The sequence below is a fragment of the Pristiophorus japonicus genome, chromosome 13, assembly GCF_044704955.1.
Source record: "Pristiophorus japonicus isolate sPriJap1 chromosome 13, sPriJap1.hap1, whole genome shotgun sequence".
Classification (NCBI taxonomy): Eukaryota; Metazoa; Chordata; class Chondrichthyes; family Pristiophoridae; genus Pristiophorus; species Pristiophorus japonicus.
In genome coordinates, this window is record NC_091989.1 from 189,959,096 (window position 1) to 190,247,453 (window position 288,358).

Here is a 288,358-nt window from a genome sequence, read left to right on the forward strand (position 1 = left end):
AGCAGTACCGAGGGAGCGCTGCACTGTCGGAGGGGCAGTGCTGAGGGAGTGCTGCACCATCAGAGGGGCAGTATCGAGAGAGCGCTGCACTGTCGGAGGGGCAGTACTGAGGCAGTGCTGCACTGTCGGAGGGGCAGTACTGAGGGAGTGCTGCACTGTCGGAGAAGCAGTACCGAGGGAGCGCCGCGCTGTCGGAGGAGCAATACTGAGGGAGTGCTGCACTGTCGGGGGTGTCGTCTTTTCGATGAGACCTTAAACCGAGGCTCTGTCTACTCTCTCAAGTGGATGTTAAAGATCCCATGGCATTATTTTGAAGAAGAGCAGGGGAGTTATCCCCGGTGTCCTGATCAATATTTATCCCGCACTCAACATCACTAAAACAGATTATCTAGTCATTATCACATTACTGTTTGTGGGAGTTTGCTGTGCAGAAATTGGCTGCCGCATTTCCATACATTATAACAAAAGTACTTCATTGGCTGTAAAGCACATTGGGATGTCATCATCATAGGTGGTCCCTCGAAGCGAGGATGACTTGCTTCCACACTAAAAAGGGATGAGTTCACAGGTGTTTCAATGAAGGACCTAATATTCCAGATCCCGAACTACATCCTGAAGGGTGGAAGATGCCTGTGTGTGGATTGTTTTAACGTGGGGTGACCGTTGCACACCAGCCACCGCACGGGGCTTGACAGAGCGAGGTCTTGGTCCAGTGGCAAGGGTTAACCAGGACAACTGGAGACCTGCTCTGCTGCACGGACCCAGTGCGCTCACATATCGCAGTGTGGGCTGGGCCCGTGCTGCCCCTGGGCTCCTGGCCCTGAACTCACGCCTCCCCTGGGTCCCAATCACATCCCTCTACAGTCTCTCGCCGCTCCTGCCGTACCTGCCCACGCTCCAATCACCGACCTGGACCTTGATAACGTCACTCTTCGCTGCCATTGCCCTCCTGCACCAGCTCGCGCTGTACCTTGACGTGGTACACCACCACGCTGCCCATGGTCACCGCTCACCGCTCCTTCTATGGCCCCGGCCTGCCGCTGGTGTCTCTCGCAGGTCGGGCTCGCCACACTGGGATGTACTGAGATAGTGAACAGTGCAATACTATACCAGGTATGTGAAGATGGGCTGCCTCGTTCTTTGACCCTACGTTATCTGGTGAACCAGTTTCAGGAGTGAGATATGGCGAGAAATAAATTATTTGCATTTCGATAGCGCTTTTAATGATGTCAGGATGTCCCAAATTGCTTTCAAGCCAATGAAGTACTTTTGGAGTGTAGTCACTGTTGTAATGTGGGAAACATGGCAGCCAATTTGTGCACAGCAAGCTCCCACACACAACAACGAGACAATGGCCAGATAATCTGTTTTTGTTATGCTGATTGAGGGATAAATATTGGCCTCAGGACACCGAAGAGAACTCCCCTGCTCTTCTTCAAGCAGTGCCAAGGGTTGATTTTCATCCCGCTGAGAGGCAGATTGGACCTTGCTTTAACATCTCATCCAAAAGGCAGTACTGCACTCCACCAACCATCAAGTCAATGGAGGGGGAATTGAACCCACAAACGTCTCGACTCAGAGGCAAGGGTGGTACTGCCAAGCCATGGGTGACACCTCAAGGCTGGTGCTCTACCTACCCTGGCAGGTGACCCACACTGGCACATCTCGAACTCTCCGAGCAGCCCTACCCCGCGCACAGTCAGAGAACCCCTGCCCAGGTGACAACCACTTGTAGAAAAATTCTTTTATTGTAAAGTCCGGCTTCTCTGCCCGAAGCACAATAATAAAGCAACAGTACAATGTCCATAAAATAGAATAGTGACGCCTTAACACTTTGTTGCGTGTCGTATTATCGAGACTTCATGTGTTTTTTTACTAAAATAAGAACCTTTTAAGATTGTACAAATCGACACATAGAAATGATGTAGAAATCAGCCATTTCTCACTGTGAGGAGACAGGTCTGTGCCCGAAACATATTAAACACAATACTTAAAGCAAAAAAAAATAGGTTTACAAGATTTAAACAGGAATAAGGTCTTGCTTGTTCGCTTTTGCAAAGACAGATTCATTCTGTGCCCCCTTTGCATCTCTCCGTGTCTCTGCGAGCTGTACCATGGAGAAAACTGTGGCCAATATAACCGGTACAGGTGGTGACGATATCCAACACTTTTAAGGCTCAATATTCAAACTGTGTTACTGTCCCTGTGGCCGACGGCACATTCTGTGTCTCGTGTGTCACAGCACTCCGCAGGATAGACCTTTCTCTTCCCCCCCACGCCGATTGACCCAGAATTTAGCGTTTGATTCGATGTTTCTTTCCGTACTTTTTTTAAAGCTTTATCTTACAGTTCAGTCACATCTCTCCCAATGTCTTTGAAACAATCGCGGGAAATTCTAATGAAGGCAAGCCAGCGGGAACGTTACTGTTGTGTTTGTGTTTTTGGGTAGAGGGGCGTTTGGGTGGGTGAGTGAGAGGGCAGGGGCGGGCGGGATGGAAAACTAAAATGACTTAGCGTTGGATAAGCCCGTTTCACAGCAATCATCTTTGAAAAACTCTCCGTGTCCTGCAACAGTTAAAGGACAGAGTCATTAACATCAGCTCCTGCACTCAATAAAATTGAGCGTATATATATATATAAAAAAAAAGAAAAAATGAAAATAAAAAGGGGATGTAAATCTGCCCAAAGGTTCCAGTCCGTCCATCCATCCCTCGAAGGGTTGATGCGGAATTTTAAGGCCAGTCTGATCTGTTGAGTGTTAAGAATCTTCGCAGGTGTCTTTCGAGCCATAGAGATCGGCCAGCCTCTTGAAGCGGGGTCCCCAGCTGTTGAGGTAATCGTAGTCCAGATCGGATTCAGTAGTGGCTGACTCCAGCGAGCTGAGGGAACCGGCCACTGAGCCCCGCCCCTCGTAGCCGTAGATCTGGATGGAGTCGTAGGGGGGGGCGGTGGGGTCACAGTCGGCCTCCTGCAGCCGCACCTTGATGAAGTCATCGACATCCACGCTGTTGGGGGCGGCGCAGAAACCCTGCCGGGGCGCGTACTGCAGCTCGGGCTTGATGTCCTTGCGCGGCAGGAAGCCGTTGAGGCCGTCGGGGTTCTGCAGCGTGGCGATGTCGAAGGCCTCCGTGTCCTCCTCGCCGCCCCCTTCGTCGTCATAGCTGATGATGTTCTCCCGCACGTCCTCCTCCTCGAACACGATCAGCGGCTCCTTCTTCTGACGCCTCAACGTCACAAATAGGACCACGATCACTGGGGGAGAGAAAAGAGAACAGGCGGGTTAACCTTCCGCACACGGCTTTACATACAGGTAATAAATTACCGAGCTAAAATGCAAAGGGCTATACAACTGTTCCAGCTGTAATCAGCCGCGGCTCAGTGGGCAACACACTCGCCTCTGAGGCAAGAGGTCGTGGGTTCAAGTCCAACTCCAGGAACTTGTGCACAAAAATCCAGGCTGACACTCCCAGGTCAGTGCTGGGGGAGTGCTGCACTGTCAGAGGTGCCGCCTTTCGGATGAGATGTTAAACTGAGGCCCCGTCTGCCCTCTCAGGTGGATGTAAAAGATCCCACAGCATTATTACGAAAAAGAGCAGGCGGTGTTCTACCTGGTGTCCTGTGCAATATTTATTCCTCAATTAAAAAATATCAAAAAACAGATTATCTGATCATTATCACATTGCTGTGTGTGGGAGCTTGCTGTGCACAAATTGGCTGCCGCGTTTCCCACATTACAACAGTGACTACACTCCAAAAGTACGTCATTGGCTGTAAAGTGCTTTGAGACGTCCAGTGGTCGTGAAAGACGCCATATAAATGCAAATCTTTCTTTCTTTTTTCCCCTCCCAGTCACACACCTTCCTGACTGGGAAATATATCGGCCGTTCCTTCATCGTCGCTGGGTCACAATCCTGGAACTCCCTCCCTAACAGCACTGTGGGAGCACCTTCACCACACGGACTGCAGCGGTTCAAGAAGGTGGCTCACCACCACCTTCTCAAGGGGCAATTAGTGACGGGCAATAAATGCTGGCCTTTCCTGCAATGCCCACATCCCGGGAACAAATAAAAGAAAACCCAGCACATAGGGCCCAAGTTTCCACAAGAAAAAAAACGGGCGCCCCCTAAAAAAATCCTCGGTATTCTCCACCGACTTACAGGTCCTCTGGCCCTCGGCACAGCCGGCACGAGCTGTGGGGGGGGCGGAGCCTGGTCCCAGCGCTGAAAACAGTCGGCACGCAAGTGCAGTAGCTCCAGGCGCCGAACTGTGTGGAAGCGGCCCGAAGCACGCAGCCCCTAGCCCTGGCCCAATGGCCTCACTGGGGCTGCGTGAATGAGGCTCCTCCCACGGCCAGCTCCTGCTTCCCCCCGCCGACCAGACCTGACACCCGCTCCCCCCCCGACCTGACACCCGCTCCCCCCCCGACCTGACACCCGCTCCCCCCCCCGACCTGACACCCGCTCCCCCCCCGACCTGACACCCGCTCCTGTTCCCCGACCTCCCCCTCTCTTCCCCGACACCCCCCCTTTTTCCCCCCCCTCCCTCTTCTCCCCTCCCTCCCCCCCCTCTTCTCCCCTCCCTCCCCCCCAACTCTCTTCTCCCCTCCCTCCCCTCTCTCCCTCCCTCCCCTCTCCCTCCCCTCTCTCCTCCCTCCTCTCCCCTCCCCTCTCCCTCCCCCTCCCTCTCTCCCTCCCTCTCTCCCTCTCCCCTTCTCTCTCTCCCTCCCTCTCTCCCCTCCCTCCCTCCCTCTCTCTCTCTCTCTCTCTCCCCCTCCCGCTCAGCGGCACGAACAGCTGCAGAATTCTCCCTGGCTGAAGCACTTTCACACAGGTAGGAAGATGGTTTATTTAATCTTTTCTTGGCTTATAAATGTTTATTCAGGTTGGATTTATTTGTATAATATTTGTAGAAGTATAAATAAGGATTTATTGTCGAATTGAATGAGTTCCCCTCCCCCCCCCACCCACCTCGTTCTGGACGCCTAATTTGTAACCTGCGCCTGATTTTTTAATGTGTAGAACAGGTTTTTTCAGTTCTACAAAAATCTTCACTGGCGCCATTCTACTTTAGTTTGGAGTACATTTTCACTGTGGAAACTTTCAAATCAGGCGTCAGTGGCCGGACACGCCCCTTTTGAAGAAAAAATTCTGTTCTAAACTAGAACTGTTCTACCTGACTAGAACTGCAGAAAAAAAAATGTGGAGAATTGCGATTTCTAAAATAGTCCGTTCTCCACCAGTTGCTCCTAAAAATCAGGCGCGAATCATGTGGAAACTTGGGCCCATAAGAGCTAAATGTAGCGTACCTGAGGACAAGCTCAGTTGACAGGCTAAAGGGATTCCTTCAGTAATGGGATTGATATGGTCTTGTGGTGTAACTAATGGGTTTCCAAGTTCCCAACACATTGATGCGATGTGCTAATCGCTGATATTTTATCATTTCAACCCCTTGGTTGCTTTCCATTGCACAAGTTCATCCCAGGAGGACAACTGTGCTTCATCTAGGGTTAGTATTTGAAAATAGAAAAACATTTCGATTCCATCTATCTTCCTGAAGAGAAGAGAGGAGAGTGTTGAGTGATTGACGGCTTGCTCTGCACTGGTTTGCAGTGGAGTCAGCCTTATTGTTTGTCTCACATAAAGTCATAGCAGAAAGAAAAGGTACATGAGGTTTATCTCATCCGGTACGAGCTTGGACTATATCTGAACATAAGGGCAATGACGCAGGGGAAAAGACCAATCATAACCTCTTTCAGTTTAGTCTACGGTGTTTGCTGCTCACGATGTGGTCTCCTCTACATTGGGGAGACCAAGCATAGATTGGGTGACTGCTTTGCGGAACACCTCCGTTCAGTCCGTAAATGTGACCCTGAGCTTCCGGTCGCCTGTCACTTTAATTCCCCGCTCCACTCGCACTCTGACCTCTCCGTCCTCGGCCTCCTGCACTGTTCTAATGAAGCTCAACGTAAGCTCGAGGGACAGCACCTCATCTTTTGGTTAGGCCCTTTACAGCCTCCGGACTCAACATCAAGTTCAACAACTTCAGAGAATAACCCCTGCCCATATTTATCACACAGTAGCTGCTGATGATCCTGCCATTCCCATTTACACCCTCTCTAGACCCATCTTTTGTTTCTTTACTTGTCCCATTACCATCTCCTTTTACTTTGTACAATAACCCCTTTTGTCTCTCTAATCTCTCCTGCCTTCCCTTCACAGACCTTCCCTTTTGTCCTTTCCTTCCCTCCCCCTTTCCCTGCCCCTGCACTTGTTTAAAAACCTGATGTATCTCTCACTTTCTCCCGTTCCAGTGCTGACAAAAGGTCATGGAGCTGAAACGTTAACTCTGTCTCTCTCTCTCTCCACAGATGAGCGTCCCCAGCATTTTCTGTTTTTATTTCAGATTGCCCGTACCCACAGGACTTTGCTTTGATGTTGTTGTGGGAAAGAACCAGTGTTCCCATCAAGCTCGGGAATTCCCCGCAGGCCTGCTGGTAATCAGCGAAATCGCGCATGTGCCCAAATTTGAATGGGCCGTACACCCAAAAAAAACATTAGCGGGAACATTGGGAAAGACCCACTGGTCCATGAAACCTGACCCATGCCTTGTGGAGCACACAATATATACAATATATTGCCTGTGGGAGAGGCAAAAAAACAGGTTAAAAACCCAGACCAATTTAGTGGGGAAATAAGTCTTGAAAATTCCTCTACCGACACCCCCTCACCTCCGAGGTAGTCACACCTAGTCCCTAGATCACCCTGGCAGAAGTTGCCCAAATGACTGCACACAGGCCACATGTAGCTCTGAGCCCTGGCACTGTACCGTACAAGGTCCAGAAAGATCAATCACACAGTCATCGAATGGGACAGCACAGTAGGAGGCCATTGGCCCACCCAGTCCGCACTGGCTCTATCAAAGAGCAATCCCGTCACTCCCACTCCCCACTCTTTTCCCACATCCCGGCAATTGTTTCTCCTGCAAGCATTTGCCCAATTGCCTTTTGAAGGCGATGATTGAATCTGTATCCACCGCCCTATCCAGCCAATGCATTCCAAACCCTAACCACTCGTTGCCTTAAATAAAATTCCTCATCTTCCCCTTCTCTTTATTTACACTATCAACGAGGGACATCAGTTATGTGGACATCGCTTCTCGGCCTTTTGGCTAAGATCATGCGTAACTGACCTGACAGGGGAGTAACCATGACCCCAACGTGGTTCTCCCTGGATCAGGAAGGTGGTTCTCCTATGCTTTTTGGAAATAGGAGGTGGGTGGGGTGGCTTGACCCATCCACCTCCTCGGAGGTGTGGGGGGTGCCTGACCCATCCACCTCCATGGCACGAACCTGGTATTGCAGTACTTCCAGGAACGGTGCAGTGGCTCTAGGCCTTTTGGCTAAGAGCATTAGCGCAGAGTGATCCTTGATGTGTGCAAGGTGACCTCTGGCGTTTGTAATCTGACAAGATGATCTGACAAAGAATTGGAAAGATTGGCAACGAAAAAAAAGAAAAGAAAAAAAAATCAGTTATGTGGACAGACGAGAGACGCTGGGGCTGATCTCCTTAGAACAGAGAAAGTTAAGGGGAGATTTAATAGAGGGGTGAAAAACCAGGAAGGTTTTGATAGAGTGAATACGGAGAAACGGTTCCTGGGGGCAGGAGAGTCGGTAACCAGAGGAACACAGATTGATGATAATCGCCAAATGAATCAGAGGGGGAAATGGTGAGAATGTTTTTACGCAGTGAGTTGTTGTGATCGGGAACGCGCTGCCTGAAAGGGCGGTGGGAACAGATTCAATAGTAACTTTCAAACAGGGAATTGGATAAATACTTGAAAAGGAAAAAATTGCAGAGTTACGGGGAAAGAGCGGGGGGAGGGGGACTGATTGGATCGCTCTGTCACAGAGCCGGCACAGGCTCGATGGGCCCAATGGCCTCCTCTTGTGCTGTGAGATTCTGTGAAGTATATAAGGGTCAAGTAGGTGTTGAAATCATGCTCTTGATGTAACCGATGGATTGGTGTGGAATTCCTCGGCCCATCAGCAATGTTCCCTTTAAGATGTGCGGCCGGCTCAACGGATTTTAAATGCAAAAACCGCGTGAGAGGATGTTTGAATGGGACCTCACGGCCCCAAAAAACCATTAGAGGGAACATTGTTCATGAGGTTAATATCTGACCATTTTATTGTACTCATTACTATTATTGTTGGGGAGCTACAGTACGCGGACGCTGCCTGCGACTACGCACATATAGAGGCTGAACTCCAGGACATAGTCAACATATTTACCGAGGCGGACGAAAGCACGGGCCTTACGCTAAACATCCGTAAGACAAATGTCCTCCATCAGCCTGTCCTCACTGCACAGCACTGCCCCCCAGTCATCAAGATCCACAGCGCGGCCCTGGACAATGTGGACCACTTCCCATACCTCGGGAGCCTCCTCTCAATAAGGGCAGGCATCGACGACGAGATCCAACACCGCCTCCAACACAATAGTGCAGCCTTCGGCCGCCTGAGGAAAAGAGTGTTTGAGGAACAGACCCTCAAAGCTTCCAGCAAGCTCATGATCTACAGGGCTGTAGTAATACCCACCCTGCTGTATGGCTCAGAGACGTGGGCAATGTACAGAAGGCACCTCAAGTCGCAGGAAAAATATCACCAACGATCTCTCCGCAAGATCCAACAAATCCCCTGGGAGGATAGACACACCAACAGCAGCGTCCTCGACCAGGCCAACATCCCCAGCATTGAAGCACTGACCACACTCGATCAGCTCCGTTGGGCAGGCCACATTGTTCACATGCCAGACACGAGACTCCCAAAGCAAGCGCTCTACTCGGAACTCCTTCACGGCAAGCGAGCCCCAGGTGGACAGCAGAACTGCTACAAGGACACCCTCAAAGCCTCCCTGATAAAGTGCGACATCCCCACTGACACCTGGGAGTCCCTGGCCCAGAGACCGCCCTAAGTGGAGGAAGTGCATCCGGGAGGGCGCTGAGCACCTCGAGTCTTGTCGCCGAGAGCATGCAGAAACCAAGCGCAGGCAGCGGAAGGAGCGTGCGGCAAACCAGTCCCACCCTCCCCTTCCCTCAACCACTGTCTGTCCCACCTGTGACAGGGTCTGTGGTTATCATATTGGACTGTTCAGCCACCTAAGGACTCACTTCAGGGGTGGAAGCATGTTTTCCTCGATTCCGAGGGACTGCCTACGATGATGATGTTGGGAAACCCTATGAAGAACTGAAACTAAACGATAATGATTTGTGAATAATGGTGTTTGAGGCAATTGTCATGGGCCTTCTGTGACAAAACAAAAGTTTTGAATATTTAAATAAGTCTCTGCCTTGTCTGGGGAACCCCATCCACTCCCGTTGCAATCAGTAACTTTGCTTCCCATCTGCTGTCGGATATTGCCATCCAGGACAAAGCAGCCGTTTGATCGGCCCCCCATCCATCACCTTCAACACTCACTCCCTCCACCACCGGCGCACCGTGGCTGCAGTGTGCACCATCTACAAGATGCACTGCAGCAACTCGCCAAGGCTTCTTCGGCAGCACCTCCCAAACCCGCGACCTCTACCCCCTAGAGGGACAAGGGCAGCAGGCGCATGGGAACACCACCACCTCCACGTTCCCCTCCCAGTCACACACCATCCTGACTGGGAAATATATCGCCCGTTCCTTCATCGTCGCTGGGTCACAATCCTGGAACTCCCTCCCTATCAGCACTGTGGGAGCACCTTCACCACACGGACTGCAGCGGTTCAAGAAGGCGGCTCACCACCACCTTCTCAAGGGGCAATTAGGGATGGGCAATAAATGCCGGCCTTGCCAGCGACGCCCACATCCAGGAACAAATTTTTAAAAGGACACTTGTTGAAATCGTGTTTGCACAATGACTGGGTGTTGTATTGACCCCTTCATTATTCCGAAATGGAAAATCATTCGGTTTATTAAAGGAAATTGAATCGCAATGGCAATGTAAGGCTCCAATGATAAATTCTTAATTTGACTGACAATGAAATGGGACAATAATGATAGCTCATGTTGAGCTTCCAAAGCAATGGTGGTTGTAAATGAAAATGTTTTTTTTAATTTCCAATGCTGTCAATCAGGAAAGTGAAATCGAACATTTCGGAAAGAGTTGTGACCAAGAGTGGAGACCCGAGGAACATTAACCTGCCTTCTCTCTGTTCAGGTGCTGCCGCATGTTTTATGATCTCTGTAATCTCCTCCGCCTCCACCACACTCCCAATGCCCACCCGACCCCGAGATGTCTGCGCTTCTCCAATTCTGCCCTCTTGAACATCTCTGATTATATCGCTCAACCATTGGTGGCCATGCCTTATATAAGAACATAAGAAATAGAAACAAGAGTCAGCCATTCGGCCCCTCGAGCCTGCTCCACTATTTAATACCATCATGGCTGATCTGATCATGGACTCAGTTCCACTTCCCCGCCCGCTCCCCATAACCATTGACTCCCTCATCACTCAAAAATCTGTCTATCTCCACCTTAAATATATTCAATGACCCAACCTCCACTGTTCTCTGGGGCAGAGAATTCCACAGATTTACAACGCTCTGAGAGAAGAAATTCCTCCTCATCTCAGTTCTAAATGGGCGACCCCTTATTCTTAAACTATGCCCCTAGTTCTTGATTCCCCCAAGAGAGGAAACATCCTCTCAGCATTTACCTTGTCGAGCCGCCTCAGTATCTTATACGTTTCGATAAGATCACCTCTCATTCTTCTAAACTCCAATGAGTACAGGCCCAACCTGCTCAACCTTTCTTCATAAGTCAACCCCCTCATCTCAGGAATCAACCTCGTGAACCTTCTCTGAACAGCCTCCAATGCAAGTATATCCTTCCTTAAATACGGAGACCAAAACTGTACACAGTACTCCAGGTGTGGCCTCACCAATACCCTGTACAGTTGTAGCAGGACTTCTCTGCTTTTATACTCCATCCCCCTTGCAATAAAGGCCAACATTCCATTTGCCTTCCTGATCACTTGCTGTACCTGCATACTAACTTTCTGTGTTTCATGCACAAGGTCCCCCAGGTCCCTCTGTACTGCAGCATTTTGTAATCTCTCTCCAATTAAATAATAAGTTGCTTTTATATTTTTCCTGACAAAATGGATAACCTCATACTTTCCTACATTATACTCCATCTTCCAACTGTTTTCCCACTCACTTAGCCTGTCTATGTCCCTTTGCAGATTTTTTGTGTCCTCCTCACACATTGCTTTCCCACCCATCTTTGTATCATCGGCAAACTTGGCTACATTACACTCAGTCCCTTCATCCAAGTCATTAATATAGATTGTACATATTTGATTGTAATCCTTTCCCTATACCCCAAGCTCTGAACTCCCTCCCTAAACCTCTCCGCCTCTCTCCCTCTCTTTCCTCTGTCAAGACGCTCCTTAAAACCGACCTCTTTGATCAAGCTTTTGGTCACCTGCATTAATTTCTACTTAAGCGGCTCAGTGTCACATTTTTTAATCTCATAACACTCCTGTGAAGCACCTTGGGACATTTCACTACGTTAAAGGCGCTATATAAATACAAGTTGTTGTTGTTGTAACGGGCCGGGACGATAAGCAATTGAGCGGGGGCAGAGGCATGCATCTGATCCGCACTGGGTTTGGGGGGAGGGGGGTTGCTAAATTGGATGTGTTTTCAGGCCTCCTGGTCAGTTCAGACCCAGATCGATAAATTGTTTTGCCTGCGGTTCCCCCGGAACATAGGAACAGGAAGAGGCCATTCAACCCCTTGTTCCTGTTCCTCCATTCAACGGGACCATGGCTAATCTGCGAGCTAACTCCATATACCCACCTTTTCCCCGCTTCCCTTAATATCTTTGGTTCACAAAAGTCTATCATTCTCAGATTTAAAGTTAACAATTGATCGAGCATCAACTGCCATTTGCGGAAGAGAGTTCCAAACTAGAACTGTTTCCTAATTTCACTCCTGAAAGGCCTGGATCTAATTTTTAGGCTCTGTTCCCTAGTCCCCAGCTAATGGAAAAAGTCTCTCTATCTACCTGTAATGTATTTGCTTCATGGGTTCCTTGCTTAAGAATTCACATCAACACATTGCTATTAAGAACTAGTTGGTTTATTAACAAAGGTTTAACAATCACACTACACATTACCAGTTCATCCACCAGGTTCACAACCACCTGCCTCATCGTAGATGATGTAAACCCAACTGGCTGGGGTTTTATTGAGTCTTGTGAACATCACGTGACTGGCTGAACCACTCACAGTGCAACAGCTCTACAACTATTTTTTGTAAAACTTTTAAATTAAGTGCTCCTTTTTTAAGGGTACAATTAACAGGTCAACAACCATTTTAGTTGAAACCATCAATCAAGTGCCCCCTTAGTAACATAGGGCACTAAAACCAAAACCATAAATCAAATTAATATTTGGTTGCCGGGGGTGATGATGCACTCCAGTCCCTCCGGCGCCCACCTCTCGCGGAAGGCCGCGAGCGTACCGGTGGACACCGCGTGTTCCATCTCCAGGGACACCCTAGCTTGGATGTAACCGCGGAAGAGAGGCGGGCAGTCAGGCTGAACGACCCCCTCGACCGCCCGCTGCCTGAACCGGCTGATGGTCCCCTTGGCCAGGCCCAGGAGCAGTCCTACGAGGAGGCCCTCGGACCTACCCGCTCCCCTCCGCACAGGGTGCCCAAAGATCAGGAGTGTGGGACTGAAGTGCAACCAGAAATTGAGGCGCAGCCCCTTCAAATATTGGAAGAAGGGCTACAATCTCGCACACTCAATATAGACGTGGAACACGGACTCCTCCAGACCGCAGAAATTGCAGGCGCCTTGGGAGCCCGTGAACCGACTTAAAAACTTGTTGTACGCGACTGCGCCGTGCACCACCCTCCAGGCCAAGTCCCCAATAAATAGTGGGAGGACTCCCGCGTAGAGTGCACTCCATCAGGGACCCCCGTCTCCTCCGGACAGCAAGATAGTGCGCCATGGCGTGTCCGGACGGCAACAACAGCTGTACAAACCTGTGAGCATACTGACACGTGCATACATTACACTACCCTCTTTGCTCCCCTTAATGTCTTGAAAACTTCGATCAGATCACCCCGTAACCTTCTAAATTCGAGGGAATACAGCCCTAATTTGTGTAATCTCATCTTGTAATTTAACCCTTGGGGTCCGGGTCTCAGTCTGCTAAACCCCCAGAACTGCTCACAGTGCCCCTGATGTGGTGTAACCAGGGCTTTGTACAGCTGTAGTATAATTCTAACCCCGGCGGAGGAGCCTCTGGGGTCATGACTTGCACCGGCAGACTGCCAGTGATAAACAATGGAGGCCAGCGGACCGATCTGTCGTGGTCCTTCCCCCCCGATCACATTGTTCCTCCTGTTCAAGCACCATCCAACTGCGACTCCTTCTTTAAGTCGCTCTTTGCAACCTACCAGTGAATAATAGATTTGAATATAAAGCAGGGGGTTTCCCCAAGATCCCTCCTCTTGCCTCCCCCATTTCTCAGCTATTCTGCTGCACTGTTCCAGCGCTCTCCTGATCACCCTCCCATCTTCCACTCTCCACAAACTTGAGCTCATCCAAAACTCTGCTGTCCCATATTCAAACTCACACCAAGTCTCACACAATTGGGGAGACCAAGCGTAGATTGGGTGCCCGCTTTGTGGAACACCTCCGTTCAGTCCGTAAGTGTGACCCTGAGCTTCTGGTCGTCTGTGTCACTTTAATTCCCCGCTCCACTCGCACTCTAACCTCTCCGTCCTCGGCCTCCTGCACTGTTCCAATGAAGCTCAACGTAAGCTCGAGGAACAGCACCTCATCTTTCGATCAGGCCCTTTACAGCCTTCTGGACCCAACATCCAATTCAACGATTTCAGAGAATAACCCCTGGCCATCTTTGGCTCCCTCCCCCCCACCCACCGCCTCAATCTTATATAATTTTTCTCTCCCTGTCTCCAATGGCAGCCGGTAATTATCCCGCCATTCACACCCTATCCAGACTAACCTTTTTCTAATTCCTGCCATTACCATCTCAAGTCGGCCCATCATCCCTTTTGTCTCTCTAATCTCTCCTGTCTTCCACCCTATCACAGACCTTCCCTTTTGTTCTTCCCTCCCCTCCTCCTTTCAGTGCTCCTCAAGAATCTGTTCATTTCGAACATTCGCTGGTTCTGACGAAGGGTCATCGACCCGAAACATTAACTCTGCTTCCTCTCCACAGACACTGCCCGACCTGCTGAGATTTCCAGCATTCCCTGTTTTTATTATCGCATCGAGTCCAGCTCACCCATCATCCCCTGTGCTCACTGACCCATGTCCTAACTCGTACCCAGTCCCACTCACCCATCACCCCCTGTGCTCACTGACCCATGTCCTAACTCACACCCAGTCCCACTCACCCATCACCCCCTGTGCTCACTGACCCATGTCCTAACTCACACCCAGTCCCACTCACCCATCACCCACTGTGCTCACTGACCCATGTCCTAACTTGTACCCAGTCCCACTCACCCATCATCCCCTGTGCTCACTGACCCATGTCCTAACTCACACCCAGTCCGACTCACCCATCATCCCCTGTGCTCACTGACCCATGTCCTAACTCGTACCCAGTCCCACTCACCCATCACCCCCTGTGCTCACTGACCCGTGTCCTAACTCGCACCCAGTCCCACTCACCCATCGCCCCCTGTGCTCACTGACCCGTGTCCTAACTCGCACCCAGTCCCACTCACCCATCACCCCCTGTGCTCACTGACCCATGTCCTAACTCGTACCCAGTCCCACTCACCCATCATCCCCTGTGCTCACTGACCCATGTCCTAACTCGCACCCAGTCCCACTCACACATCACCCCCTGTGCTCACTGACCCCGTGTCCTAACTCACACCCAGTCCCACTCACCCATCACCCCCTGTGCTCACTGACCCGTGTCCTAACTCACACCCAGTCCCACTCACCCATCACCCCCTGTGCTCACTGACCCGTGTCCTAACTCACACCCAGTCCCACTCACCCATCGCCCCCTGTGCTCACTGCCCCGTGTCCTAACTCGCACCCAGTCCCACTCACCCATCACCCCTGTACTCACTGCCCCGTGTCCTAACTCACACCCAGTCCCACTCACCCATCACCCCCTGTGCTCACTGCCCCGTGTCCTAACTCGCACCCAGTCCCACTCACCCATCACCCTCTGTGCTCACTGCCCCGTGTCCTAACTCGCACCCAGTCCCACTCACCCATCACCCCCTGTGCTCACTGCCCCGTGTCCTAACTCGCACCCAGTCCCGTTCACCCATCACCCCCTGTGCTCACTGCCCCGTGTCCTAACTCGCACCCAGTCCTGTTCACCCATCACCCTCTGTGCTCACTGCCCCGTGTCCTAACTCGCACCCAGTCCCACTCACCGATCACCCCCTGTGCTCACTGCCCCGTGTCCTAACTCGCACCCAGTCCCGTTCACCCATCACCCCCTGTGCTCACTGCCCCGTGTCCTAACTCGCACCCAGTCCCACTCACCGATCACCCCCTGTACTCACTGCCCCGTGTCCTAACTCGCACCCAGTCCCACTCACCCATCACCCCCTGTGCTCGCTGCCCCGTGTCCTAACTCGCACCGAGTCCCATTCACCCATCACCCCCTATGCTCACTGACCCGTGTCCTAACTCGCACCGAATCCCGCTCACCCATCACCCCCTGTGCTCACTGACCCGTGTCCTAACTCGCACCCAGTCCCACTCACCCATCACCCCCTATGCTCACTGACCCGTGTCCTAACTCACACCGAGTCCCGCTCACCCATCACCCCCTGTGCTCACTGACCCGTGTCCTAACTCGCACCCAGTCCCACTCACCCATCACCCCCTATGCTCACTGACCCGTGTCCTAACTCACACCGAGTCCCGTTCACCCATCACCCCCTATGCTCACTGCCCCGTGTCCTAACTCGCACCCAGTCCCGCTCACCCATCACCCCCTATGCTCACTGCCCTACATTGGCTCCTGGCCCGGCAACGCCTCCGTTTTAAAATTCTCATCCTTATTTTCAAATCGCTCCTTCAGCTTGCCCCTCCCTATCTCTATAACCTCCTCCAGTCCTACAACCCACCGAGATCTCTGCGCTCACCCAATTTGGCCTCTTGTACATCCCTGATTTAAATCACACCACCATAGGTGGCTGTCACTTCAGCTGCCAAGACCCTAAGCTCTGGAACTCCCTCCCTAAGCCTCTCCGCCTCTCTCCCTCGCTCTCCTCCTTTACGACGCTCCTTGAAACCTTCCTCTTTGACCAAGCTTTTGGTCACCTGTCCTAATTTTGCCTTATATGACTTGGTGTCAATTTTTGTCTGATAACTTTCCTGTGAAGGGCCTTGGGATGATTTACTGTGTTAAAGATGTTATATAGCTTGGTTACACCACACAGAGTACTTGGTACCATTCTGGTCACCATATTACTGGACCAGTAATCCAGAGGCCTGGACTAATAATCTGGAGACATGAGTTCAAATCCCATCACGGCATCCGGGGAAATTAAATACAATTAACTAAATCTGGAATTAAACAGCTGGTGTCAATAATGGTGACACTGGACAGTGTCAATAATGGTGATAGTGGATTGTTGTAAAAACTCATCTGGTTCGCTGATGCCCTTTAGGGAAGGAAATCTGCCGCCCTTACCCGGTCTGAGCGATATGTGACTCCAGGCCCACAGCGATGTGGTTGATTCTTATCTGCCTTCTGAAATGGCCCAGTGAGACACTGCGTTGTACCAAACTGCTACAACATCAGCACTGTGGGAGCACCTTCACCACACGGACTGAGAAGACAGCTCACCACCACCTTCTCAAGGGGCAATTAGGGATGGGCAATAAATGCCGGTCTGGCCAGCGACGCCCACATCCCGAGAATGAGTAGATTTTGAAACTTACCGAGAAGTATAATGATGCAGGTGAGGATGGCGATCAGAGCACCGGTGCTCAGTCCGGCCGGCAACGTTAAGGGTTCCGCGTTACACGACTGCACGCTCCCGTCGGCACTGCAGCTGCACACCCGGATGGTGAGGGTGTTGGTGCTGCTCATGAGGGGCACACCTCCGTCCGAGATCACCACCGGTAAGAGGTAGACCTCCTGCTTCTCACGGCTCACGGCTCCGCGGCGCACCTTTAGGTCAGCGGCACGGCCTGCGGGGGAAATAACGGCACAGAGTGAGGTAACCGAGAACTTCGGGCAGAATCCCTTCACACATCCACACTCGAAGATGATGCACAATCAACAACATGGGTATCATCGTCTTGTGGTTAAACTGCTCGCATAGTGACAGGAGGTTATATACAGTCCCACCATGGTGAGCTGTAGCAACATAGCAACATAGGAGTTGGCCATTCAGCCCCTCGAGCCTGCTCCATTCAGTTAGATCGGGTGATCTGTGGAGTGCAGTATTTATTCACAGACTTGGACGAAAGACAATGTGCAGGAACAGCACAGATGTTGGAAGGAGTAAACGATGGGGTAAAACAAGAAGTAGTGAGTAAGTGCCCCCCAAGCTCAAGGCATTGGACATTTTGTTGATGAAGAGCTGGCCCCTCCCCTTTAACCATCGCCCTGCTAGGGTTTACCCGCCCGGTACACACCCCCCGACACTGTCACTGTCATTGCCGGCGCTGCTTCAGGGGAGGATAGCCAATGCCGGTGCCGGGTCGCCAACGGGGCGACGATGATGTCACAATCTCCGAGACGCAGGAGATCGGAGCGCAGTGCCGTAGCACCGTCGCTGAACTCCCGCCGAATTTAGCAAGAGTCATTAGCGCCGCCACAAAGATGTTTGCATCCGGATAGCGCCCCCTGGGGGTTGGGCTAATGGGAGGCGCAAATGACCCCACTTTTTTCCCCACAAGTCGGTTCATTTTCAGAGGATGGAAAAGCTGAGGGAGATACAGTCTCTGAATTTTGGAGGCTTACATAAGAACATAAGAAATAGGAGCAGGAATAGGCCCCTCGAGCCTGCTCCGCCATTTAATAAGATCATGGCTGATCCGATCAGGAACTCAGGTCCACCTCCCCGCCCGTTCCCCATAACCCCTTATCCCCTTATCGTTTAAGAAACTGTCTATTTCTGTCTTAAATTTATAAAATGTCCCAGCTTCCACAGCTCTCTGAGGCAGAGAATACCACAGATTTACAACCCTCTGAGAAAATAAATTTCTCCTCATCTCAGTTTTAAATGGACGGCCCCTTATTCTAAGATCATGCCCCCTAGTTCTAGTCTCCCCCATCAGTGGAAACATCCTCTCTGCATCCACCTTGTCAATCCCCCTCATAATCTTATACGTTTCGATAAGATCACCTCTCATTCTTCTGAATTCCAATGAGTAGAGGTCCAACCTACTCAACCTTTCCTCAAAAGTCAACCCCCTCATCCCCAGAATCAACCGAGTGAACCTTCTCTGAACTGGCTCCAAAGCAAGTATATCCTTTTGCAAATATAGAAACTAAAACTGCACACAGTATTTCAGGTGTGGCCTCACCAATACCCTGTATAACTGTAGCAAGACTTCCCGGCTTTTATACTCCATCCCCTTCGCAATAAAGGCCAAGATTCCATTGGCCTTCCTGATCACTTGCTGTACCTGCATACTATCCTTTTGTGTTTCAGGTCCCGCTGTACTGCGGCACTTTGCAATCTTTCTCCATTTAAATAATAACTTGCTCTTTGATTTTTTCTGCCAAAGTGCATGACCTCACACTATCCAACATTATACTCCATCTGCCAAATTTTTGCTCACTCACTTAGCCTGTCTATGTCCTTTTGCAGATTTTTTGGGTCCTCCTCACACATTGCTTTTCCTCCCATCTTTGTATCGTCAGCAAACTTGGCTACGTTACACTCAGTCCCTTCATCCAAGTCATTAATATAGATTGTAAATAGTTGGGGTCCCAGCACTGATCCCTGTGGCACCCCACTAGTTACTGTTTGCCAACCAGAGAATGAACCATGTATCCTGACTCTCTGTTTTCTGTTAGTTAGCCAATCCTCTATCCATGCTAATATATTACCCCCAACCCCATGAACTTTTATCTTGTGTAGTAACCTTTTATGTGGCACCTTGTCAAATGCCTTCTGGAAGTTCAAATACACCACATCCACTGGTTCCCCTTTATCCACCCTGTTCATTACATCCTCAAAGAATTCCAGCAAATTTGTCAAACATGACTTCCCCTTCATAAATCCATGCTGACTCTGCCTGACTGAATTTTGCTTTTCCAAATGTCCTGCTACTGCTTCTTTAATAATGGACTCCAGCATTTTCCCAACCACAGATGTTAGGCTAACTGGTCGATAGTTTCCTGCTTTTTGTCTGCCTCCTTTTTTAAATCGGGGCGTTACATTTGCAGTTTTCCAATCTGCCGGGACCTCCCCAGAATCCAGGGAATTTTGGTAAATTACAACCAATGCGTCCACAATCCCTGCTGTTACTTCTCTTAAGACCCTAGGATGCAAGCCATCAGGTCCAGGGGATTTATCTGCCTTTAGTTCCATTATCTCACTGAGTACCACCTCCTTAGTGATTGAGATTCCCCCCTCCCATAGCCCCTTGACTAACCACTGTTGGAATATTGTTAGTGCCCTCTACCGTAAAGACTGATATAAAATATTTGTTCAGAGTTTCTGCCATCTGCATGTTCCCTATTACTAATTCCCCGGTCTCATCCTCTAAGGGACCAACATTTACTTTAGCCACTCTTTTCCTTTTTATATACCGATAGAAACTCTTGCTATCTGTTTTTACATTTTGTGCTAGTTTACTTTCATAGTCTATCTTCCCTTTCTTAATCATTTTTTTAGTCATCCTTTGCATGCTTGGGAGTTAAAGAGCAGGAAGTGTAAACACAAATGAGGTGCTGATGTTGTGATTGGTCCTCATTAGACACCAACACTGGGAGATCTGCACGGCCCTCAAGCTCATTGTTTGATACTGTTATACATCTGTTTTATATTTCACGTGGTTCAGGGTGGAGCCTAGCCCGAACGATGCCTCTCTCCAGCAACTTCCATGGGCAAGCCCCCCGTTGGCACTGATGGGGAATGGCCATACATACAACCATACAATCATAGACAACGTGGAAGGAGGCCATTCGGCCCATCGTGCCGTAGCCCGGCAGGTTACGGCACTTCAGGTGCATATCCAGTTACTTTTAAATGTGGTGAGGGTTTCTGCCTCACCCACCCTTTCAGGCCGTGAGTTCCAGACCCCCACCACCCTCTGGGTGAAAACATTTCTCCTCTAATTCCCTCTAAACCTCCCACAATTACTTTAAATCTACACCCCTGGTTATTGACCTCTCTGCTGAGGGAAATGAGTCCTTCCTATCCACTCTATCCAGGCCCCTCATAATTTTATACACCTCAATCAGATCTCCCATCAGCCTCCTCTGTTCCAAAGAAAATAACCCCAGTCTATCCAATCTTTCCTCATCGCTAAAATTCTCCAGTCCAGGCAACATCCTGGTAAATCTTGTCTGCACCCTCTCGAGGGCAATCGCACGTCACAGGGCATTGTATCCCAGTGACAGGTAGCACCTTCTCAGCCAGTGGCTCAGTGGGCAGCACCCTCACCTCTGAGTCAGAAGGTTGTGGGCTCCAATCCCACTCCAGGGACTTGAGCACATAAATCTAGGCTGACATGCGAGTGCAGTGCTGAGAGAGTGCTGCACTGTCGGAGGTGCCGTCTTTCAGATGTGACATTAAATTTAGGGCCTGTCTGCCCTAAAAGATCGCACAGCACTATTTTGAAGAAGAGCAGGGGAGTTATCCCCGGTGTCCTGGGGCCAATATTTACCCCTCAACCAACATCACTAAAACAGATTATCTGGTCATTATCACATTGCTGGGAACTTGCCGTGTTTCCTACATTACAACACTTCAAAAAGTATTTTGTTGGCTTTGAAGCAGTTTGCGACGTCCGATGGTCATGGAAGGCACTATGTAAATACAAGTCTTTCTTTCTTTTTTCTATCAGCTCAGGAACAAAGAATATCGGAGAAAGAAACCAAAAATAAATGATATTGGGAAACATGTGTATAATAGGCACCTCTGGGACTGAGACAAGGCAGTCCTCGGGAACAGATAAAGGTCTATTACAGGCTGGGGTGTGGAGTTTCCACTCAATGAGCATTAAACCGTAATGTAGGTGAGGACGTTCTGAGCTAAAACCCTGAAACATTAACCAAAGTCTTCTATGGCGTGACAGCGAGGTTAACAACTGTCTGCCCAAAGTCATTAATCAGACGGCAGGTATAATGAATTGGTGGGTGTGTCAGTAAGTGTCTAAATCCATTGGTTACGGGTCACAGGGATTGGAAGTAACCATTATAAGTGGGTGGTCTCCTTGGATAAACACTCCAGTTGCTCTTGGATTGATGGCTTCTCGTGTTCCCCCATCCCCCACATTGCTGCGATATTGGAATTCCAGCTTTAGCGAGGGACATACCATTGGAATGTTACAGAAACCACATTCATAAAGGAGCAATTTGGTGCGTCAGATTGCATTAGCAACTCAACTCGTGGGCCGAGGCTGGAAATCACGTTGAGAGAGTCCCACCGGCGTAGTGTGACTGACGGGTAGTCGGTTCAATGCTGCCAGACCCACGATCAGCCCTATGGCCCACGATGATGTTGTACTGCAGCAGGCGATCACCAGGACCGTGGGCCAGGGTGTTGTGGGGTTGCTCAGTAACGCTACATAGAGATTGGACGGGAAAGTGGAGTTGAGGTCGAAGATCAGCCGTGATCTTATTGAATGGCGGAGCAGGCTCGAGGGGCCGAATGGCCGACTCCTGCTCCTATTTCTTATGTTCTTATTAAAGTGAGTCGCAAGGTCCGTTGCAGAGCAGAGTGCTGGGGATTTTCAACCGAGTTGGTTGCGCATAGATTTGCTACCACAAACACAGACAAAATACACATGGCCTCTAAACACATCCCGATCATCATCATCTTTTGGAGGCAATGTTCATTTGTTCAGTGTCCGTTGGGATGTGTGTAGATTATTCCACGATTCTGTTACACTTTAGGTGAAAATGTTCCCAATCCCCGACACTCGAAATTCCCCCCTTACTAAAGGGGAAGCGAGATGAGAAAGGAATAGAGGGATATGCAGACAGGGTGAGATGACGCAGAGTGGGAGGAGGCTCGTGTGGAGCATAATCTCCGGCACGGGCCATTTGGGCCAAACGGACCATTTTATTGCTGTAAAATCGATGTAATATTCTATGTAATCATTTTATAACTTGTGTTGCCCTGGTATTCGAACCCTTCAAAGCTCCAGTTTTAACTGCGGGTGGATTCCCCGCTCAGGCCTGAGTTAAAATTACAGTCGGTTCTCAGTGATGTCACTGGGCCACACCATGCCCGTGTAAAGAAGGACCCTGTTGGCTCCGGGCAGGTGTCCTTGCTGCCTGCTCAGGAAAGCGGGTTAAAATCACAGATGTCGCGATTGTGGCGGCTTTGGGACAGGCCAGAGCCCGGGGCGATTTTAACCACGCGCCCGCCACCTCCTGAATCTTAGCGCATAATTTCCCCAGATCGGCTTTAGTGTAATCTCTAAAAACCTCAACTCGATCATATCAAAGTCTTTTCCTTGCCAGAGAGAACATGTTCACCTTCATTAACCTTCCTTAAAACACACACACAAAATTCCTCAAACCAAGATTCATCTTTGTAGCTTGTCCCTGTTACAGGCAAACTCCACTGTCCCTGGAAAACCCCCGACAAAACCCTCATCTACTCTTGTTCCTCCAGCATGGTCAGTCCATCACACAGGAGTCGCGTTTCACATGAACTGATTCTCTTCTTTAAATGTACTTACACAGCTATTTTTCTTTCACGATTATATTAACGTGTTATAAAGCATATACATAAATATTCAAGAGGAGGAGGAGCTGAATGAATCTCACACAGTGTGAAGGCATCTCATTAACTCTCAGCTTCCATGTCCAATGTGATCTCCAGTCGTACAACATGTAGAATGCAATAAGCTCCTTAATAAGAGCAGAAAATGCCATCATTCTGACACACGATGATATGTCATCTCCTTGTGTAGCTATTAATGTTCAGAATGGGGACAGTTAGAACTGCAAGTTTGTCAGAGTTTAGTGATGATTTTGGAGAGTAAAGCTTTGCGAAGGCCCTCGGGCACTGGACACTGGTGCAGTACTGAGGGACTGCTGCACTGTCGGAGGGGCAGTACTGAGGGAATGCTGCACTGTCGGAGGGGCAGTACTGAGAGAATGCTGCACTGTCGGAGGGGCAGTACTGAGAGAGCGCCGCACTGTCAGAGGGGCAGTACTGAGGGAGCGCCGTACTGTCAGAGGGGAGTACTGAGGGAGCGGCGCACTGTCGGAGGGGCAGTACTGAGGGAGTGCTGCACTGTCGGAGGGGCAGTACTGAGGGAGTGCTGCACTGTCGGAGGGGCAGTACTGAGGGAGCGCTGCACTGTCGGAGGGGCAGTACTGAGGGAGCGCCGCACTGTCGGAGGGGCAGTACTGAGGGAGTGCCGCACTGTCGGAGGGGCAGTACTGAGGGAGCGTGCTGAGGGGGAAGGTAGAGGGACCCGGAGCAGGGCAAGGGATGTGGGATATGGGGTAGGCACAGGGTAAAGGGAGGAGGTGGGATAGACACAGGGGAGAAGATATGGGATAGTCAGAGAACAGAGTATATGGGATCGGCGGTAGAGGGAGCAGTTGGAATAGGATAGGATCACGGGACAGAAGGGATTGTATAGTTACAGAATAGAGATAGGTTTCTGCAGAGATACTGCAGGAACAGGGTAGGGATATGATGATCATGGAAGTATAGTATATCGGCAGGTCATACACAAAGAGTGACCAGCTCACATCCACCTCTTAGAACATTGGAACATAAGAATTAGGAGCAGGAGTCGGCCATACGGCCCCTCGAGCCTGCTCCACCATTCAATAAGATCATGGCTGATCCGATCATGGACTCAGCTCCACTTCCCTTCACTCCTTTATCGACAGGGATCATGGGATGGTGATCAGGAACAGGGCGGGGGAATGTTGCTTCTCTTCAGGAGCACTGAGGTCACTGTAGCTGGCCATCTTCTGCCTGAGCCGGTATTACACAGGATCACATCGGATATACGGCCCAGAAACAGGCCATTCAGCCCAACCAGTCCAGGCCGGCGTTTATGCTCCACTCGAGCCTCCTCCCGTCTTTCCTCATCTAACTCTATCAGTATAACCCTCGATTCCCTTCTTCCCCATATGTTTATCCAGCCTCCCCTTAAATGCATCGATACTATTCACCTCAACCACTCCCTGTGGTACCTTTCATGATTTTAAAGACCTCTATGAGATCACCCCTCAGTGTTCCCTTTTCAAGCGAAAAGAGACCCAGCTAATTTCTCATTTCCTGATATGTATACCCTCGCAATTCTAGTATCATCCTTGTAAATCATCTCTTGCACAATCTCCAGTGCCTCTATATCCTTTTGATAATATGGTGATCAGAACTGTACGCAGTGCTCCAAGGTTTGATACAGGTTTAGTATAACTTCCCTACTTTTCAATTCTGTCCCTCGAGAAATAAACCCTAGTTCCTTGTTTGTTTTTTTCTGACCTTGTTAATCTGTGTCGCAACTTTTCTCAACAAACTCAACACGTTTCAGGGATTGACCCGAGAAGCTTCCTAGTCCACCTAGCTCAGCTGCTGTTTTCCCATCCTTCCCCTGGAGAGAATGGTGCGAGGTTTATCAGGCTGATTGACATTCTCACAATCTGAATGTTCCTCTCCTGGGGTGTAACCACCTCTATCCCGGCTGATAGTGGGGGGGAGGGGAGGAGGGTTTGACGATAAGAGAGGAGTCACTCACACCCACCGGACCAAGTATTAAACTGCAAGTCAACCCAGAGATCCAGGTGGGTACCCCCTCCCCTGTCCCCGGGACAGTCCGGAGCGAGTCTCCCCTCCCCTGTCCCCGGGACAGTCCGGAGCGAGTCCTCACTCACCGGGACAGTCCGGAGCGAGTCTCCCCTCCCCCCTCCCTGGGACAGTCCAGAGCGTGTCCTCACTCACCGGGACAGTCCAGAGCGAGTCTCCCCTCCCCCCCACAGTCCGGAGCATGTCCTCACTCACCGGGACAGTCCGGAGCGAGTCTCCCCTCCCCCCTCCCCGGTACAGTCCGGAGCGTGTCCTCACTCACTGGGACAGTCCGGAGCGAGTCTCCCCTCCCCCCTCCCCGGTACAGTCCGGAACGAGTCCTCATTCACCAGGACAGTCCGGAGCGAGTCTCCCCTCCCCCCTCCCCGGGACAGTCCGGAACGAGTCCTCATTCACCGGGACAGTCCGGAGCGAGTCTCCCCTCCCCTGTCCCCGGGACAGTCCGGAACGTGTCCTCACTCACCGAGACAGTCCGGAGCGAGTCTCCCCTCCCCCCTCCCCGGGACAGTCCGGAGCGTGTCCTCACTCACCGGGACAGTCCGGAGTGTCCTCACTCCCCTACCCCCTCCCCGGGACAGTCCGGAGCGAGTCTCCCCTCCCCCCTCCCCGGGACAGTCCGGAGCGTATCCTCACTCACCGGGACAGTCCGGAGTGTCCTCACTCCCCTACCCCCTCCCCGGGACAGTCCGGAGCGAGTCTCCCCTCCCCCCTCCCTGGGACAGTCCGGAGCGAGTCCTCACTCACCGGGACAGTCCCGGCGAGTCTCCCCTCCCCCCTCCCCGGGACAGTCCGGAGCGAGTCCCTCACTAACCGGGATAGTCCGGAGTGAGTCTCCCCTCCCTGGGACAGTCCGGAGCGAGTCTCCCCTCCCCCCTCCCCGGGACAGTCCGGAGCGTGTCCTCACTCACCGGGACAGTCCGGAGCGAGTCTCCCCTCCCCCCTCCCCGGTACAGTCCGGAGCATGTCCTCACTCAACGGGACAGTCCGGAGCAAGTCTCCCCTCCCCCCTCCCCGGAGCGAGTCATCACTCACCGGGACAGTCCGGAGCGAGTCTCTCCTCCCCCCCACAGTCCGGAGCATGTCCTCACTCACCGGGACAGTCCGGAGCGAGTCTCCCCTCCCCGGTACAGTCCGAAGCGTGTCCTCACTCACTGGGACAGTCCGGAGCGAGTCTCTCCTCCCCCCCACAGTCCGGAGCATGTCCTCACTCACTGGGACAGTCCGGAGCGAGTCTCCCCTCCCCCCTCCCCGGTACAGTCCGGAACGAGTCCTCATTCACCAGGACAGTCCGGAGCGAGTCTCCCCTCCCCCCTCCCCGGGACAGTCCGGAGCGAGTCTCCCCTCCCCCCTCCCCGGGACAGTCCGGAACGAGTCCTCATTCACCGGGACAGTCCGGAGCGAGTCTCCCCTCCCCTGTCCCCGGTACAGTCCGGAACGAGTCCTCATTCACCAGGACAGTCCGGAGCGAGTCTCCCCTCCCCCCTCCCCGGGACAGTCCGGAGCGAGTCTCCCCTCCCCCCTCCCCGGGACAGTCCGGAACGAGTCCTCATTCACCAGGACAGTCCGGAGCGAGTCTCCCCTCCCCTGTCCCCGGGACAGTCCGGAACGTGTCCTCACTCACCGAGACAGTCCAGAGCGAGTCTCCCCTCCCCCCTCCCCGGGACAGTCCGGAGTGTGTCCTCACTCACCGGGACAGTCTGGAGCGTCCTCACTCCCCTACCCCCTCCCCGGGACAGTCCGGAGCGAGTCTCCCCTCCCCCCTCCCCCCTCCCCGGGACAATCCGGAGCGTGTCCTCACTCACTGGGACAGTCCGGAGCGAGTCTCCCCTCCCCCCTCCCCGGGACAGTCCGGAACGAGTCCTCATTCACCGGGACAGTCCGGAGCGAGTCTCCCCTCCCCTGTCCCCGGGACAGTCCGGAACGTGTCCTCACTCACCGAGACAGTCCGGAGCGAGTCTCCCCTCCCCCCTCCCCGGGACAGTCCGGAGCGTGTCCTCACTCACCGGGACAGTCCGGAGCGGGTCCTCACTCCCCTACCCCCTCCCCGGTCCCCGGGACAGTCCGGAGCGAGTCTCCCCTCCCCCCTCCCCGGGACAGTCCGGAGCGTGTCCTCACTCACCGGGACAGTCCTGAGTGGGTCCTCACTCCCCCCTCCCTGGGACAGTCCGGAGCGGGTCCTCACTCCCCTACCCGCTCCCCGGGACAGTCCGGAGCGGGTCCTCACTCCCCCCTCTCCGGGACGGTGCAAGGCAACTCTCCCCTCTCCCGGGACAGTCCGGAGCGTGTCCTCACTCACCGGGTCAGTCCGGAGTGGGTCCTCATTCCCCGGGACGGTCCGGAGCCTCCCCTCCATCGGGATGGTCCGGAGCGGGATGTGAACCCGCCACCTTCTGACCCGGAGGCGGGACCACTACCACTGAGCCAAAGTCTCGCTCTGTCGAGCTCAGCGAGTCTCGCTATAATCAACCCCTTTACGACGCTCATCGATCGGCCGGTGTCTGGGGTAAGCAGCACAGTCTCGAAGGCACGCACCCCAGGGTACGATATGGTTGGGTTTCGATTGGGCTGGTAAACGAACAAATGGGGCTGTCATTTTTAAAAGAAAAGAAAGACTTGCATTTATATAGTGCCTTTCGTGACCTCTGGATATCTCAAAGCGCTTTACACCCAATGAAGTACTTTTTGGAGTGTAGTCACTGTTGTAATGTGGGAAACGTGGCAGCTAATTTGCGCACAGCAAGCTCCCACAAACAGCAATGTGATAATGACCAGATAACTTGTTTTAGTGATGTCAATTGAGGGATAAATATTGGCCCCAGGACACCGGGGAGAACGCCCCTGCTCTTCTTCAAAATAGCGCCCTGGGATTTTTTATGTCCACCTGAGAGAGCAGACAGGGCCTCAGTTTAGTGTCTCATCCGAAAGACGGCACTTCTGACAGTGCAGCACTCCCTCAGCGCTGTACTGGGAGCGTCAGCCTAGATTTTTGTGCTCAAGTCCCTGGAGTGGGATATGTACCCACAACCTCCATGACCCAGAGCCAAGTGTGTTACCCACTGAGCCACAGCGGCTTTTAATCTAAAGCTCGTCAAATTGACGTGCCTGGTGCCTGCCTATCTCTATCAGCTTTCTCTGCAGACTCCTCCGTTCTGACTTCCTGCATTCGCATCACGCTGATAACTACCTCACAAAAAACAGGGCGATCTCTCAGGTCCTATTGTCTTGATTGCTTCACATTGATTGGGAACCTACTCTTTAAATTACCGTGACGCTGATGAGTCCAAATCAGCATCATTACGATCCTGTTCGCTCCCAATCACTTGTCTAATGAATCCCTGTATAGAAACATGGAAACAGAGAAAATAGGTGCAGGAGTAGGCCATTCGGCCCTTCGAGCCTGCACCGCCATTCAATGAGTTCATGGCTCAACAGGCAACTTCAGTACCCCATTCCTGCTTTCTCGCCATATCCTTTGATCCCCCTAGTAATAAGGACTACATCTAACTCCTTTTTAAATATATTTAGTGAATTGGCCTCAACTACTTTCTGTGGTAGAGAATTCCACAGGTTCACCACTCTCTGGGTGAAGAAGTTTCTCCTCATCTCGGTCCTAAATGGCTTACCCCTTATCCTTAGACTGTGACCCCTGGTTCTGGACTTCCCCAACATTGGGAACATTCTTCCTGCATCTAACCTGTCTAAACCCGTCAGAATTCTAAACGTTTCTATGAGATCCCCTCTCATTCTTCTGAACTCCAGTGAATACAAGCCCAGTTGATCCAGTCTTTCTTGATATGTCAGTCCCGCCATCCCGGGAATCAGTCTGGTGAACCTTCGTTGCACTCCCTCAATAGCAAGAATGTCCTTCCTCAAGTTAGGAGACCAAAACTGTACACAATACTCCAGGTGTGGCCTCACCAAGGCCCTGTACAACTGTAGCATCACCTCCCTGCCCCTGTACTCAAATCCCCTCGCTATGAAGGCCAACATGCCATTTGCTTTCTTAACCACCTGCTGTACCTGCATGCCAACCTTCAATGACTGATGTACCATGACACCCAGGTCTCGTTGCACCTCCCCTTTTCCTAATCTGTCACCATTCAGATAATAGTCTGTCTCTCTGTTTTTACCACAAAAGTGGATAACCTCACATTTATCCACATTATACTTCATCTGCCATGTATTTGCCCACTCATCTAACCTATCCAAGTCACTCTGCAGCCTCATAGCATCCTCCTCGCAGCTCACACTGCCACCCAACTTAGTGTCATCAGCAAATTTGGAGATATTACATTTAATCCCCTCGTCTAAATCATTATTGTACAATGTAAACAGCTGAGGCCCCAGCACAGAACCTTGCGGTACCCCACTAGTCACTGTCTGCCATTCTAAAAAGTATCCATTTACTCCTACTCTTTGCTTCCTGTCTGACAACCAGTTCTCAATCCACGTCAGCACACTACCCCCAATCCCATATGCTTTAACTTTGCACTTAAATCTCTTGTGTGGGACCTTGTTGAAAGCCTTCTGAAAGTCCAAATACACCATATCAACTGGTTCTCCCTTGTCCACTCTACTGGAAACATCCTCAAAAAATTCCAGAAGATTTGTCAAGCATGATTTCCCTTTCACAAATCCATGCTGACTTGGACCTATCATGTCACCTCTTTCCAAATGTGCTGCTATGACGTCCTTAATAATTGATTCCATCATTTTACCCACTACCGATGTCAGGCTGACCAGTCGATAATTCCCTGTTTTCTCTCTCCCTCCTTTTTTAAAAAGTGGGGTTACATTGGCTACCCTCCACTCGATAGGAACTGATCCAGAATGTATGGAATGTTGGAAAATGACTGTCAATGCATCCGCTATTTCCAAGGCCACCTCCTTAAGTACTCTGGGATGCAGTCCATGAGGCCCTGGGGATTTATCGGCCTTCAATCCCATCAATTTCCCCAACACAATTTCCCGGCTAATAAGGATTTCCCTCAGTTCCTCGTTCTTACTAGACCCTCTGACCCCTTTCTCTCTGAAAGGTTGTTTGTGTCCTCCTTAGTGAATACCGAACCAAAGTGCTTGTTCAATTGGTCTGCCATTTCTTTGTTCCCAGTTATGACTTCCCCTGATTCTGACTGCAGGGGACCAACATTTGTCTTTACTAACCTTTTTCTCTTTACATATCTATAGAAACTTTTGCAGTCCGCCTTAATGTTCCCTGCAAGCTTCCTCTCGTACTCTATTTTCCCTGCCCTAATCAAACCCTTTGTCCTCCTCTGCTAAGTTCTAAATTTCTCCCAGTCCCCGGGTTTACTGCTATATCTGGCCAATTTGTATGCCACTTCCTTGGCTTTAATACTATCCCTGATTTCCCTTGATAGCCACGGTTGAGCCACCTTCCCTTTTTTATTTTTACGCCAGACAGGGATGTACAATTGTTGTAGTTCATCCATGCGGTCTCTAAATGTCTGCCATTGCCCATCCACTGTCAACCCCTTAAGTATCATTCGCTAATCTATCCTAGCCAATTCACGCCTCATACCTTCAAAGTTACCCTTCTTTAAGTCCTGGACCATGGTCTCTGAATTAACTGTTTCATTCTCCATCCTAATGCAGAATTCCACCATATTATGGTCACTCTTCCCCAAGGGGCCTCGCACAATGAGATTGCTAATTAATCCTCTCTCATTACATAACACCCAGTCTAAGATGGCCTCACCCCTAGTTGGTTCCTCGACATATTGGTCTAGAAAACCATTCCTTATGCATTCCAGGAAATCCTCCTCCACCGTATTGTTTCCAGTTTGGTTCGCCCAATCTATGTGCATATTAAAGTCACCCATTATAACTGCTGCACCTTTATTGCATGCTCCCCTAATTTCCTGTTTGATGCCCTCCCCAACATCACTACTACTGTTTGGAGGTCTGTACACAACTCCCACTAGCGTTTTCTGCCCCTTGGTATTCCGTAGCTCCACCCATACCGATTCCACATCATCCAAGCTAATGTCTTTCCTTACAATTGCATTAATTTCCTCTTTAACCAGCAATGCCACCCCGCCTCCTTTTCCTTTCTGTCTATTCTTCCTAAATGTTGAATATCCTTGTATGTTGAGTTCCCAGCCTTGGTCACCCTGGAGCTATATCTCCGTGATGCCAAACACATCGTATCCATTCACTGCTGTCTGCACAATTAATTCTTCCACCTTATCCCGAATACTCCTCGCATTGAGGCACAGAGCCTTCAGGCTTGCCTTTTTAACACACTTTGACCCTTTCGAATTTTGCTGCAAAGTGGCCCTTTTTGTTTTTTGCCTTGGGTTTCTCTGTCCTCCACTTTTACTCATCTTCTTTCTGTCTTTTGCTTCTGTCTCAATTTTGTTTCCCTCTGTCTCCCTGCATTGGTTCCCATCCCAGTGCCATATTAGTTTAACCCCTCCTCAGCACCACTGGCAAACACTCCCCGTAGGACATTGGTTCCGGTCCTGCCCAGGTGCAGACCGTCCAGTTTGTACTGGTCCCACCTCCCCCAGAATCGGCTCCAATGTCCCAGGAATTTGAATCCCTCCCTTCTGCACCACTGCTCAAGCCACGTATTCATCTGAGCTATCCTGCGATTCCTACTCTGACTAGCACGTGGCACTGGTAGCAATCCCGAGTGATTGGAGGCAGTGATCACCGAGGTCACTGAGAGGTGGAACAGCAGCAGGGAACCCGAGAGTGAGGTGAGAAATGGTTGCCCTCTAACCTGCCTGAGAAGGCCGATCGATGGTGAACCTACTGATCTGTGTGCGATTGAGCCCTACAGTCCGGGAAGCCCCACCCCGCAGTCTGTACTGAGATAGATGGTCCCATCCAGGGCAATGTTTACAGTCCATCACATTGTTCCTGAGGGTGTAACTTTCAGCAAAGACTGAACAGAGTGGGGCTCTTTGATTGAGGGAAGGGAAGACTGAGGAGATGAACTAATTATAAAGGGGTTCGATAGTGTAGACATACATAAGATGTTTCTGCTTGTGGGGAGACCACAATTAGGGGCCATAAATATAAGATAGCCACTTATAAAACCAACAGCGAAGTCAGGATCAACTTCTTCACCCAGAGAATGGTGAGAATGTGGAACTCGCTGCCACAGGGAGCGGTTGAGGCCAATAGCCGAGATGTATTTCAGGGGAAACTGGACAGTACATGAGGGCGAAGGGAATATGTCGATGGAGTAAGATGAGGTTTGTTTGGAACATAAGCACCGATATGTACCTGTTGGACTGAGTAGCCCGTTTCTAGGGCAATGTGGGAGTTAGATTGTTTTATTTATTCGTTCATGGGATGTGGGCGTTGCTGGCAAGGCCGGCATTTATTGCCCATCAATTATTGCCCTCGAGAGCCAGCTTACAACGGAGTGTCTCGCTGGGCCATTACAGGGCAGTTTAGAGTCAACCACATCGCTGTGGGTCTGGAGTCACATATCGGCCAGACCGGGTAAGGGCGGCAGATTTCCTTCTCTGAAGGGCATTAGTGAACCAGATGGGTTTTTACGACAATCCGGTAGTTTCATGGTCACCGTTACTGATACTAGCTTTATTTTTCCAGGTTTATTAATAAACTGAACTGTAAATTCCCCAGTTGCCGTGGTGGGATTTGAACTCGGTGTTCATTATTCCAGGTCTCTGGGTTACTGGTCCGGTAACAAAACCCCAATGCTCCCAGACTCCTGGTCCAGATTGGCCAAGGTTGCCCTCTCTGATTGCTATCATGAGGTCCCTAGTGGACCATGGGTGTGTGGCTGATGGGTAAAGATGGGAGTGATCCAGGTATAATATCCCAGGCTGAGAAAAGGCGGCCACACTCATTGTCCAGTCTCACATGCAAACCAACAGAACAAACGCATTCATACAGGCTTTATCGTCTGCTCAGGCCGTGCCGAAGGGCCTCACATCCCATCCATTACAGTTATTTTGAAGTGCAGTCACTGCTATTATGTCGCGAAACAAAGCAGCCAATTTTCACACAGCAAGATCCCAGAAACAGCAAATGTGATCAATAACAATTTCATCAATTATTGGGGAGAAAAATAAAGGAAAATTCTGGAGATGCTGGAAATCTGATTGCAAATCAGAAAATGCCGGAAGCTCTCAGTGGGTCGGGCAGCACGTGTTAAGGGAAACACGTCGAGGTTTCAGGTATGGAACGCATCCTTAGAACTCAGGTTTGGGTTCGGGTTGGCTCCAGCTCTGAAGAAGGATCCCTTTCCTTAAGTCGTGCCATAGGGGCCTTTGGCGTCCACCTGAACAGGCAGACAGGCCTTCAACTTAGTACCTTACCTGAAAGACGGCACCTCCAACAGTGCAGCACTCCCTCAATACTGCCCCTCCGACAGTGCAGCACTCCCTCAGTACTGCCCCTCCGACAGTGCAGCACTCCCTCAGTACTGCCCCTCCGACAGTGCAGCACTCCCTCAGTACTGCCCCTCCGACAATGCAGCACTCCCTCAGTACTGCCCCTCCGACAATGCAGCACTCCCTCAATACTGCCCCACCGACAGTACGGCACTCCCTCAGCAATGCCCCTCCGACAGTGCAGCACTCCTTCAGTACTGCTCCTCCGACAGTGCAGCACTCCCTCAGTACTGCCCCTCCGACAATGCAGCACTCCCTCAGTACTGCCCCACCGACAGTGCGGCACTTCCACAGTACTGCCCCTCCGACAGTTCGGCACTCCCTCAGCACTGCCCCTCCGACAGTGCAGCACTCCCTCAGTACTGCCCCTCCGACAGTGTGGCGGTCCCTCAGTACTGCCCCTCCGACAGTGCAGCACTCCCTCAGTAATGACCCTCCGACAGTGCAGCACTCCGTCAGTACTGCCCCTCCGACAGTGCAGCACTCCTTCATTACCGCCCCTCCGACAGTGCAGCACTCCCTCAGTACTGCTCCTCCGACAGTGCAGCACTCCCTCAGTACTGTCCCTCCGACAGTGCGGCACTTCCACAGTACTGCCCCTCCGACAGTGCGGCACTCACTCAACACTGCCCCTCCGACAGTGCAGCACTCCCTCAGTACTGCCCCTCCGACAGTGTGGCGGTCCCTCAGTACTGCCCCTCCGACAGTGCAGCACTCCCTCAGTAATGACCCTCCGTCAGTGCAGCACTCCCTCAGTACTGCCCCTCCGACAGTGCGGCACTCCATCAGCACTGCATTGGGGGATGCCGGTCTAGATTTTGTGCTCAAGTCGCTGGAGTGGGACTTGAACTCACAACCTTCTGACTAAGAGGCGAGAGAGCTAGCTCAGAGGATGGGGAGGGAGGAGAAATGGAAGGGAGAGGCCTGGATAGAGAAGGGAGGTGGAGATGGTGTGGAGAGGGAGGGGAGGGAAGGGTGGAGAGAGGAGGAGGAGGAGAGAGACAGGCACAAAGCAAAAGTCATGGGTTGGCCGACACAATATTGCCCGCATGCTCCCCGACCAATGATATTTTACCCTGCCCTCCCGCACCGCCCCCTCACCGCCCCTCCCCCCCGCCCCCTCACCGCCCCTCCCCCACCCGCCCTCCTGCCCCGCCCCCTCACCACCCCTCCCGCCCCGCCCCCTCACCGCCCCTCTCCCCCCGCCCCCTCACCGCCCCTCCCCCCGCCCCCTCACCGCCCCTCCCCCCCGCCCCCTCACCGCCCCGCCCCCTCACCGCCCCTCCCCCCGCCCCATCACCGCCCCTCCGCCCCTCCTCACTTCCCTCCGCCCCTCTTCACCGCCTCCGCCCCTCCTCACCGCCTCCGCCCCTCCTCACCGCCTCCGCCCCTCCTCACCGCCTCCGCCCCTCCTCACCGCCCCTCCCCCCCGCCCTCCCGCCCCGCCCCTTCACCGCCCCTCACCGCCCCTCCCCCCCCGCCCTCCTCCCCTCCTCACCGCCTCCGCCCCCCCTTGCCCTCCGTCACTCTGTGTAGTTCCTACTCAGGGGTTAAAGTAATGACACCAACTGGAATAGGAAACAATTCAAATTACATATTTTTAATAAACTGATCACAATACAAGAGAAACAACTTGGCTGCCCCGTGTCCCAACTCTCACCAAGTCCCATTCACCCATCACTCCCTGTGCTCACTGCCCCGTGTCCCAACTCTCACCAAGTCCCATTCACCCATCACTCCCTGTGCTCACTGCCCCGTGTCCTAACTCGCACCGAGTCCTATTCATCCATCACCCCCTGTGCTCACTGCCCCGTGTCCTAACTCGCACCGAGTCCTACTCACCCATCACCCCCTGTGCTCACTGCCCCATGTCCTAACTCACACCCAGTCCTACTCACCCATCACCCCCTGTGCCCCATGTCCTAACTCGCACCGAGTCCCACTCACCCATCACCCCCTGTGCTCACTGCCCCGTGTCCTAACTCACACCGAGTCCCGCTCACCCATCACCCCCTGCGCTCACTGACCCGTGTCCTAACTCGCACCGAGTCCCGCTCACCCATCACCCCCTGTGCTCACTGCCCCGTGTCCTAACTCACACCAAGACCCACTCACACATCAAGCCCTGTGCTCACTGCCCCGTGTCCTAACTCGCACCGAGTCCCGCTCACCCATCACCCCCTGTGCTCGCCGACCTATATTGGCTCTTGGTCGGGCAACACCTCGATTTCTAAATCTCATCTTTGTTTTCAGATCCCTCCATGGCCCTCGCCCCTCTCTATCTCTGCAATCTCCTCCAGCCCCACAACTTGTCTGTGCTCCTTTAAAACTGGTCTCATATTCATCCCCAATTTCCATCATTCCACCATCGGTGGCCGTGCCTTCTGTTGCATGGGCCCCAAGCTCTAAAATTCCCTTTCTAATTCTCTCCACCTCTCTGCCTCTCCTTCCTCCTTGAATGTGAACATAAGAACATAAGAACATAAGAATTAGGAACAGGAGTAGGGCATCTAGCCCCTTGAGCCTGCTCCGCCATTCAACAAGATCATGACTGATCTGGCCGTGGACTCAGCTCCACTTACCCACCCGCTCCCCATAACCCTTAATTCCCTTATTGGTTAAAAAAATCTATCTATCTGTGTGCTCCTTAAGAGATGCTCCTCTGTGACCAAGCCTTTGGTCAACTGTTCAAATATCTCCTTCTGTAGTTCGGTGTCAAATTATGTTTGATAACGGTCCTGCCTTGGGACATTTCGCTACATTAAGGACACTATATCAATACACGCAGAGCGTCTGAAAGCTTAACACCATACCTGTGTTCTGTATTATTGTGAAATTTGGATTCGGAGCTATGCTGAAAGTCATCCTGGGACCATTTGCGCTGTCATCCTTGTCGACAGCCTTAATCGTCTGGATGAGCTGAAATAAGGGAACCAGAAAGTTAATGTCTAATCAACACTCAGAAATAGGGATCAATGAACACTGGCTATTCCCATTCTGAAGGAAATTTATGTGTGACCTTTAATCTTGGCCTATAGATTGGATGGTCACGATAGCAACCAACATAATATAGGCAACCTGCAAACAGTTCCATAGGAGTTAGTTTGGAAACCGTTAAGACTTCATTATCCCACGCGTCCTGTCTACACATCTTCCAAACTTTCTGAATCACTGAACGAGCCTGTGAAATCCAACCCAAATACAAGGCACAAGTCAGGAGTGTGATGGAACACTCTCCACTTCCCTGGATGGTGCAGCTCCAACAACACTCGAGAAGCTCGACACCATCCAGGACAAAGCAGCCTGTTTGATTGGCCCCCCATCCCCCACCTTCAACACTCACTTCCTCCCCCACCTTCAACACTCACTCCCTCCACCACCGGCGCCCCCTGGCTGCAGTGTGTACCATCTACAAGATGCACTGCAGCAACTCGCCAAGGCTTCTTCGGCAGCACCTCCCAAACCCGTGACCTCTACCACCTAGAAGGACAAGGGCAGCAGGCGCATGGGAACACCACCACCTCCACGTTCCCCTCCCAGTCACACACCATCCTGACTTGGAAATATATCGGCCGTTCCTTCATCGTCGCTGGGTCACAATCCTGGAACTCCCTCCCTAACAGCACTGTGGGAGCACCTTCACCACACGGACTGCAGCGGCTCAAGAAGGCGGCTCACCACCACCTTCTCAAGGGGCAATTAGGGATGGGCAATAAATGCCGGTCTTGCCAGCGATGCCCACATCCCGGGAACAAATTTTAAAATAATGTACTCAATGGTACCCACCTTTCCCGTATTTGCATTTTCGCACATATCCACTTCGTAGGGCTCTGCAAACTCTGGTGCGTTGTCATTGATGTCCTGGATTTTGATGGCTACTTGAGCACGGGAAGTGTGAATTTGGTTATCTGTGGAGAGTACAGGTTAGATTTAATAATGAGTAAACGGTGTGCTCGGGCAGGAAAGAGCTAACTTCAAACCAAGGTTAGTTCACTGAAACAAACCTGGGTAACTGGAGCCACTACCTGCACGATTCAGAGGCTGGCACGAACGTCAGTACCAACTGGCAATGCCAGTCTGACAGAGCGAAGGATGGTCGGTGGGGGAAGCAGCTCTGGCAAGGTGCTGAGATTCAGTCAGTGCACATCGACCTGTCCCCTGGCAGGAATGGTGCTGCAAGTGAGTTTTTGCAATGGATTTCCAATCTACTAAGAGCTGCTTGCAATTAAGCTTTACACTTATAAACATCAGCTTGCAACATGTACAGTCGCTGACCCTACAACTCCATCCTTAATGAGATTTGGACACAACTTCTCCAGCGATGAGCTCGGCAGTTTTGTGACAACCACAACAGGTGCAGCAACTGAAAAATGGGATGAATTAAGTCAAATTTTATTTAAAATTGGATGAGGTACTGGAAGCTGAACAAGAACAGTCCTTGACTGCTCTTGTGGGGAGCAAGTTCAACTTGGCAAAGTTACCCTGTAATCAGAATTAAATGCTTGCAAGTTAGACTGCGCTGAAGTAAATCTGTAAGGCACAGCACAAGAACAGCGTTTTTGTTCATTCACAGGATGTGAGTGTCACTGGCAAGGCCAGCATTTATTGCCCATCAATTATTGCCCTAGACTGAGTGTCTCGCTGGGCCGACTCTGGGGGCAGTTAAGTGTCAACCACATCGCTGTGGGTCTGGAGTCACATATCGGCCAGACCGGGTAAGGACGGCAGATTTCCTTCCCTAAAGGGCATCAGTGAACCCGATGGGTTGTTATGACAATCCGGTAGTTTCATGGACACTAAGCACAGTATATCCAGTCATTATCACATTGCTGTTTGTCACCTTCGACTCTGAGGGACTGCCTCAGAAGAAGGTTTGCGGGATCTTGCTGTGCGCACGCTGACTGCTGAGTTTCCCACATTACGACAGTGCCTGTACTTCATTGGCTGCAAAGCACTTTGGGATGCCGTGAAGTCTTTCTTCATCACTCAAACCGCGTGAAAAATAATTCCCAGGAATCTTCTGGGAGTTCAATCACCTTTTTTCTTGATTTCAGATAAAAGTTCCAACAGTGGGTTTCCCCTGTGAGCGGCTGAAGCAATGAACCTGCAATCTCCCGGGATGGACCCTCAATCTGTGCCGAGTCTGCTGGGCTCACCTGTAGGGTGCTGCACCTGGCCGCAACTAACACAGGAGAGGCCCAGACTGGCCAGGACTCCAACTGGGGTCTCTAACGCCTCGATTTCAAAAGTCTCATCCTTGTTTGCAATTCCCTCCATGGCCTTGCCCCTCCCTATCTCTGTAATCTCTTCCAATTATTTACAATCTACATTAATGACTTGGATGAAGGACCACACCCCACTAGTTACTGGTTGCCAACCGGAAAATGACCGATTTACTCTCTGTTTTCTGTTCGTTAGCCAATCCTCTATCCATGCTAATATATTACTCCCAACCCTGTGAACTTTTATCTTGTGCAGTAACCTTTTATGTGACACCTTGTCAAATGCCTTCTGGAAATCCAAATACACCACATCCACTGGTTCCCCTTTATCCATCCTGTTCGTTACATCCTCAAAGAACTCCAGCAAATTTGTCAAAGATGACTTCCCCTTCATAAATCCATGCTGACTCTGCTTGATTGAATTATGCTTTTCCAAATGTCCCACTACTGCGCACTGGGTCCGTGCAGAGAGCTGGCCTCCAGTTGTCCTGGTTAACCCTTGCCACTGGACCAAGACCTAGCTCTGTCAAGCCCGTGTGGTGGCTGGTGTGCAACGGTCACCCCACGTTAAAAAAATCCACGCACAGGCATCTTCCACTCTTCAACATGTAGCTCGGGATCTGGAATGTCAGGTCCTTCATTGAAACACCTGTGAACTCATCCCTTTTTGATGTAGAAGCAAGTCATCCTCGATACGAGGGACCACCTAAGAAAGAGTACCTCCTCCAGCCCCACAACCCCCCAAGATCTCTGCGCTCCTCTAATTCTGCTCTCCTGACCATCCCTGATTATAATCGCTCCACCATCGGTGGCCGTGTCTTCTGTTGCCTGGGCCCCAAGCGCTGGAACTCCCTCCCTTAACCTCTCCGCCTCTCTACCTCTCTCTCCTCGTGGATTGGTCTGAAGTCTCCAGGAATTAAAAGATTAATGCCCAGGACATGCAGTGAGCAAAACCCCGGGAGACAAATCATCGGGCCATTCAAAGTTATTCTGTATATTTTAATTTTTCTTTGAGCACTTTCATCGATTAGTTGCAAAACTATTAAAGATGCAAAAATTGTTCTGACAACAACAACAACTTGTATTTATGTAGCGGAGTGAAACATCCCAGGGCGCTTCACAGGGTATTATCAGATAAAACAATGTGACACCGAGCCGCATAAGGAGAAATTAGGGCAGGTGACCAAAAGATCGGTCAAAGAGGGAGGTTTTCAGGAGTGTACTGAAGGAGGAAAGAGGTAGAGAGGCGGAGAGGTTTAGGGAGGGAGTTCCAGAGTTTGGGGCCCAGGCAACAGAAGGCACGGCCACCGATGGTGGAGCGATTATAATCAGGGATGCTCAGGAGGGCAGAATTAGAGGAGCACAGACATCTCGGGGGGTTGTGGGGCTGGAGGAGATTACACAGATAGGGAGGGGCGAGGGCCATGGAGGGAATTGAAAACAAGGATGAGAATTTTGAAATCGAGATGTTGCTTAACCGGGAGCCAATGTAGGTCAGCGAGCACAGGAGGTGATGGGTGAGCGGGACTTGGTACGAGTTAGGACAAGGGGCAGTGAGCACAGGGGGTGATGGGTGAGTGGGACTCGGTGCGAGTTAGGAGACGGGGCAGTGAGCACAGGGGGTGATGGGTGAGCGGGACTCGGTGCGAGTTAGGACACGGGGCAGTGAGCACAGGGGGTGGATGGGTGAGTGGGACTCGGTATGAGTTAGGACACGGGGCAGTGAGCACAGGGGGTGATGGGTGAGTGGGACTTGGTGTGAGTTAGGACACGGGGCAGTGAGCACAGGGGGTGATGGGTGAGCGGGACTCGATGCGAGTTAGGACACGGGGGCAGTGAGCACAGGGGGTGATGGGTGAGTGGGACTGGGTGCGAGTTAGGACACGGGGCAGTGAGCACAGGGGGTGATGGGTGAGTGGGACTTGGTGCGAGTTAGGACACGGGGCAGTGAGCACAGGGGGTGATGGGTGAGCGGGACTGGGTGTGAGTTAGGACACGGGGCAGTGAGCACAGGGGGTGATGGGTGAGTGGGACTCGGTGTGAGTTAGGACACGGGGCAGTGAGCACAGGGGGTGATGGGTGAGTGGGACTGGGTGCGAGTTAGGACACGGGGCAGTGAGCACAGGGGGTGATGGGTGAGTGGGACTGGGTGCGAGTTAGGACACGGGGCAGTGAGCACAGGGGGTGATGGGTGAGCGGGACTGGGTGTGAGTTAGGACACGGGGCAGTGAGCACAGGGGGTGATGGGTGAGTGGGACTCGGTGCGAGTTAGGACACGGGGCAGTGAGCACAGGGGGTGATGGGTGAGCGGGACTCGGTGCGAGTTAGGACACGGGGCAGTGAGCACAGGGGGTGATGTGTGAGTGGGACTGGGTGTGAGTTAGGACACGGGGCAGTGAGCACAGGGGGTGATGGGTGAGCGGGACTCGGTGCGAGTTAGGACACGGGGCAGTCAAGAATCATCCCATAAAATACTGCGTCTGTTCACTGTACACTCTTTTACAGGAAGGCGGTGCATTTAGAGAATTGGCATGTCGGACGACCAATGGTGGGAGTGTGGGGGCGGGGCTATCATGTGATGAAACCTCCAGAAATACGTCCAACCAGGGAGCTGACCCTAACTGCAACCCCTGATCACAGTCCAGTAACCCCGTCTAGAAAGTCCATGTGGGGAGAATACAGCTGCACAATATCAGACCATTCGGCCCATCTAGTCTGTGCTGGTGTTTATGCTCCACACGCGTCTGCCCCCATTCTATCTGTCTTATCTCAGCCTCTCAGCGTATCTTTTTATTCCCTTTGCTCTCATGTACACATCTAGTTTCCTTTTGAAAACATCCAAGCGATTCGCCTCAACCACCCCCTATTAGTGTCCCTCACTCTCACCACTCCCTGTGTAGTGTCCCTCACTCTCACCACTCCCTGTGTAGTGTCCCTCACTCTCACCCCTCCCTGTGTAGTGTCCCTCACTCTCACCACTCCCTGTGTCCCTCACTCTCACCACTCACTGTGTCCCTCACTCTCACCACTCCCTGTGTAGTGTCCCTCACTCTCACCACTCACTGTGTCCCTCACTCTCACCACTCCCTGTGTAGTGTCCCTCACTCTCACCACTCACTGTGTCCCTCACTCTCACCGCTCCCTGTGTAGTGTCCCCCACTCTCACCACTCCCTGTGGAGTGTCCCTCACTCTCACCACTCCCTGTGTCCCTCACTCTCACCACTCCCTGTGTAGTGTCCCCCACTCTCACCACTCCCTGTGTAGTGTCCCTCACTCTCACCACTCCCTGTGGAGTGTCCCTCACTCTCACCACTCCCTGTGTCCCTCACTCTCACCACTCCCTGTGGAGTGTCCCTCACTCTCACCACTCCCTGTGTCCCTCACTCTCACCACTCCCTGTGTAGTGTCCCTCACTCTCACCACTCCCTGTGTCCCTCACTCTCACCACTCCCTGTGGAGTGTCCCTCACTCTCACCACTCCCTGTGTAGTGTCCCTCACTCTCACCACTCCCTGTGGAGTGTCCCTCACTCTCACCACTCCCTGTGTCCCTCACTCTCACCACTCCCTGTGTAGTGTCCCTCACTCTCACCACTCCCTGTGTAGTGTCCCTCACTCTCACCACTCACTGTGTCCCTCACTCTCACCACTCCCTGTGTAGTGCCCCTCACTCTCACCACTCCCTGTGGAGTGTCCCTCACTCTCACCACTCCCTGTGTAGTGTCCCACATTCTCACCACTCCCTGTGTAGTGTCCCTCACTCTCACCACTCCCTGTGTAGTGTCCCTCACTCTCACCACTCCCTGTGTAGTGTCCCTCACTCTCACCACTCCCTGTGTAGTGTCCCTCACTCTCACCACTCCCTGTGTAGTGTCCCACACTCTCACCACTCCCTGTGTAGTGTCCCCCACTCTCACCACTCCCTGTGGAGTGTCCCTCACTCTCACCACTCCCTGTGTAGTGTCCCTCACTCTCACCACTCCCTGTGGAGTGTCCCTCACTCTCACCACTCCCTGTGTCCCTCACTCTCACCACTCCCTGTGTAGTGTCCCTCACTCTCACCACTCCCTGTGTAGTGTCCCTCACTCTCACCACTCCCTGAGTAGTGTCCCTCACTCTCACCACTCACTGTGTCCCTCACTCTCACCACTCCCTGTGTAGTGCCCCTCACTCTCACCACTCCCTGTGGAGTGTCCCTCACTCTCACCACTCCCTGTGTAGTGTCCCACACTCTCACCACTCCCTGTGTAGTGCCCCTCACTACTCTCACCACTCCCTGTGGAGTGTCCCTCACTCTCACCACTCCCTGTGTAGTGTCCCTCACTCTCACCACTCCCTGTGGAGTGTCCCTCACTCTCACCACTCCCTGTGTAGTGTCCCTCACTCTCACCACTCCCTGTGTAGTGTCCCTCACTCTCACCACTCCCTGGTTTTGGATCCTACCACAAGTGGAAACATTCTGTCCACAGCCACCCTGTCCAACCCATTCATCATTTTAAAAAGCTCTATCAGGACTCTTCTGAGTCCTCACCCTGATGCAGGGTAGCTGTAATCTTGTGTTTCTGGTCCCACTATTCTACACCTCCTCCAGTGCTTCTGTGTTTTGAAGCAGGGGACAGCTAATATTTATCCCTCAACTAGGCCCACATCCCATGAACAAATAAAAAAATTAGTCACTGCCTGGCTATCTGATTTCCACTCAATTAACACCAACAAAAAGGTAGACAGCAAAGAAAACAAGACAAGAAAGTTGAGAGGTTCAAAGTTTGGATGCAATCTGACCTCACTTCCAGGTGCAAAGCAGAGACATGGAGAAAAAGGCTTTACAATTGTCGGATTCACTCAAAGCATTAGTTGTTGCAATGGGCTGTGATTGCCTCGAGCAGCTTCACAGATAATGCATGGGTCTTCTGAGAGGGCACCGTGTCCATTCATAACAGCACAGGCTTGGCAGCAAGAGTGGGAACAAGCTCAGCGGGAAGTGAATGATTCCTGCACCCTGGACAGTGATAGAGTTTACATAATCGGAGGGTAACCAATCATCAGATCGGTTCCAGCCTGTAACTCACTCTCGGGAAACTGTTATTCTATATATAAACCCCCCCAAACCCCTCGATTAGATTCCAGCCTGTAACTCACTCCCGGGTATCTGTTATTCTATATATAAACCCCCGAACCCCTCGATTAGATTCCCGCCTGTAACTCACTCCCGGGTATCTGTTATTCTATATATAAACCCCCCGAACCCCTCGATTAGATTCCCGCCTGTAACTCACTCTCCGGTATCCTGTTATTCTCCCTGCTGTGCAACCTCTCTATTACAGTTACCCAAGGGACCAGTCCGACTGGCCGTAATTCACAGGAGTTCCTGTACGGTCTCAAAGGGTTAACAATCTCCAGCGGAGATGGCTGAAAGCGATACAGATCCAGCCATCCATCTCCTGACATTGTTTGCTGCTGCGCTGGGAGCTTCATTCATCAATTGCATTCCACTAGTTCTGGTACCAGCAATAAATGTACATCCACAATAGAAAAGCAAAGATTGCAAACACGATCAAGGAATTCATCGACTGCGAGTCGTAGCTGTTCATAGACACCGAATATTTCCACCCAACGCCCTTGAACTCTGTAACATTATGAAGAGTTTGGACTCGAGTGGATTGGGAGAAACCTCTTCCACTGGCGGAAAGGTCAGTAACCAGAGGGCACAGATTGAAGATAATCGACAAAAGTCCCACAGTGGCGATAACATCAACAACTATATAGTGCCAGTAAAATGTCCCAAGACACTTCACAGGAGCGATTATCAGACACAATGAGGGCTACGGACCGAGAGCTGGAAAGTGGGATTAGGCTGGATAGCTCTTGGTCAGCCGACGCGGACACGATTGGCTGAAATGGCCTCCTTCCGTGCCGTAAATTTCTATGATTTTATGATTCTATGATTCTATGAAGGCGCTCCTTAAAGCTTACCTCTTTGACCAAACTTCCAGAGGGGAGAATGTTTTTACGCAGCGAGTTGTTGTGATTGGGAACGCGCTGCCTGAAAGGGCGGTGGGAGCAGATTCAAGTGACTTTCAAACAGGAAATTGGATAAATACTTGAATAATTTGCAGGGCAATGGGGCAAGACCAGGGGGAGTGGGACTGATTGGATCGCTCTGTCACAGAGCCGGCACAGGCTCGATGGGCCCAATGGCCTCCTGCTGTAAGATTCTATGTCAAAAATGCTCCACACATATAAACAACAACAGAAGTCGGAGGAGAGAGTGGTAGTGAGGCGGAGAGAGGTTTAGGGAGGAACTTCCAGAGCTTAGGGCTCAGGCAGCTGAAGGCACAGCCACTGATGGTGCAACGAAGGAAATTGAGGATGCCCACGAGGCCAGAATTGGAGGAGCGCAGAGATCTCAGGGGGTTGTGGAGCTGGCGGAGGTTACAGAGATAGGGAGGGGTGAGGCCACGGAGGGATTTGAAAACAAGTTTTGAGTGGTTTTAAAATTGAGGCGTTGCCAGTCTGGGATGGGTAGGCCAATGAGCATAGGGGGTGATGGGTGCGAGCTCGGGCACTCTCGATTACCAACAAATAACGCTCTCCTCCACAAATAAGAGTCATTTTCCCAACATGTCCCACTTACCCCGGTGCCACTCACTGCTGAGGGCTCGGGTAGTGCGTGTACTAGAGAAGTACATTACAGGGGTACAGTGGTGTTTGTATAACCGGACCAGTAATCCACAGAGCGTGAGTTCAAATCCCACCAAGGCATTTTGAGACTTTGAATCTAGATTTTTTAAATCTGGAAATAAGAACTGATATCGGTAAAAGTGAGCATGAAGCTGTCGGATTGTCAGAAAGCCCAGCTGGTTCACTAATGTTCCTTCAGGGAAGCAAACCTGCCGCCCTTACCTGGTCTGTGATCATTGTTCTTTTCTTGTTTTTGAGCACTTGACACTTTCCAAATAACGCGCATGCATGGCTTGTCCCCTTAAACAGCTGTGTGGGAGATCCAGAATGCTGCGTGGCATAAGAAAGGCTTGCATTTATATAGCGCCTTTCATGATCACCGGGCGTCTCAAAGCGCTGTACAGCCAATGAAGTACTTTTGGAGTGTAGTCACTGTTGCAATGTGGGAAACACAGCAGGCAATCTGCGCACAGCAAGCTCCCACACGCAGTAAAGTGATAGTGATCAGATAATCTGTTTTAGTGATTTTGATTGAGGGATAAATATTGGCCCAGGACACCGGGGAGAACTCCCCTGCTCTTCTTCAAAATAGCGCCATGGAATCTTTTACATCCACCTGAGAGATCAGACGGGGCCTTGATTTAATGTCTCATCCGAAAGACGGCACCTCCGACAGTGCGGCACTCCCTCAGCACTGCACTGGGAGTGTCAGCCTGGATTTTTTTGTGCTTAGTTCCCTGGGTTGGGATTTGAACCCACAACCTTCTGACTCAGAGACAAGAGAAGGAGAGGGAGAAAGAACTACCCACTGAGCCACGGCTGACAGCTGATGTCATTCCAGTCCCACACCAATGTAGTTGAGTCTTGACTGACCTCTGAAGTGATCCAGTGAGCCGCTCAGTTGTATCAAACAGCTTAATGGACGGACAATAAATGCCCGCATTGGCAGCACCCCGAGAAAGAATGTGGCGTTGAGCCAGAAGCATTTCAGTTTGGTTGATCCAGTGCGGAAGGAGTGTGAAGGGTCAGTAGCGAGGTGAGGGGTCAGTAGGGGTGAAGGGTCAGTCGGGGCTGAGTGGTCAGTAGGGGGTGAGTGGTCAGTAGGGGGCTGAGGGGTCAGTAGAGGGGTGAAGAGTCAGTAGGGCTGTGATGGGTCAGTAGGGGTGAGGGGTCAGTGGGGGTGAGGGGTCAGTAGGGGTGCAGGGTCAGTAGGGGTGAGGGGTCAGTAGAGGGGTGAAGGGTCAGTAGGGCTGTGATGGGTCAGTAGGGGTGAGGGGTCAGTGGGGGGGTGGAGGGTCAGTAGGGGTGAGGGGTCAGTAGGGGTGAAGGGTCAGTAGGGGTGAGGGGTCAGTAGGGGTGAGGGGTTAGTAGGGGTGCAGGGTCAGTAGGGGTGAGGGGTCAGTAGGAGTGGAGGGTCAGTAGGAGTGATGGGTCAGTAGGGGTGGGGGGTCAGTAGGAATGGAGGGTCAGTAGGGGTGAGGGGTCAGTAGGGGTGAAGGATCAGTAGGGGTGGAGGGTTAGTAGGGGTGAGGGGTCAGTAGAGGTGAAGAGTCAGTAGGGGTGAGGGGTCAGTAGGGGTGGAGGGTCAGTAGGCATGAAGGGTCAGTCGGGGGTGAGGGGTCAGTCGGGGGTGAGGGGTCAGTAGGGGTGAGGGGTCAGTAGGGGTGGAGGGTCAGTAGTGGTGAGGTTGACAAGGTCCCACACAAGAGATTGGTGTGCAAAATCAAAGCACATGGTATTGGGGGTAATGTACTGACGTGGATAGAGAACGTGGTTGGCAGACAGGAAGCAGAGAGTCGGGATAAACGGACCAGAATGGCAGGCAGTGACTAGTGGGGTGCCGCAGGGCTCAGTGCTGGGACCCCAGCTATTTACAATATACATGAATGATTTAGATGAAGGAATTGAGAGTAATATCTCCAAGTTTGCAGATGACACTAAGCTGGGTGGCGGTGTGAGCTGTGAGGGGGATGCTAAGAGGCTGCAGGGTGACTTGGACAGGTTAGGTGAGTGGGCAAATGCATGGCAGATGCAGTATAATGTGGATAAATGTGAGGTTATCCACTTTAGTGGCAAAAACATGAAGGCAGAATATTATCTGAATGGCGGCACATTAGGAAAAGGGGAGGTGCAACGAGACCTGGGTGTCATGGTACATCAGTCATTGAAAGTTGGCATACAGGTACAGCAGGCGGTGAAGAAGGCAAATGTTATGTTGGCCTTCATAGCTAGGGGATTTGCGTATAGGAGCAGGGAGGTCTTACTGCAGTTGTACAGGGCCTTGGTGAAGCCTCACCTGGAATATTGTGTTCAGTTTTGGTCTCCTAGTCTGAGGAAGGACGTCCTTGCTATTGAGGGAGTGCAGCGAAGGTTCACCAGACTGATTCCAGGGATGGCAGGACTGACATATGAGGAGAGACTGGATCGACTGGGCCTGTATTCACTGGAGTTTAGAAGGATGAGAGGGGATCTCATAGAAACATATAAAATTCTGACGGGACTGGACAGGTTAGATGCAGGAAAAATGTTCCCGATGTTGAGGAATTCCAGAACCAGGATGTTCAGGATGTAGTTCGGGTTCTTCATTCGAAACACCTGGGAACTCATCCATTTTTTTGGCATGGAAGCAAGTCATCCTCGTTTCAAGGGATTGCCTATGATGATGATGAGAGTGTATGTTATGATTGGACAGAGATTAAGTGGATGGGTAGATTCCATGGTGGGGTAGCGATCCATGACAGAGTGGGGTATATATCGTTCACAGAGAAACATGTTGATAAATCGAATTAGATTTTCCCATTTCATGTTTTCTTTTAGAAAGAAGAACTTGCATTCATAAATTGCCTTTCATATCCTCAGGCCATCTGAAAATGCTTCACAATCAATAAATTACTTGTGAAGTGCTGTACTGGTATGTGCACAGCAAGATCCAAATTCAGCCAACGCGATAAATGACCCATTCAGCGATGTCTAACGGCTGTATTTTTGATTCTCTTGTGTTTTTCTTATTATTTATTTCACACTTTCATTATTTGAAAAGAAAAGAAAGACTTGGATTTTTAGAGCGACTTTCACAACCACCAAATGTCTCAAAGCTCTCTCACCATTGTTTAACTGTCCTCAAAACACTAATCGTTTACATCGGATTACACGGGATATACGGCCCAGAAACAGGCCATTGGGCCCAACCAGTCCGTGCCGGCGTTGATGCCCCACTCGAGCCTCCTCCTGTCTTTCCCCATCTAAATCTATCAGCATAACCCTCTATTCCCTTCTCCCCCATATCCTTGTCCAGCCTCCCCTTAAATACATCGATACTATTCACTTCAACCACTCCCTGTGGCAGCGAGTTCCACATTCTCACTGCTCTCTGGGTAAAGAAGTTTCTCCTGAATTCCCCATTGGATTTCTTGGTGACGATCTTATATTGATGGCCTCTAGTTATGCTCTTCCCCACAAGTGGAAACATTCTCTCTGTATCCACTCGATCAAAACCTTTCATCATTTTAAAGACCTCTATTAGGTCACCCCTCAGCCTTCATTTTTCAATAAAAACAGAGACCCAGCCTGGAGCATGTTTTCTTGAAAATATCATCCGTCATTTTGATGGCTAGTCTAGCGGGTGAGGATTCACGGATCTGGGAGGGGAAATGTTGGCGGGATGCAGAATGTGAGAGGTTTGGCAGTGTAGGAGGTCCCCACACTGCCACTGTTCCGTTTTCAGTTCAATGAACTCAGTGTCGGTCAGGTGCACAGTTACGCCTCCCATCAAAGATCCTCCATCTCAAAAAAGGAGGAGGGGGAGTCGTGGGGGAGTTCATTAAAGAAACAATTACAGCTGTGAGAAGGGATGATGTGTTAGAGGAGTCATCAAACGAGGCCATGTGGGTTGAATTAAAGAACAAAAAAGGGATGATCACACTGCTGGGAGTGTACTATAGACTCCCAAACAGTCAGAGGGAGATAGAAGAATAAATATGTTGGCAAATTGCTGCGACGTCAACAACTATAGAGCTGGGGGATTTCAACTCCCCGAATATTAACTGGGGAAAGGGTAATGAATGGTACAGAGGGTGCAGAATTCCTAAAATGCATTCAGGAGAACTTCTTTAGCCAGTATGTAACAAGCCCAACAAGGGAGGGGTGGTTCTGGACTTGGTTTTGGGGAATGAAGAGGGGCAGGTGGAAGGGGTATCAGTGGGAGAGCATTTTGGTGCTAGTGATCATAATTCAGTTAGATTTAGGGTAGTTATGGAAAAGGACAAAGAGGGACCAGGAATAAAAGTTCTCAATTGGGGTAAAGCCAATTTTGCTGAGCTGAGATGGGATTTGGCCAAAGTGGAAACGGCTACTTGATGGTCAATCAGTGTCAGAGCAGTGGGAGGCATTCAAGGAGGAGATCCTGAGGGTCCAGAGCGAGGATGTTCCCTTAAAGAGAAAGGATGGGGCCAACAAAACTAGAGCCCCCCGGATATCAAGCGACACACAGGGTAGGATAAAGAAAAAAAGGGAGGCTTAAGGCAGATACCGAGAACTCGACACTGCAGAAACTCTAGAGGTGTATAAGTGCAGGGGTGCAATTAAAAAAGATATCAAGAAAGCAAAGAGAGAGCATGAAAGAAAGTTGGCAAGTAATAGGGAAACCCCAAAGATGTTTTATAAATACATTAAAAGCCAAAGGGTAACTAGAGAAAGACTGGGGCCTATTAGGGACCGTAAAGGTAATCTGTGTGTGGAGGCGGAAGATGTGGGTATAATTCTTAATTAATACTTTGCATCTGTTTTCACAAAAGAGAGGGGCGATGCAGACTTTGCAATGAGGGAGGAGGAGTGTGAAATATTGACACGATAAATATAGTGAGAGAGGAAGTATTAAGAGGCTGAGCAGCTTTGAAAGTGGATACATTTTCAGGCCCGGATGAAATGTATCCCAGGAGAAGCAAATGAGGAAATAGCAGAGGCTCTGACCATCATTTTCCAATCCTCTCTGGCTGTAGGGGTGGTGCTGGAGGACTGGAGGACTGCTAATCTTGTACCTTTGTTTAAAAAGGGAGAAAGGGATAGACCGAGTAATTACAGGCCCGTCAGCCTAACCTCGGTGGTGGGAAAATTATTGGTAATAATCCTGAGGGACCGATAAATCTTCATTTGGAAAAACATGGATTAATCAAGGACAATCAGCATGGATTTGTCAAGGGAAGCTGGAGCTGTGAGCAAATCAAACAAAGCTCAGCACCGCAGCAGCAGCAGGATCAACAACGCAGCGGTCGGGACCAGCGAGGAGCGGAGGGAGGGACCGGCGAGGAGCGGAGGGTGGGACCGGCGAGGAGCAGAGGGAGGGACCGGCGAGGAGCAGAGGGAGGGACCGGTGAGGAGCGGAGGGAGGGACCGGTGAGGAGCGGAGCGAGGGACCAGCGAGGAGCAGAGGGAGGGACCGGTGAGGAGCGGAGGTCGGGTCCAGCGAGGAGTGGAGGGAGGGACTGGCGAGGAGTGGAGGGAGGGTCCGGCGAGGAGCGGAGGGAGGGACCGGCGAGGAGCGGAGGGAGGGACCGGCGAGGAGTGGAGGGAGGGTCCGGCGAGGAGCGGAGGGAGGGTCCAGCGAGGAGCAGAGGGAGGGACCGGCGAGGAGCGGAGGGAGGGACCGGCGAGGAGCGGAGGGAGGGACCGGCGAGGAGCGGAGGGAGGGTCCAGCGAGGAGCAGAGGGAGGGACCGGCGAGGAGCGGAGGGAGGGACCGGCGAGGAGCGGAGCGAGGGACCAGCGAGGAGCGGAGGGAGGGACCGGCGAGGAGCGGAGGGAGGGTCCAGCGAGGAGCAGAGGGAGGGACCGGCGAGGAGCGGAGCGAGGGACCGGTGAGGAGTGGAGATCAGAAGCGGTGAGGTCGGGACGGGGAGGTCGGGACGGGGGAGGTCGGGACGGGGAGGTCAGGATGCGGGAGGTCGGGACGGGGGGGTCGGGATGCGGGAGGTCGGGACGGGGGGGTCGGGATGCGGGAGGTCGGGACGGGGGGGTCGGGATGCGGGAGGTCGGGACGGGGGGGGTCAGGACGGGGGGGTCGGGATGCGGGAGGTCGGGACGGGGGAGGTCGGGACGGGGGGGTCGGGATGCGGGAGGTCGGGACGGGGGAGGTCGGGACGGGGAGGTCGGGACGGGGAGGTCGGGGCTGGGGAGGTCGGGACGGGGGAGGTCGGGACGGGGGAGGTCGGGACGGGGGAGGTCGGGACCGGGGAGGTCAGGACGGGGGAGGTCGGGACGCGGGAGGTCGGGACGGGGGAGGTCGGGATGCGGGAGGTCGGGACGGGGAGGTCGGGGCTGGGGAGGTCGGGACGGGGGAGGTCGGGACCGGGGAGGTCAGGACGGGGGAGGTCGGGATGCGGGAGGTCGGGACGGGGAGGTCGGGGCTGGGGAGGTCGGGACGGGGGAGGTCGGGACGGGGGAGGTCGGGACGGGGGAGGTCGGGGCGGGGGAGGTCGGGACCGGGGAGGTCAGGACGGGGGAGGTCGGGACGCGGGAGGTCGGGACGGGGGAGGTCGGGACGGGGGAGGTCGGGACGGGGGAGGTCGGGACGGGGGAGGTCGGGGCGGGGGAGGTCGGGACCGGGGAGGTCAGGACGGGGGAGGTCGGGACGGGGGAGGTCGGGACGGGGGGGTCGGGACGGGGGAGGTCGGGACGGGGGAGGTCGGGACGGGGGAGGTCGGGACGGGGGGGTCGGGACGGGGGAGGTCGGGACGGGGGAGGTCGGGACGGGGGAGGTCGGGACGGGGGAGGTCGGGACGGGGGGGTCGGGACGGGGGAGGTCGGGACGGGGGAGGTCGGGACGGGGGGGTCGGGACGGGGGAGGTCGGGACGGGGGAGGTCGGGACGGGGGAGGTCGGGACGGGGGAGGTCGGGACGGGGGAGGTCGGGACGGGGGAGGTCGGGACGGGGGGGTCGGGACGGGGAGGTCGGGACGGGGGAGGTCGGGGGGGTCAGGACGGGGGAGGTCGGGACGGGGGAGGTCGGGGGGGTCAGGACGGGGGAGGTCGGGACGGGGGAGGTCGGGACGGGGGAGGTCGGGGGGGTCAGGACGGGGGGGTCGGGACGGGGGAGGTCGGGGGGGTCAGGACGGGGGAGGTCGGGACGGGGGAGGTCGGGACGGGGAGGTCGGGACGGGGGAGGTCGGGGGGGTCAGGACGGGGGGGTCGGGACGGGGGAGGTCGGGACGGGGGAGGTCGGGACGGGGGAGGTCGGGACGGGGGAGGTCGGGACGGGGAGGTCGGGACGGGGGAGGTCGGGGGGGTCAGGACGGGGGAGGTCGGGACGGGGGAGGTCGGGACGGGGAGGTCGGGACGGGGGAGGTCGGGGGGGTCAGGACGGGGAGGTCGGGACGGGGAGGTCGGGACGGGGGAGGTCGGGACGGGGGAGGTCGGGGGGGTCAGGACGGGGAGGTCGGGACGGGGGGGTCGGGACGGGGGAGGTCGGGACGGGGGAGGTCGGGACGCGGGAGGTCGGGACGGGGGAGGTCGGGACGGGGGAGGTCGGGACGGGGGAGGTCGGGACGGGGAGGTCGGGACGGGGGAGGTCGGGACGGGGAAGGTCGGGACGGGGAGGTCGGGACGGGGGGGGTCGGGACGGGGGAGGTCGGGACGGGGAGGTCGGGACGGGGGGGGTCGGGACGGGGGAGGTCAGGACGGGGAGGTCGGGACGGGGAGGTCAGGACGGGGGGGGTCAGGACGGGGGAGGTCGGGACGGGGAGGTCGGGACGGGGGAGGTCGGGACGGGGAGGTCAGGACGGGGGGGGTCGGGACGGGGGAGGTCAGGACGGGGAGGTCGGGACGGGGAGGTCGGGATGGGGAGGTCAGGACGGGGGAGGTCGGGACGGGGGAGGTCGGGATGGGGAGGTCGGGACAGGAAGGTCGGGACAGGAAGGTCGGGACGGGGAGGTCGGGAGATCGGAAGCGGAGAGGACGGATGAGGCACAGAGGAGCAGAGAGGTCAGAGCCCAAAGGTGAAGCAGTGTGGACAACACCAAGGGAAGGTGCAGCACAGGCCAATAGCGAGGCTGTGAGGCTCACGTTGCGGACTGTGAATTCCACGTCGAGAGAGGTCCTGTGGGAAGGGGGAAGGAAGGAGGACAGTCGGAGTATGTTTGAGTGTGTGTGTGTCTTGGTACATGTGGCAGAGCAGGTCTGCAGTCGTCCTGGTTAACCCTTGCCACTGGACCAAGACCTCGCTCTGTCAAGCCCGTGTGGTGGTTGTTGTGCAACGGTCACCCCACGTTAAAACAATCCCCCCACAGGCATCTTCCACCATTTAAAATGAGTTCATCAGTCACCAGAGAACTCATGTTAGTCTGGAAGCAAGTCCTGCTCGATCCCGAGGGACTGACGATGATGATGATGATGTCAGGGGAAGGTCGTATCTGATTAATTTGATTGAATTTTTCGAGGAGGTAACCAGGAGGGTCGATGAGGGCAGTGTGTATGATGTAGTGTATATGGATTTTAGCAAAGCTTTTGATAAGGTCCCACATGGCAGACTGGTCACAAAAGTAAAATCCCATGGGATCCAGGGCAAAGTGACAAGTTGGATCCAAAATTGGTTCAGAGGCCGGAAGCAAAGGGTAATGGTTGATGGGTGTTTTTGTGACTGAAGGCTGTATCCAGTGGGGTTCCACAGGGCTCAGTACTGGGACCCTCGCTTTTTGTGGAACACATCAATGAATTAGACTTGAATGTTGGGGTTATGATTAAGAAGTTTGCAGATGACACTAAAATAGGCTGTGTGGTTGATAATGAAGAAGAAAGCTGCGGACTGCAGGAAGATAGCAATGTACTGGTCAGGTGGGCAGAACAGCGGCAAATGGAATTCAATCCGGAGAAGTGTGAGGTAATGCATTTGGGGAGGGCTAACAAGGCCAGGGAATACACATTAAATGGTAGGACACTGAGAAGTGTAGAGGAACAGAGGGACCTGGGAGTGCAGGTCCACAGATCCCTGAAGGTAGCAGGACAGGTAGATAAGGTGGTTCAGAAGGCATACGGAATACTTGCCGTTATTAGTCGAGGCATGGAATACAAGAGCAGGGAGGTTATGCTTGAACTGTATAAAACACTAGTTAGGCCACAGCTGGAGTACTGCGTGCAGTTCTGGTCACCACATTACAGGAAGGATGTGATTGCACTGGAGAGGGTACAGAGGAGATTTATGAGGATGTTGCCTGGGCTGGAGAATTTTGCCTATGAGGAAAGATTGGATAGGCTGGGTCTGTTTTCTTTGGAACTGAGGGGAGACCTGATTGAGGTGTATAAAATTATGAGGGGCCTGGATAGAGTGGATAGGAAGGACCTGTTTCCCTTGGCAGAGGGGGCAACAACCAGGGGACATAGATTTAAAGTAATTGTGGGGAGGTTTAGAGGGGATTTGAGGGGAAGTTTCTTCACCCAGAGGATGGTGGGGGTCTGGAACTCACTGCCTGAAAGGGTGGTAGAGGCAGAAACCCTCACCACATTTAAACAGTACCTGGATGTGCACCTGAAGTGCCGTAACCTACAGGGCTACGGACCCAGAGCTGGAAAGTGGGATTAGGCTGGGTAGCTCTTGGTCGGCCGGCACGGACACGATGGGCCGAATGGCCTCCTGTTGTCAGTGTCTATGATTCTAACAGTCAGCTGGTGTGTCAAAGAGAAGGCCAACAACAAGGTTGCAGACTGGAGGAGAGTCAGAACTGGCCCCTTCGGGGTTGTGCCTATTCGGAGAGTGAAGGAAAGGCAGAGAAAAAGCCTGGCAAACCAAGTGTGGGGGAGGAGCAATAATAAACGGGAGAGACCGGCAGACACTGTGCAGTGGGGGACTCTCCTCATATGGAAGGAAGAGTCTCGGCACCCCATTGAAGTATGACAGGAAGGCATACATTTATATAGCGCCTTACACAACCACAGGTCATTCCAAAGCACTTTACAGCCAATGAAGTACTTTTGAAGTGTTGTAATGTAGGAACCACGGTGGCCAAATTGTACACAGCAAGCTCCCACAAACAGCAATATGATAATGATCAGATAATCTGCTTTAGTGAAGTTGATTGAGGGATAAATATTGGCCCCAGGACACCGGGGATAACTCCCCTGCTCTTCTTCAAACTAGTGCCGTGGGACCTTTTACATCCACCTGAGAGAGCAAACGGGGCCTCGATTTGACAACTCATCCGAAAGACGGCACCTCCGACAGTGCAGCACTCCCTCACCACTGTACTGGGAGTGTCAGCCTAGATTTATGTGCTCAAGTCTCTGGAGTGGGATTTGAACCTACGACTTTCTGACTCAGAGGCAAGGGAGCTGCCCACCGAGCCAAGGCTAACACCAGGGACAGAAGCGAGGGAGAGAGAAAGTCGCTGGTCACGTATCCAACACTGCGCAGACAACCCATGCTGAGAGTTACCAACTCTGGTTACATGTATTCCTGGAGCTTTCATCGGGTGACCCCCCCTGCCCTCCAAACACCCCGCCAGGTCAAACCACCCCTTCCTCCCTCCTCCCCCACCTGTGATATATTTACATCGAATAAACAAAAGTGTTCAAAGAGCATGAAACCGCACCCCCGCACTTCGCCAGAGATATTTCCCCCGGAGTTTTACGCGCAGCAATGCTCAGCAGATGAATATTTAATTCCTGGACGGTCGGGAACCCAAGGATGCCCCTGAGCAGGATGCCCAAAGCTCACCCCAAAATGGGCCTCGGGCTTCCTTCAAATAGTCCCGACAGCTGCTGGAAGGATTCATTTCAGGCCGTGTCACAACAACATAAGAAATAGGAGCAGGAGTCGGCCATGTGGCTCCTCGAGCCTGTGCCGCCATTCAATAAGATCAGCGACTTCAACTCCACTTTCCCGCCCGATCGTCCGATCCCTCGATTCCCCGAGAGTCCAAAAACTTATCGATCTCAGTCTTGAATATACTCAACGACTCAGCATCCACAGCCCTCTGAGTGAAGAAATTCTTCCTCATCTCAGTCCTAAATGGCCGACCCCTTATCCTGAGACTGTGACCCCTGGTTCTAGACTCCCCAGCCCGGGGGAAACACCCTCCCTGCACCTGCTCTGTCAAGCCCCCTCAGAATTTGGTATGTTTTAATGAGGTCACCACTCATTCTTCTAAACACAAAAGTATCGGCGCATTCTACTCAATCACTACTTATAGCACAACACTCTCACCTCAGGGATCCAAAGTGAGCCTTCTTTGCACCGCCGCGAAGGGAAGTATATCCTTCATCAGATAAAGCTCCCGCTACACTGTCCCATCAAACACTCCCAGCGCAGGTACAGGGGGTTAGATACAGAGTAAAGCTCCCTCTACACTGTCCCATCAAACACTCCCAGGGCAGGTACAGCACGGGGTTAGATATAGAGTTAAGCACCCTCTACACTGTCCCATCAAACACTCCCAGGGCAGGTACAGCACGGGGTTAGATATAGAGTAAAGCTCCCTCTACACTGTCACATCAAACACTCCCAGGGCAGGTACAGCACGGGTTAGATACAGAGTAAAGCTCCCTCTACACTGTCCCATCAAACACTCCCAGGGCAGGTGCAGCACGGGGTTAGATACAGAGTAAAGCTCCCTCTACACTGTCCCATCAAACACTCCCAGGGCAGGTACAGCACGGGTTAGATACAGAGTAAAGCTCCCTCTACACTGTCTCATCAAACACTCCCAGGGCAGGTACTGCACGGCGTTAGATACAGAGTAAAGCTCCCTCTACACTGTCCCATCAAACACTCCCAGGGCAGGTACAGCACGGGGTTAGATACAGAGTAAAGCTCCCTCTACACTGTCCCATCAAACACTCCCAGGGCAGGTACAACACGGGTTTAGATACAGAGTAAGCAACTCTATCTCAGAGGAAGCAAGGAGTTCCCCTGGTGCCAGAGGAGGAAGAGAGTGTCAGCAAGATGCAGAATTCAGTCACAAAGACCAATAAACGCTTAGACTGCCGACGATGTCCCAGATGGAAACTGCACTACCCAGCAGAGCCGGATCAGGCAGACCAGGATGAAGAAGAAACTGCATTTATATAGTGCCTGTCTGGACCTCAGGATGTCCCAAAGTGCTTTTGCAGGCAATGAAGTAGTTTTGGAAGTGTAGTCACTGTTGTAATTAGGAAACGCGGTCTCCAACTTGAAGCTGCAGTTTGTGCCAAGCTCAATGCTCCCAGACCGGCCGGCAGCAAGGAACCGACAGAGGTGCTCAGTCCCTCCCCGGAGATCAGTAATCTCAGGGAGGACTCTTGCTCCTGTTCTCCATCCAATGTAGATAGAAAGAAAGAAAGCAGGAAAGAAGTTGCCACGCAGCAATGAATTTTTCCTCCAGTTTTATTGCTGGAAAATTAGTATTTATTTTAAGCTTGGCGTCCTGGAGAGAGAGAGAGATAGAAAGAAAAAGAGAAAGAGAGAAAGAGAGAAAGAAAGGAAGAAAAAGGAAGGAAGGAAGGAAAAAAAGAAAGGAAACGAAATGCAGTTATATAGCACCTTTCATAACCATGAAGTCGATCAAACCCAGTCGTTGACCGAAATGTCATCCTCAGTAAATGCCGCCTTTTCCAATAACGCTCACATCCCGAGAATGAATAATAGAAATCAAAATTATAAGAATGAGGGAAAAGACGGATAGTGTTTTTATGTGAAGAGGCTGGGTTGGCAAATCAATAGTGTTTACAAAGTGAAGTGACATGCAATTACTTTCGAGTACAGCGTCTAATCTGCGCATTGATTTTTTATGTCTGAACTAGTCGGAGATGGCCAAGTAGAAAGCTTCTGAGCGTAAAAGATGGGGGAGGGAGTGACCACCACCAGTCCCATCACAGATCATTATTTTTATTCCTCTCTATATTTTTTTGTTAATGAATCAAGAATGTTTAACTGTATGGAACTGTGAGAAATAATCGAGATAAAACAAGAGAGGAAAATTGGTCGGTTCCATTATAAGCAGTCTATTCTAATCTCCAGCCCAATGTTCCTCTATCTGCCTCTCCCAAGTGCCTTCCATGTCCCAAAGCACTTTACAGCCAATTAAGTATTTTTTGGAGTGTAGTCACTGTTGTAATGCAGGAAACATGGCAGTCAATTTGCACACAGCAAGCTCCCACAAACAGCAATGTGATAATGACCAGGCCATCTTTGTAGTGATGTTGGATAAGGGACAAATATTGGCGGACGCCATGAGGCAGAACTCCCATTCTCTTCGACAAATAGTGGCTGTGGGATCTTTCACACCCACCTGGGAGAGCAGAAGGGACTTCGATTTAACATCTCATCCGAAAGACGGCACCACTGACAGTGCAGCACTCCCTCAGTACTGCAGTGGAGTGTCCGCCTGGATTATATGCTCAAGTCTCTGGAGTGGAGTTTAAACCTACAACCTTCTGACTCAGAGGCGAGAGTGCCAACCACTGAGCCACGGCTGACACCTTAATAGTAGTCCAATATTTTGCTTAAAAACACAACTGGTAACCAGACATCACTCCACAATACTCGGGAGCAATAGGATAACCTCAATACTCACTGACTTCCGTTGCGAGCACGGAGATATTTTGCCACGGTGTTAGCTCTCTGTCCAATGGTTCTGTGGTTTTTATAATCCCATTCTGTGCATCGATGGTGAAGGATCTGTCCAGGTATGAGTGTTGTTCAATGGAATACCTGAGGAGAGTGAAGAAAGGACAGGATTAAACATAGGAGTTACCGAGCAACCTGTGTGGCTCAGGGATGGATCATAAGAACATAAGAAATAGGAGCAAGGGTCGGCCATTCGGCCCCTCGAACCTGCTCCGCCATTCAATAAGATCATGGCTGATCTGAACTTGGCCTCAAATCCACTTCCCTGCCCACTCCCCATAACCCTCGTCTCCCTTATTGTCCAAAAATCTGTCTATCTCCACCTTAAATACATTCAATGACCCAGCCTCCACAGCTCTCTGGGGTAGAGAATTCCACAGATTTACAACTCTCTGAGAGAAGAAATTCCTCCTCATCCCCGTTTTAAATGGGCAGCCCCTTATTCTGAGACTATGCCCCCTAGTTCTAGATTCCCCCATGAGGGGAAACATCCTCTCTGCATCTACCCTGTCAAGCCCTCTCAGAATCTTTTGTTTCAATAAGATCACCCCTCATTCTTTTGAACTCAAATGAGTAAAGGCCCAACCTGCTCAACCTTTCTTCATAAGTCAACCCTTTCATCTCCGGAATCAACCGATGGTGGGAATTCCCCACACCGAATCTATCTCTCAGTCATTCTCTTCACTGTTTTCCCCTTTTATCTCTCTCCCCTTCCTCTCCTGAAGGTGCTGTGATACAATGCCTTAGTCGAGACTCTGGATGAGTAAATAGAAAGTGTTCCAATTCCCCAATACCGACATCCATTAACTCGATTAGCACATAAATTCACCCCCCAAAAAATAATCAGAGGCCCAGCTTGGAGCATCACCGACCACAAGTGCCTATTGAGATAAGGGCTGCACACTGCCCAGAACTCTCCATTATCAAACTCACTCTGGGTATCTGTATTCTATATATAAACCCCCGAACCCCTCGAATAGATTCCAGCCTGTAACTCACTCCCGGGTATCTGTTATTTTATATATAAACCCCCGAACTCCTCTAGATTCCAGCCTGTAACTCACTCCCGGGTATCTGTTATTCTACATATAAACCCCCGAACTCCTCGATTAGATTCCAGCCTGTAACTCACTCCCGGGTATCTGTTATTCTATATATAAACCCCCCGAACCTGTCGATTAGATTCCAGCCTGTAACTCACTCCCGGGTATCTGTTATTCTATATATAAACCCCCCCAAAGTCCCTCGATTAGATTCCAGCCTGTAACTCACTCCCGGGTATCTGTTATTCTATTTATAACCCCCCGAACCCCTCGATTAGATTCCAACCTGTAACTCACTCCCGGGTATCTGTTATTCTATTTATAACCCCCCGAACCCCTCGATTAGATTCCAACCTGTAACTCACTCCCGGGTATCTGTTATTCTATTTATAAACCCCTTGAACCCCTCGATTAGATTCCAGCCTGAAACTTACTCCCGGGTATCTGTTATTCTATAGATAAACCCCCCGAATCCCTCAATTAGATTCCAGCTTGTATCTCACTCCCGAGTATCTGTTATTCTATATATAATCCCCCCGAACCCCTCGATTAGATTCCAGCCTGTAATTCACTCCCGGGTATCTGTTATTCTACATATAAACCCCCGAACTCCTCGATTAGATTCCAGCCTGTAACTCACTCCCGGGTATCTGTTACCGTACATATAAACCCTCTGAACCCCTCGATTAGATTCCAGCCTGTAATTCACTCCCGGGTATCTGTTATTCTATATATAATCCCTCCGAACCCCTCGATTAGATTCCAGCCTGTAATTCATTCCAAGGTATCTGTTATTATGTATATAAACCCCCCCAAACCCCTCGATTAGATTCCAGGCTGTAACTCACTCCCGAGTATCTGTTATTCTATATATAAATCCCCTGAACCCCTCGATTAGATTGCAGCCTGTAACTCACTCCCGGGTATCTGTTATTCTATATATAAACCCCCTCAAATCCCTCGATTAGATGCCAGGCTGTAACTCACTCCCGAGTATCTGTTATTCTATATATAAATCCCCTGAACCCCTCGATTAGATTGCAGCCTGTAACTCACTCCCGGGTATCTGTTATTCTATATATAAACCCCCCAAACACCTCGATTAGATTCCAGCCTGTAACTCACTCCCGAGTATCTGTTATTCTATATATAAACCCCCCAAACCCCTCGATTAGATTCCAGCCTGTAACCCACTCCCAGGTATCTGTTATTCTATATATAAACCCGCCCAAATCCCTCGATTAGATTCCAGCCTGTAACTCACTCCCGGGTATCTGTTATTCTATATATAAACCCCCCGAACCCCTCGATTAGATTCCAGCCTGTAACTCACTCCCGGGTATCTGTTATTCTATATATAAACCCCCGAACCCCTCGATTAGATTCCAGCCTGTAACTCACTCCCGGGTATCTGTTATTCTATATATAAACCCCCCAAACCCCTTTGATTAGATTCCAGCCTGTAATTCACTCCCGGGTATCTGTTATTTTATATATAAACCCTGAAATGGCACCATGGGATCTTTCATGTCCACCTGGGAGAGCAGGCAGGGGGTCTCGGATTAATATCTCATCTGAAAGACGGCACCTCCGACAGTGCAACTCTCCCTCAGCACTGCACTGGGAGTATCAGCCTAGATTTCTGTGCTCCAGTCCCTGGAGTGGGACTTGAACCTACAACCTTCTGACTCAGAGGCGAGGTGACACTTTAATTAGCAGGTGAGCATGATGCCGATGGGGAGCCCAGCTGTAACTGGCGAAGTGTTGGGGGGGGTGCGGGGACCGAGCGTTATATATGGCACTTGCTGGAGGTGACTGAGGGAGGTGAGTAACGAAATGAAGTGCGATTTGAGCTAACTACCCAATGATTTGTGAATTAAATATTAGTTACAATTTATGTTGCCGAGTCTCTCGCCTATTAATCATGCAGTGGATTATTGAAATGTAAAATATTCATGTGACTATTAATTTTAATCTGGTCCATCTTTATTCAGAGTGTTTGCCAAACTATTTTTGAGCTGTGGGGCAGGGAGGTTAACGTTGTCCAGAGGGTGCGGACTAGAATTGATTAGTGGAGATGGAAGGGAGAATGGGTATTCGAGCAATACGCTTGATAACCTTTGAAGATTGTAATATTTTAAGAAATGTTTGGGACAAGAGACGTTCATCTGGCCCAGTGATCCAGGCCAGTTTCTGCAGATCTCAAACCCTGCGATACACTTCTAATCACGGTCCCTTGTGTCCCGAAACAAATCTAGTTGCCTCTTCAACCTACTTGCTATGGGTTTCGATAACATTATTACTGTTTGGTTATCAGGGATAATTTAAGCAGAACTTTCGTAAAGGAGATTAAATGGGTAGAGTCCGTGATAGGAGAGAGTGTACATGGGCTATCACCATCATCATAGGCAGTCCCTCGAAATCGAGGAAGATTTGCTTCCACTCTAAAAGTGAGTTCTTAGGTGACTGAACAGTCCAATATGAGAGCCACAGTCCCTGTCACAGGTGGGACAGACAGTGGTTGAGGGAAAGGGAGGGTGGGACTGGTTTGCCGCACGCTCCTTCCGCTGCCTGCGCTTGGTTTCTGCACGCTCTCGGCGATAAGACTTAAGTTGCTCAGCGCCCTCCCGGATGAACTTCCTCCACTTAGGGTGCTCTTTGGCCAGTGACTCCCAGGTGTTGGTGGGGATGTTGCACTTTATCAGGGAGGCTTTGAGGGTGTTTTTGTAGTGTTTCCGCTGCCCACCTGGGGCTCGCTTGCTGTGTAGGAGTTCCGAGTAGAGTACTTGCTTTGGGAGTCTTGTGTCTGGCATGCGAACAAAGTGGCCTGCCCAGCGGAGCTGCTCGAGTGTGGTCAGTGCTTCGATGCTGGGGATGTTGGCCTGGTCGAGGACACTAACGTTGGTGCGTCTGTCCTCCCAGGGGATTTGCAGGATCTTGCAGAGACATCATTGGTAGTATATCTCCAGTGACTTGAGATGTCTACTGTACATGGTCCACGTCTCTGAGCCATACAGGAGGGCGGGTATCACTACAGCCCTGTAGACCATGAGCTTGGTGCCAGATTTGAGGTCCATGTCTTCAAACACTCTCTTCCTCAGGTGGCCGAACTGGAGGCGATGTTGAATCTCGTCGTCAATGTCTGCTCTTGTTGCTAGAGGCTCCTGAGGTATGGGAAATTGTCCACATTGTCCAGGGCCGCAAGGTGGATCTTGATGACTGGGGGGCAGTGCTGTGCGGCGAGGACAGGTTGGTGGAGGACCTTTGTCTTACGGATGTTTAGCGTAAGGCCCATGCTTTTGTATGCCTCAGTAAATATGTTGACTATGTCTTGGAGTTCGGCCTCTGTATGTGCGCAGACGCAGGCAGCGTCCGTGTACTGTAGCTCAACGACAGAGGTTGGAGTGGTCTTGGACCCGGCCTGGAGATGATGAGGAGATTAAATGGATGGGTAGAGCCCATGATAGGGGAGAGTGTCCATGGGCTGTGGGAGGGGAGGAAATGGATGGGTAGGGTCTGTGATAGAGGAGTGTACATGGACTGTGGGAGGGGATTCAATGGTCCATGATAGGGTAGATCGGACAGGGGCTTTGGAAGGATATTAACTGGATCAATATCGGATCACACAAAGACTGAAGAGAGTCGAAGAGTTGACACGGGAAAGCAAGATGGAGGAATTTAGTGAGTGCGCGTTTGTGCTTCCAAAATCTGAAGATTGTAGAAGGGAGGGAGGACGGAGTAAGGGGGTCTTCTATAGCGAGGAGGTTCTGGAGTTGGGCTGGTGCAACACAGATGTGTGCTTCCAGTTTTACGAGATTTTTACTGGTTTAGTGGCTGGAGTTTGAAGGGTTACCGCCTGGTACTAGCTGTCGTGTTATCATCATCATCATAGGCAGTCCCTCAGAATCGAGGAAGACTTGCTTCCACTCTAAAAGTGAGTTCTCAGGTGGCAAACACTCTCTTCCTCAGGCGACCGAAGGCTGCGCTGGTACACTGGAGGCGGTGTTGGACCTCGTCATCGATGTCTGCCCTTGCTGATAGTAGGCTCCCGAGGTATGGAAAGTGGTCCACGTTGTCCAAGGCTGCGCCGTGGATCTTGATGACCGGAGGGCGGGGGGCGAGGCGGGGGCAGTGCTGTGTTCCGGGGGCAGGTTGGTGGAGGACCTTTGTCTTATGGATGTTTAGTGTAAGGCCCATGCTTTGGTATGCCTCGGTGAAGGTGTTGACGTGTGCTGCGATGGTGAGAGTCGGGCTGACCATCGCTTGGCTCGTTGCCAGCCGCGCTGTCACTGGCCGTGCACCAGCTCTGTCACTGGCCGTGCACCAGCTCTGTCACTGGCCGTGCACCAGCTCTGTCACTGGCCGTGCACCAGCTCTGTCACTGGCCGTGCACCAGCTCTGTCACTGGCCGTGCACCAGCGCTGTCACTGGCCGTGCACCAGCTCTGTCACTGGCCGTGCACCAGCGCTGTCACTGGCCGTGCACCAGCTCTGTCACTGGCCGTGCACCAGCTCTGTCACTGGCCGTGCACCAGCACTGTCACTGGCCGTGCACCAGCGCTGTCACTGGCCGTGCACCAGCTCTGTCACTGGCCGTGCACCAGCACTGTCACTGGCCGTGCACCAACGCTGTCACTGGCCGTGCACCAGCACTGACACTGGCCGTGCACCAACGCTGTCACTGGCCGTGCACCAGCCCTGTCACTGGCCGTGCACCAGCACTGTCACTGGCCGTGCACCAGCTCTGTCACTGGCCGTGCACCAGCACTGACACTGGCCGTGCACCAACGCTGTCACTGGCCGTGCACCAGCGCTGTCACTGGCCGTGTACCAGCTCTGACACTGGCCGTGTACCAGCTCTGACACTGGCCGTGCACCAGCTCAGTCACTGGTCGTGCACCAGCACTGTCACTGGCCGTGCACCAGCGCTGTCACTGGCCGTGCACCAGCGCTGTCACTGGCCGTGCACCAGCGCTGTCACTGGCCGTGCACCAGCCCTGTCACTGGCCGTGCACCAGCGCTGTCACTGGCCCTGCACCAGCGCTGTCACTGGCCGTGCACCAGCCCTGTCACTGGTCGTGCACCAGCACTGTCACTGGCCGTGCACCATCCCTGTCACTGGCCGTGCACCAGCCCTGTCACTGGCCGTGCACCAGCCCTGTCACTGGTCGTGCACCAGCTCTGTCACTGGCCGTGCACCAGCTCTGTCACTGGCCGTGCACCAGCCCTGTCACTGGCCGTGCACCAGCGCTGTCACTGGCCGTGCACCAGCTCTGTCACTGGCCGTGCACCAGCGCTGTCACTGGCCGTGCACCAGCTCTGTCACTGGCCGTGCACCAACGCTGTCACTGGCCGTGCACCAGCACTGTCACTGGCCGTGCACCAACGCTGTCACTGGCCGTGCACCAGCACTGACACTGGCCGTGCACCAACGCTGTCACTGGCCGTGCACCAGCCCTGTCACTGGCCGTGCACCAGCACTGTCACTGGCCGTGCACCAGCTCTGTCACTGGCCGTGCACCAGCACTGACACTGGCCGTGCTCCAACGCTGTCACTGGCCGTGCACCAGCGCTGTCACTGGCCGTGTACCAGCTCTGACACTGGCCGTGTACCAGCTCTGACACTGGCCGTGCACCAGCTCTGTCACTGGTCGTGCACCAGCGCTGTCACTGGCCGTGCACCAGCGCTGTCACTGGCCGTGCACCAGCGCTGTCACTGGCCGTGCACCAGCTCTGTCACTGGCCGTGCACCAGCTCTGTCACTGGCCGTGCACCAGCTCTGTCACTGGCCGTGCACCAGCTCTGTCACTGGCCGTGCACCAGCTCTGTCACTGGCCGTGCACCAGCGCTGTCACTGGCCGTGCACCAGCTCTGTCACTGGCCGTGCACCAGCGCTGTCACTGGCCGTGCACCAGCTCTGTCACTGGCCGTGCACCAGCTCTGTCACTGGCCGTGCACCAGCACTGTCACTGGCCGTGCACCAGCGCTGTCACTGGCCGTGCACCAGCTCTGTCACTGGCCGTGCACCAGCACTGTCACTGGCCGTGCACCAACGCTGTCACTGGCCGTGCACCAGCGCTGTCACTGGCCGTGCACCAGCTCTGTCACTGGCCGTGCACCAGCGCTGTCACTGGCCGTGCACCAGCTCTGTCACTGGCCGTGCACCAGCACTGTCACTGGCCGTGCACCAACGCTGTCACTGGCCGTGCACCAGCACTGACACTGGCCGTGCACCAACGCTGTCACTGGCCGTGCACCAGCCCTGTCACTGGCCGTGCACCAGCACTGTCACTGGCCGTGCACCAGCTCTGTCACTGGCCGTGCACCAGCACTGACACTGGCCGTGCACCAACGCTGTCACTGGCCGTGCACCAGCGCTGTCACTGGCCGTGTACCAGCTCTGACACTGGCCGTGTACCAGCTCTGACACTGGCCGTGCACCAGCACTGTCACTGGCCGTGCACCAGCGCTGTCACTGGCCGTGCACCAGCGCTGTCACTGGCCGTGCACCAGCGCTGTCACTGGCCGTGCACCAGCCCTGTCACTGGCCGTGCACCAGCGCTGTCACTGGCCGTGCACCAGCGCTGTCACTGGCCGTGCACCAGCCCTGTCACTGGTCGTGCACCAGCACTGTCACTGGCCGTGCACCAGCCCTGTCACTGGCCGTGCACCAGCCCTGTCACTGGCCGTGCACCAGCTCTGTCACTGGCCGTGCACCAGCTCTGTCACTGGCCGTGCACCAGCCCTGTCACTGGCCGTGCACCAGCGCTGTCACTGGCCGTGCACCAGCTCTGTCACTGGCCGTGCACCAGCGCTGTCACTGGCCGTGCACCAGCTCTGTCACTGGCCGTGCACCAACGCTGTCACTGGCCGTGCACCAGCACTGTCACTGGCCGTGCACCAGCGCTGTCACTGGCCGTGCACCAGCTCTGTCACTGGCCGTGCACCAACGCTGTCACTGGCCGTGCACCAGCACTGTCACAGCAGTTTCTGCACTAACTTTCTCGCAGCTAAGCTCGGGCTGTTCTTAATAAAACACGAAGCATGTGTCACATTTTTAAATCATGCAGGCAGGCCAGTTGCCAACATCGATACGCCTGTTGCTCTACACATCTTTCTCTTTGCAATAATTCATGATTAATGTAGAATTACATAATCACAGTTCTGGCAGCTTTGCCTAGTCTCATCCATACATAGATACCTCCCACACACACACACACACATATATACCTCACACACACACACACACATATATACCTCCCACACAAACATATATACCTCCCACACAAACATATATACCTCCCACACACACATATATACCTCCCACACACACAAACATATATACCTCCCACACACACAAACATATATACCTCACACACACACACACATAGAAACATAGAAAATAGGTGCAGGAGTAGAAAACCTGCATCTCCATTCAATAAGTTCATGGCTGATCATTCACCTCAGTACCCTTTTCCTGCTTTCTCTCCATACCCCTTGATTCCCTTCGCCATAAGGGCCAAATCTAACTCCCTCTTGAATATATCCAATGAACTGGCATCAACAACTCTCTGCGGCAGGGAATTCCACAGGTTAACAACTCTCTGAGTGAAGAAGTTTCTCCTCATCTCAGTCCTAAATGGCCTTCCCCTTATCCTAAGACTATGTCCCGTGGTTTTGGACTTCCCCAACACTGGGAACATTCTTCCCGCATCTACCCTGTCCAGTCCCGTCAGAATCTTATAAGTTTCTATGAGATCCCCTCTCATCTTTCTAAACTCCAGTGAATAAAGGCCCAGTTGATCCAGTCTCTCCTCATATGACAGCCCAGCCATCCCTGGAATCAGTCTGGTGAACCTTCGCTGCACTCGCTCAATAGCAAGAATGTCCTTCCTCAGATTAGAAGATAAAACTGAACACAATATTCTAGGTGAGGCCTCACCAAGGCCCTGTACAACTGCAGTAAGACCTCCCTGCTCCTATACTCAAATCCTCTAGCTATGAAGGCCAACATACCATTTGCCTTCTTCACCGCTTGCTGTACCTGCATGCCAACTTTCAATGACTGATGTACCATGACACCCAGGTCTCATTGCACCTCCCATTTTCCTAATCTGCCACCATTCAGATAATATTCTGCCTTCGTGTTTTTGCCCTCAAAGTGGATAATCTCACATTTATCCACATTATACTGCATCTGCCACGCATTTGCCCACTCACCTAACCTGTCCAAGTCACCCTGCAGCCTCTTAGCGACCTCCTCACAGCTCACACCGCCACCCAGTTTAGTGTCGTCTGCAAACTTGGAGATATTACACTCAATTCCTTCATCTAAATTGTTAATGTATATTGTAAAGAGCTGGGGTCTCAGCACTGAGCCCTGCGGCACTCCACTAGTCACTGCCTGCCATTCTGAAAAGGACCCGTTTATCCCGACTCTCTGCTTCCTGTCTGTCCATGTCAGTACATTACCCCCAATACCATGTGCTTTCATTTTGCACACTAATCTCTTGTGTGGGACCTTGTCAAAAGCCTTTTGAAAGTCCAAATACACCACATCCACTGGTTCTCCCTTGTCCACTCTGCTAGTTAACATGCTCAAAAAATTCCAGAAGATTCATCAAGCATGATTTCCCTTTCATAAATCCATGCTGACTTGGACCGATCCTGTCTCTGCTTTCCAAATGCGCTGCTATTACATTATTAATGATTGATTCCAACATTTTCCCCACTACTGATGTCAGGCTAACCGGTCTATAATTATCTGTTTTCTCTCTCCCTCCTTTTTTAAAAAGTGTCCTTTTTTAAAAAGTGGTGTTACATTAGCTACCCTCCAGTCCATAGGAACTGATCCAGAGTCGATAGACTGTTGGAAAATGATCACCAATGCATCCACTAGGGCCACTTCCTTAAGTACTCTGGGATGCAGACTATCAGGCCCCGGGGATTTATCGGCCTTCAATCCCATCAATTTCCCCAACACAATTTCCCGCCTAATAAGGATATCCTTCAGTTCCTCCTTCTCACTAGACCCACTGTCCCCTAATACATTCAGAAGGTTATTTGTATCTTCCTTCGTGTAGACAGAACCGAAATATTTGGTCTGCCATTTCTTTGTTCCCCATTATAAATTCACCTGAATCCGACTGCAAGGGACCTACGTTTGTCTTCACTAATCTTTTTCTGTTCATATATTTAAAGAAGCTTTTGCAGTCAGTTTTTATGTTCCCTGCAAGCTTCCTCTCGTACTCTATTTTCCCCTTCTTAATTAAACCCTTAGTCCTCCTCTGTTGAATTCTAAATTTCTCCCAGTCCTCAGGTTTGTTGCTTTTTCTAGCCAATTCATATGCCTCTTCCTTGGTTTTAACACTATCCTTAATTTCCCTTGTTAGCCACGGTTGAGCCACCTTCCCCGTTTTATTTTTACTCCAGACAGGGATGTACAATTGCTGAAGTTCATCCATGTGATCTTTAAATGTTTGCCATTGCCTATCCACCATCAACTCTTTAAGTATCATTTGCCAGTCTATTCTAGCCAATTCACGTCTCATGCCTTCAAAGTTACCTTTCCTTAATTTCAGGACCCTCGTCTCTGAATTAACTGTGTCACTCTCCATCTTCATAAAGAATTCTACCATGTTATGGTCACTCTTCCCCAAGGGGCCTTGCACAACAAGATTGCTAATTAGTCCATTCTCATTACACATCACCCAGTCTAGGATGGCCAGCTCTCTCGTTGGGTCCTCGACATATTGGTCTAGAAAACCATCACTAATACACTCCAGGAAATCCTCCTCCACCGCATTGCTACCAGTTTGGTTAGCCCAATCAATATGTAGATTAAAGTCGCCCATGATAACTGCTGCACCTTTATTGCACACACACACATATATATCTCCCACACACACACACACATATACCTCCGACACACAAACCACACACATATATACCTCCCACATACACACATACACATATATACCTTCCACACACACACACACATATATATATACCTCCCACACACATCTATACCTCCCACACACACACACCCCCATATACAGACCCACAGACACTGCCCCACACACACACACATATATACCTCCCACAGACACTCACCCAAACACACACCCACTCATACACACACACACACACAAACACACACACAGAGACACCACCCCACAGACACTCACTCATACATACACCCATACATACACACTCTCACACACATCGATCCCCCTCACATACATTCACACATACACAAAACCCCCCCACCCACACACACCCATATACACACACACAGATCCCCTCTGACACACACACACACACACAAAAACACAGAACCCCTCCCCTACATACACACACACCTCCATATTTAAACGCATACACACACATCATCATCATTTTAGTTGTTATTGCCCATTTTTTTAAGAACCTGCCAATCGGCCTAAAATTCAATTTTTTCACGGAGAATCAGGGTGTAAGGCCCAATTTCTTTTGGGTGGAATTTTTCGCCGGCGATAATTTTAGGAATCTTAGCGGTATCTTGGGTGGCAATCCGGCTCAGGAGGCCAATGGTTGTGAAGACCGTGACTGGATTGGACGTCACCAAGGTCCAGGTCGCTGATTGGAGCGTGGGCAGGTACAGTGAGGTCGGGGCAAGGTTGGAGTGGGGTCAGGGCGAGGGGTCGGGGCGAAGGAGTCGCAAGGTCAGGGTGAGGTTGGGGTGAAGGAACGGTGAGGTCGGGGCAAGTTCGAGGCGAGGGGTCGGAGCGTGGTCAGGGTGAGGGGTCGGGCGAGGGGTCGGGGCGAAGGAGTCGCAAGGTCAGGGTGAGGTTGGGGTGAAGGAACGGTGAGGTCGGGGCAAGGGGTGAGGGTGAGCGTGGTCAGGGTGAGGGTCGGGCGAGGGGTCGGGGCGAAGGAGCGGCGAGAGATTGTAGAGCGACACACACATATATACATCTCAATATACATACACACATAGAACTCCTTGGACTTGAGCGGAATACTTAATTGGAGGAAGGCAAATTTCAGTGGGATGAGAAAGGGTAAATTGGAATCAAAGATGGCATTCAAAATTGTAGTTCCAGTCCTCTGGCACCAACCCGTTTCTGAGGAGGATTGGGACATTAAGATACAACCTCGAAGCTGAGGGAATCGTGGGCGGAAATCACGGAGGTACTGGCCACAATCTTCCAATCCTCAATAAATACAGGGATGGTGCCAGAGGACTGGAGAATTGCAAATGTTACACCCTTGTTCAAAAAAGGATGTAAAGATGAACCCAGCAGCTACAGGCCAATCAGTTTAACATTGGTCGTGGGGAAGGTTTCAGGAACAATAATCAGAGACAAAGTTAACAGTCAGTTGGACAAGTATGGATTAATTAAGGAAAGCCAGCACAGATTTATCAAAAGTAAATCATGTTTAACCAACTTGATTGAATTTTTTGATGAGGTAACTGTAATGTCTGTAAGTTTGTAATGTTTGAAGCTCCACACTGTGGATGTGGACGTATTGTGTACTGCAAGTGCAGGGTTAATAATAAACAAAACGAGGCAGATTTCCGGAGACTTCCGAGAGAGCTGTCTGCCATGTTAGGAAGCTGTGTGTGCTGTGCTCTGTGAATATGTCACATTTGGCGACTAAGATGGTATTTTTCGGATGATTTAAAGCTTCATTTATGTTGGTGAAGGATTCAGCCAGCCAAAAGAGAGACTTTGGAAGTTTCTGTCTTTGGAAAAAAGCTACAAAAATCTGAGGTAAAATACAGCACATGGTGTGAACAGCTAGAGATTAAAATGGCAGGTGTATTGGGATATTTGGGTGAATATGGACACGGCCGGGAAAGTTTTAAAGCGTACGTGGATCGGCTAGAAACGTATTTCACTGCAGATAACATAATCAAAGTTACAGACAATGCAGTCCAGAACCGGGCTGTGTTGGAACGTAAGAAAGCGATCTTCTTATCGGAGGCAGGTCCGGCATTATACGAAACCCTTGTAAATCTGCTTGTGCCTGACGAGCCAAAGGACACAACGCTTAAAGAGATTTTAACGAAGCTGGAGCAGCACTATAACCCCAAACCGTTAGAAATTGCTGAAAGCTATCGTTTCAGGATTCAGAATCAAAAGGCTGATGAAATTATCAGTGATTGCATCGTAGCATTAAAGAAACTATTGATGCACTGAAATTTTGGAAACTTTCAAAACCAAGCATTATGGGATCGTTTTGTTTGTGGGGTGAAAAATGATGCGATCAGAAGGAAGTTATTGACGACGGATGACTTGACTTTTGAGATTGCTTGTCAGACAGCGAGGTCGATGGGCATGGCTGAACAATATTCCCAAGAATTAAATAATGATTACGGTTGTCAGTCAACCGAGGTAAATCACCTGCAGGTTCAAAGTAAAAGACGGACATGGCCGAAAGTCTGAGAAACTGGAAATTCTACCAGAGCATCGAAGTCGTGCTATAGGTGCCTGGGACAACACATTGCTCAAAGTTGTCCATACGTGAAGGCAGAATGTTTCTTCTGCAGAAAGACTGGGCATCTTGCGAAGGCATGCCGACTGAAGGGTAAATCAGCTTTCAAAGCTATGAGTCCAGTGTTCAAAGCTGTGAGTAGAAATCCAAAGAGACTACATAGCTTGGAAGAACAACAACAGGACGAGGAGATGTTAAGAGTTACATGACATCAGGAGCATGAGGTTAACGGACAGCGATTCAGAAAACATCAAAATCCACATAGATGTTACGGGATTCAAGATACCAATGGAAATTGACACGGGAGCATCCGTGAGTGTAGTACCGGAGTCACTGTACCTTGAAAATTGCATGATTTCCAACTGGAGAAATCCAAGATAGAGCTGCGAGGCTACTCGGGAGAGAAAATTCCTGTAGTAGGCCGTATCACCGTACTGGTGAAATATAAAGATCAATTTCAGAACTTGCCTCTAATAGTAGTGAAAGGAGACAAGTCTGCCTTACTAGGAATAAATTGGTTGAGCTCACTGAAGCTGGATTAGAGTAAGATTTTCTGTGTGGAAGCGAGATTTTCATCAACGGATGAGGTTATCAAGAAGTATCCAAAGGTGTTCTGTGAAACGGGCAGTCCGATCCACGGCTTCAAGGCGAGTGTCAGGGTACAGAAGGACGTTAGATCGGTTTACTACAAGCACGTTCTGTACCATATGCACTCAAGGAGAAAGTTGAGCAAGAACTCAAAAGACTAGAGACAGAGAACATTATTTGTAAGATAGAGCAATGTAAATGGGCTACACCCATTGTTGTTGTCCCTAAGTCCGATGGTAAGGTAAGATTCTGTGGTGATTATAAAGTAACCGTAAACCAAGTTCTAGAGGGTAATGTCCCCAATACATTGCCGAATATAGATTTGTTCACAACACTGACAGGTGGTCAGATCTTCTCAAAATTGGATCTTATGAATGCCTACTTACAGATTGAACTAGATGAGGAGTCCAAGTCATGTTTGACTATAAATACTCATCTCGGCCTTTATCAATTTAATAGGCTATTGTTTCGAGTGTCTTCCGCCCCTGCCATATTCCAAGGGGTGATGAACCAGATTTTGCAAGGTATTGAAGGGGTAGTATGTTATTTGGATGACATATTAATTTCAGCACCAAATAGGCAAATTCATAATAACATATTAAATGAAGACCTCAAACGGCTAGAGAAGCACAGAGTACGAGTATCTGCTCGTAAATGTGAGTTATTTAAAAACTCAGAGGAGTACTTAGGGTACAGAGTCGACAAAGATGGCTTACATCCGACCATGGAAAAATTGGATGCAATCAGAAATGCATCCACTCCCAGGAAAGTCACTGAACTTCGTTCATTCTAGGGTCTTTTGAACTATTATGGGAAGTTCCTGCCAAATTTGGCTACAGTATTACATCCAGTGAATGAACTTTTGATAAAACAGGTCCATTGGAAGTGGTCAAAAGAATGCGATACAGCATTCAAGGAGTGTAAAGCAAATTGGTAGAGAGCACCATGTTAGTTCACTATGGCATATCTAAGGAGATTAAGCTAGCATGTGATGCCTCTCCTATTGGAGTTGGGGCAGTAATCTCTGATGTATTAAGTAGTGGGGAGGAGAGACCAATTGCTTTTGCTTCACGCACTCTCAGTGCCAGTGAGAGTAATTATGCACAAATTGAAAGGGAAGCTTTGGCATTAATATTTGAGGTCAAGAAGTTTCACAAATACATATATGGTCATCGTTACGGACCATAAGTCCCTAACAGCAATCCTCCATCCAAAGTCCCCAGTTCCAACATTAGCTGCAGCCCGAATGCAGAGATGGGCTTTGATTTTGTCAGCATATACATATGATATTGAATACAGACGATCAGCTGATCACAGTAATGCTGATGCAATGTCTAGATTGCCTTCCCCATCACAAATTACACCCGATAGGGAAGAAGTGTTTTATTTTTCATACATTGATGAACTGCCAGTCACAGCTGAAGAGATTGGTACAGCAACCAAACGTGACCAAGTGATGTCAAAGGTGTATGAGTATATTGCAAATGGATGGCCAAACCAGGTAACAGACAAAGATACACATCCATTCTTCATTCGTAGGAATGAATTATCAGTCGATAAAGATTGTATCATGTGGGGTGCAAGAGCGGTTATACCAAATAAATTCAGGTCCAAATTATTAGGAGACCTTCCTGACCAGCACCTGGGAATGTGCTTGACCAAGAGTTTTGCACACAGTTACTTTTGGTGGCCAGGTCTTGATAACGATATAGAGTACATCATCAGTCAGTGTACGACATGTCAATCGGTAAGCAAGCAACCACCACCAGTACCATTACAGCCAGGGAAATAGCCTCCCAGGATGTGGCAAAGGCTACATATTGATTTTGCTGAGTTAGAAGGACAACAATTGTTCATTGTGATTGATAGCCATTCCAAATGGGTTGAGGTGTTTCCAATGTGAAAATAACAAGTAAAACATTGGACATTTTACAAAAATTATTTTCTTCATTTGGCCTCCCTGAAGAAATTGTTTTGAATAATGGACCACAATTTCGTTCAGAAGAATTTGCACAATTCACGAGCAAAAATGGTGTGAAACATACCAAGGTTCCACCATACCATCCTGCTTCGAATGGTGCAGCAGAGCGCACTGTACAAATTGTAAAACGTGCCCTCATAAAACAAATGTTAGATCGAAATCCAAGGAAACGACAGTTGTCATTGGATCACAAATTGGCTAATTTTTTGATTACATTTCGAAATACTCCTCATACAACTACTGGTCGAACACCAGCAGAGTTGTTTCTCAAACGACAGCCACGAACCAGATTCTCGTTGTTAAAGCCAAATTTGGCACAGTCCGTAGAAGAGACACAATTAAGACAGAAAGAGAATCATGATAGAGGTAGAGTAAAAGAGAGAAGTGTGAAATTAAACCAGAAGGTGAGAGTGAAGAACCATCACCATAAATGGATAAAGTGGTTACCAGGAAGAGTGGTGAAGATATGTGGTCCTCGCACATATTTGGTAACGATGTTTGATCATGGACAGGTTTGGTTTGTCCATATTGATCATATTTTACCTACAGACATGGAAGGAGTTGAAGGTGGGAATGATTCAATTATTTCTGACTCATCAGATAGTTTTGATACACCAGTAGCAAATCCTCAATCCAATGTACTGGAAACAAATCCAGGAGAGAATCAGAATGAAAGTCTGAGTCCGAGTCAGGAAAACAAAGAGCCTGAAGTTAGAGTGAGTTCAAATGAAAATCAAGGGAATTCCGTGGAGGAAAACGTTCCTCAGGATGAGCCTCGAATGAGTGTGAAATCGACACCATGTTTGGAAGGTTCTGTTTGAGAGCGAAGGTATCCTCTTTGAAACAGAAAACAAGTGGTAAAGTTAAATTTGTAAATATGGAAAAAAAATAAGTTTATATCATGTGTTATGTATAAACATGAAAGTTATGTATGATGTTTGTTATGATGGCTTCTTCATTGAGGAGGGAGAAGTGTAATGTCTGTAAGCCTGTAATGTTTGTAGCTCCACACTGTGGATGTGGACGTATTGTGTACTGCAAGTGCAGGGTTAATAATAAACAGAACCAGGCAGCTTTCCGGAGACTTCCGAGAGAGCTGCCTGCCATGTTAGGAAGCTGTGTGTGCTGTGCTCTGTGAATATATCACAGTAACTGAGGGTTAATGAGGGCAATGCGGTTGAAGTGGTGTTCATGGATTTCAGAAATGCATTTGATAAAGTGGCAGCAAAGTTGAAGCCCGTGGAATAAAAGGGACAGTGGCAGCATGGATACGGAATTGGCTCAGTGACAGGAAACAGAGAGTAGTGGTGAATGGTTGTTATCGACTGGAGGAAGGTATACAGTGGTGTTCCCCAGGGGTCGGGACTGGGACCACTGCTTTTCCTGATATATTAATGACTTAGACATACAGGACACAATTTCAAAATTTGTAGATGACACAAAACTTGGAAGTATAGTCAACAGTGAGGAGGAGAAGGATAGACTTCAGGAAGACATTGACAGGCTGGTGGGATGGGCGGGCACGGAGCAGATGGAATTTATCGCAGAAAAGCGTGAAGTGTTACATTTTGGTCGAAAGAACGAGGAGAGACAATATAAACAAACGGGTACAATCCTAAAGGGGGGGCATGAACAGAGAGACCTGGGGGTATATGTGTACAAATTGTTGACGGTGGCAGGGCAGGTTGAGAAAGCAATTAAAAACGTTTATGGGCCTGGGCTTCATAAACCGAGGCATAGAGTGCAAAAGCAAGTAATTATGATGAACCTTTATAAAACACTGGTTCGGTCTCAACTGGAGTATTGTGTCCAATTCCGGGCACCGCACTTTAGGAAGGATGTGAAGGCTTTAGAGAGGGTGCAGGAATGATTTACGAGAATGGTTCCAGGGATGAGGGACTTCAGTGACGTGGATAGACGGGAGAAGCTGGGGTTGTTCTCCTTGGAGCAGAGAAGGTTGAGAGGAGATTTGATCGAGGTGTTCAAAGTCATGAGGGGTCTGGACAGAGTAGATCGAGAGAGACTGTTGCCATTGGTGGAAGGGTCGAGAACCAGAGGACACAGGTTTAAGGCGATTGGCAGAAGAACCAAAGGAGACATAAGAAAAATGTTTTTACGCAGCGAGTGGTTAGGATCTGGAATGCGCTGCCTGAGAGGGTGGTGGAGGCAGACTCAATCTTATCTTTCAGAAGAGAGTTGGATAAGTACCTGAAGGAAAACATTTGTAGGTCTCCGGGGAAAGGGCGGGGGAGTAGGACAGGCTGAGAGTGGGCACGGGCTCAACGGGCTGAATGGCCTTCTGCCGTGCTGTGACCATCCTATGATTGCATGACTGTAAGGGAATCAAGGGATATGGGGATAGTGCAGGAAGGTGGAGTTGAGGTCGAACATCAGCCATGATCTCATTGAATGGCGGAGCAGGCTCGAGGGGCAGGATGGTCGACTCCTGCTCCTAATTCTTATGTTCTTATGTTACCAATGTTTCCCCTAAGGAACCCCTATCTATGTAATCTCCTCCAGCCCCACAACCCCCGAGATGTCTGCACTCCTCTAATTCTGCCCTCCTGAGCATCCCTGACACACACTCACTCACATACTCACTCACTCACACACTTACACACACAGTCACTCACACACACACACACACTCATACACACAGTCACTCACTCACACATTTACACACACACACGCTCACACACACACAGTCTCACACACACACCCACACATAGTCACTCATACATACACCCATACATACACTCTCATACACATAGATCCCCCCCCACACACACACTCACTCACGCATATACAAAAACCCCCACCCACACAAACACTCTCTCTCACACACACTTACACACTCACTCACACACACACACACTCACACACACAGTCACTCACTCACACATTTACACACACACACGCTCACACACACACAGTCTCACACACACACCCACACATAGTCACTCATACATACACCCATACATACACTCTCATACACATAGATCCCCCCCCCACACACACACTCACTCACGCATATACTAAAACCCCCACCCACACAAACACTCTCTCTCACACACACTTACACACTCACTCACACACACACACACACTCACACACAAACCTCCCTGTTATCCCTTTCCCAGATATGGGACTCTATCTCTCCTCCATCAATAGACACAGCTGAGAACTACCAATGGTGCTGGTGCTGACAGACTGGGGAGTCTAACACTTGGCTCCAAGTCCCCAGACAGCTGCCAGAGAGCTCTCAAATCGACAAAAGAAATTCTTCGTCGGATTTAAATTGGCGGTGCTCGACAACTTATGAGGCTGCAGCTGAAACCATTCTGATTCATTCTCCCCATCCTTCCTCAAATAAAATAACTCAGCATTTGGAGTTGGACCAAGGATCTAAGTTGCAGTGTCTGGCTGCAGATCCCCAGCATGGTTGTTGAGTCTGGCCCTGTCTGCAGCTCTGAGGGTGTCTGGGGAGGTGCCCATGGTCCTGTGACAGACAAGACGTGTCCTGCACTTAGCCACTCCGCAGTCTGGTCCTCCGGGGAGTTTAGATTTGCAAACTACTGTTGTCTTACAGATCAAATACAGCTGGGATTACTGGAGTGCCGAGACTAACCTACTAGAATCTAATTCTGACAGACTGAAACGCCATTTGTAAAATCTCAGTTTTGCAATTCACTTACCTTGAAAGGAAAGAGATAGATCCTCTGGCACAATGAAATTACCAGTCGCGGCAGTGACAATTGAACACCGATCTTCCATTGCAAATTTCCAATAAAGAAGCGATCAAATTTGTCTTACAGACTAATTAAGATCACTATCTCCAGTTACAAAAGATTAAACAACAATGTGAATTAATAAAGTACCTTTAATGTAATAAATCGTCCCAAAGTGCTTCTCAGGAACTAGTATCAGACAAAGAAAATAAATACTTGTATTTATATAGTGCCTTTCATGACCAACAGCCAATGAATTTCTTTCTGAAGTGTAGTCACTGTTGTAATATGGGAAACGCGGCAGCCAATTTGCGCACAGCAAGCTCCCATGAACAGCAATGTGATAATGACCAGATAATCTGTTTTAGTGATATTAATTGAGGGATAAATATTGGCCCCAGGACACCGGGGATGACTCCCCCTGCTCTTCCTCGAAATAGTGTCATGGGATCTTTACATCCACCTGAGAGAGCAGACAGTGCCTCGGTTTAACGACTCATCCGAAAGACGGCCTCTCCGACAGTGCGGCACTCCCTCAGTACTGCCCCTCCGACAGTGCGCCACTCCCTCAGCACTGCACTGGGGGTGTCAGCCTGGATGTTTGTATTCAAGTTCCCGGTGTGAAACTTGAACCCACAACAATCTGAGTCAAAGGTGAGAGGGAGTGCTGACACTGAACAAAGAAGGAGACTTTAGGGCAGGTGACCAAAAGCTTGGCCAATGAGGCAGGTTTTAAGGAGTGTCGAAAAGGGGGAGAGCGGTATCAAGGTGGAGAGATTTAGGGAGGGAGTTCCAGAGCTTGGGGCCCAGGCAGCTGAAGGCACAGCCATCGATGGTGGAGTGGGGGAGTGACAAGGGACCGAAATTGGAGGAGCGCAGAGAGCTGGAGGGTTGTGGGGCAAGAGGAGGTTGGAGATAAACCATGGGCGAGGCCACCGAGGGAGTTGAAAACAAGGACAAGAATTTCAAATTTAAGTGGTTGCCGGACCGGGAGCCAATCAATGTGCATCAGTGAGCACAGGGGGTGATGGGTGAGCGGGACTTGGTGTGAGTTAGGACACGGGGCAGTGAGCACAGGGGGTGATGGGTGAGCGGGACTTGGTGTGAGTTAGGACACGGGGCAGTGAGCACAGGGGGTGATGGGTGAGTGGGACTTGGTGCGAGTTAGGACACGGGGCAGTGAGCACAGGGGGTGATGGATGAGCGGGACTTGGTGCGAGTTAGGACACGGGGCAGTGAGCACAGGTGGTGAAGGGTGAACAGTTTTTTGGATGAGTTCAAGTCTCTGATGGGTGGAAAATGGGAGGCCAGCCAGGAGAGCCCTGGAATGGTCGTGTCTGGAGTTAACAAAGGTGAGGATGAGAGTTTCAGCAGCGATGAGCTGAGGGGGGGCGGAGACGGGGGATGTTATGGGCAATGTCATGCACGTGGTCATGGTGACGGGGTTTGAATCTTAGCTCCGGGTCAAAGGGCGAGTTTGCAAAGAGTCTTGTTCAACCTGAGGCAGTGGGCAGGGACGGGGATGGATTGGGTAGCTCGGGAATATAATTTGTGACTGGGATGATTGTACTGGCGGTGAGATAGAGCTGGGGGTTGTCGGCCTATATGTGGAACCTATCATCGTGTCTTCAAATGACGCCCACAACCCAGGAACGAATAAAACAAAAAACACGATGACTGTCTAGTGCTGGGGTTCGAACCCTGCACCCTCTGACCCTGAGGAACCCTGCACCCTCTGACCCTGAGGCTGGAACCCTGCACCCTCTGACCCTGAGGAACCCTGCACCCTCTGACCCTGAGGCTGGAACTCTGCACCTTCTGACCCTGAGGAACCCTGCACCCTCTGACCCTGAGGAACCCTGCACCCTCTGACCCTGAGGCTGGAACCCTGCACCCTCTGACCCTGAGGAACCCTGCACCCTCTGACCCTGAGGAACCCTGCACCCTCTGACCCTGAGGCTAGAACCCTGCACCCTCTGACCCTGAGGAACCCTGTACCCTCTGACCTTGAGGAACCCTGCACCCTCTGACCCTGAGGCTGGAACCCTGCATCCTCTGACACTGAGGAACCCTGCAACCTCAGACCCTGAGGAACCCTGCACCCTCTGACCCTGAGGAACCCCGTACCCTCTGACCCTGAGGCTGGAACCCTGCACCCTCTGACCCTGAGGAACCCTGCACCCTCTGACCTTGAGGCTGGAACCCTGCACCCTCTGACCCTGAGGAACCCTGCACCCTCTGACCTTGAGGCTGGAACCCTGCACCCTCTGACCCTGAGGAACCCTGCACCCTCTGACCCTGAGGATCCCTGTACCCTCTGACCCTGAGGAACCCTGCACCCTCTGACCCTGAGGAACCCTGTACCCTCTGACCCTGAGGAACCCTGCACCCTCTGACCCTGAGGTTGGAATCCTGCACCCTCTGACCTTGAGGAACCCTGCACCCTCTGACCCTGAGGCTGGAACCCTGCACCCTCTGACCCTGAGGAACCCTGTACCCTCTGACCCTGAGGCTGGAACCCTGCACCCTCTGACCCTGAGGAACCCTGCACCCTCTGACGCTGAGGTTGGAACCCTGCACCCTCTGACCTTGAGGCTGGAACCCTGCACCCTCTGACCCTGAGGAACCCTGCACCCTCTGACCCTGAGGAACCCTGCACCCTCTGACCTTGAGGAACCCTGCACCCTCTGACCTTGGGGCTGGAACCCTGCACCCTCTGACCCTGAGGTTGGAACCCTGCACCCTCTGACCCTGAGGCTGGAACCCTGCACCCTCTGACCCTGAGGAACCCTGCCCCCTCTGACCCTGAGGAACCCTGCACCCTCTGACCCTGAGGAACCCTGCACCCTCTGACCTTGAGGAACCCTGCACCCTCTGACCTTGGGGCTGGAACCCTGCACCCTCTGACCCTGAGGTTGGAACCCTGCACCCTCTGACCCTGAGGCTGGAACCCTGCACTCTCTGACCCTGAGGAACCCTTAACCTCTGACCCTGAGGCTGGAACCCTGCACCCTCTGACCCTGAGGAACCCTGCACCCTCTGACCCTGAGGTTGGAACCCTGCACCCTCTGACCTTGAGGCTGGAACCCTGCACCCTCTGACCCTGAGGAACCCTGCACCCTCTGACCCTGAGGAACGCTGCACCCTCTGACCCTGAGGAACCCTGCACCCTCTGACCTTGAGGAACCCTGCACCCTCTGACCTTGGGGCTGGAACCCTGCACCCTCTGACCCTGAGGCTGGAACCCTGCACCCTCTGACCCTGAGGAATCCTGCACCCTCTGACCCTGAGGAACCCTGCACCCTCTGACCCTGAGGAACCCTGCACCCTCTGACCTTGAGGAACCCTGCACCCTCTGACCTTGGGGCTGGAACCCTGCACCCTCTGACCCTGAGGTTGGAACCCTGCACCCTCTGACCCTGAGGCTGGAACCCTGCACCCTCTGACCCTGAGGCTGGAACCCTGCACTCTCTGACCCTGAGGAACCCTTAACCTCTGACCCTGAGGCTGGAACCCTGCACCCTCTGACCCTGAGGAACTCTGCACACTCTGACCCTGAGGAACCCTGCACCCTCTGACCCTGAGGAACCCTGCACCCTCTGACCCTGAGGAACCCTGCACCATCGGATCCTGAGGCTGGAACCCTGCACCTTCTGACCCTGAGGAACCCTGAACCTCTGACCCTGAGGAACCCTGAACCTCTGACCCTGGGAACCCTGAACCTCTGACCTTAAAGCGAAAACCCTAGCACTAAGCCAAAGGCTCACTCCAATAACTAGGGGGTGGGATGTGATTTCTCACGTCAGATCATAGTATCATAACAAACTACAACACTGAAGGAGGTCATTCCGGCCCATCGTGTTCGCGCCGGCCGACCAAGAGCTATCCAGCCTAATCCCACTTTCCAGCTCTCTGTCCGTAGCCCTACAGGTTACGGCACTTCAGGTGCACATCCAGGTACTGTTTAAATGTGGTGAGGGTTTCTGCCTCTACCACCCTTTCAGGCAGTGAGTTCCAGACCCCCACCACCCTCTGGGCGAAGAAATTTCCCTCAAATCCCCTCTAAACCTCCCCCCAATTACATTAAATCTATGCCTCTGTTTATTGAGCCCTCTGCTAGAGGAAACAGGTCCTTCCTATCCACTCTATCCAGGCCTCTCATAATTTTATACACCGCAATCAGGTCTCCCCTCAGCCTCCTCTGTTCCAAGGAAAACAACCCCAGCCCATCCAATCTGTCCTCATAGCTAAAATTCTCCAGTCCAGGCAACATCCTGGTAAATCTCCTCTGCACCCTCTCCAGTGCAATCACGTCCTTCCTGTAATGTGGTGACCAGAACTGCACGCAGTACTCCAGCTGTGGCCTAACCAGTGTTTTATACAGTTCAAGCATAACCTCCCTACTTTTGTAGTCTATGCCTCGACTAATAAAGGCAAGTATTCCGTATGCCCTTCACCACCTTACCTGCCGGGCTTCACTGGCCAATGAGAGCGGTGCAGGAAGTACCTGCGGCACGGCACCACAATGGTTAAACGCACCTGATGGGACTACGGCCTAGGTCGTGGTCTGCAGCCTGGACTTGCCCCACGGTTGTTCCGGCCGGTGCACTTTCGTTGACCTCCATGAAGTAGACGGGCAGGGAGAATATCGGCGGCTCGTCGGCATCCACCACGGAGACCTTGACGCTGGCCGTGTCCTTGAACGGACCCCTGCTGACAAAGTGCGAGTCGATGTGTACGTTGGCCGCCTCCACCTTCAGCCAATACGACTTCTTGCTTTCAAAGTCCAGGCCCTGCTACAAAGGGAGCGACAGGAGATGGATTAGTTGGCAGTGGGAACAGGCTGAGCAGAGACAGACGCTGATGAATGGGGAGGGTGTGGGGGGCATCACCGTGATGGATGTTAGTAGCTCCGCTGACGGGACTGGCTTGAGATGAAATATTTCATTCTGAGCTCACACCGGGCCAGAGAGAGAGAGAGAAAACAACACCATTTCTGTCATCAGCCCTACCCTGTTGCATCGTGCATCAGTGTACGATCTGGGCAAAGCTGTCTTTAACGTTCATTGTCTACAGACCTTTCAAACACATCACTCCAGCTCACATAGAATTACACAGAATGTACGGCACAGGAACAGCCCATTGCGCCCCACCGCTCCGTGCCGGGGTTTATGCTCCACACCAGCCCCCTCCCACCCCTCTCCATCTCACCCCATCACCATATCCTTCTATTCCTTTCCCCCTCATGTGTTTATCCAGCCTCCCCTTAAATGCATCTATGAAAGAAAGACTTGCATTTCTATAGCGCCTTTCACACCACTAGGCGTCTCAGACATTTACAGCCAATTAAGTACTTTTGGAGTAGTCACTGTTGTAATGTGGGAAATGCTATACTATTCACCTCAACCCCTCCCTGTGGCAGCGAGTTCCACATTCTCACCACTCTCTGGGTAAAGAAGTTTCTCCTGAATTCCCTATTGGGTTTATTAGTGACTGTCTTATATTGATGGCCTCTAGTTCTGGTCTCCCCCACAAGTGGAAACATCTTCTCGACGTCTACCCCATCAAACCCTTTCATAATCTTAAAGACCTCTGTCAGGTCACCCCTCAGCCTTCTTTCCCAGAATAAAGAGCCCCGGCCTGTTCATCCTTTCCTGACAGGGATAACCTCTCAGTTCTGGAATCATCCTTGTAAATCTTTTTTGCACCTTCTCCAGTGCCCCGATATCCTTCTTGTAACACGGAGACCAGAACTGTGCACAGTGCTCCGAGTGTGGTCTAACCCAGGTATATGGAGACCAGAACTGTGCACGGTGCTCCAAGTGTGGTCTAACCCAGGTATATGGAGACCAGAACTGTGCACGGTGCTCCAAGTGTAGTCTAACCCAGGTATATGGAGACCAGAACTGTGCACAGTACTCCAAGTGTGGTTTAACCCAGGTATATGGAGACCAGAACTGTGCACAGTGCTCCAAGTGTGGTCTAACCCAGGTATATGGAGACCAGAACTGTGCACGGTGCTCCAAGTGTGGTCTAACCCAGGTATATGGAGACCAGAACTGTGCACGGTGCTCCAAGTGTGGTCTAACCCAGGTATATGGAGACCAGAACTGTGCACAGTGCTCCGTGTGTTCTAACCCAGGTATATGGAGACCAGAACAGTGCACAGTGCTCCAAGTGTGGTCTAACCCAGGTATATGGAGACCAGAACTGTGCAGTGTTCCGTGTGTTCTAACCCAGGTATATGGAGACCAGAACAGTGCACAGTGCTCCAAGTGTGGTCTAACCCAGGTATATGGAGACCAGAACTGTGCACAGTGTTCCGTGTGTTCTAACACAGGTATATGGAGACCAGAACTGTGCACGGTGCTCCAAGTGTGGTCTAACCCAGGTATATGGAGACCAGAACTGTGCACGGTGCTCCAAGTGTGGTCTAACCCAGGTATATGGAGACCAGAACTGTGCACGGTGCTCCAAGTGTGTTCTAACCCAGATTATATACAAGTTGAACATAACTTCATAGAATCCTAAAATGATGCAGCACAGAAGGGGTTAAGATCTGGAATACACTGCCTGATAGGGTGCAGGAAACAGATTCAGAAGAGAATTGGATAAATACTTGCAGGAGAAACAATTGCCAGGATATGGGGAAAGAGCGGGGAGTGGGACTGACTGGATGCTCCTTGAAGGAGCCGGTGCAGACTCGATGGGCCGAATGGCCTCGTTCTGTGATGTACTATTCTATGATTCTATGATGTTAAGAAGGAGGCCATTCAAGCCATCGTGCTTGTGCTGGCTACTTGAAAGTGCTATCCAATTACTCCCCCCGCCTCCCTCCTCTTTCCCCATAGCCCTGCAAAATTTTCTGATCCAAGTATTTACCTAAATCCTTTTTGAAAGTTACTTTTGAATCTGCTTCCACCGCCCTTTCAGGCAGCACATCTTCACTGCTTTTCAATTCTATCCTCTTGAAGTGAACCTCAGTGCTTCAGTTAGTACAGGTATGACCGTATCTCCCCGTGAGCCTCCCAGGTTGTGTGTGATGGCAGCTATATGATCATTCCTCAGGGAAGGGCTCCAGCGCATTGATGGGTCAGGAGCAACCAGGTCAGGACTGAATTCGATCCTCATTTTAGCCTCAGTGTCAGGAGATGCCTCAGATTGGGGTCTAGAATGAATGTAAATGGAGCTGAGTCCACGGCCAGATCAGCCATGATCTTGTTGAATGGCGGAGCAGGCTCGAGGGGCTAGATGGCCTACTCCTGTTCCTAATTCTTATGTTCTTATGTTATGTTCTTATGTAAACCCAAGGCACAGAGCAGCACAATGCAGTTGGATGCTGCATAGCCTAGTCCTCACCTTATCGATCTTCCATTCATCGACCAGGATTAGAATCAACCCAATCCCACCTACACCAATCACAGACCTCCAACCCCACTTACACCAATCTCAGACCTCCAAACCCACCTACACCAATCACAGACCTCCAACCCCACCTACACCAATCATAGACCCCCAAACCCCACCTATACCAATCATAGACCCCAAACCCCATCTACACCAATCACAGACCTCCAAACCCCACCTACACCAATCACAGACCTCCAACCCCACCTATACCAATCATAGACCCCCAAACCCCACCTACACCAATCACAGACCTCAATACCCCACCTACACCAATCACAGACCCACAAACGCCACCTCCACCAATCACAAACCTCCAACCCCACCGACACCAATCACAGACCCCAAAATCCCACCTACACCAATCACAGACCTCCAAACCTTACCTACACCAATCACAGACCCCCCTAAACCCTACCTACACCAATCACAGACCTCCAAACCCTACCTACACCAATCACAGCCCCCCCTAAACCCCACCATAGCAATCAGTCCCCCAAACCCCACCTCCACCAATCACAGACCTCCAACCCCAACTACACCAATCACAGACCTCCAACCCCACCTACACCAATCACAGACCCCCCCTAAACCCCACCTACACCAATCAGACTCCCAAACCCCACCTACACCAATCACAGACCCCCCTAAACCCCACCTACACCAATCACAGACCTCCAAACCCCACCTGCACCAATCACAGACCTCCAACTCCACCTACACCAATCACAGACCTCCAACTCCACCTACACCAATCACAGACCTCCAACTCCACCTACACCAATCACAGATTTCCAACCTACACCAATCAGCAACCTGAGCCAGCTGAAGTGACACTGCATTACAGCTACTCTGGAAGTGCTTTCTGCCAACTTTGGCTTCAAATTGCGGGTAATAAATCTGGTTGTCACAGGATGAACTCAGTGTCACATTTTCCAATCTCGGCCAGCGCAGGGGCAGGTCTGTAATCGGCCGATTGGACATTTGGCTCAGGAAGAACGAGAGTCAAGTGGGGGTTCCCGCTTCTGATGGCCATCCGATATTCACTACTGGAAAAGTGTTTCGTGTGGACTCCAGGAGAGGGCGGGACAGGGCGCGGCTGTGATGCCACCCTTGGTAGAATACCCATCAACACTCATTGCATGGGCATACATGCAGAGATGCCGTAGAATACTAACTGAGGCACTGAAACAGATAAGAGTTCGAGTTAGCAACCCTCAGGAGAGGCGGAAACAACAGGGGCACCACAGAAACCGGGATAGCTCTGTCGGTAACGCCTCAGAATTTTAATCGCAGCAGCATGGCCGCTTTTAATCAAGCACACGGTCAGCTGCTGCTCTCAGAGGCCATCAATATCAGTTAGTCACTAATAAATCCAACAGCGAATTCAGGAGAAACCTTTTACCGAGAGAGTGGTGAGAATGTGGAACTCGCTGCCACAGGGAGAGGTTGAGGTGAATAGTATCGATGCATTTAAGGGGAAGTTGGATAAACACATGGGGGAGAAAGGAATAGAGGGATATGTTGTGATAAAGTAGGGGTGAGAAGAGGCTGGTGTGGAGAACAAACGCTGGCAGGTGTAATGTATGCCCCTGTGAGTAAGCTCACAGGTTTGTGGGGCTGGTCGAGAGGTGGGCACCGGAGGGAGTGGAGTGCAACATCACCCCCGGCAACCAAACTTTAATTTGATTACTATTGTTTAAAATTTAATTTGTCTATGTTTGTCGGTTTTAGTGCCTCCCCCCACCTCCCTTTAGCCAGGGAGCACTTGTATAATTTGTGTTTTTAGTGCCCTAAAAAAAACAAAAAAAGGGGGGCATTTGTTTGAAAGTGTTTGGAGTGCCCCCTCCTTTAATCAGGGGGCATTTGATTTAATTGATTAATTGTCTTCAACTAAAATAGTTGTGGGACTGTTGCAATGTAAGTGGCTTAGCCAGTCACGTGATGTTCACAAGACTCAATAAAACCCCAGCCAGTTGGGTTCGGGGGTTCCACGATGGGGCAGGTGGTTGTGAGCCTGGTGGATGAACCGATAATATGTCGTGTGATTGTTAAACCTTTTGCTAATAAACCCACTAGTTCTTATTAGCGATGTGTTGCTATAAATTCTTAAACAAAGGATCCATAAAGCAAATACATTACAGCTCGTGTCGACCAGTTGGGCCGAATGAACGGTTTCTGTGCTCTATGTAATTCTAATTGGACCCATTAATTAAAGCTTACAGACCCTTTCGTTAAAAAAAAGGTAAAAAGAGACTTTTAAGATTAGTACGACGACCATCATGACTGATCAGGGGAGTATAAAAAACCAGATGGTCAGATTAGCATGAACTTTACATATAAACTGACAGCCCTAATTAGGATGATGTTTTGAAGAGCTGAATAATGGATCACGCTGTGTTTGGGGCCCATACACTGCTTCCCAAGGTCAGGCATAGTGTTAGACTTGTCCCAGCAGAGTTGGCAGAGAATCAGCTACTGGGACAAGTCTCCGAGAGTTAATACGGTGCAGCACATGTCTGTCCTTCAGTTCGGGATGATCCAGGATTCTAAAACAAGTCAACGCATCCAGCTCGTTTCAGACCTTTTCAAGTCCCTCCGTGGCCTCGTCCCTCCCTATCTCTGCAACCTCCTCCAGCCCAACACAGACAACTGTGAGTTACAGTATTAGATTCTGGTGTGAGTCTGGGAGGGGTCGAGGAACAAAGGGATCTCAGAGTACAAATACACCAATCACTAAACGTTACAGCAAGGCCATTAAAAAAAGCAGACCAAGCACTAGGGTTTATTTCTAGAGGGGTAGAATTGAAAAGTAGGGCAGTTATGCTAAACCTGTATCGAACCTTGGTTAGACCACACTTAGGGCCCAGACAGCTGAAGGCACAGCCACCAATGGTGGAGCGATGGAAATCGAGGATGCATAAGAGGCCAGATTTGGAGGAGCTCAGAGATCTCGGAGTGATGTCGGGCTGGAGGAGGTTACTGAGATAGGGAAGGGGCGAGAGCCATGGCAGGATGGAAAATAATGCCAATATTAAAATTCAGGTGTAGCCAGACTGGGAGCCATAAGAACATAAGAATTAGGTTGTGGCAGGAGTAGGCCATTTGGCCCAGTGGCCCGGTGTCAAATCTTCTGTCTTATAACACTCCTGTGAAGTGCCTTGGGATGTTTTACTACATTAAAGGCGCTATATAAATACAAGTAGTTGTTGTTGTTGTGCTGCGATTATCCTATCAGTGCTCCATCAGGCAAACAACCTGATTCACCCACAACTTAATATTGTTGTGGTACCTTTTTCAGCTTGATAATGCCCTCCTGAGTCTGTGAGTCCGTTGTGATTTCAAAGAAATCCCTGCCGTCTCCGTCAATGATCCTGTAGGCCACCATGGCATTCTCCCCAATGTCTGGGTCGTTGGCCTTCATCCGTCCCACAACCGCCCCGATATCGGCAGCCTCCGAGATCAACATCGGGTACACACCTGAGGGGAAGAATGTCAGGCCTTGCGTTTAGAATGGAATTCCACACTTGGGCGCCATCAATCACCAATTGTTGCCCCATCTGTAGTGCCCCAGAGAAGTTAGGCTTGAACTGTACTGGTTAAGCCACTGCTGGAGTACTGCGTGCAGTTCTGGTCACCGCATTACAGGAAAGATGTGATTGCACTGGAGAGGGTGCAGAGGAGATTTAAGAGAATGTTTCCTGGACTGGAAAAATTTGGCTATGAGGAAAAATTGGATGGGCTGGGGTTGTTTTCTTTGAAACAAAGGAGGCTGAGGGGGAGACCTGATTGAGGGGTATAAAATTATAAGGGGTCTGGATAGAGTGGATAGGAAGGACCTATTTCCCTTAGCAGAGGGGTCAACAACCAGGGGGCAGAGATTGAAAGTAATTGGGGGGAGGTTTAGATGAGATGGGAAAACATTTCTCACCCAGAGGGTGGTGGGGGTCTGGAACTCACGGCCTGAAAGGGTGGTAGAGGCAGAAACCCTCACCACATTTAAACGGTACCAGGGCTACGGACCGAGAGCTGGAAAGTGGAATTAGGCTGGGTAACTCTTGGTCAGCCGGCACGGACACGATGGGCCGAATGGCCTCCTTCTGTGTTGTAATTTTTCTATGATTCTATAATTTGCGACTTAAGGCAAATTGAACCTGGGCAGGAAGGTTCAACATGTACCTCTCTGGTGGTGCACATGTGCGTTAACTGACGTTGAGCTTCCCGTGGGACATGGGTGTAGCGGTTAGGTCATTGGGCAAGTAATCAAGAGGACTGAACTAATGCAAAAGCAAAATACTGCGGATGCTGGAAATCTGAAATAGAAACAGAAACTGCTGGAAAAACTCGGCATGTCAGACAGCATCTGCGGAGAGAGAAACAGAGTTAATGTTTCAGGTCGATGACCCTTCGTCAGAACTGGCAAAAGTTCGAGATGGAACAGGTTTTAAGCAAGTGCAGGGGCAGGAAAGGGGGAGGGGAGGAGAGACCAAAAGGGAAGGTCTGTGACAGGGTGGGAGGCAGGAGAGATGAGAGACAAAAGGGATGATGGTGCGAGGCAAAAGGAAATGATAATGGGACACGTTAAGGAACAAAAGATGCATCTAGAGAGGGTGTAAATGGGAATGGCAGAATCACGAATAATAAAGCTTGAGTTCAAATCCCACCTTGGCAGTTGTTCAATTCACTGCAGACTCATAAAAATCCGGTATCAGTAACAGTGACCAGAAAGCTGTCACGGCATTGTAGAAACCCAACTGGTTCGCCATGTCCTTCAGAGAAGGAAACCTGCTGCCCTTACCCAGTCTGGGCCAATAGGTGCTCCGAGTCCCTCACCAATGTGGCTGATCCTTAAGTGACCAGTTTGCAACATCTACAGTGGTTCACGGAGGAGGCCCATCAGCACGCTCTCAGCGCAGCCAAGGAACAGGAAATAATTGGCGGCCTTGCCATCAATGCCCACAATCCCAGAGAGATAAATACAGTATCTCACCAGGAGAACCTTCCCCTTTGTTCATTCCTCCCCTCCCTCCTTTCCCTGCTCCTGCACTTGCTTACAACCTGTTACACCTCGAAGGAAGGGAGCTAGAGGTTTCATCTCAGAGGGATAACAAGTGAAGGACAAACCGTCCTGCCTCTGAACACATCCTTCAGGAGGTTCAACAATAACAACCCCACAGAAGATTTAACGATGGAGGAATATTTCTCCTCCCTCGCCCTTAAGTATCAGCTTAGTGGGAGCACTCTCGCCTCTGGGTCAGAAGGTCGTGGGATCAAACCCAACTCCAGAGAATTAAGCTCATGATCTCAGCTGACATTCCAGTGTAGCACTGAGGGAGTGCCGCTCTGTCGGAGGGGCAGTCCTGAGGGAGCGCCACGCTGTCAAGTGGAGCAGTACTGAGGGAGTGCCGCACTGTCGGAGGGGCAGTACTGAGGGAGTGCCGCACTGTCGGAGGGGCACTACTGAGGAAGCGCCGCACTGTCGGAGGGGCATTACTGAGGGGATGCCGCACTGTCGGAGGGGCATTACTGAGGAAGCGCCGCACTGTCGGAGGGGCAGTACTGAGGGGGTGCCGCACTGTCGGAGGGGCAGTACTGAGGGAGCGCCGCACTATCGGAGGTGACATTTTTCACCTATCTCAGAAACTGTTTATTCTTGGAAAAAATGAAACAGAAAATGTTAACAGTGTTTTGGGACCAGCCTCAATAAAGAGACTTGGTCCTTCTATATATCCTTACACAAGGTGCAATGAATATTGAAAGAGGAGGAGGCCATTCAACCCCTCAAGCCTGTTCCACAGGTCAATCAGATCATGGCGATCTGTATCAGAATTCCTGTCCCAGCCTTGGTTCCGTAACCCGTAATACCGTGAGCAGGTGAATGGGTACAGAGGAGCGTCCTTACTCTGGGGGAACTTGGGTGGGTTATCGTTGACGTCGGTGAGGGTGATTGTCACTCGAGTTGTCCCTGAGAGACCTCCCATGTGGCCTCCCATATCCTTTGCCTGTATCATTACCAGGTAATCCTCCCTCGCCTCTCGGTCCATGTTTGGAAGAGCAGTCCTGATGATGCCTAGAGAGAAGAGAAAGGAAAGATCGATTACATCCACTGCATTGCACCGGCTCGATCTACAGTGAAGAAGACGGGCCCAACATTGAGGTGGCTTTGCTCAGTCAGAACTAAAAAACGCAGGAATTTTTATTTTGATAAATTTATTTCTCTTGGTCCTACTGGCCTGCCTCACTTGTGAAGCAACAGTTTGATATTGTACCTTTATAACATTTCACGCACTACGTCAAAGTCAGTCATTAGCCATCATCCTTCTCAGTTGTAAAGCTTAAACTTCCCTAATTTCTCTGAGAGTGTCAGTGGGCAGGGCTCTCGCCTCTGGGTCAGAAAGTTGTGGGTTCAATTCCCACTCCAGAGACTTGAGCACAAAAATCCAGGCTGACACTCCTAGTGCAGTACTGAGGGAGTGCCGCACTGTCAGAAGGGCAGTACTGAGGGAGTGCTGCACTGTCGGAGGGGCGGTACTGAGGGAGTGCGGCACTGTCGGAGGGGAGGTACTGAGTGAGTGCTGCACTGTCGGAGGGGCAGCACTGAGGTACTGAGGGAGTGCTGCACTGTCGGAGGGGCAGTACTGAGGGAGTGCTGCACTGTCGGAGGGGCAGTGCTGATGGAGCGACGCACTGTCGGAGGGGCGGTACTGAGGGAGTGCGGCACTGTCGGAGGGGAGGTACTGAGTGAGTGCTGCACTGTTGTAGGGGCTGTCTTTTGGATAAGACCTTAGACCGAGGCCCCCCTCTGCTCTTTCATGACACTGCTTGAAGAAGAGCAGGGGAGTTCTCCTCAAATTGCTGTTAGTAGGAGCTTGCTCTGCGTAAATTATCAGTTGCGTTTCCCACATTACAACAGTGAACTGACTCAATACTGGGCCCCTCCTGGTCCCAGGACAGAACAATGGCACTGAATTGCATTTTCAATACAATCCCAGCGTTTGTATCTCAATATTCCAAAATATTCCCAACATTTCTCATTGTGTTGAGTAAAGAAGATCTCCCTGATAAACAGGAAGACGGGGAGAGGAGGAGGCCATTCAGGCTCTCGAGCCACCAGGCAGTGCTGGAGAGTCAGTGCACTTCAATCAAAAAGTACTTCTTGGTCTGTGAAGCGCAGTGGGACATCCTGAAAGCATGAAAGACGCGATATAAATCCAAATGCTTTTTTTCAGTCTAATCTCTCCTTGGGTGAGTGAGTCCCGGAGATAGAGATCCAATCGACTCTGGGCCAAATTACTGAACGTGTTCTTGACAGCAGTAGTTCCAAGGGCTGAGCATTAAAGCAAATTTGTCCCACGCCCCACATCTGAATAAATTATGCAAATGCAGATCTCTTGTCTAATGCTCTGCATACCACCAGAGTGATATAAAACCCAACGTTATAATGTTTATAAACTTGAACAATTGCCTCACAGTTACCCTGTTTCAACTCCTGGGTAATCTGAGGCTCGGTCTTAGTTAACGGTTGTTGCAGATAGACAGAAACTTTATCGCTAACCATGATTAAGTTCCAAAACAAACTTTATTACCGGGCATTTCCAAATAGAGTTCTGCCCAGGCACGTCAATCGACGGCTTTTCAATCTTTGGGGGAAAAGGAGTGTGGAATGGAAGCTAGGATGGGGGAGGGGGAGGGGACGGAGAGAGGGTGGGGGCCGGAGGGGATGGAGAGAGGGTGGGGGACGGGATGGAGAGAGGGTGGGGGAGGGGACAGAGAGAGGGCAGGGTGGGGGAGGGGCTGGAGAGGGGATGGGGGAGGGGAAGGGATGGAGAGGGTGGGGGAGGGGATGGAGAGAAGGTGGGGGAGGGGACAGAGAGAGGGCAGGGTGGGGGAGAGGCTGGAGAGAGGGTGGGGGAGGGGATGGAGAGGGTGGGGGAGGGGACAGAGAGAGGGCAGGGTGGGGGAGGGGCTGGAGAGAGGGTGGGGGAGGGGATGGAGAGGGTGGGGGAGGGGAGGGGATGGAGAGGGTGGGGGAGGGGACAGAGAGAGGGCAGGGTGGGGGAGGGGCTGGAGAGAGGGTGGGGGAGGGGAAGGGATGGAGAGGGTGGGGGAGGGGATGGAGAGAAGGTGGGGGAGGGGACAGAGAGAGGGCAGGGTGGGGGAGAGGCTGGAGAGAGGGTGGGGGAGGGGAAGGGATGGAGAGGGTGGGGGAGGGGACAGAGATAGGGCAGGGTGGGGGAGGGGCTGGAGAGAGGGTGGGGGTGGGGGAGGGGAAGGGATGGAGAGGGTGGGGGAGGGGATGGAGAGAAGGTAGGGGAGGGGACAGAGAGAGGGCAGGGTGGGGGAGGGGCTGGAGAGAGGGTGGGGGAGGGGAAGGGATGGAGAGGGTGGGGGAGGGGATGGAGAGAAGGTGGGGGAGGGGACAGAGAGAGGGCAGGGTGGGGGAGGGGCTGGAGAGAGGGTGGGGGAGGGGAGGGGATGGAGAGGGTGGGGGAGGGGACGGAGTCAGTCGGGTCACGCCCGCCGATACTTTGCGCCCCAAACGGGGGCAACGCAATTTGTCCCCCGTGGTGCTGGTTTTTAACTTTCTTTGAACACATTTATTTATTAGTTCGAAAGATATTGGAGATGGGACAAAGACAGTTTATTTGCTTTACTGCAGTTGTACAGGGCCTTAGTGAGGCCTCACCTGGAATATTGTGTTCAGTTTTGGTCTCCTAGTCTGAGGAAGGACATTCTTGCTATTGAGGGAGTGCAGCGAAGGTTCACCAGACTGATTCCAGGGATGGCTGGACTGTCATATGAGGAGAGACTGGATCGACTGGGCCTTTATACACTGGAGTTTAGAAGGATGAGAGGGGATCTCATAGAAACATATAAGATTCTGACGGGACTGGACAGGTTAGATGCGGGAAGAATGTTCCCGATGTTGGGGAAGTCCAGAACCAGGGGACATAATTTTAGGATAAGAAGTAGGCCATTTAGGACTGAGATGAGGAGAAACTTCTTCACTCAGAGAGTTGTTAACCTGTGGAATTCCCTGCCGCAGAGAGTTGTTGATGCCAGTTCATTGGATATATTCAAGAGGGAGTTAGATATGGCCCTTACGGCTAAAGGGATCAAGGGGTATGGAGAGAAAGCAGGAAAGGGATACTGAGGGAATGATCAGCCATGATCTTATTGAATGGTGGTGCAGGCTCGAAGGGCCGAATGGCCTACTCCTGCACCTATTTTCTATGTTTCTATGCTTCCCAATTGGCCGTAAGAAGGAGGGGCTCCACGAGGATGGGCATGTCAGGCGACCAATGGCGGGAACGTGGGGGTTGGGAGGCCATGTGACTTCCAACCAGAGTTAGCGACCCATGGGTCTGACCCAGGCTTCTGTATAACCAAAGGGTAATTTCCTTCCTGTGTAATCCAGACACTCGAGATAACTGGTGAAACACTGGAAACAGTGGGGGTCTAATGTGTCTGGTGGGGGTTCAGGTACATCGATCATTATATCGGCACAGACAGGTACAGAAAATAGTCACAAAGGCTAATGGGATGCTGGCCTTTATATCTAGAGGACTAGAATACAAGGGGGTAGAAGTTATGCTGCACTGTACAAAGCCCTGGTTAGACCCCACCTGGAGCACTGAGAGCAGTTCTGGTCACCACAGCTTAGGGAGGGTATATTGGCCGTGGAGGGTGCAGCGTGGGTTTAGCACAATGATACCCGGCCTCCAAAGGTTAAATTAGGAGAGATTGCACAAATTAGGGTTGTATTCCCTAGAATTTAGAAGGTTAAGGGGTGATCTGATCGACGTATTCAGGATATTCAGGGGAACAGAGGGTAGATAGAGAGACACTATTCCCGCTGGTTGGGGAGTCTGGGACTAGGGGCAGAGTCTGAAAATTCGAGCCAGACCTTTCAGGAGTGAAATTCGGAAACCCTTCGACACACACAGGTTGAGAGAGGTTTGGAACTCTCTTCCGCAAATGGCACGTGCTGGATCAATTGTTCATTTTAAATCTGAGATTGATAGGTTTCTGCGGACCAAAGGGATTAAGGGATGTGGGGGAAAGACTTTCCTCTTTCCTCCTTTGAGACGCTTTTTAAAATCTACCTCTTTAAACAGGTTTTTGGTCATCTGCCTTCGTTTCTTCTTTTGTGGCTCGGTGTCAAATTTATCTGTTTTGTCTGTAACACTGCTGTGAAATGCCTTGGAACCTTTTACTATGTTAAATGTGCTTTATAAATAAAAGTTATTATGAAGTTATTATTAAAGGCGGGTATATGGAGTTAGGTCTCAGATCAGCCACGATGTCATGGAATGGCAGAGCAGGCTCGAGGGGCTGAATGGCCTCCTCCTGTTCCTGTGTAACAGGCTCGAGGGGCTGAATGGCCTCCTCCTGTTCCTGTGTAACAGGCTCGAGGGGCTGAATGGTCTCCTCCTGTTCCTGTGTAACAGGCTCGAGGGGCTGAATGGCCTCCTCCTGTTCCTGTGTAACAGGCTCGAGGGGCTGAATTGCCTCCTCCTGTTCCTGTGTAACAGGCTCGAGGGGATGAATGGCCTCCTCCTGTTCCTGTGTAACAGGCTCGAGGGGATGAATGGCCTCCTCCTGTTCCTGTGTAACAGGCTCGAGGGGCTGAATGGCCTCCTCCTGTTCCTGTGTAACTGGCTCGAGGGGCTGAATGGCCTCCTCCTGTTCCTGTGTAACAGGCTCGAGGGGCTGAATGGGCCTCCTCCTGTTCCTGTGTAACTGGCTCGAGGGGCTGAATGGTCTCCTCCTGTTCCTGTGTAACAGGCTCGAGGGGCTGAATGGCCTCCTCCTGTTCCTGTGTAACTGGCTCGAGGGGCTGAATGGCCTCCTCCTGTTCCTGTGTAACAGGCTCGAGGGGCTGAATGGCCTCCTCCTGTTCCTGTGTAACAGGCTCGAGTGGATGAATGGCCTCCTCCTGTTCCTGTGTAACAGGCTCGAGGGGCTGAATGGCCTCCTCCTGTTCCTGTGTAACTGGCTCGAGGGGCTGAATGGCCTCCTCCTGTTCCTGTGTAACAGGCTCGAGGGGCTGAATGGGCCTCCTCCTGTTCCTGTGTAACTGGCTCGAGGGGCTGAATGGTCTCCTCCTGTTCCTGTGTAACAGGCTCGAGGGGCTGAATGGCCTCCTCCTGTTCCTGTGTAACTGGCTCGAGGGGCTGAATGGCCTCCTCCTGTTCCTGTGTAACTGGCTCGAGGGGCTGAATGGTCTCCTCCTGTTCCTGTGTAACAGGCTCGAGGGGCTGAATGGCCTCCTCCTGTTCCTGTGCAACAGGCTCGAGGGGCTGAATGGTCTCCTCCTGTTCCTGTGTAACAGGCTCGAGGGGCTGAATGGCCTCCTCCTGTTCCTGTGTAACAGGCTCGAGGGGCTGAATGGCCTCCTCCTGTTCCTGTGTAACAGGCTCGAGGGGCTGAATGGCCTCCTCCTGTTCCTGTGTAACAGGCTCGAGGGGCTGAATGGCCTCCTCCTGTTCCTGTGTAACAGGCTCGAGGGGCTGAATGGCCTCCTCCTGTTCCTGTGTAACAGGCTCGAGGGGCTGAATGGCCTCCTCCTGTTCCTGTGTAATAGGCTCGAGGGGCTGAATGGCCTCCTCCTGTTCCTGTGTAACAGGCTCGAGGGGCTGAATGGCCTCCTCCTGTTCCTGTGTAACAGGCTCGAGGGGCTGAATGGCCTCCTCCTGTTCCTGTGTAACAGGCTCGAGGGGCTGAATGGCCTCCTCCTGTTCCTGTGTAACAGGCTCGAGGGGCTGAATGGCCTCCTCCTGTTCCTGTGTAACAGGCTCGAGGGGCTGAATGGGCCTCCTCCTGTTCCTGTGCAACAGGCTCGAGGGGCTGAATGGGCTTCCACCTGTTCCGTTGTCCCTACAAGGACCAACATTCCATTAGCCGTTTCGATTTGTGTCTCAGTGTACGAGCTGCTTATGGTTGATGTTCATACCTGTCTGAGGCTCAACGGAGAAGTAAGGCTGACCCTCCAGAATGCTGTACACCAGTCTGGCGCTGTTTCCATAGGACGGGTCATCTGCATCTGTGGCTGTGACTTGAATGACAGAAGTACCTGAAAGAGAGGCGATAATCACATTGTCAAGGGGAGTGAGAGAATGATAAATGGAGCCAGTGCATGAAAGAATGTGGAGCGCCCAAACCTGAGCCCAGCCATTCGTCATACTGTCAAACCCTTATACCTCCGGCTGTCATCCTCGGGGGGCAGGAGCCTTGTTATGAAATGCTTCACAAAGTACACCAAGCGTGGAACGCCTGCCACTTTATAAAAGGTATCGAGGCACCGGAGCAGGTGCAAAAACAGATTGACAGGGACTGATACCAGAACTGAGAGAGGCGAAAACTGCCAGGGAAGATCGAACAGGCCGGGGCACTTTACTCTGGGAAAGAGCAGGCTGAGGGGTGACCTGACAGAGGTCTTTAAAATGATGACGGTTCGATAGGATCGAGGCAGAGACCAGAACTCGGGTGCTATAAATATATGATAGACACTAATAAATGCAATCGGGAATTCAGGAGAAACTTCTTGACCCAGAGAGAGGTGAGAATGTGGAACTCGCTGCCACAGGGAGGGCTTGAGGTGAATAAGAACATAAGAACATAAGAATTAGGAACAGGAGTAGGCCATCTAGCCCCTCGAGCCTGCTCCGCCACTCAACAAGATCATGGCTCATCTGGCCATGGACTCAGCTCCACTTACCCGCCCGCTCCCCGTAACCCTTAATTCCCTTATTGGTTAAAAATCTATCTATCTTTGACTTGAAAATATTCAATGAGCTAGCCTCAACTGCTTCCTTGGGCAGAGAATTCCACAGATTCACAACCCTCTGGGAGAAGAAATTCCTTCTCAACTCGGTTTTAAATTGGCTCCTCCGTATTTTGAGGCTGTGCCCCCTAGTTCTAGTCTCCCCGACCAGTGGAAACAACCTCTCTGCCTCTATCTTGTCTATCCCTTTCATTATTTTAAATGTTTCTATAAGATCACCCCTCATCCTCCTGAACTCCAAGGAGTAAAGACCCAGTCTACTCAATCTATCATCATAAGGTAACCCCCTCATCTCCGGAAACAGCCTAGTGAATCGTCTCTGTACCCCTTCCAAAGCTAGTATATCCTTCCTTAAGTAAGGTGACCAAAACTGCATGCAGTACTCCAGGTGCGGCCTCACCAATACCCTGTACAGTTGCAGCAGGATCTCCCTGCTTTTGTACTCCATCCCTCTCGCAATGAAGGCCAACATTCCATTCGCCTTCCTGATTACCTGCTGCACCTGCAAACTAACCTTTTGGGATTCATGCACAAGGACCCCCAGGTCCCTCTGCACCGCAGCATGTTGTAATTTCTCCCCATTCAAATAATATTCCCTTTGACTGTTTTTTTCCCAAGGTGGATGACCTCACATTTTCCGACATTGTATTCCATCTGCCAAACCTTAGCCCATTCGCTTAACCTATCCAAATCTCCTTGCAGCCTCTCTGAGTCCTCTACACAACCCGCTTTCCCACTAATCTTTGTGTCATCTGCAAATTTTGTTGCACTACACTCTGTCCCCTCTTCCAGGTCATCTATGTATATTGTAAACAGTTGTGGTCCCAGCACTGATCGTTGTGGCACACCACTAACCACTGATTTCCAACCCGAAAAGGACCCATTTATCCCGACTCTCTGCTTTCTGTTCGCCAGCCAATTCTCTATCCATGCTAATACATTTCCTCTGACTCCGCGTACCTTTATCTTCTGCAGTAACCTTTTGTGTGGCACCTTATCGAATGCCTTTTGGAAATCTAAATATACCACATCCATCGGTACACCTCTATCCACCATGCTCGTTATATCCTCAAAGAATTCCAGTAAGTTAGTTAAACATGATTTCCCTTTCATGAATCCATGCTGCGTCTGCTTGATTGCACTATTCCTATCTAGATGTCCCGCTATTTCTTCCTTAATGATAGTTTTAAGCATTTTCCCCACTACAGATGTTAAACTAACCGGCCAATAGTTACCTGCCTTTTGCCTGTCCCCTTTTTTAAACAGAGGCGTTACATTAGCTGCTTTCCAATCCGCTGGTACCTCCCCAGAGTCCAGAGAATTTTGGTAGATTATAACGAATGCATCTGCTATAATTTCCGCCATTTCTTTTAATACCCTGGGATGCATTTCATCAGGACCAGGGGACTTGTCTACCTTGAGTCCCATTAACCTGTCCAGCACTACCCCCCTAGTGATAGTGATTGTCTCAAGGTCCTCCCTTCCCACATTCCTGTGGCCTGCAAATTTTGGCATTGTTTTTGTGTCTTCCACTGTGAAGACGGAAGCAAAATAATTGTTTAAGGTCTCAGCCATTTCCACATTTCCCATTATTAAATCCCCCTTTTCATCTTCTAAGGGACCAACATTTACTTTAGTCACTCTTTTCCGTTTTATTTATCTGTAAAAGCTTTTACTATCTGTTTTTATGTTTTGCGTAAGGTTACCTTTGTAATCTATCTTCCCTTTCTTTATTGCTTTTTTAGTCATTCTTTGCTGTTGCTTAAAATTTTCCCAATCCTCTAGTTTCCCACTAACCTTGGCCACCTTATACGCATTAGTCTTTGATTTGATACTTTCCTTTATTTCCTTGGTTATCCACAGCTGGTTATCCCTTCTCTTGCCACCCTTCTTTTTCACTGGAATATATTTTTGTTGCGCACTATGATAGAGCTCCTTAAAAATCCTCCACTGTTCCTCAATTGTGCCACCGTTTAGTCCTTGTTTCCAGTCTACTTTAGCATTTTGGAATAGTATCGATGCATTTAAGGGGAAGCTGGATAAACACATGAGGGAGAAAGTAATAGAAGGATGGGGCGACGGGGTGAGATGGAGAGGGGTGGGAGGGGGCTGGTGTGGAGCATAAACACCGACAAAGAGCGGTGGGCCCAATGGCCTGGTTCAATGCGATGAATTCTAAGTTAAAGTGTTCTTCCTTGTCCGGCTGTTTGCTCACCTCCAACTGTTTGATAATACAAGCTGCGAGGAGGGAGTTGATTTTCTCGGCACAGTATTTTCAGCGTGCTGGTTAAAGCGCTCCCATCAACTGTTCGTGCTATTTGATGGGAGCGGTTATCCTGGTTACTTTAACCAGGTTAATGAGCTGGAATAGCCCGAACAGCAATTGGATAGGAATGTGCTCGAACCAGCTCCCGAAAAAACAAACAGAATTTGTATTTATATCGCGTCTGCCACGACCTCAGGATATCCCGAAGCGCTTTACAACTGATGAAGAACTTTTTCTTTAAACATAGAAACATAGAAAAAAGGTACAGGAGTAGGCCATTCGGCCCTTTGAGCCTGCACCGCCATTCAATAAGATCATGGCTGATCATTCCCTCAGTGACCCGGGGTCGCTGTTGCAATGGAGTAAACGTGGCCGGCAATTTGTGCACAAAAGCAGCAGTGTGAGCGTGACAGGTAATCTCATGTTGGCTGAGGGATAAATATTGGCCCAGGACACCAGGGAGTGGGGGGAGGTGGGTGAGGGGAGGGAGAGGGGGAGGGCGGGGGGAATCCTGCCAAGCTGCAGGGCCGTGGGAGAAACGGCGCAGGCACTAAACCTTGAATGGGCCGCAGAGCCAGATAACAGTACCACGCACCAAATAACAAATAAGAGGGAACAGTGCCCCCAACAGCTTGGGATGTCCAAGAATTGCAGCATTACAGAAAGAGATTGCGTTACAAGCCGAGCAATTATCAGCGTCTCTGTTTTCCACCCGATAACAAAACGTCTACTTTATGTTTCTGTACTTTATGATTTAATCTGCCATTCCAAATCTGAATCACTTGTGTACTGGCAGGAGCTAATTCAGTGTTTGCAACACTTTTACCAATTGATTTTATTTATTGAGCTGAGGGACATCAATGGTTGGGAAGTGCAATTTATATCTAGGCCAGCATCAAACACTCCCAGGGCAGGTACAGGGGGTTAGATACAGAGTAAAGCTCCCTCTACACTGTCCCATCAAACACTCCCAGGGTAGTACAGGGGGGTTAGATACAGAGTAAAGCTCCCTCTGCACTGTCCCATCAAACACTCCCAGGGCAGGTACAGGGGGGTTAGAAACAGAGTAAAGCTCCCTCTACACTGTCCCATCAAACACTCCCAGGGCAGGTACAGGGGGTTAGATACAGAGTAAAGCTCCCTCTACACTGTCCCATCAAACACTCCCAGGGCAAGTACAGGGGGTTAGATACAGAGTAAAGCTCCCTCTACACTGTCCCATGAAACACCCCCAGGGCAGGTAAAGGGGGTTAGATACAGAGTAAAGCTCCCTCTACACTGTCCCATCAAACACTCCCAGGGTAAGTACAGGGGGTTAGATACAGAGTAAAGCTCCCTCTACACTGTCCCATCAAACACTCCCAGGGCAGGTACAGCGGGTTAGATACAGAGTAAAGCTCTCTCTACACTGTCCCATCAAACACTCCCAGGGCAGGTACAGGGGGTTAGATACAGAGTAAAGCTCTCTCTACACTGTCCCATCAAACACTCCCAGGGCAGGTACAGGGGGTTAGATACAGATTAAAGCTCGTCTCTACACTGTCCCATCAAACACTCCCAGGGCAAGTACAGGGGGTTAGATACAGAGTAAAGCTCCCTCTGCACTGTCCCATCAAACACTCCCAGAGCAGGTACAGCACGGCGTTAGATACAGAGTAAAGCTCCCTCTACACTGTCCCATCAAACACCCCCAGGGCAGGTACAGGGGGTTAGATACAGAGTAAAGCTCCCTCTACACTGTCCCATCAAAAACTCCCAGGGCAAGTACAGCACGGGTTAGATACAGAGTAAAGCTCCCTCTACACTGTCCCATCAAACACCCCCAGGGCAGGTACAGGTGGTTAGATACAGAGTAAAGCTCCCTCTACACTGTCCCATCAAACACCCCCAGGGCAAGTACAGGGGGTGAGATACAGAGTAAAGCTCCCTCTACACTGTCCCATCAAACACCCCCAGGGCAGGTACAGGGGGTTAGATACAGAGTAAAGCTCCCGCTACACTGTCCCATCAAACACTCCCCGGGCAGGTACAGGGGGTTAGATACAGAGTAAAGCTCCCTCTACACTGTCCCATCAAACACCCCCAGGGCAAGTACAGGGGGTTAGATACAGAGTAAAGCTCCCTCTACACTGTCCCATCAAACATTCCCAGGGCAGGTACAGGGGGTTAGATACAGAGTAAAGCTCCCTCCACACTGTCGCATCAAACATCCCAGAGCAAGTACAGCACGGGTTAGATACAGAGTAAAGCTCCCTCTACACTGTCCCATCAAACACTCCCAGGGCAGGTACAGGGGGGTTAGATACAGAGTAAAGCTCCCTCTACACTGTCCCATCAAACACTCCCAGGGCAAGTACAGGGGGTTAGATACAGAGTAAAGCTCCCTCTAAACTGTCCCATCAAACACTCCCAGGGCAGGTACAGGGGGTTAGATACAGGGTAAAGCTCCCTCTACACTGTCCCATCAAACACTCCCAGGGCAGGTACAGGGGGTTAGATACAGAGTAAAGCTCCCTCTACACTGTCCCATCAAACACCCCCAGGGCAAGTGCAGGGGGTTAGATACAGAGTAAAGCTCCCTCTACACGGTCCCATCAAACAGTCCCAGGGCAAGTACAGGGGGTTAAATACAGAGTAAAGCTCCCTCTACACTGTCCCATCAAACACTCCCAGGGCAGGTACAGGGGGTTAGATACAGAGTAAAGCTCCCTCTACACTGTCCCATCAAACACCCCCAGGGCAGGTAAAGGGGGTTAGATACAGAGTAAAGCTCCCTCTACACTGTCCCATCAAACACTCCCAGGGCAAGTACAGGGGGTTAGATACAGAGTAAAGCTCCCTCTACACTGTCCCATCAAACACTCACAGGGCAGGTACAGGGGGTTAGATACTGAGTAAAGCTCTATCTACACTGTCCCATCAAACACTCCCAGGGCAGGTACAGGGGGTTAGATACAGAGCAAAGCTCCCTCTGCACTGTCCCATCAAACACTCCCAGGGCAGGTACAGCACGTCGTTAGATACAGAGTAAAGCTCCCTCTACACTGTCCCATCAAACATCCCAGGGCAAGTACAGCACGGGTTAGATACAGAGTAAAGCTCCCTCTACACTGTCCCATCAAACACTCCCAGGGCAGGTACAGGGGGGTTAGATACAGAGTAAAGCTCCCTCTAAACTGTCCCATCAAACACTCCCAGGGCAGGTACAGGGGGTTAGATACAGGGTAAAGCTCCCTCTACACTGTCCCATCAAACACTCCCAGGGCAGGTACAGGGGGTTAGATACAGAGTAAAGCTCCCTCTACACTGTCCCATCAAACACCCCCAGGGCAAGTGCAGGGGGTTAGATACAGAGTAAAGCTCCCTCTACACGGTCCCATCAAACAGTCCCAGGGCAAGTACAGGGGGTTAAATACAGAGTAAAGCTCCCTCTACACTGTCCCATCAAACACTCCCAGGGCAGGTACAGGGGGTTAGATACAGAGTAAAGCTCCCTCTACACTGTCCCATCAAACACCCCCAGGGCAGGTAAAGGGGGTTAGATACAGAGTAAAGCTCCCTCTACACTGTCCCATCAAACACTCCCAGGGCAAGTACAGGGGGTTAGATACAGAGTAAAGCTCCCTCTACACTGTCCCATCAAACACTCACAGGGCAGGTACAGGGGGTTAGATACTGAGTAAAGCTCTATCTACACTGTCCCATCAAACACTCCCAGGGCAGGTACAGGGGGTTAGATACAGAGCAAAGCTCCCTCTGCACTGTCCCATCAAACACTCCCAGGGCAGGTACAGCACGTCGTTAGATACAGAGTAAAGCTCCCTCTACACTGTCCCATCAAACATCCCAGGGCAAGTACAGCACGGGTTAGATACAGAGTAAAGCTCCCTCTACACTGTCCCATCAAACACTCCCAGGGCAGGTACAGGGGGGTTAGATACAGAGTAAAGCTCCCTCTACACTTTCCCATCAAACACTCCCCGGGCAGGTACAGGGGGTTAGATACAGAGTAAAGCTCCCTCTACACTGTCCCATCAAACACTCCCAGGGCAGGTACAGGGGGTTAGATACAGAGTAAAGCTCCCTCTACACTGTCCCATCAAACACCCCCAGGGCAGGTAAAGGGGGTTAGATAAAGAGTAAAGCTCCCTCTACACTTTCCCATCAAACACTCCCAGGGCAAGTACAGGGGGTTAGATGCAGAGTAAAGCTCCCTCTACACTGTCCCATCAAACACTCCCAGGGCAGGTACAGGGGGTTAGATACAGAGTAAAGCTCTCTCTACACTGTCCCATCAAACACTCCCAGGGCAGGTACAGGGGGTTAGATACAGAGTCAAGCTCTCTCTACACTGTCCCATCAAACATCCCAGGGCAGGTACAGGGGGTTAGATACAGAGTAAAGCTCCCTCTGCACTGTCCCATCAAACACTCCCAGCGCAGGTACAGCACGGCGTTAGATACAGAGTTAAGCTCCCTCTACACTGTCCCATCAAACAGCCCCAGGGCATGTACAGGGGGTTAGATACAGATTCAAGCTCCCTCTACACTGTCCCATCAAACACTCCCAGGGCAAGTACAGGGCGTTAGATAGAGAGTAAAGCTCCCTCTACACTGTCCCATCAAACACTCCCAGGGCAAGTACAGCACGGGTTAGATACAGAGTAAAGCTCCCTTTACACTGTCCCATCAAACACTCCCAGGGCAAGTACAGCACGGGTTAGATACAGAGTAAAGCTCCCTCTACACTGTCCCATCAAACACTCCCAGGGCAGGTACAGGGGGTTAGATACAGAGTAAGGCTCCCTCTACACTGCCCCATCAAACACTCCCAGGGCAGGTACACGGGGTTAGATACAGAGTGAAGATCCCTCTCCACTGTCCCATCAAACACCCCCAGGGCAAGTACAGCACGGGGTTAGATACAGAGTAAAGCTCCCTCTACACTGTCCCATCAAACACCCCCAGGGCAAGTACACATGGGTTAGATACAGAATAAAGCTCTCTCTGCACTTTCCCATCAAACACCCCAGGGCAAGTACACATGGGTTAGATACAGAGTAAAGCTCCCTCTCCACTGTCCCATCAAACACCACCAGGGCAAGTACAGGGGGTTAGATACAGAGTAAAGCTCCCTCTACACTGTCCCATCAAACACCTCCAGGGCAAGTACAGCATGGGTTAGATACAGAGTAAAGCTCCCTCTACACTGTCCCATCAAACACCCCAGGGCAAGTACAGGGGATTAGATACAGAGTAAAGCTCCCTCTACACTGTCCCATCAAACACTCCCAGGGCAAGTACAGGGGGTTAGATACAGAGTAAAGCTCCCTCTACACTGTCCCATCAAACACCCCCAGGGCAAGTACAGCACGGGTTAGATAGAGAGTAAAGCTCCCTCTACACTGTCCCATCAAACACTCCCAGGGCAGGTACAGCACGGGGTTAGATACAGAGTAAAGCTCTCTCTACACTGTCCCATCAAACACCCCCAGGGCAAGTACACATGGGTTAGATACAGAGTAAAGCTCCCTCTCCACTGTCCCATCAAACACCCCCAGGGCAAGTACAGGGGGTTAGATACAGAGTAAAGCTCCCTCTACACTGTCCCATCAAACACTCCCAGGGCAAGTACAGCACGGGTTAGATGCAGAGGAAAGCTCCCTCTACACTGTCACATCAAACACTCCCAGGGCAAGTACAGGGGGTTAGATACAGAGTAAAGCTCCCTCTACACTGTCCTATCAAACACTCCCAGGGCAAGTACAGCACGGGTTAGATACAGAGTAAAGCTCCCACTACACTGTCCCATCAAACACTCCCAGGGCAGGGACAGGGGGTTAGATACAGAGTAAAGCTCCCTCTACACTGCCCCATCAAACACTCCCAGGGCAGGTACAGCACGGGGTTAGATACAGAGTAAAGCTCCCTCTACACTGTCCCATCAAACACTCCCAGGGCAAGTCCAGCACGGGGTTAGATACAGAGTAAAGCTCTCTCTACACTGTCGCATCAAACACCCCCAGGGCAAGTAGACATGGGTTAGATACAGAGTAAAGCTCCCTCTCCACTGTCCCATCAAACACCCCAGGGCAAGTACACATGGGTTAGATACAGAGTAAAGCTCCCTCTACACTGTCCCATCAAACACCCCCAGGGCAAGTACAGGGGTTTAGATACAGAGTAAAGCTCCCTCTACACTGTCCCATCAAACACTCCCAGGGCAAGTACAGGGGGTTAGATACAGAGCAAAGCTCCCTCTACACTGTCCCATCAAACACCCCCAGGGCAAGTACACATGGGTTAGATACAGAGTAAAGCTCCCTCTCCACTGTCCCATCAAACACCCCCAGGGCAAGTACAGCACGGGGTTAGATACAGAGTAAAGCTCCCTCTACACTGTCCCATCAAACACCCCCAGGGCAAGTACAGGGGGTTAGATACAGAGCAAAGCTCCCTCTACACTGTCCCATCAAACACCCCCAGGGCAAGTACACATGGGTTAGATACAGAATAAAGCTCTCTCTGCACTGTCCCATCAAACACCCCAGGGCAAGTACACATGGGTTAGATACAGAGTAAAGCTCCCTCTCCACTGTCCCATCAAACACCACCAGGGCAAGTACAGCATGGGTTAGATACAGAGTAAAGCTCCCTCTACACTGTCCCATCAAACACCCCCAGGGCAAGTACAGGGGATTAGATACAGAGTAAAGCTCCCTCTACACTGTCCCATCAAACACTCCCAGGGCAAGTACAGGGGGTTAGATACAGAGTAAAGCTCCCTCTACACTGTCCCATCAAACACCCCCAGGGCAAGTACAGCACGGGTTAGATAGAGAGTAAAGCTCCCTCTACACTGTCCCATCAAACACTCCCAGGGCAGGTACAGCACGGGGTTAGATACAGAGTAAAGCTCTCTCTACACTGTCCCATCAAACACCCCCAGGGCAAGTACACATGGGTTAGATACAGAGTAAAGCTCCCTCTCCACTGTCCCATCAAACACCCCCAGGGCAAGTACAGGGGGTTAGATACAGAGTAAAGCTCCCTCTACACTGTCCCATCAAACACTCCCAGGGCAAGTACAGCACGGGTTAGATGCAGAGGAAAGCTCCCTCTACACTGTCCCATCAAACACTCCCAGGGCAGGTACAGGGGGTTAGATACAGAGTAAAGCTCCCTCTACACTGTCCCATCAAACACTCCCAGGGCAAGTACAGCACGGGTTAGATACAGAGTAAAGCTCCCTCTACACTGTCCCATCAAACACTCCCAGGGCAAGTACAGGGGGTTAGATACAGAGTAAAGCTCCCTCTACACTGTCCTATCAAACACTCCCAGGGCAAGTACAGCACGGGTTAGACACAGAGTAAAGCTCCCTCTACACTGTCCCATCAAACACTCCCAGGGCAGGTACAGGGGGTTAGATACAGAGTAAAGCTCCCTCTACACTGCCCCATCAAACACTCCCAGGGCAGGTACAGCACGGGGTTAGATACAGAGTAAAGCTCCCTCGACACTGTCCCATCAAACACTCCCAGGGCAAGTCCAGCACGGGGCGAGATACAGAGTAAAGCTCTCTCTACACTGTCGCATCAAACACCCCCAGGGCAAGTAGACATGGGTTAGATACAGAGTAAAGCTCCCTCTACACTGTCCCATCAAACACCCCCAGGGCAAGTACACATGGGTTAGATACAGAGTAAAGCTCCCTCTCCACTGTCCCATCAAACACCCCCAGGGCAAGTACAGCACGGGGTTAGATACAGAGTAAAGCTCCCTCTACACTGTCCCATCAAACACCCCCAGGGCAAGTACACATGGGTTAGATACAGAGTGAAGCTCTCTCTACACTGTCCCATCAAACACCCCAGGGCAAGTACACATGGGTTAGATACAGAGTAAAGCTCCCTCTCCACTGTCCCATCAAACACCCCCAGGGCAAGTACAGGGGGTTAGATACAGAGTAAAGCTCCCTCTGCACTGTGCCATCAAACACTCCCAGGGCAAGTACAGGGGGTTAGATACAGAGTAAAGCTCCCTCTACACTGTCCCATCAAACACCCCCAGGGCAAGTACAGCACGGGTTAGATAGAGAGTAAAGCTCCCTCTACACTGTCCCATCAAACACTCCCAGGGCAGGTACAGCACGGGGTTAGATACAGAGTAAAGCTCTCTCTACACTGTCCCATCAAACACCCCCAGGGCAAGTACACATGGGTTAGATACAGAGTAAAGCTCCCTCTCCACTGTCCCATCAAACACCCCCAGGGCAAGTACAGGGGGTTAGATACAGAGTAAAGCTCCCTCTACACTGTCCCATCAAACACTCCCAGGGCAAGTACAGGACGGGTTAGATGCAGAGGAAAGCTCCCTCTACACTGTCCCATCAAACACTCCCAGGGCAGGTACAGGGGGTTAGATACAGAGTAAAGCTCCCTCTACACTGTCCCATCAAACACTCCCAGGGCAAGTACAGCACGGGTTAGATACAGAGTAAAGCTCCCTCTACACTGTCCCATCAAACACTCCCAGGGCAGGTACAGCACGGGGTTAGATACAGAGTAAGGCTCCCTCTACACTGTCCCATCAAACACTCCCAGGGCAGGTACAGGGGGTTAGATACAGAGTAAAGCTCCCTCTACACTGGCCCATCAAACACTCCCAGGGCAGGTACAGCACGGGGTTAGATACAGAGTAAAGCTCCCTCTACACTGTCCCATCAAACACTCCCAGGGCAAGTCCAGCACGGGGCTAGATACAGAGTAAAGCTCTCTCTACACTGTCGCATCAAACACCCCCAGGGCAAGTAGACATGGGTTAGATACAGAGTAAAGCTCCCTCTACACTGTCCCATCAAACACCCCCAGGGCAAGTACACATGGGTTAGATACAGAGTAAAGCTCCCTCTCCACTGTCCCATCAAACACCCCCAGGGCAAGTACAGCACGGGGTTAGATACAGAGTAAAGCTCCCTCTACACTGTCCCATCAAACACCCCCAGGGCAAGTACACATGGGTTAGATACAGAGTAAAGCTCTCTCTACACTGTCCCATCAAACACCCCAGGGCAAGTACACATGGGTTAGATACAGAGTAAAGCTCCCTCTCCACTGTCCCATCAAACACCCCCAGGGCAAGTACAGGGGGTTAGATACAGAGTAAAGCTCCCTCTGCACTGTGCCATCAAACACCCCCAGTGCAAGTACAGCATGGGTTAGATACAGAGTAAAGCTCCCTCTACACTGTCCCATCAAACACCCCCAGGGCAAGTACACATGGGTTAGATACAGAGTAAAGCTCCCTCTCCACTGTCCCATCAAACACCCCCAGGGCAAGTACAGCACGGGGTTTGATACAGAGTATAGCTCCCTCTACACTGTCCCATCAAACACCCCCAGGGCAAGTACAGGGGTTTAGATACAGAGTAAAGCTCCCTCTACACTGTCCCATCAAACACTCCCAGGGCAAGTACAGGGGGTTAGATACAGAGCAAAGCTCCCTCTACACTGTCCCATCAAACACCCCCAGGGCAAGTACAGCACGGGTTAGATACAGAGTAAAGCTCCCTCTACACTGTCCCATCAAACACTCCCAGGGCAGGTACAGCACAGGGTTAGATACAGAGTAAAGCTCCCTCTACACTGTCCCATCAAACACTCCCAGGGCAAGTACAGCACGGGTTAGATACAGAGTAAAGGTCTCTCTACACTGTCCCATCAAACACTCCCAGGGCAAGTACAGCACGGGTTAGATACAGAGTAAAGGTCTCTCTACACTGTCCCATCAAACACTCCCAGGGCAGGTGCAGCACGGGTTAGATACAGAGTAAAGCTCCCTCGACACTGTCCCATCAAACACTCCCAGGGCAGGTACATGGGGTTAGATACAGAGTAAAGCTCCCTCTCCACTGTCCCATCAAACACTCCCAGGGCAGTTACAGCACGGGTTAGATACAGAGTAAAGCTCTCTCTACACTGTCCCATCAAACACTCCCAGGGCAGGTACAGGGGGTTAGATACAGAGTAAAGCTCCCTCCACACTGTCCCATCAAACACTCCCAGGGCAGGTACAGCACGGGTTCGATACAGAGTAAAGCTCTCTCTACACTGTCCCATCAAACACTCCCAGGGCAGGTACAGCACGGGTTCGATACAGAGTAAAGCTCTCTCTACACTGTCCCATCAAACACTCCCAGGGCAGATACAGCACGGGTTAGATGCAGAGTAAATCGCCCTCTACACTGTCCCATCAAACACTCCCAGGGCAGGTACAGCACGGGTTAGATACAGACTATAGCTCCCTCTACACTCTCAATAAAGTGCAAGTTAGGATGTGTGCAGCAGAGTTTTGGATGAGTTTAAGTTTCCGAATGGTGTAAGATACGAGGCCAGTAGGAAGAGTATTGGAATAGTCGAGTGTAGAGAGAACAAGGGCATGGATGAGGGTTTCAGCAGCAGATGAGTTGAGGTGGCGGGGGGGGAAATGGGCAATATTGTGGAGGTGGAAATAGGTGGTCTTGGTGATGGAGTGGATATGTGGTCAGAATCTCATCTCAGGGTCAAATTGGACACCAAGGTTGGGAACAGTGTGGTTCAGCCTCAGACAGTTGCAGGGAGAGGGATGAATTCAGTGACTAGGGAACGGAGTTTGTGGTGGGGACTGAAAACAATGGCTTTGGTCTCGCCAATATTTATGTTCAGGAAATCTCTGCTCAACCAATACCGGTGTCAGACAAACAGTGTGACAAATCATACGCTATGGATTGGTCGTGGTTGAGGCGAATAGTATCGATGCATTTAAGGGGAGGCTAGACAAGCGTATGGTGGAGAAGGGAATAGAGGGTTTTGCCGATTGAGTTCGAGGGGAAAGATGGGAGGAGGCTCGAGTGGAGCATAAACGCCGGCATGGACTGGTTGGTCCAAATGGCCTGTTTCTGTGCCGTATATCCGATGTAATTCCTATTTCATATAGTAGCGACAGGCCGGAATGCCACACCGCCATAATCGCCTGAGAACTTAAAAGATGCTTCGATGTTGACATCGCCGCCCTAAGCGAGACCCAGCAGGCAGCGGAAGGCCAGCTCAAGGAACAAGGTGGAGGTTACACCTTCTTCTGGCAAGGGCAGCGGAAGGAGCGTGCAGCAAACCAGTCCCACCCACCCTTTCCCTCAACCACTGTCTGTCCCACCTGTGACAGAGACTGTAATTCCCGTATTGGACTGTTCAGTCACCTGAGAACTCACTTTTAGAGTGGAAGCAAGCCTTCCTCGATTCCGAGGGACAGCCTTTGATGATGAAATGTTGTCAATGACATAACAACAACAACTTGTAATTATATAGCACCTTTAATGCAGTAAAACGTCCCAAGCACTTCACAGGAGTCTTATAAGGCAAAATATAATGACGTTCAGTCACCTGAGAACTCACTTTTAGAGTGGAAGCAAGTCTTCCTCGACTCCGAGGGACTGCCTGTGATGATGGTGATCAGTAGCAAATGTGTAATGAATGTGTATGATAATGAACAAGTACAGATGTGAATGAATGGAGTAATGAGCGAGTTTGCACTGTAAACCTGTAGTAACAAAGCTGGTACATACCCACATTGGACATCTCTGGGACTGTAGCATGGTGAGGTCCATTCAAGAACTCAGGAGGGTTATCATTAATATCCTGGACTTTCACAATGAACTCAGAGGGGGGCTCCAGAGGTTTGTTGGTTAGCCGGTCCACAGCTTGTGCCATCAAAGTGTACTGAGCACGTTCCTCCCGATCCAGCGTTTTGGTGGCGTGGATGTTCCCTGTTTTCTCATCAATAACAAAAATAGTTCCTGCCCCCTCGCCTGAGAGGATGTACCGAATCTTCCCTCCTCCGCTGTCCAGGTCCGTGTGGAGCTGCAATGGCAAATAGATACCCGCGGTATTACTGATCACAGCATGGTGCCAATCCTGGTCACTCCCCATAGAGATACCCGCGGTATTACTGATCACAGCATGGTGCCAATCCTGGTCACTCCCCATAGAGATATCCGCGGTATTACTGATCACAGCATGGTGCCAATCCTGGTCACTCCCCATAGAGATACCCGCGGTATTACTGATCACAGCATGGTGCCAATCCTGGTCACTCCCCATAGAGATACCCGCGGTATTACTGATCACAGCATGGTGCCAATCCTGGTCACTCCCCATAGAGATACCCGCGGTATTACTGATCACAGCACGGTGCCAATCCTGGTCACTCCCCATAGAGATACCCGCGGTATTACTGATCACAGCATGGTGCCAATCCTGGTCACTCCCCATAGAGATACCCGCGGTATTACTGATCACAGCATGGTGCCAATCCTGGTCACTCCCCATAGAGATACCCGCGGTATTACTGATCACAGCATGGTGCCAATCCTGGTCATTCCTCATAGAAAGGGTCTCATACCCTTTTATAGAAGGATTCTCACCCTCAGGACCCCTTTTAAAGAGAGTCTCACCATCCCAGTTCCTATGGATTGGAGGGTAGCTAATTTAACACCACTTTTTTAAAAAGGAAGGAGAGAGAAAACAGGGAATTATAGACTGGTTAGCCCTGACATCAGTAGTGGGGAAAATGTTGGAATCAATTATTAAAGATGAAATAGCAGCACATTTGGAAAGCAGTGACAGGATCGGTCCAAGTCAGCATGGATTTATGAAAGGGAAATCATGCTTGACAAATCTTCTAGAATTTTTTGAGGATGTAACTAGTAGAGTGGACAAGGGAGAACCAGTGGATGTTGTGTATTTGGACTTTCAAAAGGCTTTTGACAAGGTCCCACACAAGAGATTGGTGTGCAAAATCAAAGCACATGGTATTGGGGGTAATGTACTGACATGGATAGAGAACTGGTTGGCAGACAGGAAGCAAAGAGTCAGGATAAACGGGTCCTTTTCAGAATGACAGGCAGTGACTAGTGGGGTGCCGTACGATTCAGTGCTGGGACCCCAGCTATTTACAATATAATTAATAATTTAGATGAAGGAATTGAATGTATTATCTCCAAGTTTGCAGATGACACTAAGCTGGTTGGCAGTGTGAGCTGTGAGGAGGATGCTCAGAGGCTGCAGAGTGACTTGGACAGTTTAGGTGAGTGATGGCAGATGCACTATAATTAGATAAATGTGAGGTTATCCACTTTGGTGGAAAAACAGGAAGACAGAATATTATCTGAATGGTGACAGATTAGGAAAAGGGGAGTTGCAACGAGACCTGTGTGTCATAATATATCAGTCATTGAAAGTTGGCATGCAGGTACAGCAGGCAGTGAAGAAGGCAAATGGCATGTTGGCCTTCATAGCTAGGGGATTTGAGTATAGGAGCAGGGAGGTCTTACTGCAGTTGTACAGGGCCTTGGTGAGGCCTCACCCGGAATATTCAGTTCTGGTCTCCTAATCTGAGGAAGGACGTTCTTGCTATTGAGGGAGTGCAGTGAAGGTTCACCAGACTGATTCCCGGGATGGTAGGACTGACATATGAAGAAAGACTCGATCGACTGGGCCTGTATTCACTGGAATTTAGAAGAGTGAGAGGGGATCTCATACAAACATATAAAAGTCTGTCAGGATTGGACAGGTTAGATGCAGGAAGAATGTCCCAATGTTGGGGAAGTCCAGAACCAGGGGTCACAGTCTAAGGATAAGGGTAAGGACTGAGATGAGGAGAAACTTCTTCACTCAGAGAATTGTGAACCTGTGGAATTCTCAACCACAGAAAGTTGTTGAGGCCAATTCGTTGGATATATTCAAAAGGGAGTTAGATGTGGCCCTTACGGCTAAAGGGATCAAGGGGTATGGAGCGAACCAGGAGTGGTGTACTGAAGTTGCAAAAATGATCAGCCATGATCTTATTGAATGGTGGTGCAAGGGCCAAATGGCCTACTCCTGCACCTATTTTCTATGTTTCTATGTTTAGAGAGCCTCACCATCAGAGACCCCTTTGGAGAGAGTCTCACCATCAGGACACTTTTAGAGGGGATCTCACCATCAGGACACATTTTTCAGAAACAATCTCGTTATCTGGACAAAACAGAAAATCATTTGCAAAAGGACTAGATTAAAATTCACTCTTTTACCAGCTGCTTTTTGGTGTTAACGCAGAGATTCCCAATGTTTAAAGTTATTCCCAATTTCCCTTTTCCTTTCCTCTCAGTAGCACACCCTATTCCACGTTGCTTTATTCTGCACCTGCCCACGCTATCCCGGACTCGGGGATGTTTGATGTTGAGATCAAACAAGAATTCTCTTCCCAGAGCTGTCAACCTCTCAGTGGGATTTTGTTTACCCGAGGCATCATCTGGTTGATAACGTTCCTGTGACGCGCCTTGGGACATTTAACTACGTTAAAGGTGCTATATAAATGCAGGATGTTGTTGTTGTTATTGTTCACTCGATGGTCTGTTGCAGTTGCCCACAAACTTCACATTTGACTAAGGGCATTAGGCTATCTTGATAAAGGCAAGTCATTATTTAAAATGATGAAGGGGTTTGAGAGGGTAGATGTAGAGAAATTGTTGCTGCATGTGGGAAGTTGAAAACTAGGCGTCACAAATAATAAGATAGTCACTAATAAATCCAACAAGGAATTCAGGAGAAACGTAAAGGTGAATCTTTGGAATTCTCTGCCCCAAAAAGCTGTGGAGGCTCAGTCGTTGAGTATATTCAAGACTGAGATCGATAGATTTTTGGACTGTAGGGGAGTCGAGGGATATGGGGACAGTGCAGAAAGTGGAGTTGAGGTCGATGATCGGCCAGGATCTCATTGAATGGCGGAGCAGGCTCGAGGGGCCGAATGGCCGACTCCTGCTCCGATTTCCTATTTTTTAATGGAGAACTTGATACCACATGGAGCAGTTGAGGTGAATAGCATAGATGCCTTTAAGGGGAAGTTAGATAAATATATGATTGAGAAAGGAATAAAAGCATATGGTGATGGGGTGAGATGGAGAGGGGCGGGAGGAGGCTGGTGTGGAGCATGAACCCCGACATGGACCTGTTGGGCCGAATGGCCTGTTTCTGTGCTGGACACTCTGTGTAAGTAATATTTCTGTATTGTATCCTTCTGCTGGAGTTGCGTATATCCGAGCCGTCATAGGGCCAGTGAAACTTCTCTTGTCCGCATGCCCAATACTAGACTCCTGAAACAAGTGCTCTACTCAGAGCTCCGACACGGCAAGCGAACCCCAGGTGGACAGAGGAAACGCTTCAAGGACACCCTCAAAGCCTCCTTGAAAAAATGTAACATCCCCACCGACACCTGGGAATCCCTGGCCCAAGAACGCCCAAAGTGGAGGAAGAGCATCTGGGAAGGTGCTGAACATCTCGAGTCTCCTCGCTGGGAGCACGTGGAAGCCAAGCACAAACAGCGGAAGGAGCGTACAACAAACCAAGCACCCCACCCACTCGTCCCTCCAACCACCGTCTGCCCCACCTGTGACAGAGACTGTGGGTCCTGCATTGGACTCATCAGTCACCTGAGAACTCAGTGTTAGTGTGGGAGCAAGTCATCCTCGACTCCGGGGAACTGCCTGAGAATAAGAAGAAAAATCCCCTCTATTGAAAAGAGCAAGTGATAGAACTGGTTCCCAGCAGAGTCTATGCGTGTGAGACCGCCGTTGGATGTCCATAATTGGTTGGCTTCTACAAACATAAAAGAAATCTGCGTGTGCGAGGGTCGAGGCCCGAACCATGAACTCGGCCGTAAACCCCTGCACTGTCAAGGGTCAACATGACCGCCTCCCTCGCGATCACACCAGTAATTCCCGCTGCCTTTCTCTCACTCTCTCTCCCTCGCTGGTGAGCAAGATCTCTCTGTGGAAGCCTGGATAACTTTTTCCCCACTGTGAACGTGCTTGGCCTCTGGTGAAATCATAGAGGCTTTAGTTTTATTTGGGGACCCAGACTGCAGCTACGATTGCAGGATAGCCCTTGTCTGTGGCTCCCTCAGGAGATAAATACAGAGGAATCGCTCTTCAAAGTACACTGTGGAACACCAGCGTGCGAAGGGTTAACATACTTGTCTGGGACTCCCATTTTTCGCTGTTTTAATGGAGCTATTAAACAGCACAATGGACATGATCCTCACCACGTGGCAGATACAAGAGAAATGCAGGGAACAGCACCGACCCCGGTACATGGCCTTCTTCGACCTCACAAAAGTCTTCGACACTGTCAACTGTGAGGGATTATGGAGTGTCCTCCGCAGATTCAGCTGCCCTGAAATGTTTGTCACCATCCTCTGCCTGCTTCACGATGACATGCAGGCCGTGATCCTGACCAACGGATCCACCACAGACCCAATCCCACGTTCGGACCGGGGTCAAGCAAGGCTGCGTCATCACTCCCACCCTCTTCTCCATCTTCCTTGCTGCAATGCTCCATCTCACCCTCAGCAAGCTCCCCGCTGGAGTGGAGCTAAATTACAGGACAAACGGGAATCTGTTCAACCTCTGCCACCTCCAGGCCAGATCCTTCGTCATCGAACTACAGTACGCAGACGACGCCTGTGTCTACGCACACTCGGAGGCAAAACTCCAAGCCTTCGTCAACACCTTCACCGAGGCGTACGAGAGCATGAGCCTTACACTAAACATCTGTAAGACAAAGGTCCTCCACCAACCTACCCCCGCCACACAGTACTGCCCCGCCCCCACCCCCCCCCACCCCCGGATATCAAAATCCACGACGAGGCCTTGGACAATGTGGACCATTTTCCATACCTCGGGAGCCGACTGACAACAAGGGCAGATATTGACGATGAAGTCCAACACCAGCGCAGCCTTCGGTCGCCTGAGAAAAAGAGTGTTTGAAGACCAGGACCTCAAACCCGGCAGCTAGCTCATGGTCTATAGAGCAGTGGTGATACCCGCCCGCCTGTATGGCTCAGAGACGGACTATATACAGCAGGCTCCTCGAAACACTGGAGAAGTACCACCAGCGCTGCCTCCGCAAGATTCTGCAAATCCATTGGCAGGACAGACGCACCAACGTCAGTGTTCTCGCTCAGGCCAACATCCCCAGCATCGAAGCACTGACCACATTCTATTAGCTCCAATGGACCACATTGTCCGCATGCCTGCCACGAGACTCCCAAAACAAGCGCTCTACTCGAAGCTCGGACATGGCAAGCGAGCCCCAGGTGGGCAGAGGAAATGCTTCAAGGACACCCTCAAAGTCTCCTTGAAAAAATGTAACATCCCCACCGACACCTGGGAATCCCTGGCCCAAGACTGCCCAATGAGGAGGTCTGGGAAGGTGCTGATCACCTTGAGTCTCTTCGCCGAGAGCAAGCTGAAGCCAAGTGTCGACAGTGGAAGGAGCATGTGACAGCCCAGACCCTCCCACCCACCCGTCCCTCCCTCCAACCACCGTCTGCCCCACCTGTGACAGAGACTGGAGGTCCCCCATTGGTCTTATCAGTCACCTGAGAACTCAGTGTTAGTGTGGGAGCAAGTCACCCTCGACTCCGAGGGACTGCCTATGATCATGATGATGATAACCTAAGCTCAGGACTAAAATCATAAAGCTCGAAATGTTTTAAACCAGCAAAGGGTTACCAGAATATGGAATCCCATGCTACCAGTACAAAACAAGTACAGCAGGATAATGAAGAGGGAGTTCAGTAGAAAAATATTAAAGGGTAAGAGCAGGGTCAATGGGAGGTGTTGAATAGCGCCACGTAGTGAGGTGTTGGAGTTGAGGTAGAAGATCAGCCATGATCTTATTGAATGACAAGAGCAGAGTCAAAGGGCCGAATGGACTATTCATGCTCCTGAAGGGGTTCTGATATGGAGTAATGCGAGTGCAGGTATCAGTCACAGCTCTCTCTCCCCTCCGAGTCAGAAGGCTATGGGTTGAAGTCCCACTCCAGAGGCTTAAGCAGATAATCCGGGCTGACACTCACAGTGCAGTGCCGAGGGAGCGCTGCACTGTCGGAGGGGCAGTGCCGAGGGAGTGCTGCACTATCGGAGGGGCAGTACTGAGGGAGTGCCGCACTGTCGGAGGGGCAGTACTGAGGGAGCGCTGCACTGTCGGAGGGGCAGTACTGAGGGAGCGCCGCACTGTCAGAAGGTCAGTTCTGAGGGGGCGCTGCACTATCAGAGGGATAGTACTGAGGGAGCGCTGCACTGTCGGAGGGGGAGTACTAAGGGAGCGCTGCACTGTCGGAGGGGGAGTACTAAGGGAGCGCTGCACTGTCGGAGGGGGAGTACTGAGGGAGTGCCGCACTGTCGGAGGGGCAGTACTGAGGGAGCGCTGCACTGTCGGAGGGGCAGTACTGAGGGAGTGCTGCACTGTCGGAGGGGCAGTACTGAGGGAATGCCGCACTGTCGGAGGGGCAGTACTGAGGGAGTGCCGCACTGTCGGAGGGACAGTGCTGAGGGAGCGCTGCACTGTCGGAGGGGCAGTACTGAGGGAGTGCTGCACTGTCGGAGGTGCCGTCTTTCGTTAAACCGAGGCCCCGCCTTCCCTCTCAGATGTATGAAATAGATCCCATGACAGAAGAGCAGGGAGGTTCTACCCGGTCTCCTGGGTAATATTTATCCCTCAAGCAACATTAACTAATTATCTGGTCGTTATCTCATTGCTGTTTGTGGGAGCTTGCTGTGTAGCTGTGTTTCGTACATTACAAACAGTGACTGCTCTTCATCGGCTGGAAAGCGCTTTGGGTCGTCCTGAGGTTGTGAAAGGCGCTATATAAATGCAAGTTCTTTCCATGAGAAAAGCAAATGTTGCAGCCCCAGAAACAGCGGGAGCTAGGAAGATCTACAAAAAAGGTAAGTTGAAGTTTTTATTTTTTAATTCTTTTTCAGCGATTCATTAGTTAAGTGTATGGTGAATGCTTTCTGATTGTTTATTTTTTGATTTTTGCAATTTTATTTTGTGTGTTTTCTCCCCTCCCAGGGCCTGTATTTTTGGCGGTGATCGGCCTCGGGCTAAAGTTGGCGAGGACCATGGTTTCCACCGTCAATCCCCGTGCAATGCCGATTCCTACCCTCGGCGCATTTTTTGGCCAATTTTACCCCCTTAAAAAATGGCAACGTTTTTAATGGTATTATAACAGAAAAAAATCGATATCGCCAAAAAGTGAATTTATAGCCCTATAAGTGGTAATTAACTGGGTTTTTTGCCTCTCCCAGGAGATCACGATTTTGGGTGTGGTGGACCGTGTATAGATCATGATGCACAAGGTCTCACAATTGTGTGGGACAGACTCGATGGACCAGAGTGTCTTCTCCTGTCCGTCATTGTCCGTATGTTCAAGCAACACGGGGGAGGTCCGTGGCCCAAGGTTTATTGATTGAGCCCAAGATTGAGAGGAGATTTGATCGAGGTGTTCCAAATCACGAGGGGTCTGGACAGAGTAGATCGGGAGAAACTGTTCCCATTGGTGGAAGGGTCGGGAAACAGAGGACACAGATTTAAGGCGATTGGCAGAAGAACCAAAGGTGATGTAAGAAAAAACTGTTTTTACGCAGCGAGTGGTTAGGATCTGGAATGCGCGGCCTGAGAGGGTGGGGGAGGCAGACTCAATCGTGGCTTTCAAAAGGGAGTTGGATAAGTTCCTGAAGCAAAATAATGTGCAGGGCTCCGGGGAAAGAGCGGGGGAGTGGAACTGGCTGAGGGGCTCTTGCAGAGAGCCGGTACGGGCTCGACGGGCCGAATGGCCTCCTTCTGTGCTGTAACCATTCTATAATTCTATGATCCTATTAGGCTCCAGGGTCAGGTGGCTAATACACTCCATGGCAGGTTCTTTCACTGGTTTTGACACTGATAAACATGTGAGAGATTTCCCACGGCAATTTTCAGTTCTTTTGACTGGTGACTCGGTGAAAGAAGTCGAGCTTGAACCAGTGTTTGCAAGGTTTAAGTTAAATAAAATGAATTTGGAATGATGGTACATTAAAACAAAAAAACAGACTCGGCATGTATTCCCAGAAGTATAGAAGATTAAAGGGTGATCTAGTTGAGGTGTTTAAGATGATTAAAAAATTTGACAAGGGAGACAGAGAGAAAGGATTGCCTCCGGTGGGGGGAGTACAGGACAAACTCAGAGCCCGGCCATTCAGGGTGACGTCAGGGAGCACTTCTTCACACTAAGGGAACTCTCTCCCCAGTACGCTGTTGAGGCTGGGGGGGTCAATTGAAAATCAAAACTGAGATTTTTGTGGTATTAACGGATACGGAACCAAGGCGGGCAAATGGTGTTAAGGTACAGATCAGCCACGATCTCATTGAATGGCGGGACAGGCTCAACGGGCTGAATGGCCTCCTCCTGTTCCTGTGTTCCCAAGACACATCGCTCCCACTCTCTCTCGGACTGCAAGCGCTGGTGATGGGAGGATGGCTGCGCCAGGAATACTGGGAGTGCTGTGGGGATCCCTCATCGGCACACGGCCAGAGCGGGGGGGCTCTGCCTGTCCTTCATCCGTCACATTCCCGGGCGGCGGGACACAGCTCCTCTTTGTATCTTCCGTGCTCCCCCCCCCTCCCTCTCCCCCTCTGCGGTGACCATTTACACCTCCTCTACGCAACCTTTTGTTTCTAGACGTGGCTCAATATCACCACATTCTGTCAGCACCATCATCCCTTGTGTCATTTTGGTGATTTGATTGAGGTTTAAAGGATTCTGAAAGGTACTGATCGGGTAGATAGAGAGAAAGTTTTGCCACTGGTGTGGGAGTCTCGGACAAGGTGACATTAAAATCAGAGCAAGGCCACCCAGGGAAGAAGACAAAAAATTTCATTCACTTTGCACCCAATTTCCACCCCTCCCTCACCCTCACATGGTCCATCTCCGACTCTTCCCTTCCCTTCCTCGACTTCTCTGTCTCCATCGACCAGTATCCTCTATAATCCCACTGACTCCCACAGCTCCCTGGATTACACTTCCTCCCACCCTGCATCCTGTAAGGATTCCATTCCATTCTCCCAGTTTCTCCGTCTCCATCGCATCTGCTCTGACGATGTCACCTTTCACACTAGTGCCTCTGACATGTCTTCCTTTTTCCTCAACCGAGGATTCCCCTCCGCCGCGATTAACATGGCCCTCGACCGTCTCTCTGCTCTCACCCCTTCCCCTCCCTCCCAGAACCACGGCAGGGTTCCCCTTGTCCTCACCTTTCACCCCACCAGCCTCCACGTACAACGGATCATCCTCCGCCATTTCCGCCACCCCCAGCGTGATCCCACCACCAATCACATCTCCCCCCTCCGCTCCCCTCTCAGCGTTCCGAAGGGACCACTCCCTCCGCGACACCCTGCTCCATTCCGCAGTCACCCCCAGCACCCCCTCCCCTTCCCATGGCACCTTCCCGTACAAGTGCAGGAGATGCAACACCTGCCCTTTTACCTCCTCCCTTCCCACTATCCAGGGCCCCAAACACTCCGTCCAGGTGAAACAGCGATTTACTTGTACTTCTTGCAATGTAGTTTACTGTATTCGCTGATCACAATGTGGTCTCCTCTACACTGGGGAGACCAAGCGTAGATTGGGTGACCGCTTTGTGGAACACCTCCGTTCAGTCCGTAAATGTGACCCTGAGCTTCTGGTTGCCTGTCACTTTAATTCCCCGCTCCACTCGCACTCTGACCTCTCCGTCCTCGGCCTCCTACACTGTTCTAATGAAGCTCAACGTAAGCTCGAGGAACAGCACCTCATCTTTCGTTTAGGCACTTTACAGCCTCCGGACTCAACATCCAGTTCAACAATTTCAGACCAGAACCTCTGCCCATATTTATCACACATTAGCTGTTGACGATCCTGCCATTCCCATTTACCCCTCTCTAAACCCATCTTTTGTTACTTTACTTGTCCCATTCCCATCTCCTTTTGCCCCACACCATCTGTCATCTTTTGTCTCTCTAATCTCTCCTGCCTCCCGCCCTATCACAGACCTTCCCTCCCCTCCCCCCCTTGCCCCACTCCTGCACTTCCTTAAAACCTGTAACATCCCTAACTTTTCCAGCTCTGACGAAGGGTCATCGACCTGAAACATTAACTCTGTCTCTCTCTCCACAGATGTTGCCCGACCCATTGAATGTTTCCCAACATTTTCCGGGTTTATTTCAAATCCCCCGCCACCCCACTCCCCCCCCCCCACCCGGCCTCCGCGATACTTTTTTTTTGCCACGATACTATTTTAAGAAAGGGCCTGGGTTTTTCCATGACATTGTGCCGAGGTTTTGAGCAAAGTCGAGGGAGAAGGGAGTCTTACCCTGCCCACCAGCACAGGATCCGGGCCTGTGTACTCCTCGATCACAAAGAACTGATTCCACACCCAGCCTCGCTTGGATCGGTGAAGCACTTGACCTTTGACCCCCAGTCCATGCCATAGCCGAGGAGAGGCCCGGGAGCCAGTGGAGTTTCTCGCCAGGGCTGCGTGGCTCCAATGGACGAGGCTCAGGCAGGCCAGGAAAAATGGCAAATAAAAGTCTCGCCTCATCGCGGCTCCGATAAGCTGTTGTTTTTGTTTTTGGTTGGCTGGGTCGGTCTCAATCGCCGGTTGGGACACTTGGAGATCCAAAAAAGCAGCGAAACAGCCCTAACTCCGAACTGAGCAGGGGACTAGCTATCAGGGTTCCTTCATCGAGATGCCTTGCCGCTTGCTCGGTGGTTCATTACCAGTCCGCAGGCCAGCGCTTCCCAACTTTATTACCTACAAGGTTACAAAAAGAGAAATCAGATTGTTAGTCCTTCCCTCCAGGAGCAGCCGTTAATCTCCCACTCTGCACTTGAACTCAGATACAGTCCGAACTTTTTTCCTTATTACTACAAACAACAACTACAACTTGTATTAATATAGCGCCTTTAACGTAGTAAAATGTCCCACGGTGCTTCATGGCCGTGTTGTAAGACAAAACAGATAAGTCTGACCACAGAGCCACATAAGAAGAAATTACGTCAGGTTGGTCAAAGAGGTGGGTTTTAAGGAGCGTCTTAAAGGAGGAGAGAGGTGGAGAGGTTTAGGGAGAGAGTTCCAGAGCTTGGGGCCCAGGCAAAATACCCGGCTACTGGAATCTGAAATAAAAACAGAAAATGCTGGAAACACTCAGCGGGTTGGGCAGCGTCTGTGGAGAGAGAAACATTAGTGTTTCAGATTGATGACCCTGGGTCAGAACTTTTCTTTATTACTGCCTTGCTGACAGTTGTGTCAGCTGTGGCTCAGTGGGAAGCACACTCGCCTCCGAGTCAGAAGGTTGTGTGTTCAAGTCCCAGTCCAGGGACTTGAGTGTAAAAAATCCAGGCTGACATTCCAGAGCAGTGCTGAGGGAGTGCTGTACTGTTGGAGGGGCAGTACTGAGGGAGTGCTGCACTGTCGGAGGGGCAGTACTGAGGGAGTGCTGCACTGTCAAGTACTGAGGGAGTGCTGCACTGTCAGAGGGGCAGTGCTGAGGGAGTGCTGCACTGTCGGAGGGGCAGTACTGAGGGAGTGCTGCACTGTCAAGTACTGAGGGAGTGCCGCACTGTCAGAGGGGCAGTACTGAGGGAGTGCCGCACTGTTGGAGGGGCAGTACTGAGGGAGTGCTGCACTGTCGGAGGGGCAGTACTGAGGGAGTGCTGCACTGTTGGAGGGGCAGTACTGAGAGAGTGCCGCACTGTTGGAGGGGCAGTACTGAGGGAGTGCTGCACTGTCGGAGGGGCAGTGCTGAGGGAGTGCTGCACTGTCGGAGGGGCAGTGCTGAGGGAGTGCTGCACTGTTGGAGGGGCAGTGCTGAGGGAGTGCCGCACTGTCGGAGGGGCAGTACTGAGGGAGTGTCACACTGTCGGAGGGGCAGTACTGAGGGAGTGCCGCACTGTCGGAGGAGCTGTCTTTCAGATGAGATGTTAAACCGAGGCCCTATCTGCCCTCTCAGGTGGAAGTAAAAGATCCCATGGCACTATTTCGAAGAAGAGCAGGATGGTTACCCCTGGTGTCCAGGACAATATTTATCCCTTAACTGATAACAAAAACAGATTATCTGGTCATTATCACATTGTTGCTTGTGGGAGCTTGCTGTGCACAAATTGGCTGCTGTGTTTCCTACATTTCAACAGTAACTACACTTTAGAAAATATTGTATTGGCTTTAAATTGGTTATATATATCCAAGTCTTTCTTTCTTTACAAGCTAAGGTCACAAATAAAAAAAACACAGGGCTACAATATCAAGGTTGAATGTTATCATGGGCCAAATTTTTTGCGGTTTGAATAACGGATAGGCTATCGGCACTCACTGTTACTTTGGAGTAAATCGGACAGCCGCTTCTGGTGTATGCACACCCGCAGTTAAATGTGGAAATCAGGAAGTTGCTGTCTGAGTTGCCACAAACTTCACTACACCGGTCTTATCAGCGATGCCCACATCTCAGGAACGAGTAAAAATAAAAATCCTAACTCGCACTTCCTGGTTCAGACTCTGCGTGGCTCAGTAAGGATTCTGATTGTATATGGAGACATGCCGTTGCTTTTCCTGTTCACACAGCGCGCAGATCCCCAGGAGAGGGTGCCAAGGATACCCGAAACACCGCACGTTCCTGTGTAAAACATACAAAGAGTCTGTGGGCGTGTGTACGTGCAATGAACAGCGGGCGCCGTTCTTCCGACGCAGATCGCAAAATCTGGGCCAATAGTCAACGGACTCCTGCATGTCACAGGCATACACAGTCACAGAGGATTCATCCAGGGCCTGTGGGCTTTGCAATCTCGCGATCAATCCGCCTGTAAAATCCTTGGGGCATGATTCATTTCACAACCTCAAGCCATCAGTGTTTTTCTTCCTATGTGTGGATTGATTTGGACAGTGAGATAAATGTTTTGGGGTGCCATGATTTAAAGAGTGCACATACCTCTATCTCTCCAGTCTACAGACATTTTCTGGGCTAACCTCAATAAATAACTAAGCAATTTCCGTCAAACAGCTTGACATAAATACAGCCAAACAACCCCAGTTTTCCCAACTTTGGGGGAAAGAAGGGTGTTGTATTGCAGAGTGCCACGGGATCTTTTATATCCACCTGAGTGGGCAGACGTGGCCTCGGTTTAACATCTCATCCAAAAGACGGCACCTCCGACAGTGCAGCACTCCCTCAGCACTGCCCTGGAGTGTTAGATCTGGTTGTTGAATGATATCCCTCTATCTCCGTAACCTCCTCCAGCCCCAAGCCGTTGAGAGCTCTGCACTCTGCCTGTTCTGGCTCTTGCTCATCCTCGGTTTTAACCGCTCCACCATTGGTGGCCATGCCTTTATGTGCCTGCACCCAGAAGCTCTGGAATTCCAAGTGGTTCATTTTGAAGATTCCTGAGGGCAGTTAGAGCAATATGCTTCAAGTGGAGGTGTGGATTGCTGGAGCCTTGCAGTCAGATGCCATGTTACAGGTTTGGGAAGCAAGGCGGGTTGATGGGAGTTAAGATGCAGATCAGTCCTCGAGGGGCTGAAAGGCCTCCTCCTGGTCCTATGTTCATTCAGTCAAAGACTGAGTCAGCAGAGATGGAGGCCATTCGGCCCATCGTGCCTGTGCTGCTCTTTGAGAGAGCAATCCAATTAATCCAACCCCATAAACCTGCTGCATTTCCCCCTTTAATTATATATCCAATTCCCTTTTGAAATTTACTGTTCAATCTGCTCACACCGCTCCCTCTGGCAGTGTGTTGGAGATTGTAACAGCTCACTCGTTTAATCCTTCCTGTGTGAGGCATCGCCATCGCTCAAGGCCAGGCCTCGGGCCGGGGAAGATTCAGGGCCTGATGGGCCGGGGCAAACTGATCCACATGGGCCGAGAGTCTTTGCTCATGTTCATTACATTCCGCGTATGATTCTGATTCTGAGTCGGAAAACCTAGCCCAGTATTTTCAACAATGAAAGCATACATTCTGTATCAAATAGGTACATGTTCTGGTTCTGGTAACATTGCAATATTAGATTTCTGTACATATATGCAAATTTCTCTCAATAACATGCGAAATAAAACAGGCAAGTACATATTCTGTTCTGTATACAGGTGTGCTGTGCAAAATCCCGAAACATCGGGACCGAGGCTGTTCCGGATACTTCCGGATTTTGGAACATCTTTGCCTGAGCCGAGGTAGATAGGGGAGGGGGGGGGGGGGGTCAGCCGGGCCGCCGGACATCGGGGGGTGGGGGGAGGTGGGGCCGAGGTCGGGGGAGGTGGGGCCGAGGTCGGGGGGAGGTGAGGCCGAGGTGGGGGGAGGTCGGGGGAGGTGGGGCCGAGGTCGGGGGGAGGTGGGACCGAGGTCGGGGGAGGTGGGGCCGAGGTCGGGGGAGGTGGGGCCGAGGTCGGGGGGAGGTGAGGCCGAGGTGGGGGGAGGTCGGGGGAGGTGGGGCCGAGGTCGGGGGGAGGTGGGACCGAGGTCGGGGGAGGTGGGGCCGAGGTCGGGGGGAGGTGGGACCGAGGTCGGGGGAGGTGGGGCCGAGGTCGGGGGAGGTGGGGCCGAGGTCGGGGGAGGTGGGGCCGAGGTCGGGGGAGGTCAGGGGAGGTCGGGGGAGGTCGGGCCGAGGTGGGGGGAGGTGGGGCCGAGGTCGGGGGAGGTCGGGCCGAGGTCGGGGGAGGTCGGGCCGAGGTCGGGGGAGGTGGGGCCGAGGTCGGGGGAGGTCGGGCCGAGGTCGGGGGAGGTCGGGCCGAGGTCGGGGGAGGTCGGGCCGAGGTGGGGGGAGGTTGGGCCGAGGTCGGGGGCTGAGGCGGAGGTGTCTGGATTTCAGAACATTTTCCGATTTCCGGACGACCCTGCCACGGATTGGCCTGGTGTCTGGATTCCGGAATATTCTGGATTTCGGAGGTCGCACCTGTATGGGTACATGAGTGTTTGTAGGTACTTCTGTATACAGGTGTTGCGTCCACAATCCGGAACCCTCGCGACCCAGGCCATTCCGGATTCCGCATTTTTCCAAACTTTGGAACGTCTTTCTGATGTCGCGAATCCGGAAACACTGAGCCCAGGTACGGGCATTTCTGGATTTCGGAACGTCAGAAGGGGAGGGGGGTTGGCGGTGTGGTGGATCTATTCGGGCCGGCCAGCTCCGTTGCGGAGGAGGTGTTCGGGTGGGCCAGCGAGGTTAGGGCAGCGGTGGCGAGGGGCGGCGAGGCATGAGGTCGGCAGGGTCGGCGGGTCCGGATTCCGGAACATTTTACGGATTCCCGACGGCCCTGCCACCAATCGGTCTGGATTCCAGAGCATTCCGGATTTCGGACGCTGCACCTGTATATAGGTATAAACAAGTGAATCTATTTTCCTCGGTCTTGTTTTTCCTCTCTGATTGTCCATTCTATTCGGCCTATTTGGGAGGCCTTATAGTTTTTTCCTACATTTATTTGGTGGGCCTGGGGCTGCAGCTCCATCCGCCCCGCGGTTAGTCCGCCCTGTGGTTGTTCCACGGTTAATCCGCCCCGCGAATAATCCGCCCCGTGGTTGTTCCACGGTTAATCCGCCCCGCGAATAATCCGCCCCGTGGTTGTTCCATGGTTAATCCGCCCCGCGATTAATCCGCCCCGCGGTTAGTCCGCCCCGTGGTTGTTCCACGGTTAATCCGCCCCGCGATTAATCCGCCCCGTGGTTGTTCCATGGTTAATCCGCCCCGCGATTAATCCGCCCCGCGGTTAGTCCGCCCTGTGGTTGTTCCACGGTTAATCCGCCCCGCGAATAATCCGCCCCGTGGTTGTTCCATGGTTAATCCGCCCCGCGATTAATCCGCCCCGCGGTTAGTCCGCCCCGTGGTTGTTCCACGGTTAATCCGCCCCGCGATTAATCCGCCCCGTGGTTGTTCCACGGTTAATCCGCCCCGCGATTAATCCGCCCCGTGGTTGTTCCACGGTTAATCCGCCCCGCGGTTAATCCACCCCGTGGTTGTTCCACGGTTAATCCGTCCCGCGGTTAATCCGCCCCATGGTTGTTCCACGGTTAATCCGTCCCGCGGTTAATCCGCCCCGTGGTTAATCCGCCCCGTGGTTGTTCCACGGTTAATCCGTACCGCGGTTAATCCGCCCCGCGGTTAGTCCGCCCCGTGGTTGTTCCACGGTTAATCAGCCCCGCGGTTAGTCCACCTCGTGGTTGTTCCACGGTTAATCCGCCCCACGGTTAATCCGCCCCGCGGTTAATCCGCCCCGTGGTTGTTCCACGGTTAATCCGCCCTGCGATTAATCCGCTCCGCGGTTAATCCGCCCCGTGGTTGTTCCACGGTTAATCCGTCCCGCAGTTAATCCGCCCCGCGGTTAGTCCGCCCCGTAGTTGTTCCACGGTTAATCCGCCCCGCGGTTAGTCCACCTCGTGGTTGTTCCACGGTTAATCCTCCCCGTGGTTAATCCGCCCCGCGATTAATCCGCCCCGTGGTTAATCCGCCCCGTGGTTGTTCCACGGTTAATCTGCCCCTGCCTTAGGCTGTTACCACAGTCCCTCACTGCTTCTGCCTCCCCCTAGAAAGAAGGTCATCATAGCCAATCCCTCGGAATCGAGGAAGACTTGCTTCCACTCCTGAAGTAAGTTCTTTGGTGGCCGAACAGTCCAATATGAGAACCACAGACTCTGTCACAGGTGGGACAGATAGTCGCCGAGGGAAGGGATGTGTTCACTGCACGTTCCTTCCGCTGCCAGCGCTTGATCTCTTCACGCTCTTGGCGTTGAGATTCGAAGAGCACAACGCCCTCCCGGATGCACTTTCTCCACCACGGGTGGACTTTGGCCAAGGTCTCCCAGGTCCAGAAGGAAGGTAAAACTCCTTTAAATACACATAATGTTTGGCCAGATTGAAATCATTGTTTGTAGATTTCAATAAGCCCCTGGTGTTTCGTGTCTCGTGTCCGGGACCCCCTCACACCGGGTCGCTGGAGAATCAGCTTTACCTCGAAATGTCATATTCTAAACAAATGCATACTGAAAGCAAAATATTCCATTAACATTCTCTAATTACTCCAGCTCCAGCTCCAAATGCATTACAATTCAGCTAAAAACCAACATACAATTTTGCTTCTGATCCATATTTTAGGTACTTCTATTTGAACTTTCTCTGTGCGTGCGAGGAATGGATGTTAATCCTCAGGAGTCACACTCTTCATTTGAGGGACGCAGTGTTAGTGGAACAAAAACAGATTATCTGGTCATTATCACATTGCTGTTTGTGGGAGCTTGCTGTGCGCAAATTGGCTGCCGCGTTTCCCACATTACAACAGCACTTCAAAAGTACTTCATTGGCTGTAAAGCGCGTTGAGACGTCCGGTGGTTGTGAAAGGCGCTATATAATTGCAAGTCTTTCTTTCGTTCTTTCGTTCGTTCGTTCCTGGTTATTTGACCGGATTCTTAAATTCAACAATAAACGACTGATACTCAGAACAAAATCCAGATTAGGAATTTCATATTGAACCAATTACCATGCGGTTTATTAACGTTGGCTGTATTACTGTTAAATTTCTGTCCCATTAATTATGCAACGTGCTTTACAGCTTTACAAGAGATGTAAATGTATTCGAAGGTCACAGGTTACAGATAGGTCATGGGTTCGAGTTTGTTCCTTACTCCTGATGGATTTTGGTGTAATGATATTTATTAATTTAGACTTTCAAATCACACGCACACCTGCATCCACAGATTGCTCATGAATTATTCACCTCCCGCACAAAGCAAGCACGATGTGTTCTATGTTTAGAAACCTAAAAAGGGCAAGACCGAACATTAAGTGAAATACTATTGATTTTCCTTAATTGTTTTTTTAAAAGTTGCCCACTTAATTGAAGTTAGACCGTCAATTACTGCGTGTCGTGAAATCACAGTTTATGCAACCTTTGAGCTTTTTGCATCATCAGAGTGTCCGTCTCGTGCTGTAGTCACTCTGCCTTTTGCAGACTCTTTCCCGAAGGGACGGATTTTACATATATATGCAAATACTGCTGTCTGCAGCACTAATGTGTGATGTACTATTCACAGGATATTAATAAAAAAACACAAGTGAAGATTCAATTTTCTCCTCGAATCAATGGATGTGCAGTCTGTGGATAAATGTTCAGGCAATCTCTAAAGATTAACACTGGAACAGGTTGAAGTTTGTGGCTTAATTCTTCAAATTTCTCTCTTTCTCTTTCACACAAAAGGCAAGAGAAATTCTGAGTTTTTCCCCTGAGCCAGGGGGGCAGGAACCAGAGAAAGAAAGACTTGCATTTAAATAGTGCCTTTCACGACCACCGGACATCTCAAAGTGCTTTACAGCCAATGAAGTACTTTTGGAGTGTAGTCACTGTTGTAATGTGGGAAATGCAGCAGCCAATTTGCGCACAGCAAGCTCCCACACACAGCAATGTGATAATGAGCAGATAATCTGTTATTTTCTTATGTTGATCAAGGGATAAATATTGGCCCCAGGGCACCAGGGAGAACTCCCCTGCTCTTCTTCGAAATAGTGCCATGGGATCTCTTACATCCACCTGAGAGAGCAGACGGGTCCTCAGTTTAACGTCACATTTGCCTTCCTAATTGCTTGCTGTACCTGTATGTTAACTTTCTGTGACTCGTGCACAAGGACACCCAAGTCCCTCTGAACAACAATATTTATTGGTCTCTCACACTTTAAAAAAAATTATTTCCAGCTCTTCTTCGAAATAGTGCCATGGGATCTTTTACATCCACTGAGAGAGCAGACGGGGCCTCGGTTTAACGTCTCATCCAAAAGACGGCACCTCCGACAGTGCAGCACTCCCTCAGTACTGGCACTGGAGAGCGCCAAACTAGATTGTTTGCTCAAGTCCCTGGAGTGGGACTTGAACCCACATCCTGAGGTCAAGGAAGGCACAATACAAATGCAAGTTCTTTCTTTCATTAAACAAACAAGATGGGTCTTGGCCACGATGCCCAACTCAACATCCGGTCTCACACATGAAGAACAAAAAGTTAGTATGCAGGTACAGTAAGTAATCAGAAAGGCTCATGGAATGTTGGCCTTTAGTGCAAAGGGGATAGAGTATAAAAGTCAGGAAATTGTGTTCGGGAAATTGATGGGATTAAAGGCCGATAAATTCCCAGGGCCTGATAGTCTGCATCCCAGAGTACTTAAGGAAGTGGCCCTAGAAATAGTGGATGCATTGGTGATCATTTTCCAACATTCTGTGACTCTAGATCAGTTCCTATGGACTGGAGGGTAGCTAATGTAACACTACTTTTTAAAAAGGAGGGAGAGAGAAAACAGGGAATTATAAACCGGTTAACCTGACATTAGTGATGGGGAAAATGTTGGAATCAATTATTAAAGGTGAAATAGCAGCTCATTTGGACAAGATCAGTCCAAGTCAGCATGGATATATGAAAGGGAAATCATGCTTGACAAATCTTCTGGAATTTTTTGAGGATGTAACTAGTAGAGTGGACAAGGGAGAACCAGTGGATGTGGTGTATTTGGACTTTCAAAAGGCTTTTGACAAGCTCCCACACAAGAGATTGGTGTGCAAAATTAAAGCACATGGTATTGGGGGTAATGTATTGATGTGAATAGAAAATTGGTTGGCAGACAGGAAGCAGAGAGTCGGAATAAACGGGTCCTTTTCAGAATGACAGGCAGTAACCAGTGGGGTGCCGCAGGGTTCAGTGCTGGGACCCCAGCTATTTACAATATACATCAATGATTTAGATGAAGGAATTGAGTGTAATATCTCGTTTGCAGATGACACTGGGTGGCGGTGTGAGCTGTGAGGAGGACGCTAAGAGGCTGCAGGGTGACTTGGACAGGTTAGGTGAGTGGGCAAATGCATGGCATATGCAGTATAATGTGGATAAATGTGAGGTTATCCACTTTGGTGGCAAAAACAGGAAGACAGAATATTATCTGAATGGTGACAGATTAGGAAAAGGGGAGGTGCAACGAGACCTGGGTGTCATGGTACATCAGTCATTTAAGGTTGGCATGCAGGTACAGCAGGCGGTGAAGAAGGCAAATGGTATGTTGGCCTTCATAGCGAGGGGATTTGAGTATAGGAGCAGGGAGGTCTTACTGCAGTTGTACAGGACCTTGGTGAGGCCTCACCTGGAATATTGTGTTCAATTTTGGTCTCCTAATCTGAGGAAGGACATTCTTGCTATTGAGAGAGTACAGCGAAGGTTCACCAGACTGATTCCCCGGATGGTAGGACTGAGATATGAGGAGAGATTGGATCAACTGGGCTTGTATCCACTGGAGTTTAGAAAAACGAGAGGGGATCTCATAGAAACATCTAAAATTCTGATGGGATTGGACAGGTTAGAGGCAGGAAGAATGTTCCCATTGCTGGAGAGTTCCAGAATCACGGGTCACAGTCTAAGAATAAGGGTAAGCCATTTAGATCCGAGATGAGGAGAAACTCCTTCACTCAGAGTGGTTAACCTGTGGAATTCTCTACCACAGAAAGTTGTTGAGGCCAGTTCGTTAGATATATTTAAAAGGGAGTTAGATGTGGCCCTTATGGCCAAAGGGATCAAAGGGTATGGAGAGAAAGCAGGAAAGGGGTACTGAGGTGAATGATCAGCCATGATCTTATTGTATGGCGGTGCAGGTTCGAAGGGCCGAATAGCCTACGCCTGCACCTAATTTCTATGTTTCTATGTTTCTATGTTTCCTGCTCCAATTGTATAGGGTATTGATGAGGCCACACCTAGAGTACTGCGTACAGTTTTGGTCTCCACATTTACGGAAGGATATACTTGAATTGGAGGCTGTTCAGAGTAGGTTCACTCGGTTGATTCATGAGATAAAGCAGTTGTCATATGAGGAAAGGTTGAGCAGGTTGGGCCTCTACTCATTGGAGTTTAGAAGAATGAGAGGTTATGTTATTCAATTGTATAAGATTCTCAGGGGCTTGACAGGGTAGATGCAGAGAGGATGTTTTCCCTCATAGGGGAATCTAGAACTAGGGAACATAATTTCAGAATAAGGGGCCGCCCATTTAAAACGGAAATGAGGAGGAATTTCTTCTCTCAGAGGGTTGTAAATCTGTGGAATTCTCTGCCCCAGAGAGCTGTGGAGGCTGGGTTATTGAGGCGCAGATAGACAGATTTTTGAACGATAAGGGAGTGAAGGGTTATGGGGAGCGGGCGGGGAAGTGGAGTTGAGTCCATGATCTTATAGAATGGTGGAGCAGGCTCGAGGGGCCAAATGGTTGACTCCTGTTCCTATTTCATATGTTCTTATGTAACAGCCACTTGGGCCAGAGGGAGACTGGTGCATCTGGAACAATATCCCACTAACACGCAGAGATCTCAGTGAAGGAGAAAAAGCTGTGAAAGGACAACAAATGAAACAAACATTGGACTGAGCCAAGCTTGACTCACAAAGAACGTTGTTTTTAACGGTCCGTGAAGTTGCAGAGCAGGAATCGAGAGACAGGGCAGGGGAGCTGGGGCACTGGAGAGAGCTGGAAAAATAAAACCTTGAAGAGGGTCAAGGAAGGAATGAAGGACCGTTGTTATTTTAGGAATGGAATAAAATGAAATGAGGCTTAAATATAAACACAGCCGGCAGTTAATCAGAGTTCCTGAATGTAGAATTTAGACAAGCGTGCGTTTTCTCTATAAACAGACTAAACATTTTCTTGAGATGGTGTGTGATTGGAATTATTTTTGTGTGGTATATCGTGCTCAGTATCCTCAGTGGATTACAGGAAATTCCAGCAAAACCTTAAATTAAGCAGCTTTCTATTAGCACTTGATTGATTTGACAATGTTTTAATCTGGGACGTCTCCCAGTTGGAGTGAGACCTTTCCTTTCATCCTGTTCTCTAAACCCCTTTTTATAGAAACATAGGGCCCAAGTTTCTGCAAGAAAAAAAACGGGCGCCCCTCCGAGCTGGGCGCCCGTTTCTCGCGCCTAAAACGGCGCCTAAAAAAATCCTCAGTATTCTCCACCGACTTACAGGTCCTCTGGCCCTCGGCGCAGCCGGCACGAGCTGTGGGGGGGGCGGAGCCAGGTCCTGGCGCTGAAAACAGTGCCGGGACCTCTGCACATGCGCGGTACAGTCGGCACGCAAGTGCAGTAGCTCCAGGCGCCGAACTGTGTGGGAGGGGCCCGAAGCACGCAGCCCCGAGCCCTGGCCCAATGGCCTCACTGGGGCTGCGTGAATGAGGCTCCTCCCACGGCCAGCTCCTGCTCCCTCCCCCGCCGACCCGACCCGACACTCGCTCCCCCCCCCCGACACCCAAGACCCGCTCCATCCCGCCCCAACCGAGACCCGAGACCCGCTCTCCCCCTCCCCCCCCCCGACCCGACACCCGCTCCCCCCCGCTCCTGTTCCCCGACCCTCCCCCCCCTCTCTTCCCTCCCTCTCTCTCTCCCTCTCCCTCCCTCCCCTCTCCCTCTCCCTCCCTCTCTCCCTCCCCCTCCCTCTCTCTCTCTCTCTCCCTCCCTCTCTCCCCTCCCTCTCTCCCCTCCCTCTCTCCCCTCCCCCTCCCTCTCTCTCTCTCTCCCCCTCCCGCTCAGCGGCACGAACAGCTGCAGAATTCTCCCTGGCTGAAGCACTTTAACACAGGTCGGAAGATGGTTTATTTAATCTTTTCTTGGCTTATAAATGTTTATTCAGGTTGGATTTATTTGTATAATATTTGTAGAAGTATAAATAAGGATTTATTGTTGAATTTAATGAGTTCCCTCCCCCACCTCGTTCTGGACGCCTAATTTGTAACCTGCGCCTGATTTTTTAATGTGTAGAACAGGTTTTTTCAGTTCTACAAAAATCTTCACTGGCGCCATTCTACTTTAGTTTGGAGTACGTTTTCACTGTGGAAACTTTCAAATCAGGCGTCAGTGGCCGGACACGCCCCCTTTTGAAGAAAAAATTCTGTTCTAAACTAGAACTGTTCTACCTGACTAGAACTGCAGAAAAACAAATGTGGAGAATTGCGATTTCTAAAATAGTCCGTTCTCCACCAGTTGCTCCTAAAAATCAGGCGCAAATCATGTGGAAACTTGAGCCCATAGAAACATAAAAACTATGTGCAGGAGTAGGCCATTCGGCCCTTCGAGCCTGCACCACCATTCAATAAGATCATGGCTGATCATTCCCTCAGTACCCCTTTCCTGCTTTCTCTCCATACCCCTTGATCCCTTTGGCCGGAAGGGCCATATCTAACTCCCTTTTGAATATATCTAACGAAGTGGCCTCAACAACTTTCTGTGGTCGAGAATTCTCCGAGTGAAGAAGTTTCTCCTCATCTAAATGGCTTACCCCTTGTCCTTAGACTGTGACCCCTGGTTCTGGACTTCCCCAACATCGGGAACATTCTTTCTGCATCTAACCTGTCCAGTCCCGTCAGAATTTTATATGTTTCTATGAGGTCCCCTCTCATTCTTCTAAATTCCAATGAATATAAGCCTACTTGATCCAGCAATCCGGGGAATCAGTCTGATGAACCTTCGCTGCACTCCCTCAATAGCAAGAATGTCCTTCCTCAGATTAGGAGACCAAAACTGAACACAATATTCAAGGTGTGGCCTCACCAAGGCCCTGTACAACTGCAGTAAGACCTCCCTGCTCCTATACTCAAATCCTCTCGCTATGAAGGCCAACATATATGACTTGTCCCACCCGCACCTTCCCTCAATGACTATCTGTCCCACCTGTGACGAGAAAATGTGTTTCTCATATTGGACTGCTCAGCCACCTAAGAACTCAAGTTAAGAGTGGAAGCAAGTCTTCCTCGATTCCGAGGGACTGCCTATGATGATGATGATGTGTGATTCCAGGCCCACAGCGATGTGGTTGACTCTTAACTGCCCTGAAATGGCCCAGCGAGATATTCGGTTCTATTCAAGAAGGCGGCTCACCACCACCTTCTCGAGGGCGATTAGGGATGGGCAATAAATGCCGGCCTTACCAGCGATGCCCACATCCTGAGAATGAATAAATAACGTAATAGCTCACACAGGTGGTTATGATCAATGAAAACAAAGTCAGGACGTGGGGTACACAGGTTCAGCAGGAGGCCATTCAGCCCTCGAGCCTGTTCCGCCATTCAAAGAGATCATGGCTGATCTGTACCTCAACTCCATTTGCCCGCCTTGGCTCCATGCCCTAAATAGCTAACACAATACCTATCAATCTCAGTCATTAAAGCTCAGGGTCTACAGTTTCCCACATTTTCACTCTCCTTTGTGTGAAAAAGTGCTTTCTGATTTTGTTCCCGATTGGCCTAACTCTAGTTTTAAGATGATACACCCCTCATTCTCCTCAGCAAACTGCTCTGCCACTCACAGAGCCCTCAGTCAGAATTGCATGAGCATTGTTGATTCCCACATCAGAGGAAATAATTTCTCCGTATCTACATTATTGACCATTTTAAATAACTCGATCCCCTATTTATCCCTCAACCAACATGACTGAAACATGTCTGGCCATTATCACGTTGCTGTGTGTGGGAGCTTGCTGTGCGCAAATTGTCTGCTGCGTTTCTCACATTACAACAGTGATTACACTCCGAAAGTGCTTCATTGGCTGGAAAGCGCTTTGGGAAGTCCTGAGGTGATGAGAGACGCTATATAAATGCAAGTCTTTCTTTATTTTAAGATCAATGGAAGCAATGCAGACCCTGAATGAAACCTCACTCCCTGTGGCTCAGTAAAGCATTCATCACTCCGAGGATGGAGCGATGGAACTATCCAAGCTATTCCCAGGACAGACAGACAATTTCACCAGAGATAATAAAGGACAAACTGTACCAATTAAAAATCAGTCTCTCTCCACGCTGAGTTTAATTTTTCAATTTTCTGCTAATTTTAATCATAGAATCATAGACATTTACAGCATGGAAAGAGGCCATTCGGCCCATCGTGTCCGCGCCGGCCGACCAAGAGCTACCCAGCCTAATCCCACTTTCCTGCTCTCGGTCCGTAGCCCTGTAGGTTACGGCACTTCAGGTGCACATCCAGGTACTGTTTAAATGTGGTGAGGGTTTCTGCCTCTACCACCCTTTCAGGCAGTGAGTTCCAGACCCCCACCACTCTCTAGGTGAAAACATTTCCCCTCAAATCCCCTCTAAACCTCCCCCCAATTACTTTAAATTAATGCCCCCTGGTTGTTGACCCCTAAGGGAAACAGGTCCTTCCTATCCACTCTACCCAGGCCCCTCATAATTTTATACACCTCAATCAAGTCTCCCCTCAGCCTCCTCTGTTCCAAAGAAAACAACCCCAGCCTATCCAATCTTTTCTCATAGCTAAAATTCTCCAGTCCAGGCAACATCCTCGTAAATCTCCTCTGTACCCTCTCCAGTGCAATCACATCTTTCCTGTAATATGTTGACCAGAACTGCACGCAGTACTCCAGCTGTGGCCCAACCAGTGTTTTATACAATTCAAGCATAACCTCCTTGCTCTTGTATTCTCTGCCTCGACTAATAACGGCAAGTATTCCGTATGCCTTCTTAACCACCTTATCTACCTGGCCTGCTACCTTCAGGGATCTGTGTACATGCATTTTACCAGAACCCCAAAATATTAGTTAGTGAGCGTTTAGTTATGGATGTAAGATGGTTGATGAGACTTTTGGACATGTTCATGAGTGGATTTGCCAAGATCCTTGTCTCTAGATCGTGGGTTAGATTTTCAACATTCCACAGAAATGGAAAGAATAAAATTGGGCCAGTTCTACACTGCGACGGCAAATTGAAAATCTTTCTCTGCTTACTTGAAAAATACTTTTGAATTTAAAGTGGATGTTGGTGGGATGGAAGTCTGATTAAACATCTCTTGTGGCAACACTAATTGGAATGCAGAAAGCAGCCGTCGCCACCTTGCCTCAAAGACAGAACGTTGTGGGTGCAAATCAATCTGGAGACTTGAGCACAAAAATCTGGACTGACACTCCCAGGGCCGTCTTTCAGACAAGACATTCAACCGAGGCCCCGTCTGCTCTCTCAGGAGGATGTAAAAGACCCCATGGCACTATTTTGAAGAAGAGCAGGGGAGTTATCCCCAGTGTCCTGGTGCCAATATTTATCCCTCAATCAACATCACTAATACAGATTATCTGGTCATTATCACATTGCTGTTTGTGGGAGCTTGCTGTGCGCAAATTGGCTGCCGCGTTTCCTACACTTCAACAGTGACTACACTTCAAAATGTATTTCATTGGCTGTAAAGCCTTTTGGGACATCCTGAGGCTGTGAAAGGCGCTATATAAATGCAAGTCTGATTTTTCCTTGTCTAACAGCAGATGTACGTAGAGGCCAGGAACACAGCCACCTGTTGGCCAGGCTGAGTAATTATCTGTCGCTCGATATGTACACAGCACTGGCTGTTTCTCAATTCTAGATGCAAGGGACTGGGACGGCAAAAGCTCTTCTAAATGATGTCTTCCTGCTTGCAAGTGTAGCTTCTGGCTTTGTGATGACACAAAAGACTGAGCTCCCACTCTCCGTACTCTGAGGAGGGTCCGACTGGAGATCAGGAACTTTCCCGACAGTGGGGAGTATTATCCCCGGACCGCTGTTGGTGCAGGACCATGAGAGAGGAGGAGAGGTGCGAGAGGAGTTACAGTCTGTACCCAGAGGAGCAACAACAACTTGTATTTATATAGCACCTTTAATGAGTGCTTTAAAACAAAGTTTGACACTGAGCCACATAAGGAGAAGTTAGCGCCGGTGACCAAAAACTTGAGCAAAGAGGCATGTTTTAAGGATCGTCTTAAAGGAAAGAGAGGTGGAAAAGCGGAGAGGTTTAGGGAGGGAGTTCCAGAGCTTGGGGCCCAGGCAACAGAAGGCACGGCCACCGATGGTGGAGTGATTATAATCAGGCATGCTCAGGAGGACAGAGTTAGAGGAGCGCAGACATCTCGGGGGGTTGTGGGGCTGGTGGAGATTACAGAGATAGGGAGGGGCGAGGGCCATGGAGGGGTTTGTAAACAAGGATGAGAATTTTAAAACAACAAACAGTGTATTCATTCAGCGCCTTTAACATTGACAATTAGCGATGGTGGGGTGTGACACGACTCACGTGGAGCATGGAGCAGTTGGGCCGAATGGCTGTACATTCCACGTAATACAACAGCTCACGGCACTCCATGGCGGTGTAAGGAATGTACACCGAGCCAAAAAGGCGAGATTAGAAGTGAGAACCGAAAGCTTTGTAGCAAAGTTGTGTTTTTAAGGAGGGTCTTAAAAGAGAAGAAAGTGAGGGACATGGAGGGATTCAGAGAAGGAATTCCCAAAGTGAAGACATGGCCGCCAACGCTGGAGCCAAGGGAGAGGGACTGAGCACAGGAGTAACGGTGGTGAAATTGTCCCTTTTTGTGAGCCCCGTTCACCCCTCTGCGGGGGGTGCTGAAGGGGCCAAGGAGACTTTTCCCCCGGGGGAGAGGACCTCCCGGGAAATGCCCCAGGAGTTGTCAAGGTTCAGTTAACACCCCGAGCCACCGCGTGACCGGTGGTGACATCATCGGCGTGCACGGTGACCCCTCATCGCCGCGTGCACCCTGACCCCTCGCCGCCCCGTGCACTGTGACCCCACACTGCCCCGTGCTGACCCTACGGGTTGTAAAGCCGGGCGACATCCAAGCGTCACGACGCTAGTTAAAGGGGAGGGTGCCAGCGCCCCAGGCCGCCATCTTTTTTTGAATGGCCCTAGCATGGTCCCGACCGCCATTGCGCTGTCCGGCACACTGCTTTGGGTGCTGGGTAGCCGGCCCGGTCGCACGTTGTCCTGGGGGCCCAGTGGAGACCCTCAGAGGCCGTGCAAAGTGTGCAGCGGCCTGTCCCTTTAACCAAGGGGGAGGGGCAATGAAACACATCACCCTTCATGTGGAGCATCTGCGTAGCGCCCCCCTCATCCAGTACTGCCCCCAGTACCGCCCCGGGCCCCGCCCCCAGTACTGCCCCGGGCCCCGCCCCCAGTACCGCCCCCACAGGAAGTGGAGCATGCGAGATTGCGTCAGCTTCCTTTGAAGGGCGGTAAGCTGAATTCCGCGGCAGCGGGGGCGGGGGCAGCGGGGGCGGGGGCAGCGGGGGCGGGGGCAGCGGGGGCGGGGGCAGCGGGGGCGGGGGCTGGGGCAGCGGGGGCGGGGGCAGCGGGGGCGGGGGCTGGGGCAGCGGGGGCTGGGGCAGCGGGGGCGGGGGCTGGGGCTGGGGCGGGGGCGGGGGCTGGGGCGGGGGCGGGGGCGAGACATCTGTGCTGGGTGCAGGAAGTTCTCCACCCAGATTTTACCACCCCCAATCGGGGCGCAGGATAATTTCGCCCCCAAAGGGTTTCGGACTCGAGGTGGTTATAGAGATGCAGAGGGGCAAAGCCTTTAGGAATGTGAACACACGAATGAGAATTTTAAATCTGAGGCATTTGAGAAACAGCTGTCTTTATTGGCTTTATCCAAATGCTGGCAGATCCGCTGTGTATTCCTAGTCAAAGAAGAGCAGGGGGAGTTCTCCCGGTGTCCTGGGGCCAATATTTATCCCTCAGGCAACATCACTAAAACAGATGATCTGCTCATTATCACATTGCTGTGTGTAGGAGCTTGCTGTGCGCAAATTGGCTGTCGCGTTTCCCACATTACAACAGTGACTACACTCCAAAATTACTTCATTGGCTGTAAAGTGCTTTGGGGCGCCTGGAGATCATGAAAGACGCTATATAAATGCAAGTCTTCCTTGAGGTAGGGAGTTGCAGGATTTTGACCCAGCGACAATGAAGGTACAGACAACCGATGAATAAAATATATATATTTCAATAGCCGTCAGGTAAGAGGGTCTGTTTTATTTGGGCTGTTGGTTGACAGAGGAGGAAGGCGCTCGCACTAACGCACTCTGCCACCTCTCAGGCCCGTTACACCGCGCGAGTCCAGCAATCAGCCCTTGGTCCCACACAATGCACATCACACTCAGAAAGGCGACAGGCAAAATGGAAAATGGGTGAAATGAGTGAGCAAAGCAGACTGCTCAAGCAGACAGCTTAAGAGCAAGCGAAATGATTATCTTGAGAAAAGTGCTGAAATTGCGACGTGCAGAATTGGCAGTGAATGGGGCCAACATAAATAACTGTTCCGTGCCTTGGTTAAAGGGGTGGAGCCAGTAATTGCACGCACTTTAACATCGCATGGTGCGCTGGCTGGGGTCGGAAGGCGAGTGCTGGGGGTGGGGTGGAGGGCCGGGGCGTGGGTCACGAGCGGTAACAGGGCAGCGCCCCGTGAATTTAATCTCTGGCTGTCAGGAGCACTCTAGCTCCTCCACGCCCCACAACAAGGTAAGTGAAGAACTCGAAATGGAGCTTTCCGGCAGTCACCCCCAGCGGTCGGTCCTTTTACAGGCAGCTGAGAATACTGATGTCGCATGCTGCCGCCAGTCACGGCGAATCTCGCTAAGGGGACGCAACGGCACCGGACCACGCCCCAATCCAGCCATATTTTCATATGTAAAGCATCTAGCACCTGTTACCCAGACTGCTGTGCCAGGGGCGTTAACCAAAATGGCGGGCGGCGTAGTTCTGGTGTGGAATGAGCGCGAGCGCGCTGACCTCCATCTTGGACCATTGTGCAGCCATTTTACGCTTGTTCAAAGGTCACAACGGGATTCAATTTCATAAATGATACCGCACAGAAGGAGGCCATTCGGCCCATCGTGCCTGTGCCAGCTCTGTGACAGAGAACAGAAAGAAAGACTTGCATTTATATAGCGCCTTTCACGATCACCGGACCTTTCAAAGCGCTTTATAGCCAATGGAGTACTTTTGCAGTGTAGTCATTTGAAACATAGAAACATAGACATTTACAGCGCAGAAGGAGGCCATACCGGCCCATCGTGTCCGCTCCGGCCGACAAAGAGCCACACGGCCCTCGGTCAGCAGCCCTGAAGGTTACATATAAACCCATGAACAATGACGGAAAGGCAAAGAGCACCCAGCCCAACCAGTCCGCCCCACACAACTGCAACACCCCTTATACTGAAACATTCTACACTCCATCCCAACCGGAGCCAAGTGATCTCCTGGGAGAGGCAAAAACCAGATAAAAACCCAGGCCAATTTAGGGAGAAAAAATCTGGGAAATTTCTTATCTGGCCCATCCAGGCGATCGACACTAGTCCAGGAGATCACCCTGGCCGTATTCTATTCCCTGCAGTACTTACCATTATATCTGCTCCGTCCAACAAAAGGTCATTCAGTCTAATCCCAATTACCAGCTCGAGGTCCGTAACCCTGCAGGTTACTGCACTTTAAGTGCCCATCCAACCATCTCTTAATAGTGGTGAGGGTTTCTGCCTCTACCACCCTTTCAGGCAGCGAGTTCCAGATCCCCATAACCCTCTGTGTAAAGAAGCCCCCCTCAAATCGCCTCTAAACCTTCCTCCAACCACCTTAAAACTATGCCCCCTCATAATAGGCCCTTGCTATCCACTATATCCAGGCCCCTTAAAATTTTATACACCTCAGTGAGGTCTCCTCTCAACCTCCTCTGTTCCAATGAGAACAAACCCAGCCTATCCAATCTGTCCTCATAGCCGAGATTCTCCATTCCAGGCAGCATCCTAGTAAATCTCCTCTGCACCCTCTCTAGTGCAATCACGTCCTTCCTATAATACAGCGACCAGAACTGCACGCAGTACTCCAGCTGTGGCCTAACCAGAGTATTATACAATTTAAGCATAACCTTCCTGCTCGTATTCTATGTCTCGGCCAATAAAGGCAAGCATTCCGTATGCCTTCTTAACCACCTTATCCACCTGGCCGGCTACTTTCAGGGATCTGTGGACAAGCACTCCAAGGTCCCTTTGTTAATCTACACTTTCAAAAGGCCTATCACTTAACCCTTTCCTTATTAGCCCTCCCAAAGTGCATCAGCTCACACTTCTCTGAATTAAATTCCATTTCCCACTGCTCTGCCCACCTGACCAGTAGATTGATATCCTCCTGCAGCCCATGACTTTCCTCTTCATTATCAACCACACAGACAATTTTAGTGTCATCTGCAAACTTCCTAATCATACTCCCTATATTCAAATCTAAATCGTTGATATATACCACGAAAAGCAAGGGACCCAGTACTGAGTCCTGCTGAACCCCACTGGAAGCATCCTTCCAATCACAAAAACATCCATCAACCATTACCCTTTGCTTCCTACCTCCAAGCTAATTTTGGATCCAACTTGTCACTTTGCCCTGGATCCCAGGAGCTTTAACCTTCATGACCAGTCTACCATGTGGGACCTTATCAAAAGCTTTGCTAAAGTCCATATACACTACATTGTACGCACTACCCTCATCGACCCTCCTGGTTACCTCCTCAAAAAATTCAATCAGGTTAGTCAAACACCATCTTCCCTTAACAAATCCCTGCTGACTGTCCCTGACAATCCTTGCCTTTCCAAATGCAGATTTATCCTGTCTTTCAAGACTTTTTCCAATAATTTTCCCACCACTGAGGTTAGGCTGACAGGCCTGTAATTACTTGGCTTATCCCTTTCTTCCTTCTTAAACAAGGGTACTACATTAGCAGTCCTCCAGCACCATCCCCAAATCATTGTTGTAAAGAAAGAGCTGCCCTGCTCTCCACCCCCGCCCCCCTCTCCCCACCCCCGCCCCCCACTGCCCGCTCATTCCCCACAGCTCTGCAAATTTTTCCTCTTCAACTAATTATCCAATTCCCTGTTTGAAAGTTACTATGGAATCTGCTCCCACCGCCCTTTCAGGCAGCGCGTTCCCGATCACAACAACTCGCTGCGTAAAAACATTCTCCCCATCTCCCCTTGGGTTCTTTTGCCAATGATCTCTGACCTCTGGTTACCCACCCTCCTGCCCCTGGAAGCAGTTTCTCCTGATTCACTCTATCAGAGCCCCTCAGAATGTTGAACGCCTCGATCAAACCTTCTCTGCTCTAAGGAGAACAGGTGCCCTCACATAATTGAAGTTCTTTGGTTACCGACCCTTCTGCCAATCCAAGGCCACTAAAGGGGATTGGGTTTGTAGCCACCGCACACTCTCATTAAATCCCAGTAAGTGGCTGCTGTTTGCAACATGGATTGCAGCTAAATCTGACTTTCTACAGAAGGCAGTTTAGACAAGGCAGCCGATGCACCAGAGTGATACCTCAATCACTCAGTCAGCAATGGAATGGAACAGTAAAAGCACATTCCAACTGCAGACTGCACAAGCAACAACAACAAAAACTTGTATTTATATAGCACCTTTAACATCGTGAGACATCCCAAGGTACTTCACAGGAGTGTTATGGGATTCAGGGCAGGTGACCAAAAGTTTGGTCAAAGAGGTAGGTTTTAAGGAGTGTCTTGAGGGAGGAAAGAGAGGTAGAAAGGTGGAGAGGTTTAGGGAGGGAGTTCCAGAGCTTGGGGCCCAGTCAACAGAAGGCACGGCCACCGATGGTGGAGCGATTATAATCAAGGATGCTCAAGGGGGCAGAATTAGAGGAGTGCAGACATCTCGGGGGGTTGTGGGGCTGGAGGAGATTACACAGATAGGGAGGGGCGAGGGCCATGGAGGGATTTGAAAACAAGGATGAAAATTTTGAAATCGAGGTGTTGCTTAACTGGGGGCCAATGTAGGTCAGCGAGCACAGGGGGTGATGGGTGAGCGGGACTCGGTGCGAGTTAGGCCACGGGGCACAGGGGGTGATGGGTGAGCGGGACACGGTGCGAGTTAGGACACGGGGCAGTGAGCTCAGGGGGTGGTGGGTGAGCGGGACTGGGTGCGAGTTAGGACACGGGTCAGCGAGCACAGGGGGTGGTGGATGAGCGGGACCTGGTGCGAGTTAGGACATGGGGCAGTGAGCACAAGGGGTGGTGGGTGATCGGGACTCGGTGCGAGTTAGGCCACGGGGCACAGGGGGTGATGGGTGAGCAGGACACGGTGCGAGTTAGGACACGGGGCAGTGAGCTCAGGGGGTGATGGGTGATCGGGACTCGATGCGAGTTAGGACAAGGGTCAGCGAGCACAGGGGGTGATGGGTGAGCGGGACGGTGCGAGTTAGGACACGGGTCAGTGAGCACAGGGGTTGGTGGATGAGCGGGACCTGGTGCGAGTTAGGACACGGGGCAGCGAGCACAGGGGGTGGTGGATGAGCGGGACCTGGTGCGAGTTAGGACATGGGGCAGTGAGCACAAGGGGTGGTGGGTGAGCGGGACCTGGTGCGAGTTAGGACACGGGTCAGCGAGCACAGCGGGTGATGGGTGAGCGGGACGGTGCGAGCTAGGACACAGGCTGACGAGTTTTGGATCACATCGAGTTTACGTGGGGAAGCAGCTGGCAATGGGTCAAAGGAAGAAAATCAGCCTCTTTATAAAAAGGAGGCGGAGGATTGCCGGAACAAACCAGGAGCAGCAGTGTGACCACACTCCAGGTGTGGAGTCATTCATTGGAGCAAATGCTTTGCACCGGGTGCCACAAAACCTGTTTCTGTCATCCTGGAAGGTTGAGCTCGGCTTTAATGGTTTCTCCAATTGAATATTGGGAAGACCGAAGCCATTGTTTTCGGTCCCCGCCACGGACTCCGTTCTCCAGCCAACGACTCCATCCCTCTCCCCAATTCCTGTCTGAGGCTGAACCAGACTGTTCACAACCTCGGTGTCATAGTTGACCCTGAAATGAGCTTTCGACATGTCCGCAGTGTAACTAAGACCACATATTTCCACCTCCATATCATCGCCTGTCTCTGCCCCTGCCTCAGCTCATCCGCTGCTGAAACCCTCATCCATGTCTTTGTTACCTCCAACGCACTGCTGGCTGGCCTCCCACATTCTACGCTACCTGTAGGCCGCGAGCGTACCGGTGGACACCACATGCTCCATCTCCAGGGACACCCTGGCTCAGATGTAACCGCGAAAGAGAGACAGGCAGTCGGGCTGAATGATCCCCTCGACCGCCCGCTGCCCGGACCGGTTGATGGCACCCTTGGCCGTGCCCAGGAGCAGTCCTACGAGGAGGCCCTCGGACCTACCCGCTCCCCTCCGCACAGGGTGGCAACAGCTCTACAAACCTGTGAGCATGGCTCCCGCAGGGAAACGCCCTGGAATTTAGACGGTGATCTCATCGAGGTTTTCAGGATATTAATTGGAATAGATAGAGTAGATAGAGAGAAACTATTCCCGCTGGTTGGGGAGTCTAGGACTGGGGGCATGTGATATATTCACAGAGCACAGCACACACAGCTTCCTAACATGGCAGGCAGCTCTCGCGGAAGTCTCTGGAAATCTATCCGGTTCTGTTTATTATTAACCCTGCACTTGCAGTACACAATACGTCCAACATCCACAGTGTGGCGCTACAAACATTACAGGCTTACAGACATTACACTTCTCCCTCCTTAATGAAGAAGCCATCATAACAAACATCAAACATAACTTTCATGTTTATACATAACACAGGATATAAACTTTTTTTTTCAATATTTACAAATTTAACTTTACCACTTGTTTTCTGTTTCGAAGAGGATACCTTCGCTCTCGAACAGAACTTTCCAAACATGGTGTCGATTTCACACTCATTCGAGGCTCATCCTGAGGAACGTTTTCCTCCACGGAATTTCCTTGATTTTCATTTGAACTCACTCTAACTTCAGGCTCTTTGTTTTCTGACTCGGACTCAGACTTTCATTCTGATTCTCTCCTGGATTTGTTTCCAGTACATTGGATTGAGGATTTGCTACTGGTGTATCAAAACTATCTGATGAGTCAGAAATAATTGAATCATTCCCACCTTCAACTCCTTCCATGTCTGTAGGTAAAATATGATCAATATGAACAAACCTAACCTGTCCATCAAACATCTTTACCAAATATGTGCGAGGACCACATATCTTCACCACTCTTCCTGGTAACCACTTTAACCATTTATGGTGATGGTTCTTCACTCTCACCTTCTGGTTTAATTTCACACTTCTCTCTTTTACTCTACCTCTATCCTGATTCTCTTTCTGTCTTAATTGTGTCTCTTCTACGGACTGTGCCAAATTTGGCTTTAACAACGATAATCTGGTTCATGGCTGTCGTTTGAGAAACAACTCTGCTGGTGTTCTACCAGTAGTTGTATGAAGAGTATTTCGATATGTAATCAAAAAATTAGCCAATTTGTGATCCAATGACAACTGTCGTTGCCTTGGATTAGGATCTAACATTTGTTTTATGAGAGCACATTTTACAATTTGTACAGTGCGCTCTGCTGCACCATTCGAAGCAGGATGTTATGGTGGGACCTTGGTATGTTTCACACCATTTTTGCTCGTGAACTGTGCAAATACTTCTGAACGAAATTGTGGTCCATTATCCGAAACAATCTCTTCAGGGAGGCCAAATGAAGAAAATAATTTTCGTAAAATGTCTAATGTTTTACTTGTTGTTATTTTTCACATTGGAAACACCTCAACCCACTTGGAATGGCTATCAATCACAATGAACAATTGTTGTCCTTCTAACTCAGCAAAATCAATATGTAGCCTTTGCCACACCCTGGGAGGCCATTTCCATGGCTGTAATGGTACTGGTGGTGGTTGCTTGCTTACCGATTGACATGTCGTACACTGACTCACGATGTACTCTATATCTTTATCAAGACCTGGCCACCATAAATAATTGTGTGCAAAACTCTTGGTCAAGCACATTCCCAGGTGTTGGTTATGGAGGTCTCCTAATAATTTGGACCTGAATTTATTTGGTATAACCACTCTTGCACCCTACATGATACAATCCTTATCAACTGATAATTCATTCCTACGAATGAAGAATGGATGTGTATCTTTGTCTGTTACCTAGTTTGGCCATCCATTTGCAATATACTCATACACCTTTGACATCACTGGGTCACGTTTGGTTGCTCTACCAATCTCTTCAGCTGTGACTGGCAGTTCATCAATGTATGAAAAATAAAACACTTCTTCCCTATCGGGTGTAATTTGTGATGGGGAAGGCAATCTAGACATTGCATCAGCATTACTGTGATCAGCTGATCGTCTGTATTCAATATCATATGTATATGCTGACAAAATCAAAGCCCATCTCTGCATTCGGGCTGCAGCTAATGTTGGAACTGGGCACTTTGGATGGAGGATTGCTGTTAGGGGCTTATGGTCCGTAACGATGGTAAACTTACGACCATACAAGTATTTGTGAAACTTCTTGACCCCAAAAATTAATGCCAAAGCTTCCCTTTCAATTTGTGCATAATTACTCTCACTGGCACTGAGACTGCGTGAAGCAAAAGCAATTGGTCTCTCCTCCCCACTACATAATCCATGAGAGATCACTGCCCCAACTCCATACGGAGCTGCATCACATGCTAGCTTAATCTCCTTAGATATGTCATAGTGAACTAACATGGTGCTCTCTACCAATTTGCTTTTACACTCCTTGAATGCTGTATCACATTCTTTTCACCATTTCCAATGGACCTGTTTTTTCAAAAGTTCATTCAGTGGATGTAATACTGCAGCCAAATTTGGTAGGAACTTCCCATAATAGTTCAAAATACCCAAGAATGAACAAAGTTCAGTGACATTCCTGGGAGTGGGTGCATTTCTAATTACATCCAATTTTTCCATGGTTGAATGTAAACCATCTTTGTCTACTCTGTACCCTAAGTACTCCACTGAGTTCTGAAATAACTCACATTTACGAGCAGACACTCGTACTCTGTGCTTCTCTCGCCGTTTGAGGACTTCATTCAATATGTTATTATGAATTTGCCTATTTGGTGCTGAAATTAGTATGTCATCCAAATAACATACTACCCCTTCAATACCTTGCAAAATCTGGTTCATCACCCCTTGGAATATGGCAGGGGCGGAAGACACTCCAAATGGTAGCCTATTAAATTGATATAGGCCTAGATGAGTAATTATAGTCAAACATGACTTGGACTCCTCATCTAGTTCAAGCTGTAAGTAGGCATTCGTACGGTCCAGTTTTGAGAAGATCTGACCACCTGTTAGTGTTGTGAACAAATCTATATTCGGCAATGTATTGGGGACATTACCCTCTAGAACCTGGTTTACGGTTACCTTATAATCACCACACAGTCTTACCTTACCATCGGACTTAGGGACAACAACAATGGGTGTAGCCCAATTACATCGATTTATCTTACAAATAATGTTCTCAGTCTCTAAGTCTTTTAAGTTCTTGTTCAACTTTCTCCTTGCGTGCATATGGTACAGAACGTGGTTGTAGTAAACCGATCTAGCGTCCTTCTGTACACTGACACTCGCCTTGAAGCCTTGGATCGGACTGCCCGATTCACAGAACACCTTCGGATACTGCTTGATAACCTCATCCGTTGATGAAAATCTCGCTTCCACACAGAAAATCTTGATCCAATCCAGCTTCAGTGAGCTCAACCAATTTCTTCCTAGTAAGGCAGGCTTGTCTCCTTTCACTACTATTGGAGGCAAGTTCTGAAATTGATCTTTATATTTCACCGGTACGGTGATACGACCTACCACAGGAATTTTCTCTCCCGAGTAGCCTCGCAGCTCTATCTTGGATTTCTCCAGTTGGAAATCACGCAATTTGTCACGGTATAGTGACTCCGGTACTACACTCACGGATGCACTCGTGTCAATTTCCATTAGTATCTTGAATCCCGCAACATCTATGTGGATTTTGATGCTTTCCGAATCGCTGTCCGTTAACCTCATGCTCCTGATGACATGTAACTTCAGCATCTCCTCGTACTGTTGTTGTTCTTCCAAGCTATGTCGTCTCTGGGATTTCTACTCATAGCTTTGAACACTGGACTCATAGCTTTGAAAGCTGATTTACCCTTCAGACGGCATGCCTTCGCAAGATGCCCAGTCTTCCTGCAGAAGAAACACTCTGCCTTCACGTATGGACAACTTTGAGCAATGTGTTGTCCCGGGCACCTATAGCACGACTTCTGTTAGAATTTCCAGTTTCTGAGACTTTCGGCCATGTCCGTCTTTTACTTTGAACCTGCAGGTGATTTACCTCGGTTGACTGACGACCGTAATCATTATTTAATTCTCGGGAATATTGTTTGGCCATGCCCATCGACCTCGCTGTCTGACAAGCAATCTCAAAAGTCAAGTCATCCGTCGTCAATAACTTCCTTCTGATCGCATCATTTTTCACCCCACAAACAAAACAATCCCATAATGCTCGGTTTTGAGAGTTTCCAAAATTACAGTGCATCAATAGCTTTTTTAATGCAACGATGTAATCACTGATACATACATCAGCTTTTTGATTCTGAATCCCGAAACGATAGCTTTCAGCAATTTCTAACGGTTTGGGGTTATAGTGCTGCTCCAGCTTCGTTAAAATCTCTTTAAGTGTTGTGTCCTTTGGCTCGTCAGGCACAAGCAGATTTACAAGAATGTCATATAATGCAGGACCTGCCTCCGATAAGAAGATCGCTTTCTTACGTACCAACACAGCCTGGTTCTGGACTGCATTGTCTGGAACTTCGATTCTGTTATTTGCAATTAAATACATTTCTAGCCGATTCACATACACTTTAAAATGTTCCTGGCCGTGTCTATATTCACCCAAATGTCCCAATACACCTGCCATTTTAATCTCTAGCTGTTCACACCGTGTGCTGTATTTTATCTCGGATTTTTGTAGCTTTTTCCAAAGACAGAAACTTCCAAAGTCTCTCTGTCGGCTGGCTGAATCCTTCACCAACAAAAATTAAGCTTTAAATCATCCGAAAAATCCCATCTCAGTTGCCAAATGTGATATATTCACAGAGTACAGCACACACAGCTCCTAACATGGCAGACAGCTCTCTCGGAAGTCTCCGGAAATCTGCCCAGTTTTGTTTATTGTTAACCCTGCACTTGCAGTACACAATACATCCACATCCACAGTGTGGAGCTACAAACATTACAAACTTACAGACATTACAGGCATAGTTTAAAAATTAGGGCCAGCCCTTTCAAGAGTGAAATTGGGAAACATGTCTACACACAAAAGGTGGTAGAAGTTTGGAACTCTCTTCCACAAACAGCAATTGATGCGAGATAAATTGTTAATTTTAAATCTGAGACTGATAGCTTTCTGTTCACCAAAGGTTTGAAGGGATATGGGGCAAAGATGGGAGTTAGGTCACAGGTCAGCCATGGTCTCATTGAATGGTGGCACAGGCTCGAGGAGCTGAAAGGCCTTTTCCTGTTTCTATGCTCCCAGGTTGTCATGTGAACAAAACCCTTTTGTAATGTGGGAAACGCGGCAACCAATTTGTGCACAGCAAGCTCCCACAAACAACAATGTGATAATGATAATCTGTTTTCAGTGATATAGATTGAGGGATAAATATTGGCCCCAGGACACCGGGGATAACTCCCCTGCTCTTCTTCGAGATAGTGCCATGGGATCTTTTACATCCACCTGAGAGAGCAGACGGGGCCTCGGTTTAACGTCTCATCCGAAGGATGGCACCTCCGACAGTGCAGTACTCCCTCAGCACTGTGTTGAAGTGTCAGCCTAGATTTTTATGCTCAAATTCTCTGGAGTGGGGACTTGAACCTTCAACCTTCTGACTCAGTGCTGCCCACTGAGCCATGGCAGGGTGGGAGGAGGCTCGAGTGGAGCATTAGCACCAGCGCAGACCAGTTAGGCCGAATAGCCTGTTTCTGTGCTGTAGATTCCAGCAAGTTCCATGTCAAAAAAAAACCATTGCCCAGCACATTTATGGCGAACCTGATTAAGCCTCTTTAAGGAGCGCAGTTTGTGCAAGAGACAATGATAATGGAGTTATGTTTACGGTTACTCTAAATCTCTTCACCGTCTCTGTGTTGCGTTTGGGAGGCGTGAGTGACAGGCCTGGTTTGAGCAGCCAGACCTACTGGCTGGTGCGAAGCCGGGATAGACTGGAGCTGGCAGGTGCCCAGAGAAGCCAGTGAGGCGACTGATCCATCTATCAATCCCAAGCCGTGCTATCGACCAACGTCAATCCACCGCGAGAGCAGGGAAGCGACACAAAGAGAAATAAACAAATAAACAAACCCTTAATGGAATTCGCTTTGTGGTCTGTTGGATAAGATTGCATTGACTGATGTTTAAATTTACACGCACTCCTGCCGTGAATCCTTTGTGAGTTGAATCGGGAGATGGACAATAGTGAGTGAACTGGGGCCTGCATCTGATCATCCGCTCCCGAGCCCTGCCTCAACCCAATATTGACGCGTCAGGGCAGGAGATAAAGGGCAAAATCCACAAGTCACGTTTTAGTTTTTAGCATTTTGACGGAAGAAGACGGAATAGAATTGTGTCACGAAGCAAAGACATCGCTACTGAGAACGGAGCAGGCAGTTTACAAACCAAACTCTTCACGCACCAATTACACAATACTTATCAATGTTTTTTTTTCATGTTGTCATTTTCAATTAGTTTGTTGAAAGCAACAGGAGCTGTCACCGTGGAACGTCTGAGTGCGTTTTCATTCCCTAATTTCACAAACCAGCGTCTGGCTGAACAAGATCCCACTGAACCTGCACTAAACTGACAAATATCTAAAAACCCTCACATTCCCCAATTCCATATACGCATTTATATAGCGCCTTTCACAACCATCGCACGTGCCAAAGTGCTTTACAGCCAGTGAAGTACTTTTGGAGTGTAATCACTGTTGTAATGTGGAAAACGCGGCAGCCAATTTGCGCACAGCAAGCTCCCACAATCAGCAATATGATAATGACCAAATAATCTGTTTTTGTTATGTTGATTGAGGGATAAATATTGACCAGGACACCGGGGATAACTCCCCTGCTCTTCTTCAAAATAGTGCCATGGGATCTTTTACGTCCGCTTGAGAGAGCAGACTCGGTTTAACATTTCATTCGAAAGACGGCACCTCAGACAGTGCAGCACTCCCTCAGCACTCAGTGCCAGCCTAGATATTTGTGCTCAAGTCCCTGGAGTGGGACTTGAACCTACAACCTTCTGACTCAGAGCGCACATGCCTGGCAAACACAATCCTAGCGGGCCCACCATTTGTGACTTTGATGAGAGCCGTTTCAGTGCTGTGGCAGGGGTTTAAAGCGATTCAAACGTAGAATTGCGGGAAAGGTGGGCATGGATTTGGGAGGTGACAACACGTCCAAGGACTTGGGGCAGAGATGGGGCGGTAGTTTGCAAGGACAGAGGGTCCAGGCGTTGTTTTTTTGAGGAGAGGGGTGATGAGGGCAGGAAGGGGGGGCAGTGCCTGAGCAGAGAGAACCGTTAACAATGTCAGCTAACGGGGTGGGGCGGGAGGCGGAGGGGGGCTGCAGGGAGGGAGGTTGGCTGGTCAGCCACTTAGTGGGAATAACCCACCAGCAGCAAACCCACCAAAATACCCCAGCAAACACACACCAGCAAAAAGGCGGCATAACTTATATTTGAAGGAAAACCACTTTGATTAAAACAATAGATTATACCAGAAACCCTGGGTCATTAAAAGTCCTGCAATAGATTATTTTTGTGGGATCTGGGAAATCCCACAGGGAAATAAAAATAATAATTTCTGTGCATTATTTTGCTTTTGTATAATAATAAGGGATTCCACCTGCAAAGGCTGTCTGGGGGCAGCATGGCTTTAATAAAAAAGGACAATGTGTGACGGCAGCAAATGCTGTGGAAACCAGTTTCTGTTTGTTGGTTAATGGGCTCTGGACCAGAAATTAAAGGCATCATAAAACTTGTCAGACTGGATTGGCAGAAAACACACAGGAAACGTCTTGTTGGCTCAGCGTTAAAGCTGGTGCTCCTCTGGAAAGTCCCACAAGCCCACGTGTAATACAGCCAACCATCGCTGGCGGTCTCAGTACCATGCCTCTGTTACTCTGCTTCACACTGCACAATGGATGTCGTGGGCTGTCGGAGGAATACTAAGTGCTCATCTCCAGCTATTGTCACCCTGTGACGTCCAGCTTGTGTTCTTTGTAAAGGATGCAAGGACCAGCTTGTTGCCTTGACACAGGATGCTTTGTTCCGCTTCTGGTCTCCAACCACCGACCGTTATAATCTGTCTTGTCTCTCTCTTATTGTCGCTCATCATCATCAGACCTTTGCAATCGAGGAAGGCTTGCTTCCCCTCTTAAAATGAGTCCTTAGGTGGCTGAACAGTCCAATACGGGAACCACAGTCCCTGTCACAGGTGGGAGAGATAGTCGTTGAGGGAAAGGGTGGGTGGGACTGGTTTGAAACATAGAAACATAGAAAATTGGTGCAGGAGTAGGCCATTCGGCCCTTCGAGCCTGCACCACCATTCAATATGATCATGGCTAATCATGCAACTTCAGTACCCCATTCCTGCTTTCTCTCCATACCCCTTGATCCCTTAAACTGTGAGGGCCACATCTAACTCCCTTTTGAATATATCTAACGAACTGGCCTCAAAAACTTTCTGTGGTAGAGAATTCCACAGGTTCACAATTCTCTGAGTGAAGAAGTTTCTCCTCATCTCGGTCCTAAATGGCTTACCCCTTATTCTTGGACTGTGACCCCTGGTTCTGGACTTCCCCAACATTGGAAACATTCTTCCTGCATCTAACCTGTCCAATCCCGTCAGAATTTTATATGTTTCTATGAGATCCCCTCTCATTCTTCGAAATTCCATTGAATACAAGCCTAGTCAATCCAGTCTTTCTTCATATGTCAGTCCTGTCGTCCTTTGGCTCAGAAGCACTGACCACACTCGACCAGCTCCGCTGGGCGGGCCACATTGTCCGCATGCCCGACACGAGACTCCCAAAGCAAGTGCTCTACTCGGAACTTCTACACAGCAAGCGAGCCCCAGGTCGGCAGAGGAAACGTTACAAGGATACCCTCAAAGCCTCGTTGATAAAATGCAACATCCCCACCGACACCTGAGAGTCCCTGGCCAGAGACCGCCCTAAGTGGAGGAAGTGCATCCGGGAGGGCGCTGAGCACCTCGAGTCTCGTCACCGAGAGCATGCAGAAACCAAGCGCAGGCAGCGGAAGGAGCGTGTGGCAAACCAGTCCCACCCTCCCCTTCCCCCAACCACTGTCTGTCCCACCTGTGACAGAGACTGTAATTCCCGTATTGGACTGTTCAGCCACCTGAGGACTCACTTTTAGAGTGGAAGCAAGTCTCCCTCGATTCCGAGGGACTGCCTGTGATGGTGGTGATTGCAGTTACTGCTCCAGTCCTGTGGTCGTCCTTTGTTCCACCACTCAGAGCATGGCTGATGTGCATTTTAACTCGTCTTTCTCTTGTTCCTCCGATGTCGTTAACATGGGGTGTCAGCTGTGGCTCAGTGGACAGCACTCTTGCCTTGGGGTCAGAAGGTTGTGGGTTCCAAGTTCCACTCCAGAGCGTTTGAGCACAAAAATGCAGAATGACCCTCCCAGTCCAGCGCTGAGGGAGTGCCACACTGTCGGAGGTGCAGTCTTTTGGATGAGACATTAAACCGAGGCCCAATTTGCTCATCCCCAACCACACCCCCCGCCCAACCCCAACTCCCTCCATCGTGGCACCGTGCCCCATTAGAGGTCAGAAAAGAAAAAGAAAGACTTGCATTTGTATAGCGCCTTTCACGACCTCAGGATGTCTCAAAGCGCTTTACAGCCAATGAAGTACTTTTGGAGTGTAGTCACTGTTGTAATGTGGGAAACGCGGCAACCAATTTGTGCACAGCAAGCTCCCACACACAGCAATGTGACAATGACCAGATAATCTGCTTTAGTGATGTTGATTGAGGGATAAATATTGGTCCCAGGACACCGGGGATAACTCCCCTGCTCTTCTTCGAAATAGTGCCATGGGATCTTTTACATCCACCTGAGAGAGCAGACGGGAGAAAATGGGGGGATAAACAAACAGAGTTAACATTACGAAATAAGAAAACATAAATGTGTGAAGAAGCATGCAATGTAATTTTCCACTCTGGCGAGCACGTTAACAAGATATGCGTTTGCCGACATTATTCAGCACAAGCAGTCCACTTTGATTTGTCATTGTGTGCGTGCCGTGCCTTTTCTCCCAATAATATCATGAAGTGCTCAAGACCCACAACCATTAATCCCCCCGTGCTAGTTAATTTATTTATTGAATCAATCTGAATGAGATTCCGTGTTGGTCAGGCTAGAATCCCTGACAGTGCTTGAGACAGGCTGTCGGCAAGTGGGGGGGGGGGGGGGAGAGTGGGGAGGAGGGGAGGGTGAGTGGGGTGTGGGGAGGGGGTGTGGGGAGGGGGAAGGGGGGAGTGGGGTGTGGGGAGGGGGAGGGGGGGTGGGGTGGGGGGAGTGGGGTGTGGGGAGGGGGGAGGGGTGTGGGGTGTGGGGTGTGGGGAGGGGGGGAGGGGGTGTGGGGAGGGGGGGAAGGGGGGAGGGGTGTGGGGTGTGGGGAGGGGGGTGTGGGGAGAGGGGAGGGGTGTGGAGAGGGGGCGAGGTGGGGAGGGGGGAGGTGATTGTGGGGAGGGGGGAGTAGGATGTGGGGAGGTGGTGTGGGGTGTGGGGAGGGGGGGAGGGGAGGGGGAGGGGTGTGTGGGGAGGGGGGAGGGGTGTGGGATGTGGGGAGGGGTGTGGGAAGGGGGCGAGGTGGGGGGAAGGGGGGTGTGGGGAGGGGGGAGGGGGAGAGGGGTGTGGGGTGTGGGGAGAGGGGAGGGGAGGGGGAGGGGGGTGTGGGGAGGGGTGTGGGGTGTGGGGAGGGGTGTTGGGAGGGGGTGTGGGGAGGGGGTGAGGGATGTGGGGAGGGGGGAGGGGGTGAGGGGTGTGGGGAGGGGTGAGGGGTGTGGGGAGGGGTGAGGGGTGTGGGGAGGGGGGAGGGGTGTGGGGAGGGGGGAGGGGGTGAGGGGTGTGGGGAGGGGGCGAGTGGTGTGGGGAGGGGGTGAGGGATGTGGGGAGGGGGAGGGGGTGAGGGGTGTGGGGAGGGGTGAGGGGTGTGGGGAGGGGTGTGGGGAGGGGGTGTGGGGAGGGGGTGAGGGATGTGGGGAGGGGGGAGGGGGTGAGGGGTGTGGGGAGGGGTGAGGGGTGTGGGGAGGGGTGAGGGGTGTGGGGAGGGGTGAGGGGTGTGGGGAGGGCGTGAGGGGTGTGGGGAGGGGGGAGGGGGTGAGGGGTGTGGGGAGGGGTGAGGGGTGTGGGGAGGGGTGAGGGGTGTGGGGAGGGGTGTGGGGAGGGGGTGTGGGGAGGGGTGTTGGGAGGGGGCGAGGTGGGGAGGGGATTGTGGGGAGGGGGGAAACATTGAAATAAAAGCCTTTGTCCTTTCTCTGCCCGGCACCACGAGGGAAGCAGTGTGAGAACTGATTGCAGCATTGCTACAGCAAGCTCCCCTAGAGACTGGGGCTGGAAAGACTTCAGGCAGCAGAGAAACTGTGTTACGTGTTTATTTATGTGGCTGTGAAGCTTCACGATTAATACCTGCGGCAGAATCACATCAGATATACGGCACAGAAACAGCATATTCAGCCCAACCAGTCCATGCCGTGTTTATGCTCCACTCGAGCCTCCTCCCGTCTTTCCCCATCTAAATCTATCAGTATAACCCTCTATTCCCTTCTCCCCCATATGCTGTCCAGCCTCCCCTTAAATACATCGATACTATTCGCCTCAACCCCTCCCTGTGGCAGTGAGTTCCACATTCTCACCGCTCTCTGGGTAAAGAAGTTCTCCTGAATTCCCCATTGGATTACTTGGTGACGATCTTATATCGATGGTCTCTAGTTATGCGCTTCCCCACAAGTGGAAACATTCTCTCTCTTCAAGAGAAACGAGACCCAGCCTGTCCATCCTTTCCTGAGAAGTGTACCCTCGCATTTCTGGTATCAGCCTTGTAAATCTTCTCTGCACCCTCTCCATTGCCTCCATACCCTTTCTATAACATGGCGACCAGAACTGTATGAAAATCTAACAACTTCATGCTCACTTTTGCCATCTTTTAATTGTCAAGAGACATGAGGATCCCGCCGGATGTCAACCCAGAATTCAAGAGCTCCGGTCTCTGCTCACCGGGGCTGCCGAGAGTGTGGTTCGAACCCTGAAACTTCAGACCCAGAGGCGGCGGAGGGGGGGTGGGGGGCGGGGGGGTGTGGGGGGAGTGGATTTGGGGGGGTGCGTGTGTGCAGGGGATGTGTGGGGGTGTGAAGGGGGTTGGGTGTGGGGGGTGTGGGTGTGGGGCGTGTGGGTGTGGGAGTGGGGGCGTGTGTGTGGGAGGGAGGTGTGTGGGTGTGGGGCGTGTGGGTGGGCAGGAGGTGTGTGGGGTTATTGGGAGTACAGCGGGGGGTGTGGGTGGGTGGGGCCGTGTGGGTGGGTGGGGGCGTGTGGGTGGGAGGGAGGTGTGTGGGGTTATTGGGAGTACAGCGGGGGGTGTGGGTGGGTGGGGGCGTGTGGGTGGGTGGGGGCGTGTGGGTGGGAGGGAGGTGTGTGGGTGTGGGGCGTGTGGGTGGGCAGGAGGTGTGTGGGGTTATTGGGAGTACAGCGGGGGGTGTGGGTGGGTGGGTGCCCGCTGGGTGCGGGTAGCCCCCCCCCCCACCATTGTATGGGTGGTGAGTGCCCACAAACCCCTCTCGCCGGCTGGGACTAATCACACTGTGGGCTGCTGTAATGATGGTTGCCACCCACGGAAGGAGCGTTCATGTCACGGCCCGGCAGACTGGTAATCAGCCCACCAATCTTCCCCTCCCAATGCTTCCCACACGTGTGAAGGTAGGCAGACAGCAGCACCGACTGAACTATCGAGCAGATGCAGGGACTTGTGACAGAAGGTTGTTGGTTCAATTCCCGCTGCAGAGACTTGAGCACAAATTCAAGGCCAACAGTCCTAGTGTAGTCCTGAGGGAGCGCCGCACTGTCGGAAGGGCAGTACTGAGGGAGCGCCGCACTGTCGGAGGGGCAGTACTGAGGGAGCGCCGCACTGTCGGAGGGGCAGTACTGAGGGAGCGCCGCACTGTCGGAGGGGCAGTACTGAGGGAGCGCCGCACTGTCGGAGGGGCAGTACTGAGGGAGCGCCGCACTGTCGGAGGGGCAGTACTGAGGGAGCGCCGCACTGTCGGAGGGGCAGTACTGAGGGAGCGCCGCACTGTCGGAGGGGCAGTACTGAGGGAGCGCCGCACTGTCGGAGGGGCAGTACTGAGGGAGTGCTGCACTGTCGGAGGGGCAGTAATGAGGTAGCGCTGCACTGTCAGAGGGGCAGTACTGAGGGAGTGCCGCACTGTCGGAGGGGCCATCTATCGGATGAGACGTTAAACTGAGGCCCCATATGCTCTCTGAGGTGGACGTAAAAGATCCCATGGCACTATTTCAAAGAAGAGCAGGGGAGTTCACCCTGGTGTCCTGTCCCATTATTTATCCCTCAACCAACATCCCTAAAAAACGATTATTTGGTCATGATTTTTGGGAGCTTGCTGTGCGCAAATTGGCTGCTGCGTTTCCTACATTGCAACAGTGACTACACTTCAACAAATGCTTCATTGGCTGTGAAGCACACCCTGAAGCCGTGAATAAAAGCAAGTTGTGCATGAATCATGTATTCTCTCAGATTTCCTTGGGTAGATCTTACGCAGTTCCAGTGCAGTAACTAAAGGGATGGAGCCGTTATCGCTTTTCTGTTGCACCATTTTACTCACTGCACCGTGCCAGCCTTTGGTCTATTTACAGTTGATGTAACTGTGGTGCTTCTGAGCTGCACAAATTGATTTGTGTTTCCTTATAAAAGGAGGCCACTGCTTTTTACTCAATACAAAATCCAGATAGAATGTTTCTTATATTCTTCTCCAAGACACTTGACCCCAATTCACACACTTTTTTTTCACTCCAATTTGGCATGCAAATTAAGAACCTCAATTAATTTTGCCATTTGCTCTGCAATCTCTTCATTAAAATTGTGTTTCTTCTCATGTGAAGCATTTCTGTTCAATTGAAAATCTTCCTTTTCAATTTTAATGACACTGACGATGTCTGATTAACACTGCAGTTTGTCACACTTGAAGGGTGCCGTCACATCTCAGGTCACGCAGTCTTTTTTGAGATTGGCGGTAACTACAGCAGTTATGTTTCTGGATGAGTAATCCAGAGTCCTGGGCAAAAAATCTCAGAGAACGTGAATTCAAATCTCACCATGGCAGTTTGAGATTTTGGGTTCAGGTAAAAACAAAAATGACCATGAAGCTGTCAGGTTGTTGTAGAAACCCAATGGGTTCACCTACATTTATTCCGCAACCAGCATTACTGAAACAAAGCAGATTATCTGGTCATTATCGCATTGCTGTTTGTGGGAGCTTGCTGTGCGTAAATTGGCTGACGCGTTTCCCACATTACAACAGTGACCATATTTCTGAATGTACTTCAGTGGCTGAAAAGCACTCTGGGATGTCCTGAGGTGCTAAAAGGTACTGTAGAAATACAAGTCTGTCTTTATTTATCTTTACAGAACGGTTCCATCATAGACAGTCCCTCAGAATTGATATTGAGGCACTGGAGAAGGCGCAGGGAAGATTTGCAAAGATGATATTAGAACTGAGAGGTTATCTCTATCTGGAAAGGATGAACAGGCTGGGATTCTTTTCTCTAAAAAAGAGAAGGCTGAGATAAGATTATGAAAGGCTTTGATAGGGCAGACGTAGGAAAATGTTTACATTTGCAGTCGAGACCAGAATTAATGGCCATCAATATAAACTCGGCACCAACGAATCCAATGGGGAATTTAGGAGGAAGTTCTTTACCCAGAGAGCGGTGAGAATGTGGAACTCGCTGCCACAGGGAGGGGTTGAGGCGAATAGTATCGATGTATTTTAGGGGAAGCTGGATAAACACATGAGGGAGAAAGGAATAGAAGGATATGTTGATGGGGTGAGATGAGGAGGGGCGGGAAGAGGCTCGTGTGGAACATAAACCTCGGCACGGACTGTGATGTAAGTCACAGTGAGTATGCTGATAGGTTTGTAGAGCTGTTGCATTGTGAGTGGCTGAGCCAATCACATGATGTTCACAAGACTCAATAAAACCCCAGCCAGTTGGGTTCGGGGGATCCACGATGGGGCAGGTTGTTGTGAGACTGGTGAATGAATTGGTAATGTGTCGTGTGATTGTTAAACCATTGCTAATAAACCATCTAGTTCTTAATATTAATGTGTTGCTATGAATTCTTAAGCAAAGAACCAAGAAGCAAATATATTTTCACAGAGCAGTCGGGTTCAATGGCCTGTACATTCTCAATAATTCTGTGTAAAGGCACAGACCCTTGGGCGCTGGATATTACAAGCACAATTGCACCAGTTAGTCGGCTACGCTTGATGTAAATACCCGACATCGACTAGAAAGGTGCCGAGGCTGTGCTCAGAGCTGTCACATCTCACTTACTGTCACCGGGTCTCACTAGTCTCAAGAAGGGAAAACCAATCAAAAACATTTCTGAGGTTATGCTAAAGAAAAGAAAATGGAAATCTCAGCCCTATTCCTTTTACTCAATTTGCAATTAGTTCCATTGTGTCTCTCGCGCCCTAACCTCTGGCTACTAGCAATAGCAGCGTAACTGGGCAAGCAGTGAATCCCGGGGATGTGAAACAATTCGCCTCTTCTTCCAATCATCGCACGCAAACTCACACACGTCAAACCCAAACTGCAGCTCCAATCACCCGCCACTTGCATTGGACCGGCCAGGATTTGCAATCAGACCGATGAGGACAGGTCAGTGGAATGATTGTTGGGGCTGATGGATTGCATGTCTGAGGAGGAGTCAGATGGGGAATGAGAGGGAGGAGGATAAAAAGAGGTGAAGTAGGAGGTGATTGGGGAGGAGGATGAGGAAGAGGATGAGAAGGATGAGGTGGAGGAGTAGAAAGAGGAGCAGGAGGAGGAGAGGGAAAATTATGAGAAGGTTGAGGATGAAGATGAAGAGGAGGATGAGGAGGTGCAGGGGAATAAGGATGAGGAGGTGATGGAGGATGAGATGGAGCAGGATAATGAGAAGGATGATAAGAAGAAGATGAGAACAAGGATGAGATGAATGATCAGAATGATGAGGAGAAGGAGATTGGGGATGGGGAGGAGGAAGATAATGATGATAATGAGGATGAGGAGGATGGGGATGAGGAGGCTGAGAATGAGGAGGATGAGGAGTAGAATGAGGAGGAGGATAATGAGGAATGAGAAAGATGAGGAGGAAGATGAGGATGAGGATGGGAATGAGGAGGATGAGAAGGCAGAGGATAATGAGGAGGAAGATGAGGAGGATGAGGAGGAGGATAATGAGGAGATGGAGGATGATGATGAGGAGGAGGAGGATGAAGAGGAGAAGGATGAGGAGGAGGAGGATGAAGAGGAGGAGGATGAGGAGGAGGAGGATGAAGAGGAGGAGGATGAGGAGGAGGTTGAGGAGGAGGAGGTTGAGGATGAGGAGGGTGAGGAGGAGGAGGAGGAGGATGATGATGAGGAGGTTGAGGAGGAGGAGGAGGTTGAGGAGGAGGAGGAGGTTGAGGATGAGGATGAGGAGGAGGAGGAGGAGGATGTGGAGGAGGAGGAGGAGGATGTGGAGGAGGAGGAGGATGTGGAGGAGGAGGAGGAGGATGTGGAGGAGGAGGAGGATGTGGAGGAGGAGGAGGAGGAGGTTGATGTTGAGGATGAGGAGGGTGAGGAGGAGGAGGGTGAGGAGGAGGAGGATGAGGATGAGGAGGTTGAGGAGGAGGAGGTTGAGGAGGAGGAGGTTGAGGAGGAGGAGGATATGGAGGAGGAGGGTAAGGAGGAGGATGAGGAGGATGAGGAGGATGAGGAGGAGGAGGATGTGGAGGAGGAGGATAAGGAGGAGGATGAGGAGGAGGAGGAGGAGGAGGATGTGGAGGAGGAGGATGAGGAGGAGGAGGATGAGGAGAAGGAGGAGGATGAGAAGGAGGAGGATGAGGAGGAGGGTAAGGAGGAGGATGAGGAGGCTGGCGGACAGACCTGTGGTCCGGGTCCTGGGGATAAGTGGATAAAAGAAGCCTCTATAGATGAAAGTGGTCAACGGAGACATTTTCAGCAGGAAAGCGCCTCACCATAGGTGGGTTTCCCAGAGTGGGGGGGATGAGGAGAGCATTAATAGGAACTGACTGACACATTGACAGGAGCTCAATCTCAGCAGCACTGACTAATGCAACTGGCCCGAGGCGATGATTGCATTCTCCCTCGCCCAACCCCGCCCCTGCCCTCTCTCAGCCGCCTCGATTTGGTGACAAGAGGGGTCCCTTGCACATCTTGCTCCCCTCCAGCAGTGGTGGCTGATTTAATCATTCTCCGGGATGGGTCATGTCAACTTCACTTCTGGCAACTTATTATACAGGGATTCTCACACAAAGCCTCAAGGAATTTGCAATTGGGACCGACAATAGTTGGTGCGAAGTACGGGGAGATCAGTGCAGTCATTCCAATCACCAATCTCCAGGGTGCGGGAGACAGGAACTTGCATACTGCTCAGCGAGGGCTCTGCTGTCGGAGGGGCGATGGTGTTCACTTCAAAGATGCACAACTCTTCGGTATATTTAGAACCACCAATCGCTGACCATAGCCCGTGTCACAGCTGACGCAAATAATGTGACAGCAGATTTTGCATTTATACAACGCCTTTAACACCGAGCCAAAGAAGGAGCGATGAGGACAGGTGACCAAAAAGTTTGGTCAAAGAGTTGGTGTTAAGCAGGGCCCAAGCACTCCACTAGTTACAGCCTGCCAACCCGAGAATGACCCGTTTATTCCTACTCTTTGTTTTCTGTCCATAAACCAATCCTCAATCCAGGCTGGTATATTACTTCCAATTCCATGAGCCCTAATTTTGTTCCTCCTTATCTATCCTGCTAGTTACAACCTCAGAAACTCGAACAGATTTGTCAAACATGATTTCCCTTTCATAAATCTGTTGACTCTGTCCAATCCTATTATTATTTTCTAAGTGCCCTGTTACCAAGTCCTTAATAATAGATTCTAGCATTCTATTCTATGAGAACACCACCGCAGGTCGGGGCTATAAATAGAGCTGGACCGTCGGGCCCTGGAACATGGTGGGTGAAGGTGCGGTGACTGAGGGTACAGGGCCCAGGAGAGGCGAGGGCCCAGGGGCAGCACGGGCCCAGCACTGGGTCCGTGCAGCAGAGCAGGTCTCCAGTCGTCCTGGTTAACCCTTGCCACATTGGAGTTCAGGACTAGAACATCGGGTCCTTCATTGAAGCATCTGTGAACTCTCTTGGAAGCAAGTCATCCTCGTTCGAGGGATCGCCTACAAAAAGGAGGACAGAGAGGCAGGGAGGTTCAGGGAGGGAATTCCAGAGCTTGGGGCCGAGACAGCTGCAGACACAGCCACCAAAGGTGGCGCAAATGAATCGGGGGGGATGCGCAAGAGGCAAGACTTGGAGGAGCGCAGAGTTGTCAGAGGGTTGTGGGGCCGGAGGAGGTTCCAGAGATAGAGAGAGGTGAGGAGTCAATGGAGGAATGTGAACACGAAGATGCGATTTTTAAAATCAAGGCTATTGGTGGACCAGGAGACAATTGTATCGTGTGTTGGTCAACAAATAGAAATGGGTTTGCTTGTTGCCCACGCCGCTCAGCTCTCAGTCACTAGGTTGTGGGTTCAAGCCCTACCCTCGGACTGAAGCTCACCCTCAAGGCTGACACGACAGCACAGGACTGAGGGAGAGCCGCACTCTCGGAGATTCTGTACCTTCAATCAGAGGTATCGGGCTGTTCAGGCAGATGCTAAAGGTGGCAACAACAAACTTGCATTTATATAGCACCTTCAGTGCATAAAACATCCCAAGGTGCTCCACAGGAGCGCTATCAAAAAAAGGAGATATTAGGACAGATGAAACAAGGGTCCGGTCAAAGCAGTATGGTTTTACGGTGCGTCTTGAAGGAGGAAAGAGAGGTGGGGAGGCGGAGAGCTTTCGGAAGGGATTACCAGAGCTTAGGACAAAGAACACAAGAATTAGGAGCAGGAGTCGGCCATTTGGCCCCTCAAGTCTGCTCCGCCATTTAATAAGGTCATGGCTGATCTGATCATGGACTCAGCTCTACTTCCCCGTCCGCTCCCCATAACCCCTTATCCCTTTATTGCTCAAAAATCTGTCTTGAATATATTCAATGACCCAGCCTCCACAGCTCTCTGGGGCAGAAAATTCCACAGATTCACAACCCTCTGAGAAAAGAAATTCCTCCTCATCTCAGTTGGGTGATCTTTTATTCTGAAATTATGCTCCCAAGTTCAAGATTCCCCCATGAGTGGAAACATCCTCTCTGCATCAATCTTGTCAAGCCCCCTCATTATCTTATATCTTTCAATAAGGTTCTTCTGAATTCCAATGAGTACAAGCCCAACTGCTCAATCTTTCTTAATAAGTTAACCCCTTGATCTCAGAAATCAACCTCGTGAACCTTCTCTGAACAGCATCCAATGCAAGTATATCCTTCCTTAAATACGGAGACCAAAACTGCACACAGTACTCCAGGTGTGGCCTCACCAATACCCGATACAGTTGTAGCAGGACTTCTCTGCTTTTATACTCCATCCCCCTTGCAATAAAGGCCAACATTCCATTGGCCTTCCTGATCACTTGCTGTACCTGTATACTAACCTTTTGTGTTTCATGCACACGGACCGCCGCACACGCCCCCTCCCCCCCCCGCCCCAAGCAAGATACCATCCAAAGAAAAACAGGGGCACCTTCTAATAAACATCCTAGACACCAAGAAAATTAACTGGTAATTCATCACATGGCTCTTTGCAGGGTTAGTTTACATTCAAAACACTCGATATGTATCTGTTCTGTTATTCTATATATAAATCCCCCGAACCTCTCGATTAGATTCCAGCCTGTAACTCACTCCCGGGTATCTGTTATTCTAAATATAAATCCCCCGAACCCCTCGATTAGATTCCAGCCTGTAACTCACTCCCGGGTATCTGTTATTCTATATATAAATCCCCCGAACCCCTCGATTAGATCCCAGACTGTAACTCACTCCCGGGTATCTGTTATTCTATATATAAATCCCCCGAACCCCTCGATTAGATTCCAGCCTGTAACTCACTCCCGGGTATCTGTTATTCTATATATAAATCCCCCCGAACCCCTCGATTAGATTCCAGCCTGTAATTCACTCCCGGGTATCTGTTATTCTATATATAAACCCCCCCGAACCCAGCGATTCGATTCCAGCCTGTAACTCACTCCCGGGTATCTGTTATACCGTATATAAACCCCCGAACCCCTCGATTAGATTCCAGCCTATAACTCATTCCCGGGTATCTGTTATTCTATATATAAATCCCCCGAACCCCTCGATTAGATTCCAGCCTATAACTCATTCCCGGGTATCTGTTATTCTATATATAAACCCCCAAACCCTTCAATTAGATTCCAGCCTGTAACTCACGCCTGGGTATCTGTTATTCTATATATAAACCCCCCGAACCCCTCAATTAGATTCCTACCTGTAACTCACTCCTGGGTATTTGTTATTCGATATATAAACCCCCCGAACCCCTCAATTAGATCCCAGCCTGTAACTCACTCCCGGGTATCTGTTATACCATATATAAACCTCTGAACCCCTTGATTAGATTCCAGCCTGTAACTCACTCCCGGGTATCTGTTATTCTATATATAAATCCCCCCGAACCCCTCGATTAGATTCCAGCCTGTAATTCACTCCCGGGTATCTGTTATTCTATATATAAACCCCCCCGAACCCAGCGATTCGATTCCAGCCTGTAACTCATTCCCGGGTATCTGTTATACCGTATATAAACCCCCGAACCCCTCGATTAGATTCCAGCCTATAACTCATTTCCGGGTATCTGTTATTCTATATATAAATCCCCCGAACCCCTCGATTAGATTCCAGCCTATAACTCATTCCCGGGTATCTGTTATTCTATATATAAACCCCCAAACCCTTCAATTAGATTCCAGCCTGTAACTCACGCCTGGGTATCTGTTATTCTATATATAAACCCCCCGAACCCCTCAATTAGATTCCTACCTGTAACTCACTCCTGGGTATTTGTTATTCGATATATAAACCCCCCGAACCCCTCAATTAGATCCCAGCCTGTAACTCACGCCTGGATATCTGGTATTCTATACATAAACCCCCCGAACCCCTCGATTAGATTCCAGCCTGTAACTCACTCCCGGATATCTGGTATTCCATATATAAACCCCCGAACCCCTCAATCAGGTTCCAGCCAGTAACTCTACATTTATGATTCCTGTTAACAAGAAGACACATCAGATTTGTTGAGCAGTTCCAGACTGGAGTATGGTGACTGAACTTGGATTGAGCTAATCTCAATTTACTCAGTTTGTGAAGCTTAAATAGAGTGAAATAATGGGCTGTGACACAAAACTTCGAACTGATAAATAACAAACACGAGAGCCTGCAATTCACTGGAGAATAATACAGGTTCTATGTTGAAAATGTTAGACAAGCTTCTCTCCGATGTCGGACATATAAAGAGGTCCTATGTATGAAACTCAGTTATTACTCATCGGCTCCAAGGTTTGCTGTCATAATCATAATAAAATACAAAATATTGCACAACACTGAAAATTATTTTCAACACTACTCATGATTTTACAGGAGGATCATGGACCACACCATATGGTACTGAGAAATACAGGCTTGTTAGGTCATAAATTACAAAAATGAAAGACTTGGGGGTGGAAGTTCGGATGCGTCTCTGTTGCGCTGTTATTCCGGGCGGGGTGGTAAATTTTGTGCCAGGGAATGGTTTGCGTCTCCAGGCACAAAATTCAGCAACTGGGCACTGAGTGTGGAGCAGAGCGCTAAGGGAGGTGTTCTTCAGTGCTCTAGCTGTGGCCTGACTAGTCTTTTATACAGTTGTACTGGTTTCTGTCAGAGCGTAGCTCTGGTTCTCCAGCTAGCTTCAACACTACACCAAGAAATATGGCTAAAGGTCAGAGCTTCAGAATCCAAATCCTTTAATAATGCAGTGTGAGAACTGTTGATAATGAATAAAAGACAGATCGAGCATTCTTGTAAAACAGTACCAATCAAACAAAAGCCAGCAGTAAAGAGAAGGTACTTATCTCTTTCTGTACATCACATATATATACATACAACAATTCCAGAACAATTGGTTAAGAAGAAGTTAATTACATAACTGTACTTCTGGGAAGGATTGATACAACAGAAGGTTTGTTTCTAATCACTAAAAGTTACAGACAGTCTGAGCTAAAATGGATGCTGCTTTCCCTGCTTGCAGTGTTGGTTTCTCTTTCTCTTTTGTCTGTCCAATCGGAAAATGCCACCCAGTGATGGGAAAGCATCATGACAAGTACGGAATCCCCACAAGGACAAAAGACCCCAACTGAAAAACCAACCATTACACTCCTTGTCTAAAAATGACAAGATTGAAAATTTTGACCAGTTAGAGTTCAGTTCCTCTTAGTTCATGGGATGGCTTCGAGGCAGATGATATCTGTATAAGTACGTGTTCAGTCTCGTGTAGCTGTGACGCATGCCATCGCTGCAGACCGTAACCTCCACCTGATGTACCCTTCGGTCCTCGGTGGGGTAGGACTCGGAGGCACGTACGAGTGGCCAAATGTTCGGAGGAGAAGGACATCCCTGTGTCCGGCTTTGTCTCGTCCGTCTTGTGTCGAGGCTGTCGCCGTTTCTTCCGCCGTCGAATCTGGAGTTGATTTGCAAGTCATTGGGCCCATCGCCATTGTCGATGTCCCTATGGATTTGCCTACACGAAGTTGCCAGGTGGTGCCTTGAGGGGCTGAGTTTTCAGAGCCACGATCACGGTGGGAGTGATCGCCTGAGGTTCGTTGTTGAGAAGAGGAGAGGAGTGGAGTTTCCCTCCGAGGTAAGGTGGGTGCGTACCTTCTGACACGCTCTTAAGTGAACGATGGACTCGGATGAAGCTGGCCTTCGGTGGCTGAAGGATAGTACAGTTAACGGAGGCATGGACTTTCTCACTTGCCCCGCTTGGGCCAACCTGTCCGGAGATTGTCCAGTCTAGGTCCAGACGTTGTGCCCACAGTGGTCCTCTCGGCCCGTTGCGAGACTCCCTGATCTTGATTGGCTCAGGGCAGTTTCTCCCAAAGTGGAGGATGAAGGGGACACCTTCCCTTGTTTCGGATATCTTTTTCGCCGCTGACCTGAGGTGGGGGAACTTGTCACAGAAATCGGGACGTGGGATCTCGCTTCTATCTCCGGGGATGTGGGCATTCTCGAGGATGGTAGGCAGCTGTTCTGTCACTCCATCTACTGCTTCCATGGTTAGACCGCTTGCTCATCTCCCCTCGGCCAGGATCCTGTCTCCGCTGCACGTGGCAAGCTCATGCGGGAAGGCTGGAAATGGGAGGTCTAATGCGTCGAAGATTTTGTGGTCGCCAAAACAGGCATTAGATTGCTCATCCAGCCCCGCGTAGCCAAGGATATATTTCGAGGGACGATCTCTAAGGTCGATCTTGCAGAGAACCATCTTACAACAAGATCGTGCGATGGGTAATACAGGTATCTGGTGCACTTTGTGATGGCCTGTATCATCTGTGGCTCGTCTGTTGGCCTTTCGTTGTGGGTCTCCCCCCGCCCCCTGGGTCTCCCCTCCCGGGGTCCCCCCCGCCCCCTGGGTCTCCCCTCCCCGGGCCCCACCCCTCCTGGGTCTTGCCCCCCAGGCCTCCCCCCTCCCCTTTCGGGTCCCCCGTCTTGGGTCTCCCCCCACCAGGTCTCCCTGCCCTGGGTCTCCCCTCCCGGGGTCCCCCCCGTGTCTCCCCTCCCACCGGATCTCATACCCCCTGGGTCTCCCCTCCCTGGGTGCCTCCCCCCGGGTCTCCCTGGTTTGCCCCACCGGATCTCCCCCCACCCCGCTATGTCTCCCCACCCCTGGGTCACCCCCCACCCCACCCCCCCGGGTCTCCCCTCCCCCCTCGCAGGTCTCTCCCCCCCCCCCCCCGAGTCTCCCCCCCCCCCAGGGTCTCCCTGGGTCACCCCCGGGTCTCCTCCCCCCTCCCTGGGTCTCCCCCACCTGGGTCACCCCCCGCCGCCCCGCGGGTCTCCCCCTCCCTGGTTTTCCCCCCTCCCCACCGGATCTCACACCCCCGGGTCTCCCCTCCCTGGGTCTCCTCCTGCTCGATCTCCCTGGGTTGCCCCCCAAGCTCCGGGTCTCCCCACCCCCCGCATGTCTTCCCTCCCTGGGTCTCCCCCCGGGTCTCCCTTGGTTGCCCCTGGGTCTACCCCCCCTCCCTGAGTCTACCCCCCCTCCCTGGGTCTCCCCCCACCCCCCATCCTGCGGGTCTTCCCCCCCTCTCGGGTCTCCCCACCATTCTGTCTCAGCATTGTTTACATGAAGGAGGTGTGCTCTGTGCCTTGCAGCGCACCTGGATCCAGCAGTCTTGCGTTTTGTGCTGGTCGCCACATCCTAAAACACAGGCCGTTGGCTCTGCAGAACTCTCATTGTTCATGAATGGGCTTTGGGCTGAAGGTGATGCAATCCAAGAGATGATGGCCTCGCCCATCATGGTAGAGGCATATCTCCGAGGCTAGCCACGTGGGCACTGACTTCAAAGGTGCAGATGTTGCCATGATGCGAAGGGAAGAGCTGGGATTTCTGCTCGTTATCATCCTCTCCGAGGTTGGCTTACTGGGGTAACTGCAAATGTAACGCCCTTATTTAAAAAAGAGGCAGACAAAAAGCAGGAAACTATCGACCAGTTAGCCTAACCTCTGTGGTTGGGAAAATGTTGGAGTCCATTATTAAAGAAGAGTAGCAGGACATTTGGAAAAACAAAATTTGGTCAGGCAGAGTCAGCATGGATTTATGAAGGTGATGTCATGTTTGACAAATTTGATGGGAGTTCTTTGAGGATGTAACAAACAGGGTGGCTAAAGGGAACCAGTGGATGTGGTGTATTTGGACTTCCAGAAGGCATTTGACAAAGTGCCACATAAAAGGTTACTACACAAGATAAAAGTTCATGGGGTTGGGGGTAATATATTGGTTCATTCTCTGGTTGGCAACCAGTAACTAGTGGGGTGCCGCAGGGATCAGTGCTGGGACCCCAACTATTTACAATTTATATTAACGACTTGGAAGAAGGGACTGAGTGTAACGTAGCCAAGTTTGCTGATGAAACAAAGATGGGAGGAAAAGCAATGTGTGAGGAGGACACAAAAAATCTGTAAAAGGACATAGACAGGCTAAGTGAGTGGGCAAAAATTTGGCATATGGAGTATAATGTCAGAAAGTGTGAGGTCATGCACTTTGGCAGAAAAAAATTGAAGAGCAAGTTATTATTTAAATGGAGAAAGATTGCAAAGTGCCGCAGTACAGCGGGACCTGGGGGTATTTGTGCATGAAACACAAAAGGATGGTATGCAGGTACAGCAAGTGATCAGGAAGGCCAATGGAATCTTGGCCTTTATTGCAAAGGGGATGGAGTATAAAAGCAGGGAAGTCTTAATACAGCTATGTAAGGTATTGGTGAGGCCACACCTGGAATACTGCGTGCAGTTTTGGTTTCCATATTCACAAAAGGATATACTTGCTTTGGAGGCAGTTCAGAGAAAGTTCACTCGATTGATTCCGAGGATGAGGGAGTTGACTTATGAGGAAAGGTTGAGTAGGTTGGGCCTCTACTCATTGGAATTCAGAAGAATGAGAGATGATCTTGTCGAAACATATAAGATTATGAGGGGGCTTGACAAGGTGGATGCAGAGAGGATGTTTCCACTGATAGGGGAGACTAGAACTAGAGGGCACAATCTTAGAATAAGGGGCTGCCCATTTAAAACAGAGATGAGGAGAAATTTCTTCTCTCAGAGGGTTGTAAATCTGTGGAATTCGCTGCCTCAGAGAGCTGTGGAAGCCGGGACACTGAATAAATTTAAGACAGAAATCGACAGTTTCTTAACGATAAGGGGATAAGGGGAGCGGGCGGGGAAGTGGAGCTGAGTCCATGATCAGATCAGCCATAATCTTATTGAATGGCGGAGCAGGCTCGAGGGGCCGTATAGCCTACTCCTGTTCCTATTTCTTATGTTCTTATGTACCTCTCTCTCCGTGATTGACTCAGAGGGTCCGGCTCAGGGGGAGAGAACTACTCAAGCTCTGAGCGTAGCGTTTCCTCGTGCAGTGTATTTGTGCTATTGGGAATGACTGACATGATGACCTTCTGCTGGTGACCTGAGCGATTACTCGGGGTAATACTTAGCTCATGCTTTACAGTTATTTTTCACTGTACTGGTTTCTGTCAGAGCGCAGCGTAACGTGAGCGTAGCTCTGATTCTCCAGCTAGCTTCAACACTATACCAAGAAATATGGCTGAAGGTCAGAGCTTCAGAATCCAAATCCTTTAATAATGCAGTGTGAGAACTGTTGATAATGAATAAAAGACAGATCGAGCATTCTTGTAAAGCAGTACCAATCAAACAAAAGCCAGCAGTAAAGAAAACTCTTACTGTACATCACATATATATACAACAATTCCAGTACAATTGGATGAGAAGAAGTTATTTACCTAACTATACTTCTGGGAAGGATTGATATAACAGAAGATTTTTTTCGAATCACTAAAAGTTACAGACAATCTGAGTTTAAGTTTATGCTGCTTTCCCTGCTTGCAGTGTTGGTTTCTCTTTCTCTTTTGTTTGTCCAATCGGAAAATGCCACCCAGTGGTGGGAAAGCATCATGACAAGTACGGAATCCCCACAAGGACAAAAGACTCCAAACGAAAAACTCCAACCATTACAACAGTTCAAGCATAAACTCTCTGCTCTTGTATTCTATGCCTCGGCTAATAAAGGCAAGTATTTCTTATGCCTTCTTAACCACTTTATCTCTTCTTCTTCTCAGGCAGTCCCTCGGAGTCGAGGATGACTTGCTCCCACACTAACACTGAGTTCTCAGGTGACTGATGAGTCCAATGCAGGACCCACAGTCTCTGTCACAGGTGGGGCAGACGCTGGTTGGAGGGACGGGTGGGTGGGGTGTTTGGGTTGTCGTGCGCTCCTTCCGCTGCCTGCGCTTGGCTTCCGCGTGCTCCCGGCGAGGAGACTCGAGGTGCTCAGTGCCCTCCCGGATGCTCCTCCTCCACTTTGGGCGGTCCTGGGCCAGGGACTCCCAAGAGTCGTTGGGCATGTTGCCTTATTTTCAAGGAGGCTTTGAGAGTGTCCTTGAAGAATTTCCTCTGCCCACCTGGGGCTTGCTTGCCATGTCAGAGCTGGGAGTCTACTATCGGGCATGCGGACAATGTGGCCCGTCCAGCGGAGTTGATCGAGTGTGGTCAGTGCTTCGATGGTGGAGATTTTGACCTGAGCAAGAACACTGACGTTGCTGCACCTAACCTGCCAATGGATTTGCAGGTTCTTGTAGAGGCAGCATTGGTGGCTGCTTCTCCAACGCTTTGAGGTACCTGCTGTACATAGTCCATGTCTCTGAAGCATATCGGAGGGTGGGTATCACTACTGCCCTGTAGACCATGAGCTTGGTGCCAGGTTTGAGACCCTGCTACCTTCAGGATCTGTGGGCATGCACGCCCAATGAAGAGCCTGTTCGCTTTTCCATTGGATGCAGGAAGGCAGGCTCCCGCGAGGACGGGTGTGTCGGGCGACCAATGGCGGGAGACGTCATGTGATAGACCTCCTGAGTAACTTCTAGGTTTGGCAACCCTCATCGCGCTCAGGAGCAACACGCGCCAAGCGGAGGTGATTGAAGCAGGAGTATAAATGGTTGCCGCGGTACAGTTTGTCAAGCGTGCCTCTGCCTGGGGCAATCCAGCTATAATTGAAAAGGCCATTCCTTGCAAAAAGCAAAAGACTGATGTTTGTTGCTTGCAAGGTAAGTGTAGGCCAAAGGCTCTCATGCAGCCCTGGCCAACCGGAGATTCCTGTCCCCCACACCTTCCCCCCCGTATCGAGTGCGTGCAGCTTGAAGTCAGCAATAATGTTCATGGAATGGCCGCTTGTCATTCCTTCAGTCAGCACTCAGGGCTGACACGTTTCTCTTCATTTTTCTGGGAATTGACCATGACAAGAAGGTATTATTTGCATTCTGCACAATCGGTGGCTCGCAGAGTGAGGAGGTGGGGAAGACAGGAAATGGCATCCTGAACAAGCACAGTAGGGGTTGGCCCCAGCCCAGTACAAATCCCAGGAATGATTTGTAAAAGGAGCAGATGGGAGGCTTCCTTTATAAGAACATAAGAACATAAGAATTAGGAACAGGAGTAGGCCATCTAGCCCCTCGAGCCTGCTCCGCCATTCAACAAGATCCTGGCTGATCTGGTCGTGGACTCAGCTCCACTTACCCGCCCGCTCCCCGTAACCCTTAATTCCCTTATTGGTTAAAAATCTATCTATCTGTGATTTGAATACATTCAATGAGCTAGCCTCAACTGCTTCCTTGGGCAGAGAATTCCACAGATTCACAAACCTCTGGGAGAAGAAATTCCTTCTCAACTTGGTTTTAAATTGGCTCCCCCGTATTTTGAGGCTGTGCCCCCTAGTTCTAGTCTCGCCAACCAGTGGAAACAACCTCTCTGTCTCTATCTTGTCTATCCCTTTCATTATTTTAAATGTTTCTATAAGATCACCCCTCATCCTTCTGAACTCCAACGAGTAAAGTCCCAGTCTACTCAATTTATCATCATAAGGTAACCCCCTCATCTCCGGAATCAGCCTAGTGAATCGTCTCTGTACCCCCTCCAAAGCTAGTATATCCTTCCTTAAGTAAGGTGACCAAAACTGCACGCAGTACTCCAGGTGCGGCCTCACCAATACCCTGTACAGTTGCAGCAGGACCTCCCTGCTTTTGTACTCCATCCCTCTCGCAATGAAGGCCAACATTCCATTCGCCTTCCTGATTACCTGCTGCACCTGCAAACTAACTTTTTGGGAAGGAACTCAAAAAGAGTTTCATGCACAAGGACCCCCAGGTCCCTCTGCACCAGAGCATGTTGTAATTTCTCCCCATTCAAATAATATTCCCTTTTACTGTTTTTTTCCCCAAGGATGACCTCACATTTTCCGACATTGTATTCCATCTGCCAAACCTTAGCCCATTCACTTAACCTATCTAAATCTCTTTGCAGGCTCTCTGTGTCCTCGACACAACCCGCTTTCCCACTAATCTTTGTGTCATCTGCAAATTTTGTTACACTCTGTCCCCTCTTCCAGGTCATCTATGTATATTGTAAACAGTTGTGGTCCCAGCACCGATCCCTGTGGCACACCACTAACCACCGATTTCCAACCCGAAAAGGACCCATTTATCCCGACTCTCTGCTTTCTGTTAGACAGCCAATTCTCTATCCATGCCAATACATTTCCTCTGACTCCGCGTACCTTTATCTTCTGCAGTAACCTTTTGTGTGGCACCTTATCGAATGCCTTTTGGAAATCTAAATACACCACATCCATCGGTACACCTCTATCCACCATGCTCATTATATCCTCAATAAATTCCAGTAAATTAGTTAAACATGATTTCCCCTTCATGAATCCATGCTGCGTCTGCTTGATTGCACTATTCCTATCTAGATGTCCTGCTATTTCTTCCTTAATGATAGCTTCAAGCATTTTCCCCAGTACAGATGTTAAACTAACCGGCCTATAGTTACCTGCCTTTTGTCTGCCCCCTTTTTTAAACAGGGGCGTTACATTAGCTGCTTTCCAATCCGCTGGTACCTCCCCAGAGTCCAGAGAATTTTGGTAGATTATAACGAATGCATCTGCTATAACTTCCGCCATCTCTTTTAATACCCTGGGATGCATTTCATCAGGACCAGGGGACTTGTCTACCTTGAGTCCCATTAGCCTGTCCAGCACTACCCCCCCCTAGTGATAGTGATTGTCTCAAGGTCCTCCCTTCCCACATTCCTGTGACCAGCAATTTTTGACATGGTTTTTGTGTCTTTCACTGTGAAGACCGAAGCAAAATAAATGTTTAAAGTCTCAGCCATTTCCACATTTCCCATTATTAAATCCCCCTTCTCATCTTCTAAGGGACCAACATTTACTTTATTCGCTCTTTTCCGTTTTATATATCTGTAAAAGCTTTTACTATCTGTTTTTATGTTTTGCGCAAGTTTACCTTCGTAATCTATCTTTCATTTCTTTACATGACAAGTAGCAAAGGGAGCAACATGCATCTCCCAGAAGGTGCAGGGGTTGGTCCTTCGTCCAGAATGACTCTGTAGGCATCGGATTCCTGCAGGATGTGTGACGGATCGGTACAGCGTTTAGAAATGACAATGTCGGTGATTTGAGCGATTAGGCTTTCTCCACAAGCACTGAAACTTTCCCACTCACTTCAGACCTCCGCACGACTGCAAGGATTTTATCTTTTCTGTTTTTTTCTGCTATTCGTTCTCGGGATGTGGGCATCGCCGACACGGCCAATATTTGTTGCCCATTCCCCCGGCTGCCCTTGAGAAGGTGTGGTGCAATTTCACTCTGCCTGTGTCAGCCGTGGCTCAGTGGGCAGCACTCTCGATATTCTGGGTCAGAAGGTTGTGGGTTCAAATCCCACTCCATAACACACAACTCTCAGAGTGCAGTACTGAGGGAGAGATGCACTGTCAGAGAAAGGAAAACAAGGAAGACTTGTATTTATACAGTACCTTTCACGACCAACGAACACCCAAAGCGCTTTACAGCCAATGATGGGGATTCACTGTTGTAATGTCAATAAACATAGCAACCAATTTGCACACAGCAAGCTCCCACGACCAGCAATGTGAGAATCACCAGATAATCTGTTTTTAGTGATTTAAAAGTTCACGACGACACTAGGGACAACCCCCTGATCTTTCTCAAAATAGTGCTATGGGATCATTACGTCCACCTGAGAGGGCACAGGGGGTGATGAGTGAGTGGGACTCGGTGCGAGTTAGGACACGGGGCAGTGAGCACAGGGGGTGATGGGTGAGCGGGACTCGGTGCGAGTTAGGACACGGGGCAGTGAGCACAGGGGGTGATGGGTGAGCGGGACTCGGTGCGAGTTAGGACACGGGGCAGTGAGCACGGGGGGTGATGAGTGAGTGGGACTCGGTGCGAGTTAGGACACGGGGCAGCGAGCACAGGGGGTGATGGGTGAGTGGGACTGGGTGTGAGTTAGGACATGGGGCAGTGAGCACAGGGGGTGATGGGAGAGTGGGACTCGGTGAGAGTTAGGACACAGGACACAGGGGGTGACGGGTGAGCGGGACTTGGTGTGAGTTAGGACATGGGGCACTGAGCACAGGGGGTAATGGGTGAGTGGGATTTGGTGCGATTTAGGACACGGGACATTGAGCACAGGGGGTGATGGGTGAGTGGGACTCGGTGCGAGTTAGGACACGGGGCAGCGAGCTCAGGGGGTGATGGGTGAATGGGACTCGGTGAGAGTTAGGACACGGGACACAGGGGGTGACGGGTGAGCGGGACTTGGTGTGAGTTAGGACATGGGGCACTGAGCACAGGGGGTGATGGGTGAGTGCGATTCGGTGCGATTTAGGACACGGGACAGCGAGCACAGGGGGTGATGGGTGAACGGGACTGGGTGCGAGTTAGGACACGGGGCACCGGGGGTTATGGGTGAGCGGGACTCGGTGCGAGTTAGGACACTGGGCAGTGAGCACAGGGGGTGATGGGTGAGTGGGACTCGGTGCGAGTTAGGACACGGGGCAGCAGATATTTCATATTCATGACGTTCCTTGTGTGGTCTGCAAGCTGAGACAAACAATGAGAGATTAATTCGCCAGACCAGGTTAAACTGGATCGATAACCCACTGCAAAAATAAAAGCCCAGCTCTAGTTCCGCACGTCATGCTGAGAATACTTATTCAGGCTCATCAGAACAGACCCAAACCAGCTCTGTCCCAAATCACAGTGCAACGCTTTGTGTAGTCGTGTGGAACGTGCTCCAAAGCAGCCCCGCTCCCAAACCACAATTCAACCAATTGTCCAACCCGAGCCGATCACAGCAGCACTTGCCCAGCAGTGAGTGTTGGCTCCTCTTCCATTGGGATGAATTGTTAAATATAACTAGTCAAACTGGCCTTGGGATAAGCCTTCACATCTAATCTTTCATTGGCATCTATCCCACACACTTCCCTCCCGCTGTGTCTGCGGCCCCAGAGCACAGTGTGTAATTCAGTCTCCAAATCTGGTGTTCTTCCATTTCTTTTTTCCCCCAAAAGTTTTTGATAATTTGGTCTGGGAAGGGGGATTGAAAGAGTGTAATGTCCACGAGGACAGGAGTATGGCTTTGCTTCACATCCAGCTGGCTAGCCGCTGGTGTGTGACTATTTTCTGTCACTGTAATCGGTCTGGAGCTATACATAGACTTAACAAAGAAATAAATGTGCCTCGCGGACCAGCTGCAATTTTAAAAACTGAACTATTTAAACCAAGCTGCAAATACCCTTCTCAATCCTTCTCTCGCTTCTAGCCTCCCGCCTCTCCCTTTTTCCTTCCCTTTCTTTTATTGATGCAGAATGCTGCCCCGTGGTGACATCATCCGAAAACATAGTCCGTTTCCACGTGTGCGCTGAAGACACACAGCTCTCTCGACCCCTCCACGGTCTCTAAATTGTCAGACTGCTTGTCCCACATCCAGTTCTGGATGAGCAGAGATTTTCTCCAACTGAATATTGGGAAGACCGAAGCCATTGTTTTCGGTCCCTGCCACAAACTCCAATCCCTAGCCACCAACTCCATGCCTCTCCCTAGCATCAGACTGTTTACAAACATGTTGTCATATTTGACGCTGAGATGAGCTTCCGACCATAACTAAGAACGCCTATTTCCATATCCGTAACATCGCCCGTCTCCGCCCTTGCCTCAGCTCATCCGCTGCTGAAACCCTCATCCATGCCTTTGTTACCTCTAGACCTGACTATTCCAACGCACTCCTGGCTGGCCTCCTACATTCTACCCTATGTAAGCTAGAGGTGATCCAAAACTCGGTTGTCCATGTCCTAAGTTACAGAAAGTCCCGCTCACCCATCACCCCCTTTGCTCACTGCCCCGTGTCCTAACTCGCACCGAGTCCCGCTTACCCATCACCCCCTGTGCTCACTGCCTGTGTCCCAACTCACACCAAGTCCCGCTCACCCATCACCCCCTGTGCTCGCTGACCCCGTGTCCTAACTCGCACCAAGTCCCGCTCACCCATCACCCTCTGTGCTCACTGCCCCGTGTCCTAACTCACACCGTGTCCCGCTCACCCATCCCCCCCCTGTGCTCGCTGACCCCGTGTCCTAACTCACACCAAGTCCCGCTCACCCATCACCCCCTGTGTTCGCTGACCTACATTGGCTCCCGGTTAAGCAACGCCTCGATTTCAAAATTCTCAAACTTGTTTTCAAATCCCTCCATGGCCCTCGCCCCTCCCTATCTCTGTAATCTCCTCCAGCCCCACAATTGCCTGAGATCTCTGCGCTCCTCTAATTCTGCCCTCTTGAGCATCCCTGATTATAATCGCTCCACCATCGGTGGCCGTGCCTTCTGTTGCCTGGGCCCCAAGCTCTGGAACTCCCTCCCTAAACCTCTCCGCCTCTCTACCTCTCTTTCCTACTTTAAGATGCTTCTTAAAACCCACCTCTTTGACCGAACTTTTGGTCACCTGCGCTAATTTCTCCTTATGTGGCTCGGTGTCAAATTTTTTATTTCATAACACCCCTGTGAAGTGCCCTGGGAGTTTTACTACATTAAAGAGGCTATATAAATACACGTTGTTGTGGTTGGTGTCAGGAGGCGTGGGAATAGGTCCACTTGCACTGCATTTTTCCACCCCTCCTTTCAGCATTCCCCCTACCCTCTCAACAATGTCGGCCGTGGCTCAGTGGGTAGCACCCTAGCTTTGGAGTCAGAAGGTCATGGGTTCATGTCCCGCTCCAGAGACTTGAGCACAAAGTCCAGGCTGACACTCCCAGTGCAGTACTGAGGGAGCGCCACACTGTCGGAGGAACAGTGCTGAGGGAGCGCTGCACTGTCGGAGGAACAGTGCTGAGGGAGCGCTGCACTGTCGGAGGGACAGTACTGAGGGAGCGCTGCACTGTCGGAGGGACAGTACTGAGGGAGTGCCGCACTGTCGGAGGGGCAGTACTGAGGGAGCGCCGCACTGTCGGAGGAGCAGTGCTGAGGGAGCGCTGCACTGTCGGAGGGGCAGTACTGAGGGAGCGCTGCATTGTCGGAGGGGCAGTGCTGAAGGAGTGCTGCACTGTCGGAGGGGCAGTGCTGAAGGAGTGCTGCACTGTCGGAGGGGCAGTACTGAGAGAGTGCCGCACTGTCGGAGGGGCAGTACTGAGAGAGTGCTGCACTGTCAGAGGGGCAGTACTGAGGGAGTGCTGCACTGTCAGAGGGGCAGTACTGAGGGAATGCTGCACTGTTGGAGGGGCAGTACTGAGGGAGCGCTGCACTGTCGGAGGGGCAGTACTGAGGGAATGCTGCACTGTCGGAGGGGCAGTACTAAGGGAGTGCTGCACTGTCGGAGGAGCAGTACTGAGGTGAGGGAGTGCTGCACTGTCAGAGGGGCAGTACCGAGGGAGTACCGCACTGCCGGAGGTGGCGTCTTTCAGGTGAGACATTAAACCGTCTGCTCTCTCAGGTGGATGTAAAAGATCCTATGGCACTACTTCAAAAAAGAGCAGGGGAGTTATCCCCGGTGTCCTGGGGCCAATACCTATCACTCAACCACATCACTAAAACAGATTATCTGGTCACTATCACATCGCTGTGTGTGGGAGCTTGCTGAGCGCAAATTGGCTGCCGCGTTTCCCACATTACAACAGTGACTACACTCCAAAAAGTACTTCATTGGCTGTAAAGTGCTTTGGGATGTTCTGATGCCCTGAAAGGCGCTATATAAATGCACAACAGTGGGGTTGGAAGCAGAGCCTCGCGAGAGGCAAAACTGGAGAAAATCCACATGCTTCTTTTTTCGTAACCATGGCGATATCTCAAAGCATCAGCAGAGAAGGATTTGGTGGTTAAGTAAAGACTGTGGGACCTGGGGCCGCTCTACCAAGGGTATATCCAATTCAACATGTCGCAGAAAGCCACAGAGAGTTTGAGATCATCGATTGGTTGATGCATTGAGCTGTAATGTGGAACAAACCTTTGCCGTTAAAACTCTGGAATCACATCCTTCACGAGCTGTCACCATTGGCCATGACTGAAACCAGACAACGAGGACAATGGGCGAGGCAGGCACGCGCAGGGAGAAATAAAGACCTGCATTTATATAGCGCCTTTCACCGCCACTGGATATCCCAAAGCACTTTACAGCCAATCAAGTATTTTTCTGAAGTGTGGTCACTGTTGCGCTGTAGGTATGTGAGGTAACGTACAGGAGGGAGAGGGGGAGGGGGAGGGGAAAGGAGGGCGGGAGGGAGAGGGAGGAGGGAGGAGGGGGAGGGGGGAGTGGGGAAGGGAAGGGAGAGTAGGAGGGAGAGGGAGGATGGAGAGGGAGGAGGAGAGGGAGGAGGGAGAGCGGGAGGGAAAGGGAGGGAGAGTGGGAGGGGCAAAAGAGGGAAAGAGAGAGGGAGAGGGAGGGGGAGGGGAAAAGGGAGGGCGAGGGGGAGGGAGAGGGGGAGGGGCAAGAGGAGCGGGAGAGAGAGAGAGAGAGAGAGGGAGGAGGAGCGGGTGGGGGAAGGGGATGGGTGGGGGAAGGGGATGGGCCGGTGAGGGGGAGGGGGAGGAGGAGCGGGAGGGGGAGGGGGAAGGGGGAGCTGGGGGGTGAGGGGGAAGGGGAGGGGAGGGGGAGCTGGGGGTGAGAGGAAGGGGGAGGGGGAAGGGGGGAGGGGAGGGGAAGGGGAGGGGGAAGGGGAGGGGGACGGGAAGGGGAGGGGGAGCTGGGGGGGAGGGGGAGGGGGAGAGGGAGGGGGAAAGGGAGGGGAGGGGGAGGTGAGGGGGAGGGGGAGGGGGAGGTGAGGGGGAGGGGGAGGGGGAAGGGGAGGGGGAGGGGGAGGGGAAGGGGGAGGGAGAGCTGGGGGGAGGGGGAGGGGGAGAGGGAGGGGGAGGGGGAGGGGGAAGAGGGAGAGGGAGGTGAGGGGGAGGGGGAGGGGGAGGTGAGGGGGAGGGGGAGGGGGAAGGGGAGGGGGAGGGGAAGGGGGAGGGAGAGCTGGGGGGGAGGGGGAGGGGGAGAGGGAGGGGGAGGGGGAGGGGGAAGAGGGAGAGGGAGGGTGAGAGGGAGGGGGAAAGGGAGGGGAGGGGGAGGTGAGGGGGAGGGGGAGGGGGAGGTGAGGGGGAGGGAGAGGAGGAGGTGAGGGGGAGGGAGAGGGGGAGGGGGAAAGGGAGGGGAGGGGGAGGGGGAGGGGGAGGGGGAGGGGGAGGTGAGGGGGAGGGGAAGGGGGAGGGGGAAAGGGAGGGGAGGGGGAGGGGGAGGGGGAGGGGGAGGTGAGGGGGAGGGGGAGGTGAGGGGGAGGGGGAGGGGGAGGGGGAAAGGGAGGGGAGGGGGAGGTGAGGGGGAGCGGAGGGGAGCGAGTGCGGTTGGGGAGTGGGGGCAGGGTGTGTTTAATGGCTCGAGCTATGGCCGCTGTTGAATATTCATTGAACACCTCACACTCGAAAAGCTTCCACAGTACAAGGCACAGAAGGAGAAATAAACTGCTGTGTTAAACAGATTAAATGTTCAGCATTTACTCGGTAGCCCACACTACACTCAGATGGGAGTCGATTCTCGGACTGATTAAATCTCATGAACTTGATGTCGACATCAATGCTATACAACAATAGTTCACAATTATACAGCCTCCTTTATATGAAGGAACGTCCTGAAGTGCTTTGCCCCAGTTGGTGGCAGTCCCATCACCAGAGCAAGAAGCTCATGGCTTCAGATCCTGCAACTGTCGGAGGGGCAGTACTGAGGGAGTGCTGCACTGTCGGAGGGTCAGTACTGAGGGAATGCCACCCTGTCGGAGGGGCAGTACTGAGGGAGCGCTGCACTGTCGGAGGGTCAGTACTGAGGGAGTGCCACCCTGTCGGAGGGGCAGTACTGAGGGAGTGCTGCACTGTCGGAGGGTCAGTACTGAGGGAGTGCCGCACTGTCGGAGGGGCAGTACTGAGGGAGTGCTGCACTGTCGGAGAGGCAGTACTGAGGGAGTGCTGCACTGTCGGAGGGGCAGTACTGAGGGAGTGCTGCACTGTCGGAGAGGCAGTACTGAGGGAGCGCCGCACTATCTGAGGGGCAGTACTGAGGGAGTGCTGCACTGTCACAGGTGTCATCTTCCACATATGATGTCAATGTAAGCCCCCGGCTTGTTATTCCGATAAGGTGGTGAATCTTTGGAATTCTCTACCCGAGAGGGCTGTGGATGCTGAGTCGTGGAGTATATTCAAGGCTGGGATCAATAGATTTTTGGTGCTACTGGCCTATTGCGCAACCCCAATTATAATCGCTCCACCATCGGTGGCCGTGCCTTCAGCTGCCTGGGCCCCAAGCTCTGGAACTCCCTCGCACCTCTCGAGATCTCTCTCCTCCTTTCAGACGGTCCTGAAAACCTCTCTGTTTGACCGAGCTATTGGTCACCTGTCCTCATATCTCTTTCCTGGCCCGGTGTCAAGTTTTGTTCGATGACGCTTCTGTGATGCATTTTGGGATGTTTCACGATGTTAAAGGAGTTGTATAAAGGCAAGTTGTTGTTGTAGTTCCTTTGGACTGTCCTGAGAGATGTGAGAAGTTGCTGCACTCATTCAAGGATATTTCGTTCAATTTTTCCTCTATTCTTCACAGGAAGTGATGCAGCCATCAAGCAGGAAGTAATTGTTGCCAACACAAACTCAGCGATGTCACTGAAATCTAATTCTGATTGCCACCTACTCATCTGGAAAGAAAAAGACTTGCATTTATAGAGCATCTTTCACGACCTCAGGGACTACCAAAGCACTTTACAGCCAATGAAGTACTTTTTGGAGTGTAGTCACTGTTGTAATGCATGAGTTGCAGTCGGAATGTGTGCACAGCAAGATCCCACAAACAGCAATGTGATAATGACCGGGATAAATATTGGCCAGGACACCGGGGATAACTCCACTGCTCTTCTTCAAAATAATGTCTTGGGATCATTTACACCCACTTGAAAGGCCAGACGGGGCCTCGGTTTAATGTCGCAGCCGAAGGACAGCACCTCTGACAGTGCAGCGCTCCCTCAGCACTGTCCCTCCGACAGTGGGGCACTCCCTCAGTACTGACCCTCTGACAGTGCAGCGCTCCCTCAGCACTGCACTGGAGTGTGAGCCGAGATTTATATGCTCAGGTCTCTGGAGTGTGACAACCTTTGAATCGAGAGGGCTGCCCACTGAGCCACGGCTGACAGTGCCTGCTGGGATAACAATGCATCGAGAGACAATCCCTTTAAACTCAGGTTACATACTCAGACATTACTCAAACAATAACATCAATAAGAAGCTTCCAGAATAAGACAGGACTTGATATGCTTCAGAATTTGTGTTGTTCAAACAGATTACAGTCGGCTTCACTGTCTCCAATCAACTGGATAGAATTCCTTTCCGTACAGGGATGGTTCTCTTGACAGCTGGACGTTATTAAAACGTTACTCTCTCAATAACCTGCGGATTTTTGACACACTATCTGCCCATTTTCATGCTCCATCTCCATCTCCAACATCTCTGCCTTGCATCATTTTCATTCTTACTGTTATGTTCAGAATAACTCCACAAGACTGTGTGCTGTAAGCTCAAACTGATGTGACCTTAGTCTCTTTAATCAAACTCCAGAGTGCCTAAGCAGCATGGCAGACGACCTTTTATACGAGGTGTGCAGGTGACCCTTGGGCCTCTAACAGGTGCGCCCCCTGGTGGCAAGTCTTACACTATTATAAAGTTTACATACATAACACTTACCCAGCCTCGTGGTTAGATCCTGTCGCAGGGTAAATCATTATTATGCAGAGTGCTGTGTGTACATCTCGTCCACATTACCACTAGATTCAGGATATGCCTGCTCCGAATAAATATCTTCCTGATTCACACACAGACTCCCAATTAGGAATACTCCCATTCCCTGTGCCATTTACTTACAATGTACAAAATCCCAATGGACCAAAATCCCTTCCCATTCATACAATGTACAAAATCCCAATGGATCTATCCGCTTCCCATTCAGTCCGATTCTCCAGAACTCCAATGAATGAAACCCATTCTCATTGACTCCCAAATTTCCTGATCAAAGCAGAATACTTGGAAGCTAAAATCTTGATTCAGTGAAAAGACCTTGGCCCAAGCCACAGCCAAATCTCATCTCGAGGGAGCAGTACATTTTAGTACACAGCTGTGCATGATGTCTCTCTCTGTCCAGCGTTCTCTGCAGTTTGAGATTGAATCACTGAATCTTTTTTTAAGCAAAGTGATTATCTGCACAAACATTTTTGTGATCTTCTGTACATGCGTGGCATTGGCCCCGACCCTTTTGTGCATGTGTGGGGTTGGCCCCGCCTCTTCTGCGCATACACGGGATTGGCTCCTCCCCTTCTGCGCATGCGTGTGGTTGGCCCCGCCCCTTCCGCGCATGCGCGCGGTTGGCTCCAGCCCTTCTGCGCATGCGCGCTGTAACCGAGGCCTGGCCGCACATGCGCCTCACAGTTGCAGCTGCAGTGCAGTGCGGGGCCACATTTTGTTCAGCTCCGTGGGAGAAGGCCCCTCACTGGGTCCATGGGCAGAAATGAGGATCGCAAGGAGGGAACGAGGGAGACGGAGAGGAGGGGAGAGAGAGAGGGTTATCAGAGGTGGGGGGCGGGGGGAGAGACGAGGTCAGGCGCTCAGTGTTGGGGAGTTGGAGAAAGAGTACGGAGAGCACAGTGAGTATGGCGGAAGAACGTAATCCGGTGGGGGCGGTTGGGAGTGAGAACATGATCCAGATAGTAAGACTGGATAAAATCTGGACGTCACGACACTGTCACTATTCACTTCATATCCAATAAACCTGTTAACAATTCGCAAGCCACACACAATGCCCCATCTATGGGGGGGGGGAGGGGGGAAAGGCCAGGAACTTGGGCTAAGGGGAGATTTGATAGCGGTGTGTAAATCAGGAAGGTGTTGATAGAATAAATAGAATAGGTTGCCAGTCGCTGAAGGATTGGTAACCAGAGGGCACAGATTTAAGGTAAGTGGCAAAAGAACCAGAGGCGACACGAGGAAAAACGTTTTTACACAGCGAGTGGTTAGGATTTGGAATGCACTGCCTGAAAGGGTGGTGGAGGCAGATTCAATAAGAACATAAAAAATAGGAGCAGGCCACTTGGCCCCTCGAGCCTGCTCCGCCATTCAATAAGATCATGGCTGATCTGATCATGGACTCGGCTCCACTTTACCCCTTGACTCCCTTATTGCTCAAATTTCTGTCTATCTCCTTGAAATATATTCAATGACCCAGCCTCCACAGCTCTCTGGGGCAGAGAATTCCACAGATTTACAACCCTCTGGGAGAAGAAATTCCTCCTCATCTCAGTTTTAAATGGGTGGCCCTTTATTCTGAGACTATGTCCCCTAGTTTTAGTTTCCCCTATGAGTGGAAATATTCTCCCTGCATCCACCTTGTCGAGCCCCCTCATTATCTTATTTCAAAAGGATTACCTCTCATTCTGCTGAACTCCAATGTGTATGGGCCCAGCCTACTCAACCTTTCCTCATTAGTCAACCCCCTCATTCCCGGAATCTACCTAGTTAGCTTCTCTGAACAGCCTCCAATGCAAGTATATCCTTTCTTAGACCAAAACTGTACGCAGTACTCCAGGTGTGGCCTCACCAATGCCCTGTACAGTTGTAGCAGGACTTCTCTGCTTTTATACTCTATCCCCCTTGCAATAAAGGCCATCATTCCATTGGCCTTCCTGATCACTTGCTGTACCCGCATACTAACTTTTTGTGTTTCATGCACAAGTACCCCCAGGTCCCGCTGTACTGCAGCACTTTGCAATTTTTCTCCATTTAAATAATAATTTGCTATCTATTTTTTCTGCCAAAGTAGCCTTCAAAAGGGGATTGGATAAATACTTGATGGATTACTAGTTCAGTAAAATTACCACTATGCTACCGTACCCCTTAATCTTTCAGGAGCTGAAAATCTGTCATTTAAATCTTTCAGCTGAGTATTGACTCCGGATCAGCTCAGCAATTACATGGAGTCCTGTTACACGGCCATTGAGTGTTTTGTCAAATATCTGTTAAAGAAAGACTTGCATTTATATAGCAACTTTCATGACCACTGGACGTCTCAAAGCGCTTTACATCCAATGAAATACTTTTTGAGTGTAATTACTGTTGTAATGTGGGAAATGTGGAAACCCGTTTGTGCACAGCAAGCTCCCACAAACAGTAATGTGATAATGACTAGATAATCTGACTTTGTTATGTTGATTCAGGGATAAATATTGACCCCAGGACACTGGGGATAACTCCCCTGCTCTTCTTCAAAATAGTGCCGTGGGATCTTTTATATCACCTGAGAGAACAGACTCGGTTTAATGTCTCATGTCAACGACGACTCCGACACTGCAACGCTCCCTCAGCACTGCCCCTCCGACAGTACGGCACTCCTTCAGCACTGCCCCTCCGACAGTGCGGCGCTCCCTCAGTACTGCCCTTCCGACAGTGCAGCACTCCCTCAGTACTGCCCCTCTGACAGTGTGGCACTCCCGCAGTGCTGCCCTTCCGACAGTGCAGCACTCCCTCAGTACTGCCCCTCTGACAGTGTGGCACTCCCGCAGTGCTGCCCTTCCGACAGTGCAGCACTCCCTCAGTACTGCCCCTCTGACAGTGTGGCACTCCCGCAGTACTGCCCCTCCGACATTGCGGCTCCCTCAGCACAGCCCCTCCGACAGTGCGGCTCCCTCAGCACAGCACTGGAGTGTCAGCCTAGATTTATGTGCTCAAGTCCCTGCTGCGGGACTTGAACCCACAACCATCTGATGCTGATGCGAGTGTGCTGCCCACTGAGCCACAACTGACACTGTAAGGCTGTGCGGAGCATAAACACAGGCACAGACCTGTTGGGCCGAATGGCCTGTTTCTGTGCTGTCCATTCGATATAATTCAGTATAAGCAGTTGTTGAGTCATGCCCTGTGATGGCCTCGGAAGAGATTCAGAGAAAGCGAGAGAGAAAGCGAGAGAGAAAGCGAGAGAGAGAGACAATATACTCTCACAGCTTCTGAACTATCAGTGAAAAGGACTATTGTTCAACACTACACGTTCCGCTTTCCGCAGCACTTGACAACCAAAGACTGGGACAATGGCGGGCTTGTCCCTAACAGAATGACCCTTGTCAAGAAATCATTTGCTTCACAAACACGTTTTATTGTGTGTAAAACAAAAAAATGGTCTCTCTCCATTAGTGAAATGTTGAAAAATAAACAGAGCAAATCTTTCTCAGCCGCCTCAAGACAACAATGTATTTTTTCTGGTGAGACGGCCATTGGTGAGACTGGGCGAGATTCGACATTAACAGTTGGCTCGATGCTGTTCGAAGAAGTTCTGATTTTAGTTTTTCCAATTATCTCTGCTCCGTCATTCCTAAAAGTCCCATGAGCAGGTACGCTCCAGGTATCCATCATCCCAGAAGTGAGAACCTCGTGCTATTTACAATATACATTAATGATTTGGATGAGGGAATTGAGTGTAATATCTCCAAGTTTGCGGATGACACTAAGCTGGGTGGCGGTGTGAGCTGTGAGGAGGACGCTAAGAGTGACTTGGACAGGTTAGGTGAGTGGGCAAATGCATGGCAGATGCAGTATAATGTGGATAAATGTGAGGTTATCCACTTTGGTGGCAAAAGCAGGAAGGCAGAATATTATCTGAATGGCGACAGATTAGGAAAAGGGGAGGTGCAACAAGACCTGTGTGTCATGGTACATCAGTCATTGAAAGTGGGCATGCAGGTACAGCAGGCGGTGAAGAAGGCAAATGGTATGTTGGCCTTCATAGCTAAGGGTTTTGAGTATAGGAGCAGGGAGGTCTTACTGCAGTTGCACAGGGCCTTGGTGAGGCCTCACCTGAAATATTGTGTTCCGTTTTGTTCTCCTAATCTAAGGAAGGACGTTTTTGCTATTGAGGGAGAGCAGCAAAGGTTCACCAGACTGATTCCGGGATGTCAGGACTGACATATAAGGAGAGACTGGATCGATTGGGCCTGTATTCACTGGAGTTTAGAAGGATGAGAGGGGATCTCATAGAAACATATAAAATTCTGATGGGACTGGACAGGTTAGATGCGGGAAGAATGTTCCCAATGTTGGGGAAGTCCAGAACCAGGGGTCACAGTCTAAGGATAAGGGGTAAGCCATTTAGGACCGAGATGAGGAGAAACTTCTTCACTCAGAGAGTGGTGAACCTGTGGAATTCTCTACCACAGAAAGTTGTTGAGGCAAGTTCATTGGATATATTCAAAAGGGAGTTAGATATGGCCCTTACGACGAAGGGGATCAAGGGGTATGGAGAGAAAGCAGGAAATGGGTTCTGAGGTGAACGTTCAGCCATGATCTTATTGAATGGCGGTGCAGGCTTGAAGGGCCGAATGACCTACTCCTGCACCTATTTTCTATGTTTCTATGTTCCGCGACCAGTAATCCCGAGGCCTGGACACATGATCCGGGGGGGGGGGGTGTTAGTTCAAATCTGAACCACGGCAGCTGGGGAATTTAAATTCAGCAAATTAAATTAATCCAGAAAAAAAGCTAGTGTCAGTAATGGTGACCATGAAGGAAATCTGCCGCCCTGACCCAGTCTGGCCGACATGTGACTCCAGACCCACAGCGATGTGGCTGACTTCACTCCCTCTGAGATGTCCCAGCGAGACACTCAAGTTGTACCAAACCGCTACAAAGAGCGGTTCAAGGCAGTGGCTCACACCACCTTCTCAAGGGTAGTTAGGGACGGGCAATAAATGTCAGGCTTGCCAATGATGCCCACGTCCCCTGAATAAATAAAAAAAACCTGCTAAGTGAGAACTGGCTGTCCTGAGGTGGTGAAAGGCACTATGTAAATGCAAGTTCTTCCTTTCTTTTTGTTTTCTTCAACTGAGGGGATGAATATTCCAGTCGAGCCCTTCCTTAAGCCCGGGTTATCGAGACCAATCATAGTTGCTTACCAAGACAACAACAACTTGCAGTTATATAGCGCTTTTAGTGTAGTAAAACATCCCAAGGTGCTTCACAGGAGCGTTTACCAAACAGAATGTGACACTGAGCGACATATGGAGATATTAGTTCATGTAACTGTAAGGTATGTACCTGTGAGTGTTGCCTTAAGAGTGGCTTAGCCAGTCTCGTGATGGTCACAAGACTGAATAAAACCCCAGCCAGTTTTCACGATGAGGTATGCAGTTGTGAGCCTGGTGGATGAACTGGTAATGTGTAGTGTGATTGTTAAACCTTTGTTAATAAACCAACTAGTTCTTAATAGCAATGTGTTGCTGTGAATTCTTAAGCAAAGAATCCATGAAGCGATTACATTACAGTGACCAAAAGCTTGGACAAAGAGGTAGGTTTTAAGGAGCGTCGTAAAGGAGGAGGGAAAGGTGGAGAGGCGGAGAGATTTAGGGAGGGAGTTCCAGAGCGTAGGGCCCAGATAACAGTAGGCACGGTCGCAGGTGAGGAGCATGGGAAGGTATCCCTCCAACATCTCCCCATCATCACTCGTCACTCAGACACTAACTAGAAGCTGGGCCATCGAGCTCCTGCAACAAGGAACCAATGCAAGAAGCAGGGAGAGCCACAGAATGAAGGAACAGCAAACAAGAAAAGTTTACAATAAAATACTTTGGTTTTCAATTGATAAAACTCGAGTGGAATCCTTCTTTGCCCAGAAGCAACCAATAAAAAATATCTCAGCCTCATTTATCTTTGCAATGCGTGCTCCTGGGTCTAAGCGAAATGCAATGAACACATCTCAGACGCCGAGAGGCATAAGCTATATAGACGTAAGCAGGTTCTTTAACTTGGGTTGCGAGCACAAAACTAGAGGACACAGGTTTAAAATTAACCAGCCTCGAGTGAGGCGGGAGATTAAGAGAAATCTTTTTCTCAGAACGATGGAGCAGCTTGCCAGGCTGAGGCTATTCACTCCCTTGCAAAAGACTTGAGACAAAAACAACGGTATAGTAAGACCTACTTTGCACTTTACACCAAATGAAGTATTTTGAGTCATGGTTTGTAATGTAGGAACGGCAACAACCAATGTGTGGCGAGAAGGTCCCACTAACAGGAATATGATAAAGATCATGTTATCCGTTTTTTTTAATGATGTTGGTTGAAGGATAAATATCAGCCCAGGTCAACAGGGATAACTCCCCTGCTCTTCTTCTAAATAATTCCATGGGATCTTTTGCATCCACCCGAGAGAGCAGGCGGGGCCTCAGTTTGACTTCTCATCGGAAAGGCAACACCTCCGACAGTGCAGCACTCCCTCAGCACTACACTGGAGTGTCAGCCTAGATTATGCATTTAAGTATCTGGAGGGCGATTTGAACCCACAAACTTGTGCCTCAGAGAGGCCAGAGTGCTGCCCACTGAGCCACGGCTGACAACGTTTGGGCAGCTGGAGCTTGCTAGCTACGTTGGAAATCAAAAGGTCAGAGCCATTTCCGAGGCACAGGGCCACATCTGGATAGAAGCGGTGAGATGCGCTCTCTGGTCTGGGGCCAGCCCAGAACCTGCGGTCCAATGGATGATTGGCCAGCAGCAAGGTGAATCCTGAAGGGCCAGGTATGTGAGTGCAGAGAGGGGGAATAGCCTAGGAAGCCAGCGACCCAGAGTGGGTGCTACACTGCCGGAGGTGCCGCCTTTTGGATAATGAGTTAAACCGAAGTTCTATCTGCCATTTAGCTGGATGTAAAAGATCCCCTGTACAAAGAAGAGCAGGAGAGTTCGCCTCAGTGTCCAAGCTATCCCTCAACCAACACTACCAAAATACTTTGTGACCACTTATCTAACGTTGCTGTTTGTGGGAGCTTGTTGTGCGAAAATTTTCTGCTGTTTCCCGACAGTACTATTTGGGCATCACCGGCAAGGCGGGCATTTATTGCCCATCCCTAATTGCCCCTTGAGAAGGTGGTGGTGAGCCGCCTTCTTGAACCGCTGCAGTCCGTGTGGTGAAGGTGCTCCCACAGTGCTGTTAGGGAGGGAGTTCCAGGATTGTGACCCAGCGACGATGAAGGAACGGCCGATGTATTCCCAAGTCAGGATGGTGTGTGACTGGGAGGGGAACGTGGAGGTGGTGGTGTTCCCATGCGCCTGCTGCCCTTGTCCTTCTAGGTGGTAGAGGTCGCGGGTTTGGGAGGTGCTGCCGAAGAAGCCTTGGCGAGTTGCCGCAGTGCATCTTGTAGATGGTGCACACTGCAGCCAGGGGGCGCCGGTGGTGGAGGGAGTGTCCTGCACTTTAAATGTGATTCACCAAACGTAAAGCACTTTGGGACATCCTGAGGTTGTGAAAGGATTTGTAGAAATGCAAGCTTGTTCTGTACAAGTTATGAATTCTGGCCATTTTGATACCAAGGTAACGCGATCTGCAACCAGAGAGAGAGAGCGAAACTGGTCATGTGTCTGGCCACCTCCCTTTGCCTGAGATTGCAACGATACAGTGCTTGATGTTGCAACCACGGACCTGTAAACCATTCAGTAATGAGTTGCAATTAAAAATATTTGACCATTATCAAGGTCAGAAACAGTGAGAGCTTCCAGCCAGTATGAAATGAGTAATTGATGTCAGTGACACGTTCCACTGGCAACGATCTTAATGATGCCAAACTGGGTCAATCCAGCCTCAGTCCTATAGCTGTACTGTAGATAGCTCAGTACCGGACGCTTCTTTTGCTGGTTGAGTTACACCATCCAGGCTGACACTCCAGTGCAGTGCTGAGGGAGTGCCGCACTGTCGGAGGGGCAGTGCTGAGGGAGCGCCGCATTGTCGGAGGGGCAGTGCTGAGGGAGTGCTGCACTGTCGGAGAGGCAGTACTGAGGAAGTTCCGCACTGTCAGAGGGGCAGTGCTGAGGGAGTGCTGCACTGTCGGAGGGGCAGTGCTGAGGGAGTGCTGCACTGTCGGAGGGGCAGTGCTGAGGGAGTGCCGCACTGTCGGAGGGGCAGTGCTGAGGGAGCGCCACATTGTCGGAGGGGCAGTGCTGAGGGAGTGCAGCACTGTCGGAGGGGCAGTACTGAGGGAGTGCCGCACTGTCGGAGGGGCAGTGCTGAGGGAGTGCTGCACTGTCGGAGGGGCAGTGCTGAGGGAGTGCCGCACTGTCGGAGAGGTAGTACTGAGGGAGTGCCGCACTGTCGGAGGGGCAGTACTGAGGGAGTGCTGCACTATCGGAGGGGCAGTACTGAGGGAGTGCCGCACTGTCGGAGGTGCTATCTTTCAGATGAGACGTTAAACCGAGGACCCGTCTGCTCTTTCAGGTGGATGTTAAAGATCCCATGTCACTATTTCGAGGAAGAGCAGGGGAGTTATCCCCGGTGTCCTGGGGCCAACATTTATCCCTCAATCAACATCACAAAAAAACAGATTATCTGGTCATTATCACATTGCTGTTTGTGGGAGCTTGCTGTGCGCAAATTGGCTGCCGCGTTTCCCACATTACAACAGTGACTGCACTCCAAAAGTACTTGGTTGGCTGTAAATCACTTTGAGACGTCCGATGCTCGTGAAAGGCGCTATATAAATTCAAGTCTTTCTTTCTTTAACAAATATGAAAATTGAATGTTTGATACAATTTGAACAATGCTGCTGTTCCACTCGTAGGAGGATCGGCAACCAGAAGGCAGACATTTAATATCATTGGAAAGAGAACCGGGGGGAGAGGAGGAAAAAAAATGTTTACGCAGCGAGTTGTTGTGATCGGGAACGCGTTGACTGAAAGTGTGGTCGCTGGGAGCAGATTCAATGATAACTTTCAAACGAGAATTGGACATATTGACAAAATGGAAACATTTGCAGAGCGATGGGGAAAGAGCAATGGGGGAGGGGAAGGGAGGGTGGGACTAATCGAATCGCTCTACCAAAGAGCTGGTACAGGCACGATGGGCCGAATGGCCCTCATTATGTGCTGCCAGATTCGAGAACATGAATTTTAATTCCGACCGTGCAAAATTGATTTAATTCTGAAAATTCACCAGCATCTGGCACATTCACGGGAACAGAAATTAACTCAATAGATGGCTGCTGGCAAAATCAGTCATAAATATAAGAACATAAGAATTAGGAGCAGGTGTCGGCCATTCGGCCCCTCGAGCCTGCTCCGCCATTCAATAAGATCACGACTGATCTTCACTTTCCCGCCCGATCAAAAATCTATCGATCTCAGTCTTGAATATACTCAATGACTCAACACACAGCCCTCTGGGGCAGAGAATTCCAAAGATTCACCATCCTCTGAGTGAAGAAATTCCTCCTCATCTCTGTCCTAAATGGCCGACCCCTTATCCTGAGACTGTGACCCCTGGTTCTAGATTCTCCAGCCCGGGGGGAAACATCCTCCCTGCATCTACCCTGTCAATCCCCCTTAGAATGTTGTTTCGATGCAATCACCTCTCATTATTCTAAACGCCAGAGAGTACGGGCCCAATCTACTCAATCTCCACTCATAGGACATCCCTCTCATCCCAGCAATCAATCGATTGAACCTTCGTTGCACCGCCTCCAAGGAAAGTATATCCTTCCTCAGATTAGGAGACCAAAATTGTGTGCAGTACTCCAGGTGTGGTCTCACCAAGGTGCTGTACAATTGTAGCAGGAAATTCCTTCCCTGTCGGTTAATTCAGCTCGGAGTTCTTCGCCCAGTGTCAGTTCAGCCATCCTGCCACTGGGGGAAGGCCTGAACATCTTGCTTATAACAACATAGCGACAACTGTAGTCCTTGAGGATAAAATGGAGATTAAGCTTCCTCCATCGATGCATTGCAGGATTGACTGAGTTGATTGCTCTACTTAATGTTTTTTCTATTTAACCATTCACGGGATGTGGCCGTTGAAGCCAAGGCCGGCATTTATTGCCCATCCCTAATTGCCCTCGGGAAGATGGTGGTGAATATCACTGAGTGTCTCGCTGGGTCATTTCAGAGAGACATAAGAGTCAACCACATTGCTGTGGGTCTGGAGTCACATATAACCTACCACCAGGTAAGGCCGGCAGATTTCCTTCCCCAATGGGGCATTGGTGAACCAGCTGGGTTTTTACGACAATCCGGTAGTTTCATGGTCACCATCACTGATTTTAATTTAATTTAAATTCCTCCCGCTGCCGTGGTGGGGTCTGAACACACATCTCCAGATCATCAGTCCGGATCTCTTGATTACTGGTCCAGTGACATAACCACTTTGCCACTGTACCCGTGTGTCACGGGCTGTATCAATGATATGGGCCAACCAGACATCTTGTTAGGAAGAAAATATGATGTGAAGTCTGTGTTCGCCGGCAACCGGACACTGACAGCAACAAAAGCTTAAAATGGTGCCGGCTCGAAGAACGGCGAGAATATTGCGCGGTAAAAGGTTCACGGTGCGCCCCTCCCCGCTGCTGTGCCCCTTAAAAACATCCTCGTGGCTTTTTCGGCTGTCCTGTGTAGTTTGTTGATCCTTGGCCCTGGGCGATAGGACCGTGGCTCAAAATAAACAGACCCAATTGCAGACTCTGAGCGGGGGACAGTCACGATTTGCTGTGTCAGTTAAAAGGAAAAGATTCCCTTTTGTTTTGTAACCTGTCACATCTCGTTTACCCTCCACTGCTCAAACTCCCGAGCAGAATCTTCCATTTTTAATGCACTTTGTCTGAGTGGCAAATAAGCTGTGGCTGAAACAAGATTTAAAGGGGACTCGTTGCCACCCGTAAAATATTAAATCCGGCACAACATATTTATTTCCTGTAAAACTTTAATTATTTGATGGCACATAATTCCTCTTTCGGATGAGACGTTAAACCGAGGCCCCGCCTGCTCCCTCAGGTGGATGTAAAAGATCCCACGGCATTATTTTGAAGAAGAGCAGGGGAGTTATCCCCGGTGTCCTGGGACCAATATTTATCCCTCAACCAACATCACTAAAACAGATTATTTCAGCATTCTCAGACATTGCTGACCCCGCAAAGAAAATGGAACAGCAGCGAGAAAACCACGGTACGTTTTCTTTTACTCACTGAGGCCACCTCGCCTTTAATCATCGCCCCCGCAGCTGCCGGTACTTTCGCAGGGTGATGACATCACGATCTCCGGGCACAGGAGGTCGGGGTAGAAAGCCGTAGTGCCGCCGTTAAACCCCCGCCCAACATGCCGGGAGACATAAGTGCCGCTCTCGGTCGGTAATGTATTCGCACCCTGTTAGTGCCGACTGGGGCCGCGAACGGGAGGTGTGAATGTATTGCATTTCACTCCCCTAATGCTCCTACCATAATGTGTGAAGTATGGGAAGGATTTGCAGGCTGATTAACAACATCATAATTTGTATTTATATAGCGCCTTTAACGTACTAAAACATCCCACGGCGCTTCACAGGAGCGTTATCAAACAAAGTTTGGCACCGAACCACATAAGGAGCAATTAGGACAGAGCTTGCTGAAAGAGGTAGGTTTTAAGGAGCGTCTTGAAGGAGGAACGAGAGTTAGAGAGGCGGAGAGGTTTAGGGAGAGAGTTCCAGAGCTTGGGGCCCAGGCAACAGAAGGCACGGCCACCAATGGTGGAGCGATTATAATCAGGGATGGTCAAGAGGGCAGAATTAGAGGAGCGCAGATATCTCGGGAGGTTGTGGGGCTGGAGGAGATTACAGAGATAGGGAGGGGCGAGGGCCATGGAGGGATTTGAAAACAAGGATGATAATTTTGAAATCGAGGCGTTGCTTAACCAGGAGCCAATGTAGGTCAGAGAGCACAGGGGATGATGGGTGAGCGGGACTTGATGCAAGTTAGGACACGGGCCAGTGAGCACAGGGGGTGATGGGTGATCGGGACTCGGTGCGAGTTAGGACACGGGGCAGTGAGCACAGGGGGTGATGGGTGATCGGGACTCCGTGCGAGTTAGGACACGGGACAGTGAGCACAGGGGGTGATGGGTGATCAGGATTGGGTGCGAGTTAGGACACGGGACAGTGAGCACAGGGGGTGATGGGTGATCGGGACTCCGTGCGAGTTAGGACACGGGACAGTGAGCACAGGGGGTGATGGGTGATCGGGATTGGGTGTGAGTTAGGACACGGGACAGTGAGCACAGGGGGTGATGGGTGATCAGGATTGGGTGTGAGTTAGGACACGGGGCAGTGAGCACAGGGGGTGATGGGTGATCAGGATTGGGTGTGAGTTAGGACACGGGGCAGTGAGCACAGGGGGTGATGGGTGATCAGGATTGGGTGTGAGTTAGGACACGGGACAGCCGGGTTTTGGATCACCTCTAATTTACGTAGGGTAGAACGTGGCAGGCCAGCGAGGAGTGCGTTGGAGTAGTTAAGGCATGGATGAGGGTTTCAACAGCGGATGAGCCGAGGCTGGGGCAGGGACGGAGTCGGACAGGGTGGCATTATCGCAGATTTCATATCTTCACGCGCTCTTCCCTTGGACGACAGACCGCGGGATGATGAACGGCCTGACGGGCCGCGACCTGAACGCTCCTCCCATGGGCCGTGACCATCTGTACACCCGCCCATAGTGAGGTCAGTCCGATGCCGTGCGAGGGTTCGATGGGCTCCCACAGCCCATACGATGAGGGAGGGGATCACCCACACCCACTGGGCGTGAGTATCCCACTGGACGTCAAGCCAGAATTCCGAACCGGAAGTCCGGTCTCCGCTCACCGGGAATGTCCGGAGCGAGGGTTCAAACCCGGCACCTTCTGACTCTGAGGCAGGAAGGCTGTCGCTGTAACAATTATACACGGTGCGTCACGTGGTGTCATTGCCCTCTGACTTACTGAAGGAGATCTGCTGACAATTAACAAACGGCCTGCTCCCAAACACAATTCTTCCACAAGTCCCTCAGCAATGTCTTTTCAAAATGGAAAAAGTTGAGATCTCTCATTTCACGGGACGGTAAACTATTAACTAAGGACCAAGTCACAGCTGCCGATAATCCCTGGCTATCGCTTAAAATGTTTACGTTGCTTGCCTGATATTCTAACAGAGTTGAAATAAAGTGTCCGATGCAGGATACCTGACCCTGATGTCTTTTCCCTTCACAGATACTGACTGACCTGCAGTGCAGTGCAGGAATTCCTGTTTTTGACTCATTTCACTACATTGTTGGAGGTGCCGTCTTTCGGATGAGACGTTAACCCGAGGCCCCGTCTGCTCTCTCAGGTGGATGTAAAAGATCCCATGGCACTATTTTGAAGAAGAGCAGGGGAGTTATCCCCGGTATCCTGGGGCCAATATTTATCCCTCAACCAACATCACTAAAAACAGATTATCTGGTCATTAACACATTGCTGTTTGTGGGAGCTTGCTGTGCACAAATTGGCTGCCGCGTTTCCCACATTACAACAGTGACTACACTCCCAAAGTACTTCATTGGCTGTAAAGCACTATGGGGCTTCTTGAGGTCATGAAAGGCGCTATATAAATACAAGCTTTTTTGTACACTTTCTCGCCAATGTTAACATAAGAACATAAGATTATAAGAAATAGGAGCAGGAGTAGGCCATTCGGCCCCTCGAGCCTACTCCGCCATTCAGTAAGATCATTGCTGATCTGATCTTGGACTCAGCTCCACTTCCCTGCCCGCTCCCCATAACCCTTCACTCCCTTATTGTTCAAAAATCTGTCTATCTCCACCTTAAATATATTCAATGACCCAGCCTCCACAGGTCCCTGGAGCAGAGAATTCCACAGATTTACAACCCTCAGAGAGAAGAAATTCCTCCTCATCTCAGTTTTAAATGGGCGGCCCCTTATTCTGAGACTATGTCCCCTAGTTCCAGGGGAAACATTCTCTCTGTATCTCCCCTGACCAGCCCCCTCAGAATCTTATACATTTCAATAAGATCACCTCTCATTCTTCTAAACTTAAAATAGCACAGACTAGACTTTTTCTGCATGAACATTACAAATCCATTATGTCTCATGAGAAAATAATTGCATTGAGAGTACACCTTTAAGAACTCCACTCTATTCGAGCTGTTCTCGTCTTGAGCTCTGAATTTTATTGCTTAACTGTGATTTGAGATAAGGTTCTTAATAAAGGCAACTGACAGGGAGTGAAAGTATTCACAAGAAAAATAACACACTCTCCATACTAGAGCACAATGTACCGGTACATATTATACTATCATTAATCATAGTCATTCCCATCTGAGTGGCAACACAAAGTCACTGTTGTGACAGTAACAACTTCAACTGTCGTGAGCTGTTCAAACTGTGAAATGTTCTTTCCCCCTCCCACCCAAGGGAAAAAGGTTGTCCCCGCACCCCCTGCACCTGTAATATTAAATCCTTGGCTCCCATGAGCCAGTTGGGAAATGGGCCATCCTAACCCTCGCTCCCTCTGACTGCGCCTCCAAAATGGAACTGAGCCATCAACCCCACCTCCGACCCCCGACCCCCGACCCCCACCCACGCTGCGCTGAGTTAGCTGATTTTGCGGCCAAGGTGGCAACAGGGCGGCTCGAGCTGTCCGCACCGCCTCTGGTTTAGGGAAGGGGGTGGGGGGGAGTGGAGAAACTAGCTGGAATTCCTGCTCCTGTCCACTATCCAGTGTCTACCTGCTGGCTGTTTGGGCATGTCATGTTGTGACGCACTAGCTAGCGACAGACCTCACTGCTCACATAGTATAGGCAATGGGGGTTGGAGGTGATGGTGGCCAAACAGCCTCTGTTGAATAGGCCCAATAAAAGACAGTGCTTGCATTTATATAGCGCCTTTCACGATCTCCGGACTTCGCAAAGCGCTTTACAGCCAATGAAGTACTTTTGAAGTGTAGTCATTGTTGTAATGCAAGAAATGCAACAGTAATTTGTGCACAGCAAGCTCCCACACACAGCAATGTGATAATAAGCATATAATCTGTTTTAGCGATGTTCGCTGAGGGATAAATATTGGCCCCAAGACACTGGGGAGACCTCCCTCACTCGTGAGGAGCATAAATACCAGCATTTTTAAACAATTCATTGACAGGATGTGGGCATCGCTGGCAAGGCCAGCATTTATTGCCCATCCCTAATTGCCCTTACCTGAATGTCTCGCTGGGCCATTTCAGTGGGTTGTTAAGTGTCAGCCACATCGCTGTGGGTCTGGAGTCACATATCGGCCAGACCGGGTAAGGGCGGCAGATTTCCTTCCCTAAAGGGACATTAGTGAACCAGATGGGTTTTTACACCAATCCGGTAGTTTCATGGTCACCGTTACTGACACTGGCTTTTTATTCCAGGTTTATTACATTAACTGAATTTAAATTCCCCGGAAGCCGGGTTGGGATTTGAACTCCAGGTTAGTCATCCAGGATCCTGGAATGCTAATCCATAGCCACTCTGCTGCTGTTCAACAGAACAAAAACCCTGGATTATCTGGGTCATTATCACATTGCTGTGTGTGGGAGCTTGCTGTGCGCAAATTGCCTGCCGTGTTTCCCACATTACAACAGTGACTACACTCCAAAAAATGTTTCATTGGCTGTAAAACACGTCGAGATATCCGGTGGTCATGAAAGGCGCTATAGAATTACAAGTCTTTCTTCCTTCACGGCCCATTGGGCTGAATGGCATGTTTCGATGCTACACGTTCAATGTAGTTCCTGTATCCCGTCATCAAACGTCGGGACATAGAAACATAGAAAATAGGTGCAGGAGTAGGCCATTCGGCCCTTCGAGCCTGCACCACCATTCAATAAGATCATGGCTGATCATTCCTTCAGTATCTCTTTCCTGCTTTCTCTCCATACCCCTTGATCCCTTTAGCCGTGAGGGCCATATCTAACTCCCTCTTGAATATATCTAACGAACTGGCCCCAACAACTTTCTGTGGTCGAGAATTCCACTGGGACACGACGTAACTGCAGCAATACAAAAGCTCACTGAACGGTGCCGGGCAGCAAGTCTTTGCCCACAAGCGGGACGGGGTGAGTGCACGAGACAGCTGCCGCTGATTCTGCAGACTTGTTTGCGTTGCACCAGTGCTGTTGTGGAAATCTTGCGCATTTAGCACTTTGATTGAACCGCCACCAGTTTCGCTGAGAGATATCTCCTGCTGAAGTCCAGGACGAAGGCTCTATTATGCTAATTTCAGCATATTTTATTCATTGCGCAGAAATAAACATATTGCACTCGATGATGAGGAGGACTCCAATTACTGCGATTCAGAAAGTGCAGAGTTAATGAAGTGTGTTATTACTAATCAATCCTCACTCCTCTGCAACGGTTCTTGAGAGTATGCAGTTGCACTACAATTCTCAATTAAGAGAGTTACAGAGGGGAAAAATGATTTCCTAAATATAGTTGCTGCAATTGACTGCACTTCAGTGAATACCCGACCAGCAAATATTTTCGCTAACTGCCTCACAATCGGAACCTTCTTCAATTGTTTTCTATCTGCCCGACATTCAATCCTGTTGTCCTAGCAGTTTACCTGAGCAAGGATATACTTGCCAATGAAGGTTCAATAGATAGATCCCTGGGCTGAGAGGGTTGTCCTATGAGGAGAAATTGTGTAGAATGGACCGATACTCTGTGGCGTTTAGAAGAATGAGAGGGGATCTCATTGAAACATACAAGATTCTGAGGGGCATTGACAGGGTAGATGCTGAGAGGATGTTTCCCCCGGGCTGGGGAGTCTAGAACCAGGGTCACAGTCTCAGGATAAGGGGTCGGCCATTTAGGACTGAGATGAGGAGGAATTTCTTCACTCAGAGGGTGGTGAATCTTTGGAATTCTCTGCCCCAAATGGCTGTGGCGTTGAACCGTTAAGTATATTCAAGACTGAGATCGATCATTTGTTGGGACTCTAGGGGAAACCACAGGATATGGGGATCGGACGGGAAGGTGGAGTTGAGATCGAAGATCAGCCATGATCTTATTGAATGGCGGAGCAGGCACGAGGGGCCGAATGGCCGACTCCTGCTCCTAATTCTTATGTTCCAGCTGACACTGCACAGTTTGAGCACAGGCCTGGCCTGAGCTATTGAGCACGATGGTTACTGACTGTGTGGAACAGTACACAAAAGGGGTGCTCTGCCCTTGCATCTATCGGAGAGCTAGCAGCGCGGTTGCCAATTTTCCAGGAATGAAAGATGAATCTGTTGTGAGCAAATGTCCTGAAGAAAAATATATCTTTTTTTAAATGGTCTGATCTAATTGAAAACAAAAACACAGACTAGGCTTGTATTCCCTCGAGTGTAGAAGATTAAGGGGTGATCTAATTGAGGTGTTGAAGATGATTAAAGGAGTTGATGGGGTAGATCGAGAGACACTATTTCCTCTGCTGGAGGGAGTCCACAACAAGGGGGCATAACCTTAAAATTAGAGCCAGGCTGTTCAGGGTTGGTGTGTGAAGAAGCGCTTCCTGACATACTCCTGGACGGCCTGGCTCCAATTTTAAGATTATGCTCGATATTGCGATGTTCTTTCTCCGACTGCTCCTTGCATTATGTTTCATGATTTTTATATCTCCGAGACCCAATGGCATTTCTCCCATCATCCCAAACATCGCCCAGATTCACACAGAGAGGCAATTAGTGACTGCCTGGCATCCTTATCTTTCGACTTGTTCTCCATTACAATTTAACGGGGCAAATTCAAACTAATATTCCACTGGGATCTTCCAGCTAAGTTACACGCCACAAGATCCCTCAAACAGCAATGAGATAATGTTGGTTGGGGGATAAATGTTGGTATAGGAGATCACTGATTGGTGTAGGTGGAGGTTGGGGGGCCACTCATTGGACAAGGTTGACATTGGGGGTCTGTGCTGGTGTGATTGGGGAGGGGGGTCTGTGATTGGTGTAAGTGGAGTTGGGGGGGTCTGTGCTGGTGTAGTTGGGGAGTGGGGTCTGTGATTGGTGTAGGTGGAGTTGGGATGTCTGTGATTGGTGTAGGTGGAGTTGGGGGGGTCTGTGATTGGTGTAGGTGGAGTTGGGGGGTCTGTGATTGGTGTAGGTGGAGTTGAGGGGTCTATGATTGGTGTAGGTGGGGAGGGGGGTTCTGTGATTGGTGTAGGTGGGGAGGGGGGGTCTGTGATTGGTGTGGGTGGGGGTTTGGAAATATAAATATTGACAGGAGAGCACAATGAACATCCGGCCTTCCCTTAAAAAATTCACAGTTGGTTTCAATAATGGACATGTGGGACTAATTGTCTTGTTTTTATGGCAGGATGTGGGTTGATCGGAACAGTTCCTCAGATTGTGTACCAGGGGCTGTGTGTAACATCCCAATGCGGGTTACTGAGGAATAATTCTACACTGCCGATGTTTTTCATGTCGGACAGATTCTGAGCAGTGTGGGCTCGCTCGGGAACCCAATGATTTGTGCTGGCTCCCTCCCAAGGTAAACACAATCTTGGTTTTTACTGGAGTCGTTAATCTGCTGGGTGAACGCTGGAACAATGCAGCAACTGTCTGACCGTTTGCCGTTGGACGATTCTTTTTCTGGAACAGAGGCAATGTCGGCCGGCTAAAGCTGCACTCCCCCCCACCTCCCACCTCCCCCCACAGCCACTTAGCAGACTTTCAAACTCTTGCAACAACCCAGATTTAGGTTCGAACCGACCAATCCCCTCGGGCCGGAGCTGTGCGTTGCATCCATAATTTATGCTGATTTGCGTCACCCCTTTCTTTGTGCATCCTCCCGTCTGCCAACTGACCCTTTCAAGGCTTGTACGTGATGAGTAACAGGAGTGCATCTCCACAGCAGCGATATATTTATATATATATTTTCAAAAAGGAGGGAAGTTTGAGGAAATCGGTTTATTTTCCTTTACTGTGTAAAGAATGTTTTTGGGGGCCTCCTCGTTACAGTGCTCAGGATGATGAAGATGTTGGACTAAGGGGACACGGGCAAATGGAAGGATTCAACTACCAGGAGGGAGGCGCATGTTTTCAAAGAAGAAGGAAAGACAAAAGGTGCTTGCTCAAACGTTAATAGTGTTGTGGAAGGAGCTGACAGAGGAAGCCTCTGGAATGGCCAGTATCAATCAACAAGAGAGGCTGGAGGTTCTCTCTCTCTGTATTTGTCACAAAACCATAAAGCTGTTCGTCAGAAAGAGTTCTGTCATACATGGCGCACTGAGGTGGTATCTTCCTCCATTTTCTTTTTGTTCTTCGTTCCTGGGCTGTGGGTGTAAGGTACGCACCTGGGAGTATGCTCACAGGTTTGTAGAGCTCAGAGGTGGGCGACGGAGGGACTGGAGTGCATCGTCACCCCCGGCAACCAAATTTTAATTTGATTTTATATGTTTTAACGTTTAATTTGTTTTATTGCCGGGTGTAGTGCCCCCCCCCCAGTCAGGGGGTACTTGTATAATTTGTTTTATTGCCGGGTGTTAGTATCCCCCCAGTCAGGGGGTACTTGTATAATTTGCCTCTTGGTGCCCTAAAAAAAAAAGAAAAAAAACACCCAAAAAAAAGGGCACTTGAAAAATGTTTGGAGTGTCCTCCCTTTAATCAGGGGGCACTTGATTCAATTGGTTAATTTGGTTACAACCAAAAGAGTTGTAGAGCTCAGAGGTGGGCGACGGAGGGACTGGAGTGCATCATCACCCCCGGCAACCACATTTTAATTTGAATTAAGTTTAATGTCAAAAGTTTAATTAGTTTAATGTGTCAGTTTTAGTGCCCTCCCACCCCTCCCCTTTAATAAGGGGGCACTTGATTTATGGTTTCAACTAAAAAAAAATGTTTTAAATAGTTGTAGAGCTATTGAGTTGGGAGTGGCTGAGCCAGTCACGTGATGTTCACACGACTCAATAAAACCCCGGCCAGTTGGGTTCGGGGGATCCACGGTGGGGCAGGTGGTTGTGAGCCTGGTGGATGAACTGGTAATGTGTTGTGTGATTGTTAAACTTTTGCAAATAAACCAACGAATTCTTAATAGCAATGTGTTGCTGTGAATTCTTAAGCAAAGAACCCATGAAGCAAATAAATTAATTACAGTGGGCATTGCAGCCAAAGCCAGCTTTTATTACCCATCCTTGGTTAAGCTAGTAAAGGTGGTGGAGAGCCGTCTTCTTGAACCACTGCAGTAGCGGTTTGGTACAACGCAGTGTCTCACCGGGCCGTCTCAGGGTCAACCACACTGCTGTGGGTCTGGAGTCACATAGCGGCCAGACTGGGTAAGGGCGGCAGATTTCCTTCCCTAAAGGGGCATCAGTGACCCAGATGGGTTTTTACAACAATCCGGTAGTTTCATGGTCACCATCACTGATACTAGCTTTTTATTCCAGATTTATTTAATTCACAATTAAAATTCCCTGGCTGCCGTGATGGGATTTGAACTCACGGTTCTGGATTATTAGTCCAGTAACATAACCACTATGCTACCGTACTCTCCATGATGTAGTTCTGCAGGAAAGAAGAGGGAGGGATATCATGAGAATTCAGGTTGGCAGGGTTGAGCTCAATCATAAAAGGTAGTGCAAACAGTCCTTCTCTTCTGAAGGGGAAGCTGCAGCTCATAATGTGTTTGCAAAATTGTATTGGTCATTTCTTCCCCATCTGTGCCAACCCCTGCCCTGTCACCACCCTGTACCCACACTCACTGTGTTCACACACTGTCATATTCCAAGTGTGCTTGTTATACCACTGCAGCTTCTAGTAAAATACACCTTGACATTTTTCAAAGTTCAAATCATGTACAACAATACAACTTCAGCTCAAATTATGATTCAATTGCTGCAGCCTGCAGTCTGCCACAATTCATCATGCCACCTGCTGTAAGCTTCGAAAGCAGAATTTAACCAAGCTCAGAGGGGATCAAGGTTCAATCTCTGATCTGTACTGAGACAGCATTTGGACCACAATGTATCTATGTGTCGAATCCGACCAATTATCGCCCCATCAGTCTACTCTCAATCATCAGCAAAGTGATGGAAGGTGCCGTCGACAGAGCTATCAAGCTGCACTTACTCACCAATAACCTGCTCACCAAAGCTCAGTTTGGGTTCTGCCGGGACCACTTGGTTCCAGACCTCATTACAACTGAATTCCAGAGGTGAGGTGAGAGTGACTGCCCTCGACATCAAGGCAGCATTTGACCGAGTGTGGCATCAAGGAGCCCTAGTAAAACTGATTTTTAACCAATAAGGGAATTAAGGGTTATGGGGAGCGGGCGGGTAAGTGGAGCTGAGTCCACGGCCAGATCAGCCATGATCTTGTTGAAAGGCGGAGCAGGCTCGAGGGGCTAGGTGGCCTACTCCTGTTCCTAATTCTTATGTTCTTATGTTCTTATATTAATGGGAATCAGGGAAAACTCTCCACTGGCTGGAGTCGTACCCAGCACAAAGGAAGATGGTTGTGGTGGTTGGAGGTCAATCATCACAGCCCCAGGACATCGCTGCAGGAGTTCCTCAGGGCAGTGTCCTAGGCCCAACCATCTTCAGCTGCTTCACCAATGACCTTCCCTCCATCACAGGGTCAGAAGTGGGGATGTTCACTGATATTGCACAGTGTTCAGTTCCATTCACAACTCCTCAGACAATGGAGCAGTCCGTGCCCGCATGCAGCAAGACCTGGACAACATTCAGGCTTGGGCTGATAAGTGGCAAGTAACATTCGTGCCACACAAGTGCCAGGCAATGACCATCTCCAACAAGCGAGAGTCTAACCACCGACCCTTGACATTCAACGGCATTACCATCGCCGAATCCCCCACCATCAACATCCTGGGGGTCACCATTGACCAGAAACATAACTGGATCAGCCACATAAATACTGTGGTAACAAGAGCAGGTCAGAGGCTGGGTATTCTGCGGCGAGTGTCTCACCTCCTGACTCCGCAAAGCCTTTCCACCATCTACAAGGCACAAGTCAGGAGTGTGATGGAACACTCTCCACTTGCCTGGATGGTGCAGCTCCAACAACACTCGAGAAGCTCGACACCATCCAGGACAAAGCAGCCGCGTGATTGGCCCCCCATCCCCCACCTTCAACACTCACTCCCTCCACCACCGGCGCCCCCTGGCTGCAGTGTGTACCATCTACAAGATGCACTGCAGCAACTCGCCAAGGCTTCTTCGGCAGCACCTCCCAAACCCGCGACCTCTACCGCCTAGAAGGACAAGGGCAGCAGGTGCCTGGGAACACCACCACCTCCACGTTCCCCTCCCAGTCACACACCATCCTGACTGGGAAATATATCGGCCGTTCCTTCATCGTCGCTGGGTCACAATCCTGGAACTCCCTCCCTAACAGCACTGTGGGAGCACCTTCACCACACGGACTGCAGCGGTTCAAGAAGGCGGCTCACCACCACCTTCTCAAGGGGCAATTAGGGATGGGCAATAAATGCCGGCCTTGCCAGCGATGCCCACATCCTGGAACAAGTTTTTTTTCAATGTACAAATCACTGTGAGAAAGGAAGCTGTGAGGACACAAAGGGATATAAACAGGTTAACTCGAGGGCAATAAGGTGATTGGTGGAATATAATGTGGAGAAATGTGAGGTTATTCACTTTGGTAGGAAGAATAGAAAAACAGAATTGGTTTTAAATGGTTAGAAGCTATTTAATGTTGGATTAAAAACAGAAAATGCTGGAAATCTCAGCGGGTCAGGCAGCATCTGTGGAGAGGGAAACAGAGTTAGTGTTTCGGGTCTGGGGGAGTGCTCTGTCGGAAGTGTTGTCCTTTGGATGAGGTGTTTACCCAAGGACCCATCTGCCCTCTCAGGTGTCCACAGGCACCGACCTGAAACACTAACTCTGTTTCTCTCTCCACAGATGCTGCCCGACCCGCTGAGATTTCACTGTTTTTATTCCAGATTCCGGCATTCGCGGCGTTTTGCTTTTGTATTAAATGTTGGTGTTGCAGAGAGGTTTAGGTGTCCTCGTATACCTCCAGGGAACACAGAGAGTTAGCAAGCAGTTAGGCAGGCCAATGGCATGTTGGCCTTTATTGCAAGGGCGGTGGAGTATAAGAGTATGGAGGTCTTGCTGCAATTGCACAGGGCCTTGGTGGGACCACACCTGGAGTACTGTGGACACCTGAGAGAGAAGATGGGTCCTTGGTTAAACACCTCATGCAAAGGACAACACTTCCGGCAGTGCAGCACTCTCCCAGTACTGCGCTGGGACCGTCAGCCCAGCTCCTGGGCTCAAGTCTCTGGCGTGGGACTGTGGACCCATAACCTCCTGACTCAAAGGCAAGGGCACAACCTGCTAAGTCACGGAATAAGCATTTGCTCAGAGTACATTCTGATGTGAGCACTGGGATCCCACATTAACAATGAGTACTTCAATGTACATCAGGCATAAACTTCAAAAATCCCTGTAACGGGACCAGTTAGTAATCTTTCTCTAAGATAAATATAAGCCCACAAGAGAGGTTTACCGAGGCTTCACTGATGATTGAAGAGAATTTCAGCATCAACTCTAAAGAGTCCAATCCATCTATCTCGGACTCTCTTCCGTCTTCACTTCAAGCTGAGTTGCTGCTGTCGGGCATGTATGGTGGTAGAGTTTATAAAAATGGAGATATATAGCACCTTATCACACCTCTTATGAAACATTTCAAAGCACTTCACATCCGATGAATTACTCTGAAGTGCGTTGGGTGTTGTGTACACAAATGCGGCAGTCATTTTGCCCATAGCAGGATCCCACATCCAGCAATGAGAGGAATGGCCAGTTAGTCTGTTTTATGGTGGTGTTAGTTGAGTAAGAAATATCAATCTAGATCACCAAGAGAACTTCTTACTCTTCTTCCAAGCGATCTTTGTCATCAGTGGCTCAGTGGGCAGCACTCTCGCCTCTGAGTCAGAAGGTTGTGGGTTCAAGTCCCACTCCAGGGACTTGAGCACAAAATCTAGGCTAACATTCCCAGTGCAGTGCTGAGGGAGTGCTGCACTGTCGGAGGTGCCGTCTTTCGGATGAGACGTTAAACCGAGGCCCTGTCTGCTCTCTCAGGTGGATGTAAAAGATCCCATGGCACTATTTCGAAGAAGAGCAGGGGAGTTATCCCCGATGTACTGGTCAATATTTATCCCTTGATCAACAGAACAAAAACAGATTATCTGGTCATTATCACATTGTTGTTTGTGGGAGCTTGCTGTGCACAAATTGGCTGCCGCATTTCCCGCATTACAACAGTGACTACACTCCAAAAGAACTTCATTGGCTATAAAGCGCTTTGAGACGTCCGATGGTCATGAAAGGCGCTATAGAAATGCAAGTCTTTCCATTTTATTCCCGAACTCGCACCAATTCCCATTTACTCATCTCCCCCTTGGCTCCCAGTCTGGCAACGCCTTGATTTTACAACTCTCATCTGTGTGTTCAAATCCCCCTAAGGCCTTGCCCCCTTCCCCCATGTCTGTAGCCTCCTCCAGCCCTACAAGCCCCCGCGATCTCTGCGCTGCTCCAACTTTGACCTTTTGCGCATCCCGGATTTCCTTCGCTTCACCATTGCCGGCTGTCTCTTGGGCCCGAAGCTCTGGAATTCCCTCCCTAAACCTTCCTTTTTTAAAACGCTCTAAAAACCTACAACTTTGACCGAGCCTTTGATCATCGGTCCTAATATCTCCTTATGTGGCTCGGAGTCAAATTTTTATGATTACGCTCCTGTGAAACACCTTGAGACATTTTACTGCATTAAAAGATCTGTATAAATGTAAGTTGCTGTTATTGTTGGAGTGGGACGTGGTTTAACATCTCATCCAAGGGATGGCATCTCTGGCAATGCAACAGCTCTGTGGTATTAACTTGGAGTGTCAGGCCAGATTATGTGCTCAAGTCCTAGAGTGTGATTTACATAAACAGCCTCCTGAATCAGAGATGTGATTACTACCCATTGATCCAAGCCAGCAATCATCATCTGTCGTGTGCATTTCAGAAGAAACCTTCAGCACAGATCATCTGCGTTGAGAGCTAAAATATTGGACACAGAATTTGCTGGGAATGACACGCTGAGTTTAATGGCGCTCGCCCTTAATAACGTATGAATTGCTCAGCGACTTGAGGTGAGGGAGAGATTCCCCGTGAGTTACGAACCGCCACAATTTGCGCCACCCCATCCCGCCATTAGCTTCATGAAATTGCCCTCAACCTCCCCGTGAGTTTCAAGGAAATTGCTGCATTTTCACATTAGTTAACTGTAATGTGTTAGCTTCATGGGTTCTTTGCTTAAAAATGCATAGCAACACATTGCTATTAAGGACCAATTGGTTTATTAACAAAGGTTTAACAATCACACTACACATTACCGGTTCATCCACCAGGCTCACAACCACCTGCCTCATCGTGGATGTCCTACACCCAACATCACATGACTGGCTAATCCACTCCCAATGCAACAGCTCTACAAACCTGTGAGCATACTCACAGGGACATACATTACATTACCCAGTAAACTCACCGTGGAAAGTTATGGCTGGTACTTAACAGCTTAGGGACCCTTTTAATGAAGAGAGTTATGTTCTTGCAATGCTACTCAACCTCACCACCTCAGAAAGGTAGTAATTGAATCTATGAAGTCTCATTCCTGCAGGGAATAAATTGTTGTTAGAGATTTTTCACAAAAAAATTCTTACTTTTCCTTTCTGTATTTTTCTCTTTTAATCCATCTTTCCCTCTCTTTATGTTTCTCCTTCTGTGCCCTATTTGACTCTTATTTCCTATTCCTTCATTCCTCTGTTTCTGTTTCTGAATCCTTAAATCTCACTGGTTAAGGAGACAGACTGTTTTTTGCCGTCGGTCACCCAGGTCCCAGATGCCCCGTTTTCCTCGCCACAACGTTACCAGTTCGCAATGCCCAGCAAGTGACAGGGCAAAGGATTTGCAAGCTGAAGGGGACAGGAAGTTATCTAACTGACAGGGCATGCCCCGAGATGCCCTGCTCCAGCAAATTCTGGGCCATCATTTATCCGATTCCTCCCCACACTTTCTCTTCTCCTCAACTGATCTTCGGGCTACCCTCTTGTCCCTCATCGGAGTGAGCGTTCTTTAGTTGTGAGCTGCGATGGTGAGTGTTGGCAGGCTAGTACACCATGGGCAGGGTGGGGGTCGGGGGGGGAAGCTTAGAAGCATCGAGGACCCTACCTCCTCCCTGATTGAAATTAGCCAATTTACGCAGATTGGCTGCTGTGTTTCCTACATTACAACAGTGACTGCACTTTCACCGGTATCCTGGCTAGCATTTATCCCTCAATCAGCGTGATTAAAATGGGTTATCTGGTCATTATCACATTGCTGTGTGTGGGAGCTTGCTGTGCACAAATTGGCTGCTGCATTTCCCACGTTACAACAGTGACTACACTTCAAAGAGTACATCATTGGCTGTAAAGCGCCTCGAGCCATCCAGTGGTCATGAAAACTGCTGCAGAAATACAAGTCTTGCTTTCTTCATTCTTTCAAAAAGGGGTCCTGGCTAGCAAATCGGGAGCAGAAATCGCGGCTGCATGTTCCTCCTCCTAGTCCTAGGCCGTTGAGACCAACTGTACCCCCAGAGTCCGGGGCCATCTGGGTTGAGTTAACTTGGCCCAAACACATGTGCTCAGCCGTGTTTAATTTCCTCTCAATCGTGCAAGGGTTGTACAAAAGAAGTATTTCCTGTGGACTTTGAATGTGGCTTTGACTGGTTCATCAGCACATTCCTCTTTTATTGCACCAGAGACGGTATTTAGAGAAGAAAGCGTTCTGGCCCTTTCTCCACTGCACAACCACTTCAAACAGGAGCCACTTGAATGCTGACTGCATTGTCGAATCTTTCCATATACGGCAAAAATAAAAGACAGATATGTATTTCTAGAGCGCCTTTCACAAGTGCAGGGTGTCCCAAAACACTTTACAACAACAACTCACATTTGTATAGTGCCGTTTAACATAGTGAAACATCCCAAGGCGCTTGCTTTACAGACACATTCTCAAACTAAAGCTGACACTGAGCCACATAAGGAGATATTAGGGCAGATGACCAAAAGCTCACTTAAAGAGGTAGGTTTTCAGAAGCGTCTTGTGGAGGAAAGAGGTTTAGAGATGGAATTCCAAGCGCTAAGGACCCAGACAGCTGAAGGCATGGTCACCAATGGCGCAGCGATTAAAATCGGGGATGCACTAGAGGCCAGAATTAGAGGAGTGCAGGGATCTCGGCGGGCTGTAGGGCCGGAGGAGCTTACAGAGACAGTCAATGTGGTACTTTTTTGAACTGTTGTAACGTAGGAAAATACAGCAGCCAATTTGCACACAGCAAACAACAAACAGCAATGTGATAATGGCCAGATAATCTGCTTTAGTGAGGACACCAGGGATAACTTCTGTGCTCTTCTTCCGTGGGATGTTTTATGTCCACCTGAGAGGGCAGTTATCTCATCTGAAGGACAGCACCTTCGACAGTGCAGCACTCCCTCAGTACTGCATTGGTATGTCTCTATGGGCTCAAGTCCCTGGACTGGGGTTTAGAACCCACAATCTTCTGACTCAGAGACAAGAGTGCTACACACTGAGCCAGGCCTAACACAGTGCGAGGTGTGTAGCCGATTCGGTCACATACCTGTAACCAAAACTCAGCTGCAAACAAAGATTTATTTTTCTGAATTGCTTTATTTTCTGGTCGTTGGACATTTTCCCAGTGACCAGAGATGCTTCATGGAGGCGAGCAATGTGGTTGCAGCATTCCTGGGCTATAAAGCTGATCCCTGTTGATGGCGATAGTTTGTATTTCTATCACTAGTCCCACCATCTCCCCTTTCTACCGCGATGTCACTACTGCACTGCCTTCAACACCATGACATATTTAACAATTAGAATATCAACAGCTCCCAGTCTTCTAAATATAACCTGCGCTCATTTAAATATTCTGTTTCAAAGTGTAATTTTCAGCCTATAAATGAAGGTTTGGGCCTGACTGAGACTTCAGTGCACGTTGTCAGTACAAAGGAACTTGAGACTGCCCCACATTGAAATCCAAATTAATGGCTATCCGACATGCCGCAGAAACTCAGTGGGCCAAACCCTTTCCCATCACTTACACTCAAACCCATTCCAAGGCACCAACCTCCATTCACTTCACTCCCTTTATACAGAATCTCAATGGACCAATATCCTTTTAGTTCATTTCCATAATACTGAATCCCCAAAGGATCAAACCCATTTATTATATGGAATCCCAATGGACCCAAACCCCTTCCTATTCACTCCCACTGTACACAATCCCAATGGACCCAAACCCCTTCCTATTCACTCCCACTGTACACAATCCCAATGGACCCAAACCCCTTCCCATTCACTCCCACTGTACACAATCCCAATGGACCCAAACCCCTTCCTATTCACTCCCACTGTACACAATCCCAATGGACCCAAACCCCTTCCCATTCACTCCCACTGTACACAATCCCAATGGACCCAAACCCCTTCCTATTCACTCCCACTGTTCACAATCCCAATGGACCCAACCTCTTCCCATTCACTCCCATTGTACACAGTCCCAATGGACCCAAACCTCTTCCCATTCACTCCCATTGAATAGAATCCACAACGGGTTAAAACATTTTTTATTCACCTCCATTGTGCACAATTTCTAAGAACAAAGTTTCATTTGAATACTAAAAAAATTGCAATCCAATCTGAAAGTATTCCTCAGCTTTGTGGTTATTAATGCTCAGACTAACTAAATATAGTCAACCCACATCTAACCTGGAGCCCGAGGCACATTAACAAACCTAAGTGCTTTATGTGAAAGACCATTTTATTTGGTACTTGTTTTTGCTTGGATTGAATTGCTGAATGAACGATTAGTCAGGTCATGGAACAGAAATTTGCAAACGGGTTATTTTTATCCGTAGTTTAGAGATCTTGATCTGAGGAGAACATTTCCTGGCCAAGTAAGTGGATATTTATAAGGAACAAGCATGTACCTCCAGTAGGATCTCAGTAAAAGCCGTATGGTAGCTCATTTTCAGCATTTGACCCTCACCTGTTAAGGCTGCACCTCACGCCCAGATCTCCTGTTTGTGCGCCTGCTGTGGAAGGCTTCCAGCCGGGAGCGCAAAGTCTAAAAATGACCTGTTTCTATATCCGTGTCAGCAGTGGCTCAGTGGGCAGCACTCTCGCCTCTGTATCTCCATACCAGAGACTTGAGCACAATATCGTAGGCCGATACTTCCAGTGCAGTGCTGAGGGAGCGCTGCACTGTCGGATGGGGGAGTACTGAGGGAACGCCACACTGTCGGAGGGGCAATACTGAGGGAGTGCCGCACTGTCGGAGGGGGAGTACTGAGGGACCGCCGCACTGTCGGAGGGGCAGTACTGAGGGAGCGCCGCACTGTCGGAGGGGCAGTACTGAGGGAGCACCGCACTGTCAGAGGGGCAGTACTGAGGGAGCGCTGCACTATCGGAGGGGCAGTACTGAGGGAGCGCCGCACTGTCGGAGGGGCAGTACTGAGGGAGCACCGCACTGTCGGAGGGGCAGTACTGAGGGAGCACCGCACTGTCGGAGGGGCAGTACTGAGGGAGTGCCGCACTGTCGGAGGAGGAGGAGTACTGAGGGAGCGCTGCACTGTCTGAGGGGCAGTGCTGAGGGAGTGCTGCACTGTCGGAGGGGAAGTGCTGAGGGAGTGCTGCACTGTCTGAGGGGCAGTGCTGAGGGAGTGCTGCACTGTCGGAGGGGAAGTGCTGAGGGAGTGCTGCACTGTCGGAGGTGCCGTCTTCTGCAAGAGATGTTAAACGGAGGCCCTATTTGCTCTCTCAATTGGATGTAAAAGGTACTACGGCACTATTTTGAAGAAGAGCAGGGGAGTTATCCCCAGTGTCTTGGCCAATATTTATCCCTCAATCAACATCACTAAAACATATCTGATTATTGTTTGTGTGTGGGAGCTTGCTGTGCGCAAATTGGCTGCCGCATTTCCTGCATTGCAACAGTGACTGCACTGCAAACGTACTTGATTGGCTTTGATGCTTTTGAGAGGAGGCTAGACAATTACATGAGGGAGAAGGGAATAGAGGGTTATGCTGATAGATTAAATGGGGAAAGACGGGAGGAGGCTCGAGTGGAGCATAAACGCCGGCATGGACTGTTTGGGCCTGGGCTGTATATTCTATGTAAATGCTTTCAGACATCCTGAGGTCATGAACAGCGCTATAGAAATGCAGGGTTTTATTATTTTTAACTACGCTGTGAGAATGCCCAGCATTAGTGGAAGATCTCACTGCGTGCTACCCATTCATAATGTTGCTACAGGTAATGCACCAACTACAACCATACACCTGGTACAATTATAGACATAGCCCGTCTAAAGTTGGGCACAATCTGGAGTATTTTGAGATGTATAGCTATTTAGTCCAAGTTATGCTGAAACGTTATAAAACGCTGCTTATTGTGTTTAATTCTGGCACCGCACTTTAGGAAGGATGTCACGGCCTGGTAGAGGGGGCAGAAGAGGTTGACTAGAATGGTTCCAGAGATGAAGGACTTCAGTTACGGGGATAGACGGGAGAAGCTGGGGTTGTTCTCATTAGAGCAGAGAAGGTTAACAGGAGATTTGATCGAGGTGTTCAAAATGATGAGGGGTTTAGATAGAGTGAATCAGCAGAAACTGTTTCCAGTGGCAGGAGGGTTGGTAACCAGAGGGACACAGATTTAAGGTGATTGGCGAAAGAACCAGAGGAGACATAGACTATTTGTTTACGAGTGAGTTGTTATGATCTGGAATGCACTGCCTGAGAGGGTGGTGGAGGCAGAATCATAGAACGGTTACAGCACAGGAGGCCATTGGGCCCATTGAGCCCATGCCAGCTCTCTGTAAGAGCACCTCAGCCAGTCCCACTCCCCCGCCTTTCCCCACTTCCGTGGTAACTTTCAAAATGGAATTGGATGTATAATGAAAGGGAAAAAACACATACAAGACAACAGGGAAAGAGCAGGGAGAGTGGGACTAATTGGATAGCCTTTTCAAAGAGCTGGCACAGGCACGATGGGCCGAATGGCCTCTCCTGTGCCACATCATTCGATGATTCTAACAGGTTGCGGTGATAGCGTCTGCAACCGACAGGCAACACCAATTTGAGGGGCTGGATTAAGAGTAAAACACAATTCAATCATTTTGGGTCGAGTGAGAATGTTCCCAGAATGATTGATTTGCAAGGCAGTTTGGAGCCTTACTAACTAGTAGCATGGATGATTGTAATACAGCCCTGTGTCTGGTACAAAGGTACTTCGTAACCTCAGGAGCTCTGGGATGGCTCACTCAGTTGTGTTCATTCTGATGTCTCCTCTCCTGTGTTTACACTGCATCGAAATACAGAATCTACAGCCCTCATGGATATTTGCAAGTGGTCAGTATTTCATTGGCAGTGTCAATACACAGGTATCCTACATAAGAACATAAGAAATAGGAGCAGGAGTAGGCCACCTGGTCCCTCAAGCCTTCTCCGCCATTTAATAAGATCATGGCTGATCTGATTATGGACTCAGCTCCACTTCCCCGCCCGCTCCCCTTAACCCTTTACTCCCTTATCACTAAAAGTCCGTCCATCTTCGCCTTAAATATATTCAATGACCCGGCTTCCACAGCTCTCTGGGGCAGAGAATTCCACAGATTTACAACACTCAGAGAGAAGAAATTCCTCCTCATATCAGTTTTAAATGGGTGGCCCTTTATTCTGAGACTATGTCCCCTAGTTTTAGTTTCCCCTATGAGTGGAAATATCCTCTCTGCATCCACCTTGTCGAGACCCCTCAGAACCTTATATGTTTCGATAAGATCACCTCTCATTCTTCCGAACTCCAATGAGTATAGGCCCAACCTGCTCAACCTTTCCTCATAACTCAACCCCCTCATCTCTGGAATCAACCGAGTGAACCTTCTCTGAACAGCCTCCAATGCAAGTATATCCCTCCTTAAATACGGAGACCAAAACTGTACGCAGTACTCCAGGTGTGGCCTCACCAATACCCTGTACAGTTGTAGCAGGACTTCTCTGCTTTTATACTCTATCCCCCTTGCAATAAAGGCCAACATTCCATTTGCCTTCCTGATCACTTGCTGTACCTGCATACTAACTTTTTGTGTTTCATGCACAAGTACCCCCAGGTCTCTCTGTCCTGCAGCACTTTGCAATTTTTCTCCATTTAAATTATAATTTGCTTTCTATTTTTTCTGCCAAAGTGGATAACCTCACATTTTCCCACATTATACTCCATCTACCAAATTTTTGCCCTCTCAATTAGCCTGTCTATGTCCCTTTGCAGATTTTTTTGTCCTCCTCACAATTTGCTTTCCCACCCATCTTTGTATCATCAGCAAACTTGGCTACATTACACTCAGTCCCTTCATCCAAGTCATTAATATAGATTGTAAATAGTTGAGGCCCTGGCACGATCTGCTTGCAGTTTGAGCTATGCCGTGCCAGTGAACATAAGAAAGCAAAACACAAAGAGAAATTTCTGTCCATCCATTCTTTCTGCAGACCATGTAACAACTTGTATTTATATAGCGCCTTTAATGTAATAAAACGTCCCAAGGTGCTTCACTGGAGCAATTATCAACAAAATTTGAAAGCGAGCCACAAAAGGAGATATTAGGACAGGTGGTCAAAGAGGTAGGTGTTAAGGAGCATCTTAAAGGAGGAGAGAGAGAGATGGAGAGGTTTAGGGAGGGAATTCCAGAGCTTGGGGCCCAGGCAACAGAAGGCACGGCCACCGATGGTGGAGCGATGAAACTCGGGGATGCTCAACAGACCACAACAGAGGTGAGAGCGCTACCCACTGAGACATGGCTGATGGATTCAGGGCTGACCCGTGTCTCCAAACTGCAACTTTTATCAAGCTTCAAGCGAAAACTACAGATTCCTTGGCACTGTTTTAAATAAATACTCATATCTACAAAGATTGGTCGCAATCTCGCCTCGAAGTCAGAAGGTTGTGGGTTCAAGTCCCACTCCAGAGACTTGAGCACAAAATCCAAGCTGCCGCCCCAGTGAAGGACTGAGGGAGTGCTGCACTGTCACAGATGAGATGTTAAACCGATGCCTCCGTCTCGGGTAAAACATTCCACAGCACTATTTCAAAGAGGAGCAAAGGGAGTTATCCCCGGTGTCCTGGACAATATTTAGTGCTCAAACAATATCTCTTAAGAAAAAACAGGTGACCTAATCATTTATCGCATTGCTGTATGTGGGATCGTGCTCCGAGCAAGTTCACAGCCCTTTTTCCGACATCACAACAGTGACTGCACTTCGATAATGTACTTTATCGGTTGTGAAACGTTGTGGGATGGCCAGAGGACGGGAAAGGCACTACAGAAATGCAAAAACTTCTTTCAGCCGAAGGGAAATTTGGGACACGTTTAATACTGGAAATGGATTTGACAGAATTCATGAATCAACTGTTTGACGGCTGCTATTATTTTGAAATAACACAAAGAGCCTTGCGCTGCCATTCCTTTCCACCCAGTTTCCAAATGAATGCCTCAAATCTCCAAAAGTTAAATGTGGCACCTATATATGACACACTTCCTGCCAACTTTCCTCATTAAAACTGCTCACGTCTACATTTCGAATGGTAATTGTCGACATGTCAGCTTGTAATTACACCATTGGCCCAGTGGGGATGTTGCAACGCCACCCTTGGCAGCAGAGTGTAGTGACGGTGTGACACGTTGACATTGACAGTTTTCGTTACAATGGTGGATGTAGGATTTTATATTGCAGATATAAATATAAGAACAAAATGCTAGACTTTAAAATAGGGACTCAATTACATTTGTGAATCGTGGTCCAATTATACCATCATCGAAATTTACAGCACAGAAGGAGGCCATTCGGCCCATCGTGTCTGTGTCGGCCGACAAAGAGCTACCCAGCCTAATCCCACTTTCCAGCTCGCGGTCCATAGCCCTGCAGGTTAAGGCACTTCAGGTGCACATCCAAGTACTTTTTTAAAATGGTGAGGGTTACTGCCTCTACCACCCTTTCAGGCAGTGAGTTCCAGACCCCCACCACCCTCTGGGTGAAACAAACTCCCCCCTAATCCTTCTACCAATTACTTTAAATCTATGCTCCCTGGTTATTAACCCCTCTGCTAGGGAAAACAGGTCCTTGATATCCACTCTATCTAGGGCCCTCATGATTTTATACAGCTCAATTAAGACTGCCCTCGGACCCCTCTGTTCCAAAGAAAACAACCCCAGCGTATCCAACCTTTACTCATAGCTAAAGTTCTCCAGTCCTGGCAACATCCTCGTAAATCTCCTCTGTACCCTTTCCAGTGCAATCACATCCTTCCTGTAATGTAGGTGACCAGAACTGCACGCAGTACTCCAGCTGTGGCCCAACTAGTGTTTTATACAGTTCAAGCATAACCTCCCTGATCTTATATTCCATCCCCTTGCCTCCCTAACCCTACTTGACCTCAAGACAGTACCTGACCTTGACTTTCCAGATGCAACATCAAGAGATGATCACAAGCAGCATATTCTATATATACACACACAGACTCAAATGCACATGCTTGTTCATATGAATCAAACTGCTGAAGTATGAAGGGCTGTCATTATAGGACTCCTGTTTTCTAACTTCACAACGGCAGGCTGTTTGTGTTATTTCAAAAGATTGCAGTTTAAGTGCTTGATGCACTGCACCCATCATTACAGCTGTCAGAAATTGTCGCGTATGTATTTATTTTGGAGGTGGAGAGGAGAGGGGACAGGCTGTGGGAGTGGGGCGTAGGTGGTTAATGACCTTCAAATCAATCGGGGAGAAGTGGAATCTCTAGAAATAGGTGGCTCTCGAGCCCATCAAGCCACCGTTGAGAATACAAATGTGTCTCGGTTTGGCTTGTTGATGGCAGATGCTTGTTTTTTATAAACCCTGTGCATAGTGATTTTCCGCAGTTGAATTTGGTAACTTAAGCCTCATGTTTTCCAAAGCAAAGGTTACACGCAGCTGATCAGCGAAGCCTGTTTGCACTCCAAATGGTTCAGTATGATAATGTATTTGCTTCATGGGTTCTTTGCTTAAGAATTCACAGCAACACATTGCTATTAAGAACTAGTTGGTTTATTAGCAAAAGGTTTAACAATCACACTACACATTACCAGTTCATCCACCAGGCTCACAACCACCTGCCCCATCGTGGATCTCCCGAACCCAACTGGCCGGGGTTTTATTGAGTCTTGTGAACATCACGTGACTGGTTAAGCCCCTCCCAACTCAACACCTCCACAAATCTTTGAGCATACCCACTGGGGCATACATTACAAGTATGTGACATAGTATTACACAGTATTTACAGCACAGAAACAGGCCATTGGGCCCAACGGGTCCTTGCCGGTGTTTATGTTCCACACAAGCCCCCTCCCACCCCTCTTCATCTCACCCCAGCAACATATCCTTCTATTCCTTTCTCTCTCCCATGTGTTTATCCAGCCTCCCCTTAAATGCATCGATACTATTCACCTCAACCACTCCCTGTGGTAGCGAGTTCCACATTCTCACTGCTCTCTGGGTAAAGAAGTTTCTCCTGAATTATTACACAAATTAGGGTTGTATTACTTAGAATTTACATAGGATTACATCGGATATGTACTGGAAAAGTACCACCAATGCTGCCTCTGCAAGGTCCTGCAAATCCATTGGCAGAATAGGCGCATAAACGTTAGTGTTCTCTCTCAGGCCAACATCCCCAGCATCGAAGCACTGACCACACTTGATCAGCTCCGCTGGACGGACCACATTGTCCGCATGCCCGATACTAGACTCCCAAAGCAAGCGCTCTACTCTGAGCTCCGACACGGCAAGCGAGCCCCAGGTGGGCAGAGGAAATGCTACAAGAACACCCTCAAAGCCTCCTTGAAAAAATGCAACATCCCCACCAACACCTGGGTGTCCTTGGCCTAAGACCGTCCAAAGTGGAGGAGAAGGATCCGGGAAGGCGCTGAGCACCTCGAGTCTCTTCGCCGGGAGCACGCGGAAATCAAGCGCAGGCAGCGGAAGGAGCGTATGACAACCCAAGCCCCCCACCCACCCGTCCCTCCAACCAGCGTCTGCCCCACCTGTGACAGAGACTGTGGGTCCCACATTGGTCTCATCAGTCACTTGAGAACTCAGTGTTAGTGTGGGAGCAAGTCATCCTCGACTCCGGGGGACTGCCTGAGAGAGAGACACGGGATATACGGCTCAGAAACAAGCCATTCGGCCCAACCAGTCCAGGCCGGCGTTTATGCTCCATTCGAGTCTCCTCCCGTCTTTCCTCATCTAAATCTATCAGCAGAACCCTCTATTCCCTTCTCCCTCAGAAGCTTATCAAATTTAGGAGGTTAAAGGGGATCTGATCAAAGTTTTCAGGATATTGCGAAGAGAGGGTAGATAGAGAGAAACTATTCCCGCTGGTTGGGGAGTCTGGGACTAGGGGCAGAGTCTGAAAATTAGAGCCAGACCTTTCAGGAGTGAAATTAGGAAACACTTCTACACACACAGGGTGGGAGATGTTTGGAACACTGTTCCGCAAATGGCGATTGATGCTAGATCAATTGTTAATTTTAAATTGGTGATTGATTGATTTTTGTTAACCAAAGGTATTAAGGGATATGGACCAAAGGTGGGTATATGAAGTGAGGTCACAGATCAGCCACGATCTCACTGAATGGCAGAACAGGCTCGAGGGGCTGAATGACCTCGTCCTGTTCCTATGAATTACCTATTGGATTTATTAGTGACTATTTTATATTGATGACACCTAGCTTTGGTCTGCCCCATAAGTGGAAACATTTTCTCTATCAGGACACCTCTCAACCTTCTCTGTTCTGGAGCAAAGAATCCAAGACTGTCCGGTTCTTCCGAGAACTTAAGAATTAGGAGCAGGAGTCGGCCATTCGGCCCCTCAAGCTTGCTCCGCCATTCAATAAGATCATGGCTGATCTTTGACCTCAACTCCACCTTCCCGCCTGATCCCATATCCCTTGATTCCGAGTATCCAAAAATCTATCAATCTCGGCGTGATATCTTTAGACACCGACACACATCACAAGGTGGCTCCGAACAGAACTGTGTCACATGACCCTGCTGCATGACCTTTTACTTTTATTATTACATCAGTAGTTGTTATTACATCAGTAGTCCACTAGGTGGAGTTCTATTATACTCTGCCTTGAGTATACTCAACATCTGAGCATCCACAGCTCTCTGGGGTGGAGAATTCCAACGATCGCTGACAGTTATAACCTTTCAGTTCTGGTCTCGTCCCTGTAAATTATTTGTTGCTCTTTTCCAGTGAATAAGGCCAGAGGACTGTAGAAGTGTGGATTACAGAGCGCACATCCCAAGCGAGGCACCTTCACGGCCTTGGGCCTGCTCTGCTTCACTTGGAATGACCGTCATGTTCCAGCTTTGAAGGTGAAGAAGGTTCAATGTCCCTTTATGTACTGGAGGACAGTTTCTACCTGAAATGCATCTTGCAGGTTTTGGATCTCACTTACACAGGGAGAGGGCGGACCAGACAAAACCAACTTACATAAGAACATAAGAAATAGGAGCAGGAGTCGGCCACCTGGCCCCTCGAGCCTGCTCCACCATCAATAAGATCATGGCTGATCTGACCTTGGCCTCAGCTCCACTTCCCCGCCCGCTCCTCAGAACCTTTGACTCTCTTCTCGTTCAAAAATCTGTCTATCTCCACCTTAAATATATTCAATGACCCAGTCTCCACAGCTCTCTGGGGCAGAGAATTCCACAGATTCACGACCCTCTGAGAGAAGAAATTCCTCCTCATCTCAGTTCTAAATGGGCGGCCCCTTATTCTGAAACTATGTCCCCTAGTTCTTGAGTCCCCCACGAGGGGAAACATCCTCTCTGCATCGACCCTGTCAAGCCCCGTCAGAATCTTGTATGTTTCAATAAGATCACCTCTCATTCTTCTAAAGCCCAATGAATATAGGTCCAGCTTGCTCAACCTTTCTTATATTTATACAGCGTATTTAACTTGGTAAAAAGTCCAAAGGTGCTTCACAGGAGCATTACCAATCAAACTTGGTCATTCCTGCCTGGATTTTCTTTTCCATATTAGATCGAAGGGTCTGTCCATCCACTCAGGTACTGTAAAATATCCCACGGCATTTTGAAGATGAGCAGGGGAGTTCTCCCCGGTGTCCTGAGACAATATTTATCCCTCAATCAACATCAACACAACTTGCCTTAAAAAAGGAGGGAGAGAGAAAACGGAATTATAGACCGGTCAGTTTGACATCGGTAGTGGGTAAAATGATGGAATCAATTATTAAGGATGTCATAGCAGCGCATTTGGAAAGAGGTGACATGATAGGTCCAAGTCAGCATGGATTTGTGAAAGGGAAATCATGCTTGACAAATCTTCTGGAATTTTTTGAGGATGTTTCCAGTAGAGTGGACAAGGGAGAACCAGTTGATGTGGTATATTTGGACTTTCAGAAGGCTTTCGACAAGGTCCCACACAAGAGATTAATGTGCAAAGTTAAAGCACATGGGATTGGGGGTAGTGTGCTGACGTGGATTGAGAACTGGTTGTCAGACAGGAAGCAAAGAGTAGGAGTAAATGGGTACTTTTCAGAATGGCAGGCAGTGACTAGTGGGGTACCGCAAGGTTCTGTGCTGGGGCCCCAGCTGTTTACACTGTACATTAATGATTTAGACGAGGGGATTAAATGTAGTATCTCCAAATTTGCGGATGACACTAAGTTGGGTGGCAGTGTGAGCTGCAAGGAGGATTCTATGAGGCTGCAGAGCGACTTGGATAGGTTAGGTGAGTGGGCAAATGCATGGCAGATGAAGTATAATGTGGATAAATTTGAGGTTATCCACTTTGGTCGTAAAAACAGAGAGACAGACTATTATCTGAATGGTGACAGATTAGGAAAAGGGGAGGTGCAAAGAGACCTGGGTGTCATGGTACATCAGTCATTGAAGGTTGGCATGCAGGTACAGCAGGCGGTTAAGAAAGCAAATGGCATGTTGGCCTTCATAGCGAGGGGATTTGAGTACAAGGGCAGGGAGGTGTTGCTACAATTGTACAGGGCCTTGGTGAGGCCACACCTGGAGTATTGTGTACAGTTTTGGTCTCCTAACCTGAGGAAGGACATTCTTGCTATTGAGGGAGTGCAGCGAAGGTTCACCAGACTGATTCCCGGGATGGCGGGACTGACCTATCAAGAAAGACTGGATCAACTGGGCTTGTATTCACTGGAGTTCAGAAGAATGAGAGGGGACCTCATAGAAACGTTTAAAATTCTGACGGGGTTAGACAGGTTAGATGCAGGAAGAATGTTCCCAATGTTGGGGAAGTCCAGAACCAGGGGACACAGTCTAAGGATAAGGGGGAAGCCATTTAGGACCGAGATGAGGAGGAATTTCTTCACCCAGAAAGTTGTTGAGGCCAATTCACTAAATATATTCAAAAAGGAGTTAGATGAAGTCCTTACTACTCGGGGGATCAAGGGGTATGGCGAGAAAGCAGGAATGGGGTACTGAAGTTGCATGTTCAGCCATGAACTCATTGAATGGCGGTGCAGGCTAGAAGGGCCGAATGGCCTATTTTCTATGTTTCTATGTTTCTATGTTTCTAACATGTAAACTTTCCCAAGGTGCTTCAGAGGGGCGATTATCACATACAGTTTGACTCCGAGCCACAGAAGGAGATATTAGGGACAGGTGACCAAACGTTCGGTCAAAGAGGGAATTCCAGAGCTTGGGGCCCAGGCAGCTGAAGGCACGGCCGCCAATGGTGGAGCGATGGAAATCGGGGATGCTCAAGAGGGCAGAATTAGCACAACACAGAGATCTCGGAGGGTCGGGGCGCTTTAGAACACAAAATGACAGCAAAGATCGCAGTCACTGAAAAATTCATTTCCTGGACATTGAGCTCCTGAATGTCGGGACGGTGAGCATGTGCAATGGGCCGGATAATGCCCATTATGCTCTTTGGCCAGAACAATATTGTTAAGGGCACGTGCCCACTATCGGTGACTTTGTCATTTTAGAACATAAGAATTAGGAGCAGGAGTCGGCCATTCGGCCAATTGTACTGCTCCGCCAGTCAATAAAATCATGGCTGATCCTCGGCCTCAACTCCACTTTCCCGCCTGATCCCCATATCCCTCGATTCCCCGAGAGTCCAAAAATCTATCGATCTCAGCCTTGAATATATTCAGAGACCCAGCCTCCACAGCCCTCTGGGGCAGAGAATTCCAAAGATTTGCCACCCTCTGAGTGAAGAAATTCCTTCTCATCTCAGTCCTAAATGGCCGACCCCTTATCCTGAGACTGTAACCCCTGGCTCTAGACTCCCCAGCCTGGGGGGAAACAGCTTCCCTGCATCCACCATCAATCTCCTTCAGAATCTTGTATGTTTCAATGAGATCATCTCTCATTCTCCTAAATATCTAACTAGAAAGAAAGCACTTGCTTTTTTTTAAAGCACTTTTCACAACCTCAGTATGTTCCATAGAAACATAGAAACATAGAAAATAGGTGCAGGAATAAGCCATTCGGCCCTTCGAGCCTGCACCGCCATTCAATGAGTTCATGGCTGAACATGTAACTTCAGTACCTCATTCCTGCTTTCTCGCCATACCCTTTGATCCCCCTAGTAGTAAGGACTTCATCTAACTCCTTTTTGAATATATTTAGTGAATTGGCCTCAACAACTTTCTGTGGTAGAGAATTCCACAGGTTCACCATTCTCTGGGTAAAGAAGTTTCTCCTCATCTTGGTCCTAAATGGCTTAGCCCTTAATCGTTAGACTGTGACCCCTGGTTCTGGACTTCCCCAACATTGGGAACATTCTCCCTGCATCTAACCTGTCTAAACCCGTCAGAATTTTAAACGTTTCTACAAGATCCCCTCTCATTCTTCTGAATTCCATTGAATATAAGCCCAGTTGATCCAGTCTTTCTTGATATGTCAGTCCCGCCATCCCGGGAATCAGTCTGGTGAACCTTCGCTGCACTCCCTCAATAGCAAGAATGTCCTTCCTCAAGATAGGAGACCAAAATTGCACACAATACTCCAGGTGTGGCCTCACCAAGGCCCTGTACAACTGTAGTAACACCTCCCTGCCCCTCAAATCCCCTCGCTATGAAGGCCAACATGCCATTTGCTTTCTTAACCGCCCGCTGTACCTGCTTGCCAACCTTCAATGACTGATGTACCATGACACCCAGGTCTCGTTGCACTTCCCCTTTTCCTAATCTGTCACCATTCAGATAATAGTCTGTCTCTGTTTTTACCACCAAAGTGGATAACCTCACATTTATCCACATTATACTTCATCTGCCATGCATTTGCCCACTCACCTAACCTATCTAAGTCACTCTGCAGCCTCATAGCATCCTCCTCGCAGCTCACACTGCCACCCAACTTAGTGACATCCACAAATTTGGAGATACTACATTTAATCCCCTCATCTAAATCATTAATGTGCAATGTAAACAGCTGGGGCCCCAGCACAGAACCTTGCAGTACCCCACTAGTCACTGCCTGCCATTCTGAAAAGTACCCATTTACTCCTACTCTTTGCTTCCTGTCTGACAACCATTTCTCAATCCAGGTCAGCACACTACCCCCAATCCCATGTGCTTTAACTTTGCACATTAATCTCTTGTGTGGGACCTTGTCGAAAGCCTTCTGAAAGTCCAAATACACCATATCAACTGGTTCTCCCTTATCCACTCTACTGGAAACATCCTCAAAAAATTCCAGAAGAATGTGTCAAGCATGATTTCCCTTTCACAAATCCATGCTGACTTGGACCTATCATGTCACCTCTTTCCAAATGCGCTGCTATGACATCCTTAATAATTGATTCCATCATTTTACCCACTACTGAGGTCAGGCTGACCGGTCTATAATTCCCTGTTTTCTCTCTCCCTCCTTTTTTAAAAAGTGGGCTTACATTGGCTACCCTCCACTCCATAGCGTTTTACAGCCAATGAAGTACTTTTTGAAGTGTATGGTGTTATGTAGTAATGCAGGAAACACGGCAGCCAACATGTGCACAGCAAGCTCCCATAAACAGCAATGTGATAATGACCAGATAATCAGTTTTAGTGATGTTGGTTGAAAGATAAATATTGGCCAGGACTCCGAGGATAACTCCCCTGCTTTTCTTCGAAATAATGCCGTGGGATCTTCTACATTTACCTGAGAGCAGACGGGGCCTCGGTTTAACATCTCAACTGAAAGATGGCACCTCCGACAGTGTAGCACTCCCTCAGTACTGCGTTGGAATGTCAGCCTAGATTTTGAGCTGAAGTCTCAGGTGCCTTACAAATGAACTTCAGATGGAATTGAGAAGCAACCCTTTAGTGTGGACTAGGCTCAGGCCAGAGCAGGAGGGAGTTAGTGAACCCATTGGGTTCCAACAACTATCTGGCAGCTTTCAGTAGATTTCTTGTTCCCTCATGAGTAATTCCAAAATGGAACTGTGTTTCACGCTCACAATGGTGGGATTTGAACTTCTAACCTCCGAGTTACTGGCTTAGTACAACAAGCACTACACTACCATTACTCATGGCTGTGATGACAAGGTAGCCTAGTGCCTGATGTGGCCTGATCTGTAGAGCCTCTTGAAACAGCTCCACACCAGTCAAAGCATTTGCAGTTCCACCATCTGCTGTCTCTGTATCTGTCTCGCCATGAGCATCAACATAAGAACATAAGAAATAGGAGCAGGAGTCGGCCATTTGGCCCCTCGAGCCTGCTCCAACATTCAATACGATCATGGCTGATCTGATCCTGGCCTCAACTCCACTTCCCCACCCGCTCCCCATAACCCTTGACTCCCTTATTGCTCAAAAATCTGTCTATCTCCACCCAGTATATTCAATGACCCAGCCTCCACAGCTCTCTAGGGCAGAGAATTAAACAGATTCACCACCCTCAGAGAAGAAGTTCATGAAACAGGAAGCTTTGGGGGGGAAAAAGAAAGTCTTGCATTTATATAGCGCCTTTCATGATGTCTCAAAGCGCTTTACAGCCAATGAAGTGTAGTCACTGTTGTAATGTGGGAAACACGGCAGCCAATTTGCACACAGCAAGCTCCCACACACGCCAATGTGATAATGACCAGATAATCTGTTTTAGTGATTGAGGCATAAATATTGGCCCCAGGACACTTGGGATAACTCTGCTTCCTTCGAAATAGTGTCATGGGATCATTTACATCCACCTGAAACGGCAGACCGGGCCTCGGTTTAATGTCTCACTGAAAGTTAACATGCAGGTACAGCAAGCAATTAAGAAAGTAAATGGTATGTTGGCCTTTATTACAAGAGGATTTGAGTATAAGAGTAAAGACGTCTTACTGCAATTATATAGGGACCTGGTGAGACCACACCTGGAGTACTGTGCACAGTGTCGGTCTCCTTACCCGATTATATAGGGCCCTGGGGAGACCACACCTGGAGTACTGTGCATAGTGTCAGTCTCCTTATCTAAGGAAGGATATACTTGCCTTACAGGGAGTGCAACGAAGGTTCACCAGACTGATTCCTGGGATGGGGGGATTGTCCTGTGAGAAGAGATTGAGTAGACTGGGCCGATATTCTCTCCAGTTTAGAAGAATGAGATGTATTTCATTGAAACATACAAAATTCTTACAGGGCTTGACAGGGTAGATGCAGGGAGGATGTTTCCCCCGGGCTGGGGAGTCTAGAACCAGGGGTCACAGTCTCAGGATAAGGGGTCGGCCATTTAGGACTGAGATGAGGAGAAACTTCTTCACTCAGAGGGGGGTGAATCTTTGGAATTCTCTGCCCCAGAGGGCTGTGGAGGCTGGGTCATTGAGTATATTCAAGGCTGAGATCGATAGATTTTTGGATATTCTGTGAATCAAGGGTAAGGGGACAGTGCAGGAAAGTGGAGTTGAGGTCAAAGATCAGCCATGATCTTACTGAATGACGGAGCAGGCTCGAGGGGCCGAATGGCCGACTCTTGCTCCTAATTCTTATGTTCTTCTGACCAGCTGACCGTGTTGAGCAGGGGAGGACGAGAAACTTTTCCAGCGAGTCACTTGTCGCCTCTAACTAGTTAACCAAATAGTTTAGTGAAACCTCACTTTATTAATTCCAGACACTGTGCTGACATGGAACCTAACCCAATAACAAAACAGGAGACATTTTAGTTAAAAACAGAATTTGCTCGTTCTGAGGCGAAAGCAAAAGGATTCATTATGAAGAACTGATGATGACTTTACGGAATAAAATATTTGAAAAAAATAGATACTTTTTTTGCTGACAATCTAATGATAGGCATTTATTTTATCCATATTTCCTTCCCTCTCTCTCGCTACAGCAGTTTATGTTCAGAGAACAGAGAGATCACAGGTCTCTCCCTGACGCTGCATTTTTATCCTCACACTTTGCAAACGATGGGCAGAGTGGGCTGATGACGCCCACAGCGGCAGCAGACGGGTGGCACAGAACCGAAAGATACTAATGAGAAACTAACCGAGCATTCGATATTGTAGAGGTGCTTTAGGAAGCAGATGGCTGCATGGGCTTTTGGTGTCTGGTAGAGTGACTGAGCCCTCTACTGGCTGCTGTCAGCCTGCACAGAAAGACCTTGCAACAGACCTGCTCCCCCCACCCACCCCACCCCCTCCACAATATTCTTTTGCATGTCCTTTCCTTCCTTACCTCTTGTCACTGAGGTAAAGTTTCATTCGTGCCAACCAATGACGACGGGAACCACAGAGGCATCACAATCAGGGGATCCTGTTCTCGACCAATGCCCTCGCAGTTCCCAATGGATTTTACAGTCAGTGCTTGTCCTTTAAGATTATTTTTGTTGCCCTATCTTATCTCATAGAATCTCACAGCACAGGAGACCGCCATTCAGCCCACCATGCCCGTGACAGCTCTCTGAAGGAGTGATCCAATCAATCCCACTCCCCCTGCTCTTTCCCCACAGCCCTGCCCCAAGATAAGATACATACATGTAAATAAATGTAACCTTCATATCATTTTGAATCCAGGTGACGACAATCTAATGATGGCGTTTGAAAGCTGGGACAGGACTAAGAGCAGTGAGTTATGTTTAACTTTTCAGCCATCTATTTAAAAGTGTCTGAATTCCTGCAATGGTCTCCACAAGCTACTGGAATATGATCCCATAAAGCCTAATTGGTGAACATTTGATGGCAGCCTTTCATTCCTGGGCTATTTTAACCTGATCTTTACCAACACTCGTGTCAACATTTTTAAGAGAAAACACAGTTCCGGAGAAGAGCGGCAGACTGCAGCTTCTGTTGTAGTTGCTGTAGTTCCAACGGCAGAGAAAGAGAGGGCGTTCTGCCTCCAATTTCAAACACAACGAGTTGTGCCATTTTATAGGGACTCCCAACTCCCCCTCCACCATCCCCACCCCCCAAAGCCAACAATCAAAGCTGTGTCTTACTGCATATGTGGTCACAAGAGTCACATCACAATCTACTCTCCAGATTTGCTTGTTATCCCAGCACACAATGCACCGGAATAAATATCCCCCTCTCTGTGTCTCAAGTCATGTAACTGTACTCTTTAAAAGCTGAATTAATTCTATTGTATAGTTTATTTCTCATTAATTCAGCATTTTCTCTCTCACGCTTTCGAATGTTTTCACAATTTCTTCAGCAGATCCTTGTTTAAACTCTCAAATCACACTTGTGAAATTTCCTCATGCTTAAACCTTCCCGCACACATATTTCCTTCCCCCTGCTGCACACTTTTTTTTTTTGGGGGGGGATGTATCTCTCCCCCTCTCTCCCAAAATCCATTTCACAAATGTACACCCCACTCACTGCTGTGTGTCTGCCCCTCACGCTCTCCAATGTCTTTCTGTTCCATTCCAATGCTCGCTGCCCTCCCCAATATCTCCCAGCGCCTCTGCATCTTTACAACAGAGCCTCAATTATTGTGTGTCCCTCACACTCTTTCATCCTGTCTACCTGCTATTCCTCCCATTCCCCATTTCTCAATCTAGGTCTTTGCTTTCCTCCTGCAGTATTGGCCCGCGCAGCACTTTCTTTCGCTTAATGCATAACCTTTTTTTGCCATTTGTAAAATCTTAATTTGACGTTGGAAAGCTCTGTAACCAACTCATGTCTCCCCGTGACATCCACTCCGGGTCTGCTCCGCATACCCTTCCGCAACTTCTTGCAGATTTTTCTCACCAATCGGGGTAATTAAAGGGCCCCCAATCTGAGCACTGGCGTTGGCTCCATCGATACTAATCGATTATTACCCACATGAAAAAAGTGTTGGACCCAATCGCTCCGTTAGTCGAATACATCAGCTGAAATTTACCCACACACAATTAATCCTGTAATGTGTCAACTACATCGTCTTGTTCATCCTGGCCCCAAGAAATGGCCTGATTTGGTCAAATGTGATACACACACACACATATATATATATTATATATATATATATTTTAAATCAAGCATTTCCATATTGCAATGCAATCCGGATTTCTCCAGCACAGGGTCCCAGTACCGTTACACCGGAGCCGAGTGGTTAATATTCAGACATGGTCGCGGATAGCTTAATCATGGAATGGAATTGTGTGAGGGAATTACATGCCCTCTTGTTAGACATATTAAAAAAACAATTGGGTTTCAAATCAGGTTGTAGCGAGTGTATCACAGAGCCCCTTGAACTGTTTTCATCAGCCAGAGAGAGGAGGCATTTTTTAAATCATTTCGCTCCCCCCCCCAAATAATCTCCATACACAACAGTAACCCCCCCACCCCCCTCCCTTCCACAAAAACAAAGATAACCCCACACTAGGTTAGAATATGAGCAAAGCCCAAGAGGTTGCACAGGACGAAATTGGTAGTAAAAATCCGGAGCTTACCTTTAAGAGAGATCAGGTCACTTGGCGCTGTCAGCTGGATGTAGAAATGCAGTCAGCAAAGCCCTCATTAACAATTGCAAAGGATGGTTTTCCCTCTCTCTGTCTCTGTCTCTTCTCCGGAGTAAGATACTGGAATGTGTTCACACACACCAGCAGAGGAAGTGCATCTTGTGGTGGTGGGGGTTATTTTTCTGTATGTGTGTTAAATTCTCCCCGCGGGCTCTCTCTCACACACACACACACACACAACTGCACTGACTGCTTTCGGCTCCACTTCAATGCAAAGGACTAGAGAGAGAGAGGAAGAGAGAGACCAGGGTCGCTTGAAGAAAGGGAGGTCCGTATGAGCTCCCCTCCCACAACACAACACAACACAAACCCTCTCTGAACATCAGAAAGATCCGCTCTGAAAAGACAGCCACCACACTAACCTGGTTGCGCCTGTGCGCGTACAGATGTGAAGCAGTATTCCCCCTCTCCCTCTCTCTCCATCTCGCTTCCTCGGTGCCTCTGAAATTGGGTTGAACAGTCTGAGCCCACAAGGCGCAGGTTGGCCGAGATCCCCCGTCTCTGTGGGCAGGCTGCCTTCAGGAAGATGCGAGGGGAGAGAGGGGGAGAAACGGCTAGACACACACATACACAAACAACAGCCAATTGCAGTGAAGATGGAAGATGCAGAAGTCTTTGGGACGAGGGGAGCAGGAGGAGGGGAGAGAGAAGAGAGAAAAAAGCAAGAGACAAGTTCTGATTCGAAAGCCCAACAATGCTGACGAGCGCTGAGCCCCACACCAGGCGCAGCTCTGACAAGGCGTATTCTCCCCAGCATCGATTCAAATTCACAACTAGCTCTCGCCCATTCTCACCAAAAGTGCCCTGTACTCTCCAACTCACTGGATGTGGCTGGCTTCTCGGACAGGGGCGCAGGGCAAAAGAGAATCTCTTTTAAACCCATTTAAAGTGCCTTCGCCATGAACTTCTGTGGCGAGTAGTTATGTGATGTGTTTAATAATCTTCCCCGTGATGTGTGTGTTGTCAATGATTTCGCAGTCTTCCTGGGACTTAATGTGATGCTGATTCACGCGATGCCAATTTGAAATTTTATTCATGTATTCGCATTGCAACCCTCTCCCTCCGCGCACAAAGGACTGGGCAGAGCTCCACTGAGCTTGCCTTTGTCAATTATAAGTGAGGCCACATTGACAGTCCTTTCCACGCGGCTACAGTTTACTCAGTTTCGTTGTATCTGGTTTACTCTGACATTGGGTCCTGTGCCCGTAATCCTTCAAATCTGCCGTCATCACCCTTCTCCAAAAAGCCAACCCTTAACCCCCTCCGTCCCTGCAAACCCCTACCTCCCTTCCCTCTCCAAAGTCCCTGGACAAGTCACCTCCCAAATCCGTGCTCATCTTTTCCCAAATCCGTGCTCATCTTTTCCCAAATCCGTGCCCATCTTTTCCCAAATCCGTGCTCATCTTTTCCCAAATCCGTGCCCATCTTTTCCCAAAATCCGTGCTCATCTTTCCCGAACTCCATGTTTGAATCGCTCCAATCCAGTTTCCGCCCTGCCACAGTACCGAAACATCTCTCATCAAACTCACAAATTAAATCCTTTGTGACTGTGACAAAGGTAAACTATCCCTCATCGTCCTTCTCGACCTTTGACAGGGTTGTCCACTCCATCCTCCTCCAACGCCTCTCCACCATGGTCCAGCTGGGTGGGACTGCACTCGCCTGGTTCCATTCTTATCCATCTAATCGTAGCCCGAGAATCACCTGTACCGGCTTCTCTTCCCACCCCCGCATCGTTACCTCTGGTGTCCCCCAAGGATCTATCCTTGGCCCTTCCTATTCTTCATCTACATGCTGCCCCTCGGTGACATCATATAAAAAAATGTCAGTTTCCACATGTACGCTGACAGCACCCAGCTCTACCCCTCCACCACTTCTCTCAACCCCTCCAGTGTCTGATTTGACAGACTGCTTGTCCAACATCCAGTCCTGGATGAGCAGAAGTTTTTTCCAACCGAATATTGGGAAGACCGAAGCCATTGTTTTCGGTCCCTGCCACAAACTCCGTTCCCTAGCCACTGACTCCATCCCCTTCCCCACCTTCAGCCTGAGGCTGAACAACACTGTTCGCAACCTTGATACCGTATTGACCCTGAGATGAACTTCTGACCACAGATCCATGCTATAACCAAGACCACCTACTTCCATCGTATCTGCTGCTGAAACCCTCATCCCTGCCTTTGTTACCTATTCCAATGTTCTCTTGGCTGGCCTCCCATCTTCCACTCTCCATAAACATGATCTAATTCAAATCTCTGTTGCCCATAACCGAACTCACACCGAGACCCGCTCACCATCATCCCCTGTGCTCGCTGCCCCGTGTCCTAACTCGCACCGTCCCACTCACCCATCACCCCCTGTGCTCACTGCCCCGTGTCCTAACTCACACCAAGTCCCACTCACCCATCACCCCCTGTGCTCACTGCCCCGTGTCCTAACTCACACCCAGTCCCACTCACCCATCACCCCCTGTGCTCACTGCCCCGTGTCCTAACTCACACCCAGTCCCACTCACCCATCACCCCCTGTGCTCACTGCCCCGTGTCCTAACTCACACCCAGTCCCACTCACCCATCACCCCCTGTGCTCACTGCCCCGTGTCCTAACTCACACCCAGTCCCACTCACCCATCACCCCCTGTGCTCACTGACCCCGTGTCCTAACTCACACCCAGTCCCACTCACCCATCACCCCCTGTGCTCACTGACCCCGTGTCCTAACTCACACCGAGTCCCACTCACCCATCACCCCCTGTGCTCACTGCCCCATGTCCTAACTCGCACCAAGTCCCACTCACCCATCACCCCCTGTGCTCGCTGCCCCGTGTCCTAACTCACACCCAGTCCCACTCACCCATCACCCCCTGTGCTCACTGACCCCGTGTCCTAACTCGCACCGTCCCACTCACCCATCACCCCCTGTGCTCGCTGACCCCATGTCCTCACTCACACCAAGTCCTGCTCACCCATCACTCCCTGTGCTCGCTGACATACACTGTCTCCCAGTCCGGCAATGCCTCAATTTTAAAATGATCATCCTTGTTTTCAAATCGCTCCATGGCCTCGCTCCTCCCTATCTCTGTAACCTCCTCCAACTTTACAATCCTCTGAGATCTTGCGCTCCTCCAATTAAGGCCTCTTGAGCATCCCTGATTATCATCGCTCCACCATCGGTGGCCGTGCCTTCAGCTGCCTGGGCCCCAAGCTCTGGAACTCCCTCCCTTCACTCAGAGAGTGGTGAACCTGTGGAATTCTCTACCGCAGAAAGTTGTTGAGGCCAGTTCGTTAGATATATTCAAAAGGAAGTTAGATATGGCCCTTACGGCCAAAGGGATCAAGGGGTATGGAGAGAAAGCAGGAAAGGGGTACTGAGGTGCATGATCAGCCATGATCTTATTGAATGGTGGTGCAGGCTCGAAGGGCCGAATGGCCTACTCCTGCACCTATTTTCTATGTTTCAATGTTCTAAACCTCTCCGACTCTTTCTCCTCTTTTCAGAGAGTCCTTAAAACCTACCTCTTTGACCAAGCTTTTGCTCATGTCCTAATATTTCTTCAACAGTGCATCCCAAACTCACGACCTCTACCATCTAGAAGGACAAGGGTAACAGGAGCATAGGAACACCATCACCTCCAAGTCACACACCATCCCGACTTTGATGAAGTGGCAGCTGTGGCTCAGATGGTCATATTTTCCCTTCTTAGTCCGATGGTTGTGTGTTGGAGCCCCACTCCAGAGACGCGAGCGCATAATCTAGGCTGGCACTCTCAGTGCAGTGCTGAGGGAGTGCCGCACTGTGGGAGGGGCTGCTTTAAACCGAAGCTCGGTCTGCCTACGCTAGTGAAAGTAAAAATTCCCATGGCAACATTCAAAGGAGAGAATGAAATATAGTGACTGCAGGACATCCCAAACTGCTCGAGAGCCAACAAATCACTTTGACATATAGTCACTGTAGGAATTTGCGCACAGCAAGGTTCCACAAACAGAAATGAGATAATGACGAGACAATTTGTTTTAGCGATGCTGGTTGAGGGATAAATATTGGATAAGACACTGGGGAGAACTCCCCTGCTCTGAAAATAGTGGCCATTGGAACTTTCGCATCTCCCTGCACCCGGAGATTGTGATGTCATTGGCGGCGCATCGCCCCGCGAGCTGCCCGGCCCCGAAATTGGATTCCACCCCCTGCAGCTACCCCAGACAATAACACCGAGAGCTGCAGGGGGCACGCATCGAGCGGCCGGCCGCTACCAGGGCGAAAGTTAAAGGCGAGGTGGCCGAGTGCAGAAAAGGAAACTTAGCTTTTGGTTGCCGCTCTTGGCGGGAGTCGTGACTGCGATCGCTCGGCTACGCACACTCTGCTCGAGCGCTGGGCTGCTCCCTGGTGGTCCAGGTGGGTGGCTTTTCCTTTTGTAGAGTCGGCAGCGTCGGGGAGACGAACCCCTCGGACGCAGCAGCCCAACGCGGCCCAGCCGTAGCGCTGCTGACCCGCACGTCCCGCTCCCGCCCCAGGACCGAAGCGGAGCTCCACATCCTTCCCGGGGGCGGGAACCCCAATTTCTCGAGCGGGGCGGGACTTCCACGCCTGGTGCAAAGTTTCACGCCTCCTGGCTGTTACCCCCCAAACAGGGCGATAATGAACATCACCCCCTTGTTGTTTATCTCATTGCTGTTTGTGGGAGCTTGCTGTGAACAAACTGGTTGCGGAATTAGACCCACATTACAACAGTGACTGTACTTCATTGGCTGCGAAGTCCTGAGGTTATGAAAGGCGCTATAGAAATGCACGTCTTCATTTATCTGCCAGCCTTCATTTTAGCCCAGACACCACAGTTACAGTCACTGCTGTCTGTTGCATATAATCCATCATGCTGTGGGGGGGGGAGGAAAATAACTTCTCTTGCAATCTCCAGTCTCCAGTCTTAAGATTTATTTATTTTAATTTGTGGATATGTTCCAGTTATTGAAAATGCTGAAGGGCAAGGATAATGTTATATTGGGCCCAAATTTCCCCAGGAGTTGCTTCGTGTTTTTTGGAGCAATTTGATTTTTCGTGAATATCTTAAAAATCCCCATTCTGCACATTCAATTTGCACCAGTGTAAGTGAGTTAGTTAGGATTTTTTTTAGTTTCCTTTTTCTTTTCAAAAGGGGGCGTTACCAGCCACCAACTCCTGTTTGGGCCATTTAAGCCACTTTGACCAGCTAATAGTTGCTCCAAACTAACTTAGGCCAGCGTATGTGGCCACTTGTGGCCGCACAGAAAACCCTTGTGGAGAGTTAAGAAATCAGCCCAGGTCGGTATTTAATGACTTGATTAAAGACTGTGACTAGGATCAAACAGTTATACAGGACATCATATGACAAACTTCGCAAAGTTAATTTACTATACAACAGAAGCATTCATGGAAGCTTAAACTACAAAAATAAAAGAAGTAAAGAGACAAAACCTATTTACATAATTTTTTCCAAATAAAAACAGTTATCAACCCTCCCCCCCCATCAAAACTCCTCCCCCCCATCAAAACTCCTCCCCCCCATCAAAACTCCTCCCCCCCATCAAAACTCCCCCCCCATCATAACTCCCCCCCCATCAAAACTACTCCCGCAAATCAAAACTCCCCCCCTCTGTCAAAACACCCCCCCCATCAAAAGTCCCCCCCAATCAAAACTCCCCCCCAATCAAAACTCCCTTCCCCATCAAAACTCCCCCTCCCCCCATCAAAACTCCACCCACCCATCAAAACTCCCCCCCCCGATCTAAACACTCTCCCCCCACCACTAGATTAAAACTCCACCCCCAACAAAACTCTCGCCCCCCTCCCATCAAAACTCCCTCCCCATCAAAACTCTTCCCCCCCCCCATAAAACTTCCCCCCCCCAACCAACACCCCCACCCCCTGATCAAATTACTCTCCCCCCCGGATCAAAACTCTTCCCCATCCTGCCATCAAAACTCTTCTCCTCCCCCCTCCGCCCCCCAACCATCAAAACTCTCCTCACTCAATAAAGCGCAACCGTCAATAAATAAAATATAAAACGCAAGTCCTATCTCGGCCCGAGAAGTCAGTAGGCCGGTCGGCTGATGCGGGAGGCCACTCGGCTGGGGAATAGATGCGGGACTCTCTCCATGACATGCAGCAGCTCGGCAGCGCGTCGTGAGGCCAGTCGGCCTGGGATGGGGCGGGACATCGGTTCACACTCTGTCGAGGTGCTACTGCGCATGTGCGAAACCTCCAGTGCTCATGTGTTGAACTGCCGGCACTCTTAAGTGCAACCCCGAGCTGTGCCCTCTAATTGAATTACCACACTGCGCCAAGCCCTGGGAGAGGCCACAGAGCAGCCAGAATGCGGGGACAACTTTTTGGCGGCGTTTTTATCCTAGGAAGTCGGCGCATCTCACGTGAGTGTGCCTAAAAACCAGGTGGGCCAAATTTGGGCCCAATGTAACAAACTTATTTGTGTTGGACTATGACAAAGTCCCTTTCCTGGAACTCCACGTTTCCAATCAAGGTTCCGCCCCTGAAATGACCCTGATCAAAGTCTCAAACGACAGTCTATTAAACTGTGACTGCGGTAAACGATCCCTCCTCATTCTTCTCGAGCTGTGTGCAGCCTTTGGCACGGTTGCCCACACTATTCCCCTCCAATGCTTCTCCTCTGTGGCTCAGCTGGCTGGGTCTGCCCTGCCTGGTTCCATTACTATCCATCCAGTTGTAGCCAGAGAGTCACCTCCAATGGCGGGCTCACTCGCACCGCTAACTCTGGGGTCCACCAAGGATCACTCCTTGGCCCCTCCTATTTCTCATCCTCTTGCTATCGTTTGGTGACATCATGGGGCATAGATCTAAAGTAATTGGGAGGAGGTTTAGAGGGGATTTGAGGGTGGTGGGGGTCTGGAACTCACTGCCTGAAAGGGTGGTAGAGGCAGAAACCCTCACCACATTTAAACAGTACCTGGATATACACTTGAAGTTCCGTAACCTACAGGGCTACGGACCGAGAGCTGGAAAGCGGGATTAGGCTGGGTAGCTCTTGGTCAGCCGGCACGGACACGATGGGCTGAAATGGCCTCCTTCTGTGCTGTAAATTTCTATGATTCTATGAATGATCATCCGAAAAAAACAACTTCAGTTTCCACATGTACGCTGATGACACCCAGCTCTACCTCACCACCATCTCTCTCAATGCTCCCCCTTCACGGTCTCTAAATTGTCAGAATGCTTGTCCGATATCCAGAGCTGGATGAGAAGAAATTTCCTACAATTGACTTTTGGGAAGACTAAAGCCATTGCCATCGGTTCCCTGCCATAAACTCGGTTCCCTGGCGACCGACTCCATCCCTCTCCTTGGCCACTGTCTGAGGCTAAGCCACACTGTTCATAGAAACATAGAAAATAGGTGCAGGAGTAGGCCATTCAGCCCTTCGAGCCTGCACCGCCATTCAATATGATCATGGCTGATCATGCAACTTCAGTACCCCATTCCTGCTTTCTCTCCATACCCCTCAATCCCTTTAGGCGTAAGGGCCACATCTAACTCCCTTTTGAATATATCTAACGAACTGGCCTCAACAACTTTCTGTGGTAGAGAATTCCACAGGTTCACCACTCTCTGGGTGAAGAAGTTTCTCCTCATCTCGGTCCTAAATGGCTTACTCCTTATCCTTAGACTGTGACCCCTGGTTCTGGACTTCCCCAACATCGGGAACATTCTTCCTGCCTCTAACTTGTCCAATTCCGTCAGAATTTTATATGTTTCTATGAGATCCCCTTTCATTCTTCTAAATTCCAGTGCATATAAGCCTAGACGATCTAGCCTTTCTTCATTTGTCAGTCCTGCCATCCCGGGAATCAGTCTGGTGAACCTTCGCTGCACTCCCTCAATAGCAAGAATGTCCTTCCTCAGATTCGGAGACCAAAACTGAACACAATATTCCAGGTGAGGCCTCACCAAGGCCAGGTACAACTGCAGTAAGACCTCTCTCGCTATGAAGGCCAACATGCCATTTGCCTTCTTCACCGCCTGCTGTACCTGCATGCCAACTTTCAATGACTGATGTACCATGACACCCAGGTCTCGTTGCACCTCCCCTTTTCCTAATCTGTCACCATTCAGATAATATTCTGCCTTCCTGTTTTTGCCACCGAAGGAAAACGTCACATTTATCTACATTATACTGCATTTGGCATGCGTTTGCCCACTCACCTAGCCTGTCCAAGTCACCCTGCAGCCTCTTAGCATCCTCCTTATCTGCATCGCATCATCCGATTTCACCCTGAGCTGAGCTTCCGACCCCTTATCCTCTCCATCACAAAAAGCACTTATTTCCACCTACGTAATGTCACCTGTTTCCACCCCTGCCTCAGCTGGTCTGCTGCTGAAACCCTGATCCGTGCCTTTGTTAGTCCCTAGACTGCACCATTCCAATGCTCTCCTGACCTTGCAACGCTCCATAAACCTAAGCTGATCCCAAACTCTGCTGCCCATATCCTAACTCGCAGCAAGTCCCATTGATCCATCACTCCCTATGCTCGCTGACCTACATTGGCTCCCAGTATCTGCAGCTTTTTCCAGCCTGACAACTTCCGAGATCTCTGCCCTCCTCCAATTCTGACCACTTGTGCATCCACGATTATAATCGCTCCACCATCGGCGGCCGTGCCTTCCGCTGCCTGGACCCTAATTTCTGGAACTCCCTCCCTAAACTTCTCCGCCTCTCTCTCCTCCTTTAAGATGCTCTTTAAAACCGACCTCTTTGACTAAGCTTTTGGTCATTGTTTGAATATCTCCTTATGCGGCTCGGTGTCAAATTTTGCTTTAGAACGCCCCTGTGAAGCACCTTGGGATGTTTTACTGTGTTAAAGGCACAAGTTGTTGTTGCTGTTCTGATGGAGAGACTCTCTCTTTAAAGGGGTCCCTGATGGAGAGACTTTCTCTTTAAAGGGGTCCCTGATGGAGAGACTTTTTCTTTAAAGTGGTCCCTGATGGAGAGACTCTCTCTTTAAAGTGGTCCCTGATGGAGAGACTCTCTCTTTAAAGTGGTCCCTGATGGAGAGACTCTCTCTTTAAAGGGGTCCCTGATGGAGAGATTTTCTCTTTAAAGTGGTCCCTGATGGAGAGACTCTCTCTTTAAAAGGGGTTTTAAAAAGCCAAGCAGTATTGTTGAAAAGCACCACCACTGATGAGGCTAAGGGGCCCTGAGAGTGAAACTTGTTCTTTGAAAGGGATCACCCAGTTCAGAACCAGTCTGAGGCCCTAATCTTTATGAAACGACTTTCTAGGAGAGATTGGCTTCCTGTTACGACGTCCTGTCTGAACGAAAACTACTCAAGGTGCTCACACAATAGTCAAGGTTCTTAAACACATCATGGCAGGCAAGAGCAGTTACTGGGACAACATCATTAGTGCAGGAGAGGTCGTTTGCCTTACCTGATCAAAGCTGTGGAACCTTTTTACAGCCCACTGTAAAGCCCACAGGCCCAATAGCTGCTGTTGTCCAGAGAGGTTGTCAAGGTCGGTCTCTGCTTCCCATTAGAAGTATTGGGACTGTAACTGAGAGGGCCAGCGGTATATAGCAGTGCAGCTGCCTTAATAACATAATTGCTTCCATCTGTAACAAAGGCAACGGCTCCAATCTGGTTACAAACAGCTTGCCTCCCAATGAATGTAGACAGTGTCGTCGCCTTCAGGGTTGCTAACCCGCCCCCCCCCCCCATCCCGCCGCGCCCCAGGCTTGTCCGAGGGTCTCCGGGAATTAAAGTTAAATCTCCTGGACACTGCTGTAAGCAACACCCAGGAGAATAATCGAAGGGGAATTCAAAAATAAATTGTGTTTTTGTTTCAACTTTTGTTTAGTAGTTGGCAAAATAATAGGGCTGGCCAAAGGAAAACCTCTCTTTGACTTTGCCAGTCGGGTAACACAAAGGGGGAGAAATTCATCTGCGCCTCAGTCGGGGCGGTACCCCAGACGGAGAGGTAGCGCCTCTCGCCCAGAAATTTATAGGAATCGCGTGAAGAGCTGATGGGGCGCTAAATCAGCCGTTGCACACTTGACCTGCACGGGGTGGCGCTAAAAGCTGTGCGCCCGGTCGCTAATGCTGGCATTAGCGCTCCCTCTAGATTTGACTATTCCAACACACTCCTGGCTGGCCTCCCAAATTCTACCCTACGTAAGCTGGAGGTGATCCAAAACTCGGTTGTCCGTGTCCTAATTACAGCAAGTCCCGCTCACCCATCACCCCCTGTGCTCACTGACCTACATTGCCTTCCGGTTAAGCAACGCCTCGATTTCAATATTCTCATCCTTGCTTTCAAATCCCTCCAGGGCCTCGCCCCTCCCTATCTCTGTAATCTCCTCCAGCCCCACAACCCCCCGAGATGTCTGCATTCCTCTAATTCTGCCCTCCTGACCATCCCTGATTATAATCGCTCAAACATCGGGGGCCGTGCCTTCTGTTGCCTGATTCCCAAGCTCTGGAACTCCCTCCCTAAACCTCTCCGCCTCTCCACCTCTCTTTCCTCCTTCAAGACCTTCCTTAAAACCTACCTCTTTGACCAAGCTATTTTCTTTTTATGTGGCTCAGTGTCAATTTTTTTTTGTCTGATAACACTCCTGCGAAGCGCCTTGGGAAGTTTTACGACATGAAAGGCGCTAGCTAACTGCAAGTTGTTGTTGTTGTTGAACGTTGCATGAGATCAATAGATTTTTGAACACTATGACTATCAAGGGATATGGGGATCGGGCGGGAAAGTGGAGTTGAGGTCGAAGATCAGCCACAATCTTATTGAATGGTGGAGCAGACTCGAGGGGCCGAATGGCCGACTCCTGCTCCTATTTCTTATGTTCATATGGGAGCGTGGTGGGGGGGGGGAACGGAGGTTCGGCTGGGTGGTTAAAGGCAGGAGCCCATGTTCTGTAACCTCCAGGAATATGGCCCAGTTAGAGCTATGATTTGATAGAGGAGTTTGGGAGAAACTGTGTCCAATGTCTGGAGGGTCGGTAACCCTCAGACAGGGAGAAAATACAAAAGTACATGAGGGGAGAGGAGAAAGTGTTTACGCAGCGAGTTGTTGTGATCGGGAACGCGCTGCCTGAAAGGGCGGTGGGAGCAGATTCAATAGTAACTTTCAAAAGGCAATTGGATAAATACTTGTAGAGAAAAAAATACAGGGCTGTGAGGAAAGAGCAGGGGGAGGGGGATTAATTGAATAGCTCTACCAAAGAGCCAGACAGACATGATGGGCCCACTGGCCTCCTTCTGTAGTGTATGATACTAGTCGATGCTTCTTTAAAAAATTCATTCATAGGATGTGGATGTCGCTGGCAAGGCCGGCATTTATTGCCCATCCCTAAGTGCCTCTTGAGAAGATGGTGGTTAATGTGTTCCTAACTCAGATGAGACTGCACACAGGGAGGTTAAAGTAACAGTGACCTCAGTCTTTATTAAGACACTCCAGAGTGAGGAACAGGCCTTAGGGGCCGGCTTATATACAGTGCTCCCAAGGGATGCTGGGATCCCTTGGGACTTCAGGGGATGAGCTCCCTGGTGGTGGAACATGAGAGTGCATGCTTTACAGATACACAACATCACTCCCTCCCAAAGTCAAAGTGAAAACCATTTACAAGGTGAGGCGGTCGGGAGCCTTTCTTTCCCTGGTGGACCGCCTCGGTACAAATGTCTGTTCTGGTGTGTTGGCTGTGCCCTCGCTGGGCTGGCGTGTTGTTGGCCCTGCAGGGCTGTTGGGTGAGCCTGGCCTTGCTGGGCTGTTGGGCGTGATGGGTTTGATTTCCTGGTCCGGGGTGGTGTCGTTGATCCTTTGGGTGTGTGTTGTGGGCTCGAAAAAGGTGGTGTCTGCTGTGGGTTGTTCAGGGCAGTCTGTGAACCGCAGCCTCGTTTGGTCCAGGTGCTTTCTGCAAATTTGTCCATTGTCGAGTTTGACTACAAACACCCTACTCCCTTCTTTAGCTATCACCGTGCCCGCGATCCACTTGGGACCATGTCTATAGTTTAGCACATACACAAGGTCATTCAGATCAATTTCCCGTGACACAGTGGCACGACCATCGTTTATATTTTGTTGCTGCCGCCTGCTCTCTACCTGATCATGCAGGTTGGGGTGGACCAGCGAGAGTCTGGTTTTAAGTGTCCTGTTCATGAGTAACTCAGCCGAGGGCACCCCTGTGAGCGAGTGGGGTCTCGTGCGGTAGCTGAGCAGTACTCAGGACAGGTGGGTTTGGAGTGAGCCTTCTGTGACTCGTTTGAGGCTCTGTTTGATTGTTTGTACTGCCCGCTCTGCCTGCCCATTGGAGGCTGGTTTAAACGGAGCCAAGGTGACATGTTTGATCCCATTGTGGGTCATGAATTCTTTAAATTCGGCACTGGTGAAACATGGCCCGTTGTCACTGACCAGTATGTCAGGCAGGCCGTGGATGGCAAACATGGCCCTCAGGCTTTCAATGGTGGCGGTGGCGGTGCTTCCCGACATTATTTCACATTCAATCCATTTTGAAAAAGCATCCACCACCATCAGGAACATTTTACCGAGAAACGGGCCCGCATAGTCGACATGGATCCTCGACCATGGTCTGGAGGGCCAGGACCACAAACTTAGTGGTGCCTCTCTGGGCGCGTTGCTCAACTGAGCACACACGCTGCATTGCTGTACACAGGACTCTAAGTCAGAGTCAATACCGGGCCACCACACGTGGGATCTGGCTATCACTTTCATCATTACTATACCCGGGTGTGTGCTGTGGAGATCCGAGATGAACGTCTCCCTGCCACTTTGGGTAGCACTACGCGGTTACCCCACAACAGGCAGTCTGCCTGAATGGACAGCTCGTCCTTTCGCCGCTGGAATGGATTGATTAGCTCTTGCATTTCAACGGGGATGCTGGCCCAGCTCCCATGCAGTACTAGGGACAGCAGAGGATCTTGGCTGGTCCAAGTCCTAATCTGGTCGGCCGTGACAGGTGATTTATCATTTTCAAATGCTTTCATGACCATCAACAAGTCTGCGGGCTGCGCCACCATCAACAAGTTTGCAGGCTGCGCCATTTCCACCCCCATGGTGGGCAATGGTAGCCGACTGAGAGCATCCGCACAGTTCTCGGTGCCTGGCCTGTGGCGGATGGTATAGTTATACGCTGATAGCGCATCTTTGTATGCGGGCTGAGGCATTAGTATTTATCCCCTTGTTTTCAGCGAACAGGGATATGAGGGGCTTGTGATTGGGTTTCAGCTCAAATTTGAGGCCAAACAGGGACTGATGCATTTTCTTTACCCCGAACACACACGCCAATGCCTCTTTCTCAATCATGCTGTAGGCTCTCTCGAGCTTAGACAAGTGACAGGTTGCAACTTCCCCGCGATGTTAGCTTGTTGTAATACACACCCAACTCCGTACGACGACGCATCACATGCTAGCACAAGTCTTTTACACGGGTTATACAATACAAGCAACTTGTTGGAGAATAAAATGTTTCTGGCTTTCTCAAAAGCAATTACTTGCTTTTTTCCCCATACCCAGTTCTCACCTTTACACAATAACACATGTAGGGGCTCTAAAAGGGTGCTTAACCCCGGTAGGAAGTTACCAAAGTAGTTGAGGAGTCCCAGGAACGACCGCAGCTCCGTGACGTTCTGTGGCCTGGGCGTTTTCCTGATAACCTCTGTCTTGGCGTCTGTGGGCCGAATGCCATCCGCCGCGATCTTTCTCCCCAAAAACTCCACTTCTGTTGCCATGAAGACGCATTTCGACCTCTTCAGCCGCAGCCCTACGTGATCCAGTCGCTGGAGGACCTCCTCCAGGTTTTGTAGGTGCTCGACAGTGTCCCGATCCATGACCAATATGTCATCCTGAAAAACCACCGTGTGTGGTACCGACTTGAGTAGGCTCTCCATGTTTCTCTGGAAGATCGCTGCAGCCGACTGAATTCCAAACGGGCATCTGTTATAGATGAACAGTCCCTTGTGCGTGTTGATGCAGGTGAGGCCCTTCGAAGACTCCTCCAGCTCCTGCATCATGTCAGCCGAAGTCAGGTCGAGCTTGGTGAATGTCTTGCCTCCTGCCAGCGTCGCAAATAGGTCGTCTGCCTTAGGTAGCAGGTATTGGTCCTGTAGCGAGAACCGATTAATAGTTACTTTATAATTGCTGCAAATCCTGACCGTGCCATCACTTTTGAGTACTGGAACAATCGGGCTGGCCCACTCGCTGAATTCCACTGGGGAGATGATGCCCTCGCGTTGCAGCCTGTCCAGCTCGATTTCCACTATCACTCTCATCATGTGAGGTACCGCTCGCGCCTTGTGGTGAATGGGTCATGCCTCTGAGACCAAGTGGATCTGCACCTTCGCCCTGGAAAAGTTTCCAATGCCTGGCTCAAAAAGGGAAGGAAATTTGTTAAGAACCTGGGTACATCGACATGTGATAGCGCTTGGATGTCATCCCAGTTCCAGCGGATTTTGCCCAGCCAGCTCCTTCCAAGCAGTGTGGGGTCATCGCTCGGGACAATCCAGAGTTGCATTTCGGGCACCGTGCCCTCATAGGTGACCTTGACCATGGCGCTGCCCAGGACAGTGATGAGCTCTTTGGTGTACGTTCTCAGTTTCGTGTGGATGGGGCTCAGGGCCGGTCTGAATGCCTTGTTGCACCACAGTCTCTCAAACATCTTTTTACTCATGATGGATTGGCTTGCGTCAGTGTCCAGTTCCATGGCTATGGGTAAGCCATTCAATTTTACATTTAGCATTATAGGTGGACATTTCGTCAAAAATGTGTGTACCCCGTGTACTTCAGCATCTGCCTCCTCTCTCTGAGGCTCAAAATTGCTTTGATCCCCCATGGACCGATCTTCCTCTGCCACGTGGTGGTTAGCAGGTTTTGTAGAGCTTGCAACTCGTTTGCAAGCTCGTTGGAGGTGCCCCATTGTTCCACAGCTCTTGCAAACATACCCTTTGAAGCGGCATGAATAGGCTGAATGGAAGCCTCCACAATGCCAACAAGGTGTGAATTGCCTTGCATTCATCCTTTGTTGCGAACTCTGAGTCATCTGGGTCACCTGAGGCCTGCTGGCAGTTGCAGACTCGTGGTTTCTGCCCTGCACATTTCTGCTCGCAAACACGGTTCCACTTAATTTCTGAACATTGCTCGCACTTGTGTGCTGAGAGATTTGTTTGGTGTTATCACTGGTGAACATAAACGTCTGTGCTATCGCAATGGCCTTACTGAGGGCCGGAGTCTCTACAGTCAAAAGTTTTCGGAGGATAGTCTCATGTCCAATGCCCAGTACAAAAAAGTCTCTGAGCATCTGCTCCAGGTAGCCATCAAACTCACATTGTCCTGCAAGTCGCCTGAGCTCGGCGACGTAGCTCGCCACTTCCTGACCTTCAGATCGCTGGCACGTGTAGAACCGATACCATCAGCATGCTCTCCCTTGGGTTAAGACGCTCCCGAACCAGTGTACACAGCTCCTCATACAACTTATCTGTGCGTTTCACTGGAGCCAGAAGATTTTTCATGAGGGTATAGGTCGGTGCTCTGCAGACTGTGAGGAGGACCGCTCTCCTTTTTGCAGTGCTTCCTTCTCCATCCAGCTCGTTGGCTACAAAGTACTGGTCTAGCCATTCGACATAGGCTTCCCAATCCTCACCTGCCGAGAACTTCACCAGGGTGCCCACAGTTTGCTGAATCATGGCGTTGGATTCATATACTCGTCGCCAGTTGTTGTGTTCCTAATACAGATGAGGCTGCACACAGGGAGGTTAAAGTAACAGTGACCTCAGTCTTTCATAAGACACTCCAGAGTGAGGAACAGGCCTTAGGGGCCGGCTTATATACAGTGCTCCCAAGGGATGCTGGGATCCCTTGGGACTTCAGGGGATGCGCTCCCTGGTGGCGGATCATGGGAGTGCATGCTTTGCAGATACACAACAGTGGTGAGCTGCCTTCTTGAACCGCTGCAGACCATGTGGTGAAATTGCTCCAACAGTGCTGTTAGGGAGGGAGTTCCCGGATTTTGACCCATTGACGATGAAGGAACGGCCGATATATTTCCAAGTCTGGATGGTGTGTGACTTGGAAGGGAAGTTGAAGGTGGTAGTGTTCCCATGCACCTGCTGCCCTTGTCCTTCTAGGTCGCGGGTTTGGGAGGTGCTGCCGAAGAAGCCTTGGTGAGTTGCTGCAGTGCATCTTGTAGATGGTACACACTGCAGCCACGGTGCGCCGGTGGTGGAGGGAGTGAGTGTTGAAGGTGGGGGATGGGGGGCCGATCAAGCAGCTGCTTTGTCCTGGATGGTGATGTTGAGCTCGTCCAGGCAAGAGGAGCTAGGAGCTAAATTAAAAAGTAGGACCTCAAAAGTAGTAATCTCGGGATTGCTACCAGTGCCAAGAGCTAGTCAGAGTAGGAATCGCAGGATAGCGCAGATGAATACGTGGCTTGAGGAGTGGTGCAGCTGGGAGGGATTCAAATTCCTGGGGCATTGGAACCGGTTCTGGGGGAGGTGGGACCAGTACAAATAGGACGGTCTGCACCTGGGCAGGACCGGAACCAATGTCCTCGGGGGAGTGTTTGCTAGTGCTGTTGGGGAGGAGTTAAACTAATATGGCAGGGGGATGGGAACCAATGCAGGGAGACAGAGGGAGACAAAAAGGAGGCAAAAGCAAAAGACAGAAAGGAGATGAGGAAAAGTGGAGAGCAGAGATACCCAAAGCAAAGAACAAAAAGGGCCACTGTGCAGCAAAATTCTAAAAGGACAAAGGGTGTTAAAAAAAACAAGCCTGAAGGCTTTGTGTCTTAATGCAAGGAGTATCCGCAATAAGGTGGATGAATTAACTCTGCAAATAGATGTTAACAAATATGATGTGATTGGGATTACAGGATGATCAGGGCTGGGAACTCAACATCCAGGGGTGTTCAACATTCAGGAAGGATAGAATAAAAGGAAAAGGAGGTGGGGTAGCATTGCTGGTTAAAGAGGAGATTAATGCAATAGTTAGGAAAGACATTAGCTTGGATGATGTGGAATCTATATGGGTAGAGCTGCAGAACACCAAAGGGCAAAAAACGTTAGTGGGAGTTGTGTACAGACCTCCAAACAGTAGTAGTGATGTTGGGGAGGGTATCAAACAGGAAATTAGGGGTACATGCAATAAAGGTGTAGCAGTTATAATGGGTGACTTTAATATGCACATAGATTGGGCGAGCCAAACTGGAAGCAAAACGGTGGAGGAGGATTTCCTGGAGTGCATAAGGGATGGTTTTCTAGACCAATATGTCGAGGAACCAACTAGGGGGGAGGCCATCTTAGACTGGGTGTTGTGTAATGAGAGAGGATTAATTAGCAATCTCATTGTGCGAGGCCCCTTGGGGAAGAGTGACCATAATATGGTGGAATTCTGCATTAGGATGGAGAATGAAACAGTTAATTCAGAGACCATGGTCCAGAACTTAAAGAAGGGTAACTTTGAAGGTATGAGGCGTGAATTGGCTAGGATAGATTGGCGAATGATACTTAAGGGGTTGACTGTGGATGGGCAATGGCAGACATTTAGAGACCGCATGGATGAACTACAACAATTGTACATTCCTGTCTGGCGTAAAAATAAAAAAGGGAAGGTGGCTCAACCGTGGCTATCAAGGGAAATCAGGGATAGTATTAAAGCCAAGGAAGTGGCATACAAATTGGCCAGAAATAGCAGCGAACCCAGGGACTGGGAGAAATTTAGAACTCAGCAGAGGAGGACAAAGGGTTTGATTAGGGCAGGGAAAATAGAGTACGAGAAGAAGCTTGCAGGGAACATGAAGGCGGATTGCAAAAGTTTCTATTGGTATGTAAAGAGAAAAAGGTTAGTAAAGACAAACGTAGGTCCCCTGCAGTCAGAATCAGGGGAAGTCATAACGGGGAACAAAGAAATGGCAGACCAATTGAACAAGTACTTTGGTTCGGTATTCACTAAGGAGGACATCAACAATCTTCCGGATATAAAAGGGGTCAGAGGGTCTAGTAAGGAGGAGGAACTGAGGGAAATCTTTATTAGTCGGGAAATTGTGTTGGGGAAATTGATGGGATTGAAGGCCGATAAATCTCCAGGGCCTGATGGACTGCATCCCAGAGTACTTAAGGAGGTGGCCTTGGAAATAGCGGATGCATTGACAGTCATTTTCCAACAATCCATTGACTCTGGATCAGTTCCTATCGAGTGGAGGGTAGCCAATGTAACCCCACTTTTTAAAAAATGAGGGAGAGAGAAAACAGGGAATTATATACCGGTCAGCCTGACCTCAGTAGTGGGTAAAATGATGGAATAAATTATTAAGGATGTCATAGCAGTGCATTTGGAAAGAGGTGATATGATAGGTCCAAGTCAGCATGGATTTGTGAAAGGGAAATCATGCTTGACAAACCTTCTGGAATTTTTTGAGGATGTTTCCAGTAAAGTGGACAAGGGAGAACCAGTTGATGTGGTATATTTGGACTTTCAGAAGGCTTTCGACAAGGTCCCACACAAGAGATTAATGTGCAAAGTTAAAGCACATGGGATTGGGGGTAGTGTGCTGACATGGATTGAGAACTGGTTGTCAGACAGGAAGCAAAAGTAGGAGTAAATGGGTACTTTTCAGAATGGCAGGTAGTGACTAGTGGGGTACCGCAAGGTTCTGTGCTGGGGCCCCAGCTGTTTACATTGTACATTAATGATTTAGACGAGAGGATTTAATGTAGTATCTCCAAATTTGCAGATGACACTAAGTTGGGTGGCAGTGTGAGCTGCGAGGAGGATGCTATGAGGCTGCAGAGTGACTTGGATAGGTTAGGTGAGTGGGAAAATGCATGGCAGATGAAGTATAATGTGGATAAATGTGAGGTTATCCACTTTGGTGGTAAAAACAGAGAGACAGACTATTATCTGAATGGTGACAGATTAGGAAAAGGGGAGGTGCAACGAGACCTGGGTGTCATGGTACATCAGTCATTGAAGGTTGGCATGCAGGTACAGCAGGCGGTTAAGAAAGCAAATGGCATGTTGGCCTTCATAGCGAGGGGATTTGAGTACAGGGGCAGGGAGGTGTTGCTACAGTTGTACAGGGCCTTGGTGAGGCCACACCTGGAGTATTGTGTACAGTTTTGGTCTCCTAACTTGAGGAAGGACATTCTTGCTATTGAGGGAGTGCAGCGAAGATTCACCAGACTGATTCCCGGGATGGTGGGATTGACCTATCAAGAAAGACTGGATCAACTGGGCTTGTATTCACTGGAGTTCAGAAGAATGAGAGGGGACCTCATAGAAACGTTTAAAATTCTGACGGGTTTAGACAGGTCAGATGCAGGAAGAATGTTCCCAATGTTGGGGAAGTCCAGAACCAGGGGTCACAGTCTAAGGATAAGGGGTAAGCCATTTAGGACCGAGATGAGGATAAACTTCTTCACCCAGAGAGTGGTGAACCTGTGGAATTCTCTACCACAGAAAGTACTTGAGGCCAATTCACTAAATATATTCAAAAGGGAGTTAGATGAAGTCCTTACTACTCGGGGGATCAAGGGGTATGGCGAGAAAGCAGGAATGGGGTACTGAAGTTGCATGTTCAGCCATGAACTCATTGAATGGCGGTGCAGGCTAGAAGGGCCGAATGGCCTACTCCTGCATCTATTTTCTATGTTTCTATGTCTATGTTTCTATGGAGAATATTCCATCACACTCCTGACCTGTGTCTTGTCGATGGTGGAAAGGCTTTGGGGAGTCAGGAGGTGAGACACTCGTCGTAGAATACCCAGCATCTGACCCGCTCTTGTAACCACAGTCGTTATGTGGCTGGTCCAGTTAAGTTTCTGGTCAAAGGTGACCCCCAGGTTGTTGATGGTCCTCACCAGGAGTTCTTGCTATGGGTATGTTACGCTCGGGAACCTGGTTGCTTAGTGCGAGGCCTTAGTGTCAGGAGTTAGCAACTCAAGCCTGGGCCTCATGCAGTGTAAAAGAAGCAGTTCCGATCACGGACACAATCAAAGGCAGGGCTGAAAAACAGGGGCTGAACTCGTCTGTTTTGACTCAGATGGCATTTTGATTATGTCTCTGACATTGGCCTTCAAGGCCCTAAACTCTGGGATTCCCTCCCTAAAACTCTCCGCCTCACTATTTCTTCCTCCTCCTTTCAGACGCTCCTTAAAACCTCCTTGTTTGACAAAGCCTGCCCTAATATCTCTTTGTGCGGCTCGGTGTCAAATTTTGTTTGATACCTGTGAAGTGAAGCATCTTGGGATGTTTTACGACATTGAAGGCACTTTCTAAATACAAGTTGTTGTTGTTGAGAGACCTGTCAACGTTAGAGACATTTTGGTTCGTTTCAGTGTCAGTTATTTTCTTCAATGCCACGCAGAATTCTTTGAGACATATTATTTTCTGCACCGACATTAGAGCGAGCTTTAACCACTAAATTATAAAAGCTTAGAGTATCGTTTCTTAATCAGCACACAGTTCAGGGAGGTTCCTGGTTCAGATGTGTTCCAGAAACAGAGCTTTATACAGCGCCTTTCACAGCATCAGTACATTGAGTTACATTCAGTCTACAGCAGAGAAACAGGCCATTCGGCCCAAATGGTCCTTGCCGTGTTTAGAAACATAGAAAATAGGTGCAGGATTCGGCCATTCGGCCCTTCGAGCCTGCACCACCATTCAATAAGATCATGGCTGATCATTCCGATGTCCGAGGAATTTGAATCCCTCCCTTCTGCACCACTCCTCAAGCCACGTATTCATCTGAGCTATCCTGCGATCCTGCTCCCCACGCACCTCCTGTCACCCCTCTTCCTGACACCCGACCAGCATATCCTCTTCCCCTTAAATACAATCTACGCTATTTACCTCAACCAGTCCATATGGTCGGCAGTTCCACATCCCTGCACTCTTGGACTTCTCAAGGCACTGTACAGCCAATGAAGTGCTTTCGAAGTGTAGTCACTGTTGTAATGTAGGGAAACGCGGCAGCTAATTTGCGCACAGCAAGCTCCCACTAACAACAGTGTGATAATGGCCAGATCATCTATTTTAGTGATGTTGGTGGTATATAGATAATTCTATAACAGAGACAACAAAAGAGAAATAATGCCTGTCCCTAGCTGCTCTGAGAATGTGGTGATGGGCCTTTCATTTTTGCAATTGCTTTTACAACTTCGAAATAGTGCCATGGGATCTTTTATGTCCACCTGAGAGAGCAGAGAGGGCCTCATTTTAGAAATATAGAAACATAGAAACATAGAAAATAGATGCAGGAGTCGGCCATTCGGCCCTTCGAGCCTGCACTGCCATTCAATGAGTTCATGGCTGATCATTCACCTCAGTACCCCTTTCCTGCTTTCTCTCCATACCCCTTGATCCCCTTAGCCATAAGGGCCATATCTAACTCCCTCTTGAATATATCCAATGAACTGGTATCAACAACTCTCTGCGACTGGGAATTCCACATGTTAACAACTTTCTGAGTGAAGAAGTTTCTCCTCATCTCAGTCCTAAATGGCCTACCCATTATCTCATGACGATGTCCATGGTTCTGGACTTCCCCAACATTGGGAACATTCTTCCTGCATCTAACCTGTCCAGTCTCGTCAGAATCTTATATATTTCTATGAGATCCCCTCTCATCCTTCTAAACTCCAGTGAATAAAGGCCCAGTTGATCCAGTCTCTCCTCATATGACAGTCCAGCCATCCCTGGAATCAGTCTGGTGAACTTTTGCTGCACTCCCTCAATAGCAAGAACGTCCTTCCTCAGATTAGGAGACCAAAACTGAACACAATATTCCATGGTGAGGCCTCACAAAAGTCCTGTACAACTGCAGTAAGACCTCCATGCTCCTATACTCAAATCCCCTAGCTATGAAGGCCAACATACCATTTGCCTTCTTCACCGCCTGCTGTACCTGCATGCCAACCTTCAATGACTGATGAACCATGACACCCAGGTCTCGTTGCACCTCCCCTTTTCCTAATCTGCCACCATTCAGATAATACTCTGCCTTCGTGTTTTTGCCCCCAAAATGGATAATCTCACATTTATCCACATTATACTGCATCTGCCATGCATTTGCCCACTCACCTAACCTGTCCAAGTCACCCTGCAGCCTCTTAGCATCCTCCTCACAGCTCACACTGCCACCCAGTTTAGTGTCATCTGCAAACTTGGAGATATTACACTCAATTCCTTCATCTAAATCGTTAATGTATATTCTAAAGAGCTGGGGTCCCAGCACTGAGCCCTGCGGTACTCCACTAGTTACTGTCTGCCATTCTGAAAAGGACCCGTTTATCCCGACTCTCTGCTTCCTGTCTGCCAACCAGTTCTCTATCCACATCAGTACTTTACCCCCAATACCATGTGCTTTGATTTTGCACAATCTCTTGTACGGGACCTTGTCAAAAGCCTTTTGAAAGTCCAAATACATCACATCCACTGGTTCTACCTTGTCCACTCTACGAGTTACATCCTCAAAAAATTCCAGAAGATTCGTCAAGCATGATTTCCCTTTCATAAATCCATGCTGACTTGGACCGATCCTGTCACTGCTTTCCAAATGCGCTGCTATTTCATCCTTAATGAATGATTCCAACATTTTCCCACTACTGATGTCAGGCTAACTGGTCTATAATTACCAATTTTCTCTCTCCCTCCTTTTTAAAAAAGTGCTTTTACATTAGCTACCCTCCAGTCCATAGGAACTGATCCAGAGTCAATAGACTGTTGCAAAATGATCACCAATGCATCCACTATTTCTCGGGCCACTTCCTTAAGTACTCTGGGATGCAGACTATCAGGCCCGTGGATTTATCGGCCTTCAATCCCATCAATTTCCCGAACACAATTTTCTGCCTAATAAGGATATCCTTCAGTTCCTCCTTCTCACTCAACCCACTGTCCCAATACATTCAGAAGGTTATTTGTGTCTTCCTTCATGAAGACAGAACCGAAGTATTTGTTCAATTGGTCTGCCATTTCTTTGTTCCCCATTATAAATTCACCTGAATCCGACTTAACATCTCATCCGAAAGACGGCACCTCCGACAGTGCGGCGCTCCCTCCGCACTGCATTGGAGTGTCAGCCTAGATTTTTGTGCTCAAGTCTCTGGAGTTGGACTTGAACCCACAACATTCTGACTCAGAGGTGAGAGTGCTGACACTGAGTCACGGCTGACAACTGAATAACTTGCGTGTTCATTTTTCAACTCACCCGATACCAAATTTATTAAATTCACTTTCGCAACTTGCCGTGCCAAGATTTGAACTTTGGGGTATTAGCCCAGCTTTTCAAAACAGTTAAATAACAACTCTTACCTACTGAATGAAGACTGTCTTCTCAGGATGTGTGTGTGCGTGTGGTCAGAACTCCGTGGTTGCACGAAGATTTCTTTGGGAAGAAAGCAGATTGTCTCTCTAAGGTCTTCTTAGAAATTTGCAAGCATTCTTTTAGTGAGCAGGGCATTTTAATATAGCAATTTTAGTCTGCAACCCACTGCCCCCCACCGGCCCCATGATTTAATGGGAATCTTTGGAGAACTAATTAGGGAGGAAAATTGGCGCTTTCAACTTTGGGCTTATTGTTTGTGTGCTGTATGGATATACGCGGAATTCCTGCCTGGTCCTGTTTGCTGTTTGGTCGTGTCTGTGTGTGTGTATGGTTTCCAGATTTTCCTTCACATGTTGTCAGACTGTGTGGGCTGGACATATAAGAAAGGAGAAAGGTTTTGGAGAAAGAGAAAGAGAAAGACAAAATTAAAATTCTACGTACGCAGCTCGCTGTTCAGCGTTGACAAAACTTGGCAAAGCGTAAACAAAACTGCCAGAGTCATTTAACCCATCAGGTTACGTCCAAACGTAGGAGCTTGACGAGCAGGAATTAGACTCAACAACTACAACTTGTGTTTATATAGCGCCTTTAACATAGTAAAACGCCTCAAGGTGCTTCACAGGAGCGCTATCAGACAAAATCAATTACGATTGACACCAAGCTGGATAAGAAGAAATTACTGCAGATGGCCGAAAGCTTGGTCATGGAGGTAAGTTTTAAGGAGCGTCTTAAAGGAGGAAAGAGAGGTAGAGAGGCGGAGAGGTTTAAGGAGGGAGTTCCAGAGCTTGGGGCCCAGACAGCTGAAGGCACGGCCACCGATGGTTGAGCGATTATAATCAGGGATGCTCAAGAGGCCAGAATTAGAGGAGTGCGGATATCTCGGGGGGTTGTGGGGCTGGAGGAGATTACAGAGATAGGAAGGGGCGAGGCCATGGATGAGAATTTTGAAATCGAATTGCTTTACCGGGAGTCAATGTAGGTCAATGAGCACAGGGGTGATGGGTGAGCGGGACTTGGTGCGAGTTAGGACACGGGCTGCCGAGTTTTGAAGGACCTCAAGTTTATGTAGGGTAGAATGTGGGAGGACAGCCAGGAGTGAGTTGGAATAGTCAAGTCATCATCATCATAGGCAGTCCCTCGAAATCGAGGAAGACTTGCTTCCACTCTAACAATGAGTTCTTAGCTGACTGAACAGTCCAATACGGGAATTACAGTCTCTGTCACAGGTGGGACAGACAGTGGTTGAAGGAAAGGGTGGGTGGGACTGGTTTGCCGCATGCTCCTTCCGCTGCCTGCGCTTGGTCTAGAGGTAAAAAGGCATCGATGAGGGCTTCAGCAGCAGATGAGCTGAGACAGGGGCGGAGACAGGCGATGTTACGGAGGTGGGAATAGGCAGTTTTAGTTATGCCATGGATATGTGGCTGGAAGCTTATTTCAAATATGACACCAAGATTGCCAACAGTCTGGTTCAGACTCAGACAGATGCTCGGGAGAGGGATGGAGTCAGCGGCTAGGGAATGCAGACTCACTGATGCGTCCCTCGCTCATAATCACTGGAGAATTGTGACTAGACACTTCCTACCCCCACCTTGGGAGTGGCAAATCCGCAGAGAAAAAAACCCACAGGGCCGATAAGGGAATAAAACTTCTGAAACATCTCCGGCAGTGCAGCACCCCCTCAGCACGGGAACAGCGAGTGTCCGCCTGGATTTTGCGCTCAAGTCCCTGAGCGACCCTTTGGGTGAAAGACCAGAGGGTGAGGAGGACGAGGGCAATTTAATTCCTGAAGCGTTACCCCGGTCATGTCAGCTCTTTCAGGAAAGGAAAGGTGAGGGTGTGTGTGGGGGTGGGGGGGGAGACTTTCTTTATAGCTCCTGCAAAATGGCTTTCTGTGGAGATCGTTATAAAAATTAATTATTTGCTGGAGTTTCCCTCGGTGTCTCAAAGTGTTAAAATTCTGTTACAGGCCCACTGGCCAGCGTTCTGCTTCATTGGCCTCGAGCCCAGGAGAGTCCAGTAGGCCGATTACCATGGCAACGGGCCTGTTGTTGCCTCGCCAATTTAGTGGTCCTCATTGCTCTCTCGAGTCAGAAAGTAGAACCGCTTGTGCACTGGTGAGGGTTTAGTTTGGATTCCCTTACATTTACGCTGCTGAAACTGGCTGCCCCTTTACCAAGGTAAGCAGACCGGGTTTACAACAGGGCTACAAGCTGACCAGCGGGATAAGGGAGCGCAGGGAATCCAAACTAAACAGGAGCATGAAATGCCTTTTTTCCCGGAGAATTAAAGGGGCGGGGATTGTATTCATTGAAACTCCCCTCCAGTTCCAGGCCCAGTCCCTGGTCTGCATCGAGGGGCCTGATCTCAGGTGATGCAACAGCACGTAAGAAATGTCAAGGGCAAACAAATGACACTCAGCCCATTGTGTATCAGCCGTGGCTCAGTGAACAACACTCCTACCTCTGAGTCAGGAGGTTGTGGGGTCAAGTCCCACTCCAGGGACTTGAGCACATAAATCCAGGCTGACACTCCCAGTGCAGTGCTGCAGTGTCGGAGGGGTCGTCTTTCAGATGAGATGTTAAACTGAGGTCCCGTCTGCTCTCTCTGGTGGATGTAAAAGATCCCATGGCACTATTTCGAAGAAGAGCAGGGGAGTTATCCCTGGTTAAGATGGCATCTCCGATCGTGTGTAATGTTTGCACCTGTGAGTATGCAACAAAAGAGTTGTAGAGCTGTTGTTGCCATCCGGACACGTCATGTTGCACCATCTTGCTGTCCGGAGGAGACGGGGGTCCCCGATGGAGGGCACTCTACGCGGGAGTCCTCCCAGTATTTATTGGGGACTTGGCCTGGAGGGTGGTGCACGGAGCAGTCCCGTGCAACAAATTTTTAAGCCGGTTCACGGGCTCCCAGGCCGCCTGCAATTTCTGCGGTCTGGAGGAGTCCGTGTTCCATGTTTTTATTGAGTGCACGAGGTTGCAGCCCCTGTTCCATTATTTAAAGGGGCTGCTCCTGAAATTCTGGCTGCACTTCAGTCCCATTCTCCTGATCTTTGGGCACCCTGTGCGGAGGGGAGCGGGTAGGTCCGAAGGCCTCCTCGTAGGACTGCTCCTGGGCACGGCCAAGGGGGCCATCAGCCGGTCCAGGCAGCGGGCGGTCGAGGGGGTCGTTCAGCCTGACTGCCTGCCTCTCTTCCGCGGTTACATCCGAGCCAGGGTGTCCCTGGAGATGGAGCACGCGGTGTCCACCGGTACGCTCGCGGCCTTCCGCGAGAGGTGGGCGCCGGAGGGACTGGAGTGCATCATCACCCACGGCAACCAAATTTTAATTTGATTTTATATGTTTTAAAGTTTAATTTGTTTTAATTGCTGGGCTTTTAGTGTCCCCCTCCCCTTTTATAGGGGGCACTTGTATAAGTGTGGATATAGTGCCCAAAAAAAACCCCAAAAAATAAAAAAAGGGCATTTGAAAACTGTTTGGAGTGTCCCCCCCACTTTAATAAGGGGCACTTGATTTAATTGTTCTTTTGTTTTGCCACAAAATAGTTGTAGAGCTGTTGTTGCTGTCCGGACACGCCATGGCGCACCATCTTGCTGTCCGGAGGAGGAGGGGTTCCCGATGGAGTGCTCTCTCTGTGGGAGTCCACCCCTCTATTTATTGGGGACTTGGCCTGGAGGGTGTTGCACGGAGCAGTCGGTTTTTAAGTTGGTTGAAGGACTCCCAGGCCACCTGTAATTTCCACGTATATATTGAAGGTGCGGAGATTGTAGCCCCACTTCAATATTTGAAGGGGCTGCTCCTCAAATTCTGGTTGCACTTCAGTCCCTGTGTGGAGGGGAGCGGGCAGGTCGGAAGGCCTCCTCGTAGGGCTGCTCCTGGGCCTGGCCAAAGTGGCCATTAACCGGTCCAGACAGCGGGCGGTCGAGGGGGTTGTTCAACCTGACTGCCTGCCCCTCTCCCACGGTTACATCCGCGCCAGGGTGTCCCTGGAGATGGAGCACGCGGTGTCCACCGGTACGCTCGCGGTCTTCCGCGAGGAACTGGAGTGCATCATCACCCCTGGCAACCAAATTTTAATTTGACCGTTTAAAGTTTAAAGTTTAATTTGTTTAAATTGTCAGTTTTAGTGCCCCTTTAATAAGGGGGCATTTGATTTACATTTGATTTGCAGATGTAACAAAAATAGTTGTAGCGCTGTTGCATTGTGAGTGACTTAGCTAGTCACGTGATGTTCACTTGACTCAATAAAACCCCAGCCAGTTGGGTTCGGGGGATCCACGATGAGGTATGCAGTTGTGAGCCTATTGGATGAACCAATAATGTGTAGTGTGATTGTTAAACCTTTGTTAATACAACAACTAGTTCTTAATAGCAATGTGTTGCTGTGAATTCTTAAGCAAAGAACCCATGAAGGAAATACATTACAGCATACAGCACTCCCTCAGCACTGTGCTGGGAAAGTGTCAGCCTGCGTTACCTGGTCAAGTCTCCAGAGTGAAAACACGAACATGTGAGGCACCCCAAGGTCAACCAGCCCACTGGCACGCATCCTCCTCACACACAATGCCCACTTGAGCAGGGTAGCAGAGAGCAGTTGTCACCAGTGGGACATGTACTGGAGCATGAATCCGCAGCCTAAGGAAAGGAGGGGGAGATTTCATTTGTAATGCATCGCGCATTTGAATGTTAAAAACTTTGAACGTGATGCTTTTGTTTCAGATGTGTTATGTCATATCACTGTATGATGCCAAGGGGAAAAAACACCAGGGTTAATGGTTCATTGCAAGGATTCATTCTGATGGACTGTGAGTAATCAGTTATTCAAAGATTTCCTTGGCAGAATGCCAAATCCCAAATAGGGAAGGATAATTACAATGCACATACTATTTGTAACCATCAGATATTACACTTTGCACTCCGAATTATTCAACAGACCAGAATAAGCATCTCCGAGTCAGTCGGTGAGATTCAGCATGTATAAAGAGACAAGTTCACTGCAAAAGAAAAAAGGCTTGAAGCACATCTACTTAGTATGGCGATAACTCAGGCTAGCAAACTCCTCTTAAGCTCGCTTGCCTGAAAACCGTTTGGAGACAGTGACATAACTGAAATTTATACAAGCTTTTTAGGCCCCATATAGTTATCACATGAAACAGCACAGTGTAGGCATGTTGACAAGATAAAGGGCAAAGCTAGTCTTCAGAACAAGAGTATAACCAGAGTATTACTTAAACTCAACTGACAAGACAGGCCGGGTGCTCATTAAATATTTCGCCCCCGTGACATGCAGTGTTTTTGTGATAATTTGTACCGTAAGATCCCACAAGCATTCAGTATCATGTATAATGTATTAGTTTAATGATAACTGCAGATTCTGGTAAATAGTTGGCTAATTAAGCATGTTTGGTGCTCTGTTATCAATGTCACATGATGTTCCAACCGCTGCATTGGTGTAGAAATGTGTCCTCGAACTGTACTATGCAAAGCAAGGCAAGAACTTACATTTCTACAGCATCTATTACGGCCGCAGGACATTCTGAAGCGATTTACAGCCAATGAAGCACTTTTTTTGAAGAGTAGCCACTGTCATGGCGTGCGAAACTCAGCAGCCAATCTGCGCACAGCAAGCTCCCTCAAACAGCAATGTGATAATGAACAGATCATCTGTTTTTAGTGATGTTGGTTGTGGGATAAACATAGGCCAGGACACAAGGGATAACTCGCTCTCCAACCGGTACTGTGTTCTGAGTGCCGGTGGGGGTGATGGTGGCTCTGGGGAGTGCAGCCAGAGCCAAGTCCACTGCACCACGGGTGGCTCAGCTGCACAGGGGGGTGGAGGAAGAATGGAAGAGCTATAGTGGTAGGGGATTCGATAGTCAGGGGAGCAGACAGGTGTTCCTGCGGCCACAGACATGACTCCAGGATGGTATGTTGCCTCCCTGGTGTCAGGGTCAAGGATGTCACTGAGCGGCTGCAGGGCATTCTGGGGGGAGAGGGTGAACAGCCAGAGGTCGTGGCCCATATCAGGACCAAGGACATGGGTAGGAAGAGGGATGAGGTCCTGCAGGCAGAGTTTAGGGAACTATGAGAGAGATTAAAAAGAAGGACCTCAAAGGTAGTAATCTCCAGATTACACCCAGTGCCACGAGCTAGTGAGTACAGAAATAAGAGGATAGAGCAGATGAATACGTGGCTGGAGAGATGGTGCAGGTGGGAGGGCTTTAGATTCCTGAGGCATTGGGACCGCTTCTAGGGGAGGTGGGACCTGTACAAGCCGGACAGGTTGCACCTCAACAGAGCCGGGACCAATATCCTCGTGGGGGGGGGGGGAGTTTGCTATTGCTGGTGGGGGGGGTTTAAACTAGCTTGGCAGGGGGATGGGAACCTGAAAATAGATTCAGTCGGGAGGGGAGTAAAGCTGGAATTAGAAAGCAAAAATAAAGAAAGTGAGTTTGAAGGAGAGAGGAAACAAGCAGGAAAAAAGGGTAAAAAAACAAACTTAAAGGCACTTTGTCTAAATGAACGTAGCATTTGTAATAAAATAGATGAGTTGACGGCACAAATAGATGCAAATGGGTATGATCTGACAGCCATTACAGAGACGTGGTTGCAAGGTGACCAGGTCTGGGAACTAAATATTCAGGGGTACTTGACAATCCGGAAGGACAGACAGAACGGAAAAGGAGGTGGTGTAGCTCTATTGATAAAGGATAGAATCACTGCAATAGTAAGAAACGATATTAGCTCAAGTGATCAGGATGTTGAAACAGTTTGGGTAGAGATAAGGAACAATAAGGGGAAAAAGTCACTGGTGGACGTAGTCTACAGGCCCCCTAACAGTAGCAACTCTGTTGGTCGCAGCATAAACCAGGAAATAGTGGGGGCAGCAATAATCATGGGTGATTTTAACCTCCATATCGATTGGACAAATCAAATTGGTCAGGGTAGCCTTGAGGAGGAGTTCATAGAGTGCATAAGGGACGGGTTCCTTGAGCTGTATGTCACGGAACCAACCAGGGGGCAGGCTATCTTAGATCTGGTCCTGTGTAATGAGACAGGATTAATAAACAATCTCATAGTAAAGGATCCCCTTGGAATGAGTGATCATAGCATGATTGAATTTCAAATTCAGATGGAGGGTGAGAAAGTTGGATCTCTAACCAGCGTACTAAGCTTAAATAAAGGAGACTATGAAGGTATGAGGGCAGAGTTGGGTAAAGTGGACTGGGAAAATAGATTAAAGTGTAGATTACAGTGGTGTACATTGAAGGAGATATTTCACAACTCTCAAGAAAAATATATTCCAGTGAGGAGGAAAGCGTGTAAGAGAAAAGATAGCCATCTGTGGTTAACTAAAGAAATAAAGGACGATATCCAATTAAAAGGACGACATACAAAGTGGCCAAAACTAGTGGGAGGACAAAAGATTGAGAAACTTTTAAAAGCCAGCAAAGAATGACTTGCAAATGACTTTGCAGATAGACTTTGAAAGTAAACTAGCAGAAAAAATATAAAAACAGATAGCAAGATTTTCGAAAGGTATATAAAAAGGAAAAGAGTGGCTAAAGTAAATGTTGGTCCCTTAGAGGACAAGACCGGGGAATTATTAATGGGGAACATGGAGATGACAGAAACTCTGAACAAATATTTTGTATCAGTCTTTACGGTAGAGGACACTAACAATATTCCAACAGTGGATAGTCAAGGGGCTATAGCGGGGAGGAACTTAACACAATCACAATCACTAAGGAGATGGTACTCAGTAAGATAATGGGACTAAAGGCAGATAAATCCCCTGGACCTGATGGCTTGCATCCTAGGGTCTTAAGAGAAGTAACGGCAGGGATTGTGGATGCATTGGTTGTAATTTACCAAAATTCCCTGGATTCTTGGGAGGTCCCAGCAGATTGGAAAACTGCAAATGTAACGCCCCGATTTAAAAAAGGAGGCAGACAAAAAGCAGGAAACTATAGACCAGTTAGACTAACATCTGTGGTTGGGAAAATGTTGGAGTCCATTATTAAAAAAACAGTAGCAGGAAATTTGGAAAAGCATAATTCAGTCAGGCAGAGTCAGCATGGATTTATGAAGGGGAAATCATGTTTGACAAATTTGCTGGAGTTCTTTGAGGATGTAACGAACAGGGTGGATAAAGGGGAACCAGTGGATGTGGTGTATTTGGATTTCCAGAAGGCATTCGACAAGGTGCCACATAAAAGGTTACTACACAAGATAAAAGTTCACGGGGTTGGGGGCAATATATTAGCATGGATAGAAGATTGGCGAACTAACAGAAAACAGAGAGTCGGGATAAATGGTCCATTCTCTGGTTGGCAACCAGTAACTAGTGGAGTGCCGCAGGGATCAGTGCTGGGACCTCAACTATTTACAATCTATATTAACGACATGGAAGAAGGGACTGAGTGTAACGTAGCCAAGTTTGCTGATGATACAAAGATGGGAGGAAAAGCAATGTGTGAGGAGGACACAAAAAATCTGCAAAAGGACATAGACAGGCTAAGTGAGTGGGCAAAAATTTGGCAGATGGAGTATAATGTTGGAAAGTGTGAGATCATGCACTTGGACAGAAAAAAAATCAAAGAGCAAGTTATTATTTAAACAGAGATAGATTGCAAAGTGCCGCAGTACAGCAGGACCTGGGGGTACTTGTGCATGAAACACAAAAGGATAGTGTTAAGTCCTGACTCTAATGTACTGACTCACACCAGACACAGGCTGAAGTCAAGGTCACTCAGGACCTGCACCTTTAATTCCAGCTCTCCAGTGCTGCACTTGCCTGAGACCTCCCTTAATATACCTCAGTGGGACAGGTATGGAGTGTCTCCTGCAAGTGCACCCCTAGAGGTAAGGTATGCTTATTGTTACAGGTCATATCCAGTTACAGTCATGTATAGCATGGTAAGATACAGTTTTATACAGTAATGTGAGATACATGACAGATAGTATGCAGGTACAGCAAGTGATCAGGAAGGCCAATGGTATCTTGGCCTTTATTGCAAAGGGGATGGAGTATAAAAGCAGGGAAGTCTTGCTACAGTTATACAGGGTATTGGTGAGGCCACATCTGGAATACTGCGTGCAGTTTTGGTTTCCATATTTACAAAAGGATATACTTGCTTTGGAGGCAGTTCAGAGAAGGTTCACTCGGTTGAGTCTGCAGATGAGGGGGTTGACTTATGAGGAAAGGTTGAGTAGGTTGGGCCTCTACTCATTGGAATTCAGAAGAATGAGAGGTGATCTTATCGAAACGTATAAGATTATGAGGGGGCTCGACAAGGTGGATGCAGAGAGGATGTTTCCACTGATGGGGGAGACTTGAACTAGGGGACATAGTTTCAGAATAAGGGGCCGCCCATTTAAAACTGAGATGAGGAGAAATTTCTTCTCTCAGAGGGTTGTAAATCTGTGGAATTCACTGCCTCAGGGAGCTGTGATAGTTGGGACACTGAATAAATTTAAGACAGAAATATACAGTTTCTTAAATGATAAGAGGATAAGGGGTTATGGGGAGCGGGCAGGGAAGTGGAGCCGAGTCCATGATCGGATCAGCCATGATCTTATTCATGGCGGAGCAGGCTCGAGGGGCCGAATGGCCTACTCCTGTTCCTATTTCTTATGTTCTTATGTTCTTATGTAACTCCAGCTGCCCTTCCAAATAGTGCCATAGAATGTTTTATGTCCAACTAAGAGGGCAGACGGAGCCTCGGTTTAAAGTCGACACCGCCGACAGTGCAGCACTCCCTCAGTACTGCCCCTCCGACAGTGCAGCACTCCCTCAGTACTGCCCCTCCGACAGTGCAGCATTCCCTCAGTACTGCCCCTCCGACAGTGCAGCACTCCCTTAGTACTGCCCCTCCGACAGTGCAGCACTCCCTCAGTACTGCCCCTCCGACAGTGCGGCACTCCCTCAGTAATGCCCCTCTGACAGTGCAGCACTCCCTCAGTACTGCCCCTCCGACAGTGCAGCACTCCCTCAGTACTGCCCCTCCGACAGTGCAGCACTCGCTCAGTACGGCCCCTCCGACAGTGCAGCGCTCCCTCAGTACTGCCCCTCTGACAGTGAAGCACTCCCTCAGCACTGCCCCTCCGACAGTGCAGCACTCCCTCAGTACTGCCCCTCCGACAGTGCAGCACTCCCTCAGTACTGCCCCTCCGACAGTGCGGCGCTCCCTCAGTACTGCCCCTCCGACAGTGCGGCGCTCCCTCAGTACTGCCCCTCCGACAGTGCTGCATTCCCTCAGTACTGCCCCTCCAACAGTGCAGCACTCCCTCAGTACGGCCCCTCCGACAGTGCTGCATTCCCTCAGTACTGCCCCTCCCACAGTGCGGCACTCCCTCAGCACTGCGAGTGTCAGCCTTGACTTTTGTGCTCAAGTGCCTGGAGTGTGGCTCAAACCTACACTTTCTGACCCAGCGGCGAGAGTGCTCCCCACTGAGCCACGGGTGACTCCATGTGCACTATTTGAATCGAGGAATTTTTTCCAATGACATTTTCACGACCGATTTCAAATATGGACGTCAGCTGAAGCAAAGTGCTCCCCAAATCGGCTCAGAGGTATAGATACTGGGGTACAAAGTCACAGGTTCTTGTATAAGTCGTGGGACTCGAACTAACGCCCTGTATCTGGAGGGAGAATAGATCATTGAGATTCTGCACTCCTGCTCACTGTCAAGTCATCCTCATTGGAAGTGTACGAAAGAAAGACCTGGATTTATATAGCGCTGTTCAAAACCACTGGACATCCCAAAGCGCTTTACAGCCAATGAAGTATTTTTGGAGTGTAGTCACTGTTGTAATGTGGGAAATGCAGCAGCCAATTTGCGCACAGCAAGCTCCCACACACAGCAATGTCATAATGACCCAGATAATCTGTTTCAGTGATGTTGATTGAGGGATAAATATTGGCCCCAGGACACCAGGGATAACTCCCCCGCTCTTATTCAAAATAGTGCCATGGGATCTTTTACATCCACCTGAGAGAGCAGACGAGGCCTCGGTTTAATGTCTCATCCGAAAGACGGCACCTCCGACAGTGCAGCGCTCCCTTAGCACTGCAGTAGGAGGGTCAGCCTGGATTTTTTTATGCTCAAGTCCCTGGAGTGGCACTGTGTGAGTGTAGATATGGAGTGTGGATAGGTTGAGTTTGGGTGTGGGGCACCACCTCCCCTCGTCATGATAATATAGGCCAACGACACACACACTCTCGAGGTTTATATATCAAGAATGGAGACTTGGCTGACGGCCAGACAAGGAGAAGGGACGGAGAGAAAGTAGGTCAAAACAGGAGGGGATAAAGTTCACAAGGGTTGAAAGACTTCCATTATAAGGAGAAGTTGGAAAAGTTAGGACTGTTCTCCTGGGAGCAGAGAAGGTTAAGAGTTGACCCAATCGAGGTTTTCAAGACGATGAGGGGTTTTGATAGAGCAGCGAGAGGAACACTATTCCCTCTGGCGAGGGGGGCCAATAACCAGAGGTCATGGATTGATAGTCATTGGCCGAAGATGTAGAGGGGAGAGAAGGAGAAATGTTTTCACTCAGAGAGTTGCGGGATCGGGAATGCTCGGCCTGAGAAGACAGAGGAAGCTGTTTCCAAAAGGGAGTTGGACAGGTTCTAGAAGATGAGGACCCTCCAGGTTTATGGACTTGAGGCGAGGCTGTGGGACTGAGCACGAATGCCCTTTCAAAGAGCTAGTACAGGCACAATGAGCCGAGTGGCCTCCTTCTGAGCTTCTACTCCTGTGTGCATTCTCTCGAGAACTCATTACTCGCATTCATTGCTCATTCTCCAACGTTGTTCCTGATATCCTTAATTCCCTCTTCTCTCCCAGCTCTCCATTACCCTCTCATTCGGTAACACACATCCATATAACCAATATTCTACACTGGCTCCTGAGTATCCATTATTCTCTCTGTAACTCATTGCTAGGTATCCATTACTATCTGTATAACTCACTCCGAGTTAAGTATAACTCTCAGTACTTCATTCTCAGGTATCCATACTCTCTCTGTGACAACAATAACTTACATTTAGATTTTTTTTATTTATTCGTTCATGGGATGTGGGCGTTACTAGCAAGATCAGCATTTATTGCCCGTCCCTAATTGCCCCTTGAGCAGGTGGTGGTGAGCTGCCTTCTTGAACCGGTGCAGTCCGTGTGGTGAAGGTGCTCCCACAGAGCTGACTTTGTGGCATCAGTTTGTTACAACGCAGTGTCTCGCCGGGCCGTCTCAGGGCAGGTAATAGTCAACCCCATCGCCGTGGGTCTGGAGTCACATATCGGCCAGAACGGGTAAGGGCGGCAGATTTCCTTCCCGAAAGGGACATTAGTGAACCCGATGGATTTTTACAACAAATCGGTAGTTTCATGGTCACCATTGTGCCCCGGAGCGGTGTGAAAGGCGGTGTTCCGGCCTCCTGTGCCCCGGAGCGGTGTGAAAGGCGGTGTTCCGGCCTCCTGCGCCCCGGGTTGTGCCCCGGAGCGGTGTGAAAGGCGGTGTTCCGGCCTCCTGCGCCCCGGGTTGTGCCCCGGAGCGGTGTGAAAGGCGGTGTTCCGGCCTCCTGCGCCCTGCCGCGATCCTCGGGTCCCGTTTGGCGGTGGCACTGAGCAGCACCGCGGGGAGGAGCTGCGTCGGGTGTACACCGCCTCTCGGTGCGGCACCGGCAGGAGTTTGGGCTCAAACCCGACCCGTCCGCCCGGGAGTGCGCCCGCAATGCCCCCTGGGAAATCAGTGCGGTCCGGCGTCGCTGGCGGTGATGGAGATAAAATGTCCGAAGGTCAGCGAGGGTTTGTTCTGTTAATGTTTCAGCGATTTGTGTCGTGGGGCCGGCAATGTGTCCGGGGTGTTTCTGTCTGTGTTACGGTCCCCTCCCCCTCTCCCCCCTCCCCCCTTCCCCCACCCCCCTCCCCCGCCCTCTCTCAGAGCGCACCGCCCGGCCCTTTAGTTCCTGAGTTTCTCGCTTTTCACCACGATCAATGCCCACCGCCTCCCTTCGCACTGCGCCCCCTGACGCAGGGCCCAGATGCCCCAAACTTCCTCATCAAACGCAGACTGTCCCCGGCCGCTAACTTTCCTGCCCCGCCTCCATTTCCCCCCGAAAACAGAAAACCCAGCCCTAGCTTTTTGCATCAGATTTATTTAATTAACTGCATTTAAATTCCCCAGTTGCTGAGGTGGGATTTGAACTCATATCTCTGAATCATTAGTCCAGGCCTCTGGATCACTAGTCCGGTAACAACCACGGTGCTACCGTTTCCAATATGGCACTTCACTGGAGCAATTATCAGTCAAAATTTAACACCGAGCCACATAAAGAGATATTAGGGCAGATGACCAAAAGGTAAGTTTTAAGGAGCATCTTAAAGGAGGAACGAGGTAGAGAGGCGGAGAGGTTTAGGGAGGGAGTTCCAGAGCTTGGGGCCCAGGCAGCTGAAGGCACGGCCACCGATGGTGGAGCGATTATAATCAGAGATGCTCAGGAGGGCAGAATTAGAGAAGCACAGAAACTTCGGGTGATTAAAACCCCTGGAGGAGATTACAGAGATTGGGAGGGGTGAGGACATGATGGATTTCCAAAGGGGAGAATTTTAAACACGATATGTTGCCGGAGCGGGATCCAATGTAGGTCGGTGAACACAGGAGGTGATGGGTGAGCGGGACTGGGTGCGAGTTAGGACACGGGTCAGCGAGCACAGGGGGTGATGGGTGAGCGGGACTTGGTGCGAGTTAGGACACGGGGCAGTGAGCACAGGGGGTGATGGGTGAGTGGGACTCGGTGTGAGTTAGGACACGGGGCAGTGAGCACAGGGGGTGATGGGTGAGTGGGACTCGGTGTGAGTTAGGACACGGGGGCAGTGAGCACAGGGGGTGATGGGTGAGTGGGACTGGGTGCAAGTTAGGACACGGGGGCAGTGAGCACAGGGGGTGATGGGTGAGCGGGACTCGGTGCGAGTTAGGACACGGGGGCAGTGAGCACAGGAGGTGATGGGTGAGTGGGACTGGGTGCGAGTTAGGACACGGGGGCAGTGAGCACAGGGGGTGATGGGTGAGCAGGACTTGGTGCGAGTTAGGACACGGGGCAGCAAGCATAGCGGGTGATGGGTGAGCGGGACTGGGTGCGAGTTAGGACATGGACAGCTGAGTTTTGGATCATCTCTCGTTCGCCTAGGGTAGAAAGTGGGAGGCCAGCCAGGAGTGCGTTGGAATAGTCTGAAGGTGACAAAGGCATGGATGAGGGCATCAGCAGCGGATGAGCTGAGGGGCGGAGGCGGGCGACGTTATGGAGGTGGAAATAGACGGTCGTAGTTATGCTGCGGATATGGGTCGGAAGCTCATTTCAGGGTCAAATATGACACCAAGGTTGTGAACAGTCTGGTTCAGCCTCAGACAGAGGTTGTGGAGAGGGATGGAGTCAAACCGAGGCCACGTCTGCTCTCTATGGTGGACATAAAAGATCCCACAACACTATTTCGAAGAAGAGTAAGAGAGCTCTCCCCGGTGTCCTGCCCAATAGTTATCCCTCAATCAACATCAGCAACACATTTTAAATGGTCATTTGTCACATTGCTGTTTGTGGGAGTTTGCTCTGTGCAAATTGGCCATGGTACTGTCTCACATTGCAACAATGGCGACACTTCAGAAAGTACTTCATTGGTTGTGAAGCGCCTTTGGACATCCTGAAGACATTCAAGGTGCTATGTAAAAGTAAGTGAAGACATTGAGTGCTGGCAGGCTGGAGGGTCACAAAAGCATTTAAAAAATATATATATTTATTCATTTACAAGATGAGGGCATCACTGGCAAGGCCAGCATTTATTGCCCATCCCCCTAATTGCCCCTTGAGGAGGTGGTGGTGAGCTCCTTCTTGAACCGCTGCAGTCCGTGTGGTGAAGGTGCTCCCACAGTGCTGTTAGGGAGGGAGTTCCAGGATTGTGACCCAGCGACGATGAAGGAACGGCCGATATATTTCCAAGTCAGGATGGTGTGTGACTGGGAGGGGAACGTGGAGGTGGTGGTGTTCCCATGCGCCTGCTGCCCTTGTCCTTCTAGGTGGTAGAGGTCGCCGGTTTGGGAGGTGCTGCCGAAGAAGCCTTGGCGAGTTGCTGCAGTGCATCTTGTAGATGGTACACACTGCAGCCAGGGGGCGCCGGTGGTGGAGGGAGTGAGTGTTGAAGGTGGTGGATGGGGGGCCAATCAAGCGGCTGCTTTGTCCTGGATGGTGTCGAGCTTCTCGAGTGTTGTTGGAGCTGCACCATTCAGGGAAGTGGAGAGTGTTCCATCACACTCCTGACTTGTGCCTTGTAGATGGTGGAAAGGCTTTGGGGAGTCAGGAGGTGAGACACCCATTGCAGAATACCCAGCCTCTGACCCGCTCTTGTAGCCACAGTATTTATGTGGCTGGTCCAGTTATGTTTCTGGTCAATGGTGACCATCAGGTCGCAGACACCCTGCTCCCACCCAACGTCCACACATGCACGTCTAATCATCTGAAGCTTTGGGCATGAGGACCTCAATGTTCTCTCATTGGCAGATCTCACTTTGTACATATCTGATTTCGATTGGAGTACAGCGATTATGCAGAAGTGTTGTCAGTTATTATTTCATTGTGTGGTTCATAAGAAGCCGTCGCCTCATTCTTCTTTCTCGCTCAAAGAGCCTTGATTGCCTCTGAATCAAAGTGCTCGAACAGAAAGCACAATAGAGGCACTTCACTTGAGAAAAGCCGATCTTCAGATGAGGAGCTTTGTGCAAAGGAATTAATCCTTGGGGAACATGGAGATGGCAGAAACTCTAAACAAGTATTTGTATCAGTTTTTACGGTAGAGGACACCAACAATATTCCAACAGTGGATAGTCAAGGGGCTATAGGGGGGGGGGGGGAGGAACTTAACACAATCCCAATCACTAAGGAGGTGGTACTCAGTAAGATAATGGATCTAAAGGCAGATAAATCCCCTGGACCTGATGGCTTGCATCCTAGGGTCTTAAGAGAAGTAACGGCAGGGATTGTGGATGCACTGGTTGTAATTTACCAAAATTCCCTAGATTCTGGGGAGATCCCAGCAAATTGGAAAACTGCAAATGTAACACCCCTATTCCAAAAAGAAGGCAGACAAAAAGCAGGAATCTATAGACCATCAGTTAGTCTAACATCTGTGTTTGGAAAAATATTGCAGTCCATTATTAAAGAAGCAGTAACAGGACATTTGGAAAACCAAAATTTGGTCAGGCAAAGTCAGCATGGATTTACGAAGGGGAAGTCATGTTTGACAAATTTGCTGGAATTCTTTGAGGATGTAACAAACAGGATGGATAAATGGGAACCAGTGGATGTGGTGTATTTGGAATTCCAGAAGGCATTTGACAAGGTGCCACACAAAAGGTTACTGCACAAGATAAAAGTTCACGGGGTTGGGGGTAATATATTAGCATGGATAGAGGATTGGTGAACTAACAGAAAACAGAGCGTCGGGATAAATGGTTCGTTCTCAGGTTGGCAACCAGTAACTAGTGGGGTGCCGCAGGGATCAGTGCTGGGACCCCAACTATTTACAATCTATATTAGCGATTTGGAAGAAGGAACTGAGTGTAACGTAGCCAAGTTTGCTGACGATACAATGATGGGAGGAAGGGCAATGTGTGAGGAGGACATAAAGAGGATGCAGGAGGACATAGACAGGCTAAGTGAGTGGGCAAAAATTTGGCAGATGGAGTATAATGTTGGAAAGTGTGAGGTCATGCACTTTGGTAGAAAAAAAATCAAAGAGCAAGTTATTATTTAAATGGAGAAAGATTGCAAAGTGCTGCAGTACAGCGGGACCTGGGGTACTTGTGCATGAAACACAAAAGGATAGTATGCAGGTACAGCAAGTGATCAGGAAGGCCAATTGTATCTTGGCCTTTATTGCAAAGGGGATGGAGTATAAAAGCTGAGAAGTCTTGCTACAGCTATATAAGGTATTGGTGAGGCCACACCTGGAATACTGCGTGCAGTTTTGGTTTCAATATTAGGAAAGGATATACTTGCTGTGGAGGCAGTTCAGAGAAGGTTCACTCGGTTGATCCCGGGGATGAGGGGGCTAACTTATGAGGAAAGGTTGAGTAGGTTGGGGCTCTACTCATCGGAATTCAGAAGAATGAGAGGTGATCTTATAGAAACGTATAAGATTATGAGGGGGCTTGACGAGGTGAATGCAGAGGATGGGGGAGACTCGAACTAGGGGGCATGATCTTTGAATAAGGGGCCGCCCATTTAGAAGTGAGATGAGGAGAAATTTCTTCTCTCAGAGGGTTGTAAATCTGTGAAATTCGCTGCCTCAGAGAGCTGTGGAAGCTGGGACATTAAATAAATTTAAGACAGAAATAGACAGTTTCTTAAACTATTATGTCTATAATGTACTTATGAATGACTCCACAAGGCAATGTATTGTACTTAAATTATAGTGACCTTGGTCCTTTATTTCAAACTCTAGAGTGCTGTGCAAACATGGTGTGCCAGCAGGGCAGGAAACCACAGTCTCCACCAGTTGCACCCTCTAGTGGTGCCAGCAAGTATATACACAGTGTAAACCTTATTGATAGTACATCAGGTAACAAGTCTCCATCTTATGCAACGATACAGTGACTACACAGAGAGTACAACGATAGTCTGCATTTATAACATCACTCTCCCCCAAGTCTTTTGTGCCATTTACCTTTGCACTATGTGCTCTGGCTTAGCTCTCCCCAGACTTAAGTGCCAATAGCCCTTGCACCTTGGCTGTGCTTTGGATTGGCTCTCTCCCTGTTAACCCCCAAGTCCTTTTGCCACAATGTTGGGTAGTGGTTACCAGTTTGGATTGTTCGATGATGCGTTGGAGGTTCCAGTGGGTTCTGGGTGTGATCCATGTGTGTGTCCATGGCTGCATACATCCATTCCCCCGCCCCCCACAGCGAGATCGTGCAGACGGCCCGTTACATTAACATACAGGATCAGACACAGTGCAAGTACAAAGAGAGGAAGTTACAGTTTGTATCGTGACACCTTGGTTCAGTGACTTTACATTTGTTCCGTTTTACGGTCGTGTGTCAGGATTGGGTAGATTGCATTCATGGTTCAGTCATGGTCAGTACTGAGTTATGTACAGGTATGCAAGGACGCAGGCTCCAGAGCAACCGGACGGGGTCCTAGTCGTCTGATGGCGGCGCTGTGTCCCCTGCTAGCGGGGTGGGCTTGGTTCGCTCGCCTTGCCAGGACTCAGGGCCTTTGCCGTTGCCTAGTGGTGGGCAGAGCCACAGATGTGTGAGGCCTCCCTGTCCTCCTTTCAGGGCTGCAGGGTCTTCTGCCTGCTCTCTAATGGTGTTGGGAACCTGGCTGTTCCAGGTCCTGTTTGGAGAACTCGTTGGTTCTGACCTTTCGCTCCCGGACATGGCCGAGGTAGTGACTGGGTCTGGGGGCTGCGCCATCTCCACCCGGGTTTTGGGCAACGGTGGCCGACTGCGCGTATTGGCGCCGTGTTCGTTTCCAGATCCGTGGCGAATAGTGCCATCGGGTGCCTGCAGCATGGGATAGATCTGGGGCAGGGTATCAGGATCAGTGCCTTCACCCTCCTGAGGTCACTGACCTATAACTTGTGGGGACACCTGGGGCAGGGTATCAGGATCAGCGCCTTTACCCTCCTGAGGTCACTGACCTATAACTTGTGGAGACACCTGGGGCAGGGTATCAGGATCAGTGCCTTTACCCTCCTGAATTCGCTCACTTGCTACTTTTGGAGTCACTCTATTCCCAACATCTCACAACAACATTTTGTTCACAATCTTAATCGGTTCATTATATTGATTGCCGTGCATACAATGTCTCTTTAAGTTCAGTTGCCGGTCTCCTTTCAGAGAACCTTGCTGGCTTTACCCCAATCAGATCCTTTGTTAGACACCACGTGTTGGTCCCTCAGCGTTGCACCTCGTGGTCTGGCCGCGGACATCTTTTCTTTCAGTCTCGCTGCCCCTCGCTGCAGCAGGGACGCCATCTTCCCTCTGTCCTCGAGGTCAACTGCCTTGATCCTTCTCTCCCGTGATTCTGCCACAAACGCTGGAAGGGTGCCTGTGAATTCGACCTTCCTCCCCAGGAGTCCTGCCACTGGAGCCGGGAAGGTATTTTTAGGTCATCCCGGTCGGATCATTGCCACGCAGTCGAGATGGACGGTCTGTGACTCAGGTGCTGCGCTGGTCTGTTCTCTGGTGCCTGGCCCAAGCGAAGGTGAGGTTTTGCTCTGCCTCTGAGCATGGGGGACATCGATTGCTGGAGTGAAGAGTTTTCCTATTTCCACTGGATCTTCCCCATCCACCTTCTTCCGAGTAGTGTTGGACCATCACCTGCAACAATCCACAGAGGTAACTTGTGCACCACGTCATTATGGATTACACTTACATCCGCACTACCAAGGACTGGGATCTGCTTCTTGGTGTAGGTGGGCAACTTTTCCTGTACTGGAACCAGCTCGGGTCGTTTTTTGTTCCATAACCTCTCAAAGGCATCCTGGCTCATCACTGACTGGCTCGCTCTCGTGTCCACTTCCATGAAGACTGGAACGCTGTTTATCACTGGAGGACAATCGGTGGTGCAGGTATACACTCCATACACTTCTTCTTGGGGCTGAGCTGCCTCTCTGGCCAAATCATCATACTCCCCACTGGATTCAAAGTCATCTACCGACTCCTCTGCTAGACGGTGAGTCGTATTTCTTTTACATATACGTTGGAGGTGGCCCTTCATGTTACAGGCTTTGCATATGTACTCAGCAAACCGACACTGGTGAGCCCTATGGTTTCCTCCACAACGCCAGCATGGTGCTACTCGATTAGCACCCCTCGGCGGACTCTGAGTTCTGGAGCCCTGAGGTCTGTGCTCTCTGCCCTGGGCTTCTTGCCTGTGAAAGGCACCGTCTGCCCCACCTGTGACAGAGACTGCAGGTGCTGCATCGGACTCTTCTGAGAACTCATTTTTAGTGTGGAAGCAAGTCATCCTCGACTCCGAGGGATTGCCTAAGAAATGAGCTCATAGAATCATCGAACGGTTACAGCATTCGGCCCGTTGGGGAAGTGAACCGAGGGCCATGATTCTCCAAATGGTTAACAGGTTATTTTAGAGAGACAGGCTTCACGCCCCTGTATAAATAGCAGACAGAGGAATGTCAGAAAGATACAGGAATTACCTGACCACGAATATCATGCACAGTAATTGCTGGGCTGTTATTCTAGCTGAGTTGTCGACGATTGTTTGACTGGGCCAGAATGTGTTATAACGGGGCACCTCATGGCCAGCACCGTGGCCTTACTTTTTTACCGCACCCTTCAGATCCTAGTATTTTTGTGCGGACTTTTCTGCAAATGCGAGCTGGTAACAGTGCAGCGAGGGCAACGAGGCATCTGGGATCTCAGTGAGCGATGGGACCTGTTACTTATGTGTAAATAACTGACAAACTGAGCTAGGAGAAATGTAACTTAACTTAACTGTTATTATGCCTGTAATGTACTTATGAATGACTCCACGAGGCAATGTGTTGTACTCAAACTGTAGTGACCTTGGTCCTTTATTCGTAACTCCAGACTGAGGCACAAGCATGCTGAGCAGCCTTTTATACAGGGCCCTGCACCCGGGCAGGAAACCCCCGGTCTCCACCAGTTGCACCCTCTAGTGGTGCCAGCATAGTATATACACAGTGTAAACCTTATTGATAGTACATCAGGTAAGTTTCCATCTTATGCAACTATACAGTGACTACACAGAGAATACATCCACAGTCTTCATATACAACATTGATGATAAGGGGATAAGGGGTTATGGGGAGCGGGCAGGGAAGTGGAACTGAGTCCACAATCGGATCAGCCGCGATCTGATAGAATGGCGGAGCAGGCTCGAGGGGCCTTAAGGCCTACTCCTGTTCCTATTTCTTATGTTCTTATGGAAACCGACTGGAGCAAAAATATTAGAATAAAAGCGGTTTGTGTTTCGACATCTGTAAACAGAGGGAGTCTCTGCTTCTGGAACAACATCTAGTGGGGGGGAGATGTATCGGATTATGTCACCGTGTCATCTTCTGTCCTTATCCTGGACCTGCCCGGAAATCAGTGGAAGGAAAAGAGGTAAAGAAACAAAGACTTGCATTTATATTGCGCCTTTCACGACCACTGGACGTCTCAAAGCACTTACAGTCAATGAAGTACTTTTTGGAGTGTAGTCACTGTTGTAATGTGGGAAACGCAGCAGCCAACTTGCGCACAGCAAGCTCCCACAAACAGCAATGTGATAATGACCAGATAATCTGGTTTTGTTTTATTGATTGAGGGATAAATATTGGCCTCAGGACACCGGGGATAACTCCCCTGCTCTTCTTCGAAATAGTGCCGTGGGATCTTTTACATCCACCCGATAGGACAGATGGGGCCTCGGTTTAACCTCTCATCCGAAAGACGGCACCTCCGACAGTGCAGCACTCCCTCAGTACTGTACTGGAGTGTCAGCCTGGATTCTGTGCTCAAGAACCTGGAGTGGGACTATGAACCCACGACCTTCTGACCCAGAGGCGAGGGTGCTGCCCACTGAGTCACGGCTGGCACAAGCTCCAGGAGGGTAGCAGACTACTAAATTCTTCAGGAGAAACGGAAGAAAGTTGGAAAGAAAGAAAAATGGGACCCAAAGAGATGTGGCTCTTTCAGCGCATAACCAATAGTAAATCTTAATAACAGAGTAATCTCCGATAATACAACTGTGACTACACCTCAGAAAGTACTTCATTGGCTGTAGAGAGCTTTGGGAGACCCTGAGGTCACGAAAGGCGCTATATAAATGCCAGTTAGAAACATAGAAAATAGGTGCAGGAGTAGGCCATTCGGCCCTTCTAGCCTGCACCGCCATTCAATGAGTTCATGGCTGAACATGCAACTTCAGTACCCCATTCCTGCTTTCTCACCATACCCCTTGATTCCCCCTAGTAGTAAGGACTTCATCTAACTCCTTTTTGAATATATTTAGTGAATTGGCCTCAACAACTTTCTGTGGTAGAGAATTCCACAGGTTCACCACTCTCTGGGTGAAGAAATTCCTCCTCATCTCGGTCCTAAATGGCTTCCCCCTTATCCTTAGACTGTGTCCCCTGGTTCTGAACTTCCCCAACATTGGGAACATTCTTCCTGCATCTAACCTGTCTAACCCCGTCAGAATTTTAAACGTTTCTATGAGGGGCTTTAGGTCTTCTGCGTTCATTTAATTTTAAATTTAACTTTATGATTATTGTTTCCAGAGTTTGGGGCAAAATGACCAAACGGTGTACAAGTGACAGTAAACATGTTAGAAATTACAGTCACAACCCTCGCAAAACATTCATGGGAAAGATAGTTATGGCTAATACCAGAGATGTTGCTTACAAATGTCAGTTTGAAGCAATGTTGTTTGTTTTTAAATTCATTCTCGGGATGTGGGAATCGCTGGCAAAGCCGGCATTTATTGCCCATCCCTAATTGCCCCTTGAGAAGGTGGTGGTGAGCCGCCTTCTTGAACCGCTGCAGTCCGTGTGGTGAAGGTGCTCCCACAGTGCTGTTAGGGAGGGAGTTCCAGGATTGTGACCCAGCGACGATGAAGGAACGGCCGATATATTTCCAAGTCAGGATGGTGTGTGACTGGGAGGGGAACGTGGAGGTGGTGGTGTTCCCATGCGCCTGCTGCCCTTGTCCTTCTAGGTGGTAGAGGCCGCAGGTTTGGGAGGTGCTGCCGAAGAAGCCTTGGCGAGTTGCTGCAGTGCATCTTGTAGATGGTACACACTGCAGCCAGGGGGCGCCGGTGGTGGAGGGAGTGAGTGTTGAAGGTGGTGGATGGGGAACCAAGCAAGCGGCTGCTTTGTCCTGGATGGTAATAAGTGAGTCCTAGGTGGGCAGAGGAAATGATTCAAGGACCCTAAAAGCCTCCTTGAAAAAGTGCAACATCCCTTGGCCCAACACTGCCCTAAGAATGGCAGGCAGTGATCAGTGGGGTGCCGTAGGGTTTGGTGCTGGGACCCCAGCTATTTACAATATACATGAATGATTTAGACAAAGGAATTGAATGTAATATCTCCAAGTGTGCAGATGACACTAAGCTGGGTGTCAGTGTGAGATGTGAGGAGGACGCTAAGAGGTTGAAGGGTGACTTGGACAGGTTAGGTAAGTGGGCAAATGCATGGCAGATGCAGTATAATGTTGATAAGTGTGAGGTTATCCACTTTGGGGGCAAAAACAGGAAGGCAGAATATTATCTGAATGGCGGCAGATTATTAAAACGATAGTTGCAACGAGACCTGGGTGTCATGGTACATCAGTCATCGAAAATAGGCATGCAGGTACAGCAGGCAATAAAGAAAGCTAATGGCATGTTGGCCTTCACAGCGAGGGGATTTGAGTATAGGAGCAGGAAGGTCTTACTGCAGTTGTACAGGGCCTTGGTGAGGCCACACCTTGAGTATTGTGTGCAGTTTTGGTCTCCTAATCTGAGGAAGGACATTCTTGCTATTGAGGGAGTGCAGCGAAGGTTCACCAGACTGATTCCCAGGATGGCAGGACTGACATATGAAGAAAGACTGGATCGACTAGGCTTATATTCACTGGAATTTAGAAGAATGAGAGGAGATCTCATAGAAACATCTAAAATTCTGACGGGACTGGACAGGTTAGATGCAGGAAGAATGTTCCCGGTGTTGGGGAAGTCCAGAACCAGGGGTCACAGTCTAAGGATAAGGGGTAAGCCATTTAGGACCGTGCTGAGGAGAAACTTCTTCACCCAGAGAGTGGTGAACCTGTGGAATTCTCTACCACAGAAAGTTGTTGAGGCCAGTTCGTTAGATATATTCAAAAGGAAGTTAGATGCGGCCCTTACGGCTAAAGGGATGAAGTGGTATGGAGAGAAAGCAGGAATGGGGTACTGAAGTTGCATGACCAGCCATGATCTTATTGAAGGGCCGAATGGCCTACTCCTGCACCTATTTTCTATGTTTCTAAGTGGAGGAGAAGCATCCAGGAGGGCGCTGAACAACTCGAGTTTCTTCGCCGGGAGCAAGCGGAGGCCAAACAACGGAAGGAGCGCACGACAACCCAGACACCCCACCCACCCGTCCCTCCAATCACCGTCTGCCCCACCTGTGACAGAGACTGCAGGTGCTGCATCGGACTCTTCTGAGAACTCATTTTTAGTGTGGAAGCAAGTCATCCTTGACTCCGAGGGATTGCCTAAGAAATGAGCTCATAGAATCATCGAACGGTTACAGCATTCGGCCCGTTGGGGAAGTGAACCGAGGGCCATGATTCTCCAAATGGTTAACAGGTTATTTTAGAGAGACAGGCTTCACGCCCCTGTATAAATAGCAGACAGAGGAATGTCAGAAAGATACAGGAATTACCTGACCACTAATATCATGCACAGTAATTGCTGGGCTGTTATTCTAGCTGAGTTGTAGACGATTGTTTGACTGGGCCAGAATGTGTTGTAACGGGGCACCTCATGGCCAGCACCGTGGACTCGACTTTTTTACCGCACCCTTCAGTGGTAACGGTGCAGCGAGGGCAACGAGGCATCTGGGATCTCGGTGAGCGATGGGACCTGTTACGTACGCGTAAATAACTGACAAACTGAGCCAGGAGAAATGTAACTTAACTTAACTGTGCTTTTATACAACCCAAAATGGTGTCCCCAAACCTGCATGAACCAACATGAGTACAGCAACTGTGAATAGGTCCCGCAGCGTCCTAATGCTCGTCCAGTGAATTTTATCAAATAAATAGAGTTTGAGAACAACAGGAGCGACAGTCTGTCTCCTTCACCAATGAGAGTGAAGGATTGATAAAGCAATAGAGGAATGGCGGAGAAGGTAATGGGGTGAATTAGAGTTAAATCAGGTACAGAAATAGAAATAGGAAAAATAAATGAAATTAAAAAAAGTCTCCAACAACAATTTACTCCCTGCAGGAGTGAGACTTCACAGTTTCCATTGTTCCCTTTCTGGGCCAGAGAGTTTGAGTGTCAGCCCTGGCTCAGTGGGCAGCACTCTCACCTCTGCGTTGGAAGGTCGTGGGTTCAAGGTCCACTCCAAGGGGCCAAGTTTTGGCCTGAGTTGCTCCTGTTTTTTTGGAGCAACTGGTTTAGAACGGAGTATCTTAGAAATTTGAATTCTCGGCATTTAGTTTGCTCCAGTTCTAGTCAGTTAGAACAGTTTCACTTTGGAACAGAATTTTTTTTTCAAAAGTGGGCGTGTCCGGCCACTTACGCCTGTTTTCAAAGTTTAGGCAGTGAAAACTTACTCCAAACTAACTTAGAATGGAGTAAGTGAAGATTTTTGTATGTTCGAAAAAACCTTGTCTACACTTTAGAAAATCAGGCGTAGGTTACAAATCAGGCGTAGGGAATGGGGGGGGAAGGGGGGGGGGGGGCGAGGGGGTTTAAAGGGAAGTTTACCAACATTAAACACTTCAGTTTTACAAATAAAGAGCCATCATCAATAATAAATGATAAATACATCAATAAATCAACCAATAAATCAATCAAAAAAAATTAATAAACATTTTTTAAAAATTAAAAAAATCAATAAATAAAACATTTTCTACTTACCGACTGCAGCACCGGGAGTCCTCCAACAGCGTGCTGGGACGGCCCCCCCTGTGTGTCTCTGTCAGTGTCTCTCTCTCTGTCTGTCAGTGTCTGTGTTTCTGACTGCGAGGGGAGGGGGAGAAGGGGACGGGGCGGAGGGGGAGAGGGAGAAGTGGGGAGGGGAAGAAGGGGGGGAGGGGGATGGGGAGAAGGGGGAGGGGGAGAAGGGGGTTGGGGGAGGGGGAAAAGGGGGAGTGGGTTGGGGTGGGGGAGGGAGGAGGAGGGGGTGGGAGGAGGAGGAGCGGAGGGGCGAGGAGAAGGAGGGGCGGAGGAGAAGGGGGGAGGAGAAGGGGGGAGGAGGAGAGGGGGGGAGAGGCGGAGAAGGGGGGGAGAGGGGGAGAAGGGAGAGAGGATGGAGGGAGGAAGGAGAGGGGAGGAAGGAGAGAGGAGTGAGGGAAGGAAGGAGAGAGGAGGGAGGAAGGGAAGGAGAGAGGATGGAGGGAGGGAAGGAGAGAGGGAAGGAGAGAGGAGGGAAGGAGAGAGGAGGGAGGGAGGGAGGGAAGGAGAGAGGAGGGAGGGAGGGAACGCGAGAGGGGGAGGGAAGGAGAGGGGAGGGGAGGAAGGAAGGAGAGGGGGGGAAGGAGAGAGGAGTGAGGGAAGGAGAGAGGAGGGAGGGAGAGAATGAGAGAGGAGGGAGGGAGGAAAGGAGAGAGGAGGGAGGGGGAGAGAGGAAGGAGGGAGGGAAGGAGAGCTGGGGGGAGAGAAAGAGAGGGGGAAGGAGAGAGCGGGGGGGAAGGAGAGGGGGGAAGGAGAGAGGGGGGAAGGAGAGAGGGGGGAAGGAGAGAAGGGGGGCAGGGAAGGAGAGAGGGGGGAAGGAGAGGGGGGGTGGGGAAGGAGAGGGGGGAGGAGGGGGGGGAAGGAGAGAAGGGGGAGGAGAGAGTGGGGGCAGGGAAGGAGAGAGTGGGGGAGGAGAGGGGGGGAAGGAGAGAGGCGGGGGAAGGAGAGTCGCGGAGGTCCGGGGGGGGAGCGGAGGTCGGGTCGCTGGGGGGGGGGGGGGAGGAGCCTTATCCACGCAGCCCCAGTGAGGCCATTGGGCCAGGGCTAGGGGCTGCGTGCTTCGGGCCCCTCCTACAGTTTTGGGTGCCTGGAGCTACTGCACATGTGCGCCCACTGTAGCGCGCATGTGCAGAGGTCCTGGCGCTGTTTTCAGCGCAGGGACCTGGCTCCGCCCCCCACAGCTCATGCTGTGCCGCGCCCAGCTCCAGAGGACCTGCAGGGAGCCGGAGAATAGGTGAGTTTTTTAGGCGCACTTTCTTGCACGAAAAACGGGCGTCCAGGTCTGGGCTGTGCCGTTTTAGGCACCGCCCGAAATTTGGGCCCCAAGTGTGTTAAGCGCAAAATCCATGCTGACACTCCAGTACAATACTGAGGGAACGCTGCACTGTCGGATGAGATGTTAAATCAAGGCTCCGTCTGCTCTCTCAGGTGGATGTAAAATATCCTGCGACCACTATTTGGAAGAAGAGCAGGGACATTCCCCCCAATGTCCTGGCCAATATTTATCACTCAATCAACTTCATCGGTAGTGGGTAAAATGATGGAATCAATTATTAAGGATGTCATAGCAGTGCATTTGGAAAGAGGTGACATGATAGGTCCAAGTCAGCATGGATTTGTGAAAGGGAAATCATGCTTGACAAATCTTCTGGAATTTTTTGAGGATGTTTCCAGTAGAGTGGATAAGGGAGAACCAGTTGATGTGGTATATTTGGACTTTCAGAAGGCGTTCGACAAGGCCCCAAACAAGAGATTGATGTGCAAAGTTAGAGCACATGGGATTGGGGGTAGTGTGCTGACATGGATTGAGAACTGGTTGTCAGACAGGAAGCAAAGAGTAGGAGTAAATGAGTACTTTTCAGAATGGCAGGCAGTGACTAGTGGGGTACCGCAAGATTCTGTGCTGGGGCCCCAGCTGTTTACACTGTACATTAATGATTTAGACGAGGGGATTAAATGTAATATCTCCAAATTTGCGGATGACACTAAGTTGGGTGGCAGTGTGAGCTGCGAGGAGGATGCTGTGAGGCTGCAGAGCGACTTGGATAGGTTAGGTGAGTGGGCAAATGCATGGCAGATGAAGTATAATGTGGATAAATGTGAGGTTATCCACTTTTGTGGTAAAAACAGAGAGACAGACTATTATCTGAATGGTGACAGATTAGGAAAAGGGGAGGTGCAAAGAGACCTGGGTGTCATGGTACATCAGTCATTGAAGGTTGGCATGCAGGTGCAGCAGGCGGTTAAGAAAGCAAATGGCATGTTGGCCTTCATAGCAAGGGGATTTGAGTACAGGGGCAGGGAGGTGTTGCTACAGTTGTACAGGGCATTGGTGAGGCCACACCTGGAGTATTGTGTACAGTTTTGGTCTCCTAACCTGAGGAAGGACATTCTTGCTATTGAGGGAGTGCAGCGAAGGTTCACCAGACTGATTCCCGTGATGGCGGGACTGACCTATCAAGAAAGACTGGATCAACTGGGCTTGTATTCACTGGAGTTCAGAAGAAACATTTAAAATTCTGACGGGGTTAGACAGGTTAGATGCAGGAAGAATGTTCCCAATGTTGGGGAAGTCCAGAACCAGAGGTCACAGTCTAAGGATAAGGGGTAAGCCATTTAGGACCGAGATGCGGAGGAACTTCTTCACCCAGAGAGTGGTGAACCTGTGGAATTCTCTACCACAGAAAGTTGTTGAGGCCAATTCACTAAATATATTCAAAAAGGAGTTAGATGAGGTCCTTACTACTAGGGGGATCAAGGGGTATGGCGAGAAAGCAGGAATGGGGTACTGAAGTTGAATGTTCAGCCATGAACTCATTGAATGGCGGTGCAGGCTAGAAGGGCCGAATGGCCTACTCCTGCACCTATTTTCTATATTTCTATGTTTCTATTAAAACAGATGATCTGCTCAATATCACATTTCTATTTATGGAACCTTGCTATGCAGATAATGGTTGCCATGTTTCCTACATTACAACAGCGACTACACTTCAAAATATTTTGTTTCTTTTATTTATTTGTTCCTGGGATGTGGGCGTCGCTGGCAAGGCCGGCATTTATTGCCCATCCCTAATTGCCCTTGAGAAGGTGGTGGTGAGCTGCCTTCTTGAACCGCTGCAGTCCGTGTGGTGAAGGTGCTCCCACAGTGCTGTTAGGGAGGGAGTTCCAGGATTGTGACCCAGCGACGATGAAGGAATGGCCGATATATTTCCCAGTCAGGATGGTGTGTGACTGGGAGGGGAACGTGGAGGTGGTGGTGTTCCCATGCGCCTGCTGCCCTTGTCCTTCTAGGTGGTAGAGGTCGCGGGTTTGGGAGGTGCTGCCGAAGAAGCCTTGGCGAGTTGCTGCAGTGCATTGGCTGTTAGCGGATTTGGTATGTCCTGTGGGTGTGAAATGCGCGATAGAAATGCAAGCGGATTTGGGGTAGAAGATCAGCCGTGATCTCTTTGAATTGTGGAGCAGGCTCGAAGGGCCGCATGGTCACCTCCTGCTCCTATTTCTTGTGTTCTGATGATCTATTGGGGTATAAATAGGGGTTGTTTGTGCCTCCGGGGGAGTTTAGCGGCGGCGGTACCCAGTAGCGCCCGCTGTGCTGCGCTGGTGATGACGGAGTGAAAACCCACGCGTGCCCCCTGGCGCTGTGCCGGGTGACGGGTTGCTCGTGGGCCGCTAGTCAAAGGGGAGGTGGCTTTGACGCAGGGTCCATTCCGCGATCTGGCAGCCCGGCACCCTGCTCCTCAGTGGTCCATGGAGGGACCTCGCAGAGTCGGCCGCTCGGCCCCTCCCCTTTAATGAAGGGCAGAGCCCACCCCCCCGCCCCCACTCGTCGCCCTGCGCCCCTCTCCCTCTGCCTCCGCCCCACTCGCGCCCCACACAGGACGTGCTGCCTGTTGGTTTGCGCTCCACTTCCTCTCGGGGAGGTGTAACCCCCAATATCGCAAGCGGGGCAGGACATCCGGGCTTGGTGCAGGAACTCCCACCTCGGGGCCAGTACCACCCCACCCCCACCCCCCGCCAAGCGGGTCGCCACGCAATGTCACCCCCCCTCCCCACCTTGCTCTGCACTTGGCTCCCGGAATAGGCTGCCATACTCAGAGTGCGCTCTGAGCTGAGCACAGGACAGTTGATCAACACCAGCTCAGACTTACATTGAGCTCGAAGCCGGACAACTTCAAACCGAATCTTCAGAAGTAATATTTCAGTGAGCGAGCGGTCAGTCTATGGACTAGGCACCTGAGGGGGATGCTGGGAGCAGTTAGTGTTCGCAGTTAGCTCATGCAAATGCAAATTTGACAGATTTCTTTCAGAACATGACATTTTGGGTTCCAGTCCGTGAGTAATTGGAGAGGTAACGTGTGGTGAGTGTCGCGAGCTCGGGAGGAACTAGTGACTGTGGACCTGTGGTTCCCAACGCTCTCCCCCACCAGGGGCTTTCCTCACCGTATCGGGGTCTGTTGTAGATTCATTGATCGAGACTGATCGCTGTGATTGGTCAACAATCCATTGTCGCTGGATCATGGGACTACCTGGATCATCATCATAGGCAGCCCCTCGGAATCAAGGAAGACTTGCTTCCATTCTAAAAGTGAGTTCTCAGGTGACTGAACAGTCCAATACGGGAATTACAGTCTCTGTCACAGGTGGGACAGACAGTGGTTGGGGGAAGGGGAGGGTGGGACTGGTTTGCCGCATGCTCCTTCCGCTGCCTGCGCTTGGTTTCTGCACGCTCTCGGCGACGAGACTCGAGGTGCTCAGCGCCCTCCCGGATGCACTTCCTCCACTTACGGCGGTCTTTGGCCAGGGACTCCCAGGTGTCGGTGGGGATGTTGCATTTTATCAGGGAGGCTTTGAGGGTGTCCTTGTAACGTTTCCTCTGCCCACCTGGGGCTCACTTGCCATGTCGGAGTTCCGAGTAGAGCACTTGTTTTGGGAATCTAACCTTAAACCAAATCCTGAACTCACGGAGCTGAGGGACTGACCAGCGTGTGGCTCAGTTAGTTGCCTGGTTACCCTGTGATTTATGAGGTGAGCCGCACCATGGCACATAATCTAGTCTGACCCTTCGGTGCAATACTGAGGGAGACATTACAGAGAGAGAGAAAATGGGGAATTATAGACCATTTAGCCTGACATCAGTAGTAGGAAAAATGCTAGAATCTATTCTTAAGGACGTGGTAACAGGGCACTTAGAAAATAATAATAGGATTGGGCAGAGTCAAGAGTCAACACAGATTTATGAGTTTTTTGAGGTTGTAATTAGCAGAATAGATAAAGGAGAACCAGTGGATGTGGTGTATTTGGATATTCAGAAGGCATTCGATAAGGTGCCACCCAAGACATTATAAAAACATAATTAGGGCTCATGGGATTGAGGGTAATAAACGAACATGGATTGAGGATTGGTTAACGGACAGAAAACAGAGAGTCGGAAAAAACGGGTCATTTTCAGGTTAGCAGACTGTAACTAGTGGGATACCGCAGGGATTGGTGTTTGGGCCCCAGCTATTCACAATCTATATCAATGATTTGAATGAGGGGACCAAATGTAATACAAGTTGGACCACTCTGGTCCAGCACTCTCGGGACCTGACCGGTGCCGGAACAGAGAATTTTCTGAACCACGGGAAGTCACGCTTACCGAGACCTGTGGACAGTGCACGAGCTCCTGTGTGTGTGTGCGCGTGCTGGCAGCCTGTGGGCGGCTCCCTCAGCCAATCGCTGCACACACTCACTGATTGACAGCTGCTCCAGCCAATCGTTGCACACACTCACTGACTGACAGCCGCTCCAGCCAATCAGCTCACACACACACTGACTGACAGCCGCTCCAGCCAATCAGCTCACACACTCACTGACTGACAGCCGCTCCAGCCAATCGGCGTGCACACTCACTGACTGACAGCCACTCCAGCCAATCAGCTCACACACTCACTGACTGACAGCCACACCGGCCAAACAAAACTTTTTTTTAATAAACCCTCCTCTCCCTCAGGCCCAGCTAATGCCGAACCACAGATGTTTCCAGACCAGAGAGTCCTGGACCAGAGAGGTCCAAGCTGTAAATCCAAGTTTGCTGATGATACAAAGCCAGGTGGCAATGTGGCCTGGTGACCTGATGATCTTCAAGGTTAGCCGCACCGTGACACAGAATCTAGTCTGATACTTCAGTGCAATACAGAGGGAGACATTAAACCACAGCTCTGTCGACCTGTTCGGTGGTTGGAAAAGATCCCATGGTCCTAGTGGAAGAAGAGCTGAGGAATTTCTCCCAATATTATGGCCAACATTTTATCGCTCCTCCAAAAGAGATTAGCTGGTCAGTTATCTCACTGCCATTTTCGGGTCATCGCTGTGTTCGAGATGGCTCCTGCATCTGCCTACATGGCCGTGATTGTCTTTCAAAAGTA

The 288,358-nt window shown here is 50.0% G+C and overlaps 1 protein-coding gene and 1 pseudogene across 1 annotated transcript; one reads left to right on the forward strand and one right to left on the reverse strand.

The window, feature by feature from the left end:
- Positions 1 to 1,729: 1,729 nt before the first annotated feature.
- On the reverse strand, positions 1,730 to 233,325 carry LOC139278990 (cadherin-11-like). The gene is made up of 12 exons (XM_070898290.1): positions 232,883 to 233,325; positions 123,388 to 123,828; positions 112,744 to 113,038; positions 98,046 to 98,165; positions 91,992 to 92,159; positions 89,382 to 89,569; positions 83,222 to 83,478; positions 58,811 to 58,947; positions 37,162 to 37,283; positions 36,189 to 36,294; positions 16,956 to 17,207; positions 1,730 to 3,252 (listed from the first exon to the last, which is right to left on the reverse strand). Exons 2-12 carry the CDS (start codon positions 123,613 to 123,615, stop codon positions 2,759 to 2,761), a joined length of 2,367 nt encoding a protein of 788 aa, XP_070754391.1. The 5' UTR covers positions 123,616 to 123,828; positions 232,883 to 233,325; the 3' UTR covers positions 1,730 to 2,758.
- Positions 7,148 to 7,385, forward strand: LOC139279120 (U2 spliceosomal RNA; annotated as a pseudogene).
- Positions 233,326 to 288,358: the final 55,033 nt, after the last annotated feature.

Coding starts and splice junctions, on each gene's coding strand:
- LOC139278990 (XM_070898290.1), bottom strand. CDS start 123,615: ATGAGGCGAGACTTTTATTTGCCATTTTTCCTGGCCTGCCTGAGCCTC. Junction 98,166..112,743: donor CCCAGAGATGTCCAATGTGG/GTATGTACCAGC, acceptor CCTCTCTTTCAG/GTACTTCTGTCATTCAAGTC. Junction 83,479..89,381: donor GCATTATCAAGCTGAAAAAG/GTACCACAACAA, acceptor CTCCCTTTGTAG/CAGGGCCTGGACTTTGAAAG.